Source organism: Vulpes lagopus, chromosome 7 (assembly GCF_018345385.1).
Source record: "Vulpes lagopus strain Blue_001 chromosome 7, ASM1834538v1, whole genome shotgun sequence".
NCBI lineage: Eukaryota > Metazoa > Chordata > Mammalia > Carnivora > Canidae > Vulpes > Vulpes lagopus.
The window spans coordinates 94,877,054-95,120,846 of NC_054830.1; the positions used below are offsets into that span (position 1 = coordinate 94,877,054).

A 243,793-nucleotide genomic window follows, 5' to 3' on the forward strand; every position below is an offset into this window, starting at 1 on the left:
TCTCTGAGATTTCTCTATAATCGCTACAACGGCATGCACATGAGCTGTTCCCCTGTGTCTGGTACGCTCAGGTATCTATTTCCTTCAGGCCTGGCTCAGATTCAACAGCTCCTAGTTGTCAAGGAGTTGGAAGAGAGAGAAGAGCTGTGCCTGGTTTTGTCTGAAAGCAGAATGCAGGCACACACATTTTGGAATCATTCTTCAGGCTCTGCCTTCCCCCTTGATCTGCTCATCAGTGTTAAAGTCTTTGCTACAGGCATAAAGGACTTTTATTCTAAATCCCAGACTTCTAGAACATTATCTCTTCTCCTGGTGACTATTAAACACTACTCCATTTACTTTTTCAGATTTCGCTCTGATCTGATTGTTCCTTTTTTTCAAAGGAAAAAAATCCAAGTAAGAGAGAGAAAGTTATGCTGTATTTCTCTTGTGGGGCCAGACAAGGGAATACAATGGGAATCTTATATCCTGAAGGAATGCAAGGAATCCCAAAGATGGGCACAGGCTGCCTGAGCTGAGTACTTTTTATAACAGAAGACACAAGAGCAATGAGAGAATGGACTGTGTCTACTTGGTGCAGGCAAGATATATTAACCTTGACATCCAGCGGGATCCCTAAAGTCATGAAGTTTCTATAAAATGAGTAGGTGAAAAATACTTTAATTCCTCTTACATGTCAGTTTTGTAAAATTATACAATTTTAAAACATGAAAAGTGTCAAATGTACAAAAAGTAAAAAGATTAGTCTAACAATTGCCCATAACATTTTGCCATATTTACTTTATATTTTCATATGTATTTCCACACACACACACACACACACACACATACACACACACACACATATATATATTGCTGAAGTATTTTAAAAGAATTACAAACATCAGGACACCTCACTTCTAAATACTTAAGCTTCTATATCCCCCAAATAAGGATATTTTGTGTTTTAATGGTAATAATGTTATTGCTCTTAAAATTAATAACTGCAAAATATCACATAATACCCTTTCTCTAACAAATTACCCCAATTATACCAAATACGTATTTTATACTTGATTTCTCCAAAGAATTTAATCAGACTAAGCCAATCATGTGCAAAACATTTTGCATTTATCTGTTTCTTCATGGTGTCATATAACTTTATTCTCTGTTCTCTGTTTTTTCTTTACACTGGAAGTTAGATCTAAAGCCTTGAGTAGTTTTAGGTTCAAGATTGTTCATAAGAAGTCTTCATAGGTGATGCTGTATAATTGCAACATATCAGAAAGCACATAATGTCTGATTGTGCTACCTGAAGCATTAAATTTCATTATTCAGTAAAATATCCAGTAAAGTCAGTTTTTCTATAATGCTACATATATATTCTTAAAAACTACTATGCTATGCAAAATTAAATAGTAAAATCCATGAGGCTTATGGGGGAGAATAGGGATGGGGTACAACATTTAAGAACTTTGTCAGTGAAACATAACAACAAAAAATGTCAGGAGCTTATTAAAAACAGTAGCAGTTGTATATTTGTGAAATAGTTAAGAAATACACAAATAGGGGCATCTGGGAGGATCAGTTGGGTAAGCATCCAACTACTGGTTTCAGCTCAGGTCATGATTTCAGGGTCATGAAATTGAGCCCTGCATTGGACTCTGCACTTAGCACCAGAGTCTGCTAGAGATGCTCTCTCTCTCTCTCTCTCTCTCTCTCTCTGTACCCCTCTTCCTGCTCATGAATTCATTCTCTCTCTAAACAAATAAAAAATTTAAAAAAAGAAATACATAAATATTATAACACATATGCCACTTTACATTGAGAAAAGATCTGAAGCTTGCTTGTGGAAGTGGGCATCAGAAGGGTTGGAGCTGGTGGGTTATTATGAAGTGAGAGTTATCTAAAATTGGACCAAAACCTTTAACTCCAGATGTGGATGGTATGGCTTATCACACATGTGGTGAAATGAGGTAGCTTTGGTAGCTGTTTGAAATGTACACACATGTGCATTTTATGTATTCCTAGGTACCTTGGGGTTCAGCTAGGTGCAATTTTCTGCATTCACCTACTGTTTCCTATGAGAAAAATGACACACAAATAACTGTGAAAGTGCATTATGCTCAAAGTGCTCCTTAGTGTATCAATTGCATTGAAAAAAAAATCACATTTTGAAACAAGTGTTATAGCAGAACTGACAGTACTGGTAAATTGCATCTTTTTTTCTTTTTTTCATCCATTGTCTAGCTGGAGGTTTCATCAATTTTGCTGAACTTATTGTCCAAGAAGGAGCTGTTGATTTCAATGAATTCTTCTATTGCTTTGTTCTCTAGTTCAGTTGTTATGCTTTTATCTTTATTTCCTTTTACTCTTTACTTAGATTTAATTTACCCTGTTTATTCTAGCTTTCTAAGGTGGAGATTTAGATCACCACTTGTAGATCATTTTTATTTCCTAATATAAGTTTTTAGAGTTATATATGTCTAAGTACTATTTTAGATGCACCTTACAAAGTTTGATAAGTGTGTTTTCATTACATTGCATTAAAATATTTTCTAAGATTTCCATATCTACAAAGATGGAGTAGACATACTTTTCCCTATTCTTATGTTAAGTACAGCTAAAGATCTTTAATATTACATATAAAAGAAACAAAATAAGACTTTAAAAGGTATAGAACAAAAGGCAGGCAGACTAGAGACCTCAAAACTAATGACAGGTACCAGGGTGCTATAAGTGGAGGCATATATAGTAGGGGTCCTCTGCTTCCACCTCACCCAGCAGTTAACAGGGAATCACCCCCACCAAATGTCACTGGAGGTCAACTAGGGAACTTGGACTTCAGCCTTCACCCATCTGCAACAAACCATGAGTCCCTTCTTTAAACAGGAAGAAATGATAAAGGAAGGAATCTTGGGGTATCAATAAGGAAGAAAGAACATTGGAAAGAGCAAAGATATAAGTAAAGAAAACTTTACTTTCCCTTTTGAGTTTTCTAAATTATCCCTTTTAGCTATTAGCTTTTTGGCTGTACCATTTTAATGTGCCTTTCTTTTTAGTGTTTTCTCTAGATATTACAATAAGCATTCTTCATGTATAACAGTCTACTTTGACTTAATCAGGTAGTTTACTGTTCACTCACTTTACATGGCAGTGCAGGACTATAAAAATCACCATATAAGCTGAAAGCATGCGAAGCAATCTTAGTAATCAATGAAAAAATTACAATTGTTCTGTGACCTTTAAAGAATTTAACAAAATATTACAAAATGTATTATTACTGGTTATAAGTGGATAGGGAAATGAAAAGATATAGTAAAACTAATATTTATTTAGTACATTGTAACATAAAACATCAGGAATGCTGAAAATTACAGATTTTTTTTTATTTATTCATGAGAGAGAGAGAGAGGCAGAGACACAGGCAGATGGAGAAGCAGGCTCCATGCAGGGAGCCCGACATGGGACTCGATCCTGGGTCTCCAAGATCAGGCCCTGGGCTGAAGGTGGCACTAAACCGCTGAGCCCCCCGGGCTGCCCCTTGAAAATTAAAATGTTGTATTTGTTTATAAAAAAAAAATCTGTTAAGGGCAGTTTGAACAGTATCTGCCTTCTCCTTTTCATCATGTAATTTAGGATATAGAGCAATCATCGTTCATATGTTTGATGAATTGTCATATTCCTTTCTGTACAGGACCTACTTCCAATATTATATCATTCACTCTTCCAATGCTGTGAAATATTTCTGAGAGCTCCTTTAATGTGAAATTTTTTTTTACCAGATATCCCCATTTCCTCTGGGGGTATTTTCATCCTTTACATCACAAACACTTTTCTTAATTTAGATCCATAATTTCATCTTTCTTAAGTTCTTACAGCTGCCCATTTAAAATCTCTCAGCGGTGTCAACCTTCCCACAGTCAATAATCCTTCTGTGGCTCCATTTGTGTTGGGATTCAAATTTCACTGCTAGGGTTATCATTTTTTATTTCTTTGTTGCCCTTTCATTTTTGTTGGTCAAATCCCTCTTAATTATCCATTTTTATAAAATGTCATGTGGGTTTATCACAGGGAGATGAGGAAGCAACATAACTATATGCTTTGCTGCCTGTGCAAACTGAAAACCAGGTGTGTATTGACAAATCATTGGCAGACTTTGAAATACATGACATGATTGGTTACTGATCATGATGTGCATGTTATTTACATAGTTATTTGTCACCTGGACAGAATGGTAAATTATTTTGCAATTACTTAGTACACTATGGTAATTTTTAAATATTTTTGCAGGACTGGTGTTATTTAACTAAATTTTGGTAACTGAAATTTATGCATATTGGAGCCACGCAAGGGAAGACTGCCTGTACTGCACTACTTCATGTAAGAATCTAAATATGGACCTTCTCATTCAGCCCCTTAATCTATTTAGCTACCCTAAAGCCTGGCTTACCTTTGAGATCTGCACAGAAAGAGCCTCCAATCCCTTTTAGTGTTACCCAGCCTTAGGCTTAGAAAGCTTCTTTTGTAAAAGAATCCCCACCACTGCCACTTAGACCACTAATTTCACAGTAATTTCATGTTCTCCTTAGCAAATTTCTAAGTAAGCTCAAAGCTGAAGTGTTTAACATTAATCAATTTAGGTTTAGAATTCTGTTTTTTAAAAAAGTAGTAAATGTATATTGAACATCTATTTGTATGGCCATTAATCTCTTGGAGATCTTAAAGAGTTTTACACTTGATTGTCCCCAGATCTGAGGGAACCAGATTTACAGACCTCAAAGGATGATGAATGATGGAAGACGGGAAATTGATTCCGTAAGTATTCAGATAATAGAGCACTTTGCTCAATCAGGTACTCAGAGAAGGTCTCATCAGATATAAGAGACATGAACTGGGCCTAAAGAATAGTTGGGATTTAGAAGAAAAACACAGAGAAAAGTGCTTAAATTAGGAACATAAACAAAACACCTATTTACAGAGGCAGCATGACATAGTCACAGCAAAGGCCTGCTAACTTTGAAAAATACAGATTTCTAAGGGCCCAACTGAAAGCTCCCCAGGTGTTTACAATAACTAGCCAGATTTGCACAGCCACAGTAAAAAAAAAAAAAACATGTTTAACACATGTTCACTGCTTCAATAACTGAGACAGCATTTGAATGTTTCCATATAATTATTTGATTCCTACAAAGCAGATTTAGTCCAAAGACTATAAGGTCTATCATTAATATAACACTAACTTTGGACAGAACTGATTTAATGATACAAATCATTTCTCTGTTTACAGAAGAATAAATCCAGGGACAATATGATTCTTATGAAAAGGCTTTATAGGAAGCCATAGTTTTGGGGTATTGTTTTCTGGTGGCAGCACATGCTTCCTTTTTTGTTGCTGTTAGCTCCACCACACTGGTGGCCTGGTGATCTGACTCAACAGGCTCCTTCAGGTAAACAATAACCTCCTACTTACAAAGCTGCCTGCAGCATTTGGCCCCTTCTGTTTTTGGGACACTTCCTTGGGCTTGCCTTGAACTGAAGAAAAAAATGGAACCCAGGATGTTTCCCTTCTGCTGGGAGCTGAACTTTAGGCCAGCACACTCCAGGTGAGAGAAACCATCTGAGTCTGCAAGCTGGTCAACTCAGAAAACAGGTTAGGCCCCAGCAGGCCCTCTGCCTCTATTCATCCTGTTCTCCTTCCAGTTCCAGAGGAAAGAGGCTGGGGTAAGACAGATTCTAAGCTCCCTGGGCCACCCAGATACCTATTCATCTCCTTCTATGAGATGCAAGTGTCACAATGTCTTGTAGAAGCTTAAATGTTAGAGACTTGCAAACCTTACAGAAATCGTAATGACCATAATTAAATCATTCAAATCTAATTACTTTTAAAGCAATTTAGCAGAGTAGGGAATTGTGAGGTGCTGAAAACCAGCTGTGGACGGAAACAATTCTACCCTAGCACAGGCTAAAATAACTGCAGCATGATAAAATGTTCTCATCATTTGGGAATCACAGAAACTTGTCAACTAATTTATAATTGTCCCAGAAACAAGAGAGGGTTTTTTGCTAACAGAGGTCCCATTCAGGGAGTCTCCATAGCTGATCCATAGGGCTAGCTGTGTCCGAGTTCCTCATGAAAGACTAAAATATTCATCATGAAAAGATACCTCTCCCAAGCTCTCCATTTGATGTCTATCCTCACAGAAATTGGGTTCAAGAGTGTAAACTACCTCTACTAACTGTTCTTGAATAGGCTTATAGGCTTGCCTGAATTTATGTTTTGCTTATTTGAAACCTAAATTGCCCTCACCCGTGTTTTGATGGTAGTGATGATGGTGAGGATGATAATAATGTTGATAACAAGCTTATAATAAAGCAAGGCAAACAAACAAAATAAAAATATATTGTTAACCTACTTAACCTATACTGAACTTCATATAGATATGCATGGTTCCACAAGGGAAGCTGTTGCAGGGTTGCCATACATGCATTCCTCCTCAGCAACCTTTGGCACTTCCATTCCCAGAGCCTGAAAATCACATGAACTGTTGTATAAAAATGTTGAATTAGAGGTGAGTGGTGCTTTGGTCCTTCCATCATAGGAGGCTGGGCTGCCTTCAGAAAGGATCTGAAGGCACATGTCAAAAAAGTCTTTGTCTTCTGCCCATCAAAAGGACCTGTCAATCATAAATCAGTCTTTTCCAGCTCCACCTGCACAGATAAGCAATTGTTTTTCAATCCTGCACCTTTAAGGTGTAAAAGACTCTGCTAGTGGTAAACGTTCTCAGCTTTTACAGAAATACTTTTTAGAACTGAGATACAGCAGTGACTGAACTCTGGTCCCTTCAGCCCTGACCATGAAACCCCTCATTCTTTGACAGCAGAAACCCTATGCCCCTGGAATAGCCTATCTTGCAGGAATGCAGAAGCAGAATGCTTACCAAAGGAGAAACTTGACTACAAAGATGCTAAGACCCAGACAAACCAGTCTGTGCCAAGGTGGAACCCAGCACTGACCTTTTCCTCCATTATATTACTAAAAATCACACCCAGGATGGAGATTCAACATGCTAAGGAGACATGCCATGCATGATGAAGCATACTGTCTACTGCATTTGCCTGCACAACTTTCTGTGTCTCTCCTTGCCCCTATATACCTAGAAGTTACTCCCTTCCTGCTTTAGCTTCTTTTAAAACTTTCTCTGGCATTTGCCTGGGGAGTCTGCCTGAAGGACCCTTTCTTTTGTCCTATCTCCCTGGTCCTGGAGCATAAGCCCCAGTAAAAGTCTTCCCTGAAATTCCCGTTTGACCCCAGGGAACTTCTTTGCTTGGAGAGCTCAAAGACCCACTTTGGCAACAAAAGCTGCATGTGGAGTCAGACTTCAGGGGCAGAGAGAGCCAAACCATGTCCTCATTCATGCACTCATTGATTCATTCAAGATTTTTTTGGTTTTCGTTTTAAGATTTTATTTATTAAGATTTTATTTATTTATTTGATAGAGAATATGCAAGTGGGGAGAGGAACAGAGGCAGATAATCTCAAGCAGACTCGTCACTGATCACAGACACAACCCAGAGATCCCAACTGGAGCAGAAACCAAGAGTTGGGTGCTTAACCGACTCTGCCACCCAGATGCCCCTCACTAAGATTTGTTAATCAACTACCAGTCTAAATTCTTGGTTAGGTTCTAGAGGTACAAAAATAATGTTTGCTTCTTTCTCCCAAATAGTTCATAATCTGGCAAGAGAGACAGACATGCAGACAATAAATTATAGGACACCATAGCAAGAACTGTAGTGAAAAGCTTAGCTACACTTCCCCTCAGTGCACACACACACCAGCTTAGTCGCTATGAACCCCGTCATGTCTATTGATAATGGCTGGGCTGTACACCTTAAAGATGATTTTTTCAGTGTTGTGTGTTTTTCTACATTTCTTATGCTTCCTTAATCCCTAAATGAGGAACCTAACTGCAGCTTCCCTTGGACATCCAGTAAAATGAGTGGAAATCCAAGTCTCCTGAAGTTTTTCTCTTCCCAGGTTGGTCATATGTTTCACTTCCCTTGCAGTGGCCTCTGAGGTGCTCCCACCACCACTAGGGGTACTCTTTGCTTGCCCAATAGCGGCTTCCTTTGGTAGCTGCTATAGATTCTACAGATTCTGGAATTGATGGGAAAAGCTTAATTTACATGGATATTTGTGGGTCCTTGTTAGGCTCCTGGACAGGAACATGGCCTGCTAGTATTTTTAGTCTCCTGTCTTGAGAAGTTTAGGTCCAAGATTCCTGGGTTCTGTTTGGAGGACATTTGAATGGTATGGCCCAGTTTTATACTAAACATTCCCCTCTGGCCCTGTGCTAGGCTATACTGCTATGGCTCTCCTCATTTCGAGGCACTCATCCCAGAGGCAGGTGATGTGGAGCAGAATTTGTCACCCCAAAATCTGTCATTTTGGCTTAGGCATTATTTTGAGCTAGAGGCAACCAAAACCTAGCAGATCCAAGGAAAATTCTTTACTTCCCACTCAACTCCTCAATTTACTTTGGAAAAGGGGCCTGCACCAGGAAGAGAGCTATTGCCAGAGATAATCTTGCATAACAGGGCAACGTTTGTTTTCCAAACAAGTCCTCTCAAAAGGCCTTTCCTTTTGTATTCCTGGACTACTACCACTGTCATAGTTTGATGTGGCTCCTAGGCTATGAAATGTACTTGTTTTTCTTATATCAGTTAATCTTATATCAATTTCATGATTAGACCAGCCAAAGAACCTAGAACAGAAGAAGGGTAAATGTTTCCCACCCTTTCACAGGCATTAATTTTGGTCTCCTTACATTGTTTAAGAGTCTTTTAAAAAAAGATTTTATGTATTTATTCATGAGAGACAAAGAGAGAGAGGCAGAGACAAAAGCAGAGGGAGAAGCAGGCTTCCTGCAGGGAGCCCAATGCAGGACTCAGCCTAGGACTGAGGATCACACCCTGAGCCAAAGACAGATGCTCAACTGCTGAGCCACCCAGGCGTCCCTGTTTAAGTCTTAATCCAGGTTTCTAAGGGCCTGACTACACATTTATCAATCAGCCTGTCATGTAAGTATCTCCTTTATTTTTTTTTTTTTTTACTTTTTCTCATCATAGAAAAATTATTCCTTCACATCCTAGAGTTCCCATGGTAGGAATTTAGATTAGCTACTTTCCCCTGCAGTTACAAGAAAAAGCAGGTGTTTGCAGATGTTTGATCCTTCTGGGTCCAAAGAAGCTTAAAAAGAAAGCTGAATCCACATAATTCCCTATATTTGTGACATTCTTAATTCCAACAAACTGAATAAAAACTCCTAGCATCCCTTGCAACTTTTCAGAGTGAAGAAAAACTTTTTTACTTGTACTCTATTTTTATACCTGAACTCCTTAAAACATTTTAAATTGCACAAGGGAGAAAGAGAAGGGAAAATAATTGAGCTATTTATTTAGCATACATGCAAATATGCCCTCACAACACACTGAGTAACTCGATTACATTTCATCTTCTTACCCAAAACATGTTGGATCTAAAATCAATGCCAAGAAACTGGAAATGCTCTTAATATGAGCGAGGAGTGAGTTGGTTTTCCCTCTGCAGTAAACTGTGGTGTAGCCAATGGGGAATGAGGCTCCCCCGAACCTCATCCCAGTGCAAAGGGGCATATTTTAGTCTTCTCAGAATTTTAATAGTGACTCATATAAAATCTTACCAGTATTCTTACAATTATCAGGAGGTGCTTGAGAACCAACAAGGTCAAAACCAAAATCTCTTTCGGTCTCTTATCAATGGACACCTCGTAAGTATCTACTATATATTATATATACTATATCTACTATAAGCATCTCTGATATATTACTAAAGACTGAGAGGTTACAGGATGTAAACAAAACTTGATGCTCAAGCGGTCTCATATGGGAGACATATATTCATGTTATTGTCAGGGAAAAGGGTTTCATGGAGTCCCTTGCACACAGAAATCTCCTAACAAATACTGACTTTGGTTGTTAGCTTCTGCACTGTAATAAAGTCACATGAGGTTTTAAAAATTGCTATGACAGCACTGAGAGGATCTGTCGGGAGGGAGCTAGCTGTGTAAAGTCTTCCAGAGGAGGTGCTTTGAGCCAAGCACTGGAAGATCAATATGGAGTTTTCAGGGAAAAAGGAAAGAGCATTCAAGGCAAAGGAACAGTACAGAGAAAATCAAAGTCTTGAATTTACATCCTAATCTTACTAAAGGAATCCAAGCGTGGCCAGTATCAATAGAACAGAGTCAAAACGATGGGGTAGGAGAAGATCAAAGGTACAGGTAAATTTGGTCCAGATTAGGAAGGACTTAAAAGCCCAGGGCTTATTTTATAGACAAGGGGAGCAACATTTTTAGGGAGGAAGTGACTTGATCAAACTAATAATTTGGAGAGATCACTGTGGGGTAAAAGAATAAACGGGTATGGCTGGCGAGTGGCAGGGATGCATTTGGGAGGCTCTGGTGAGAATAGGGGAGGCTTGAGCAGGAGGGATCTAAAACAGGCAGTGAGCAGCAGAGGAGAGATTGGTAAGCGTATGAAAGACAGGTATTTTCATTGTGAGTTACTATGCTATTATTTTTTCCAAGTTATTGAGTATAGTTTTTAATGAGGTTCATTTCTATAAACTGCAAGTTCTTTGGTTGGGGGGGGGAGAGAAAGAGAGAGATTGAAAGAGATTGAGAGACTGAATTTTGCCCTTTCTATTCCTGTGTTACAGGTGCCTGAGGAGGCCCACCCTGTTAGACGTTGTGGGCGCCACTTGGTGGCAGCTCCCTGAATTACAGGCACAGGACCCAAAAGTATAATCAGTCCTGACCAAGGCTTTCTGCCAACCTGTCTTGAGATCATGACAATGCCATACTGAGATTCCAGTGTACTTTCTAGGAGGGGATAGAAAATGCTCTGTCTTGGGTTATAGGGATGAACCTTTCCAAAGTGGCTTGCTTCAGCTAACAAACTGAAATGCTGCATTCCAGATAAAAGAGTAGAAAAGAGTGTGTTTTGGGGGGGCAGGGTGTGAACAGAAGCATTCAAGGTAAGACCTCTAGTGTTACATCTTACAGATTATCCAAACCTGACCAAAAGACTGCCATCAATTATAGAACAATGAAGGAAGTCCCCATGCCATGGTCTTGTTATCTGAAATCAGAGGTCCTCACTGTTAACAGTAGCATAAACAACAGTTGTCTGGTGCTAAGCTTGCTGTTAAAGAGTTAGAAGAGTTGAAGATAGATGACTGGTTTGACCTTGGTTTAAACTGCATCCTCAAAAAAGAAAGAGAAAAATGAGACCCTGGATTTGACCAAACACTCTCTCTCTTATATACACCCTTTATGGAATCAATCCATTGTCAATCCCAGAAACTCTATCTTTAAAATCTTTCAAATACTTCCTAATTTGACCACTGCATGCCACCTCTGCCACTGCCACCATGGTCCAGCCACTGACCCTCTGTCCTGGACTCTGCAATAACCTCCTGGCTGGTCTCTCTGCTCCCATGGTTTCTCATCACTCTGAGAAATTCTCAACTGTCCCAAACCTCCTTGCCCCTCCCTGCTGCTTTTCAGACCTATCTCCTACCACCTTCCCTTTGAAACCCTGTCCCAGCCCCTTTGGCCTCTTCAATCCCTTGCATACATCAGGCACTCTCCTGCACTGGGGTGGTGGCACTTGCTGAATCGTCTGTCTAGAATGTTCTTTCCTCCATGGCATATACCTAAATAGCACCTTCTCCCTCTTTCTAACCCTTTAGCATGCTTAATTGATTTTTTTCCATGAGATTTTTTTCCCTGATACTTTGTTATGCATTTGTTTATTTGTTTATCTCCCTTCTTGGAATGTAAACTCCCTGAGGTGGAGCGCTTAATCTATTTCATTTACTGCTATATCCCTGTGACTGAAATAATGTCAGGCACATGGTAGTTTCTCAAATATTTATTAAGTTTCTCAAATATTAGGAAAAACTGACTGACTGAATGAATGATACACTATTCTCACTTCCTAACCTAGGCTCATCCCACCCCTGCCCCAGTCCTGAAATAACATTTACCTTTACTCTTGCAACTTATCAAAATCACTGTAGGTTAAACCAGCCTAAGTGATTTCCCACAACGTGAGGGGCTGGAGCAGCCTTTGGATCTGGTGAATGATTAGTACATTTTCAAGACACCATATTATGCTCTTCAGACCACTTCAGCTACTGTCAAGAACTCAACAGCTGTGTCAACTCTGCCTAAGGAGGGGAATTTAGAATGTGCATCACTTTGGCAATAAACTTCAGAAGGTAAGTTGAAGGTATGTCCTAATTCTGAATGTCCTAGACATATGGGCTATATGCCCATTTTATTCTGAAAATAAAATGTAGGTTTAGATGACTAATGCATGATTTCAGTCTTTTGATCAAGAAACTCAAAATCAGTCCCTCTTTGGGGGAAAATAAAAATAAAAATAAAACAAATAAAAGCAAGCTTAATTCTAAAGGAATCCAAGCATCACAAAAGAGAACTTTAGTCAAAGGCCAGGGTGCCCTCTACTGGCTACTGGCAGCTAACAAAACCATGGGGGAGGGGGTGAAAAATCATAGAGGTAGCAGCTTTATATTTAAACTCATAAATGAGATTATTAAAAAATATTTCTGTCTCATCAAAGAAAATGGACTGTGGCTATAATAGAGGGAAAGTCCTGTTCAGTCACTGTTTTCAGGGGCTTGCAGATTACTAGGAGGAACCAAAATTTGGAATTACAACAAGGTAAGGTAAATGTAATCTAGAATACAAGATGTGCATATAATCCATCATGCAGGGGTGTGGGGTGATTCCTAAACTGAAGTTTGTAAAGGGGTGGGAATTAGCCAGATGAAGGGGGTAGTGTGAACATGCAGAGTTATATTCCAGATGATGGAGCCACATGTACAGAGGTATAAAGGTAAGAGAGAACATATTTAAGGACTCCAGGAGTTGAAAGCTGTGACAGTTACTATTGGTTGTCTACTTACCAGCCAACCTCGTCTGTTTTCCTTTGCTGGTAGAAAGTACCAGATGCTGACATTTCTAACTTCTCTATGGTCAGACATGGCCATGTGACCCAATCCTGGCCAATGAGATGAAAGGGATCATGTACTGGAATATATCATTCATTTCATGATAAAATAAGAGACACTCAGGAAGAGAGCACGGGGCTCTCAATCTGTGTGTTGAAGTTGTCTTCTAAAAGTGTGATTGTCAGAGCTGTAGCAGCCATCTAGTGGTTACGAATGGTGATATCACCAGCAGTAAGCATGACATTACAGAGCTGTTGAACCACCCCTGGGACCACACATCTCTGGACTTATAATGAAAGGAAAAAAAATAACCTTTATGACTTAAGCCATTCTTAGTTACATACCCTGTTATTTATACCCAAAGTATGCTCATTGATATAACCCTACTCTGTGACTTGAGGAATAGTGGAAGGTGTTAGGAAGGCTGTAACACAATAAAATTTGCATTTCAGAAAGATCACACTGATCACAAGCAAATAATTAATAGGAGAGGATAAGATAAGGGGCCAGAAGGCCAACTGAAATACTTGCAAAAGTTTAAGTGTGAATGGGAAAAGGAGGTAGATATTAGGGTCTAATCTCTGAGCTGCTAGGAATGGAATATAAGGGAGGTATTAAAAAATATTTAGAAAATAAAATGGACAGGATATGATCATTCATCGGGGAAGCTAGAAGATGAGCTGAAGGGAGGAGTCAAGAGTGAATTCCAACTTTGGGGCTTGGAAAATAAAATAGATGAATAGGTCACTCTTCGGTATATAGAATTTAGGAGAGGGAACACATCAAGGATGGGATGAAAGTGATTAATTCTCTAGGTCTGAGGAGCAAAGTAGAGTCCAGGAATCCACTGAATTTTATATCTGAAGCTCAGAAAAATCTGGATTTAAGATAAATATTTTTGACATATCCACGTGGACATGGTCATTGAAGCCATGGCTATAGAAGTGGTCACTCTTTTTGGAGCATATATAGAGCATGCATGGGAGGTAAGAGAATCAGGGAAGGGCCTTGTGATGACCAACATTCTAAGACAGATAGGAAGAAAAGTTACACTGATTCTAGGCAACACCAAAGGAAGAAAGCAAAGAGAATGAAGTGTCACAAATGACAAAGAAACAGGAAGGTTCCAGAAGGCAACTTCCTACTACAGAGGATGCAAGTGGAAATAGGGTCAAAAAAGGATACCGTTGGTAACCTTAGCCAGAGTGGTTCCATAGAGTGCTGAGTGAAGAAGCCAGAGTCAGCATAGTGGAAGGAATGAAATGGATCTGATCCAAGTAGACCTTTATTTCAAGAAGGTGCCTATGAAAAGAAGGACAGAGTTGGAAAGATAGTTAGGGAAGGCATGGGGACCAGGGAAGGGAATCTTCTCAAGATGAGGGAGGTCTGAATGTGCTTACATGTTGAGGGAAAGGAAGCAGCAGAGGAGGTGCAGCAGAGGTATGAGAGAGGGGAGAGAGGCAATAATTGAGGGAGTGAGGTCCTTGAGGTCTGAGAGGGGAGTTGAGGCATAAACTTGCAAACCAACTCAGTTCATAGATCCTTAGCAAATTAACTCTTTGGCAAAAAATTCAGCCCCAGTCAATACTGGGGCTCTCTCACCTCCCTCAAATCATGCAAGGGTCCTAGAACAGCATCAAAACATCTGGATGGCCTCTCTGGTTAATGACAGTGGTTAGCAGAAAGCACAGAGATGCTCACCTTTCAGGACTACGGGGCTCAATGTGCTTTGAAGTAGACTTGGAGCCTAGGGGCCAGTGGTCAACATTCTTAGATTTATCACATAGACAACCCAACATTCCCCACATACTGCCACTGAGTCCCCATTACTGGCAGGGATTTCTCTCTCTTCTCCATCTCTGCACTCCTTTGGATGTGCAGAAAATAAGTCTCCGCTTTTCCTGCCTTTACAGGATATAACCTTCTCTACCTTCCTCCTTTCAATAAGCTTGGGTATCTGCAGAGAACAGGACCTCCTGCAACCTCTTTTTTTCACCTGACCATAAAATATCTCTAAGGTAGAGTGGTGGGAGTGGGGATAGGGAAGCAACATAAAACAAACACAAATTAATATCACAGGAAGTTATTCTGTCACAGGGGATAGAATCCAACTTTCAAGTGGAGAAATGAATCCTTCACAAGAGGAGAAAATCTCTTTCACAGGAAATTTCCAAGTTGGCAGGTGGGGGGAGGACTGGAATTTAGGAATTTTTCAGCGTACAGGAGAGGGCATCTACTGAAAGTGATTGAGATGGCATAGGGGAGGGACAGGTGCACTAAGGATTGTCATACGAGTCCAAAACAGCTGGCATGAGGAAGGGGAGGAGAACACAGAAGTATTGCTGGGCAACGTTAAGTTCTTGGCTGGAGTTAGAAAACACATTGTTATGGCACACATCCACATTACTGTGTGATTTTCTCCAGCATGGTTGGCAAATTTAGGGGGGAAAGAAGAAAACACACAAGTGGATGAATCGTGGGGCAGGATAGGATGGGAAGCTGCCAGAGATACGTCAGGAAAACAAAGGGTATTGGCTAGAGGTTGGTTAGAGTGAGGGACCATGGAATGGAAGCAGAGACAGGCTACTGCAGTCTGAGTTGTGGTTGTGGAGATGAAAATACCAGAGATCAAGAGCCTAGGAAGTTGACTAGCTATTATGCAGACAGTGAAGGTAATGAGGATGACAATGACATTGTGGCAAGGAAGTCTCTAAGCTACCTCTCAACATCATCAGTGACTGAGGTGGGTGGTGAATGGCAGAAAGGAACAATAAAAATGGGGAGAACCAGCCAGCATGAGCCTCCCAGTGAAAGAAATGGTTACAAAAGGACGGAAGTTGTGGTTTGGAAGCCTCAAAGGAAAACTTGAAGGGCACTGACCTACGTCTCAGTAAGCCACCCTCAGGGCTGCCTCTCACCCATAGAGTAGCTATAGGTGATCTCAGGACCACAGCCAGAGGTTCTGACGGGAACTCTGGTCTAGCCTAACACATCATTTTGGATGAGGAAACCAAGATCAAAGAAAAAAGAAGTGACATGTGGGGTCCTTCCATCTGATGGAGACTTCCATCAGTGGTCTTTCCACAATGCCTCCCTGATGCTCAGTTTGGGCTCCCCTAATTTATAGATGCCTTAACACTAAGGAAGAAGAAGAAAGAAGAAAGAAGAAAGAAGGAAGAAGGAAGAAGGAAGGAAGGAAGAAGAAGAGGAGGAGGAGGAGGAGGAGGAGGAGGAGGAGGAGGAGGAGGAGGAGGAGGAGGAGAAAAGAAGACTTCTTTTAAAAACATACTCAGTGGGATCCCTGGGTGGCGCAGCGGTTTGGCGCCTGCCTTTGGCCCAGGGCGCGATCCTGGAGACCCGGGATCGAGTCCCACGTCGGGCTCCCGGTGCATGGAGCCTGCTTCTCCCTCTGCCTGTGTCTCTGCCTCTCTCTCTCTCTATCATAAATAAATAAAAATTAAAAAAAACATACTCAGTTACAAATTGCTACTGGAATAATAGTAGGCTGTCAGAAGCAAGAAGCAGTGCAGCCTTTCTGGGTTATGGGTTTTGAAAGGATTTGTTGCATGGAAACCACCCATGAGGCTTGAACCTAGAACTGGGGTTCTCCGCGTGGCCCTCTCAGCCTCCCTTGGAAGAGCTCCCAACCACAGAGGGAGCTGAGGACACTGCCTGGGCCAGGGGCAAAGGCAGAACAGGTGCCATTCTTCCTTTCTTTCTCCAGAAGCCATTGTTTTATATGGCTTCTTAAGATGATGTCCTCTCCTCCCAAACACAACTTACAGCTTATATAATGCTACGTGGGAGATAAGCTTCAAGAGGCTAATCAAGCCCAAGGAAAAAAGGCCCTTCAAAAAGAGTTGAACTCTCTGTAGTTCAAAGTCTAACTCTGCTATTCACTGTTGCATGGTCTGTCAAATCTCTAGGCCTCAGATTTCTCGTACAAAAAATGGGGATTACCAATAGGTCTTAAACCATCAGGTCATCATGAGGAAGTATGGAAAATAATCCAAGTAAAATGCTTAGCACAGTTTCTGGCACATAATGTTCATTCAATTAACTTAATCTGTCTGGGTCTCAGTTTCCTAAGCTGTAAAATGGACATTATTATGGATTGAATGTTTGTGTCCCCCACCAAAATCATAGGCTGAAATCCCAACTTTCAATGTAATAATATTAGGAGGTGGGGGGCCTTGGGGATGTCATTAGATCATGAGGGTGGAGCCATCATGTATGGGATTCATGCCCGTCCCTTCTGCCAACTTAATGAAACTGTGATAAGATTGGACAAATGCTTAGTGCCAGACCTAGGATTCCCCAGTTAAAGATTCCAGAGTCCTCTAGTTGACCTGCATTAGAAAGCACATAAAATGCCATATCTTTAAGAGAAAACGGGAGGAGGGGGTATGATCATTTAATAAAGACGAGTCTTGCTCTTTGTACAACTTGAACAATCTCTTGCAATGTCCAGGGAAAAGAGAACTTGGCCAGCACAAAGGTGTATTTCGACCTCCTGGTAGGAATGGCCCTAAGGTGGAAATTATTGCATCAGGTCATCACAGCATGGTGAATCTGAATTTAGAATCAATAACTGACTGAACTCAGATTAAGCACACTGAGATTAAAATTTAGCTTCCTATATAGCTCACCTACACAATAACCATACAGACCAGATGATAGGGTCTTTTCAGCTTGTGTGACAGTTTCCCACCAGCTGGCATCCCAAATTACTTGAGTGAATGTTGAACCATTGTTAAATCAATAAATCCTAAGTGCCAGTCCTCCTGAGGCCTATTACATAGGGCTGCCCATCTGAGAAATAGCTTGCTCATACCAATCAATGCCTGAAATCTGAGCATCAGGCCCAATGACTTCAATTCTAGGCTTATATTTGAAAGCATGGTTCAATTTCTCTGTTCATTTAACATGTCCCACCAATTCAGCAGCCCCATAGGTCTCTCATCATTACCTCAACTTCAGCCCTCTTGTAGGATAACGGCCTGTGTTTTGAAGAAGTCCCTGAGGACCTTCCTTAGATCATTAGGGGGCATTCCACAAAACTATGTGAACATACTCATATTGTCAAACATACTCTCTATGATGTCAATTTTATGTGTCAACTTGCCTGGGCCACCTGACCAGATTAAACATTATTTCTGGTGTGTGTGCAAGGGTGTTTCTGGATGAGAGCAACATTCGAATCTGTGGATTCTTTATAGTAGCCTACCCTCCCCACTGTGGATGGGCATCATCTAATCCACTGAGGGCCTGACTAGAACAAAAAGCAGAGGAAGTAGGATTCACCTCCTTCCTGCCTATCTGCTCAAGCTGGGACATCAGTCTTCTCCTTTCCTTGGACAGGGATCTACAATATCAGTTTTCCTGGTTTTGAGTCCTTCAGATTTAGACTAGAACTACATCACTGACTTTCCTAGGTCTCCAGCTTGCAGACAGCAGATTGTGGGACTTCTCAGCCTCCATAATCACATAAGCTAATTCCTCATAAAAAAATCTCCTTTATATATATATATATTTATATATATATATGTATATATATATATATAGTATTTATATATACATATATTTTGTATTTTATATATATATAAATATGAATGGATGGATAAACTATTGGGTTCTGTTTCTCTGGAGAACCCTAACTAATATACCCTACAAAATTTATAAAAATCTGTAGAGCCTTTTCACATAATTAGTAATTATCAGAGTCTACATATTACTTATGTAAATTGTAACTGAATAACTTGGCATTCTTGTTAATTCAGAAGATAAAATAACTCCCAGCCACCTAGGCTATAGTGTTGATATTCTATCTCCTGCTCAAAGGAACCAGGATTCCTTAAAGGCAATGGCCAATTTCAGTGCTGGGGCAAGGGACCTACCGGATGAGCCTGTACATTACTTCCCAGAAAGCAAGGATGCTAGCAGAGAATCCTAGAGTTACACCAAAAGGACTCAGAAGCCAAGCTGATGGGATTCCAACTGGCTAAAATGTGGGCAATTTGAGTATCAGTAAGGATAACTTTAATGGCTGAAACATTAAATATGTTTAGATCCATAAGTTCATTATAGTACTTAAAAAAACTATGGGGTTTTGTTTGGCCAGCATTTTCCTCAGTTGGAGAATTGTTTAATCTCTGATGCAGAGCCTTGCCTCTCCCACTCCACAAGGGATGGCAAGGACTGTGGCTAGGACACTCATGGGACTCTATCCACCTAATCATAGTCATTAGACCACAGTGACTGGTCTAACAGTGAACAAGATCCAAGTAAGGCCAGAGTTCTTCTATTGGATTTTTCTACTTAGATACTGGAAAGAAAGGACCCCTCTTCCTGGAAGGATAAATACTTGGCTCTGTCAGCAATCATCTTCCCACAATGTGCCAAGAGTTTTTCATGGCAGGATAGAATAAAGGCAACATTTAAATAGGAGTAGAAATAAGAGCTGAGAAATTTAAGATAGAGAGAAAGTGATAAACCCCAATGACATTGCTTGAGCTCCTAGATCTAGTCCTGCCTGAAGTGTGTCCTTGAACTTACCAATTATATGTACAAATTAATTTCTTTTTTTGTTTTTGTTTTAGTACATATTAGGTTACTGTCATTTGCAATCAAGCATTTTACTACTATAATTGTGTAGAACAAGCATGAGCTATAATCATTCCAAAGCCTCACAGAACATGTCTTGTCCTGCCTGCTCAGCCTTCACGTATCTGATCTCCCCAACCTTGCCACCTCCATTCTTTAAAGCCCTGTTGGCTCCAAACTTATGATCTCCTGCTCTCTCTCTGGCACGAACAATAAATAGTCTCTTAGTGAATGCATTTGAATTATTCTAAATTGGATGCAGTCTTAAAATAACCAAATGTCACTGTTTCATGTTATAAAAAGAGATGCATTGAGCATTTGGAAAATACAATTCATTTTTCCATCAACTTTACCATTTCAGAAATGTTTCATAGAGGAAGACTTTGGAGAAAAAGTCAGAAGAACTGATTCTAGTCCTAGAATCTGAGAACTTTGGTTTGATTTTATTAAACTATATGGTATGCCCACTCTCAAGCACTATTTTTAATTTTTTAAAAGATTTTATTTATTTATTTGAGGGAGAGAGTGCAACCACAAGTGGTGGGAGGAAGGGGCAGAAGGAGAGAGAGAAGCAGGTTCCCCTCTGAGCAGGGAGCCCAACATGGGGCTCCATCCCAGGACCCTGAGAGCACAAACTGAACAGAAGGCAGACAGATGCTTAACCGACTGAGCCACCAGGCGCCCCGTGCTAAACACTATTTTAAATACTTCACTATGAAAAAGAAAAAAACTTCACTATGTAAATTCATTCAGTCCTCAACCATCTATCACACCGATGAAGTAGGTAATATTATATGCTCATGTTACAAACAAAGAAACTGAGGCACAGGGTATTTAAGAAATCTATTCAACATAATGAAGCTAGTAAGTGGTGTGGGGGGGGGCAGTCATGTGCTTTGGACTTGGAAACTTGTGTCCCTCATCCACAAAATACCAGTTATTTGAAAAGCTGTGTGCATGGTGCTAGGAGAGACTGAGTTTTAGATACAGAAAAACTTGAGTTAGAATTCTGAGCCTCAGTTCTTTTATATGTAAGACTACCACTGCCTTTCTCTTGGGTTTGTTGCATGGATTGACTGCAGTCATATATGTCAGTGGCTATGGGAAACACTTGGAAAATCCTTCTTCCTGCAAAGCAGAAGAGATTAACACTATTGCAATGGATTTTTAAACAAGATACTTGAAGCACTTGAGTCTTTTCCTAGGAAACAGCCACTCATATACAGTAATGCAAGGAACAAAGTGTTAAAATGTCCCTCTTTGGTTAGAAATTGTGCTTGCTTGGTTCTATGTTTTTATAAAAGCACAGGGAGAGATCTGCCATAAATGAGATAAGAGCTGCAATAAGATACCACCATGAGCTGAGATTTTCTGCCCTGAGGGAAAATAATGTGTCAGAACAGGTCCTCCCTCACCCAGGGAATGCTTGCCTTGTGGCCACCACAGAGGCTGGGCTGTGTGTGTAGACAGAGCTCTTCTCAGTCTTCAATCCTCACTGGGTAAGCCACCTCCAGCTTTGGAGACAGGACTATGGAAACAACAGAAACATCCTGCCTTCAGCAGGGGCTAAAATTGATACCATTTGAGTCTGTATAGTGTTTGGCCCCATGTGGAAGTAACCTGGAAAGAGTGCAACCTTTAGACTCCTCTCTCACTCAAGGACCTGACATTTCTATTGCCTTGTGATTAAAAGAATCAGTGTCAGAATTCCAGTATAAGAATGACAGCATGAGACAGAAATGTTCCAGTGCTCCTCCAGGATGTCATACAAAACAAGATTAATGGAAACAATATCAGTATGGGTAATGCCATTTTGAACAAAACTAGGGTGATATATAATCCTTAGCCTCATCTAAGGACTGTCCAAGTCAGGTGAAGAAGCTACTTAGGAAGAAGCTTTGCCTCTGCAAAGGGGGTGAGGGAGGCTTAAGAACCTGGCCTGGGCTCACAAGATGTGAGCAGGAATACACTGCCTCTGGGTACGAGGCTTAACATGATGTGATAAATATCTCTTGAATATAATAACAGTTGCAAGACCTCAGAAGAGATAAGAAATGGATTGAGCAGAAGCTACATAGGGAGTGAGGGTGGGAAGTGCACACCACTTCAAAATCCTCCTGGTCCTACTTCTTAATTCTAGCCAAAACACAGCATCTACTTCCATGCAAGCTTTGGCTGCCTTTGCACAGATCAAGTGGACAGAGACTCACCTTTCAGTGAAGGCTGCCTCTCACTTCCTGTAAACTCACTTTTGCATCTGGCCCTGCAAAACCCAGAAGTGTAGGGGACAGGAGCCAATAGATAAGCATTTCCCTCTTTTATTCCCCAAATGAGTATTTCTCATTGGCTGATTCCAGCAGGCTCAAGCACTAGTTGCCAAGCAGGAGGACACCTGGGTAATATACCTTTGCACTGGTTTTTTCTGCTTTTCTTTCCTAATTTCCTGCTTATTGGGATCACAGTTCTCAAAAACAAAAAACAAAAAACAAAAACAAACAAAAAAACCTACCTACATGTAAGTCTTTGTCCCAGGTTCTTCCTGTTGTTGGTATCAGGCTAAGAAAGCTAGTACCAGAAATGGCCCTAGAACACGAAATTTCAGAATGGGATTTTGGAGTTGATTACCCACAAGTCCGAAGGCAAGGACGCCGTTTACAGTGGTCATTGGGGGACAGAGCACCACAATGAGTTCTTATCTGTTGGGGATTAGGATTAGGTGCAGGTGAAGAGTGGCACTTGAGCAGTATAGGGAAATGGTAATTATGAGGATTGTGACATTCACTGGCTTTGGCAACTGTTTTGAATATCCTGAAAAAAAAAAAAAAAAGATAGCTCCAGGTCTGCCAACCATAAACTGTGAGAACCAGAGAGACTCCAGGGCAGCATTTAGGAGATCTGTATCTCTTGCAGCTATAGGGTATACTGTGCTGGAAATCAAGCTCAAAATCCATCAAGGAGGCAAAGTCAAAAAGAAAATTAAACAGTCTTGATAATTTCATTATGTCAAAGTCAGGAAAAGTGGGGCCCAGAGAATTGGGGAGGAGCCATCTCGGTGGACAAGGCTCAGAATCCTGAACTTCCAGGTCCCCCTAAGTCATCCCATCTGAAAGCAGTCAATCCTCTCTCCACTTCCCCTGCTCGGAGACCCTGCAAAGACTGTCACCCAAGGCTACTACTGCTTCTTGAGCGCTGCCTGCTGCTTCTCACTGCCACTGGGCTGATAAGCAGTGTCATAGCTCAGCAGACTGACAGTAGAAGAATGCAGCTCCTACTCTGGGAGCAACAGTCTACACACTGAGAAAAGAGGAGGCTAGCATGCACTGGCCGGAATTAGGGGAAGACTCCTGGGAGTGATCTCAGGAGTGCTGAAACAGGTGTGCAAAAATAAGGCTGGAAAAGGGGAGCATTTGTTGGCATAGGAGGACCCTCCTGTGACTCAGCATCAACACCTAGAGCCACCCTAAGATGTCACTGGGATAGCTCCTTGCAGCTTGGATGTGATGATAGCCTAGAGTAAACGAGGTGGGGATGCCGAAGCTGCTTGGCATAATATTAAGGAAGAGGTGAGAAGATTCACAGAGGTGAGCATGTTAGATGGGATATTTTTTCCAGACAGTGGCCAATTATGCAGTACCATTTATCAATTAAACTATTAGCTTTTCCACTTAACCAAAATGTCTTAAATTTTATACTTTAGGTAGATCATGCTTCAGTAAAGCTGCTTTACTATACTTTGCAACTTTAATTATTGTCTCTAAAGATGGCATTTCTTGAAGGTGACTGTCCAAGTGAAATGCTGTGACCTACTTCTTTCCAGCCTTTAGCCTCAGAAAGGTGCCATGAGACTATAGTGTTGTTCCTATACTACAAGTATGTGGCCACTGTAAATGGCCAGTCGTGTCCTAGGTGGGTAACTATGACGTGTGATCTCCCAACCATGCTTTTTGTTGGAAGAGCTGAAACTCTATTCCCTTCCTGAAGATCATCTACACATTATTTCACTGGGTATCAATGTGATGTGTGTGACTCAGATGTGTCCCAGATGACTCACTCATTAAAAGATCAGTTGCGGGCAGCCTGGGTGGCTCAGCAGTTTAGTGCCGCCTTCAGCCCAGGGCGTGATCCTGGGGTCTCGGGATCAAGTTTCACGTCAGGCTCCCTGCATGGAGCCTGCTTCTCCCTCTGCCTGTGTCTCTGCCTCTCTCTCTCTCTGTCCCTCATGAAGAAATAAAATCTTGAAAAAAAAAAAAAAAACTTTGAAAAAAAGATCAGTTGCTTAAGCATTATGCCATTGGTAAGAGGGGAACTTAAGCTCTGTTTATGCATAATGATAAAAAAACTATCAGAAATTTGTCAGATTTTTAACTGGTTAAAATATACATCACTTTTTTTTAATTTTTAATTTTAATTATTATTATTATTATTATTGGCCAGCAGAGGGCAGTCTAGGTCCCATGAAACTACTTTGGGGGAGGAAACTAAGGAAAAAAAGAACAGAAAACATATGCTAATCAGATGGCATCAAAATCTCTGTGACTGGGTATGTTAAGTCCATCCTCCCATCTCTTTCCTACAAAATAAATTCAGATCCCTTGCTGTTCCTATAAAGAAAAACCAAGGCAAGAGAAAAGGTGCTTATTGCTCAGGAATTGATCTGTGTGTTCAGCAATATTTTCAACTCTTTTCATTGGGACACCTTAGCACTACAAGGTGAGAGTAAGCTCATTCTTCCTCTTCCCTTCTTAGCCGTCAACCCATGTCTACTAACTGAATCTCTTTCATGGCACTCACAAATCTAAGGGTTCCAAGTCTGACCTGGGATTTCTTAGAATGTGGCCGGAAGACTGCCTGCAGAACAACAGTGGTGTGGGGCAGGATGCCATTTATGCCTGTAGATACTGTGCCCCACTCTAGACAACTGAACCAGAATCTCTGGTGTCAGGACACAAGACTCTGCATTTCATTGTGCACCTCTTGGTTATTTTTTTTTAAGATTTTATTTATTTATTCATGAGAGACACATAGAGAGAGGCAGAGACATAGGCAGAGGGAGAAGCAGACTCCCTGTGGGGCAGATGCTCAACCACTGAGCCACCACCTATAGGATCCCACCACCCTATGACCTGAGCCAAAGGCAGATGCTCAACCACTGAGACACCCAGGTGGCACCTCTTGGTCATTCTGATAGGTATTGACATGTGTAACTCACCTATCTAAATAAGAAAAGCATGAGATCTGACATTAATTCCAACTGAGATAGTTGTGTCTCAAGGTAGACATACCTTTCTCCAACTCCCTCACAAGACATGAAGTGAGCAGCAAATCATGAAAGAATGACCAGGAAGAATGTGGAAATTCCAAGTCAGTGCAGACTCAGACCCAGTGTGTCTTTTCTATGATCAGCTTATGTGGATTTGCAACACCACTGTGAGTGATAGGGGAAATGCACACATCAAATTTACCTAACAACAGATAAATGTGAATGTCTCAAAAAAAAAAAACCCAGCTGGTTTCATATTTAAAACATTTTTACAGGGGCTAGCACTCCCCAAACTTGCCTGAATCTGAGAACCACTTGGGAAGCTTATGAAAAAAGCTGACACGGGCTCTCCAGGGCATGTTTATCCAGCTACTTTCACACAAATGAAATGGGACTTCTTAGGTCTGCAGCAAAATGCCTGGACTTCCCACCAGCCATCCTTCTCCACAGAAAGTTCTGTTCAGTGAATGAGCACAAAGAACAATTTCACTGGGGAAAATAACTGATGAATGCATCTATGTTTTGTCATTATTCTCAATACCAAAGGCCTAAATATCAGGAAGTGGCTGGCTCTTAAGTTTTTTCTAGTGGACCAGTACTACTCCAAATGTGATCCAGGAACCAGGAACTTAATAGAAATGAAAATTCCCAGGGTCCATCCCAGACCTCTGTGGGCAGGGAGGGCACTGGCATCTGTTTTAACGAGCTCCGGGTGATTCTGACACATGTGAGTTTTAGAAGCACCTTAGTAGACTGTTCTCTAAGCCTTTCTGGTGGGAGATACACCTTCCTAGGCCCTTCTCTGGGCAGTCTGATTCTGAATAGCTAGAATGAGAACTGGAAGTGTTATTTGTGTAAGCAGCCCTTTATCATCTACAACTCTTATCATCTACAAGTTTAGGAGACTGTAGGTACCTTTTGGATTTTTTACCTCCATTGAGTCCTATTAGAGGCTGAGGTTTGATAGGATACATGTAAGAATCACTGGATAGGCTTCTGCTAAACTTGAGGCTTTTCTGAAACTCTAGTCAATCACTGTATCCGAGACAGGTGGTATAGATAAGTAAATATCCTGTTCTCTTGTAGTCAAGTGACTTAAATGAACAAGGGGTAATGCCAGTGGAAAAGGCTCTTTGCCTAGGGATGTAGAATGCTGGTGTTGCAGTATGGGGTCCTCAGCAAAGACCTAGAATCCAGCTCAGGCACAGAGGGCTGCAGCAAGACTTTCTAGCAGAGCACAGGTGCTTACTCCAGAAAACTTGGTGGTGGTGGCACCACCTGAGGTCCAGAATCAGAGGCCCTTCCCCACAGACAGAACTGAGAGAGCAGTGCCTGCCACTTCTGATGGGAGACAGGACAGTACCCATATTTACCTTGTTTTTTTTAAAAAAGGAATGTGATGTTTCTTTTACCAGGCACACATGGAAGGATTTTAAGAAAACTGACACACTAGCAGGGAAATAAAGTGTGAAAAATGTTGCTTTTAAAATGTTGCTTCTATCTTCTGCTTTATCTCCTACATCTTAAATTCTATAAAGTAAGCCTCTTACATGACCCTATAGTTTCTTTATTTCACCATCAAGCAGCTATTTGTCTTGCTAAGATAATCCATAATGTTGGTAAATTCTTATTTTTCTTTTCTGTGCTCTAAATCCAGTAAATATCAGATACTACTTTGGGTAAACACCATCCTATTTACAGAGCTTTCTCCCAGTATATCAACCCCAAAGAGCTAAAAGTTTAAGGTTTAAAACCTTAGTCTTCAATCAAAATCAGACATATATGTTTATATATATGTATATAGCTTAACAAAGTCCTTGATAGGGAGTAATAAATAATGATCATTTCTCTTTCCTCCCCCTTCAATTACAAGTATCATCTTACAAAAATGTTGAATGTGTCTGATTTCCTGGTGTTAAAAGAATGGTAGGAAATTCAAACACAGCTATAAATATGAACATTTTTACTGCCTAAAGGCCATTAAAAGCCTATAATCAGGATAAACTCTGCCAGGTAAAGCCTCCCTAGAATATAAAGAAAGAAAAATTCCTGATTTAGTGAATGCTGCAAACATTTTTTTCAGGCAACACACAGTTGTGTATATGAAACTCTTGTTTCAGACTACATTTGCCATGAGGAAAAAATAACCCAGGTTACAAAGAAGCCTCCAAATACCATTGCATTTTCTGGATATTTAAACTTTATTCACCACTCCCTGTTGTAAACACTTTCATTTCTTGTTCAAAGGAAGTCACCATAATCAGCCTTGGGTGAATGTCAGCACGTAGTCACATAGGGTGGTACAAAAAGATTCAGGGTTCCTTTTCAAGAAAATGGTCTTGTCATTGATGTTGTTCTTCATTCTTCTGCTTCCAAGGCTGACCACCTGCTCCACTCCTGTCCAGAATCACACCTCTTCTTGTCTCAAGTGGAAGGCCACCATGGCTTAGGTATACATGATAGCTGAGTGACATTCAATGGCCTGCCCTTTAGGTTCCTAGCATTCACTTACTCATTAATTTAAGTAAAAACAAACAAACAAGCCTTGTTCTTTTCCTTGACAGCTCCTTTAATGTGGGGGCTCACAACAAGTACCCAAAAACTGGGCCAAGGAGTTGGTGTGGCCGCCTCCCCATGTTGCCCTGCAAGTCTTCACCCACCATCACCCAGAGTTCCAAGTAGAGGCCTTGGGCTGCCACTTAGTTCAGCATTAAATCCTTCTTATGTCATCATCACCATCTCCATGGGATGAAAGGCAGTCTGCATAGTTATTAATTTGCCTAATAAGAGAGTCTTAAAATAGAAGCCTTAAAAGTACCCCTATAGTTTGATCCAGACCACTAGAGAAAGGCTGTCTTGAAAACAGTCTCAGGATAATCCTGGTTGCCTAAATCTCTACTAAGCCTACACAGACTAGGACTCAGCACATTTCAGGATATTTGTTATATACTATGTGGTCTTAAGGAAATTTCAATTCTTTATCATGTCATTCTGTCTACTTATTTATAGCAAAGAGACATTCTTCTAAGATCTGTCAGACCTATAGGAAAAATAAGGACAATTGCCTCACTGAACTTGTTTTCCATTTTAGTTCATTTTAGTTTAGTTCTGCTTCTGTCTCCACTTCTGACAGTTTATTCTGTGATTAGTCTTAGGATTTGGGGTGGGTACAACTTCCCCAGTGGTGATCCACTGAACTGCCTGCTCATTTCAGTATTTAAACTTTTTGTAAAGTAAAAAGGTATTTCCTGTCCTTCAATAAAAACCAGGAATTCACATAGTTCTGAACCTGGTGGGTATATTATTAATGTTCTCCAAGACTCCCTCAAATAATTATTAAGTTCTTCCTGGAAACTGTAGTCATGATATTTTTGCTTTATTTGATGTTGACTCATAATGAGATTACTCTATTTGGTGCAGGGTCTTGGTATTGGTTTCCCTTTGAATTTATAGAACTACTATTACACAGGTACGGTGCTATCTGAATATGTAACATTTATTATAAACAATGGAGTGGTTCAAATATGGTTGAATGCACACATCTCTTTCTGGACTCACTGTTCTGGACAGATCATCTTTTTTCCTGTCATGGCAGCAGTATCACACTATTTCAATTACTCTAAGTTTGTTTTACATCTAGAAAGAGTCTTCCAACTTTGTTGTTGTTCTTCAAGAGTATCCCTTTGCATTTCCCTGTACATTTGACATTTGCTGATTTTCACACATACAAAAAAAACTTCCTGAGATTTTGAGTTGAAATTGCACTAAATCTATAGGTCCATTTAGGGAGAAACAACATCTAAATTGCTGGGTTCTCCAATCCATAAACACAGAATGTCTCTTTACTTATTAATGTCTTTATTTTTTTCTCAAACATGTTTCATAATTTTCTATGTAGAGATATTATATAATGCTTATTAGACTTATACCTATCGGTTTGAATTTTTGCAAATGACTTTTCAAATTCCTTTTTTTTCTAATTGTTACTGGTATATAAAGTAACTTTTGAATGTTGATCTTACATTCAATAACTCTACTAACTATAGATTCTAGTATTTTATCTGTAATTTTTTCTGTATTTTCTCCATTTACAATGTCGCCAGTAATTTCTTTTTAAAACTGGTGTTAAGAATTTGTCTGTAAGGGATCCCTGGGTGGCGCAGCGGTTTAGCGCCTGCCTTTGGCCCAGGGCGCGATCCTGGAGACCCGGGATCGAATCCCACGTCGGGCTCCCGGTGCATGGAGCCTGCTTGTGTGTCTGCCTCTCTCTCTCTCTCTCTCTCTCTCTCTCTCTCTCTCTCTCTGTGTGTGTGTGTGTGTGTGTGTGTGTGTGTGTGTGACTATCATAAATAAATTAAAAAAAAAATAAAAAAAAAAAGAATTTGTCTGTAATAATCTAACTCATGTACCCAGCAAAAATATCATTTTCATGTTAGAGCAGCTCACATATAGAACTTTGTATATTAGATTAAAACTGTTCATGTTAGATCAGAACATCTGGACTGTTAGTCTCAGAATGGAAGAACACATAAAAAACATGTTTATTTTCTCAGAAGCTCAGGAAATACATATTCTGTAGGCATGGATCCCCACTCCCACCTCTCCACTAGCCACACACAGAGAAAAGAATGCTAGCTTTGGCCAATCTATATTTCCCCATTTCTTTCTCTTTAATCGTGAAAAATAACAAAAGACTGTTTGAAATGGCATATTTTATTTGTGCCTCTGAACATTATATCCTTTTGATATCGCCACTGATTATATCTCATGTAACTTCTAGAAGACTTCCATTCCCACCTCTTTTATACTGTCTCCCAAATCACCCTCTTCCTAGGATTACCAAGGAGTTACTGGTGTCCAGGCTAGTTGCCCTCTTGCTAACAAAACTCCCTTGGTAACAAAGAGGGACATCTGAGGTAGGAACGAGGTCTGGTTTGGCTGCATCAGAAGGCAACAGAGACTGAAATGAGATCACCAAAAAACTTGACGCAAAATAAAGGTCCAGAGCCTTTGGTTCTGTCTTCAGCAATATTTATTGGAAACGGCGATGCTTCCTGTGGTAAGAGGTTTATACATTAAGCGGTAAGATTTGCCTTTCACTCCACATGACCCACTACCGCAGGTGGCACGTCCGAAGCAGCACATGAAACCTCGGAAGGAATCTGTACAGCTAAATAAATAGAACTCTGCATACCTAACAAGACTTCAGAACTGATACAAAAAAAAAAAAGAAGGAAGGGAGGGAGGGAGGGACGGACCCCCAAAACAGAAAACCACTCATAAGCTGACACATAGCACTGTACATACAACATGAAGATGGAATAAAAGGACAGAAAGAAAAGTAATAATGACTGAGTTGGGAAAAACTTTTGCATATGCAGCCATACATCTTAAACTGCTAAGCACAAAAATTATCTTTATTTGGTCCTCATTGAGGGCAGAATCTGCATAAATGATGTTCGAAGAACACAAGGTGGAAGTGGAAAGGGAAGACAGTTACTGTTACTTGGTCTATGAACTAGTGGAAAAATGGTTTCTTGTGTTTTTATCCTTGTGTCTCTGTGCAAATGGACTCATGAAGCATGTAATTCATAAATAAATCTGAAGTGAAGGTATTTGTTCCCACTTCCCTGTACCTTCAGAAATATCCTAACTACATATGTGAATTCTCTGCAGCAGGAAATGCAAGCTTGGAAACCAGATGTTTTCCCATTTCCTCATAATGGAGAATCTCTTCTCTTCAGCCCCTCCTACCATAAGCTGACTGCTAACTGTCTTACTTAGAAATATAGCGGGAGTCCCCCTCTGGCTTTATTAGCAGGGAGGGAAGAAAACTGGCTGTCCCTTAGGAAAAGGCATAAGTGGGAGGAAGAAAGGTGACTTTTTTCCAGAAAAGATTTTCAATTCACATTCAACATTTTCCTACCGATAGCATCAAGGGACCAACTCAGACCAGAAGACAAGTTGCTGGTGAGGGAGGCTTTCTTCCAAAATTCTGTGACTTGCATATTTGGGAGGGGACTATGGGAAAGCAGGACCTTTCTCCTATTGAAATGGAGAACCTGAGACCTTGAGATGGCCCCTGGGTGATAGATAATATCTTCAGTAGCATGGTTTTACTGTGATGTGGCTCATGGTCATATTCTAAGAAGCCACAGTCTCCTGAGAACCGTGTAAACAGTTCAGTGATTACTGGCTGGCCTCAGATGGTGTTTAAAAAGCACATGCCATGCCCGCCAGCCTAAGAAGATACCACCCATCACCATGACTCTTGTGGGATCACACAAGTCAACCAAAGATAACTCGGTGGGGCTTGATGACTTGGACCACTGCGGCCTGCATTTGGGATGTGTTGTAAGCAGCATTACCAAAGCAGTGGTTAAACTTAACTATCTGGGTCAAGAGGAGGTAAGCCTGCCAGCCTAACATCCTAATGGGGCAGGGCAACCAGAATCTCCACATAGTTGATGGGGAAGAAGCCTGACTGGCCATGTAGCATTCCCTCATACCAGTTCTCATCAATTTGGTTAGTGAGTGTGATGATATCACCCTCTTTAAAACCCAACTCCCCTTCATTTTCAGGTTCAAAGTCGTACAGAGCTCGGCAGCAGGGCTGATCCATTGGGGCACCTGGAAGTGAAAGCAGGAGAGAAGAATACAGAAAGACAAGGGGCATTTAACTCACAAGTCTACCACCTGCTTAACTTTTCCAGCCCACCATCCTCCTTGCTTCCTCCCTCAATCCTCTTCCTGATGAAGTTTCCTCTTGAGGCTAGTCCCCAGTCCACTGCATGGCATCTGCTCTTCATGAGTCTTTGGAAGTTTTCTCAGATTCCTGGAAGTGGCTGGATATGTGCTTCCATTTCCAGTATGAATAACGGCCTCATCTATGCTGGTGACACATGCAACACAGTCCACCAAGGTTTGCCTTCCTGACAATGTCCAGAGATGGGAGACCCAGTGACTTAAGGAATTTTGATGGAATTTAGGTTACTAGAACATGATCTAGAACATGATGTTAAAGAACAATGCTTTCCATGTTAGCATTTTAAAATCTCTGGACATGTGAAAGAGTCAAGTTCATTACATGGACAATGCTTATTAGCAACCTCAGAATAACTGTGTGTCCTCATTTTTCAAAAGTAAAGACTCCAGCCTCTGGAAAACTGCTGTAATGTGGTGAAAACAAAACAATATAAGACACTGGGTTCGAGTTCATACTCTGGGTGACTTTATACAAGGTACTTCCCTTTCAAGTTTCTTTGCCTAGCATTATAACTAATAGGATCTACACCGTAATACTATTGTGGCTATCAAGTGAAATTACGTAAAAATTATATAACTTACTCTTTGTAAACTGTTGCATATATAAGGATGAGTACATGGGAGTTCTGGCACACAAAAAATAACACGCTCTGCCTTCAGTAAGATAATAAGGAATGGAATTGTATCTTAAAATTGATCTATTTTAAATGACCATCTATATTTAATAAAGCATGCATCCACATGGGCATGTAAACTCAGACAAGTACATATCGCCCCCATGTCTGATGACTTTAAATTGAAATCTATTTTCTTTTTTTACTTTAAGAAAGCAGAAAATGACCAAGTCTCCAAAAGAAGAGTGAAATATGTGGTTGGTTTCTGAATAGGGAGAAGCAAACTAATCCCAATTTACATGATTAGTCCTTGTAGCCAGCTAACTTGTAAGAGCCACTGCTGATTATACCCTACCCTGGGCAGCTTCAAGCAGTTAGGTGAACACAAAGGGTGGAGAGTGCCAACTACCACCACAGAGCTCACGATTTTCTTTCCTGGTCTCCAGAGAGCATTTCGTAAAACATTTCCTACTACAAACATCAAGCAGTGGGTCACAGGGAAAATAGGAGACACTCTTATTTCTTTGAAGTCCATGCCCAGTGTATGACAGTTTCCACTTCTTCAACCAAGCAAATTGTTAAGGTTGAAAATGTCTCAAGCACAAGCTTTTCCTTAATCTGTATTATACGGGGTAGAGAGCAATGGTGTCAACTAAAAAAACATATTATTGGGTATACATAAATATTATTGATATTGATAGAAAATAAATTTTAGCTTTTACTATACCAACCTCAGTTGCCAGGGTACAGTGAACTGGTTGAAGGTGGAGGAAGGAGGGAAAGCTAGCTGATGTTGATATTCAAAATATATTGTCTATAAGTACAGTCACCCATAGGCTCCAGTGACTTAAGAAATCCAGTTTGTTATGTTCCTGGAGTTGCTGTCTATGGGTTACATGTGAGTGCATGTGGGCACACCTTGCCAGGGCATTCACCCTTAAACAGGCTGGAACACAGGGGAAACAGAAAAGAAAGATGACACTCCTGACACCTATGGTGAATTAAAACCACAAAGAGAGGTCAAAATCAATTGTGTTACTTAGAAAGTTAATGTGTGCTGATAATGGTGAGAGAAAAAGGGACATTTCTAGAGGAGAAGGGGGAAAAGGAGGCAAAGAAATGATCAATGGGAAAATAAGGATGGAGTGCTTTAAAAGAGCTTCTACATGACAAAACCATCCTGTAAGAAATGTATCACTGTATAGTTCTTGTGCAGCCAGCCCGGGCTGCACCTAGAATTTCTGGAAAAGTATCGACGGCATGTGCCCACAGCCTGTGTAATGGGGTCTGCAGGTCTCAGCAACTTACCTGCAGGTTTGGGTGTGCCCGTGTGGGAGAGGCCCCCGTTGGGCTGAGTACTGTCTCCCGTTGTAAACTCCAGGCTCATTCGCGGTTTAGGCTGATATTCCCTTCTAGGCTGAGATGAAGCTTGTCTTATTCTATGTTAAAAAGACAAGGAAGGGGGGAATATGAGCATGGAGCCAATTAAGAAGCAAACAGAAAAGCAATAACATCCTGGAAAGCTCCTAATGCAAAGCCACCTTCTCTGGTATGTCTCTACTTTCTGTGATGTCCCTCTGTGGTCAGATCCTTGCCCTCTTCATCCTGTCTCCATCCCTCACCTCTTCCTTATTTATTCAGAGCTCGCTTTGCAAATGTGCACTCTTGAACATGAAGATGCGTACAACACCATTCTTGCCCTCAAGCAGCTTATAGTTGGAAGGGAGACAGAAGGTAAACTGAGGATCGTAAACCATAAACCGTGGGGAGTGTTGTTAGGGAGACACACAGAATGCTACGGGGACATGGGGATGGAGGGGGGGAGTGGGGAGGAGTCTACCTGCCCACAGAAAGGCCTTTGGAGAGGGAGAAAAGACAGCTTAGAGTCATTTCCAGAAGAACAGTCCTTTCCAGAAGAAAGAGTTTAAGAGCTTGAGAAGGTCTGGAAGGAGCTTGAGAAGGTCCTGAGAACAGTGAGCCATTTAAGATGCAAGAAGCGGGAAAGAAATGAGGGAAGACAGGAGGAAAGTGGAAAGGTATGGCCAACTAATGTACTCCACGCACCCCAACTACCATTCACAGTCTCATGTTCATGAAGTAGTGTCCAGCAGATTTGCAAGGATGGGGAGAGGTTAAAGTATGGTGATTACAGAATGATACAGACTTTTAACATGTTTCAGAGGAAAAAGAGAAAATGGCCTTTTCTGCTCAACAGATGTCCTAAAGGCATATAATAATATCTCTTTAGTATGTTGAAGTGCATGGTTTAAATCTTTCTAGAAGCTTCAGAGTGGGACACACATTCCCACAAGGGTGCATCGACCAAAGATGCACAAAGCGACATGTACTACAGTGTAGGGCCTCTGCCTACAGGTGTCAGGCAGTGGCCTGCAACTATGGGGAGGCCTAATCACAAGGAACACATCTATACCCGGCTGCGGGGTGCTTCTGAGGAGGAGGAACAGGCATAGGAAAGCTGTCTCTCTGATGCTGGAGGACCTGCTCACCATTCAGGGAAATGGTGTGAAAAGATAACAGGCTTTCAAATAGGCTATGCTTGCCTGGCAAACCCCAGTTGTACCACTGTGTGACCTGAGGCTAGTTACTTTATCTCGCTGGGCCTTTCCACCTGTAGGTAAGGCTAATCATACTTAGTTTATAGGATTGTTAGATGACTGATGATGATAAGCCTTCAGAGAATATCTGCTCAGTAAATCACATGCATTATCCTTGGTATCATCCTAGTTTCCCAATCTGTGGCAGCCAATACACATTCCAAGTACTGACCTCTCATAAACACAAGAATAAATTCCATGGAACAAGGTAAAACAAAGCACAAGACACAATAAAATCAAAACAAACAATCCACAAGGTGCCAATGTAGGGCCAGCAGGAATTTTGGCAGAAGTTTTTCTTCAAATTTGCTGTTATTTCTGTTTCTTTACCCATAATTCCAGAGGAAGAAAATGGGAATATAAAATTCAGGAACTGAAATACCTTTCTTCCAGTCTGACGGTGACTTGCTGCAGGATCTGGACGGCCTGCTTGTGGTACTCCAGCTGGGCTTGGACAAGCGCAGACAGTTGGCTCACCTGTTCAATCTGCAGGCCAATAGGGGGAAATCACACCTTAGTTACCAGGTCACCATCCTTAGGTAACTACTACTGCCCCAGCACATATGACAGAGCTTCCCCTGATGCACAGCTCAGAGCTTGATTTTGTAGATTCCACACCAGTTAAGGATAAAAAGTATCCATATGCTTGAAAATGCCAGTACCATGAGGAGAAGCCACATTATCAGGAATCCTTCTAAAGATCACACACCTCTCACTGAACAATCTCATTCTTGGCTACAAATTTCCAGGTAGGATTTGGCTAATTTTATTGATTTCTTATAGGAAAAAAGGGACACTGACCAAAGGAGTCTTTGCTCCCTATGCTTTCCATGCTGTCAATATATTAGTGTTGTTAATAAAAAAGTGAATATTGATTTTGCACATGAGGCAGCATGGAGGCAGTTTGGTAGCATGGAAAATCTTTTGTCCCCACTCAGCCTCATCTGTAATGTAAAGGGGTTTGGTCAAGTGACATACTGGGTTCATTTCAGTTCTAGTCTTCTAGGCATCCTTAGTTACTCTTCATTTTGTGTCTTAGGTTGTTATCTCACTGAATATTGTCCTCCACGTCGGCAAAGGCAATGCTGTCCCATGAGTTTTGGGGGTGGAATGGGGCCCGATTTGTAGGCAAGGAGCACTGCGATTCAGGTCACCTCTGGTGCCTATAGCATTCCTCTTCAGTAAGTAGGTGGGATACCAGTTGTTCTACCTAAACACAAACCTACAGTCTCTAGGTGGTGGGAAAGTCCAGATACATCCAACAGATCTTCCCTGTCAGTGCAAAGCAGTTAAGTGATAAGCACATAAAGGCTCTGTAAACACCTTGGAAGAAGGTGGTCATCAACTGATAGGGCCAGAGGTGGGACTGAGCAAGAACTTCAAAACCAGTTAGCAGACTTTATTACATGAGTGGTCAGAAGTCCTCATGACTATGATGCTGAAAGAACTCAAAAGAATATAACTTCTAAAGCCACAAATGATAATTTAGCACACTAGAGGGGGTGCCTGGGTGACTCAGTCAGTTAATCATCGGACTCTTGATTTTGGCTCAGGTCATAAACTCAGGGTCATGAGATCGAGCCTCATGCTGGACTCCACACTGGGCATGGAGCCTGCTTAAGTTTCTCTTTCTCTCTCCTTCTCCCTCTGCCCCTCTGTCCTCCCTAAAATTAATAATAATAATAATGTACTGGAAATTTACAAGCAGCTTTTAAATTACATTATCTATGCCCAAATACATTGCTTATGCTATAATTATCAATCTCAGTTGAAATTAGTTTTTGAAAGAAGGTATCACCTTTACTTCAAAATATAGAACACCTTAACCTACACTGAACCCTCAATTCTAAATGTATTTTAGGTGATATTCTTTTATAATCTGAAATCAGTCTGACCTATATTTTGACAAAATACTTTAAGCAACTGAACTTTTATATGGGTCACCAGAAACATTCTTCATCTTCTGACTATTGGTAATTCTTTAAGATCATTAGTAGAGAAATATTTAATTAAATCAAACCATGGAAACACAGGGGAAAAAAACGTACCACTTCTTGATCTACTTCAGAATTTCATTTTTTTAAAGAAATAACTATCTACCAAAGTTCTCACAATAAGATATGAACATTTTAAATTACATAATCCTTTAATATAATCTTGAGCCTCAATGGCAAGATTAAATTCGAAACCACAGAAGTCACTCACATCCATCTCCAAGAGATTGAACATGCTTGACTCAGCAATTTCTTTAGATTCATCAAATTTCTCCAGAGCCTGACGGAGCTCTTCATCTGGAATCTTGCCTTGTCGTTTCTTCTTATAATCAAAGTCCAGGCGACGACCCTCCAACTTCTTTAGATGATGCTAAAAAAGTCAAGGTCAGGAATATGCTTTAAAAGGGTTCATGGAAGAGGCTTATTTATAGCTCACTTTTCCATCATGCTTATTAGCTTCCAAAATAAGACAGGCTAAGTTCTAAAATATCACATCACCAGAAAATAAATAAACCTGCATCAGTGAGGCAAATGCTTCCAAAGACTAAATGTGGAGAAGCATCTTTAAAAATAATTAAAAGCACCCCCCCCCAAAAAAAATAAAAGCAAGAAAGAAATTGTGGGAATTACCAGTGCCCTTTATTTTCTACCCTTGCTGGGCCAAACACAAACTAGAACATGTCTTTCCATCCCGTGACAGAAGCTGGGAATGTGTGCATATGGCTACCCACGTTTGGAAAACATTGCTACAGAGAACCCACAAATTCCCATCTTCAAGAGAAATGATGTCTCAGGAGAAGGTAGGGGAAAAATTCTTTCCTTAAAAAGAGGTGGGAAAGACTGGCATTCTTGCTTTTTGAGTCCTAGACACTGACACTGGAAAGTATTATTATTATTTTTTTTTGGAAAGTATTATTTTTGAGGAAACTAGTCTGTGAGAATTACCTAAGTTGCTTATCAGAAATATGGATTACTGATCACCTGTACTGAAATGTCCAGGGCCAGGGTATAGGAATCTCTATCTTAACACTTACCCTTATTGACTAATGCAGCTTTCAGGGAATCACTGATAACGTTAAGTCTCTCAGTGGGTAGATGATGGAACTTGGAAAAGTGTAACTCAGAAGGGCCACTTATACAGGATTTAATACCCCATAGTGGTCTTCAGTCCTTCCTTGTATCCTCCTCACTGCCTGGCCACACAGCCTCTCTGTCCAAAACCTCTAGCCACAAAGCAGGAAAGTTGTTTCCCAAAGCTACAAATTATCTTATTACTAAGGGCTGCAGTATTCCATTACTAACGAATGGGAGGAAACACTAGATTTCCCCAATCTTGGGTGTGTATGGAAAGAAATGAAAACAGAGTTGGGAGTGGTGAAGAAATGAAAAGGAAAAGAGGAAGAAAAATATCCTAGACCTTCCCTCTCACTGTACACTCTGCCTCCTATCCATGTCTTGACCCAAGTTAAATGTTTGTTCCTTTGGGGGATAGTCTTGTAACACATCTGAATTTGCAGTCAGCTGTAGGGTAGAGTATTCAAGCCAGGGTTAATATTGCAGATTTACAGTGAGTCTGTCACTTACTACTTCAGTCTTGAGCAAGGGATAGGGTGGAGATTCATACTAGAATAAAGAGATCTCGGGGATCTCTAGGAGGTCTTGTTGAAGGAATGAATGAGAAAACATTACACACCTAGTTGGAGATAAAGCCAGCTGAACTTTATTTGGAACAGCTCTACATGTTTTAGAAAAAGAATAGTTGGTTATTCTTATTCAGTCCTAACAATTATTATAAAAATATAAAAACATATGTTTATAGAGTGATAGTATAACTATTTACCTAAGCTAACAACTGAAACAGCTAGCATTTCAGAGGGTGAAATCAGCCCTGAAAGCCATAATTAATAAAATTGCACAGTATCAGGGAAAGATACTATTTTTATGGAGTAAAAAAAGCTTGATAACCTGAAACTGAATGTAGAGAAGTCAAATGTAATAATATTCATAAGAGGCACAGTCATAATAGTGGGGCAAAAGTATTGCATTTCTGGTTTCTCTCAATTTATCTTGTTGGTTGTTTTGCAATTCAAACCTCATTGCACAAGATAAGTTTAAGAAAATATTTTCTGAGGGAAAAATGGCACCTCCATCTGTACAAACCACTGACTTCCCAAAGGACCAGTTCAAATACCTGAATTTCTCTCAAATCTTTGTCATGAAGGTTCTGAAGGGGGTCAATGAAGTTCTGCTTCACTTCCATGTCCAGAGAGTCTTTCACCTCTGAGAGCTCTCGCATGGCCTCCCCCACCTCACCAAGTGCTGGGCCTGGAAGGGAAGAATGAGTCTCTTGCATGTTAAAGCACAAAGGTGAAATGTATTTGCAGTTCTAGGGCCACCACAAGTGAGAATCCGGGACTACTTCTGGTCTTGTGAAGAACAGCCAAGAGGACAGGTGATATAGAATGCCTTCCAGGGGAACTGGTATCCCTTCCCAGGGGAACTGGTAACTACCAGGGGAATGGTATCCCTTATTAAGCAACTGAACATAAAATTTTGCTTTTCCTTTAAAAGGCAATTGGGGAATCTCCCTGCCCTCCCTTGCCAGTACTGGCTTTCCCTCATAGGAAATGTGTTTAAGGCCAATGCATTTGTAGAAGCAAATACCAGTATTCAAACAGGAAGGATGGTCATTATCTGAGACCTCTCATCATGAAGGAGTAAAAACAAAGGTCTTTAGTATGGTGACTGAGTGTCGGAGGAGAGAGGACTGAAGGAATGCACTGGCGGCAGGAGAACTGGGGATCATACACACAAAGGCAGAGAGCTAAGAGAAAGCTCATGGGACAGGGCGTCACATCACCTTGACTGTTTGTTCCCTCTGCCCCAACACTTAATTAGGCCAGACACACTGCACAGTAAGTTTCCAGGCATCTGGAAATGTCCACCGGCTACCGTAAAGACATCAGGGGAAAAGAAAAGAAACAAAACTCCTATGACAAATCACACTAAAAATGATGAAATGACTCTGAAGATAAATTTTTGGCTCATGTATCTAAAACATTAAAATTGAGAATCAAAATATAAAACAGTTTGAGTAATCTCCTGTGGAGTGTCTCACTGGCATGAAATCTCTATGGACAAATGAAAGAACTGTGAAGTGTGAGAAAGCACTCATTACCAAAGTTGCAATCATCTCCAAGCTCTCTTCCGAACTTGAGCATGGCCTCTGCCAACAGCGCTTCTGCCTGTGGATAGCCTGGTCCTTTCTCCTGGCCGCGGATTTTCGACATGGTGTTGATCATGCTGAGTTTAGCTCTGGAAGCTGGAGGCAAAGAGAGTGAACACTTTCACAGCAGGCAATGCAAGACAGTAGAGACAGAGCTAGATGGAGAGTCGGGTTCTAACCAGTTCATAAACCAGCTCAGGAAGGGATAATTACATCTTCACCTTCCTAGCTTCAATGTCTTCAGCTATAGGATGTGGAGGTTGGTCTCTTAAAATCATTAAACGTGCCCTTTCTCTCAATATCTTATGAGGAATTAAGAGAAAAGGCAAAGCTCCCCTGGCAGGAGATCCCACCCTCCCGTGCTCTTCCCCATCTTCCTGTGTACCTTTTTGGTTCTCTCTTTACTGCGGTGGCCCTAGCATTACCTCTGTGGAAAGCATTTGGAGAACTACTGCATTACGTATTCCCCACATCTTAGGATTCCAGTTTTATATTTCAATCCTAGGAATTCTATGGACAGAAGTGGAACTTGTTAATTCTTGCAATGTGAGCCCTATGGCAAGTTTCACTTGCACTCCTATTATCAAAATCACTGCTCAACTGAGATTCTGATGGTAAACTGACCCCCGAAGAACAGAAATACTGTGTTCATTAAAAAGGCTTAGTTACTTCTCAGCACATAATGGCTTCTGAGAATTAATTTTATCACCACAGAGACAGCACTTCAATTTCTTTTTTGCATTTGTTTTCTATTTATTTTTTTAAAAAAGATTTTATTTATTTATTCATGAGAGACAGAGAGAGAGAGAGGCAGAGACACAGGCAGAGGGAGAAGCAGGCTACACGCAGGAACCATGATGTGGGACTCGATCCAAGGACTCTGGGATCACACCCTGAGCCAAAGGCAGATGCTCAATCGCTGAGCCACTCAGGCATCTCCATTTGTTTTTTAAAAAGGAGATGTCTAGAAAGCAATTTTAGTTTTAATGGAAGAAAAGTTTTTCTAACACCATGAAGGAGATCTTCTTGGTGCTCAGAAACTAGGTTTCCTCCGGTTCATTATTAGGGTTGGTATTGTACATCAGCTAGGGCTGTGCCCAGGACCCCACTGGCATGGAAACCCTGACAGAATCACAGCCAAAGGCAGTTCCAGCATCCAGTGGCTGATATTTTAATCTTGAACATTTGTTTCAAATAGGCTTCTTTTAAGTTTTAAATTCCAGTTAGTTAACTAGTGTTATATTAGTTTCAAGTATACAATATAGTGATTCAACAGTTTCCTGTAATACCTGGTGCTCATCAGAAGTGTCCTCCTTAATCCCCAACACCTACTTCACTGATCCCTCCACCCTCCTGATCCCTGCCCCTCCGGTAACCATCAGTTCTCTATAGTTAAGAATCTGTTTCTTGATTTTCCTCTTTTCCCCCCACTTTGCTCATTTGTTTTGTTTCTTAAATTCCACATAGGAGTGAAATCATGTGGTATTTGTCTTTCTCTGACTTATATTGCTTTGCATAATACTCTAGCTTCATACATGTCACTGCAAATGGTAAGATTTCATTCTTTTTTATGGCTCAATAATATTCTATTGCATATATATATATATATATATACACACACACACACACACACACACCCCTTCATTTTTTCCCTCTTATCTAGGGTTAGAGTTAGGGCCAGGGTGCCCTGGTATCCTGCAGAGGGTTAGTGTTACGAGTTAGGTTAGGGGCTAGGAGTTAGGTAACCTCAATCTTAGGATTGTGGTTAAGGTTAGGATTAGGGCTAGGGCTAGGGTATAGCCTGGTATCCTGCAGTGCAGTGACCTCTCTAGAAAATAAAACCCCAGTGACGGGCACTGAGGTGGACACTTGACGGGATGAGCACTGGGTGTTTTTCTGTATGTTGGTAAATTGAACACCAATAAAAATTAATTAAAAAAAAAAGAAAGAAAGAAAATAAAACCCCAGATATATGCTAGGGTGAAAATAAACACAGCAGCTATCGATTGAGCTGAGGCAAGGTGGGATTTGGGGGCTTAAAATACTCTTTATATTTTGTTTTGTGTGGGGTTTTTCTTGTTGTTTCTTAAAGATTTTATTTATTTATTCATGAGAGACAGAGAGAGAGAGAGGCAGATACACAGGCAGAGAGAGAAGCAGGCTCCATGCAGGGAGTCCAATGTGGGACTCAATCCTGGGACTCCATTATCATGCCCTGGGCCAAAGACACTCAACCACTGAGCCACCCAGGTATCCCTGTTTTGTGTGTTTTTATTTTAGTTCAGTTAGTTAACATACAGTGTTATATCAGTTTCAGATGTACAACACAGTAATTTAACATTTCCAAACATCACAAACAGACCTTTATTTAAATTTGGGTTTCCAAGATTGAAACTGGAGATGAGGAAAGTTATCATGAGAGGACCCCTTCCAGCCCTGCTCCAGAGATATAATGAACAAGGCAGCTATGGTGCTGCCTTCAGGATGTTCACAGTGAACTAAGGGTGGCAACTATTTTAAAAGCAGAGTGAAGTAGATAAACTCAGAGCTATGCTGGGGGATTATATATAGCAAGTTACAGAAGGTATAGCCCATCCCAGTCTGTGAGCGTGGGGCATTGCAAAGGAGAGTTCTGGAGGGAAATGTCTTCAAGCTCAGAATCACATAGTGAGTAGCAGTTCTCTGGTCTAACAGTATATGCAAAGCCTAGTGGTAACTGAAGAAATATATATAATTCACATTTTCTTTACTCTGCTTTTTAGAGAAAAGTATAAATAATACATGCTAAACCTCAAAAATTGAAAAGGCCACATGGTCACATATTTTTGAGGGAATATTATGAGAGCATATTTTCAAAGCTTTTTCTAAAATAATACCTATCAGAGATCCAAGAAATACACAGTCCCTTCCTCGGTGTGCTCACAGTATAGTGAAATATCAGATAAATAGACAGTGGCAACAAACATAAATGCAATGATAGCTAATTTGTGCAAGGTTCTGGGGGAGCACAGAAAAGAACTAAGAAAGGCACAAATAAAAGTGAATTAAGCAAACCTGAAGCAGTAAGAATTACAGAAGGAATAGAAGGAAAGAAGTTAACTAGAGACCAAAGAAATACAGAGTACTGAAAACACACATGGTGGTTAACCCCTTTCAATCTTGTTTTGGCTATTTTACACTCTAAAGACTTACTTCTTTTTACAGAAGTTGGTATTGATCTGTGCTTGTATCTTGATTCTGTTAAAAGTCATCTTGTGGTAAGTAATTACCAGAAATAATTGGAAAGGCTTACTATACTGTGGCTGACTTTCAATGCCATCATTTTCAATGCTGGTTAATTATAGAAAGCTTTATTCTTCAACTAATTATTTGAGAACATCTTGGATATATTCTACATTTTCATGAGAAGGGGCAAGAAAACCATACCTATTAGTTTATCTATTTCTTCAAATCATCTAAAATGTCTATTAATCCACATATTATTCTTTATATAATGAAGAGGCTGGCTTTTAAATTCATTCACAAACTCATTAAATATTGATTGAGAATCTTAGATTAGTAAAACTTCTGTGCTCTTGAAAACAATCATCAGACCTCTGAATTCATCATCTTAAAGTGTAATGGAATTGTTTTTAAATGCTTTTTTAAAGCTGTATTTTAAGAAACAGAATACGCCTGGAAAATAGATATTTTAGACATTAGAATTCCTATAATTTGGTCTCTTCTCCTTCAAACTATCTTCTTTTCCTTTCTACAGCTTTACTTTTCTCAGAAATTTTTATAGTCTCTCAGGCTACACCCCTCCCTTTACTGTTCCAGCTTTGCTATCCTAACTCAAGTTGTGCCCAAAGCAACCCCTCCCCTGGACCAGGAGAGCAGGGCCCTGGCATACTGATCTGTGCATATCCCAAACAGGGTTAGCATAAAGTTGTACACACAATGGATGTTTAACACATGTCCACTGAAGGAAGAATAAATGAATGAACAGATTATCTTGAAAACTAGTAGAATATCATGGCAATGGTTTCCCTAAGTAGAATCTGCTCATGTTCTCTGGCTCATGTGCCCATTAGTCTTTTGAAGCATAACAAAGAACGGGAACTAGAAAACTTCTTTGGTTGAAAAGAAAAGTTTTTTTAGGAGAGAAGAGTAGATAATCCACCTTGCTTAAGGTGGGATTCCATATTAAAAACAGGCCATTAGGGCCAGCCCACATAGTGAACTGTGAGATTCCTGCACCCACTTCCCCTACTTGTCCCCCAGAGAAGTGGCAGCTAGGTTAGCTGCCCCAGTCCCCAGAAGGTAGGGGACTAGAAGATTCTTTTTGGGGGGAATACAATCAATCCAGAAGAGACCTAAAGGCACTGATAGCTATAAGCACCCAATACAACAACTCCAGGCTGATCGCTCTAGAAAGAATGCATTACAGTTTATAAGCCTCCACTAACCCCCACACAGTTTTACTGCCCTACACTTAAGTGGTAAAAGACAGAGACTGTCACTAGATTTTGAAAAAGGCTTATAACATGACAAAGCCAAAACTAGGCATTTTAGGAAACAAACAGTTCAAGGAGGGGAAAAAAAACTATCATTAATGTTCTCATGTGTCTACGACACTTTGTACACGAAATCAAAAAAGAATAACTCTTAGAAATTAAAGTATAAGTTAATTTGATATACGAATTTAAGTAAAATGTAAAATTAGAAAGCCATTAGAAGCATAAAGTTGAGGCAGAGGACCCCAAAAGTTGGATAGAGTTTTAAAAAGAGGTAGAAAATCAGAAAGCAAGCATAAAATCAAGATTAGTACAGGAGATCTGGTGGCTGAATATAATGAAAAGTTCCAAAAAGAAAACACATAGGAGAGGAGGAAATTCTTTTTAGAAGTTGAAGAAAATTTCTCAGAACTGATGAATGTGTGTTTCCAAATTGAAAGGATCTGCTGAATGCCCAGTACAATGGATAAACAGGTCCACATGGAGGACCATTTTTATGAAATTTCACTGGGAACAAAGAGAAGTTCCTAAATCATTCAGAGAGGAAAAAACAGGTTATACACAAATATCAAGGATTAGAAGGTCACTGACATAAGAATATCATGAACAGCATGAGAAATTTCCTCAGAAAACAATTGTTCAATGACTCCAAATTTCTTAGAGAAAATAATATATAATTCTATATTCAAATTATTAAGTGAAGCATGAAGATAGAATAATGACATTTTCAAACACACAGGGAAGGTTTCTGATGATTTTTATTCCTAAAGGGGCATTCCACCAAAATGAAGGTGTAAATCAAGAAAAGGGACAAGTATAGGATCTAAAAAAAAAGTGTTCCAATGTAACAAAAGACATAAAAATGATGACAAAAAGAGATCTCAAGATCATCATTGTATTATCATACTCTGAGGGCAACTGTAGCTGATATTACACATCATAACCAGGTACATGTAGCACAAGAAGCCATTACTACAAGGGAGCTATATGCTCAGCATAATCCCCCATGAGATCAAGGTAGAGTTATCCACCAATATACCTTGCTTTATAATTCTCTCCTCATTGGTTTCCCCTCTAACCTACTTCCCTTGAGGTTTCCCGGAATCACTTCCCAAATCAACCACTCGTGCTCAAATCCTTGCCTCATGGATTCCTTCTGGGGAACTCAAACTAAGACAATAACCAATCTAGAATGCAGTATAGAGATATCTCAAAGACAATAAATATCTGACATGTTTCAATGTAATGAGAGAAAATTCATGTGCATGGCAGAAGGTTTGGGAAGAATTAATGAATGGTACACAAAAAGTGAAGAAAATGAAAAATTAAAAAATTATTAACTCCAGGAAAAACAAAAATGTACAAGAAAGGAAATATAATCATATCATTCTATATGTCTTAGCTCTGTACAAGTCTACAAGAGCATAAAACATATATGCTGAATATTAATCTAACAGAAATTATTCCATAAACATATAGAAAATGAGGGAAGGAAAGGATGTGAGAAAATGGGAAGATTAGAAAAGAGCAAACAATTCTCATCTTCCAAATTGGAAATCAAACAGAAAACACTTAAAACTAGAAAACCAAGCAGGGAGCAACATAAGCATGTTATTTCAAGATCAGAAGAAAAATCAAAGAAAGAGCCAAAGCATCTTGAAAATGTTGTTCCGGGAAATGGGGGAAAGAATGCAACTCCAAGGGCACCGTTGTGTTTTTTTGTTTGTTTGTTTGTTTTGTAAAAAGCTTTGTAAAATTCTTTGTGTATAATATATACAAGTATTACTTCCCTTATAAAAAAAAAACCTAAACTTAAAATACTTCCCACTTCCTTCTCACTTAGGACATCTAATTTAGTGGCTGAACTGGATTAGTAATACTCATGGTATCTTAACAATCTGGGCACTGTTCTAACCTCAAGGATCTTTCAACCAAAAAGTTTTGTTAATTGGTTTAAGGAGAACTGGCCAGGAAAAGAAAAGTTTATACAGGTTAGAAGTAAAATGCCATCAGAAAGCCATCAAAGAAAAGGTCTTGATGAATCCATACCCAGTTGATTTCTGGAAGCAAATATATTTAGTCAACTTTAAACAGCAAGAAGTAAAATTAGGATGACCATAAAAGGCTGACTGTTTCCCAAAAAAGGGGTCTCATTGCTTTGTGCTCCATAAAAAGGCTGGGTTTTTTTGGCCTCCTGTGATAACCACTGGGAAAACTCAGAAAATTCACTACTTCTAAGTCTTTGTTTTTAAATTTTTAAATTTTTAATCCAAATAAATAAGAAAGCCTTTAAGTCTTATCTTTCACAGAAATCAGCACAGTACATTAAAATAAACATTGGCTTTGGCTCAGACAAAATAGGTAAAAAATCCAGGCTCAAAATCTTGCTGGCTGTAAGATCCTGAAAAATAAGCATTCATAAAGCTGTTATTTATATTCAATGATAAATGGCAAATGAGTAACTAGTACAGACAGACACACAGCGGGCACTGGAGAAGGGGAAAGTACTCCTTTCTTTTATTCCTCCCTTCCATGTTTCCTTCTTCTGAGCATAAGTGCTGGAGTGCTCTACAGCCTGCTTGATTGTATGGGGAACTACATTTCCCAGAATCCCTTCCCCCCATGTTTCACACTTAGTAGAATGTGAGGCTGTGCAAGACTTGGGAGGGGAAGGGGAAGCAGTAATCATAACATTCTGGAGGCTGTCACTGTATAGAGGAGGTAACAAACTAATGCAGAGCTACAAATGGGTTCCATTTGTAGGGCCAACAACCTTCTATTGCCTTCCATAGCTTTTGCAGCTCTACTTCAGCAGCTCTACTTGCCCACCTTTCAGATTCCTTTCTAAGTTTGTTCACCTGAGTCAGGGCTGGTCAGTGACCTTTCTCTGGTCCTTTAACTCCACTCTTTTGGCCTTTATTTACCCAGATCTTCCCATAACTGTACATGCTCTAACTCCTATAATAAATCTCTTATTCCACGATATTCACAAAGACTTTACTTCCCTGATTGAACCCTGAATGATACGATCCATTATGGTCTCATATCTCAACTCAAAAAATCATGATCTCTCCTGGACAGAACCCTGGAAACAAGCCAATAAAACTGGCTGTAAATATTTCAATTCTGAAAAACTGTGTTTTTAGAATCAGACGTAAGAGAGTAACTAGGTAGGAGTTAGCTGCTAATTTTGGAAAGAACAGAAAGGAGAGCTAGTTTAACAGAGGATTAAGACAAAGACTTTGGAGACTTTCTGAGTACAAATCCTGGCTCTATTTCATGCTGGGCAATTTTGGCCCTCAGCGTCCTCATCTGTAAAATGGTACCTCCCTGCTCATTGGGTTAGGTTGATGTAAGGATTAAATAACATAATGTATGTCACAATGCTGGCACAGGATAAACTTTCAATAAATGTCAGCTATTTCTATGAGCACCAGATATGCCCAGAGGTTTGCTATGTACTTATATTATGAATTATCTAACCTCTCTGAGTCTCAGGTTCATCCACAAAAAGTTGGAAAACATGGAGACAACTAGAATCCTTAAAACTCTTCCAAGTTCCTATATTTAAGGTGATTCTTATTAGATAGAAAACTCTGATCTCAAGGAAAGCATACCCTGGCCTTCAGACATAGGAAACTTCTGACAAGTTTCTTCAAGTTACTAAAATGGAATGTCCCTCTTCTTGGAATGGCCTTCCTTCTCTCTGTCCACTTACCTAACATAACACCCCCCACTCTTTTTTTTTTTAACAGTCTCTCTCAGTCTTACCTGTACTGCCTCCTAGTATAAGTGATCCCTTCCCTCATTTTATGACTCTACTGTGCCCTGTATATACATTGTTCATATCTCATGATATTTTCTCTTTTCTGCATGACTGTTTCCTGATGCAAGTCCTACTGAATTCTAGCATACAGCACATGCTTAATTTTTAACTGTGGGGCAAATATCTCTATTTAAACATTTTATTTTTTTAATTCCATTCTTTTGCATATGTTATTTGTTCTAATCCTTAGGAAAAGACTTCCCTATTCAAAGGCACCACAACCTCCTAGTGTGCTCTGAAATGGAGCTAGAGCCTGCTGATAAGATCTAATTACATGCTAACTGTGATCTGACAGGATGATTTGGGAGAGCGAGTCATGCTGATGGCAATCTGGCTGGTGTTCCCCTTACACAGACTAGATTTTAAGATTTCTGAGGCTACCAAGGCTTTTCATTTCTCTTGATTCCATTTCTTCAAGTGCATAAGGGTGGAATGCTACTTTAGTTTTTCTCTTACTAATGCTGACTCTTGGGTAGCAATTCATCTCAAAATTATGTCATGAAAAACCGATTTATATGAAAATGACAAGAAACTGATCACACAATCCCCAGGATCAGAATATGGGCTCTCTTTTTCCTGACAAAGAGCGTTCCTAGTTCCTAAGCTAAAAAGTAAGACCTAGCTAAAGGGGATACAAAAGGTTAATTTAGTAAAAGTCAATAAATAGGTTATACCAGAAACAATTATGTATTCCCTAATAATAGAAAAATTCTGGATTTGCACTGCCTGATTGAATTAGTATTTGCCCAAAATCTGCTTTTACAGGCCTTTGTGATAAAACGAACATAACAATAACAGTGGGTATTAAGCACCCACTGGGTGAAAGAGACTATGCTAGGGAGACACTAAGAGAAGCAAGGTGCAGCCTCTGCTCTCAATGAGCTTCTTGTCTATTTAGAGAGTCAGAGAGCACTCCACTCATTGTGACATGAGGCAGATGGGGGCCATGCTGTGAGTAAGATCCTAATGTATTCACATCACAGTGAAAAGCAGTGAATTCCATCTAGAATAGTAAGGCCAGGAAGGCTCATGAAACGGGTGACACCTGAGCTAGGTTTCCCAAAAAAGTAAGCTGTACAGGCAGGGTAGGAAAGATCATTCTAGCCCTCTTGAGACCACAAGCAAATGCACATGAAAATGCCTGGTGTATCTGGAAACTTCAAAAAGTCTGTGGCTCAGGTGAAGAGACCACAAAGTTGGAGCCAGATGGTGAAGGGCACTTAGTTTTATGTTAAGGTGCCTGGATTTTATTTTGTAGACAATGTCTCCTGTTAAAGTTTTTTTAGATATTAGTTATTTCAGATACAGACCTTTAAAAGGGCTTTGTTTCAGATTAAATCAGGTTTGTCTTGGGAGAAAGATCGTAACATCTATTAGGAAAAGTAGGAAATGGAAAGGGGTCTTTCCCAAAGTGGGAAGACACTAGAGGTAGGGAGACTAATTATGAGAATAATGTAGTGAATGAGTCCTAAGAAAAAAGAAGAGAGAAAAAGAGATGAATTTTAGACTTCTTTGATGGTAGCAGGTGACTGACTAAATGTGAGGACAAAGAGAGGCAGCTGGGATGTTAGGGCAATGTTTGGCTATGTTGGAATTATTTGGGGAGCTTTAGAACCTATTTATTCTTCCAAAATTGGTACTGGGTCAACTAGATTCCATAAGGAAAAACACTGACTCTACCTCACACTATACCTAAAAATCAATTCCAGGTGGATTGCATATCTAACTATGGAAGGAAATACACTCCAACTTTTAGAAAATGAATGGTACAGGAGAATATACTCATGACCCATAGAGTATGCAAAGATTTCTTAAAGCACTTATCAATAAAGGAAAGTATTATAAATTGAACTATGTTAAAATTGTTCTTTCTTTCCAAGGAAATCATTAGAAAGTGTTAAAAGGAAACCAACAAAGTGATTTAAAGTAGGATGTATATCCAGAATATATATTTTAAAAACTTCCCATAAACCATAATGACAACGATAACCCACTTTAAAAAATGGGCAAGAGATTCAGACACTTCACAAAAGAAGATATCCAAATATCTAATAAGCATTTGAAAGGGGCTAATTTCGATCCTGGAGACCCAGGATTGAATCCCACGTCGGGCTCCCAGTGCATGGAGCCTGCTTCTCCCTCTGCCTGTGTCTCTGCCTCTCTCTCTCTCTCTGTGTGACTATCATAAATAAATACAAAAAAAAAATTTAAAAAAAAAAAAAAAAAAAGGGGATCCCTGGGTGGCGCAGCGGTTTAGCGCCTGCCTTTGGCCCAGGGCGCGATCCTGGAGACCCAGGATTGAATCCCACGTCGGGCTCCCAGTGCATGGAGCCTGCTTCTCCCTCTGCCTGTGTCTCTGCCTCTCTCTCTCTCTCTGTGTGACTATCATAAATAAATACAAAAAAAAATTAAAAAAAAAAAAAAAGAAAGGGGCTAATTTCATTTGTAATTTTGGCAGTGCAAACAAAATTGCATTGAAACCTACCCATAAGAATGGTTAAAGAAGAAAAAGAAATCCAGAAAATACAAGTGTTCAGAGAGTATAGAACTATCTGAACTCTCAAATACTGCTGGTGGTAGAGCAAATTGGTAGAACATTTCAGAAAACAACTGGGCAGTGTTTACCAAAGCTGAACATCTGTTTCCCAGCAATTCCACTCGTAGGCATATATCCACCAGGAGTATGTACATGTGTAAAAGATGTGTACAAAATGGGCTATTTCAAATAGCCAGAAAATGTTACCTAAATATGTATCCATGAGGAAACAGACAAATCCTGCCATATTCTCTCAAGGGAATGCTATGCAGCAATAAGAATGGAGGAACTGACCCCTGCATTCAACAACAAACACAAAGCAGAGGAAAAGAAGTGAGATCAAAAGAGTACATGGTCTATGATTCTATTTAAAGTTCTAAAACAAACAAAACTGCATGGTGTTAGAAGTCAAGGCAGTTTGTTTCTGGAACGGGGCTTTCTGGAATATCAGTAATGTTCAGTTTCTTGAACTAGGTACCTTTACTTAGGACTGTCAGTTTGTAGCAACTCATTACTACACACTTACATTCTGAACGCTGTACTTCTTTTCATGTTCAATTTCTATATTATAGTTCAGGAAGGAAACACTGAAACCCTTGTCATACTCCCATGTTTCTGATGTAATTGGTATGGGGTCTGGTCATTGATAGTTCTGAAAGTCACCTAGGCGATTGTAACATGCAGCCAAGATTGAGAAGCCCTGCAGTTTCTAGACTGAACACTTGGGTAAGTGAAGACACCTATCGAAGAACACAGGAGGAAGAGGAGATATTGGAGAGGAAATATTGCAGTGCTTCAATTTCCACAAATACAAAGTCTAACAGCATATTCACAAGGCTGCACTAAACAGATGGGTCTTGAACTCAAATCAGTAAAGAGAGGTAGCTTGTTTGGTAGATAACATTTGGAATCTTGAAAGCTAAGCCATTCGTTAACAGTATGAAGGGGAAGAACATTTTTCCCCAAATCAAGATGAAACAAATTCTGCCTAAGTTTTCCTTTTCTTCCAGTGGTTTTATATTTGGGAAGTGGGAATTAGCCTTTAATTAGTGTAGACTATAAGGCAGAAGCTTTTCATAAACAATTTAAACTTAATCTTCACAACAACCACCCCATGGTCTGGCTGTGGAGAAGAATGGGATAAATTCATAAATTGAGGATTGTAGAGGCTCAGGGAACTGAAAAATCTGTTCAAGTTCTAAGTTACTACAAAACAAATGCAGGATTCAGATTCAGGTCTGAGCAATTCTAAAACCCATTCTCTTTCCAACTCCACCAAATTATCTTCTAGGAGTAAAAGCTGCAGGTGGAAACCCCCATGCCTCCACAGGCTAAAAGAAAAAAAAAATCCTCTTCTAAAGGCCTTTACCAGAGGCCCCTGCATGGTGCAGTTGGTTAAGTGTCTGACTCTTGGTTTCAGCTCAGGTTGTGATCTCCAGGGTCCTGAGACTGAGCTCTGTGTGGAGCTCCATGTCAGGCTCCATGCTCAGTGTGGAGTCTGCTTGAGATTCTTTCTCTCTCCCCCTCTACCCCTCCCTGTACTTGCTCGTGTGCACATAGTCTCCCTCTCTCTCACTCTAAAATAAATAAATAAATCTCTAAAAAGAAATAAATAAAACTGCTTTTACCAGTGGCTGTCAATCTGGTATATATCAAAATTACTTTAAAAACTTTTTATTTGGTTGGTTTGGGTTTTTGTTTTGCACATTTTTTTATTCATCTTTGGTTTTACATTCCCAATCAAAACCATATTTTCCAAAGTTCCTTAAGTCAGTTCCTTTTTTTTATTGAAGTATAATTAACATGCAGTGCTATATTAATTTCAAGCATTCTGTATGATTCAACAATTCTATACATTACTCAGGGATCATCCTGGTAAATACACTCTTAATCCTCTTCACCTATTTAACCCACCCCTCCACCCACCTCCCCTCTGGAAACCACCAGGCTGTTCGCTAAGACTCTGTTTTTTGTCTTTTTCCTTTGTTTGTTCATTTGTTTTATTTCTTAAATTTCACATATGAGTGAATTACATGGTACTTGTCTTTCTCTGACTTACTTCACTTAGCATTATACCCTCGAGGTCTATCCCATGTTGTTGCCAATGACAATATCTTTTTTTTATTAATATTCCATTGTATGTATGTGTGTGTATACCACTTCTTTATCTACTCTTCTATTGACGGACACATGAATTTCTTGCATAATTTGGCTACTGTAAATAATGCTGCAATAAACATAGGGCTACATATATCTTTTTCAATTAGTATTTTTGTTTGCTCTAGGTTGAAACCCATATGATAATTCTCTTTCGGATTTTTTGAGGAATCCTCAAACTGTTTTCCACAGTGGCTGCACCAATTTGCATTCCTTACCAACTGTGAACAAGGATTTCTATTTCTCCACATCCTCACCAACAAAGTGGTTATTTCTTGTCTTTTTTATATTAGCCATTCTGACAGGTGTAGGGTGATATCTCACTGTGGTTTTGCTTTGCATTTCCCTGATGATTACTAATGTTGAACATCTTTTTGTGTGTATGTTGATCATCTGTATATCTTCTCTGGAAAAATGTGTATTCAGGTCCTCTGCCCATTTTTTATTGGGTTATTTGTTTCTTTGGTGTTGAGTAGTATATATTTTGGATATTAACTCTTTTTTAGATTATCATTTGTAAATTTCTTGTCTCATTAAGTAGGCTGCCTAGCTGTTTTGCTGATGGTTTCTATTGCACTGCAAAAGTTTTTATTTTGCTGTCATCCTGATAGTTTAACTTTGCTTTTTTTTTTTTTTTTTTTTCCCTTTGCCCAAGGAGACCTATCTAGGAAAATGTTTCCATGGCCAATGTCAAATAAATTACTGCCTACATTTTCTTCCAGTTTTATGGTTTTAGGTCTTAGGTCTTTAATCCATTTTTAGTTTATTTTTGTGCATGATGTAAGAAAGTGGTCCAGGGCAGCCTGGGGGGCTCAGCAGTTTAGCACCGCCTTCAGCCCAGGGTGTGATCCTGGAGTCCTGGGATCGAGTCCCATGTCAGGCTCCCTGCATGGAGCCTGCTTCTCCCTCTGCCTGTGTCTCTGCCTCTCTCTGTCTCTGTTTCTCTCACAAATAAATTACTAAGATCTTTAAAAAAAGAAAAAAGAAAAGAAAAGAAAGTGGTCCAGTTTCATTCTTTTGGAATTATCTGTCCCATTTTCCCAGCACCATTTGTTGAAGACACCATCTTTCTTTCATTGAATATTGTTGCCTCCTTTGTCATAGATTAACTGAATATATATGTATGGGTTTATTCCTGGGCTGTCTGTTCTATTCCGTTGATCTACGTGTCTTAAAAGAAAACATTTAAAAAACAGATTTGAGGACTCCACCTTTGTCTTACTTGATTTAGAATATCTAGGAGGTGAGACCATAAAACATGTCCCTAAGGGTACTCTGGAGATAAAAACAAGCACACTTGGGCAATGGAGTCCCACCTCTTATTGGACTGGACAATCAGCTGAGTTAGGAAGCTTATGATTCTTGAATTTCTCTCTCCAGCCCAGACCTTTCCACTGTGTTACAGGCTCACATATTCTAGTATCTACTTAACTCTATGAGGATGTTTACACATTTCAAGTTTAACATGCTCAAGCTAAACTCTACAGTATTCCCTGTATTAGTGAATCCAATTCCACCCATTCTTCTACTTGGTCAGGCCCCAAACCTTATAGTCCTCTTTGATGTCTCTCTTTGTCCCAAACCTCACATCTAATCTGCCAGTAAAGTCTGTCAGCCCTGCATTCAAAACATATCCAGAGGGATCCCTGGGTGGCGCAGTGGTTTGGCGCCTGCCTTTGGCCCAGGGCACGATCCTGGAGACCCGGGATCAAATCCCACATCGGGCTCCCGGTGCATGGAGCCTGCTTCTCCCTCTGCCTGTGTCTCTGCCTCTCTCTCTCTGTGTGTGTGACTATCATAAATAAATAAAAATTAAAAAAAAACATATCCAGAATCAGAGCACTTGTCACTCTGGTCAGAGACCCCATTGCCTCTCACTTGGGCTCTTAAAATAGGCTCATACTGGTCTCCCTGCTTTCACTATTGCCCCCTATAATCTATTCTGTATATGAATCCCTTTCAGTGTAAGTCAGATTGGGTCACTCTTCTCCTCAAAACTCTTTCATGGGTTCCTATATAACTCAAAACAGGAGACAGTCCTATGTGCTTGTTGCCACCATGTGACATTGGATATTTACTCTCTGCCAATCTCTTCTGACTAGACTAGAGGCTCGATGAGGTCAAGGTCTTGGTCTGCTTCATTTATGGATATATCCCCGGGGCTTTGAATATTGCATTAGAATAAATGTGACACATAACTGAAAAAAAATTCCTCTTCTATAAAACGGAGAAAATCAAAGCTACCTTGCTAGGTTATTATGAGGTTAGAAATTATATTTTTAAAGTATCTGGCATGTGCTTGGCATTTGAGGAAATACTGAGTATTTCCTATCACCAACATGATAAATTCTTTGTTATATGGAACGCAGGTTAACCAAGAGTTATACTGTAATTAAATGAACATAGCTTTCCCAGATTATCATGGACAAGATGAAAGTTTTTAGAGTTTATGGATTTAGACATTTTATGTCTAACCCATAGAACCCTTCATGTTCTAACCTTTTATGTCTCTCATATGACACTAAGCCCAAGGACAAGACAACCCCATCTAGGTAAAAGGAACAGAGTTGGTAAGAGAGGAAAGGGAGGCACAAGCGGAGTTCAGAAAATTCTATATTCTTACCTCCTCTCTCTCTGTCCCATGACCCCTATGTCTGTGGATTAAACCTGAAGGAGCTGTAATATTGACTTAAGGGAAATAAGTTTCTAGTCTAGGGTCAAAAGACTAGGAATAAAATGTTAACATCCTTTCTCCTTCCCTGAATAAAAATGCCTCTAAGTAACTCTCCAGTTCTGCTGCCCTGGAGACCGATGAAGGTGTATTATCACCTATTACCATATAATACTGCTTATGGTAAACTTTACTGCTGATTGATACCCTGGAAGGATTATGAATAAGGTTTATCAATGCCTGGTGGCAAGCCTTAGTTCTAGACTTCTCTAAGTGTAGTGAATCTTGTAACTGGCCATATCCCTTACTGGGACCTGAGAAGTTACAAGTGATACTAGTGATATTATTTCCTATTAGGACATGGAACCTCTAAGCCCCTTCTCCTCCTGCAACTTGTTACATTCTCATTCTCTAGTACCCAAGCTGTCCTTTGGAAAGCCAGGAAATAAACCTTAGCTGCTGTATAGAACCACTGCTGACAGAATCACTCCTGAAGAAGATGCATGGTATTGCCCTGCATACTTCCTGTCTTAATGTTCTTCTAAATGAATGTTATGTCAGGGGAGGCTAAAAGAGCAATGTGGGTTAAACTGTATAGTCGAACTTATGAAGACCCCCCCAAAGTGATGTTGCAGAGATTTAGGAGCAGTTTGAAATAAATATTTTATTACTGTCTGTATCAGTTTCCTAGGGTTATTGTAACAAGGTATCATAAACTGGATGGCTTGAAACAATAGAAATTCATTCTGGAGGCCCCTTTCCTATAACTTGCCCTATGTAGTCCTTCCACGTAGCTGTTCCTGAGTCATATCCTTTTTAATAACCCAGTAAACATTAAATAAGTATTTCTTTGAGTTCTGTGAGCCCTTCTAGCAAATTATCAAACCAATGAGGGGGGGTGAGTCAGAAGCACTAGAGGCTCAGCCTCTTTGGCACTGGTATCCAAAGTGGGGGCAGTCTTGTGGGGCTGAGCTCTTTACTTGTGGGAACTGACACTAGCTCTAGGTAGATGGTGTCAGAATAGAACTGTATGACCAAATGGAGTTGCAGAATTGGTCAGCGTGAGAAGAACCCCAATGTCTGGTGTCAAAATAATTCTGTGGGTATAGTGCAGAGAGAAACAGTAGTTTTCCATTTATATCTCTAAAACAGGATGTAGCACACTCCTATGAGTGGGTGGTGAGGTTTTGACAGACATTTGTTGGAAAAACCTTGAAGTTCTTTTTCTAGAAAGCTTCTGTGAAATGTGAGGATGTGTGGGTCCCAAGCCTCTGAGAACAAGGCAAAAATGGTATTTTCTAAGGGGGGTTGGTCCCTAAGACAGCAATAGCAGAGGATGGAGTGTTCTCTTTCCTTAGGGAAAAAATAGAGTAGGGGGAGTCCTGGTGTTATCTTTTTTAAAGTTTTATTCACTGTAATTCACAATCAGGGCTTATAGAAAATGGGATTTCTCTGGATCTGGAAACCAACAGTCTCTGTGGAACACAGGAAGCTGGAATGAAGAGGCCAGCACATATCTGAGCACCAAAAGGAGGGGATGCAGGGTAGGAGGGGATGCAGAAGTACGAGGTGATGAAAGTGGGTGTTCGCCAAAGTGGGGAGGACAGGGATGAGGAGTGAGTCTGTCCTTTCACATTTCATCTTCCTCCCCACCCTCAATGATCATGTTTAGGGAGAGACCTTCCATAAACAAAAACAAAATTACAACCTGCTTTAAACTACTGTATTATGTTCTCAAAGTGGCTTCTTTCCCTCTTCAATTGTGAAATTTCAAGTAAGAAAACACAGGGACAGGGCATCTGTCTCTCACAACAGGGAAGAAAAAAAGCCAACCCTCACTTCTGCCTTGTGTTGATGAACACATGTGACACTCGGAAGGGGTGGCCATGGTTTCCAAGTCACATCTTCATGTTCTAACCTAATGAATGTAGCATTCCGTAGAGGAGACCAAGGACATGGAATAAACTTTCTGGATGTAATGAGATGACTTGATTCCTTTCTACCTCTCTACCTATCTTACAAAAACCAATCCTAGTTGCTAAAAGGAATGGAGACCTGTTGCAGATAAATGCTTAATGATCCCTACTAGTATTCATAAGTGCCACCATGTGGCTTGAAAATTTAGAAAGAACAGAACTGCAATTCTTTCCACTAGCTATTTTCTCTGGAATTTCTGCTATGGGTAATTCACATGCATCATCTCTTCAAGTCTCCCAATAATATAAGGGACAGGTTCAGTTTCCCCATCTTGTAGATTAGGAAAGCAAAGCACAAATGATGCAATTTGCCCAAGGACATGTAGCAGCTAGTTGAGCCAAAATTGAATCTCAGCTATGTCTCAAAAGCCTGCTCTCATCCCAGAATGCCACTCTAGCTCTTGTTGCTTTATTAATGTCTTTGTTAAAATAGGTCAAATTAGGATTTGTCAGCTTTAGTTATATTTACACTTGTTAGGTGATTAAAAATGCAGAGGTGAGGAAGTGTGACAGACACTGTGACTTGGGAAGCAGGATGAGCACCACACCATGAATCAGGAAATTGGAGGGCTTTCCATTTACATGACCTTGGTGAGCTACCCAACACCCCCTGGACTTCTGCTTCCTCATCGTGAACATAAAAGGACTGGCCTACTTGATTTCTGCAATGCCTTTCAAATGTAAAAATCTTACATATACACTAGAGTGCACTAGGATAAGTGGACAAGGTCATTTACAAATGAAGAGGTCCCAGTGTACACGACCTAATATAAATTTTCAAAACCAGTGAAACTCATCCTTTGCAAAACCACTGCTGAGTTCAAAACCAGTAGGTCTCACTTTAAAAAATCCAATGTAAAGATTTTACTTTATTCTTTTTTTTAAAGCCTTTTTGTTGTTGTTTTCATTTCCACAAGAAGAACACTACAGCCAGATTATTTCCTAATGATCTGGTTTCTGTTTATGGTTCTTTACAAAAATAAGATAGATATTTCACAGAAAACAAACAGGTAATTTATTTTCACTTCTTGTAGAAATTGTCAAATTTCATTAGGAGTAATCAATTACTTAATACAGCAAATACTGTGAACATGTACATTAAAATTTAGAGGACAAAAGTGATGTATAAATGTGTAAATACAGTCTTACATACATACTCCTGTGTGATAGAATCTATTTTCATTTCCTACTAATAAATGTGAAGACACATGCTATCAAAGAGATAACACAGAACAGGGTTCAAATTGCAGCTCTGCCCCCCACCAGCTCTCCAGAGAAGAGAAGGTGCTTATCTTCTCAGCTTCACTGAGCATGGTTATACTTAGTGACAGAATTGTTGTGATAATAAAATCACAATTGTGATGTATGTAATCAAAGCACATGGTAAATAAATGTGAGTTCCTTTCCCCCTTTTGGTTGAAGAAAACTGTAGTTTGATAACCATTTCATCAAAATGGCCATCAAGAGCTAAAAGTTTGCTTACCTCTTCATTACCTATTAATGCTCAATGATGCCTTTAGTTGGTACAATGAATTCTGAATTATTTTAACTAAATCTGTAAAGTCTAGTACAGAGATTATAATTGAAATGTGAGCACAAATCCCCATTACTCTAAATTAGATTTGGAGCTTAATACTTGCAACAAAATGTATACAATAATAAACACTTTAGTATATATTTCATATTGGCAACCCGTGATGAATGTGTAATAGCCTAATTCTCCCAGGTGGAATCTCAGAACATCTACAAATCTGAAATGAGCCCTGTGATGCTTCTTACACTGTAGGCAATGTGTTCCCTGGACTTGCACACTAACAATTATTAAAGGAGGCAAAAGATGTACATGGTAACAAGGGCGTAGGTAAATTTCCTCCAACCTATTCTGTTTTTTTTGAAGTTGAATATTCTATAAATATTCTAGAGACTGAGGAAAGGGAAGAGGAAGATCTGCCCACTGACTTATACAAATATGTAACTCTAATACTGGATTATGCTCCTCTCAACCCAAAGAATGGTAATTATGTAACACTTCTCTCCAAGGCACCAGAGCTCTCTTATGCCCTGCTGAGTGGGAAGCAGTGAGGAGGTATTTTTAAGACACTGAGTGGTGGTACATAGCAGCCCTAAGAACCCATGAGATGGGACAGTGAACATCTCCCGCCTCCACGTGGGGTGTTGCTAGGTACCAATACGGGTCTCACAGTGAGCCATGGGAAAGCACGTGATGACACCACAGGAGCATAAAATGGTTCGGGCAGTTTGAAAAATATACAACCCTCATGAGCCTTTGCTTCTTCTAGTTTAGGGAGCAGAAAGAGAATGTGGACGCTTGCCTTATGTTATTGTGTGGGGAAGGTCCTGCAGTGAGACTTCTCCCTGAAGCCGTACCTGTGGAGGCCCCATCTTACTGTGTATCTATTGTGGAAGACTTGCTAGGGAAGCCCCTGAGATACCCTCAGCTATGTAGACCCTGCAGGCCACTGGCAAGAGAAGGTGAGTGACATTTCTTGAGTCCCTACGAAAAGTATCAGGCACTGTGCCCAGTGTTTTTCACTGTCTTGTGTTTCAAAGAGATCTTCAGTGTCTTAGCACAGAGTGGACCTGTCCTGTCATTCCCTAGGGAATTCAGGAGCCTATCGTAAGCTGAAAAGATGGAGACAGGTTTTCCCAATCTACTTTGGACTCCCACTGAAGGTATCCAGAGAGCCAAAGTGTACGGACAAATGGCCAGATGACCCCAGCTGACAGTGATATGCTTGAAATAGGAGTTCTAATTGAACAAACAGCCATACTGTGTTAGTTTTCCATGCTGCATAAGAAAGTTTGACAAACTTAGTAGCTTCAAGCCACATATTTATTACCTCACTGTTTCTGTAGATTAGAAGTTCAGGTACAATTTACTGAGTCCTCTGTCTCATTGGCTAGAGTCAAGGTATCAGCCACTCCATCTTGGTATCAGGAAGCTTGCCTGGGAAAGAATCTGCTTCCCAGCTCACTCAGTGTGTTGACAAAATTTCAATTTCTTGTGGTGCTATCACTACTAAAGGCCTTGGCTTCTTACTGGCTGTCAGCTATAACCACTCTTATTTCTCAGAGGCCATACCCAACTCCCTGACACTGGGCCCTTTCCTTGGCAGTCATAACATAATAGTTTGCTTCTTCCAGGCCAGTAGGAGAATCTCACTCCAGTTTGCTAAGAAAGATTTATATAAAGTAATGTCATCATGGAAGGAACATCCCATCAACTTTGCCATATACTGTAACCAAATCAAGGCAACATGAGTGGCGATCCCATTACACTGCCATATTCTATTGGTTAGAATCAAGGCACAGGGGATCCCTGGGTGGCGCAGCGGTTTAGTGCCTGCCTTTGGCCCAGGGCGCGATCCTGGAGACCCGGGATCGAATCCCACGTCGGGCTGCCGGTGCATGGAGCCCGCTTCTCCCTCTGCCTGTGTCTCTGCCTCTCTCTCTCTCTCTCTCTCTCTCTCTCTCTCTCTCTCTCTGTGACTATCATAAATAAAATAAAAATTGAAAAAAAAAATTGAAAAAAAAAAAAAGAATCAAGGCACAGATCCCATCTACACTCAAAAGGAAGGGATTGGATTATTCAGTGGTGAAGGTCATTAGAGGTCAATCTAAAGGGTATTCACCACACATCCCAAGAATGAACGTATCTCCACATTTTGTAGAATATGACAATGAAAATAAATGAACTGTGGAGACAATCTGCCTCAACATGAATTCTGATTCTTTTGTTGCATGACCTTAGAGAAATTAATTTCTTCTGAAGCTTCAGTTTACAGAAATGTGAAAATGGGAACAATTATCTGTGTCTGTAAATATGAATGTTCTGTCAATAGCTTCAGCCCAATGATCTTAAACATGAGATTATACACTTCTACACTTTTTCCAAAGCAACTGTGAAATGTATTAATTGTGCATGACACCAAGCAGATATTATATAGACAGAGTAACAGCTCTGATCCTGCCATGTTCAGGTCTGCAGATCAAGATTCTACCTAGGAGGTGAGATACTCCTATAGATGCAACTTAAATATGCTTAACAGGATTTGATTCATTCATTCAGCAAATTAAACAGCTACAAAGCACCACTCTTCTAGGTACTGGGTATATATATAAATGAACGAAACAAATAGAATCTTGTCTCTGATGAGTTTATGATATAGTCCGAGTTTATGATACACTGATTTAATACTGAGGATATGATTTATATATTAGGGATAGTAAAGAGGACAGGGTCCCTACCCTGGTGGAGATTACATTCTAGATGGGAAATGTGGGTGACAGAGCAGATGATTTTCAAAAAGACAAAACACAGAATGATTTCAAACGGTGACAGAAGAATAAAAGGGATGAATACAGATAGGCTACTTTAGATAGAGTGTCCAGGGAAGGATGGCATAGGGAGGTGAAGAGAAGAAGAAGCCACATGGAAGCTAGAAGAGTCCCAGGCTGAGAAACTTCATGTGCAAAAAGCCTGAGGTGGGAAGAAGCTAAGTATGGCTGAGGGTCAGAAGTCCATGAGAATGGACAGAGACCCCCAGAAGCTCAGGCTAGGGCAAGAGCCAAACCACATAGAGCCTCACGGCCAATAAATCTGTTCTCAGTTCAGTGGGAAGCCACCCGAAAATAATAAGCAGAGGAGTGACAACATATGATTTACATCTTTAATGTAATGACCGGGCTGCTATGTGGACAATGTAAAGCAGGAGAATAGGAATGGAGGAAGGCAGGATACCGAACGAATAAAAATAACATATAAAAATAAATACTGTGAGAAATACAAGGAAAGATAAGAACAGGGCTCTCTGACTGCAGTGTACAAACAACAATCCTACACTCCCAATCCTAGCACAGGCTACTTGCGCTATGGTGGCAGAGACAAGTCATAACTTAACCAGTGAACATGCAACTAGAGTTTAAGTAGTGAAAAATGCCATGAAGAGAAGTAATACAGAAAGGGCTTAAAGACTGTTGAGGAGTGATGTTTTAAATAAGATCAAGAAAGCCACACAAATAAGATGACATTAGAGCATGGCCTGAGTGAAGACACAGAAGATATGGAAGCAGGTGATGCAGGGCAAACTGGCACTGTCCAGGACTGAAGGTGCTGTGCATCTGAGGAACAGCGGAGAGGGTGGCAACACTGGTGCCCAGGGAGCTGATGCAGACCAGTAGGGATGTGGGAAATGAAGACAGATCATCGACCTTGTAACCCACCATATGGATTTCAGTGTTATTCTAAATGGGAACCACTGAGAGATTTGTGGAGGGGGACACACGTGCAGGCCTCATGAGAATGCAACAGTGCAGCAGAGCTGATACAGAGGAGGCTCAGAGAATGCCTCTCTGGTGGGGGAGGTGATATTTAAGACAAAGCAGGAAGGATGAGTAACAGGACAGGTGTCAGGTAAGAGGCAGGTGGGCATTCCAGGAAGTGGGAACAGCCAAGCACGAAGTCCTGCTGCTGGAAAGACTGCAAAACACCAGAGAAACTGCAAGGTCAGTAAGCCTGCAGTAGGCTGCAGAGGAGGAGAAGGGACTTGGAGAGACAGAGCAGGGACCCCCACAGGCAGGTGGGATATCAAGCCTATTAAAGTGAGACTCCATTTGCTTAATTTTCTATATGTATGCATATTTTAAATGTCTAATATCGGTTATGATTAAGTATACTTTAAATAAGGTCTGGCTTTAGCAGTCTTTAGAGACACAGAAAATGAGTATCATTAATCTACCAGTGCCAGCTGATTTACAACCGGATCATTTAAGGCGCCTCACATATATTAGGAACCTGTTCATTTTCAGTATTTTTCCCAAAGATGCAATGAAAATAGAAAAACCCTCCAGTACATACAGTATATGAATTACACCACATACCACCCGCCTTATTTTCCTCTTTGGTATGTTCATCCTTGAAAGACCCTATTCCTTTCAAGTGTAGCAACATTTTCCTCATAATTACTTTTGTAATCTGTTCTTTATGCATTTTCATTACTTTTCAGTGTCAGGATTTAAAAAAAATTAAAGTTCTGGCCCCAGACTCAGTACATGTCTCCTATTCTTTAAGAGAAAAATAGACATATGCATTTGTGTACCTAATCAGAAGATATTGAGGGCAAACAATGAACCAGGCACAATGCTAAAAGCTCTGAAAAACAAGATGAATACAACTGGGAACCTGCCCTCCAGGATGCATAGCAATTTCAGTATGTTGTAGAGTCAAGGATTTGAACACATGAATGCCAAATAATATATGTATTGATTTTCAGTCTCATAGTTACCAAATATCTTATAATCAGTGTATTTTTATCTCTGGAAGGAGCCTCTGGGAAAGAAATATAACAATTTTGATATAATACCTTTCCAGGGACTAATGAGATATTTCAAAGTTAATATGACTTTTGCTTGCACAGGCAACATTCTACAAATGAAATTTAAAATTATTATTAAAAAATTCTGAATAGGGACGCTTTGTTGGCTCAGCGGTTGAGCATCTGCCTTTGGTTCAGGGTGTGATCCTGGGGTCCAGGGATTGAGTCACACATTGGGCTCCCTGTGAGGAGCCTATTTTTCCCTCTGCCTATGTCTCTGCCTCTCTCTCTCTCTCTCTCTCTCTCTCTCTCCCTCATGAATAAATAAATAAAATATTTTTTAAAAAAATTCTGAATAGACACCAAATGACCTTGATTTAATACCCCAATCTGAGGCATGCTGGAGAAAGCTAAATCATTCAGGCATTCAAGGAAAGAGCATTTCTGTGGAGGACCAAATTTTGTGCACAAAGTTTTTCATGTTTAAACTGTTTTTTATCTAGGCATCTTGGAAATTTGCATAGGATTATGCAACTTCTCAGGGTCAGAACAACTTCTCAATGCAAACTGAAAAAGCCTCTGTCACAATCACCAAGGCTGGAAGGAAACACAGCCCAATCTGGCTATGTCCATCATTCTATTTTAGGGGAGATCTCCAGTACAGTGCCATGTAATAGATTTTCAGAAGTTTAAAACAAAAATGAAAGATATCTCGGTCTAAAATCAAGGGTTCATTTCTCTAATGAAACAACCACCAAAATACATAAGCCAAGGAGATAAACATCAAATATCAAAATATAATAAATAGCTTGAATGGCAAATTATGTAGAGCTGTCCATTACAGGAACCACTGGCCCACATAAAGCTATTAATTATTTGAAATGTGGCTAGTCCAAACTGAGTTTTACTGTAAGTATGAAATATACTTAATTTTCAAAACTTAGCACAAGAATAAAAAAGAAAATAAAATTTCTCAATATTTTAATATTGGCTAAATTTTGGGTATATTGGATTAAAAACACATTATTAAAATCAATTTTCCTTTTCCTTTTATTCTATAATGTAGCTACTAGAAAATTCAGAATTTTTATTTGACAGCACTGATTTAGTGCTTTTTCCTTGAAAGGGTATTAGACTATTCATATACAGTAACTGATTTGTATCTTCTTGAATGATCTTTGTTTTTAGATGCCAAAGGAATCTAAGGGCTCATGATCAGTACAGTACTTTTTGTGTTTGAATTATCTCTTATCTAAGTAAGATAATTTGCAAATTTGTACTGCTTTATGCTATTCCATTCAGATTACTTCGCAATCCACGGTAGAAGACTTTGTAGCTCTCTAGTCTATGTTCTTGAAAGCTCTGCTTCACAGCACACACCTGTAAGTAAACCTGTGACCCATTCACAGGTAAGCCTGAGTGGTCAAAGTATTTACCAAGCATGAGTTTGAGAATATTCTTTCTGCTCTTCTGTACCCAAAGACTGGGTGCCTCTGAATATTTGCTAGACTCCTCCATACCCTTGTCAAGGACACTTGGATAGTGAACAAGTATATTTGACCAGCCATTTTTCATAAGTGCTACAGCCAAGTGTCTGCTCTTAGAGTAAGAAATTCGTGGTGGAACTAAAGCCTATCTATCATAGACCAATTATATACAGATTGTCTAAATTCTATAGAATAAGTATAAAATTTTGTTTTGTTCTGGACTCTTCTGGGTGATATTTACTTGTATGCATATGTGGCCTGCCCATATATAACTGCTTTTCTGAGACCAAACTTGCACTGTCTGGTGATGACCTTTAAGTTGTTCATGATGGCAGTTGTCCATTCAATTTTCAAATAGCCATAAAACCAACATGTTGGCAGCTAATAAGGACATTCAACATTTAACTAAAAATGTCATTTCTAAAAATTCTTATCTCCTCTATTACCTCCTATAATCTTTTTTATTAAAATGAAAGTAAGTCTCAATCCCCAAATTTGTTTCCTTTCTGAATTTCTCTTGTACCCACTCTGACCTGGGTTCCAATCCTGACTTCTTCCCCTCCTAAGTGTGTGACTTTGGGAAAGTTTCTTCAATTCCTGGGCCCTTGTTTTTTTTCTGTAGAAAATAAGGCTAGTCAACTGTATTCGTTTTTCCAGGGTTACCATAACGAATTGCCACAAACTGTGAGTTAATGCAACAGAAATTTACTCTCTCACAGTTCAAGAGGCTAGAAACCTGAAATCAACATGTCTTGTAGGGCTGATTCTTTCCAGAGGCTGTCTGGGAAAATCCTTCCCTTGCATCTTCCAGCTTCTGGTGGCTCTTGGAATTCTTTGGTTTGTGGCCACATCACTCCAATCTCAGCCTCAACTTCACATGGCTTTCTTCCCCGTGTCTGTGTTTTTGCTTCTTACAAAGACAGCAGTCATTGTTTTAGGCTCACTCTAACTCCAGAATGAGTTCATCTCAAGATCACCAACTAAATACAATTGTAAAGACCCTATTGTCAAATAGGGTCATATTCTGAGAGTCTGGGTAGCCTGACTTTTGAGAGGCATGCCATTCAACACACTATACCTATCTACAACAGAATTCCATTATACTCAGGAACATGGATGGTTTTCACTAAGGATTTGTGTTACAATGGATTTTTAGTGTGTTTTTTGTAACTAACTATGAATTGTTCAACTGTGTGTTATTTTTACAATCAGGAAAAAGAAGGTTACTTTTAGAGTTGAAACAGTGTATATAATTAGCATGGCCCTAAAAATACATTCATGCTCAATAAATAGTATATTTTCCCTCTCTTACCGTCTAATTATCTTAGCCCTACAACAATGAGCTATCAGCACAAATCATGTGTAGATACCAGGAGAACAGAGAGCACTTCAAAGTTCTGTGCAAAGATGAAAACACAAACTTCTTGCCCTTATTCAACGATTGCTTATGGTGAGGCAGGTTGAGCAGCTCTCTTCAGAACCTGACCTATCACAGTTATGGTAGGAATACTAAGGAATAAATGACCATCTAAGAGATCCTTGCATCTCTGTGGAATGAATATAAAGGTCATAAAGAAGGCTCTGATAAAAATTAGGAATTTCATTTTTGCTATTCTTTGCCTACTGTGCTAACCATTTGGTTCATAATCAGTTACATTCCTACTTCTGTATTTTCCTTCTTTATATAATTCCATCTCTGATGTATTTTAAGAAGAAAAAAATAAGAATGTTATTCCTACAGTTTGTTATCTTAGAAACAGCAGGGGTGCTATCATAGGTAAATAAAGGTTGAATGAGAGCTCAGCCAGCAGCAGGAGGCAGTGGAGACCTAGTCAGCACTTCCTACATTACTTGGCCACCTCCGATCCCCACCTCTGATCCCACAATTTCTCTTCTTCTCATCCCTTGCCCACTAGCGCTCTGTATCCAAACACACCAGGGCTGACAGTGTCTAGACCACTTTCCCTAGGACCACCAAAGACACTAGACTCCCAACCTGAGACTCTCAAAGTAATTAGTCCCAAAATGAGCAGTTTTCTAAATATTCATACTTCTCACATAAAATACATTCAGTCTTACTTCAAGGCTTTTTTTGCAATTCTTCTATACTCTGCCTTAGGAACTGATGTCAGGAAGAGTAGTGAAGAGGTCGATGGCATAAGCTATTTTGCTTTGTTATACCTGGTGTCTACAGACATTGCCCAGTTCTGCCTGGTTCTCCTTTCAAGGGGTTGATCCATTATTATTTCTATTATAACTTCCTTCTCTTAGAGCATAGCAACTTAGCAGGAACAAATGCTAATCTGCCATGTACTTGGAGAAGAATTGGAATTAAGGATAACCCTCCGCAAACTTCAGTGATGCTATATGAACAGAAACCCTCTGTATTTCACAAAAACTTCCTACTTTTTCACACCTTCTGGGAATTGCTGTATCTACTGTAAAATCATCCCAATTCTTTCTTACCATTCCTTGAAAGTTAGGTTTGATTACTAACAGCTTGCAGCTACCCTGCCTGCATGGTGATATGATGTGCTACCTAAGCTGTCCATGCTATGCCCCATGTTAAACACAATAGAGTCAGATAAAATATCACAGACTCCTCCAGTTACTTTGATATGAGCCTTTACCCGTCCTTCTGGGATGCCTGGGTGGCTCAATAGCTGAGCATCTGCCTTCGGCTCAGGGCATGATCCTGGAGTCCAGGGATCGAGTCCCACATCAGGATCCCTGCATGGAGCCTGCTTCTCCCTCTGCCTATGTCTCTGCCTGTCTCTCTCGGTGTCTCTCATAAATCAATCAATCAATCAATCAATCAATCAACCAATCTTTAAAAAAACCAACCAACCAACCAACAAACAAAAAAAAACAATCCTTCTTCCTCAGTTAAATTACTATACCCGAAGTCACTGGATCTCCAGAAAGGTGGGCTGAGCAGAGAGGCACACCACCAAACCTAAATGTCTATCAAAGAGAAACTACAGGTTACATGGAGGGATATCCTGAATGTATAAAGCAATCCCTTACCTGGATTGGGTTGAAGGTATTCAATTGTTTTGGTCATTATTTCCATCACAGCCCTGCTGGTGACATCCACTTTCTGAAATGAGAAAAACAGATATTCTAAGTGACAAGAATTATTAGCTTTAGAACCTAAGTTTTGCTTGAGTAGATAAACAATCTCTGGTGCTATAGCAGAGCAACAAGCTCTGCAGTAGATAGTGAGGCACTAGAGATGCTCGAGAAGGAAGAATCACTTCACATTCAGTTAGGCTCGATCAAGATGTGGAAATCCTATTTACTGAAAGAGGAACCTGGAATTTCCTAAAAATTTGTTTCAAAATATACTTCAGTATCTTCTGGCAAAATAAGGTGGCGATAGCTTTTTCCTCCCCGAAGTGGCCTGAGGTGGTCACTATTAACATAGAAACTCACAAAAATCATACAAATCAAAAGGTTCAAATTTACATGTTCACTTTCAGAATATCTGTGAAACTGTTCATGCCATAGAGGGTATGCATATCCAAAAAGCCACCAAAATTGTGTCACTTTATATAATTAATATCTGCCATTCCACTGTTAAAATGCTAGAGTTGGTAGGTGTGCCCAGGCCAAACAGTGGAGCTTGACACAGGTCCCATGCCCAAGAAGATAGTCAATTTTTGTTGTACATGCTTAAAAATGCAGAGAGTAAAGCTGAATTTCAGGTTCTTGACCTAGCTTCTCTGGTCATTGAGCACATTTAGGTAAATAAAATCCCCAAGGGTGAACCTCAGATTTATGGAGCTCATAGTCTGATTAACCTCTACATGAGCTCATGCCACTGCACTGAGATGATTCTTACTGAAAAGAACAAATCGTTCCTAAACCAGAAGAGGAGGTTTCATGTACACATGCATGCATACACACATACAACTCAGGAAAAAAACCAAGGGAATAAAAATATATGCCCCATGAATAAATTTAGCATAAAATAAACATAAATAAAAGTTAAAAAGAAAACGAAAAGAACGTGGAGATCATGAATCACATTTTGCCCCAGAGGCATTTGTGGGTTGTCTACAGTGGGCCAGCCATGGTGGCAGGTTTGAGGGACAGAAAAAAAGAAAAATGCAACCTCAACTCTGTTTATTCAAGTAAGAGATGGAAAGTTTTTTTTTTTTAAATTTATTTATTCATGAGGGACAGAGAGGAGAGAGAGAGAGAGAGAGGCTGAGACACAGGCAGAGGGAGAAGCAGGCTCCATGCAGAGAGCCTGACGTGGGACTCGATCCCGGGTCTCCAGGATCACGCCCTGGGTTGAAGGCGGTGCTAAACTGCTGAGCCAGGGATCCCTGGGTGGCGCAGTGGTTTAACGCCTGCCTTTGGCCCAGGGCGTGATCCTGGAGATCCGGGATCGAGTCCCACGTCAGGCTCCCGGTGCATGGAGCCTGCTTCTCTCTCTCTCTCTATCATAAATAAATAAAAATTAAAAAAAAAAGAAACAACATCGATAAACTGCTGAGCCACCCAGGTTGCCCGAGATGGAAAGCTTTTATTTAACTTCTCAGGACACCCTAAGTGTATAAAACTTTTGAGCAAAAGCTTGAGCAAAATCAATCCCTAAACCTTTGGTTACTTCCAAATAAAAACCTCAATCTTAGAGTCTATCTATGCAAAATTTTGAATGGTCAGCATTCGCGTTCAGCAGGTCAGCATGTCTTCTCTCTGTTGGGCCTTCCTCCCTACATGGAGAGTCTGTATAGTCCACTCTACATTCCCTCATAAAATCCTTTCCTTATCAACATGTGTGGTCCACTCACTCACTCATTCCACTCCACAGGGTACATAACTAATAAAAACAAATGCATCCTCCTATCCAAAGTATGTGTATGGGGATATATAATATAGATATGAGTGAAAGAAATTTTTAATGATAGAATTTCAGATATCAGGTCTTTGGGGACTTTATTGTTTTAACTGGAATTCAAGGGCTCTTCCCTCAATTCCAAGAAATTTTTCAGTAACTTACTACACCTACATATAAAATCAGCCTTTTCGGGATGGGATAAGTATCTCTCATAATCAGAAACCAAACCAAAATCCGTCAGAATATTTTATCTTTCAGTTTTGTTTTTCAATACTTAATAATTTCCTATTCCATGGCAGTCACATTTTTGTGTAAGGAGTTTCTCATTATTGCAATTTACAGAGGAAACCACTCTTTCTTATAAGGTCATCATGGTATAAAATTACTTTAAGAAGCCCTCCTATTCAAGAGGTGCCAGTCTACATAGGAACCCTGTACCATGTCCTTTAGGTTGATCTGAGTTTATAGGATGCCTGAGATTTGAGCATGTATCAAGTAGTGTTTAGCACAGAAGTGAATAGGGGTTCCCTGGAGTTGTGCAGTACATGACTTGTGTGGTCATAAGTGGAGGTACTGGCAGTATTAGCAGAATACCAACCAACCATTGTGTACTCAATGTCATGGAAGTTAATTAAAGGTGATGGCACAACAAACACGCTGGAAGTCCAGGTTACATGCATGATAGGAGGGAAACATATATCACCTAAGGACTATATGACAGAGATAAAAGAATTAGATGCCAAATGTGTATCCAAGGGTCCTGTGTGGCTATGATGGGAAGAAACAATTCCAAAGTTCAAGGTTTCTAAGAGAGTGAGCCAGAAAAACTGAATTGTCCACTGACCATTTCATATTCTGAAATCATCTGCTACTAAGAGGCTAGCCAATTTCTAACTTTCTCCCATATCTGCCCTCCATAATAATTATGCCCACCACCATCATAAAAGTGTTTTCTGTTTTTCAAAAATTATTCTAAAGGCTTTAAATACCTTAACTCATCTAATACTTAGAAACCATGTCAAATAGATACAGAGAGGTTAAGAAACTTTCCCAATTTTGGTTCTAGAGTCTGTATTCTTAACTATTACCCTATAACCCTCCTTGAAAGCATAAGCTCTTCATAGAAAGACACGCAACAGGGACACCTCCCAAATGAAGAGAGAGCCCAAGTTAGGCTGCAAAGCTCTTTGTGACATCTCCCAGAAGGGGCTGGGAATATGGCAGTGGCCAAAACACAGGACCAAGGGGAAAACATCTGCCATCCCATCTTCTGGGGTTTTTTTTAAGTCCTAAAAATCTATAGAAACTTTATCCACAAGAACCATTCTACCCTGGGTACCCCTGGGCCTCTGCAAAACGGGGCTCTCCCACTGAGTCAAACTGAGTTGTTTGACCACAGAGGCTGGTGCCAGAAGTGCATATTTGGAGTGGTCCACAGAGAGGTCAGCCAGGAATGTGTGAAAAATGGTTCTGATTTGAGGTATGGAACCTTCTCTCTCTTCCTGGCTCTTTAAATAGATATCTCAACTAATCAGCCTCTATTAACAGAAACCACTAGCTTGGCTAAAGCCAGTGGTCTCAGGGAAAGACACAGGGGCAACACAGATGCCAATATTAGAACATGAAGTTTGGTTCCCAGTAGGATTCAGTATTCAAAGGGAAGTAAGAATAAAAACTAACCAGTGTCCCCTGTGGTTTGACCAAAATCTTCCAGGAAGGAGCCCATATCTTTATATCAGATCTTTATAGATTTTGTGCTCAACAAGGCAGACCCCTTCAACACTTTTAGTTACCTAAGCTAGATATCACTATAAAACAAGCTCTAGTCAAATCTTTTTAATCAGAGTATAAAATAAAATTTGCTTGAAGTCCACTTCTGAAATCAACTTTATCCAATTATTTATATATTATTGAAACATACCTCAACCAGGAAATAGCTTATTAGCAAACTCATTCACTGGGATTTTCCTCTTGATTTTACTATGACAGATCTCACTTGATAGACTTAAATAACATAATAGAAAGAGACCAGTAGAGCAACTAATCCCAAGCCTTAATATTTTGAATGTGCAAGTCTGAACCTAGTGAAGGAAAATGAATTGTCTGAGGTCATACATCCATCATGGCTATGATGGGAAGAAAAGTAATGGGTCAGAGGTTTTCTAAGAAAGAACACTGGAGGAACTAAATCATCTAATGGCCATCTGCAGGTAGGAAGCTGACCAGATTCTAACTTCTCTCCATCTCTGTCCTTGCTAATAATGTCTGGGAGTCTTTTTTGCTAAACTATACTGTGTCGGTCATGGACAGGCTGAGGGCCATTACCCTATGAGAACCCTGAATGTGCCTTATTAGGTACTTGCTAGGGAAGTTATTATTTTTTTTTTGGGGGGGGGAAGTTATTTATATACTTAAACTGGCAATGTCCAAGCACATATTCTCTTATTAATAGGGCTGATGTAATTAACATGAACTAAGATTTCCACTTAAATAATTTATCCTAGCTTGCAAGAGCTCATTTCCATTTGAGAACAGCAGTTTAGCTCTGAACTTACATAGGTCATGATTTCCTCAATGCCCCAATTTTCCTACTACTTGAAAATAAGTTTTGATGCATCCTAAATCACAATCTCCATTGCTGTGAGCTGTTGAGACTCCCATTTCTTTAACTAGCCTTGTCTGGATGAGGGTAGAGAGCCATTAGAGAAGGTTGTTTAGAGGTGAAACTGTAAATATGTATAAAAACAGGTATGTTTTCAGGTTATAAAAACTCAAAGTAAAAAATTTTTTTCTGAAAGTAAAAGCCCAGGCATATAGCCTTCTGGTCTTTTTTCTTCTATTTTCTCAATACCACTATTTTAGCAACTCTCATACTTGGGAGTTAGGAGGTTCTTCCTGCAGTCTCCAGCCTGGTGATTTACAAGTTTGAGTAGTGAGAAAAAGAGCTCTCTTAACTCACTCTACTCACTGTAACATTTTTCTTTATCAGGCAAAAAGCAAGGGTTGGCATACTGTGGCCACTGAGCCAAATCTGGGCCACTAGCTATTTTTATATTTTTTAATATATTGGAAAAATTCAAAAGAAAAATACTATTTCATTGCACATAATAATTACAGGAAATTCTAATTTCATGGTCTTTTGATTGGAATGTAAAAATGCTCCTTCCTTTTAGTCATCATCAATAGTTGCTGTTGCTCTTCAACAGCAGAAGTGAGAAGTTACCACAGATGCTCTCTGATCCACAAAGCCTAAGGTGCTTACAGAAAAAGTCTGCCAATCCCTGGCTAATGTTCTATTTTTACCATGTGCCACACTGAAGGTATGGATGCTGATCATTCCACCAGCTGCCTCAGCTTCTAGAGATAAGACATAAGACAACCAAAGGTACTGGACTGACTAGAATAAGGTTATTGTTCTGAGGCATCTGGATATTACCTTTTCTGTTGGAGAAAAAGCAGTCATTGCGTCCTGAGCCTAGGTGACAACACCCACAAACTACACAGCATTCCTTGTGGGGCACTTTGTGTGTAACTTTATATGGTCAGATACTGACTGCATCCTCCCAGATGCTGTCACAGGGACATAGGAGCAGAGTTTAAGAACAAACAGGTATTTTAAAATGGAGGACAATTTTTGGGTTTGGTCAATAATAAATAGATGAATGAAGCACTCACTTGGTCACACAAAAAGCAATTTTAACATGCCATATGAAACACTAAAATCTTATCAAATTCTTATTTTTTTATCACTGAAGAAAATGAACCTATTAAAAGATACACATACCCACTTAAAGTAATGAGAACCCTGAATGAGACACCTAATTAAACAGTCAGAGACATAATGAAAACAGCTCCCTGGGAAAGTTTGTCTGGCAGTGAGATACAGGTTGGCCCCATAAGGATGTTTTAATAGTTCCCTACTGACTTGGGAGAATTAATGTACCTGTTCCCAAATTGCTCTGGTTTATAGTAGTTATTTGGTATTCAGAAAGCCTGATTAATAGTGTGTTGAAAAATAAAAACAAACAAGGCATTAGGCGGAGATTTCCCCACTGTATTTTTTTTTTTTTTTTGGTAAACTTCTTACACATTACCTTTAATGATATTAGCACAGAAATGTATTGTAAACATATCACTGAGAAGAAACCTGACTTTCCTAAATTTCAGGACCAGGAGAAAGTTGTCTTTGAAGCTCATCTTGTTTGAGGCTCTTACCATCTTACAAGTTTATGCCAGCAAGGAAGGATTTTAGTACAGTCATCTACACCTTCTGTTTGACTACCACATCCATGAGGAAGACATTCATAAGCATGATAAAAACTCCTGGGTGTACTCAGGGATATGTGTTACTCAGCCTACTGGCTGGGACTTTATACCCTTTTCCTTCATTTGGAATAAACCACCAGAATTCAATGAAGTGATATTATTAAAACGTGACATTATTAGTAACAAATTACTTGCCAGAAAACTCAAAAGAGATGATGACTAGTGTGCCATACACCACTGTCACACTGTGGTTTTAGCAGTGATGAGGAATTCAGTTATAGCCAAGGCTTTTTTTTTTTTTTTTAAAGCAGCTCTGACAGCTAAAAGTTCTTTCTTACATTGAGCCTGACTCTCTCTCTCCAGAGTTTCTACTCATTAATTCTATTTTTACCGCTTGGAGTTATAGAAAAAGATGTAACCCCTTTCCACCCAATGACTAATTAAACGTATTAAGATAATGACCACAGGACATTCTATCAGCCTTTACCCCATATCCTACTAATAAACTCACTCTTTCTCAGTCTTATATGGAATGACATACTTCCCATTCTTTCCCAACATCCTGCTTGTCTTAAAAATTGAGGCTACCCTTAAGAAGAATTCCATTCTCACTGAAGTGATACATAGCCACAGTTCCAATCCTATGACTTCTTCCTGTTTCAATAGAAGGGATCTCCCAGGACACTTTTCAAGCTACAAAAAGAGGTACTATACCCCTTCATTTGGACTTCTACATTAACCATATATGTAGGAGCAAGAGAAAATTGCAGGATTTAGCTCAGGCAGCCTCTGCTCTAGGAAGCTTCCACTGACTTAACCAACCTGAGTAAGGTCTTTCATGGAAATCCTCGACAAGGCATCAAGGACCATGTCCTGTGAGCCACATGATTTATGTGCCCATTTCTTCCATCAAAACTGGAAGTCCCTTAAAGGCAGGAACTGTGTCTTAATCATCTTCATATTCCTGGTGTCCGGTCCAACACTTTACACGTGGAGGAAACATTTACAGATATTCCATATGAATTAATATAACCACATGCACATGGGGACACACATATACAAAACTGTGGCAACAGATGGAAATTTGAGAAAGTAGTAGAGATCACTCAAATTCTAGAACTTCCTCTTGATAAAAAATCTGTAGTTTCTCAATAAACAAATCTTACAGTGTCTATATCACAGTAAGAAATTTAGTCTGTACTTAACAAATCTTGTAAGCAACAGATATCATTTAAAACTAACACAGAAACAATTCTATGCAAGGCACTTAAGAGGAGGAAAGAAATGGTTATGGGCAGGGCTCCTGCAGAAACAACAGAGCTGCAGGATTCCATCCAATCAGCTTGGGGAGCTGTGAGGACTGGGAGACACATATGTAATTTTACTGCGTCTTGGCAGGGGAGGGGTTAGGGTGGCTGATTAGAGAAACAACCTCTAGGAATACCCAATTCTCTCTCCCAGTAGGGCTGCTTGATGCAAACCTCTAATTCATTTCATTTTGTTGTCTAATTGCACCTCTGAAAACATAGCTGAACAAAAAAGTCTCTCTACTCCAAATGCTTGATGATCAGAAAACCAACTGTGGATAGGTGATTCTTTTGTAGGCTTGAGAATACTGAGCTAAAATATTTTTTGAGTAATCAACAAATTAACAGTACAAACCAAAAGATTTTGGATTCCAAATCCAAGACACGTGCTTTCCAATTGCCACACAATCCTTTACCTCTAATGCAAATTTAGCATGGGTAGAGAATGTAAAATTTGCCCAGAGCCATAAATGAGCTTAAAAAAATGTCTGTAGTAAAATGAAATAAAAAAAAATTTCCACACTGTTCTGAAATGTAAATCCCTTAATTTACTAGCTATAAACCCAAATAAAAAAAACACAGGTGTGTTCCTCAATCAGCAAAAGTTTTATTTTTTTAAACTCCAGGAATATATTTTTTGAAACAAAAGCTTCAGAAGCTGGTTATTTTCTAAGAAATAGAAATAAACTTTACCCTTAGACCCAGAGGAATACCTTTAGGTCTTTACCTGAAGTAAAATACTTAGAAGATCCTCTTTCATTTGAATTATTTTGCAAGATTGCCACAGATTCAAAGGTTTGATTAGTTGCTCAGTAATAAATTCTACTCTATTCTCTCAATTTCCTATTCTTTTGAGTTTCATTTAAGAAATGGAAAGTTTGCCTTAGCTTAGTCAGTGAGCTACCTAGCTTATTACCTTTAGTCCTGGCAGATGCTGAAAGCTGAACTAAAATTCTGATTCTTTAGTTCTAAATTCCTAAATGCCTGACTAATCTGTCATTAACAACATGGCATTGGAGAGACGGGCTATACATGCCCTCCTGAGGGGAGAGGGAGGATTCAAAGGATAATGGGTGAAGGGATCAGGAAATAATGGGTGGAGACAGAGGCTGGTGCAAATTAATAGACCCACAAGCTGCTCTTTATGAGGCATGAGGAACTCCAATATTACAGGGAGTGGAAGAGTCAAGTCATTCTAGGCAAATGTGTCAGGATCTGGTCTCAGATGCTATAGAAGATGGATGGGTAGAGTACCATTTCCAGAACTATTAACAGCAGAGGCTACTAGCTTTGGTTAAAGATCAAGTGGTAACTTAGAACTGTCCAGAGATAAGAAATAAGGACAAGCGCTGACTTCATTTGTCCTACTGGGGGCAAATACCTGTCAGGCATTAGGTGTAAGAGATTGGCCTCCAAGACTTCTGGTTGGGACTCAGGACTATTATACTGAATCTCCTCTCTCTTAAGTACATGTGCTATCAGTGAGGTCCATTTCAAGAATTTAGCCAGAATGACCAGTTAGGTTAACACTACATAGTCTCATTTTACAAGATCTCTGTCTCTTGGCAACTCATTTTTTTTTTTCAGGAACTCCAATGTGTCCTGTTCTTTCTTACTTGCTGTTCCCTTTACCAGAAACATTCTCCAATAACTCTTATTTGTCCTCCACAATATCATTAAAATATTAGGAAGTCTTTCTGCAATCACCCTGTGTGTGTTTCCTCTGGTTCAAGCTTCTCCAGCACCATGTTTTGTTAAACCAGCCACATTGGTCAATATTTGTCCAGTTTGCCTTCCCCACTAGACTATGAAATTTAAGCAGTCAAGACTGTTGTTTATCAGCTCACTGCTGTATCCTACATCTTCGCTCATAAGAGGCACAAGACAAGAATTTGTTGGAATTCATCAATGAACTCAAAAGAAAAAAAAACTGAAAAAGACAAGGCAGAAAGCACCTAGGAATTGTCTTTGTTTGGCTCTTCACACAAACAGCACAACTGAGACAGCCTGTTGGAACTGATGTGAAGTAAAAATGTGTTTTCTAGGTAACTATAGGCTTTCAACATCCTCTCTCTTCAAGTACACCTTCTGTATTCCCAGGTCCCTTTACCTATCAGCAATTGCATACCTGAAATAATTCTTTGCACTACATGACACACACCCTTCACCATAAGCCTAAATATCACTTGCTATGAAGAGTCTCAAAGAGAAAATATGGCGGATGTCACAAGAATCAAATGGGCTATTTTGTTTGCTGCCTCCATCCTTACCTGCTGAGAACCTGCTATCTTTCAGGCAGAACACTAAATGACTTACATTATTTTTAATCCTTAATAAAAATCCCAAGAGGATTAGTATTCTCATCTTATTTTTACACAAAAATAAAAGACTCAGAGCAATAAATTGACTTGTGGGACAAGCAGTGCAAGTGTAGCAGGGAAGGGCCAAGTCCAGCAGGCCCCTTCATGCCTTCTGTCCACCACCCCTGCTGCCACTGGCTAGCACAGCCTTGCCAAGAGGTCCACCAAAGCCAGTCAATGATTCAGACTCTCCCCAAACACTTGGGACACCATTCCCACCTTTCTCTATTTCCTTCCCACCTTATCCTGATTCAAACACAACTTCATGTTGTCCCTATTTGGAAAAGCAATGATAAAACTCACCGGGAAAGTATATTATAACATTTCACCTTTGCTGAGGTTTTCTCAGGGTAGTGCAAAGGGAAGACAGGATGCTTTGCATCTTCTGTTTTAAAATATACACTAAAAAGAGAATGTATTTTAAAATAACAAAATGCATTTTCAGATACCAGAGGAAAGTAGTTTCCCTTTCCTCTCTCAGCATGCTAGACAACTTCATGTCAAAGGGAGCTCTAAGTGGTGAAGACTTACCCGCTCCATCTCTTTGAAGTCATCATCTAGCTTGGTTCCTTCAGCTCCTCCGACCTTCTCACTCACTTTCTAAAGAAAAGAAACAAAAAGGAGAATAATAAGGTTTCTTTTTAAAATGTGTGTTAAAAGTTTCAAGCACGTTCAGAAACATCATCTAATATAATCTCACTACCATTCTCTGACATAGGTGGACAGTCCTATTCTCATAGGAGGAAACTGTGTGGCTCAGAATATTTAAACAACCTGCCAAAGACCAGGCACGAAATAAGTACTGAAGTAAGAATTTGAACTTATTTCTTCTGCTTTCAACCCCAGTGTTCTTTATTATATACATTATTATATAACTACCTAATCACTAATATTTTCCTTTTGAAACTTCTGAAGAACAACACCATCATACAATTATAACTTCCCTCTGATAATGGCTCTAAAATGCTACCTAGGTAGAAAATTGCTACTTCTTCAACCTATTTCTCAATGGGCTATTGAACAGATAATCACAAGCATCTATCAAACTGGTAAGAAAAAAATCAGCCTAGCTGATCTTCAGATAAAAGGACTTGAATAGCAATCTCACAAAGCCTCCTGTAGCTGTCTACATCTTTATAAACATGAGACAAACCATATGGAAAGAATGTGAGGGCATTTCTTTGCTACCCAATCAATTCCCATTATGATCTGTTTTATAGTCACCAATTTACATATGCAAATGATCATTTTCCACATGTAGAATTCACGTTCATTAAAAAGTTAACTATCTTATTCTGTTTTGAGATAAAGATTTAAATTAAATATAATAAAAATGTATGAATGAATCACAAGAAAAATACTTTAGTTTCATCAAAGGCAGGAAAATTAAATGCTAATGACATGAGACTTTTCTCTTAAAATTCTCTAATTATAAATGTAGTTAGATGCTTTTCAGTAAGATGTCACTGTATTACATAAAGTATCACAGATATTGAAGTATGATTTTTCATTTCCTTCAATAACCACTGGATTAAAGGGCTCTGCAAAGAAGGCTACCACTAAGGCCAGACCAGCAGCAATCTCAGTAACAAACTGGGTCATCCCAGTAAGTTTGGTCTATCTCCTTCTAAAGGAGTCCTTGAGAACATGGCTCTGTCCCCTTGGCAATGGAAGTTCTGATATGTCCTTGTTGGGGGCTTTGCTTATTCTTTACCCACCCACCCCCATGTCCTTCACTCCTGCTTTCTGCCATCAGGAAAACCTTTAGAGGAGACCACTATTAGTAAAACTTAGCGTATGAATTCTATCACAACTCTGGACCTGCTGTATACCAGATGCTACCCATTTCATCCCAGCAGTATTAACAGAAGGAATGTGCTGTGATGAAAGGCCACAGCATAAACAGACTCCTCTACTCTTTGGTAATGTACAGATTGGTTATAAAATAAAGTAGTGTAGTAGAATAACCTATGTCTGAACCCACAAGATAGGCAGTAAATCCTAGTTCCCTTGTCTTTGCAATAAAGTATATACCTGCTTATGGTATCTTGGTTTCCCCTATCAATTTTTTTCAACTGTTGTGTCAAATATTGAGAAGAATCTAGAAATTTTCATTAATATAGTATAACCTTAGGTAAATAAAGGCCAATTATTAAAAGTGTAAGGTTAATAAAAATATTAACATCTTTCATTTGTATAGCTGACACATACTTTCACCTGCAATTTATCATCTAAGATCACAAGAACTATGCAGAGTACAATTATTCCCATGTTGCAGATGAGAAAAATCAGGGTTGTGTAAGTTAAATTGCCTGTCTAAAGTAATGATCCTTAGCTAGGAAGAGGTGTAACCAAGACATAAGAGTAATTTTCCCAAGCTAAATCCTAGGCTTCTTTCCACCCCCAGCCTAGTTTGGGGGAGCTGTCCATGGTGCTGGCCTTCTCTGCCTGAAATTCCATTAGATTTGCTACCTTAACCCTTGGTCCTTGACATTGGCCCTCTCACTTAACCTGTGCCCTGAATGATGCTAGTTATCAACTATTTCGCAATCCATACAGATCCAGGATTTGTCTGGTATCCATACCACCTAATCTAAAGGCTAATTGTTATCTGGAGCAGAAGTCTTTGCCTGCTTTCTTAAAGATTTTTACCAAACCAGAAACGGGGGTGAGAGACCCCAGAACTTGGTTTAGAACCTCCAGGTGAGATCCAAGTACCAGTGATACAACCTGCATGCTTGAGAATAAGTTATAGAAAATCAGGAATAGAAGGGGTCTTACAAGTTATTAATATCAAATTTTTGCTAACATCAATTTTTTACTGCGATTTCTACAGATTCACTCCCTTTCACTTTACTCAGTGATGACAGTTTTGGCTCATATTTCAGCCCCTCTTGTACAAGGTCTTACTATTCTTGGAGTGCATGGTTTTCAGTTAAACTTGCACTGGGAAACTCTAGTCAAACTCTTACAAAATCAAGAAATATTTACTTACACAATCCCCAATCAACTGTCTCTCAGTTTAACCTGTCTCCAATGTCAGGGAACTCATTATATCCCAACATCCCATTTTGGTCAAAAATAGACCCTCCTCTTATGACCTATGAATGAGACATTTAATTTTCATTTACAAAACTGTCACCAAAAAATATATGACAAATGTCTCCTCCATTTTTAGTAACATTAGAGAATTCTGGTAACCTTAGGTTTATCACATTCTGATCATCTCTGGGGAATAAAATATGGCCCTCATCAAAAGCACAAAGTCTATATCACACTTTCAATCCCAAATTGATCAATTGGAGAATGATTTTAACTTCTCCCTTTTCTGCATCTAAATATAAGTTAATGGGCAGCCCAGGTGGCTCAGCAGTTTAGCACCACCTTCAGCCCAGGGCATGACCCTGGAGACCCCAGATAGAGTCACACATCAGGCTCCCTGAGCCTGCTTCTCCCTCTGCCTGTGTCTCTGCCTCTCTCCCTCTCTGCCTCTTTCATGAATAATAAATAAAATCTTTAAAAAATAAAAATAAAAATAAGTTAGCATTACAATAGCTGGCTCACTATATCAAAGAGAATACCAAATGGAATCACCATGGCCATTAATAATTTGGAACTAGTCCTATAATTCACTAGGAGGCTGACACATGAGCCCACTGGCTTTACATATTGGTTTAAAATACTTAGTGTGGTTGTGGGTGTGAGTGGGGGCATGGTGAGAGGTAGAGAAAGAGAAGTAAGACTGAGAGATACTAGGCTCTTTCTCTTATCTACAAAAGCTGACCTTTGAGCTTCTCTGAGAGAAACAGTTCACCAAACACACTAAATAAAGCTAGCAGTTAGATACTAGTACTGACCTGATTGGTTGGTTGATATAAAAATCTCTTATCAAATTAGATACTTAGAAAAGGCAATATTCAAAATGACATCTGCATTGTTCTTAGGTCTATTATTTTTTTCAAGTCACAAAGGATCTAAATATACCAAGACACTGAATTAAATGGTGAGCTAAATAACATGGACTCATTCCTTAGGAGTATAGCAAATATTTTCCCTTCCTGATCTTTAAAAGTCATTACTAAAATTTCTATATTGGGCTCTTGGGTGGTTCAGTGGTTGAGCGTCTGCCTTTGGCTCAGGTCATGATCCTGAGGTCCTGGGATTGAGTCCTACACCAGGCTCCCTGTGGAGGGAGCCTGCCTCTCCCTGTACCTATATCTCTGCCTCTCCTTCTGCATCCTCATGAATAAATATTTTTTAAAAATAAAATAAAACTTCTATCCTTTTGTAAATAACAGTCAAGGTGAGGAATATAGGCTCCCTGATCCTGTCTGGCCAACAACGAGTTTTGTTCTCCTTAAAACCATTTATTTAAGAATACTTTTGCCCTACTATTTTCCAGAGAGAGAGTTCTTGAAACCAAGATTTCATAGTACTGAATATTTTCAGATACTGTTAATATACTTTGGCTAATATGCTTGCCAATTGAGAAATTAATCACCTATGTGTTCTTTTTTAACTGATCATCAATTTAAACGAACATCAGCAAAAGGTATTTGAAACAAACAAAAGGTATTTGAAACAAACAAAACAGTACAAATAAGCCAATATACTCCCCTGTATCACCTGAAATGAAACATCAAAAAAACAACTCCTCTGTTTAAAACTCCCAATTGTACCCACTAAACATTGAGAGGTTATGCTTCTAATTTATCTATTAACTCTACCTATATTTTGTGTTCCAATCAAACCAACAATGTCACCTTCCTCTTATTCTTCATTGTATTCCTCACAATAGGTACTTGGTTAAGATTTGTGGAACTGAACTATAATATCCTTTTGTAAATTTTGTTAAGTTGGCCAGAGGAGGCATAAAGTGAGGCAAATAAGACTGATCACCTCACTCTAGGATGGTCTTTCCAAAGACCAACTTTCCAAAACAGAAAAAAAAAATAAGACACTCAACTCACGTTTTAAATTAAAAGTCTTAATTCTGAGTCTGCAGTAGTGATGTTTCATGCTATTTTTTTCCACATACCAAATAGGAAATATGTCAAAGAGAACCAGTAGCAAGAGACAGCTTAAATAAATGACCACTGTTCACAGCCTAGAGGATGCTGCACTGCTTTCCAACAATGACTCATCCTCTCCCACATTAACTGGCACCTCTGGGAAAAAGACACTTCCTCCTCTAGTTCCAGGTCTGATTCTTCCCTGCAATGCATTTCATTTACTAAACATTGAAGACTCAGCTACCATATTTCTGACTGCCTTTATAGAGGTCTCCTTGAAAATCCTATCAGTGAAATTCATTCATTCAAAGTGATTTACCTCCTACTTCTGTTTTTGTTCAGCTTTATCTCTTATTATATATCATACAAAGACAAGTTTCCTTACTATCCACCAAATGTGCTGTGTTTATTCCCTCTGTCTTATACCTGGACCTATTTCCAATTTTTCCTATCTTTTAAATCCTACTGATTATCCAACATGTTCATGCAGATCTTACCTTCTCAATCATCCTGACTGCACCCAATAGCTGCAAGTTATTAGATTTCATTTGCATTCTTAGCGCATCATCTGTTGGATTACCTGGAACTAGCCACTTCATGAATAAAATTGCTGAGATCTTTGCTCATCTGAATTTTAAGATGCTAAAGACAGGGATCATATCTCATGCTTCTTTGTTTAAAAATGTCTGAAACTGCAATACCTAACATAGTGCTTGCAAAGTAGACATTTAATTATCAGGTGAAAAATAATCTCAATGAATTATTCTTAGGCCTAAAATCATACATATATTAAAGAAAGACCCTTAACTATGAGTTAGCACTCATTCTGTATCTCCTTTCTCAGAGTTTAATCTCTCCTCAAAAGTGTAATAAATATCTTTTGCTCTATCAGTAACAGACAAAAAAAATTAGAAAATTCAATGGTCTATGATTGTTGAATAAAATAAATCTATTTTATTTATAGCCGAGGTTAGAGAAAATTCTCTCTTCATTGTAACCATTCGACATTTACCCACCAAATTATTTTTAGAAAAATTATAATTAGCATTCATAAGATATATTCTTCCCATTAATCCTAATTCTAAATATATAAATATTTTAGTTTATATGCATATCCACATGTGTGTATAAACACACACATTAGGGAAACATATTTACGTGCATGCGTGTGTGTATGTGTGTGTGTGCATCCTTCCACATGAAAGTAAATACAGTACTTTTCCCAAGTGTTTTCTTTTAAATCAAAAATAATTCATGAAGTGCTGCACTGTGTGTTTATTCATATTAAAACAGAATTACCTTAACATTCTGTAAGTTAATCATAGCTAGTTTGTTCAGAGTAAAAAGTAGAATACACTATCCTGCCCATCTGCATTATGGAACAATCCACAAAATTATTTATATATAAAATGAAAACTTATTGACAAGTCAATGAGAGACACATGAATCAAGATTTTAGAACAAATTGGACTTAGAATGAAGGGAGATGAATTTGGCCTGGACAATGACACCAGAGAGCTGTGTGAAAGAGAAGATGTGTAACTTCTTACTGCCTCAATTTCTTCACCTCAGAAATGAAAAACAGCATCATCCAATACTGGATTTTTTAAAGAATCAAACTGGAATGTACTTCTAAAGAGCATATTATAACCTAGAAATCATTATTAAAGTAAGGGTTTATTATGTTTTAACAAGTGGTCTTACTCACATGAAAGGCAGAATTTTAAGTTGGTTTCTTCTATTTGGCCAAAAAAAAAAATACTACATAATTTAAATGCATTAAAGAACAATAGTACTTAATGCACAAGTTCCTTAAAAAGAAGTTATGATAACTACCTCTGTGGGACATGGTACTATTTTCCCAGGACTTGTAGAAAGGCAACACCTATGACAATAAATAAAAGAAGCCCACATTCTGATTCTCCATGAACGTTCTTTAATCACTATTCATTAATAAGGTACCAAAAATTAATAATTCTAATACTTGATGACATATCAAATACTCAGAAGGAAATAGAATCAAAATTACAGCAGTGCTTTCTTGGTATTTGGCTAAATACAAGTAGGATCTTGTTTTTCCAGATGGTGGTATTCCCATGTTTGAAAGGCAGGGTGGATTCACTTCATGAAATATAAGTTTCACACCAGTTTCTCTCAGCTGTCATTAAATTGGAATGCTTAAATGCCATGATGTTTTGAAAGTGAATTTCAAAAATATATATATATTTTTTTCCCATCTAGAAACTTCTGACTTTCTTAGAGAATGATTAAAGGCATTTTTATTTATCTAAATTGGGCCAATTCTATTTCTTACTCTTAAGGAGAATTTGTATATTAAAGAATGGAAAGTGGAAAGATTCCTCTCACATGATACAACAACTTGTGACTCCCTCCACCAAGAATTCAATAGGATGAAAACTTATTTTCTTTAAATATCTGGAACTAAAAACTTTAAAATGAGGTTGGGTGGGCTAAGCACTTCACTGTTTTTCCAGCTTCCAATCTCCCTATCTTGTTTCTGGTCAAATATTACACAGAAAATGTAGTAACTGATTTGCATTATGTTCTAATTATTTCTGGTGTGATTCACTGGGGTTAAAAGTAATAAGTTTCTAAGTACCATTTCCTCAAAGTGAGAATTTCTCATAGACTATGTAAACTTTCTCCAGAAAGTTTACACTATCACCTATAGTTTCATTTGCAAATGATCTTAGTTTTGTCTTCTAGAAAATATGAAAAAATTTACAGAATAAAAGACAACCATCATTTCTCTATTTTTCAACTTCCCAAATCAGCTAGTCCTTATCAGATAAAGGATCATTTAGAAGGGGTGCTCATCAGAGAGAGAGAATATTTCCATAAAGTTTACCATTTCTAACAGAAAAAAAAAATAAATATTTTCACAGTCCATTGCAATAAGCCATTGAAATTGAACAAAATATAAAATGACAGTGTGTGCTAAAAATAGACTCTATACTTGGGGCCAGAATTATGTCATATAGTATTTTTTAAAATTCTATTTAAAGTTCAGCCATAAATTTTCTTGAGAGAAAAACAGAACTCACAAAGAGAAATAAAAGGTACCAGTAACTCATTTGACGTTTTAGTCCTGGTTAATGAATGACATAGAACCTAATGTCTGATGACTCAGTTGATAAGGCAAGATAGAGTAGCCCTAGGCTTTCACTTGTTAAGAGAAACTACTGGAAAGCCATTTTCTGTTTTATGAAATGAAACTACAAACTACTGAGCCTCTGTTTCCTCTTTCATAAAATGGGGCAGGCATAGGGTGTGCTTAGATAACCAGGGGAGTTCTAAGGTGCCTTATAATTAAAAATTTGATATCTTTTCTGTAATGGTTAATTTGATGTGTCAATGTCACCAAGCTATAGTATCCAGTTTTTCAAACACTAATCTAGATATTGCTGTGAAGATATTATATATATGTGGTTAACATCCACAATTAGTTGACTTTAAGTAAAAGAGATTATCCTTGATAGTGTAGGTGAGTCTTACCCAATCAACTGAAAGGTCTTTGGAACAAAACTCAGGTTACCTTGAGAAAGAAGAAATTCTTCCTACATATCTCATTGGTTCTATTTCTCTGGAAAACACTAACAGATACAATTCCTACCTGCTAGAGTGCTATTTATAGTACACAAAAGGTAGATAATAAATGAGGAAAAGGAAAACAAGAGAAAATACCATGTGAAGTGTTTGAAAAGAAAACGCTATAGTATCTACTCTCTCCTAATAAGGGTTATTTCAATGCAAATTTCATTCTGAAAAATCAAAAACAAACCATTTTTACATTAAGTCATCAAGTGAAATGCATGCAAAAGAACTCAATTTGAATACCTACTATGTACTATGGATTTTGCTACAAATAAAAAAACTAGGGGTTTCCTCTGCAAATAAGACATGGCACATGCTATGCTCTCTGGGAATTTATACATGGATATATAAACAAATCATTTCAATATAATGGGGTTAAGTACATTTTTAAAAAGTAGACTACTTGGGCACCTGAGTGGCTCAGTCACCTGAGTGTCTGACCTTTGGTTTTGCTCAGGTTGTGATCTCATGGGTGGTGGAATCAAGCCCTGTGTTGGGCTCTGTGGTGAGTGGGGAGTCTGCTTGAGGTTTCCGCTCTCCTCCTGCTTGCGTGTTCACTCTCATTAATTAATTAAAACAAAATAAATGAGAGTGTGTATGTGTGTGTATTTTTTTTAAAGTAGATTACCATCAGAATCTAGGATGGACAATTTGGCCTTAGCTGGATAAACTTCCTATAGCTGATCCTTGAGCTGATTCTTAAACGAACGTAAGTGAGACAGGTAGAAGCTTTCTCCTGTAGAAGTTACTACATGACACAAAGCAAAAACAGAGTATTTGCAGGGAAGTACAAACATTTCAGTGCTGTGAGATATCAGAATATAAAGCAGGGAATGATAAAAATTGAAGTTGTAGGACAAAGAAGAGATTGAGTGGTAGCAGGCTTTCTAGGCCATGCCAAAGACTACTTTTTGTTCTGAGCATTGGTAAATTTACATAGTTGTTCAAGCATCACTACAATCCAGTTTTAAACAGTTCTGTCACCCCAAGGGCCCATTTTTAGTCAATGCTCAACGCCACCCTTAGGCAGCCACTGATCTACTCTTCATGTCCATAACTTTTACCTTTTCTACAAATGTCATATATATGGAATCATATAATAGGTAATTTTAAATATCTGGCTTCTTTCATTTAGCACAGGCATTTGAGATTCAATGTTGTTGCATGTATCAGTAGTTCAGTTCCTTTTTTTTTCTCTTTCCTTTTAAAGATTCTACCCATTTATTTATTCATGAAAGACACAGAGAGAGAGAGAGAGAGAGAGAGAGAGGCAGAGACACAGGCAGAGGGAAAAGTAGGCTCCATGCAGGGAGTCCAATGTGGGACTTGATCCCGGGTCTCCGGATCATGCCCTGGGCCAAAGGCAGGCGTCAAACTGCCGAGCCACCCAGGGATCCTTGGTTCAGTTCCTTTCATAGCTGAACAGTACTCCTCTGTGTGGTTATATTACATTTTGTTTATTCCTCTGTTTTTTTTTTAAGATTTTATTTATTTATTCATAGGAGACAGATAGAGATAGAGATAGAGAGAGAGGCTGAGACACAGGCAGAGGGAGAAGCAGGTTCCATGCAGGGAGCCTGATGTGGGACTCCATCCCAGTACTCCAGGATCATGCCCTGAGCTGAAGGAAGACGCTTAACTGCTGAGCCACCCAAGTGCCCCTATCTATTCTCCTGTTGATGGACATCTGAATTGCTTTCAGTTTGGGGTTATTATGAATAGTGGTATTAATATTTGTATACATGTCTGTGTCAGTATATTTTTTCATTTCCTTTGGGTCTAAACCTAGGAGTGGACCCACTGGGTCTAGTGGTAAATGTATATTTAACTTTTTAAGAAATTGGCAAAATATTTTCCAAAGTGACTTACCATAAGACCTTTGACTTTTATCTCAGCAATGATAGAAAGCCTTTAGCAGGTTTTAAGCTGTGGAATGCCATAGCTAAATTAATTTTTACATCATTAGATTACAAAGTGAAGCCTGACTTGAAAAAAAGAAGGCTGGAGACAAAGACACCAATCAGAAGGTTACTACTATCATTCAGGTGGAAGATGAGGGCTCAAACCAAGAACTCTAGGAGTAAGGATGGACTCAGTAAGTATTTAGGGCATAAAGTAAATAAGGCTTTGTGATTCATTAGATATAAGAGAAAAGCAGAGAACTCTAGGATGACTCCTAGTTGTCAGACTTTGATAAATGGATGGATGAATACAAATGAAAAAAACTCAGCTATAGATTCACTGGGTTGGAGTCCAAGTAAAATATGTCCAGCAGGCAACTGGATATATGAATCTGAGCCTGTAGGGAGAGGTGAGGGCAAGAGAGATTTATGCAGAGTCAGCACTTTATATTTGATTTGTAAAACCAGAAGACCAGCCGATGAGATTGCTTAGGGAGAACATGTACCAGCAATTGTTATAGATCAAGAACAGCACCCTGAACATCACCAATAATTAAGGGCTAGCAGGGCAAGAAACCAACAAAAAGGACCATGAAACAAATGTCAGAAACTAGAGGGAGAATCTGGAAAGAGAAGGACCAAAGAAACCAAAGAATTAATTTCTCAGATGAGTATAAGCAAACCCAGAGAATGGAAGTGGAGGACATGGTGTGGTGGTTAGAACAATCATGCCAGGGATCCCTGTGTGGCGCAACGGTTTGGCGCCTGCCTTTGGCCCAGGGCGTGATCCTGGAGACCCGGGATCAAATCCCACATCGGGCTCCCGGTGCATGGAGCCTGCTTCTCCCTCTGCCTGTGTCTCTGCGCCTCTCTCTCTCTGTGACTATCATAAATAAATAAAAATTAAAAAAAAAAAGAACAATCATGCCAAAAGCTATTAGAATTCAAGAGTCTGACAGCTCAGTGACCATATGAACTGCTATATTTGTGATACAGGGTTAGTGCAATATACATGTGATCTAAAGGATACCAGGAATCAGACAACAGGACCTTTATCCTCCTAATTCTGTATCTAGTATTTCTTCCCTCTCACTTTATGCCGATAGAAATATCATTTGCAACCACAGGAAATGCCCATGCAAAGCAGAGTGACTGACAGCTGAGTCCCAGCTGCCTTGCAGAGCAAGCAGTTCCAAATATGCCCTCTTTCCATCACTATGTTTGGATACATCCCAGGTATGTACTTCACATCCTCCACACATCCCAGGTAGGTACACTTCAGCTTTGCAGAGAGAAAACGTCAGAAGCAAACTGCAAGCCAAGGGGTATCTGAAGACACATTTCCTGCAAATATTTTACACATCAATTTCACCAAGTGTGGCAGCCAAGCTCTATTCTGAGGTAAATGCTCTTCTCCTCCTAAGCCAAAGGAAGGCAACACCATGCACATAGCAGCAATACTAAATCATATGCTTAACCTTAAACAACAATAGGGAAAATATAGGAAGAGACTTCAGAGATAGTCATGGAAGTGATGGACAGCCACAGCCACTTGGCATTCAATGAAGAGATACCAGACCCATGACCTTTTACAGAAAATCGCTGACCTAATGACAGAGGAATTAAACTGAAAACAGAGAATAACCTCATCAAACAAAAAGACTTCCGTCCAAGATATCAAGTTTGATAATTCACATATGTGGAAATTTCATCATCTGAACCAAAAATTTTAAAAAGCATCTTAGTGACAGGACAGATACATAGATTTAGATTTCATAAAGACTTCATCCAATTCAGGGCAGAACTTCCTAAATGCTGTCTAAGAAGACTACGCACTGACAGATATATCAATCTGCCTCTACTGCCAGCTTCAAGTCAGCTGCCTGCACTGCAGCCAACTCTCTAGAGACTCACACCTTGCAGGCTCATGCTGAAGTGAGAAGGCAAGTGCTGGAGGCTCCCCCCATCACACACATTCTTGGTCTGCTTTTTGATACACAGTTTCTAGTATTGGAACTTCATGTGTCCTCTGTTCCTGCAGGGTACATGTAACAGGAAATAGCTATAATAGCTGGAGCATATACTCAGAGTAATGTCACTGCATCCCATACCATCTAAGAGCTAACTTGATTCCTCTTTTCCAGTATGCTTTCAAGATATAGAAAAGAAGCTATTGATTGTATCATCCCATTTCCTACTGCCTCAGTCAACTATGTACCAATAGTTGTATTTCATACTTTTACAAATATATATATGTGTGTGTGTATGTTTATATTTATATATATATATGGCATTTGATAAGCAACAGGAATATAGTTGGGTTTTCTATAGGTTTGGAGTTGCTCATAGTTGTGCATTAAATTCAGGACAGGCTCTAAGCACAATTCTAGCATTCCAAACTAACACTGATGGCTTCCTTTTCTTTCAAGTTTTGGCCCATGTTTTTTTAGTCACATGGGAAACTTGCTCTTAAATGAGATGACTGTTTGCAGAGCTCTAATAAAAATATCCCAAAAAGTAAAATGGAAAGGCCACAGGCTAGAGTATTCTCTTTTTAATTCTGCTTAAGCTTATGAATGTGCTAATGTCAGCACATCCTGGTGAGTAGTAGGTGATGAATTCAGGGACTCTTAGAAGATGTTTTCTTATTTGTTCAAGTTGGACATGAGAGGAAGGACAGAGAAATATTAAGAAAGGACAGACTTTTAAGAAGAGGTTGGGCACCTGGGTGGGAAAGTGAAGTCAAATGGATACCAAGATGGGGGCCCAGTATCTCTCTGCTGCTTTGAAGTCTCTTGTCCTTAAGGTTTGGGAAGTAGGGGGAAAAAGAGAATGAATTAAAAATTTTAACAACTTTATTGAAATGTAATTTATATGTCACAAAGTTTACTCATTTGCAGTGTACAACTCAGCGATTTTTAAAGTATTTACAAGTTGTTGGATCACCATAATCTAATTTTTAAACAGTTTCATCATACTAAAAAGAAACTTTGTACTCATTAGCATCACTCCCCGGTTCCCTCCGCCAATTTTATTCAATGCCCCATCTCTTGACAAGCATTATTCAAATTTCTGTCTCAGCAGATTTATTTATTTTGGACATTTTACCTAAATGAAATCATCTAATTACATACATCTTTTATGTCTGGCTTCCTTTACTGAGCACAATGTTTTCTAGGTTCTTATACATTGCAGCATGTATCAGTAGTTCATGCCTTTTTTTACAAGTTAGTAACATTCCACTATAGGGCTGTATAAAGCTACCTCACAGAGCATTCATGAAGATCGCAGAAGGTAATTAAGTGGTCTGTCAACTGTAAAGTACTTCACCAATGCAAAAGATCTGTGTCATTAACCTATAAACATCACTGAGAGCACTTCCCTAAGAGTAACAAGGTGACATTACATGGAATTTCATAGACATGGTGACAGCAAGGCAGAGGTTTCCAGAAAGCCTCTACCTAGGACTTACCTATGATAGAAAGGAAAAATAGGAATACATTCCAAAATACAGGCCAATTAAAGGTTTGAGGGCCATTAACATATGGCATTATTCCCAGTGAGTGGCTTAAGAGCAAAATGGTATGCCTGTGGATGCTTGTTACTAAAGATGAATTTGAAATTTACATTTTAGAATGTAATGCTATACTGAGAAGGCACTTTTTAGAACTGACCTCTTCTTGTCAAATCAACTCCTTTTACCAAATGTATCAGTTCACTGAGTTATTAGCAAGAGCGTAAGTGGGAGAAAATGAAAGGAAAATGAACACATTCAGAAGCCTATACAATACAGTTTGTTTCTTGTGGGGATTTTTTTTTTTGGCAAAGTGAGGAATTCCAATTATGATTTTGGGTGAGGACTGTAGGAAAGAGGAAGTCTGGTTGCCCATTAGAAGAGATGGGTAGGAGTAAACATGGAGTCCTGAAGGGAATACGCCATCTCACAGGTACCTGTGTGTGCTGGAGAGTAGGGAGGAATGGCAAGGATGGGAACTCTGAGGAAGTGAGGGCAAGATAAACAGACGTGTTAGGGTCAGACAGTCAGTCAGTACCAAGGATAGGACTGACACCCAGGTCCTGATTCCCAGATCCAGGAAAACCTGTTTCCCAGGAAAGAGTCCACTTGGGTTGGCTGTCATAAATAGACAGCATCAGCATTTATGGACACTTTAATGTGCAAAAATACTTTAGGATGTCTAACTTGTTTTCAGTAATTTTATGGATAAAAATTGTTACTAAAATTTTATTGGTAATGATAATTTTTTAAATCAATTCAGTTTTACTGCCCTTCAGTAATAAATCCATAACTTACTTCCTTTGCCTATATGCCTCCTGAATCACTGTCACTGAATCAACTGTACTCCCACACATGAAATGTCCAATGCCCTTGGGGCTCACACAGCCCCTGAGCCTAAGTCTACCCAGCACTTGTTAGACTGCATTTTATATCATGTCATTTAGTGGAATGGCTCTCCAACTTTTGAGAGTTACCAGAAGGCAGGGATTTCAACCTTGTTCTCCGCTTTTTCTCAGTGCCTAGCACAGCCCTGGTGCTCAGCTGGTCTGCAACACATGAGGAGAGGAGAAGGCAATGGAAAAGCACACTAACCTCTGCACTCATTTGATCTGCTCATTTTTTCCTTGAATTTCCTTTTTCTATTCAATTCTATTTGCTGGTATTCCCTGAAACAATCATTGTAGTTGCCTTGTCTTCTTTCCCTTCTGCCAGTGACAAAGCTTGAAGGCCAAGGGTAGATACAGAAAAGAGGGTAATTAGCAGTAGCTCTGGACATATTCTCCAATGGTACCATCTTAAACAGGTTTTTGTTTGCTTTTATGCTGGCATGACTGTCGATAAAATCTAATGAAAAGAAGTTAGAGAAAGAGGGTAAAATCAAGAGTTGGTCTACTCAACACTCACTTCAAACAGCAGGATCAGACAAGGCAGTCAGTTCTTTACGTGCTTGTTTTCTACCATGACCACCACAACAGAATTTGGCTACTTTCTAATGGCTGTCATTAATTTATTTGAAAAATATTTATGTCTTTTATGCGTCAGGCACTAAAGATGCAGTGAAGGGGATATGCAAAGGCCCTGAGGAATATGAAGGTAAGACTAGCTCTTCCAAGAGGTTAGAGAGGTAAGGAGAAAGCATCCAAGATGAAGCTAGAGATGCCAGAGCCAGAGCCTACAAACCCTTTTGGGCTAAATGAAGGCCTTTATCCTTAGAGCAATGAGTGCAAAACATGAGAGGATTTATGATTTTATAACATCACACAGTCACTCAGTCACATGAGAGCTTGGCGTCACAAAGGATGCTGCTTTAGGAAGAGGTCTGATTCCTGCTGTAAGGCCTATAAACACTGTGCTTTCATTTGCAGAGAATCGTGACTGTCACAAGTCTGGCATGCACAGGAGAACATATGGCTTCTCTCTGGAAAAAGTCCTGCATGCATCAAATCCCAAATTTGCTAATGAAAACATCCTGTTCTCTAAGTAGGCTTAGAGAACAACACACACACATATATGTTTTCTTGCTGTTGTTCTTTTGTTTGGGTTTTGGTTCCCCTCCCTACACAGCACATGAAAACCCACAGCAGGACTTAATTTTCTGAAACCTAAAAGAAATTTTCCAATGAATTATTTTATAGTTTCCTAGAAACTGTGTTTCTCTTGAGTGAATTACCATCTACTCTTACATAATACTTCCTAACTTAGAGTATGTATCAGCATGTCATTTAAAGCTTAGGAGATTATCTTTAGCAAAGCATAAGGCCTTAGATACCACACGACTGCTAGAAGAGAACGTTATATTGTAAAGTACAAAAAAAAATGGTGAGAAAGTATGTTTCAATTTAATTGCTATGGTGCATCCTCTCTACTAGTTAAATGCAGGCATCTCTCTTTTATTCTCATAATGAATTAATTCCACTCAAACAGGTATGATGAACAAGCCTAGACAGAAATTGGATTTTAAGCACCACAAGAAACAGATTCCCAAAGAAAAATTAAAAATCAAAGAGTAAGAGTAGTTCCACAGAGAAATCCAGCACTCAAACTCCAAAAGGTAAACACCCATATAAAAGCCACTGGGCCTTTAAGAAGCTAAACTTTTTGCCCATTGTTATGGATAGTTTTAAATAAAATGTAACAAATATAATTTAAACTCCTTTTATGCTCCATGCCCTCAAGACATTGCTGTCCTTCCCAATGACAGTTTTGCTCTTTTACAGCCCAAGTGGCTGTCTTCAATTGGAGATCCCAAAACAGTAGCTGGGACATGGGTAAAGAGGCAGTGGTCCCGCCAAGCAGAGTGGGGGAGTGGGTGGGACAGAGAAATGCAAGGCCAAGAGCATGTTCTGAGCTGGAGTCAGGCAATGTGGCTTGATCCTGAAGGATCCCTGTGAGGAACCATGCAGAACGCCCCTCAGTATTGCTCCCTGGAGGAACAGGAAGCTTAGGCAATCATCTGACTCCCATTGGGTGAAGGCTGGCTGCGGGTGCTTTAACTGATATGTCAGATAAATGCAGGAAAAGATGATAATTCCATGACTTAGGAGAAACTTCTAGGGCATACAGGCTGGAGGTGGGATGCTGGACCTGTCCACCTGGGCTAGGCTGAGGGGATGTGAATCTCCACACACACACACAGAGTGTGTGTGTGTGTGTGTGTGTGTGTGTGTGTATATATATATATATATATATATATATATATATATATATATGCAGGAACCAGTAAAATTTTTAGTAAAGTGGCAAATAGAAATAGTTAGCACTTAAAGATCAGTGCTATAGACTGAATATTCATGTCCCCTGCCTCGAATTCATGTTGAAATCCTAACCTCACCATGTAGTTAGTGTAAGAAGGTGGGGCCTTAGGGAGGCGATTAGATTGTAAAGATGGAGCCCTCACGAATTGCATTAGTGCCCTATAAAAGAAACACCTGAGTGTTCCTTTGCCCCTTCCATCATGCAGGGACACAGCAAGAAGATAAGTTCTATAAACCAGAAAGAAAATCCTCACCAGACAGACATCAAATCTTGGGCTTCCAGACTCTAGAACTGTGAGAAATAAATTTTTGCTGTGTTTAAGCCACCCAATCCATGGCATTTTGTTATGGCAGCCCAATGGGCTACAGAAATCAGATGTCTTCTATGACACACATGTTTTTTTTAATCAAAGCATTCTTCTTTTATAGAGCAAATTTTCTTTCAGAATTCAAAGCTTCCCTTGGAGATCAGACCTGTTATGGAGAAAAGTCATAGCTGCTTCTCCCTCCCTCTCTTTTTTGTATTTACAACACTTTGAAAACATAAACATCCTTCTCAGCTTGTGAGCCGTTCAAACACAGGCCAACAGTCAGATTTGGTCCACAAGCCACAGTTTGCTGACACCTGTGGTAGAGTATCATCCATTAACAACATAAAGACATATTTTTCCTTTTTGACATATATAAATGGTATCTTACTATACTTATCCTATAATTTGTTATACATGAAACTTATACAATATGCTATATGTAAACTATTCATTTTAACTGCTGTACTATGTTCTACTGTAAGAATATATCAAAATTCATTTACAGATTTCCTTAGTGATATAGGTTTGGGTTGTTTTATGTTTTTCACTATTATAAACAACTCAGCAACAAGCATCCCTCTGTGAGTGCCTCCTGCTACACCAAAAAGAGTTTTCTTTCAGATAAAAGCCTCGAAGTAATATTACTGTCATAAGGTATGTGAGTACATGAATTTTCAACTTGGTTACTCTCCAAAGTAGTTATATCAATTTGCAGCCCAACCTGTAATGTAGCAAAATTCCCATTTCTCCACATCCTCAATATTGTTTCTCAGGTTTCTTAATTTTTGCAAATATGATGGTTATTAATTTATATCATTAATTTCCATATTCCTGGTTACTTTGAAGTTGCATATCCTTTCATACTAATTGATCTTCTGTGATTCTTACTCTATAAAATGTACACCATGCATCTATTTTTTGTTGCTAGTGATGACTCTATTACAGGGTTGTCTCTCCTTACTCAGGTTATGTAGTGGTTATTCATACCCCTTTTATTTTTAAAAGTTCTGGCTGGCTGTTATTGGGTTGAGTATGAGAGTCTAGACCTATTTCCACACTCAGCAAGTCTCAGAGTACTGAAGTCCCCATTACATGTATCACTCCCTTTGTGTAAAAATAAGCATATCACTTAAAAAGTATTGTATCCATCCATTCATTCATCCACTCACTCATTCAAAGATATTTATTGAGAACTTGTTATGAACTGGCATTCATAGTACTAACAACCAGGAACATAAAGATATAAGAAGGCATAAACTAATGAGCATACTCAACTACAGTGAAGGATTAGTTATCAGATGAGCTAAAGTCATTTAGCTTGGAGCATAGAAAAATAAAAAAAGAGGATGTGTTGAGAACTCTACTCTGGGTCGATATAGCCAAGAACATGAGGGTTCCATCTCTTCCCAGCAGCTAATCTAGGGATACGGCTTCATGTGAGAGGGACCAGCTGCTAGTGCCTCCCATTCCTCCACCCCTAGCCCACCCACTGCAGAAATACAGATTTAGGTGAGTGCTGCTAAGACAGTTACATCTCCACTCCTCCATTCAGTTCCCATTTGTAGGGCAGAGCTCTGCTTCAAGAGCAATAGGTTGAGAATAATGGGGGCCCAATTACCCCAGTTTTAGCTCACTCCTAAAAATCAGAGATTGCACACTGAGAGAAGCAAGCTAAAAAAGCCACCCAGTACCTGCTTGTAGAGAAGAGATGTCCTTCTGGGAGAAGCAGGATACTGCTTCTGCCCAAAGCCCTGCTGCAGTGGTACAGATGTTCTGCTCAGGAGGAAAGGCAGGCCCTAATGACAGAGAGTTCCACCACACTGTCTGAAGTCAAACATTATTTATGCTTAAGGGCATTGTCAAAAACCATGGAGATTCTGATGGCAGGGAATTAATTACATGGGGACTAGTAGCTTCATAGTATTAGTAGAACAAAGTGAACCAGCCATAAATTCAATAGTGAGCACCTGAGAGACACCCAAGAAGAGTCCTCCTGAGATCACACACATTCCTGAGGGTCCAGAAGGTTGAGAACATACCCAAGTCTGCACCATCTCAGGAGTAACCATAGTGGAACATAGAGCAGACATAAAAAAAAAAAATTCCCCAAGTTCTACACAGATCCAACAACTAATGTGTAAGCCTTACTGACTGAAGGGGCTAAAGCACAACCTTTCACCAATATGGCTGAGCAATAAGCTACTCTAACCTAGCAAGAAGTCAGACTTAATAAAAGTACATTCATCCCTTAGGGTTTTTTCCAGTGCTGCACCCATTCATGAGAGACTGGAGGAAGGGCCTCTGAACTACCAGACTTAAAGCAGGAGGAAACTTTGAATTCCCTGAACTGTGCAGTCTCCAAGCTATACACACATTCAACTGGGTAAGACAGCTTAAACACAAATTTTGATCAATAAATGATGTATGCAGGGGGTACCTGGTTGGTTCAATCAGTAGAGCATGTGCTCTTGACCTCAGGGTCATGAGTTCAAGGCCCACACTGCGCATGAACCCTATTTAAAATAACTAAATAAAATCATGTACATAAACCCAAGGAAAGCCCCTAGAAAGCTAGGCCAAAAGATGAAAACAAGAGGAACAAATCTGAGGTGAGTCATAGGGTATATAATGTGGAGAAAGTAGACATTACAGAATTAGCCCATTATTAAACAGATAAATAAGTAACTAAACAAACAACAACTTCAACAAACTCTCTCCAAAGGGGGAGGGGTCATTATTGAGAGATATTGTAATATATTACCCAAAATGTGCAGTTTTCCACAAAAAATTATGCAAAATAAAAGAATAGAAAAGTATGATCCATTCACAAAAGGGAAAAAAAAAAAAACAGGCAATAGAAACTTACAGAGGCCCAGAAGTTGGAATTAACAGAGACTTGAAAGCAGCCTTTATAAATATATTCAAATTAAAGGAAACCATACTTATAGAAGTGAAGGAAGCTACAATGTCTCATCAAAAAGAGAGTATCAATAGAAAGATACATTTTGAAAAAGAATCAAATGGACATTTGGAGTAAAAAAACAAAATGGTAGCTGAAATGAAGAATTCACAAGAGTAGCTAAGCAGTGGATTTTAACTGGCAGAAGGAAAAATCCGCAAACTTAATAAGAGATGCACAGAGGCTACACAATCCAAAGGACAGAAGGAAAAAAAGAATAATCAACACAACAACCAAAAAAACTCCACCATCTCAGAAAGGTGTGATACTATTAAGTGTGCAACAGTCATGATGAAAATACCAGGAGAAGAGAGAGACAGGAACAGAAGCTTCCTGAGTCTGATGAAAAACATTAAACAACCCTTCTAAGAAACTCAATGAACTGCAAGTAAGGTAAATGCAAAAGAACCATATTCTGGGGCATCGCCAGTGGCTCAGCAGTTTAGCACCACCTTTGTCCCAGGGCGTGATTCTGGGGACCTGGGATGGATGGATGGATGGATGGAAGGAAGGAAGGAAGGAAGGAAGGAAGGAAGGAAGAAAAAGAAAAGAAAAGAAAAGAAAAGAAAAGAAAAGAAAAGAAAAGAAAAGAAAAGAAAGAAAGGAAGAAAAGAAAGGAAGAAAGAAAGAAAGAAAAGAAAGGAAAGAAAGGAAGAAAAGAAAGAAAGAAAGAAAGAAAGAAAGAAAGAAAGAAAGAAAGAAAAGAAAGGAAAGAAAGGAAGAAAAGAAAGAAAGAAAGAAAGAAAGAAAGAAAGAAAGAAAAAGAAAGAAAGCCATATTCCAACTAATCAAAATGTTGAACACCAAGTAAATTGTTCAATAAGAGAAAAACAACTTACTTAATGGAACCACAATAAGATTAACAACTTACTTGTCATCAAAAACAATGGGAGCCAGAGTGCTGAGAGAAAAATCTGGAAAAGATATGTACATTTTGATTGTGGAAAGAGAAAGACACCCCAAAACATATTTGAAAACAGTCTTCATAGGCATTAGGAATCCTCAGGCAAATCAAGGAACAAAGTCTAAGAGTTACCACAGCAAAATAATGCTGAAAGAAAATATGAAGGAAAATACGATCTCAGTTGTTAAAAGATTTTAACTGGAAAGTTGCCTTTTTATTGAATGTAAATACAGAAAATCTCTCATGTACATGGTTTGAATGTTTATGAGAAGTCAACGGCTCTTTCTTTTCAACAGTTTGTTAAGATACGTTTCTTAATCAGATCTGTTACTGAGCCATTTGTATTTAAGTTGAGGTTTGAAAGATATATAGAATCATTTATTAATTTTCAGAAAGGATTCACTAAATTATTAACAGCATATAAACGTGAGCCATGTGGGTGATACTGAAGGTAAAAGTAATGTGAGATCAATTACATAAGACAACCTCAAAATTTATTCATTCATTCTTTTTAATAAACATTTTATTTATGTATTTATTTAGAGAGAGACCATGAGCAGGGAGAGGGGCAGAGAGAAAGGGAGAAAGACTCTTAAGCAGGCTTCACAGCCAGCACAGAGCCCGATATGAGACTTAATCCCACAACCCTGAGGTCACCCAAGCCAAAACCAAGAGCTGGATGCTTAACCCTCTGAGCCACCCAGGCACCTCTATCCACATTTTCTATTGGAAATATATGATTTAAAGGTTTGTAAAAAATAGTGGGTGCAGTCAGAAGAAATGCTATTAAAGCTCCCTAAACACTGATTATTGGTGCTACAAAAGAAGATGATAAAGATATAAGGTGAGAATTTGAAGATACATTATAAAAACCTTGGTACAGAAATAACACACATGAAATCCACAAAGACCACTTATTTATACCACTGTAATATGCTTGCTTTGGCTCTCAGTAAACATTGTATTTTACTGTCTTCTGAGGAAAAACTGCCAATTGCTCAAGAATGCAGACTAAGAAAGCTCAAAAAATAGAAGATTTTCATGATCAGGACTGGGGCAGATGAGGTCTTAGGTTAACTTAAACAGAGGAAGTATGGAAAGCCACACTTCCTAGGTTCTAATCCTCCAACTTCCTAATTATGTCAGGAAGTCTACAGATTTTACTTCCAAGGGACCATGGGTAGAGAGGGAGTGAATCCTTAGCTATTATTATAAGTGTTCTACATGCATCTTAGGCTATATTACATTTGACTGGGATTAAGAGTGTCACTAAGAACACTATGCAGACTATCACTTCCTAAGAACTATGTTTTCCTCCAAAAGGGTCAGAAAATATGGCCCATCTGAAGCAGAGCATTTAAAAATAACTACCAATGGGGGCACCTGGGTGACTCAATTGGCTAAGTGTCTGCCTTCAGTTCGGTCAAGATCCCAGGGTGCTGGGATAGAGCCCCACATCAGGCTCTCTGCTCAACAGGGAGTCTGCTTTTCCTTCTCCCTCTGCAGCTCCCCCTACTTGTGCTCTCTTGCTCATGCACTCCCTCTCTCTCTCTCTCTCTCTCTCTCTCTCTCTAATAAATAAAACCTTTATAAATTTTAAAAACTACAATGAAGTATTTTCCAGTACTTTTTCTAGTTGCTGCCTCTACTGTTATCCTCCATTAATATATTCACTGCAACAATGATAAATACATCAGAGATACATCAATGCAGAAAAGTCTGCTAACTTTTGGACTGCTGTTCACCATCCTGATTCAAGAGACCTTCAATCTTTTTATTGTAGATTTTTAACACAGGTAGAAATCTGCTTTGTCTTTTTCTCACTTAAGTCTGAATTATGGTTTAGTGATTTGAAATATCCTTTATATTGTGGTGTTTGGGGTCCATGCCCTCCAGAGTGGTTATAAAGATTAAGTTAACTAAAAGGCATTTTGAACAGTGCCTAACACTCGGTGAGTGCTTTAAGTGTTCGTTATGATTTTAATAGCTTTTACTTGATTATATATATTACTGTAATCATTGTATTGTTAATGCAAGGTGCTAAGAAATCATCTGTGACCACACAGGTAAGATGCCTGAGCATTACTTTTGACATCACTGCTCTAATTCACAGTCTTCATTTTCCTATTGGTAGTCAAACCATAAATGCATACTGAGGAACAAACATGTATGAGCATATGTGAAAATACTCTTTTTTCCTTACATCAGCTAAAATAGGACTAGGAAATTTAAGAGACACTTTCCCAAGAAACTAAGGAACAGACAACAGACTGGTTAAATAAAATGTGGTATCTTCATTTAATGGAGCACACAGCTACTTAAAATAATGGAAAAGATATTCATTACATGTTGTGAAGTGAAAATATGTCAGGCTTAAAACATATGATCCATATGTAAAAATATACATATAGAAAATCTAGAAGAGAAAACTAAGCCTTCAAAATATCAAAACTATCTCTGGTGGGAGAATTATGAATTATTTATTTTTTTCCTTCTATTTGTTTATGCTTTTCATAAGGAATGCATATTGCTTTCATAATCCTAAAAGAAACCCTGAACTAATTAAGTTCCATGAAGCCACTGAATGAGACCACTTCAATGAGAATTTCCTAAGTCAGATAAGGGATTGAGTGGGTCTGTATTTAGGGGCCAAAATCCAGGTCGTCATTCTAACCAAACTGCCAATCTCAGAGGCTGAACAAAGACGCAGAACCCAACCAAATTAGCAAGAAAGAAAGTGCTAGAAGCCTCATAAAGGAGTGGCCACTGCAGCCTGACACACACACCTTCATTTTGTTACCAGCCTAATCTTCTAATAAAACTTCCCACCTCTGATTTGCCACAGTTATTCACTGAACAACACATTGCCATTCAATCTCATCAAAATGTTTCTTCTTGAAGACAACCTAATGATTAATATAGCAAACATTAACTGTATATACTGAACACATTTTGGTGGCTTACCTATTAAGGAGTCATGGTACAAGTGGACATCATGGCTCATAAATTTAGAACTAAAGTTTGGATCACTGAACATCTTTAATTCCTCAGGCTATGTGGCTTTTTAAAACATAAAACTTAGAAAACTGAGTATTAAGTCCTTTATTTTTCACATTTTTTCATATTTTAGGTGAAAAACACCTAAGGACACCAAAAAAAAAATGCTAGAAAGTAAATTTGCCTGATTTGTATTCTCCCCATTTCAAAGAGTCAAGAGATCATGCAATTAATTCATTTTCAGGTTAATCTCTTTGTTGTGTCATGTCTTGGTACCAAGGTAATATCTTTTGTGAGAAGAGATGATACTAAAATTATAATTTTAAAACCAAGCAGAATCAATTAAAGCATCTTTCATTCTACTGATAAATTACAAATCCATGTCTACTTTGTCAGCGATGATTTTGTTTGGGCAACTATAACTTTACAAATAGGATATTTAATGTATCAATGTACAATGTATCAAAGATATATGGGAGTTTCTGTAAATAAGTAATATAAATAAAAAATTCTATATATCAAAAATACATGCAATGTATAGCTTATTAGCTTAGGTGGGACAAGAAATGAAGTGCAGAAAAGATTCTTCACATAGTATTATACTTTAAATGTTATAAGCACAAGGCGTTCAACTTTCCAATGCACCGAGGAAGGTATGTGTCTGATTCCAGAAGCTTAACTTTATATTCCAGATAAGATCTTGTTCTCTCTTCATATTTATAATTTGCCCTAAATTTGGCAGATCATGAAAACACTAATTGGATACAGGTCTGGAAACAGTTCCTACTATCTAGAAAAAGTTAACTCACATATACAATGCTATGAACTTTAGAGTTTAGAATCTTATATTTAGTTAGCTTAGCCACTTTGGAAAGTAAGTAACATTCAGCATATTTAACATTAAGTCAGGTCAGGACAAAGTAATATTTGCTATGACTATGGGAAGGTACTTGATTCTCCATTAGTTTTCTCAAAAGCCCTGAAAAATAAGTAGATTGTATTATCTAGATTATACTCAGGAGGTTTAAAAGTAACCTACCCAAAGTCCTATAGCTACTCTGACTAAACCAGAATACACAGGTATCTTCAGGCTATACCGAAGATTCTTTGAGAACAAAAACTGTCTAACTCATCTTTTTACTTCTCAGGATATATAAATTCATGATAATGAGTAGACCCCCAAAGGTGGTAGAGTCAAGGATGGAAGAACAAATATAGCGTCAGAAACAAGACAAGGATAGGGCATCTGGGTGGCTCAGTGGGTTAAATGTCTGCCTTTACCTCTGGTCATGATCCCAGGGTCCTGGGACTGAGCTCCCAATTGGGCTCCCAGTCGGGCTCCCTGATCAACAGAGAATCTGCTTCTTCTCTCTCCCTCTGCCCCTCCCCTCTGCTTATGCTCTCACTCTTCCTCTTTCTCTCATATAAATAAATAACCTTAAAAAAGAAAAAAAAAAGGGCAAGACAAGAAGATGTGCTGCCCTCATATCACGAACTCACTCCCCCACCAATGTTTCTCAAAGCAGGTCCCACCTGTACTAGATTTTCCAAAAACTAACTTCGAATACAACTGTGTCTCAGCAACACCCACCAAATGGCTAAATTAGAATATCTGGAGGTGGGGTCTTGGGAATCTGCATTTTTAACATTCTTCTCAAGTCCAAGAAATGCTGCCACACTGTGTATCCTCTCAAACCCCAACTTCAGCAGCATTAATATAGTTCTTCCTCTTACTCACACTGTTGGCAATGTGATAAGATACTTGAAAAAATGAGGAGAAGCTCTAACACCCTGTGAGGGAGGCACAGAGTAACCTACTGCTATAGAATCACGATATCTGAATTTTGCCAACACTTTCTTCTGCAAGTGGCTTTCTGTTTCTCCATATGTTAAGTGCTGAAGTATTAACATTGCCATCTAGAGTTCTGAAGTGTGAAACAATAAAGCAGTGGGGATTACAGTGCCCCTAGCTTACAAGATCTGAATTCACAAAAAAAGTTCACTGGGTACAGCTGTCTTTTATAAGAGTTGAGCCCAAATAACCTGTAGTAGCAGGAGAAAAACTGAACTTACTGGCATGGTTTACCTCCTGTGGGCACCATCATATATCAAAACTCTTTAATTATGTGGAACCCAGGGATTTCAAACAGAACTTTAAAACTGAAAGGTCAGAGACATAACAAACTTCAGAAAAAAAATGGGGACACATCAGCTATTGATACATCTTTGCCTACTGCTAATAATGATAATGCCAGACACATTTATAGTCCTTTCTAGAGTACAGCCCACACCTTGAGTATCTTAATTAACTTGATCTTCTCTAAAATCCTAGGCCAGGCCCAGCATACCCTGCACACTTACATTTATAGGCACTTTTATTTCTGTGTTGCCTAATTTGAATTCCCTTCCCCCACTGCATTTCTGGAAGGCAGACACAGTATATACCCTTCTGCATCCTTAGCATGTGGCATGGTATCTGACTCATTAAAGAAGGCCCTCACAGACACAGGAATCCTTTTTTTCTTTTTTCTTTTTTTTTAACACAAATACCACATTCTAGAAATGAGACAACTGAGGTTGACAAAAATCAAGAGATATTTATCCTGGGGAGATGACTGGGGAAAGAAGCAAGCAAGAAGTCCTCAAACAGGAGTAAGACTATTGTGTGGAAAAGGAATTAGACTAATTTCACATGACATCATCAGACAAATTTAGATGGAGGTTAGGAGACAGATTCCAGCTCATATTCAAAAGAAGTTTCTAACCATGAAAACCACCTAAAATAGAAAATGTATTCCTCAAAAAAGAGAGTGACCCAACATGTGAAAGAGAGATTGTACAAAAAGGGTTTTAAGCATCAGTTAGAGGATCAACCCCCAAAACCTATAAAGTTCCATCCAACTAGGACACTCCATGAGTGTCTTGAGACAGCTTACACAGAGTAGTTATGGACAGAAAGAGGATGAGACCCTCAGCCTTTTATTACTACACCCACTGGATTCCTCTGAAGATCATTTAGCTCATAGGTTCTGACAATTCAAAAAGCATCCCATCAGACTTTAATTCCAGAGCAAGATGTATTAAGGAGAGCTGATTTATTCTCCTGTCTGAAATTAACCAACCAACCATATATACATATGTATGCATGTATGTATGTGTGATGCATGTAAGGAACAACAGTTTTTAAGACTGGGCATCAGGAAATGAAAGACAGGGATGCCTGGGTGGCTCAGCGGTTGAGTGTCTGTCTGCCTTTGGCTCGGGGTGTGATCTTGGGGTCCCAAGGTCGAGTCCTGCATTGGGCTTCCTGCATGGAGCTTGCTTCTCCCTCTGCCTGTGTCTCTGCCTCTCTCTCTCTCTCTTTCTCTCTCTCTCTCTCTCTGTCTCTCATGAATGAATAAATGAAATCTTTAAAAAAAATGGAAATGAAAGTCATACATCCCTCACTGGTAGGAAACATGCGAGACAGGCCCAATAGCTATCTTCCCTTGTTGCCTTGAGATCACAATGCAAAGAGGGAGCACACAAGTAAAACTTCAGAGATCAGTCTCTGAGGATAGACCAAGATGGCTAGAATTTATAAGACAGAGTATCTGAGTGGAAAGAACTGCACAGATGCAAGGTGAGAGAATACCTCACAGATCTGCAGAGAGTCCTCTTAACTAGTTAGCAGAATTCTGATCAACACATGCATGTGAGTAAACTAACCAAGAGTATGAAAAGATCTATCCAAGGAGATTAGAGGGAAGAGCACCCAACATTCACACAAAGCCACAAAGCCAGGAATATGCCTGGTGAGACTAGTCTCACCAGACATATTGGAAAACCATAATTGACCCACAGTGTAGTATGCAGGCCGAGTGATTCATCTCATAGTATGAGGTAGGGTGCTTTAGTTATAGACTAAACAGTGCACTGCTCCTCCTCAGCAAATCTTAATGGCAATACCAAAAAGGATTAAACGATTTCTATGTAATTTAGCTACATCCCAGAGTTAACTTAAGGAATTCTTACAGAATATAAAAATATTCAGCACTCAATATGGTAAAATTCACAATGTCATACAACCAAAGATTATCAGGCATGCAAAGAAGCAAAAATTAAAAAAAAAAAAAAAAACATAATGAGAAAAACCAATCAATTAAATCAAACCCAAAACTCACAGATGATAAAATGAATTGACAAAGACATTGAAACAATTATAACTATATTCCATATGCTCAAAAGTTAAAGACATATATATGCAAATCAAACACCTAGTGACAAAAACTATAATGTCTGAGATGAAAAATTAACAATAGGAGATATTGCAGGGAAAAATTAATGGAATTAAAAACATAGCAATTGAAAGTATCCAAAAATGAAACACAGAAAAAAAAATGAATCTAAAAAGCCAAAGAAAAAAGAGCATTAATGAGCTGTATGACAACTTCGAGTGTTAAGTTCACAAAGTTGAAGCTGATTTTAGTTCATGAAGGAGAGGAGAGTTTGTGGATGGCAGAAAAAAGATGTGAAGAATGGCTTGAATTTTTCTAAACTTTAGGAAAACTATAAACCGATAAATCCAAGAAGTTCAATGAAACTTAAATACAAGAAAATACAGAAAACTGGGCCACAGTAAATCATAATCGAATTGCTCAAAACAACTAATCAAGAAATCTTAAAAGAGGAAAAAAAGCCATGTGACATACAGAGGATTAAAGGAATAAAACTTCTGAATGACAGCATAAACAATAGAAAACAAAAAGACTGTAGAGCAACATCTTTAAAGTACTAATAGAAAAAAACTGTCAACCAAAATTCTATATCCAATGAAAAAATTTTTCAAAAGGAAAGACAATATAAAGATATTTTCAGATATATGAAAACTGAAATAATTTATTACCACAAGAACCACACTAGAAGAAATGTTAAAGAAAGTTCAGGTAAAAACAAAATGATACAGATACTAATCTGAGTCTATACAAAAAAAATGAAGAGCACAGAAAATGCTACATGGTTAAATATATGATTTTCCTTATTAAAATGTATTTAAAAGATAATAGTTTAAACAAAAATAATAACTATGTACTATGGGGATTATAATAGAATTAATCATTACTATCATTACTATACATAAAGTAGCAAATAGCACTTAAAGGTAGACCATGGTAAGTTAAATATGGATATGGTACACCTAAAGCAACCACAAAAATAACAAAACAAACATATATGGCCAATAAAACATGGAAGATAAATTCGAACCATAAAAATAATGGAAAATAGGTAGGAAAAAAGGAAAAGAGAAGAAAGGACAGATGGAACAAACAGAAAGTAGCAAGATGATATATTTAAATCTGAAGATGTCAATAAACACATTAAATGTAAATAGTCTAAACATCTCCAATTAAAGGTATAGATTGTCAGATGGGATGAAAGAGTAAAGCACAATACTTGTTTACAAGAAAAATATTTTAAACATAAGTACACTAATAAATTAAAAGTAAAAGGACAAAAAAAGATACACATGGTAACACAAGTCAAGAAGATACACCATGGTAACACAAAATGGTATCTCAGATATTAGAGAATATAGATTTCAGAGCAAAGAGTATTGCCAGGGACAAAGAAGGTTATTTCATAGTAATAAAGGCATCAGTTAACCAAGAGGCTGCAATAAACCTAATATTTATGCCTCAATATTAGATCCTCAGATGAAGAAAGCAAAAATACATATAAAAAAAGTAGAAACTGATAAATCCAAAATTATAGTTGGAGATTTCAGTACCCCTTTCTCAGTAATTAGAATAGGTAGACAGAACATCACTAGGTGTACAGATTTTGACTACTCTATAATCAACCTGGCCTGGTTAATGTGTATAGACTCCACCCAATAACAACAAAACACATTCTTCTGAAGTACAGATGAAATATGTAGCAAGACAAACAATACTGTCATAAACAAAGTCTCAGTACATTTAAAATGACTGAAGTCATTCAAAGTATGTATTCTAACCACAACAGAATTAAATTAGAAATCAGTAACAGAACGATCTCTGGAAAATCCCCCAAATATGTATAAATAAATATTTCACTTCTAAATAATCACTTGGTTAATAAATACATCCCAGAGAAATTAGAAAGTATTTTGAACTGAATGACAATATGACATATCAAAATTTGTAGGACAGCACTAACAAGATATTTAAGGAAAAATTTATAGCACTAAACAACTGAATTAGAAAAAAAGGTCTCTCTCAATGTCTTTGGACTCCTCTTAAACTACAAGAAAAGCAAATTAAACTCAAAAAGTAAGCAGAAGAAAGAAAATAGTAAAGCCCAAAGCAAAAATCAACAAAATAAAGGACTGAAAAAAACAATAGAGAAAAGTCAATAAAATCAGTTGACCCTCTGAAAAGATCAATAAAACTGATAAACTTTTAGGCAGACTTATCAGGTAAAGAAGAAAGATGATACAGATCACTAATTTAGGAATGAGAGTTAATATAACTATAGATTCTACAACTTTTAAAGGAATAATAAGTGAAGTTTATCCCAGGAACCTAGGTTTAGATCAACATCTCAAAAATCAATCACGGTATTAAGAAACTAAAAAGGGGAAATCATGGTCATCTCAATAGATGCCAAAAAAATCATTTGACAACATCCAGGATCTACTTCTCATAGAAACTCTCAGGAAAAACTATGAATATAAAGAATGCCTTCAAAATGAAAAAGGGTATCTATCAGTAATATTGTACTCAATGGCAAAAAACTGAATGCTTCCTCCACCATGATCAGGAACAAAGACAGAATGTTCACAAGGATGTTGACACTTACCATTTCTACTCAACACTATAACAGAGGTTACCAGTCAATGAGATATTTATTATTATACAGTAAAGCCAGAAAAGGAAATAAAAAGAATCGAAACTAAGAAGAAAACAGATGACACAATTGTGTAAAAAATCCAATATAATCTACAAAAACAAAACAAAACAAAAAACACTAGCACTAATAAGTGACTTTAGCAAGCTATTGTAGGCTATAAGGTGAATATATAAAAATTAATTGTTTTTAGATACTACCAATGAACAATCAAAAGTTGAAATAAAAACACCACTTAAAATGGCATCAAAGGGGCACCTGGATGGCTCAATCGTTTAAGCATCTGCTTTTGGCTCCAGTCATGATCCCAGGTCCTGGGATACAGCCCTGCGTCATTGGGCTCCCTGCTCAGCGGGAGTTTGCTTCTCCCTCTGTCCTTTCCTGCTGCTCATGCTCTCCCTCTGTCTCAAATAAGTAAATAAAATCTTAAAAAAAAATAAATACGATGGCATCAAAAATGTAAAATATTTGGAGACAAATCTGACAAAAACTGTAAAAGACCTGCACACTGAAAACTGTAACATTGCTAAGAAAATATTTAAAAGATCGATATAGAGAGATACACTTCATTCATGGATCAGAGAACTCAATGTTGTTAAGATCTTGATTTCCCCAAGTTGATCTACAGATTCAATATAATTCCATTCAAAATCTTGGCAGTCTTTTCATGTATGTATAGAAATTGCCAAACAGATCCTAAAATCCATACAGAAACATGAAGCACATAAACAATCAAAACAACTTAGAAAAAGAACAAAGTTGGAGAGCTAACATTATCTGTAAATGGGTTTTCTTCCTTTTTTTTTCAGATCTACTTCTCAGATTAAGATTTCAGGTATGGTGAGAGCACCTGAAATCCACTCCCAGCAAATTTTCTGTATTCGATATAGTATTAACCATAGTCATCCTGTGGTAGGCTAGCTCTCTACACTTACTCATCCTGCATAACTGCAACTTTGCACCCTTTGACCAACTTCTCCCCATGACTGCCACCTCCTTGTGCCTGGGAACCACCATTCTGTTCTCTGCTACTATGGATTTGACTTTTAAAGATTCCACATAATTGAGATCCTGCAAACTTTTTTCTTTCTTTGTCTAGCTTATTCACTCAGCATAATATCATCTAGGTTCATTCACGTTGTTGGAAATGACAGGATCTCCTTTTTAAAGGCCAGAAAATACTCTACTGTATATATAAACCACAAAGACTTACTGTAAAACTATAGTAATCATGACAGTTCGGTATTTGCATCATGATAGATAAAGATCAACAGAATTAGAGTTCAGAAATCAGTCCAGATGTATAGGAAAAACTTTTTTTTTTTTTAACAGAGGTTAAGAGACAATTCACTGATGAAAAGATAGTTTAAAATCAATGATGCTAGAACAACTGTATATCCATATACAAAAAAATACCAAAAAACTTCAGTCTATGCATTCAACCATATACAAAAATTAATGCAAACCTGGTCATAGATCTAATACTTAAACTATAAAACCTCTGAAAGCCGACAGGACAAAATCTCTGTAACCTTGATGAAGATTATATGGCAAATATTTTTTAGATATGACACCAGAAGCACAAATCATAAAAGAAAAAATTTGATGAGTTAGATTTTCATTGAAATTAAAACTTCTGCTCTTCTAAAAACCCTGTTATTAATATGAAAAGTCAAATTCTGGACGGGAAAAAAGCACATATCTAATCAAGAACTTCATAAACAATTTTCAAAACTCAGTAACAAACAGCCCAATAAGAAAAATGGGCAAAATATTTGCACATATACATCATCACGGAAAATACAGAAATGGCAAATAAACACATTCAAAGATGTTCAGCATCATTTGTCATTAGAGAAATACAAATTAAAAGCACAGCAAACCTATTAGATGCAAACCAATTAAAAACCCTGCCACACCAAGTGTTGGTAAGGATGTGGACAACAGGAATTTTTACACTGCTACTGGAACATATAATGGAATAAACACCTTGTAAAACTCTTTGGTAATTTCCTCCAAACACATATCTACTATGTGATCCAGCCATCCTTCTCCTAGATTACCTAAGAGAAAAGAAAAAAAGTGGACAGAAACATATATTCAACAAAGTCATTTGTGACCTCAGAAACAAGTTACGTCTCGTAGTTTTACCCCACCAAACCCATCTTAGAACTACTGCTTTTCCCTTAAAAAAATATTTTGAGTATGGAACCCAGTTTGGTATGCTTAAGATCAAGATTTTTTTTTTATTATTTGATTATAGACACAATTTCTCTTCTTTACTATTTATTTCCCAAATTCTGAGCTGTCTCAGTTTGGTATATGTGTGTCTCAGTATTCTTTGAGTAAAACTGAAAAATGCCAGCTGTGATAACGATATGTCATAGTGTGAGGAATAGAAAATAGAAGAATGAAGAATGAAACTAAGGAACAAGAATGCGCTTCTTTTTGGTGGCTAAGTAAAACCACTGTCATTAAAGCAGCTAAAGGCAAATATGTTTTAAGTAGGATATATCACTGATTCAGCTCTAAAAAAGCATTAATATAAATAAAGTTTTTGTTCTCTTCCAGATGTATCTTGTCTAAGTGTGAACACTGTGTTTTAATGATAATATATAACCATAAGATTTTTTAAAAAATTATTCGCTACTGCTTATACCTGCAGATATGTGATGCGACTACTACTTTATTTTGACAGTATTACTTTATACAATGGAATCCAATCCTTTTGAATAAACATGATTTATATTATTCTCCTGTGTGAGATAAATAATAAATTTCAGTGAGATAAATAACAAATACATTTTTTTTATTTATTTTTTTTCAAATACATTTTTAAAACAAACAAAAAAACCCCATGATTTTTCCATAGAAAAGCTTATAGATGAATATTCATAGCAGCTTTATATGTAATAGTCCCAAACAGGAAGCAACCCAATTATCCATCAACAGGTGCATATGAATAAACAACCTGTGGTATATCCATACAATAGAATATACTTGACAGTATAAAGAAATAAACTATTCATACAAATAAAACTTGGATGTATCTCAAAGTAATCATGCTGAAATGAAAAAAAAAGTCAGACAAAAAAGGAATATATACTGTATAATTCCATTTATAGAAAACTCTAGAAAATACAAACTAATTTATGGTAAGAGAAAGAATATTAGTGGTTGCCTGCGGAGACAGTCAGGAGTGGAAGGGAGAGATTTTAAGGGTGGTTGAAATATACATAAAAACTTACAAACTGTACACTTTAAAAATAAGTACAACTACTTTATATAAACTATACTTCAATAAAGCTGTTAAAAATAAGACATTCCATTAAAGGAAGCAAGGTGAGTGTGCCATATTCACAAGTTGTTGCTTCAAATTACTACTACTAGCAGTAGTAGTAACAGCAGCAGCAGCACTAGCAGCACCAACAGCAGCTAATGTTTACTGAGGAGTTATTGTGCATCAGGTATCCTTTGAAGCACTTCACATAAATTAACTCACTTACTACTAAGGACTACCATTGTTCTACGAAGTAGGTATCATTATACTTCTCAAATGATGACTGGGTTACTCTACCTAGCATAATGTCCTCAAGGCTCATGCATGTTATAGCATGTATTAAAATTTCCTTCCTTTTTAAGACTGAAAAATATTCAATGTTTATTACATTTTATCTGTTCGTCTATGGATGGACAGTTGGGTTGTTTCCACCTTTTCTTTTTAAAGATTTTATTTATTTATTCATAAGAGACAGAAAGAGAAAAGCAGAGACACAGGCAGAGGCAGAAGCAGCTCCATGCAGGGAGCCTGATGCGGCACTCGATCCCAGGACTCCAGGATCACACCCTGGGCCAAAGGCAGGCTACCGCTGAGCCACCGAGGGATCCCTGTTTCCACCTTTTGGCTATTGTGATTATATTGCCGTGAACATGGGTGTACAAGTACTTCTTTAAGTTCTTGCTTTCAGTTCTTTTGGGTATATATCAAGAAATGGAATTGCAGGATCACATGGTAATTCATGCTTAGTATTTTGAGAAATACCCTTACCCTCTCATTCCTGTATTGTAGTCCACAAACTGAACTTCCTAGAAGGTAAATCTGACCCATATCACTCCTGGGCTTAAGATTCCTTACTATAACTGACTTTAGATTAAATTCAGATTCCTCAAAACAAAACATTTTTCCCAAAAAATTCCACTCCTATCCAGAATCCCCCTCTCCAGAGAATCTTACTCCTTCCAAAGCACCTTGTCTATACAGAGCCTCTATTAGCACTCTCCTTACTCTATCCTTAATGGTTTACGTTTCTATGTCCCTCATGAGGTTGCAAACCACCTAGTAACAAGATTTGTTTTATTCCTGTGTCCCCAATATTCCACCGTAATGCACAGAACATAGTAGATACTTATTTGTTAAATGAATAAATGCCAGCTTAGCTGTCCAAAGAATAAAAATATTGCTATATTGTTAAGCAAAGTAAAAGAGGAAACAGAATATAGGTTAAATGTGTGTGCATTACACATACAGGTTAAGTGAACATACACATACATATATATGTAATGACAAAACCTCTTTTTCACATGTAGTGTGTGGTCATTCATATGTTAGTTTCCATTTTCAGTCTTAAGCTCCTTATGATGCACTCAGGCCCCCACCCACCCACCCACCAAGCAGAATGAAGGAAAAGAGGCCAATGATACAAAGCCCACCTGCATGTCAGATACAGTAACAGAAATAGGATAATATCTGGGGCATCTCTCTCCCTGAATATCTGTTCATGTATTGGGCCTCTGCCTCTGGTTTTATGAACAAGCCACATAAGAAATATGCTCTTGCATCTGGGACTAGGAATCTAGCATGATTTCTTGGTTAAATGTTTAATAGGCTTCTATTTTATACTCATACACAGACCAAAAAATGCCTTCAATATCTAATAAGGTATTAGGTATTAGTTGGCAGCATGCAGCTAACCCTGAAGAAGGATTATGGATAATGGTTTTCCTGAAACAACAATTCAAACTAAAATTAATAAGTTTCTAACTATGCACACTAGATGACTGCTGATTTTTTTAAAACTGTCGATCTTTCTAGTAAAGAAAAATGTCAGATTTTTCAAAGTTTCGAGCTTTCCAGCCTGCACTCCTGAAGGAAAAAAAAAAAAAAGTTACAGACCCTATCACTGGACTATCTAACCATGAGTTGGTACTAAAAGAGGTGATGGCCTTGGTCCATGCCAGATAATATAAAGGAGTGCCCTCTTTTGCAAATAAGATGCAAATAAACAAAACAAGCTTCTTCCAGGCCAAATGCAAACATTTCAACCTTCATACTCTGGATTACTACTGATCAGCAGGACCTCTGGGCTAAACACTCTGTCTACATTAGAAACAAAATGTTCTGATAGGTGTAAGAATCATGGCAGCAGGAAACAAACTGATAAACAGAAATGTACCAAGGCTACACAATCAATTTCTGAACATGGAGAAAAGTTACAGCCTTAGGACTCAGAATTAAAGATAATGCAGTGGTGCTGAATCTTCTCACATAAAAATTTAGGAGCCTAAAATTCAGGGTTTTTTTTTTTGTTGTTGTTGTTGCTGTTGTTCCAGTAAAATCTAAGATCTATGGTAACAAAGAACCTCAAAGGCACTTCAAATTTCCTTAAACCTGAATCTTGTAATCAGGTTGGATTTGCATAGCCTAATTTCTTAAGTGGGCCATGCAGACAGACTTTTAAATAGTACTTTTAAACTGATCTCAGAAGTGGACCTCCTTGACATAGCGAACTTGTAGCACAACAAAGGGCATTTATTATCTGAGCTACATAAGGGTAAGTAAGGCAGTCTGTTAAAGCTACCGGAGACAGACACCTGGCTGTGTGCTCATTTAAATTTGGGAGTATAAGGTAATTTAATCATATATATTTGTTACCTACATACTTGAATAAATTTCTAAGAAAGTCAAGATCTAATGGTTCCATCCACAAATTTTACATGCTTAAAAGCCCAAGTTAGAATAATCTCAAACTGAAATTGTTATATTCTAGGGTTCTTAAATTACTCAAGGTAAAGTTTCTCTAGAAACAAACATCTGATATGAAAGAGGGCCAAGAAAAGTCAAATTCAAAACATATGAAATGTGACAACCTGTTAAACTGAAGTGAAATTCAGCATTACTGACTATAAAAGCCAAACTCAAGTACAAGTGAAATTGTGGAAAAATGAGAAAAAACAGTAAAAAGAAGAAAGGAGTAGACATGTAATAATGTTAAGAAGCAGCATAGCAAGTGAGGAGAGCAAAAATGACCACAGGGGAAGAAAAGACCAGTCCAGAATTAGGAACACAGCATTCCCTGCCCATCTCAGATGCCCTGAAGGCAGCACTGAATCACAGGGAATTAATAATGGAGATGCCGAGAGTGAAGGTTTGCTGAGTTCTCTTTGTAGACTCTAATATAATCATATGTGAAATCTACATGCTTCCAAGAGGACAGGTATGAAAATATGCCTCTCCAGGTCTCACCTTGCATTTGGGGGAAAATGTTAAGAGTAAATGCATGTGATGAGTGTGTGTGAAATAATATATCCTTCTGGGATTGCTTAATTCCTTGCTTAGGTTGAACAGAGAGCATTGTATTTTCAGCAGCAAATCGAACAGACTTACATATGGACGGTCCTTTATATCTTAGAAGTAGGGACTTACATAGGTAAACCCTAATAGTTGTAAAATAAATGTCTGGTGCCAATTCAAGTCTTTTTCTTTTGCTGAAACACACACACACACCCAAAAAGTGAAGACTTTCCCACATCAGTTGATGACTGAAGTGAAACATTTAAATTTGAGCACCAAGGTCACTAATGAGACTGCTCAGCATAAACTCAGTAAAATGCAAACGATCAAAGAGAATGCTATAAGGTGCAGTCAGCTTGCTGATGCTTCGTCTGCAATTGTCCCCCAATTACACAGCTTTCAAATACACAAAGGACAAAAAACAGCTCTAAAGAAAGAGTGAAGACCTGGAGATTGAATGCCTCTAGAGGATACCTACTGAGATTACAGTGCATTCTTCGTGGCCCCAAGAGGCAGCCTCAGAACCACAAGATGAGGTCCGGAAGATCTATTTTAACTCAGCTTCGGGGTACTAAACAATGTAACAGAATAGTTGAGAAAAGAAGTACTATTTAGTTCTCACAAAAGCCTCATGAAATTACAATTAAAATTGAGGAACAGAGAGTTAAGGGTCTTGTCCAAGGTCAGAGAACACATGTGTTGCAGTCAGGATCCAGAGATCTACCAGATTCTTTCTGTTACCCTGGGCTGCTCTGATAAATGTCTGGTCTTCAGGGTGGGTCAAACAGGAGGTGACTGACCATTGGTTGGCAGTGTGCAGACTTTGTATGTAAGCGGTGATACACAGATGTTGCCTAAAAATCCCTTTTTTACCCTGAAATACTGCAATTCTCTTAACAAACAAATCATGATGCTTGAATTTGCTTTCAATAGTTACCATTTTGTTGAGGCAAAACTCTTCAGCAGCTTTCTCTAACCTTCTCTAGCTGTTAATGAAGGCTCTCTAACATGGGAAGTAGTACTTTTTTTTTCTTGGTCATTACTCATCTTAATGGTGTGAGATTAGTATTAGATATCAGGAAGAAAGGGACTAATGATGAAGATCCAAGCAACGTGAGCTGCTCATCTATGAGATGTCTGAAGCTGGGAGGAAAATAATAAGATCCAAATCTTCCTTCATAAAGAAACTTTCCATTGCACACAAAAGAAGCCAGAATGAAGACATAAGCAGCATGTACTATGTAATTTAACATAGGAAAGATTAAATGCACTGCAATCATTTTATGACAGAGATAAATGACCATAAAAGTTTACCAGGCTACGAAAAGAAAAAAGGAAAAAAAAGTGAACTAAGCATTTCTTTAGGAATAGCAGTTCCTCGCATTGCATTTGGCAGAACCGAGAGGCTGGTGAAAACTTGGAGGACAAGAAAGTTCCTGAAAAGGTGTTAGAATCACATGCAATGTGGAGGAAGGCTTTAAATTAAAAGAGCATAAAAATACATTCAGGCCTAGCATGTCCTACTAAAAACTTCAACACACATTCTCAGGAAATGAAGATAATCAATCTAAAGATATAAAAAGAAGTATAGTCCTATAGAAAGAGCAAAGGTCTGGGGATCCAAAGACCTGGGGTGCAGGCCCTGCTAAGCAGCCTGAGCAAGTCCTTTAGCTACTCTGGAATAAAATGAGTAGTAAACTCAAATAATACAATTCCAAGTGTTACATAAAATCTGAAATCTATGATTTTGATTAGTCTCAAAAAAACCTCATTATTTTTTTTAAAGATTTTATTTATTTATTCATGAGAGACACAGAGAAAAAGGCAGAGACATAGGCAGAGGGAAAAGCAGACTCCCTGCAGGGAGCCAGATGCAGGACTTGATTCCTGGGATCACGACCTGAGCTGAAGGCAGACATTCAACCACTGAGCCACCCAGATGTCCCAAAAAACTCTATTCTTAATAAAACAAATTGCATGAAACTGGCACATGTTATTCTAAATAGACACCTTCACTTAAAAAGCCAATTTATGATTATGATATTAAAATTTAACCTTTATCAATTTTACAATTAGTTTCTCTTGAAAACATTTTAAATATCTTCATGAAGAGGTTCATGTAGTCCATTAAAAAGTATTTGTATGCTCTTTTCTCCTGAGCCACAAAATCCTTAAAATATTGCACTATTATATTTTCATTTGGTGACAGGCTGGAAATTTTGGAGGCACTCAGGCTATCTATCTATTTCATCTGTGTTGAGTCTTCTTTCAAGAGCTCGAGGCCCCTGCTAATATCTGATGTTGTACCTTATCACACCTTGCAGAATTTATCAGAGACCGCTGAGCTGTCCTCTGTCATAGTCCTCAGCAATTTCTAAGGGCAGGGTAAAGCTACCAGCTTCACTCAGGTCAGAGCAAGATCCAGGATTAACAAAAGGATAATCAAGTGATATAACCAGCTGACCGTAAGGCATTAACAGATTCAGAGCATTTGGGACACTGCAAGGGAGAAGTTCTAAATTTAGTTTAATAGGAATTTCTGCAGCATATTCCTTAACTTATTTTTTCCTAATATTTCTAAATTCATAGAATGTGCCATATAAAAACATGCACATATATATTTATGTGGGTATTATTTACCCGAAGATTCATTTTCCTATGCCTTAAAAATTATCATGGATATTAAGGAACTAATTTTTTAGTTGTGATGATGTTATTTTAAAGTGTTTTTCTGAATGGTCTTTTACACACACACACATGCAATTTTTTTGGATAAGATGATATGACAGTAAAGTTATCTTCAAAATAAATAAGATTAGCCATGAGTTGATAATTCTTGAAATGAGGTGATGGGCACATAAGGATTAACTGGTTTTTTCTTTACTTTTCTGTATCTTCTAAATTTTTCTGACTCTGTTTACAGTGGGTTTTTTTGTTGTTTGTTTGTTTGTTTTTTTACCATGTACCATGATTTCTTTTTATGTAGATATATATGTTAATTCTTCAATAGATTCTGGGTTTGGAGTCATAATTAGAAAGGCTTTCACCAAACCAAGATTATTTTTTTAAATCCTTCTATTGCTTCCTCTAGTGCTTTTATGGCTTCATTTATTAGTATTTAAATCTACTCTAATTGAAATTTATCATGATGTAAGACATGATCTATGCCTTCAAACTTTTTCTAAGAGGGCTACCCGTTTGTCCCAACATCAATTGTTGAATTATACATCCTGACTTCACTGTTTTGAAATGCCACTTGTATCTCACCTAAATTACCACAGGTATTTTGTCTATGGATTCATTATTCTTGTCTATTGATCTGTACCTTCATGGATCAGTAACACACTGTTTTAAACACTGAAGATTTTTTCATGTGTTTAGTATCTGTCACGTGTATTCTTCCCTTATGATTCTTCTTTATATATTTCCTGACTATACTTGGTTATGCCTCCATATAATTTGTGAAAGCCTTATTTTGTTAAAAATAGTATTTTTATAATTATCATACATTTATAACTTAATTTAGGTAAAAACTGACACCTTTATAATGCTGAGTCTTTTCATCCAAGAAAGAAGATGTAATAGAAAAGCTTCTTCACATGTTCTAGGAAGAATTTTATTTTTTTTTTATTTTTAAAATAAGAAATTTTATTCCTAGGCATTTTATTCTTTTTTTTTTCTTTTGCTACTGCAAATAAGGCCTATTCTAATACTCTATCTTCTAACTGGTAGTTGTTTGTAACAATGTAAGCTATATCTAGGTAAGCTATTTCTATATGTTAAAATGAATGTGCTAATTGTCATGTTTTTCAAATTGACTACATAAAGTTTTCTAGGTATACATCATGTCTGAAAACAGTAATGATTTTATGGTCTTTTCCAAAATGCTAGACTACGCTTTTTTCCTTGTTGAACTGAATTGGTGACAAAGTACCTCCAGAATAAAGTTAAGTGACTGTCTTGTTCTGGACTCTGACGGAAATATTTTAATGTCTTGGCATGATGCTATTTTGTGGGACTGAGGCAGATTAAGAACATGCTAATCAATCTCTATTAGGAATTATTGTAATCAATGAAACCTGAATTATGTCAAATACCTTTAACACTTATGGAGATAACTGTATATGTCTCCTTAGACCTAATATGGTTAAATGTACTTGCAACATTCCTGATATTAAGCCATCATTGCTGCTCTGGAATAAGCCCAAACTGATTTTCTACCTCACCACCCAACATTAAGTTCTTTAAAAAACCTGAAACATACAGATTATTCATATACTTATCATCTTGATTTTTAAATTAACAATTTTCCATATGTACTTTATATATGTATATACATCTTTCTCACACACATATTTTTACTTAACCTTGTGAAAGCAAATTTATAACTTCATGACAGTTCATCCCAAAATATTTCATCAAGCATCTCCTAAGAATAAGAATATTGTCTCAAATACTAAATATTGACACCATATTTTAAAAAAATAACAATTTCCTAATATCTAATATTTTATCCCTATGTGATTTGCTCAACTGTCCTTAAAACATCTTTTAAACTCATTGTTCCAGGATCCAATCAGGGTTTATGCATGACATTTGGTTGTTATTCTTTCTAGTCTTCTAATTCTGAAATGTTTCCCAACCCCTATTTTTTATTTCCAAGACACTGATCTTTTCTTAACAGACCAAACCAATTGTTTGACAACGTTCCACACTTCAGATTCATCTACTATTTTGTGATAACACTATTTAACCTGTGACTCTATATTGCTGAAATCTCAAAGGTAGACACAAAGGCTTACTTAGATCTAGGTTAACTGTTTTTCTGAAGACTGCTTCCTAGGCAGTTATGTGGGCCTCATGTAACATCACAGTGGGAAGCACACAAGATCAGGCTGTCCCACTATTTCTGATGCTCAGTTTGCTTAAGGTAGTGACCTCCAAATTTCTCCACTATACAGATACCACTTCTACCTTTCCAAGTAACAAGAATTGTGTGGGTTAACACCCTGGCACCGCGAAAACACACTAATGGCTTTATTAGCATCCTTTAGCAGCCATTCTCAGAACCAATTTTTTCCTCACTGGAGGTTACAGAATAGAGATTTAAAAAAAAAAATCATTCCTTACATATTTACTGGTTATCATTTTTCTGTAAAACAAAACAAAACCCCAGCCATTATTTGCTTCATTTATTGCTTTTTATCTTCAATTTAATTTTGTCTTATAGTAGGTTAAAATCCCTGTGGTTTTGTTTTGATGGGGTTTGTTTTGTTTTGTTTTGTTTTGTTTTGTTTTTTGTTCATTTTGGTCTGCCTGGACTTGGTATAGCATTGCAGATGTAATCATGTTAAGATGAAGTCATTCCAGGTTAGGATGGGCCTTTAATCTTATATGACTGGTGTTATATAAGAAGAAGAGACAGAGAGACAGACCACAGGGAAAGTTCCACATGATGATAGAGGTAGAGACTGGAGTGGTATGTCAGTAAAACGAGACAGGCCATGGATTGCCAGCAACACTAGAAGCTAGGAGAAACATAAAAGCCCCCCCTCTGCCCCAGAGTCTTCAAGAGCTTGGCCCTTCCAACACCTTAATTTTGGACTTCTGGCCTCCAGAACTATAAATTTTTTTAAGCCACCTAGTTTATGGTAATTTATTAAAGTAGCTCTAAGATACACATGGGTTTGATCTTAATTCTGCCATGTTGTAGGTAATATTTTGTTTTTAAGCTTTTACATTTTCTTTTGCTACTATTTGGCTATCTTACTTTGCATTGTCAGAACATGCATTGCACAATTTTAAAGGTTATTATTTGAGAGTTCTGTATTTAGAAAAGAGTGACTCATTTCCAACTTCTCCTCTCAAAGAGCAGATGAAAGTCAAGCCCTATTTTCATTCCCCACCTCCTATCACCCATCTACCCTCATTTCTCCCTGGACAGCTCAGGTCCTCAGTTCCCTTTTCATTTTTGGTCTCTGATATTTCCTTTACTGTCTGGTTTGCTCTGCTATTCATTAAAACATATACCTATTATACTTTACCCAGCATTTTAAAACATTTTGTAGCAAGAATTTCCTTCCATTTTTCTAGTCTGTCTTATTCCTCTGGTAAGATTCTGTATACAGATTTCCAGGTAGAGACTTTATCCATTCAGACCCCTGAGGGAGTATTCCTTGCTGGACTGGAAACTCTATTTCATTACCTCTTGCTCTGCTTCTGTGAGCCCCCTTCAAAGTGAGAGGTTATGGAATGATGGAAGGTTACACTTTGTTTTATCCACAAGGCAAGGAGGTCCAATCTGAAATGACTTGTCCAAGGGCAGGTACACTCCATATTACCATGATGAGACACAGCCTAAAGCTCCATTCACCTCTTTAAGGCAGACCTTTGAGATGAGTTCATCTGCCACTTTGCTTGATATGGTTCTAGTATTAAAAACCATGTGTGCAGCATCTTTATACCATATGTTTAAGTCCTTAGAGTTTAATTCAAAATATCAGAATAAGTGTTTTCTTTAGTCTGCAGAACATCTAGGAAACCATATGGCCTTATTGCTGACAAGATTTTAACATGGGCCTTTGTAATATTTAGGAGACCCTTCAAATTAATCACAAGCATGGAATATAGGAAGTATTCCAAAGAAGAAGGGTAAAATAAATGGAAAACATGAACATTTTAGAATGGCAAGTAAATCTGGCTAAAGAACAAAGGGTAGACAATAATTGGTTACCTTCACATCAACAAGAAAGACAGACTCAGAAATTACTACTGGCTAACCTAACCTAACCCAGCCAGCAAGACACCACAGAAAAAGGGGGCCAAAAGAGAGCGCTGTAACTTCTTTAAGGGTCTGTTGAGTTTTCAGTGTACAGCTTGGTTTTAGGATATTGCTCTAGAAAATTTTAACTTGGAGTTTCTGAATTTAAATGTATTCAGGGCAGCTCAGTGGTTTAACGCCACCTTCGGCCCAGGGTGTGATGCTGGAGACCTGGGTTTGAGTCCCATGTCAGGCTCCCTGCATGGAACTTGCTTCCCCCTCTGCCTGTGTCTCTGCCTCTCCCTGTCTCTGTGTCTGTCATGAATAAATAAATAAAATCTTTAAAACATATATATATACATATATATGTCATGAATATATATATGTCATATTCTGTCATGAATAAATAAAATCTTTAAAATATATATATATTCAACTGATAAATCATATTATACAGAAAAATAGTAAAAGGGTCAAATATGCTCAGGAGGCTGAGAGAAATCCAGCCTCTTCTTCAGATACAGTGAGAGAACATGAGATAAATAGTTCCTCTGAATCCAAATGGATTGACATGACCAATTCAAAACAAATTTCATTTTTTTAAAAAAAGAAAAACAATAAATCCCTAGCAGATGGATCCTGAACACAAAGAGGAACTCGAGTTCTTTAGAGATAATTTTGCCTCTGTGTGTGGCCATATGTTCCTCCTTAGAGACCATGGTAGCCAGAACTATTTTCTTCTTTCACAGAGATCACCAGCAAGGCTGACACTGCAGGACACTCTCATGTACTCTCATTGTGAAGATAAATTGGTGCATCTATTCTGGAATGCCAGTTTCCCAATATGCATGAAAATTGAACAGGTACATCTTTTGACCCAGCAACACGGATCCTGTGTATTAAGTCTAAAAACAAAAACAAAAACAATTGAATAGAGCATTCATCATGAAACAATTATAATACCAAGAATGACCTAAGGGTTTACCATTAAATGAATGGCTAAACAAATAATGGAACATCTCATCAATGAAATTCCACATAACACATAAAATGGATGAAGCACTGAACCAGCACAGGTGCCCTTAATTCAAAGGACCACATGTTCTTCCCTAGGAGTTTAAGTCATAAGGCTTCACAGAAACATAAGCACTGCTGGGCAGCCAAGTGGGGCTAGTGTTCAATATAGCAGGACAGGTAAGGGGCAGGGACAGCCGGAGGAGACAGATGGATATTGAGCTCTTCCCTGCTTGAGAGCTGATCCCAGTGAATTTCTTCTTTGGACTGTAAATGCAGAGGGAGGGAGACAGGAGGATATCCCTGGAGGATAATACTGAAATTTCTGTCAGTCTGGCAACTATGTATTTCAGTTGGTTTTAATTTAGTCTGGAGAAATATAGATGTGACTACTTGTTTTCTTCACCTTGAATGTTATGAAAGTTCATGCTGGTTGCACAGAAGTTTAATAATACCTTCACCAAATGACTGACACTGAATCAATCATGGTTATTTACATGGGAATATTTCAGTGAATTTTGGCTTTTTTCCATCCCCCTCTGTATTATTATAATTATTATTATTTCTTCTTCTTCTTCCTCCTCCTTCTTCCTCCTTCTTCCTCTTCTTCCTCCTTCTTCCTCTTCCTCTTCTTCCTCTTCTTCCTCTTCTCCCTCCTCCCCCTCCTCCTCCTTCTTCTTCCTTTTCTCTTTACAATTTGCATACACCATACCTTAGGAAAAGAAGATTAAAAAACTAAAAGGAAAAAATGATGAAACATCTAGCTTCCCTTCAAGGTCAGAAACATCTTTCACTATACTTGTGACCTACACAAAACAGGAACTCAAAGTACAATTCAGTCTGACTCCTCTACACATGTGGAAACAAAGCCAGAGAGTTTGTTAAATAATCTTCCAACTGTTATTTTATCCATCTAATCTTTTATATCCTTTTCTTCTCTCTCAGTTGTTTATTACTTGTCAATTTTGATCAAATTTTGCTTCTTGATACTATGTCCTATTTCCTTAGTTTAGCTGAGATTTAGAGCTATTCCAGTACTAACATATTCACAGAGATTTAAAAAAAATTAATTTCCCAAAGACTTTTTGCTGGTTCTCATTCATTCACGAAGACTTTATAGATCTCTTTCTTCTTCTTTCTCTCTCTCTCTCTCTCACACACACACTCACACACACACCTGTGAGCACGAGCTTTTTTCCCTTTTTCTCTATTTTCCTAGAACCATAAACCATAAGCGTTCTTTAATAATTACACTGCTTTCCCCACATTACCCCGTAAATATGTGTCCAGTGTTCTAACTTAAGCGTTAGAACTCTAAGACCTTTTGTTTCTCAGTTCAACATAAAAGGTAAAGAAGTATAGAGTACAAGGATGAGGTTCTCTTTCAATTAAATTCCGTTTCTGTATGAACCAAAACCAGACTGGTTTAAACAAAGTTCAAAAATGCCACCAGCTGCATTTTACTTTCTAGGAGCAACTAGATACAGAGAAGCTTTTATATTTACATATTCCAGAACTCTGCCGATCTGGAAAGCTCTCTACCTCAAAAGATGTTAAGAGTTATAAGCACCAACAATACGGTTTGATTGTTTTATTAGCCAGAAATTCAGAGTCAGAGACACCCTGTTTTATTTTTTTAAGACTGACTTATTTGAGGGGGGGGGAGGGGAAGAGGGAGAGGGAGAGAGAGAATCCCAAGCAGACTCCCTGCTGACTACAGGGCCCAATGTAGGGCTCCATCCCAAGACCTAAGATCATGACCTGAGCCAATACCAAGAGTCAGATGCTTAATAATCTGAGCCACTCAGGTGCCCCTAGAGTCAGAAAGCACCCTGTTTTAGATAAGACAACAGTGTGAAGTTTGAAGCAAATCCATCAGTGAGCAGCTCCAAGTCTTCCTATCCAAGATTCTATTAGAGTACACACAATATTCATTTTTAAATTCTTCTAGGATCCTCCACAGAGTACTTGATCAAATATATTTAAGGCTGACAAAACAATCCTATAAGAGCAGCTATGAGACAAGATTAGGGGTGAGTAATAGTAATAACATGGACAGAGAGAAAGCAGAGTGCCATATGCCTTTCAAAATCTAATGGCCCATTTCCAGGTCTGGAGATTCAATGCCAACCTGGTATTACTTCCTCTGAAGCAATACAATAACAACAGAGCAAATGAGAAAACAAGAAGAATGTAGGAAAAGCAACCCAGGCCAGGCAATCAGGAGACCTGGGTTACACTTCTGGCAGTTTCTGTATCTATAAAACTGGGACACTGAAGAACCTCCTTGGTCCATTCCAAGTTCAGTAATCTAAAAAGTTGTTTGGAAGGCAAGGATGGGGATTCCTTAACAAAGTCACTAACAGGGAGCAAACTGTCTGTATAGCTGTCTGCAATGTTCCTGCTCACCCTTGAGTATTCATATTCCAGGCGAGCTCTCTAGTACCTGTGGGGGGTGGCTGATCTGAGGAGGAACTATTAGCGTGTGTCAGCATCAAAGATCTAACACCGGATTCAGTTCACCCCCTAAGAATGCATCCCTTCTCTCTATATGTATTTTTCAACTAACTGCTAATACGTGTAAAAGACACTAAGTCTTCTGTGTTCAGTCTGTAAAAATACCCTAAAATGAGCACAAGTCTAAGAAAGTGACAGAAGTAACAGGGTCATGGTGACACTGTGCAAGGGTACAGGGAGGTCAGTTTTGTTTTAGCCTCTACACAAAAGATGAGGAGTAAGAAGCACCAAAAAAAGCAGATGAGGACCCGAATCCCTGAGAGTCAAGTGCCCATTCTTCTTCTGTAATACATGCAAGTATACTTTCTCTTTGGTTTTACCTAACTGCTTTCTTTATAGCCAGTTAAACATAAGTCTGAAATCATCATGAGAAAACACAAATGTAATAGCAATTTGTAGTTAAAATATACTTTGAGTTACAAAGCCAGCTATTTAAATGAGGTCATCTATTTTTTAAAAAAAGGTTATCTTCTTAATTTCAGTAATTGGGCCTCCCTGAGTCCTCAAGCTACCCCTACTTACAAAAACAAACCTAGGATGAAAGGGATGTGTGGGTTACAGAAGACCTTCCCTGAAGGGGAAGTAGTCATGTGATTCATATGAGATCTTAGAACAACTGAGATAGTAATACAGCCTGGATTCCAACCAGCAGGCCTGCACACTCCTGATGTAGTGATTCCCCCAAATGGTCAAGATGCCTTTTAAAAATGTAACATCAATACAAAAGGCCTCTATTACTTACCTAAGGTTGGATCTAAGAAATGACCCCAATACTCCCTACCAATTACTTCAGAAAATATACCTATTCTCCAATTTCAGAGTCCTTGAGATTTTTTTTTTCGTATTTCCCTTTCTAAAAAAAAAAAAAAAAATCTGTAGAGAGTTTTCTTTGCTTATTCCTGCCAAGAAGAAATCCACTCCTAGCTCTCTGCATAGAGGCAACCTGACTGAAAAAGAAACTCTGATTATATAACTGCCATTTGCCCCACCACCACCACCTGGAGCACACAGAAAGGGCTTTTTACAGAAAAGGTCAGAAGGCTCCCAGGGAGCACGCAGGGAGTTCAGATACCTCCTGGTTACAGAAAGTTTCCATCTGCAGTACATGGAGACCCAAGCAATCGCATTTGTTTCACTGAGGTTATGTGACACCAAAACCCTTACTGACTCAGTGAAAATCATCCAATTACTCCTTATGTGTGCAGAGGAGAGGAGCTAGGTAAAGTTTCCAACCTTCTGGAAACAAAAAGTTCCAATATTTGCTGACACCTCAGGCATCTAATCCACTGTGCATCAAGCAAAAACAAGCTCATGGGGTCCCTGAATTCCTCTCCTATCCTTCATCCTGTGCCTGTCATCCTAAGAAGGCAGAGGGAGTACATTTCATTTTGAGAAAATAAAAAGATCTTAGAAGGTTGTTGAGATAAGAGATGCTACTGAACATTCCAAAATTTTCACTCACTGATAAAGCCAGGGGAGAGAATAGGAAGACATTACTTATTAACTCTATGTTTTATGTTTATTTTCTTCCTCTGAATTCCCTCTGGTAATATTTGCAGTGCCTCTTTCTCCTATAGCAATCTCTAATTCTTCTATTTTTTTTCTAATTATCTATTCAATTTATAGTGTTTTAGAATTTTTATTGGATTTTCTTGAAATATGACACCGTGATTAATGTGACAGATGTCACCATAGCATTACTATCCTATCCATCCCTTACCAAAAAAAAAAAAAAAAAAAAAATTCTTTAAACCCCTATTTGCAAAAATTTCAGTAGGCTCTATGAATATGCAATTTGGCATTTAACCTAGCTATTTTAATACCTCAGAGCAATACCTCAGGGAAATCATCATCCCATTTTTCTGGCACACAAAAATCTGGAAAGAACACCTTCACTTTATCTAGAGGTGGACATTTTCATTTCTTTCTGTCACACCCTCAAATATTTGTTTTTTCCTCTCTTGGCTTCAGCTGTACTCTTTCAGTTCACAGAAGAAAAAAAAAAGGTGTTATTTTATAAATTGAATTCTGAAGGCTAAATGATAGTCAATTCTGTAGAGCTAGTACAGACACGCCTCGCTTAATATACAGCAAATTCAGGATTGTGGTATAAAAAGCAACAGTTGCTTTTAGAATAAAACAGTTAAGAAATTCCCCATAGAAAAGAAACTGATTATTTTCTTATTAGCATAAAAACTGGGCAATCAATACTAGATTTTTGGTACATTTCAAGATCTACTTCTGTCTCCAATGTCTTTACTAGGAGTGTTCCTTTCTGAATAATACGAAGGTTTCCAACTAGCAAAAAGAGAGTACTACCTATGAAAATCTTGAAAAATAGCAGGTATAGAAGAAAGTAGTAAAATAAAATGCAGCATATACTTCATATACATCCAGATCATTAATAAGCTTCTTAAATTTCCACTATACATTCAATAATAAACCCTCTATTACTATGATAATTCCAACCAAGAGCCCTTATACCAGTCACACTGTGCCAAATAAAATAAAAACAAAAACATTATCTATATCCCTATTTTAAACAAAAATAATGTCAACTCCTAGAAAGTAGAGCATATATTTAGTTCATCTCTTTGTGTTTTTGTGCATCTAATGCAACCAAAAGAGAATCCATTAGGTTTCCTACTGCTGTGATTTCTATTCCAGGAGAAATGATCAGGTGGTTTTCAGAGGAGATAAGATTGTCAACAATCAAAAACCTTAAAAAGAGGGATGCCTGGGTGGCTGAGTGGTTGAGCATCTCCCTTAGGCTCAGGGCATGATTCTGGGGTCCAGGGATCAAGTCTTGCATCAGCCTTCCTGTGAGGAGCCTGCTTCTCCCTCTGCCTATGTCACTGCCTCTCTCTCTGTGTGTCTCATAAATAAATAAAAATCTTAAAAAAAACACACACACACACACACAACCTCAAAAAGATGAGGCACCTGTGTGGCTCAGTCGGTTAAGCATCAGCCTTTGGCTTAGGTCATGATCCGAGGGTCCTGGGAATGAGCCCCGCATCAGGCTCTTCGTTCAGCGAGGAGTCTGCTTCTCCCTCTCCCTCTGCCTGCAGTTTCCCATGGTGTTCTCTCTCTGTCAAATAAATAAGTAAAACCTTGCAAAAAAACAAAACAAAACAAAACTCAAGAAAATAACCCTAGTTCACGTGTCCAAACATCACTTCTTTGCTCACAAACACATTGAGCAAATATCCAAAGCCAATTTTTAGTAGTAGTATACATGTAATTTCCCAAATGGTCAAGGCCTTTAAAAAAGAAAAAACTTTTCATTTTTAATGGGTAATATACTGACATGATTAAAAAAACCAAAAGAGTATTAATAAGTATACAGTGCTCATGAACATCAATGGGAAAATCTCAATATATCAACAAATCAAATCCACCAATGTATAAAGGAAATTATACACCATGACCAAGTGTGAATTAGGTATGCAAGGCTGATTCAACTTCTAAAAACAATTCATGTAATCTATCACATCAAGAAGCTAAAAAAGATAATCAACTTGATCATATAGAAAGAGAGAAAAAGGCATATAACAAAATGCTACACCCATGTAAAATGAAAACTCTCAGCAGACTAGCACTAGAGGAAAACTTCCTCAACTGCATAAAACATATATACAAAAACAACTTACAGTTAATGTCACACTTAATGGTTAGAAGCTCAAGCTTTTCCATTAAGATTAGGTACAAAAGCAAGATGTCCACACTCACTACTCCTTTTCAACACTGTAATGGAAGTCTTAGCTAATAAAATAAGAAAAGGAAATAAAAGGTAGAGAGATTGGGAAAGAAGAAATAAAACTGTCTTTGTTTGCAAATGGCATGATTTTCTATACAGAAAATACAAAAGAATTAACAAAGAAACTCCTGGAATTAATAATTATAGAAAGATTGCAGGATGCAAGATTAATAGACAAAAATCAATCACTTTTCTATATACCAGCAATGAATAAGTGGAATTTGAAATTAAAAACACAATACCAGTTATGTTAGCACCCCCTAAAATGAAATAAGTATAAATGTAACAAACTTGGTACAATATCTATATGAAAAAAAAACTACAAAATTCTGAGAAAGAAACCAAAGAACTAAATACATGGAGATATTCCATGTCCATGGACAGGAAGACTCAGCATTTTCAAAATGTCAGTTTTTCCCAATTTGATGTACAGATTCAACAAAATCCCAGTCAAAATTCCAGCAAGTTATTTTGTGGACATTCTGAAGTTTATATGAAGAAGCAAAAGACCCAGAATAGCTAACACAACACTGAAGGAAAACAAAGTCAGAGGACTAATACCTACTCAACTTCAAGACTTATTATAAATTTAGATCAATGGAACAGAATAGAGAGCCCAGAAATAGACCCACATAAATACAGTCACTAAACTTCCACAAAGGAGCAAAGCCAATAAAATGGAGAAAAGATAATCCTTCAACAGATGTTGATAGAAGAACTGGACATCCACATGGAAAGAGAAAGAAAAAAAAAGAGAAAAAAGAAAGAAAAGAAACCAGACACAGACCTTACAACCTTCACAAAGATTAATTCAAAATGAATCATAGACAAAATGTAAAATGCAAAACTATGAAATCCCTAGAAGATATCATAGGAGAAAATCTAGATGACCTTGAGTATGGCAATGACTTCTTAGATAGAACACTAAAGGCAGGATCCATGAAAGAAATAATTGATAATATAGATTTCATTAACATTTTAAAATTCTGCTATGTGAAAGACACTGTCAAGAAAATGAAAAAAGAAGCCAGAGACTGGGAGGAAATATTTGCAAAGGACACATCTGAAAAATGACTGTTATCCAAAACATATAAAGAACTCTCCAGGGATCCCTGGGTGGCGCAGCGGTTTAGCGCCTGCCTTTGGCCCAGGGCGCGATCCTGGAGACCCAGGATCGAATCCCACGTCGGGCTCCCGGTGCATGGAACCTGCTTCTCCCTCTGCCTGTGTCTCTGCCTCTCTCTCTCTCTCTCTGTGACTATCATAAATAAATAAAAATTAAAAAAAAAGAACTCTCCAAATTCAAAAATAAGAAAACTAATAACCTGATTTAAAAATGGCACAAAGATCTTAACATATAACTCACTATAGAAGATATATAGATGGCAAATAAGCATTTGAAAAGATGTTTCACATTAAATGTCATCAAAGAAATGCATATTAAAATAAGATAGTAATACACATCTATTAAGAGTGACCAAAATATGAAATGCTGACATCAAAATCTGGCAAGAATGTGGAGCAACAGGAATCCCGTTCATTGTTGGTGAGAATGTGAAATGGCACACTGTGGAAGACAGTTTGACAGTTTCTTATAATACTTAACCACACTCTTACCATACAATTCAGCAATCACACACCTTCGTATTTACCCAAATGAGTTGATAGCTTATGTCTACACAAGAACTTGCACAAGTATGTTTATGGCATCTTTATTTATAATTGGCCAGACTTGGAAGCAACCAAGATGTCCCTCAGTAGGTGAATGGATAAACAAACCATGGTACGTATGGAGTATTATTCAGTGCTAAATGGATAAGCTATCAATATCAAGCCATGAAAAGAGGAGCTGTAAATACATATTACCAAGTGAAAGAACTGACTGGAAAAGGCTAAATATTGCATGATTCCAACTATATGAAACCCTGGAAAAGGCAAAGCTACAGAGACAATAAAAAGATCAGTGGCTGTGGGGGGCCTGGGTAGGTCAGTTGGTTAAACATCAGACTCTTGATTTTGGCTCAGGTCGTAATCTCAGAGTTGTGAGTCGAACCCTGTGTGGTTCTCTGCACTGGGTGTGGAGTCTAAAATTTTCTCTCTCGCCTGCTGTCCCTGCCCTACCCCTCATCCTCATGCTTGCTTGCTCTGTCTAAAATAATAATAATAATAATAATAATAATAATAATAATAATAAATTTTAAAAAACAGTGGTTGTTAGAGGTTGGAATGGGGAAGAGTTATGAAGAGGTGGACCACAAAGATCTTTTAGGGCAATAGAAATACTCAGAATGATACCGTAATGATGAATACATGTTATTACACACTTGTCCAAACACAAAGAACATAAAACACTGAGAGTAAACCATAATGTAAGCTATAATCTGGGGTGATTATGATGTGTCAATGTAGGTTCCTTAATTTTAACAGATGCACCTACCACTCTGGTTGAGCATTACAGTGGGAAAGACTGTGAGTGTATAGGACAGGAGGTGTATGTGAACCCTCTATAATTTCTGTTGAATTATTTTGTGAACCTAGGACTACTCTAAAAAATAAAGTCTATTTAAAAGGAAAAAAATTGCCTAGAAGTATACAGTGAAGTATTTCTTATTCATCTCTGCCTCCAACTGTCCTTGTTTCCCCTACATAACATACTATCACACTTAGTTGTTTTTTGGATATCTGTACAGGGTTTTTCTTTCTTTCTTTCTTTTTTTTAAGTAGACTTTATGCCCGGCATGGAGCCCAAGGTGGGGCTTGAATTCATGACCCTGAGTCAAGACCTGAGCTGAGATCAAGAGTTGGATGCTTAATTGACTGAACCACTCCGGTATCACCTGTCCAGCACTTCTTCAGGCACAATCAGCAAATAAGAATCACAATACACTACCCCCACTGCTTACATGAAAACTGTCATAATGTGAGTGCTCTGCACCTTGCTTTCCTCCAATATCAATATATAGCAAGCCCCTTTTACTTTTTTAACACCTGCACATTATTCCGTTAAATGTTAAGTTACAAAAATATAACTTTGCACATGTTATTTCACATATAAGTATGTCTCAGAAATTGGTTATACTTATGATTGACAGATATTTCAAATTAGGGCATTTATTCTGTGGCTGAAATAAGCAACTCTTCAGTACAGACCCTCAAAGAATATCAGGCAATTCACATGGAGTAGGTCATTAATTTTATATATATAGTGCCTGTCAAAAGCATTCAAAGTCATTCATTATAAAGTTAAAATCAAATACTAACAAGATGAAGAACAATACTCCAGGAAAAAAAGAGTCTATTAAATAGCAGTCAAGAGTGAGGAAATCTACATATTATTACAGGAAAAGTACCAGTTTGTGTTTTTAATCAACTACCAACTAAGTTGGTATAAAATCTTCTGTGGTTGCAAATCTCATCAATTTTCATCTGAAAGCAAGAGCAGCAAATTAAAGAGAAAGCTATTCAGCTTTATTTGCAGATTTTTTTAAAAATCCAGTCATGTTTCATATGTTAAATAAGCTCAGTGCTTTTGTTTTTATATGCAGGAATCATAAGCAAACAAACTGAAGATCAGGCTTAACATACTATAAACTCTGATGAAAATCAATTAATAGGAACTCCTTTATATAGAAACTCATTTGTAGACTACCCACCAAAATAAAAGTTACTGAGAAGTATACTAAGTACTCACATTTTTCTAATATATTAATAACCACTTTTTTATTATATGCCAAAGAAGTAAACAAAACACATTTCTAATGTTTTTACTGATAATAGTGGTAATATTATTTTCACTAACAAGGTGAAATACAAGTGGACTTAGAGTTAGGAAGGAATTAAAAGGGCAATTTAGGTTCCAAAGGAAGAGTCAAAACTGGCAAAAAGCTAGAAAGCAACAGCTAGAACAAGGAATAAAGAACAACCAAGAAGTATCTGGATACAGTTCCACTGGCAAAGAACTTATCAGTTCATTGCTCTATTGAATGAAGTATGTACAGAATAATTAATATCAAGGTGCAAATCTACAGGGGAAGAGTAAGTTCCATGCTGTCTAAGGGCTTTGTTTTCTTCATGGCATGTGCTTAGCATCCAGAACAGTTTACCTGGTATACAGCCAGAGCTCAAGACATAACTGCTGAATAAAACACTAAATCTTAGAATATTGAGGATGTCCTTTTAGCACCCTAGCATATCTCTGTCCATAAGCATTTTTCCATAGCCCCATATTATACTTTTGTGTTCTTCCTCACCAGAACTTAATTGTATCAGGGTTAATTGCATTGCACCAGTCAATGCAAACAGTAAATCTAAACAATTCATACTAAAACACAAGTGACTACCAGCCATTTAAAGTCTTGTCCCTACATACTCAAATAAGGATATTCACCAAACCCAAATATAATATTCAAAAGCTTGTATTTCAGGTACATAGGAGGAAACTGTGTGGATAGTGGGGCAGAAAATACCTATTTTGACTTGCTTTAAATTGGTCTTAAAGAGGATGGGCTGTAAATAGACTCTTTAAGCTCTAGATCTATTTCACCATAAATCACCAGGAGACAGTTTTATCATTAATTAAATTATAAAAGAGGAAATGACAGTTGTGACAGAAGGAAATGGAGTTTTTTTTGTTTGGTTGGTTGGTTTGTTTGTTTTGGTAAAGGTATGAGCAGAGGAGAAATTACTTTCTTTAAAGGTCAAATTTGAAAAAAAAAATTAAAAATAAATAAAGGTCAAATTTGCTGTTTCCATACATATAAGGAATCTGGTCCATGAGAAATTAAGAACTGATACCATAAGAAATCATCTGGGAAAGGAATTAGCTGAACAGAATCTAGGGCCTTGCAGCAAGCATAATCCCCTGATTTAACAAATGCAGTTATGTGCAACTGCACCAGCTTTTCACAACTGCAAAATTATTCTAAACCAACCTTAACACCTAACAGTTATAAAAATAGTCTTAAAGCACAGGAATTGCTTTAACTACAGAGATTCTCTTCAAGGAGCACTTGAAAACACAGTATATAAGGCTACTGAAAGCTTGGAATGAGGCCCCTCCCAAAAAGTCTTCCCCAAGTAGACAAGGTAAATGCATAGAAATCTTAATTATTTGGTCCTTATTCTTTTGGAAATCTAAAAAAATAACTATTCACTTCTTGTCAGAGTAAGGTGAAGACAAAAATACAAACATTACAAATGTAAATGACTGAAAACCTAGCATGTGGCACCTCCACAGACAGATCATCATTAAGTGTAAATGAGTATGCTAAGACTTTGGTTAAGCACAAGACCCACTATGCAAAACATGTCCCTCTCCCCATAGGAGTTTACTTAAAAGTATAATATTTGCCACTGCTTTCAGAGCAAGTCTTGGGAGGCTATGACACAGAAGTCTCTTTACTTCTAGCTCATCATTAAGACTGCAATTCATTTATGGAAGCTCTACTATGTGGACTCTGGGTTAAGCTTCATGAACAAATGTGTCTTACCAGGGCCTTGTATAATAGTAGGACTGATGTCTCCAGTTATAAAGAGCATACATGATGCAGGGGACTAAGACCAACATCAAACTTGTCAAAATCAAGGGAGCTGCAACATGGAGAAGTTTAGGAGTATAGGAGGAAGGCAGAGGAGTCCTAGGGCAGAGCAGATTGTATCCAACTTTTTATGCAGTGCCCGAGGCATCCCATCAGACTATGTTAAAAGCAGTTACAGGACAGATGTAAAGCAGACACAAATACTCATCCCATAAATGACTATGGAGCAGTAATTTCCTGCAAGGCACGGAGCTAGATTCTTCCCAGTAAGAAGATAAATCAGAGATAACAATTGCTACATGTACCAACCCAAAAGAGAAACAAAGCTTCATTCATACAAAAGTATAATGCACAGCACAGAACAATTTTTATAAGAAGCACAGAGAATATGGTATAAGCATTAGAAAGAAGGAGAATTCTTTCATTCACCCTATATTCACTTGATGACTACCTACAATGTACCAAGGGCTGGTCTAGTTGTCATAGATGCAGGAGTAAACATGATCAACCAAGCCCCTGACCTCATGTGACCTAAGTTCTAGTGGGCTGGATAGAAAATTTAAAAATAAATAATTTCAGGAAATACTAGGTATCATGAAGAAAAAGATTTTGTGGTTATAGACTCCAGATGATAGGATTTTAAATAGGATTGTCAGGAAAGGCCTTTCTAACAAGGTAGCACTGTCAAAAGACCAGAATGAAATGACCAGTACATGTGAAGATCCAGAGGGAATTGGCCAATGAAATGACTAATGAAAGGCTCTATGGCAGGAACAGTACTAACATTTTCAAGGAATATCAACAGGCAGTATAGCTGAAGTAGTGCCAAAGTGGGGAGTGCTAAGACCTGGAACTGGAGAAGGGGCCAGTTCATATGGGGCTTTGTAGGCTATTGCAAGGATATTCTATATTCTTTTTTTTTTTATTCTATATTCTATAAGAGAAGCCATATGCTCCGGGCTTCAAACTGTTCCTGTCTCCTTGTATTACTACCTTATCCTAGGATAGTATATTTTTTTTACAATTCATGAACTGATACTGACAGTATCATCAACTTAAGTGCAAAGTTTATTAACACTTCCTTCCTGGTGAGCTTTTCCTACTCCAGGAGCCAATCCAAGTATCACGTAAATTTTGCTCATTTGTTTTGTTTCTTCAATTCCACCTATGAGTGAAATTATATGGTATTTGTCTTTATCGGACTGACTTATCATTAGACTCTCTAGCTTCGTCCATGTTGTGGCAAATGGCAAGATTTCATTCTATTTTTATGGCTAAGTAATATTTCAGTGTGTGTGTGCATATGTGTGTGTATGAGAAAGAGAGAGACATTTTCTTTATCTATTCATCTATCAATGGACATTTAGGTTGGTTCCAAGACTTAGCTATTACAAATAATTCTGCAATAAACATAGAGATGCATATAGTTTTTTGAAACAGTGTTTTCATCTTCTTTGGGTAAATACTCAACATGGAATTACTAGATCATATGATAATTATATTTTTAATTTTTTGAGAAATCTCCATACAGTTTTCCACAGAGGCTACAACAATTTGCATTCCCACCAACAGCACACAGAAGTCCTCCCCAACACTTGCTATTTCTTGTGTTTCTGCTTTTGGCCTTCTGACAGGCATAAGGTGGTGGTATCTCATTGTAGTTCTGATTTGCATTTCCCTGACGATTACATTAAGCATCTCTTCATGTGTCTGATGGTCATCTGTATGTCTGGGATTTTCTATATCTTCATGATTTGGTCGGTATTTGATTCGGAAGGTCATATGTTGTAGATTTCCAGGAAATTATTTATTTCTTCTAAGTTGTTGAATTTGTTGTCACACAATTATTCACAGTAGTCTCTTATGACCTTTTATATTTCTGTGGCATCAGTTATAACATCTCGTTTTTTTTTTTAAGATTTTATTTATTTATTCATGATAGACATAGAGAGACAGAGAGGCAGAGATACAGGCAGAGCAAGAAGCAGACTCCATGCCAGGAGGACTCCAGGATCGTGCCCTGGGCCAAAGGCAGGTGCCAAACCGCTGAGCCACCCAGGGATCCCCTGTTGTAACAGCTCTTTCATTTCTAATTTACATGCATCCTCTCTTTTTTCTTGATGTGTCTAGCTAAATCTCTGGTCTTGATCTAAGTAGTCAAATCAATGGTTGTCTTGTGACAGCATCAGCTGACAAATATGTGAAGATCTGGGACATATTAGGAGACAGGCCAAGTCTGGTTCACTCTAGGGACATGAAAATGGGAGTTCTGTTCTGTTCTTCCTGTTCCCCAATTTGCCACTTATTTACGCCTTTGGAGGTCAGAAAGAAGGCTTCGGGTCTGGGATATAAGCACAGTCTCATCAGTAAACGAAGCATTTGGAAGACGAGAGAGGCTTGTTCCTGGCAATACAAGAAGTTCATCTATTAGTGGCCCTTTTGGGAGCAGGAGCTCAGACACACCAATAGAGTCTTAACGAGGAGTATAAAATTTCCTGTTTATTACCTTAACTCAGTTTTAAAAACTGATCTAAAAACATCCATGTGTAGTTGGAGCCATGTAATGACAGAAACTAAATTCATTTCCTACTGCCAGACATTCCTCTGCAGCTATGGTGGCAACACAAACAGGGCTGGTCTTTGTGCTTGCCTTTTAAATGTTTTGTGTTTAGGGATCCTACTGCATTTCTTGAAGACGATAATAAAGAAGTTTTTTTAAAAAATAAAAAAATAAGTAAATAAAAAGTTTCGTTTTTCTTCTCAAAGATAAACTAGCTCTTAGTTTCACTGATTTTTTTCTACTATTTTTTTAGTTTCTTCATTTATTTCAGCTCTGATCTTTGTTATTTCCTTACTTCTTTTGTGCTTAATATTTTCTTTTCTCTAATTCCTTGAAATATGAAGTTAGGTTGTTTATTTGAGTTGTTTTTGTTTTGTTTGCTTCCTGAGGTAGCCATTTGCCTCTTAGAACTGCTTTTGTTGCAACCCATAAATTTTGGTAGGTTATATTTTCATTTTCATTTGTCTTAAGATTTTTTTTATTTCTTCTTTGAGATTTTTCACTGACTCACTGATTGTTCGGTAGCATGTTGTTTAATCTCCACATATTTGCAAATTTTCAAGTTTTCTTCTTTTAATTGATAACTAATTGCATCCCACTGTAGTTGGAAAAGATACTCAATATATTTTCAATCTTCTTAAATTTACTAAGACTTGTTTTGTGGCCTAACATACGATTTATCCTGGAGGATGTTCCATGTCCACTTGAGAAGAATGTGCATTCTGCTACTTTTGGACAAAATGTTCTGTATATATCTGATAAGTCCATCTGGTCTTATGTGTCATCTAAAACTGATGCTTCCATAATAACAACAAAAAAAACCCAACAAACAAAAAAGTCCAGGACCAGATGGCTCCACAGGCAAATTCCACCAAACTTTAAAGAAAAGTTGATACCTATTCTTCTCAAACTATTCCACAAAATAGAAAAGGACATAAAACTTCCGAATTCATCCTATGAGGCCAGCATCACCTTGATAACAAAACCAGATAAAGATGCCACTAAAAAAAGGTAACTACAGGCCAATATCCCTGATAAACAGATAAAAATCTTCTCAATAAAATACTACCAAATCAAATCCGACAGTACATTAAAAAAAATCATTCACCACAATCAAATGGGATTTATTCCTAGGTTTCAAGGATGGCTCAATATGCACAAGTCAAACATGATACATCACATTAATAAAATAAAGGATAAGAACCATATGATCATTTCAGTAGAATCAGGAAAAGCATCTGACAAAGTACAAAGTACAAAGTCCATCCATGATAAAAACCCTAAACAAAGCAAGTTTAGAGGGAACATATTTGAATATAATAAAGGCCATATATGAAAAACACACAACTAATACCATCCTCAATGGGGAAAAACTGAGAGCTTTTCCTCTATGGTCAGGAACAAGACAGAGATGCCCACCCTCACCACTTTTATTTAACACAGTACTGGAAGTCATAGCCACAGCAATCAGACAACAAAAGAAATAAAAAGTACCCAAATCAGCTAGGAAGAAGTCAAGTTTTCTTTACAGATAACATGATAGTATATATAGAAAACCTGAAAGATGCCACCAAAACACTGCTAGAACCATGAATTGGGTAAAGTTTCAGGATATGAAATCAATGTATAGAAATCTGTTGCATTTCTATACACCAATAATGAAGCAGCAGAAAGAGATATTAAGAATATAATCCCATTTACAATTGTGTCCCAAATAATAAGATTCTTAGGAATAAACTTAACCAAAGAGGTAGAAATCAGTACTCTGAAAACTATAAAACACTAATGATGAAAAATAACACAAGAAATGGAAGGACATTCTATGTATCATATGTATGATATGTATATATATCATGTTAAAATGTCTATACTACCCAAAGTAATCTACAGATTCAATGCAATCCCTATAAACATACCTAACAGCATTTTTCAGAGAACGAGAAAAGCAATACTAAAATTTGCATGGAACCACAAAAGTCTCTGAAGAGCCACAGAAATCTTGAAAAAGAAAAAACTGGAGGTATCACAATCCCAGACTTTAAGTTATATTACAAAGTAATCAAAGCAATATGGTATTAGCACAAAAATAAACACATAGATCTGTGGAACAGCAAAGAAAGCCTAGAAATAAATCTAAAATTATACAGTCAAGTAATCATTGATAAAGGAGGCAAGAATATGCAATGAGAAAAAGATAGTGTCTTTAATGTATGGTATTAGGAAAAACTGGACAGCCACATCCAAAAGAATGAAACTGGACCATACACAAAAAACTCAAAATGGAACAAGGGAATCCTAGAAGACAATATAGGCAGTAATTTCTCTGACACCAGCTACAGCAACATTTTTCTAGATATGTCTCCTGAAACAAGGGAAGTAAAAGCTAAATTAACTATTGGGACTACATCAAAATAAAACATTTCTTCACAGCAAAGGAAACAACTGGCAAAACTAAAAGGCAACGTACAAAATGGGAGAAGATATTTGCAACTGATATATGTGATAAAGGGTTAGTATCAAAAACACATGAAGAACGTTAAAAATTCAACACCCCAAAAACCAAATAATCTGATTAAAAATGAGAAGATACAAACAGACACTTTTTCAAAGAAGACATCCAGATGGCCAAAAAGACACATGAAAAGATGCTCAGCATCACTTATCACCAAGGAAATGCAAATCAAAACTACAATGAGATATCACCTCATACCTAGCAGAATGGCTAAAATCAACAACACAAGAAACAAAAGGTGTTGGTGAGGATGTAAAGAAAAAGGAGTCCTTACGCACTATTGGTGGGGATGCAAACTGGTACAGCCACTCTGAAAAACAGTATGGAGTTTCCTCAGACAGTTAAAAATAGAACTACCCTATGAACCAGCAATTGCACTACTAGGTATTCACCCAAAAGATACAAAAATACTAATTCAAAAGGATACATGCACCCCAATATTTATAGCAGCATTATTTTCAACAGCCAAATTATGGAAGCAACCCAAGTATCCATCAACAGCAGAATGGATAAACAAAAGATGTATACACGTATACACACACTCCTACACATACCACGGACTATTACTCAGCTATAAAAAAAGAATGAAATCTTGCCATTTGCGACAACACAGATGGGGCTAGAGAGTATTGCTAAGTGAAATAAGTCAGAGAACGACAAATACCACAGGATTTCACTCATATGTGAAACTTAAGAAACAAATGAGCAAATGGAAAAATAGGGTGAGAGGGGTAAACCAAGAAAGAGATTCTTAAATGCACAGAACAAACTAATGGCTACCAGAGAGGAGGTGGGTGGGAGTAGGGGTTAAATAAATGATGCAGATTAAGGAATACACTTGTGATGAGCACAGGGTGATGTATGAAAGTGTTGAATCACTATATTGTATACCTGAAACTAATATTACGCTGTATGTTAACTGTAATTTAAATGAAAACTTAATTTTTTTTAAATTGATGTTTCCTTATTTATTTTCTACCTGGCTATCTACCCATTGATGTAAGTGGGTACTGAATTCCTCTATTATGCTGTTTCCCATTAGGTCTGTTAATACTTGCTTCAAATATTTAGGTGCTCCTATGTTAGGTGCATAAATATTTACAATGTTTTATAATCTCTTTTGAATTGACCCTTTCATCGTTATGCCCTTGTCTCTTATTACAGTCCTGTTTTAAAATCTATTTTATCTGCTCTAAGTATAGCTACCCCAGATTTCTTTTGGCTGCCATCTGCATGGAACATCTTTTGACACATCCACTTTCAGACAATGTGTATCCTTAAATCTGGGCTGAGTCTCTTGGAGGCAACATATAGATGGGTCTTGCTTTTTCATTCATTCAGCTTCCCTGTGTCTTTTGATTGAAGAACTTAGTCCATTTACATTTAAAGTAATTACTAATAGGCATGTATTTATTGCCATTTTGTTAATCACTTCCTGGCTCTGTGTATCCTCTTTTCTTCTGGTCATGCTTTCTTCCTTTATGCTTTTTTTTTTAAGATTTTATTTATTTATTCATGAGAGAAGGAGTGGGGCAGAGGGAAAAGCAGGCTCCATGCAGGGAGCCCAACGTGGGACTCAATCCTGAGTCTCTAGGACCAGGCTCTGGGCCAAAGGCGGCGCTAAACCTCTGAGCCACCCGAGCTGCCTGCCCCCCTTTGCGGTTTGATAACTTTCTTTAGTGCTATGTTTAGATTCCTTTCTCATTACCTTTTGCGTTTGTTCTATAAGTTTTTCCTTCGTGGTTACCATACAGCTTACATTTAATGATGACAGTTATTTTAAATTCTCTGATGTTCTAACATCTGGGTCAAATCTGAGTCTGGTTCTATTGATTGCTTTGTTTCTTTGCTTTTCCTGGCTTCTTTGTGTGTCTCAGTAATTGCTGGATGAAAGCCAGACATCCTGTGGAGAATAGGAGAGACTGAGGTAAACACAGTATTTATGCCTGGAAATGATCATGTATCTGCTTTGCTAAGCTTAAGTGTGAGGAGGAGATTCAGTTGACACAGGAGATGAGAATGGGTATGGGTTTTATTGCTGCCATGGTTACCCTCTGCACATTATATGCTTCATATTGCTTTACTGCTACCTCATACTTAAGGTGGGGCTGGTTGGCCAGATAATTTTTCTCAGCATCTGCTGTACCCTCAGCTTTAGATTCCCTTTGTGCCTGCACCTCAGAGAGGGTCTATCCCCATTCTTCCCCTTTCCCAGCAGATTACTATCAGTTGTTACTCAGTGCTTGTGAACCTGGAGTGTGCATGCGTGGATGTGTGTGTTTAAGAATACATTCTTTTGTTCCGGTTCAGCCTCAGTCTCAGGCAGGATTTGTATGTCTGGTGGTAGGGTCTTGGCAGTAATCTTGTTCTTCCTCCAATGTTAGGGGTTCTAATGGTCCAAGTGGAGAATATTTTCCCGTCCCTCCTCCAGAAGTAGAGGGATTTTTCCTGTTCCAGTGCCCCAGCAGCAAGAGAACTTCACCTGTGCCCTGAAGCTATAAGTTTTGCTACCCTTCCCCCCAGGAGCTTAAGGCTTTTGTTTCATCAAAAGGATAGAGACAATGGAGAAGAGTTTCATTTCTTTCTTGCATTTGGTTGCTAATCACCTCCTCCAAGGCCTGATCCACAAAGGAGGCTTTTTTCAGTAGCCTGACCTGCATCCGGTTTTCCCTTTGAGCACCTGGTCAGGTCTGTGGAAAAGAGCCTATAAGGGAGTACAAATTCTCTTTGCGGCTGCCATTCCCAAGCTAGCATACATTCAGCTTTCAACACTTTAAAAAAAATTTTTAGCTGAATTCTTCATACCAATTTATATGGCATCCAGCATTTCCCTAGATAAGGAAGCATCTCGTTCTGGCTCTATTTAGAGAAGCATGACTTTCCTTAGATTTCAAGCTAGTTGTGACTTAAATTCTCAGATGGAGTCAAAAAGTTATGATTTTGTGGATTACCTTCCTTCTTACTGTTGTAAGCACAGGGACAATACTCTTTCCAGCTTTCTACATCCTAGCAAAAGCTCATTCTTATGAGTTTTTATTTTTATTAACATGAAAGGTTCTGGCACTTCAAACACACAAATGCACATATATTGTGTCAACCTGCTAACTAGAATTATGTGGGCAAGTGTTTGTTTGGGACTCTAGTTAACATGCTACCTCTTACAATTTATCTTAACCAGATGAGTTTTGCAAAGGAGAAACATATCTCCCATTTGATACCAAGTTTCCTCACTTCTGAGTCGAGAACTCCTAGAGACACACGGATGCATCACAGGAAAGCCTAAAGCAGGTATAGAAACGTGTTTTTGTTTTTGTTTTTTGTTTTTTGTTTTTTCAGATAAGTTGGGAGAGGAAAACACAGTGGGAATGAATAAAAACAGAGCAAAAAAAAGACAAAAACTGGTAATATTACAAGGGTGCCACTAACTGTTCCTATAGTACAGGCTTCCAATCCTGTACTAATTATACAAGGACATTTTTTCTGCCATTTATCTTCCTCTTTAGTTCTATGCTTAAGAGGAATACAACATATCCTAAAAATGATGTGTGGTACTTTCCATCATGAGTCTCTACCTATTTTTCCCTAGTATTGTCACTTTTATATTCCTTCTAAGTTTGTGGAAGAAAGAGGGGCTAAGAGAGTTGGTGTGACTGTGTGAAATAGTTTGTTCATTTGACACATTAAGAAAACCACTGCAGACTCCCAAATAAATAGTTGGTGGAAAGTTATGAACTGCTAAAAGCTTCCAACTGATAATATTTTGAAGCATTCACTAAAATAATTCAATACTGAAATATCACTTTCACCATGTCAGAACATTACATCACTGGAAAACTAATCTATGTTGTATGTATAAAGGTAAAAAATAAGCCAAAACCAAGATTATTCAGTAAATATGAACATGGGAATGATCAAAAAGGAGATAACAATGAACAGAATCCAGGGTTCGCACAAATGGGCACAGATGTATCTTTTTAGGAAAAAAAAAAGTTTTAAAAATCTTCACAGAGGAACAAATCAAAGTGTAAATGTGGGATCTTTTTAGACAGAAGCTCCTGCTCACCCCTGCAGAAATCCTTAAGCCCACAGGAATGACAGAAAACAAATGAGGAAGTAGAGGCCCTCTCTGAATACTTCCACTGGGACTGGCTAGTTATCCCTCTGGCAGCCCTGGTTGGCCTCCATCCATTTCTTTGTGAAGGACCAAGACAGAGGAGCTAAGATATTTCTGGCACATAGGGTGCCAAATAAAAGAACTCCAGGAAGAAATAGGCAGGCAGAAGTATGGAAAAAAGAAAAGAAATATGAAAAATTATAAAGGACAGAAAGGAAACCAGGGAAGATTGAAAAATCAATTATGGAAGCATCTGTTATGTCTCAGGCTTTCTTAACCATACCCTACTTATTCAATAAAGGTGGTATCACCACTATTATTTTCAGAGGACAAACCTGAGTTGTGAAAACTATATTGAGATGATGTGGGAAAGTGTCACTTTGAGAAATGCACAATTATGTATTAAGGAAGAAAATGTAATGAGGTCTGTGATATAGTTTTCAAATGTTTGGCAAAAAATTCTCCCCATTCTAAAGGCTTAAGAATTTTATAGTAAAGTCCAGTGAAAGGCAAGCAAACAAGGCGGGAGCACCAGAGACTAAGATCAGGAATTAACAAATACATCAGGGATTTATGTTTTTCAGATAGAACATAGGGCAAAGTAAACTGAAGAGTATGCACAGTCCCTAAACTGGAATGCATTTCTCCCCGTTCTTCTAACTGCTGCCTTTTCTCACTCTACAGCTCTCTTTGGTACACACACAGCTTCTAAGTACTCTGAGAAAAGCTATCCATAAAACACATCCAATATGCAAGTTAAAGCTTTAAGATTTTTAGCAGGGAATTACCAACAACAAATAACAGTACCAGAAACACCATGTCTACATCTTTAAGGAACATTTATCTACTCTTCCCTCTCTTATGACAATGAATTTTAAAGCTCCAGGGGAAAAATAACCCCTATACAACTTAACTCTGTAATTAGCTCATTCTTTCCAAATAGATACTGACAATACACAGATGCTTGTAATATTCACATGCAGGGCTATTTCTTTGGCTTTAGAGCAATCCCCAAATTGTGACTCAACTAAAATTGCAAGGCAGAGTGCTTGAAATTTAGAATTTTTCTTTTTGAAATAAGGTCATAAATAGTTGTTAAAAGCTCAAGTCAGCCAATAACAGCTTACAACTCAATGTAACTGAGGAGGCAATGTTATTTTAATTATCAGTTCATGGCACTATATCTAACTCAGGAAAGATGTTCAGATGGTAAGTAGACGTTTATTTTATTTTCTTACTTTTCTGTATACAGTTGACCCTTGAACAATAGGGTTAAACTGCACACAGGTCCACTTACAGATTTTTTTCCCAATACAGTATTGTAAATGTAGTTTCTCTTGCTTATGATTTTCTTAATCACATTTCTTTTCTCTAGCTTAGTTTATTATAAGAATACAGTATATAATATATATCACATACAAATGTGTTAATTGACTGTTTAGGTTATGGAGTGAACAGCAGGCTATTACTAGTTAAGTTTGGGGGGAATCTAAAGTTATACATGGAGTTTTGACTGCATGAGGAGTCAGTTCCCCTAAGCCCCACATTGTAAGGGCCAACTGTATTTGAAATATTTCTTCACCGAAAAAAGATAACACATTCTATAGGTACTTACTGAAATCCTATAAGTTAAAAAAAATGTACTATAGAGGGATACAAATGTTTATCATGTTCTTCCTAAATGCAAACAAAAGACCACCTTCTAAAGAAGAAAGACATGAGAAATATAAAGCATATAAGACCATAGCAGTAATACAACATACAAATAGGACTTAAAAAGTAGAGAAGTCAGTTCAATTCTAATAAGGAATACTGTTCTGATGGTTCATTTATTTATTTTAAAGATTTTATGTATTTATTTGAGAGCAAGAGAGAGAGCACTAGCAGGGTGAGGGGCAGAGGGAAAGGGAGAAGCAGATCAATTCATAATGATTTTAAGAGTCACACTAAGCAAGATGAATATAAGGAGAAAAAAAAAGAGATCCTCCAGTCAAGGAACTTAAAGATGATTTCAATAAAGTGAACAAGATTCTACCATAGAGACACAGGGTACCCTATGGAGACCACAGACAGAAAGGTCAATAGTCATAGATCTGGGATGGCAGTAGGTAGTTGAGCTAGGGAAATCAAGAAAGGCATCCTAAAAGAACCAGAGAAAAGTCCTGAAAGCACAAGAATTAAAAGAGGCAGAAAGGTCAGTATGACAGACTAACTCAATCCTAAGTGAGGATGCATGAAACATCATGGTGCCTTTAGGGAACTGAAAGCAGTTTCAAATAGCTGCATTTTAAAGCATGTCTAGAGAAAGTCAAGACATCCAACTGGAGAAGCAGACAATAGTGAGATCACAGTAGGCTATCAGGTCATACCAAGGAGTTTAGACTTTATCCTGTTGGTGATCAAGCCTCATCCAAGTGTTTAAAGGGGAGCGACATAGGCAAACTGTGTTTCTGAAAGATTATGGTTACAGTATAGAAGATTCTTGAGATGGCTACATCCAGGTACAGACTGACCATTCAGGTCAAGATGAGAGACAATAAGGAGAAGATAAGAGAGAAATTCCTTGTGGGACATTTTAAGTTTGATTCATGAATGGAGAGTTAAGATGCCCAGAATATACTAAAAGATACAAGCCTGAATTCTCAAGCATAGGAATAAAGCTAAGAGTATACATTTGAAAGTCATCCAAATAAGTATAAGAATTAAAACTATGAGCATAGGGGCACCTGGGTAGCTCAGTGGTTGAGCATCTACCTTTCGCTCAGGGTGTGATCCTGGGGTCCTGGGATCAAGTCGTGCATCAGGCTCCCCTTCTGGAGCCTGCTTCTCCCTCTGCCTATGTCTCTAGCATTCTGTGCCTCTCATGAATAAATCTTTTAAAAATTAAAAAGAAAAACTAGAAGCATAGATGAAATCAATCAGAGAAAGCTTCTAGAGTAAAAAGAGGTATATCGGAGGTAGAATTAGAAGTGAAAGTTATTATAGAGTTTGATGAATGGAAGGCATATTACTCTTTGCATTATTTTATAAGAATAATCATTCCTTGCAAGCTGGTGCAGCCACTCTAGAAAACAGTATGGAGATTCCTCAAAAGGCAGCAAATAATAGTGCAATTGCTGGGTCATAGATAACTCTAAGTATTTACCTAAAAGATACAAATGTGATGATCTAAAGGGGAAACTGCACCCCAGTGTATTTATAGTAGCAATATCTACAATAGCCAAATTATCTAGAGTCCACATATCTATCAACAAATGAATGGATAAAAAAGATGTGGTGTGTGTGTGTGTACACACTATTCATCCATCAAAACGAACTAAATCTTGCCATTTGCAACAACATGGATGGGACTAGAGGGTATTATGCTAAGCAAAATAAGTCAATCAGAGAAAGACAATTATATGATCTCACTCATATGTGGAATTTAAGAAACAAACCAGAGGATCACAGGGGAAGAGAGTAAAAAATAAAACAAGATGAAATCAGAGAGGGAGACAAACCTTAAGAGAACCTTAATCATAGGAAACAAACGGAGGTTCTACTAAAGCTGTTTGGAAAGATAGAAAGAGATGGAGTACTTCCAAATTCGTTCTATGAGGCCAGCATCACCTTAATTCCAAAACCAGACAAAGACCCCACCAAAAAGGAGAATTACAGACCAATATCTCTGATGAACATGGATGCAAAAATTCTCAACAAGATACTAGCCAATAGGATCCAACAATACATTAAGAATATTATTCACTATGACCAAGTAGGATTTATTCCCGGGACACAAGGCTGGTTCAACACTCGTAAAACAATCAATGTGATTCATCATATCAGCAAGAGAAAAACCAAGAACCATATGATCCTCTCATTAGATGCAGAGAAAGCATTTGACAAAATACAGCATCCATTCCTGATCAAAACTCTTCAGAGTGTAGGGATAGAGGGAACATTCCTCAACATCTTAAAAGCCATCTATGAAAAGCCCACAGCAAATATCATTCTCAATGGGGAAGCACTGGGAGCCTTTCCCCTAAGATCAGGAACAAGACAGGGATGTCCACTCTCACCACTGCTATTCAACATAGTACTGGAAGTCCTAGCCTCAGCAATCAGACAACAAAAAGACATTAAAGGCATTCAAATTGGCAAAGAAGTCAAACTCTCCCTCTTCGCCGATGACATGATACTCTTCATAGAAAACCCAAAAGCCTCCACCCCAAGATTGCTAGAACTCATACAGCAATTTGGTAGCGTGGCAGGATACAAAATCAATGCCCAGAAATCAGTGGCATTGCTATACAGTAACAATGAGACTGAAGAAAGAGAAATTAAGGAGTCAATCCCATTTACAATTGCACCCAAAAACATAAGATACCTAGGAATAAACCTAACCAAAGAGGTAAAGGATCTATATCCTAAAAACTATAGAACACTTCTGAAAGAAATTGAGGAAGACACAAAGAGATGGAAAAATATTCCATGCTCATGGGTTGACAGAATTCATATTGTGAAAATGTCAATGTTACCCAGGGCAATTTACACGTTTAATGCAATCCCTATCAAAATACCATGGACGTTCTTCAGAGAGTTAGAACAAATTATTTTAAGATTTGTGTAGCATCAGAAAAGACCCCGAATAGCCAGGGGAATTTTAAAAAAGAAAACCATAGCTGGGGGCATCACAATGCCAGATTTCAGGTTGTACTACAAAGCTATGGTCATCAAGACAGTGTGGTACTGGCACAAAAACAGACACATAGATCAATGGAACAGAACAGAGAACCCAGAAGTGGACCCTGAACTTTATGGTAAACTAATATTCGATAAAGGAGGAAAGACTATCCATTGGAAGAAAGACAGTCTCTTCAATAAATGGTGCTGGGAAAATTGGACATCCACATGCAGAAGAATGAAACTAGACCACTCTCTTGCACCATACACAAACATAAACTCAAAATGGATGAAAGATCTAAATGTGAGACAAGATTCCATCAAAATCCTAGAGGAGAACACAGGCAACACCCTTTTTGAACTCAGCCACAGTAACTTCTTGCAAGATACATCCACAAAGGCAAAAGAAACAAAAGCAAAAATGAACTATTGGGACTTCATCAAGATAAGAAGCTTTTGCACAGCAAAGGATACAGTCAACAAAACTAAAAGACAACCTACAGAATGGGAGAAGATATTTGCAAATGACATATCAGATAAAGGGCTAGTTTCCAAGATCTATAAAGAACTTATTAAACTCAACACCAAAGAAAAAAACAATCCAATCATGAAATGGGCAAAAGACATGAAGAGAAATCTCACAGAGGAAGACACAGACATGGCCAACACGCACATGAGAAAATGCTCCGCATCACTTGCCATCAGGGAAATACAAATCAAAACCACAATGAGATACCACCTCACACCAGTGAGAATGGGGAAAATTAACAAGGCAGGAAACCACAAATGTTGGAGAGGATGTGGAGAAAGGGGAACCCTCCTGCACTGTTGGTGGGAATGTGAACTGGTGCAGCCACTCTGGAAAACTGTGTGGAGGTTCCTCAAAGAGTTAAAAATAGACCTGCCCTACCACCCAGCAATTGCACTGTTGGGGATTTACCCCAAAGATACAGATGCAATGAAATGCCGGGACACCTGCACCCCGATGTTTATAGCAGCAATGTCCACAATAGCCTAACTGTGGAAGGAGCCTCGGTGTCCTCGAAAGATGAATGGATAAAGAAGATGTGGTTTATGTATACAATGGAATATTACTCAGCCATTAGAAACGACAAATACCCACCATTTGCTTTGACATGGATGGAACTAGAGGTTATCATGCTGAGTGAAATAAGTCAATCAGAGAAGGACAAACATTACATGGTCTCATTCATTTGGGGAATATAAATAATAGTGAAAGGGAATAGAAGGGAAGGGAGAAGAAATTTGTGGGAAATATCAGGAAGGGAGACAGAACATAAAGACTCCTAACTCTGGGAAACGAACTATGGGTGGTGGAAGGGGAGGAAGGCGGGGGGTGGGGGTGACTGGGTGACAGGCACTGAGGGGGGCACTTGACGGGATGACCACTGGGTGTTATTCTGTATGTTGGCAAATTGAACACCAATAAAAAATAAATTTATTATTTAAAAAAAAGAAACAAATTGAGGGTTGCTAGAGGGAAGGGCATGGGGGGGATGGGGTAATTGGGTGATGGGCATTAAGAAGGGCATGCAGGGATCCCTGGGTGGCGCAGCGGTTTGGTGCCTGCCTTTGGCCCTGGGCGCGATCCTGGAGACCTGGGATCGAGTCCCACGTCGGGCTCCCGGTGCATGGAGCCTGCTTCTCCCTCTGCCTGTGTCTCTGCCTCTCTCTTTCTCTCTCTGTGTGACTATCATAAATAAATAAAAATTAAAAAAAAAAGAAGAAGGGCTTGTAATGAGCACTGGGTATTATATGAGACTGATGAATCACTGACCTCTATCTCTGAAACTAACAATACATTATATGTTAATTAATTGAATTTAATTTTTTTTAAAAAAGAATCATTATTCCTTAGGCCCTCTGTATTGGGGGAGGTAAAGGGAGAGAATCCAAGGCTCTGTTACAGCTCAATCACCTCCTAATGGGTCATCACTCAAGATTCCCACATTCCCTAAAACAAAGTTTGAAAACTAAATGCTTATGTAAGTCCAACTAATTTTCAAGATCCACAGACATGCCAGAGATTGTATCTAGGCTCCTTTTCTTGAAGATTTAGCCATCTTATTCACTAACCTGGCCATAATGAGCTCAAGTCAAATAGCTTAGAATTTAGTTGACTATAATGGCTGTTTTAGTTTCCATTCAATCAATTATTTACACTTCAGTCATCTTAACATTAGGCAAGTGGTACAAAGATCTGATATTATGCATTCAGTTGCTTGGAAACCAAGATTTCTCAGATTTTCCTTTTTTGTTCCCAATTTTAACTATTGATTGCCAAGCCAGAAATTTCTATGTATCACCTTAACAACTAAAATAAGCAAATTCTGCATTTTAAGTATCTTTAAATAACTATTTCACATACCAAAGTAAATTTAGGGCAAAATAAAACATCAGGTTGCAGAGGTCAGTTTTCACATTAGGTCTCTTGTGACAGCTAAACACTCTGACATTAGTCAGTGGGTAGCCCAGTTAATTCAACACTGGCCTAAATGGGATTAAATGAACTGGCATAGTTTCTTTGCAGTCAAAGTATGGGTACTATCATCGATGAAGTAACACAGTTGTAATGAGGCAAGATAAATACCTCAAGAACAGTGTTTTAGCCAAAGGTCTTGTTATCTCAAGGCAACCAAGACATCATTAATAGTTGTAAAGGTCACTAATAAGTTTGTGAAATTAAATTTCAGCTCTAACTTTCCATTCTACTACAGTAAAAGTCGATTATGTGCAGAAAGAGGCACAGAACTGCCAGGGTTATTCAAAGCATCCTGAAGTCAAAGGCTTTTATTTTTAAAATGCAAGATCTCAGAAAATATATTTAACTTATCTTACGAAATTCCTCAGTATGTAAAATAGAAACCCTTGCACTGGCAAATGTAGTTGAAAGCCAAGACGTCTGATGAATAAATGAATGATTCAATAAATGAATGACTTAAAATTAGACTATACAATCTCTTTCTAGTACCAAGATTTAAAGATCTTTAGGATAACTTGTCTCTTTAGTAGTACAGAAATGATGATGTCTGTCCTATATTACTGGCCAAATAGTGTCAATAATAAGATCTAACGACTTCCCTGAGATACTCCATAAGCTATTCCATCAGTATAGACTAGTGGTCCTCAGTGTGGGAACCCAGACAAAAAGCATAAGCATTTTGGGATTGCAGAAACCCCAACTGTAGAAATGCAAATAATCTGGCCTCAACCCAGATCTAATGAATCAGAATCTCTGTTTTTTTTTTTCTTTTTTTCTTTAAGATTTTTTTATTAGAGAGAGAGAGAACACATGAGCATGAGCAAGGTAGGGGCAGAGGAAGAGGGAGAAACTGACTCTTTGCTGAGCAGGGAGCCCAATAAAGGACTTCATCACGGAACAGGGGATCATGACCTGAGCCAAAGGTAGGCACTTAATGGACTGAGCCACCCAGGTCCCCCCAGTCTGTTTTAACAAGTCCTCCAGGTGATGCTGATGCCCACTAAAGTTTGATAAGCACAGATATATATAAAAGTCCCATTGCTTTGAGTAGGTAAGAGAGGAATAAAATATGATTCCATAACTCATTTTTCAACTTAAATTGGAACAAAGAGTTGAAGTTGATGGAACAGAGGAAGGACCATCTGATGGCCGATTTGCATTTCAATAAATTAAACAAAAACATGCCAATGACATGACAGAATTGTTTCCCTCCATCCATCCTAGAAAAACACTAAAAAAGAGAAGTTACCATGGGGTATTAGCTAAAGTTGTGAAGAAAGGCCCTCTCACACTTTGTTGGTAGAAATGAAAACTGCTTCAGTCCTTATGGAGGGGAATTTGACAAAATCTAACAAAATTACATATATGTTCACCTTTTGTCCTTGTAATGTCACTTCTAAGAATCTACCGTAACTATACATCTCTAACATTATGAAAATATATATGCATTAGATTATCTACTGCAGCACTGTTTGATTGTGAAATATCAGAAACAACTTAAATATCAACATTAGAAAACCAGCTGAATAAACTATGTAGTATCCAGGCAAAGGATACTATATTACTATAAGAAGAATGAGGATAATCTCTATGGAACCAATATGTAATGACAATAGAATATATGGTTAAGTGAAAAAAGAAAAGTTAAAAAATATATAATGTATGTTACCTTTTGTTCATGAAAAAATGGGAGAGGAAAATATACCTGTACCTAAATAGTTTTGCAAAAGAAATAAGAGAAGGATAAACCAGAAACTAAAGCCAGTTACCTATAAGTACTAGAAACTAGGGTGGGAACAGTGTGAAAAGAATCGGAGTTGCAACATTTCTGAGTTCATCTTTCACTTTTGAATCCGTATTAATGTTTTATATATACAAATAAATAGAAGCAACAAGCATGAATAGAAGGATCCTAAAATGGGATACAACAGACACATGAACCAACTGTATGTCACATAAAGGACACAGTCACACTGAAGAAAGAAGGAACTAGTCCACATATCTTTTGAATGCACTAATTTGACTATATAGCCTCAGTCTGAAGACAAAATGAACCATAAACAAATATAGAATTCTAGTGATTAGGTTTCTTTTTCACAGTATTATAGATTAGAAATTCTAAAACTGTTTTTTTGGATTGAGCAAATAGGTATACTGAGAATAACGGAAGCCAGGATTTTCACAGATGGTAAAATGAGTTACAAATATGAAAAGGAGGAATGCTAGAATGAACTCTGTGGTACTGGACTGAAATTGAAAATATCAGTGTGAATTCATGGTTTCTAATGGATGGAAGGATAGATAGATGTATACACATCTATTTATCACAATGTATGTATGTATATGTATGTGTGTATATATATTCATATATACATGTCTATATATACATATGTATATACATATATATACACATACATATATATATACACACATACACGCGTGTGTGTGTATATATATACATTTTATCTTTTTTCCTTTCTTCCTAGCTTTGACCTCCAAGAATGCCTAAAAGTTATGACACTCAGGGTAGCAATGAGCACACCTAGCAACAATATCTAAATACCATTCTCCACTAAAAGGACCCTTTTTTGGTTCCTTGGTGACCCGGATGACTCCAGTAGAGAAAGTACAAAAATTATGGACCATTATATTGTGCCTGAAAGCAAGTAAATGCACAATTTATGATGGGGACAACTGCAAAAAGCTAAGGAGCCAGCTTGAAGGAGTATACATTGACCAAATCTAGGACAATGTGAACATCAAAACAAATACTGGTAGTAACAGTTTATAAATCACTGAATAAATCCATAACAAATGTAAAAGAATGAGGAAATAAATGAGCAAATATTAAAATACAATACAAAGAAACAGACAAATCTTAGTTAAGATAGATTCTATGAAATAATTTGCCTGTACCCTTCAAAAATATCAAGGTTATAAAATTAACAAGAATAAGGAATGGTTCTAAATTGAAAGAAATCAGAGACATGAAAGCTAAATACTATCCATACAAATGGGAGCTCAGACCCAGGATGGGGGGAAATGCTATGAAAAGTCATTACCGGGATAATTGACAAAATTTAAAATCAGACTGTGGACTGAACATAAAATGTATTGATTTTTATCACTATAGTGAGATTATGTAAGAAAGATGTCCTTGTTTTTAGGAAATATATATTGAGATATTTAAGGATTAGTCTATAACTTGAATAGTTCAGAAAACAATAGTATATAAGAGAGAAAGAACCAGTGATAAAACCAATGGAGCAAATAGTTAAATTCTGGCAAATCTGGGTAATGTATATACATGGGAGGTTTTATGCTACTCATGGTAATTTTCTGTAAGTTTGACACATTTCAAGATAAAAAAAAGTCACTGTAAATTATCAATTTGTTTAACAGATAATCAAAGCAAAGAAATATAAATTTTTTTAAGCAAAGAAAATCGTCTTTAATCTCCTTCTGTGTTTTGAATAAATCTCTCCCTGGAATGTCACATTTTCCAGGAGAGTTGAAGTAGGGAAAAGGAGGAGGATTAGGAGCAAAGATTATATGTGGAAGTAGTTGGAAAATATTTCCTAACTTTCAAAAAAAATACTTCTGAATTTTCTATACAATCATACAATCAATGTCACTTTCCCTTTGTGACATGAGTTTGTATCTCATAAAGTTGATATTAATATTATCATATACAATGCATCCAAACGCAGAACTTTGCCTTTTTCAAAACTCTTGACAATCTCACAACCATGAGTTCAAGCACATTATAATTTTCATCTATAAAGAGCAACAAACTAAAGCAAAGACATACAGAGTTGTACATGCATCTCAGAGTAACACAAAGCAAGCCAAGAACTGAAAATTCCCGAAGCCTGATCCAATTTCCACATCACAATTGCCTTGATTTGATTTTGTTTTTCATCAACACATTTCTGGATACCACATATAGTAAGAGAAATAGTAACAGGAAGCCCACTTTGCTAACATATTCATGGGAATTCAAAACCCAAAGGAGATTAGAAAAACAATTCCAATGTTTTAATCAGAGATCTAAGCCTAATAACACTCCGACAGCTGTTCGTTCCTTTAGCTGCTAGCAAATTCATTGGGTCATACTCAATGAAAGGTTTTGAGGATAAATACAGTAAAGCTAAAACCAAAGACTATTTCCAAAGGACAAATAGAGTTTTAAAAAATGACATTTCTCGGTTTCAGTAATTTTCCTTCTCAGCATTCTTTCATTTAATACTGTCACTGGTGGGGACAACTAAGACATGGTGATTGGAGGAGTATCTCTCTCCACACCTGGAAAAAAAACGTTCAGTTCACTAATGAAATGGCAAGTCTTTAATTCATGCTATCCCAATAGTTGCTCTGGTTCTATAATAAAGGTCTGTTTTTGCTTTAGATAGTTTGCTGTTGTTTTTCATTTTTCAAACCAAGTTCAGTCACTGGCAGCAACTTCACTTTAATTATGGCTCTATTAACAAGTCTGCAGTGCTGAGGTATGCATTAAATTATGCCACAGTAGATGTATGCCAGCCTTCATATCTCTAGGATGAATCATTCCCCAGAACCATTAATAAGAATTAACAAGTAACTATGAAACATTGGACAACAATCACAAAACAACAGCAAACCTGTATTTCAAACCTCTGAGTGGTTATGTTTTTTGATACCAGAATAAATTCCTACTTATTTTGATTCACAAACTTTGCTAGAAGCTAGACTCATCTTTTGTAAAATGAATCAGAGTATGTATGTTAAAATTTAAGTCTAACAGAAATAAAACATATAATCCAAACAAGTGGAAGGAAAATAATGAAAAAGAAATTTAATCCATACAATTAGAGGGAAAGCAAAAACAACAACAAACAAAAAACAAACAAAAAGCATTAATACAAAGTAAAAAAAAAAAAAGGTAGATTGATAATGGGGAAGAAAAACCTATAGGGGAAATAAATCTCAACATAAAACTCATCACAGTCAATGTAACTGTTCTATATAAAAATGACTAGTTAAATATCAATACTCAGGGGATCCCTGGGTGGCTCAGCAGTTTAGCACCTGCCTTCGGCCCAGGGCGTGATCCTGGAGTCCCGGGTGTGAGTCCCACATCAGGTTCCCTGCATGGAGCCTGCTTCTCCCTCTGCCTGTGTCTCTACGTCTGTCTCTCTCTGTCTCATGAATAAATAAATAATATCTTTAAAAAAAAAAAAAGAAAAGTGTTTTCTCCTGTAAGTGGCCACTCATCTGAAGAAACAGAAGCAGATACTCTAGACTAGGGTTTTTAATCAATGATTTATTAATAACTGTCAAAAGGGAAGCATCTTAATTAATGTTAGTTAAATCAACGTTCTGCAGCCAATACAGAATATGATCTGAATACCAGAATGTGGTATTTCCAAACAATTCAATGTGAATCAATACCGAGCACTGGCTCACTCTCAGGCCTCTATCATTAGTTAATTCAATTCTGGAAGCTTATTTATAAGAGCCATCCAAAAACACACTATTTTATTAAGCCATTAAAACTGCATGGAATCTTCATGTCAATAGCACTGTAAAATGAATATGCTAAAAATCTTCCAACAGAATCACAGAAAGGTAGGGTTAACCTCCTCTGCTACAAGAATAATAATTAAAATAGTGACCAATTTTTCTGTGTGCTAGCCACTGTTATAAGGGCTCTACACAGTTTAATTCATTTAATCCTTACAGATATCCTATGTCAGAGAAACTATTTTCATGCCTATTTACACATGATAAACCTAGCTCATTGAGGTATTAAGTAGCCAAAAGTTAGAGAGTCTGCATAACTTCCTTCCTGCAGTAAAATACCTGCAGGTATTTTACTTCTATCCCTAATTCACAGAAGGAGAAATGGAGAGGTATCTTACCTAACAGCATAAGTAATTACAGGGGCTAACATCAGAATCCAAGTCATCCACAACAGCCTGCCCCTTGGGTTTACAACCACCTCCTGTCAAGACCAAAGATCTCATCTCTACATGGTGTGACACAGGAGTGATGAGAGGGCCACCTACCTCCAAAATCTTGCTCTTTTCCTGCCCCAAATTTTATACCTGGTCATTGTACAGCTTTGCCACAGCATTTACTACAGTATATATTTTTTTCAAAGATATTATTTATTTATTCATGAGAGACACACAGAGAGAGGCAGAGACATAGGCAGAAGGAGAAGCCAGCTCCATGCAGGGAGCCTGATGTGGGACTCGATCCGGGATCCCGGGATCACACCCTTGGCTGAAGGCAGACTCAACTGCTGAGCCACTACAGTATATTAAAATGGCCTATCCATGTATGTCTATCTCCTACTAGACAAGAAGCTCCTGGAAGGCAGGATTATGTGTAATCCTTCACCTAACACACTAAATCTCAACATCAAGTCCCTAGCAACTAGCAGGTGCTTAAAAAAAATAGTTGAACTTAAATACTAATTTAGTGTGCATAAGTTTATTCATGATCATTTCCTAGGAATAGTCACATTTTGTTTATAATTTAAGAATTTTCATACATTTGTGATATCACAGAGTACATTTGTTAACCTATACTTCAAGTAGTTAGGTACCAGTGAATGATTTTTTTAATGAAATCATTAAATGAAATTCGCTTTTCAATTCTTACTATTATTTTTTAAGTTATTTTACCTTTTAATACACTTTTTATAACCTAAATTGTGTACTATTTAAATTGCCAGGTAATCACAAACATATTTTATGCAAATGAGAAAACATCCATTGAAAAGCTTTTTTGATAAGCATAAAAGATGTTCAAACATGTTCCCCAAGAGATCTGAATATAATTTAAACAGCTACCCCTAGCAATTATTTATTCTTTGCATGCCTAAAAGTATGAACAGAATTAAAAGATAACAATCATAGGCATTTATTATTGAGAACCTGTGGTATTGCAAAATACAACACAAATTTTTCACCAGGGATCTGTGGGTGGCTCAGCGGTTTGGCGCCTGCCTTTGTACCAGGGCGCGATCCTGGAGTCCCGGGATCGAGTCCCACGTCGGGCTCCTGGCATGGAGCCTGCTTCTCCCTCCTCCTATGTCTTTGCCTCTCTCTCTCTCTCTGTCTATCATGAATAAATAAATAAATAAATCTTTATAAAAATTTTTTTTCACCAATGTACCATAGGCAAGGCTATACATATTTATGATCTACAAAGCAATGGCACAAAATTGTTTTTCTAAATTATGGAATTCCCAATATCTGGATCTAGACAAATAATACAACTTTCAACAAACTGGCTCTTTTTTATAAGACCAGTCATTCTACTGACTTCATGCTACTAATCAGTTAGCTAATCTGAAAAATATTACATTAAAGAATATTAAAACTTCCCCTATTTATGGGTAACTTTCATAGTGCAAATCTGTCCATCAAAATATTTAAAATTAAAAACATCCCAATAGAAGTGATCAATGAAATAATATTGTACACAGATCTACCAACACAATTTAGGTAGAAAATAATTAAATTTAGTATTGCCTAAGTAACAAATAAGTAATTATTAGAAAACTAATCTAAAAACTAAATTCTAAACTAGTCTAGCTCTTTCACCCCCTAAAAATGAAACTCTGCCTCTCAATAAAGTAGCCACCAAATCATTTTGCTTAAATAGCCTTGCGGGAATGAAGAAAGTATGGCTTTGCATCCTTGCATACATTTCTTCTCCAGCCCCTCATCCCACTTTTTCATTTGAACTCCTCAAATTTTCTTTATCAAATATCATCAGGTTGAGCTTTTAGCATGTATTCTATACTTGAATAAAAATCCCAGCAATTTTGATATCAGTTCACACTGCAGTACCAGCAAGTACCAACATCTCTGAAAAGCAAACTAGATTAATGACCATAAAAGTCATGTGACTGAAGCTTCTGGGTGGGGCACGAGAATTCTTAATCCAAACGACAGGAGTTTTAAACTTATCTTTGAGGGATTTTCAACTTTTTTTTTTATCAGAGGCTAGAATGTGATCACAAATTTTTTCTAGCCCATCTTCACCCCTCAAATTATGATATAATTATGATATACTTCACACTAAGAACAAATCACCATCAAATTAGCATCATTAGAGCTCCTTTCCTTTGTACTGAGCAGTTCTTTGGTCCATGAAATTAAAGCTAATGTTACGCCAAAGCCATGATAAAGTTTAAAGTATTGTTATAGAGGTATTTTTACTGCTTTTGAAATTAAGCTTAGCTTATAACTAACAATATCTGCAGACACACCAAACCAATTTAAAATTTTATATATTGAATATGGACACTCTTAGCCCTAGTCAGAACATGTATATATATTTTTTATGTAGCGCTTAAGCCAAAAACTTTATCAGAATAAAAGCCTATTACTGAAGCCAGGACATAGAAATGATAAAAGAAAGAGCATATTTATACTACCCATACTTTACTCCCAAAAGGGTTTCAGGGCACTAAAACAAAGAACTGAAGAGATGAACCACTTCAAATCTAATCCCAAATGAAAATATGCCAGGTTGGACTTTTTTAACAGTACTTTCCTTCAGGTCATAAAATGCAGATCTCTGAGCAGAGCAACTCTGGAGCCTCTTTACCCTCTTCTTGGGATGGAGCAGGTGAGAACTGGCTTAAGTCAAGCACTCAGGGGTAGTGACCCTCAGATCTTCAGGTTCAGACCACCTGGTTCAGTTATGTTCCATGTGCTCAAAAGCTGTGCATGAGGCCAGAAGGCTAGGGGAGGTAGATCCGACTATGAACCAGCAACTAGGTCAGTTGAGGTGAAAAATAAAGAAAAAATGCTTCAACCAGTATTTGAAAACATCTCATTTCTCCTCACTTTGGCAGTATATATAAAAAAAATTTAATTTTTAAGTGGTATGTTTAAATAAACACTACTGGGAGTCTTTTATGGTTTTAGGTAATTAAGATACAATTTAAAGCAAATTTCTTTTTGAAAATTACCTATTCAGACTCAACCTACAGGGTATGTAAATCAATCCATCATATAATACATATATTGAAATGCCGAGTCATGCCATTGTGTGTTATATTAGACTGAGTCCGTATCACTACTTCTCAAGCTGCAAGATCAGAGAGGCATATCCAGAGAGGTCATAAAACACCCAATGTCCCTATAGGAGAGGGGGGCTAGGAGAGAGAGGGGGAAGAAAGCCTGTATGTGTGCTTCTTGCTGTCATCCTTCTATACCTATTGGAGAAAGGAAGTTCTTATGAATTCTGAAAGACAGTGAAAAACATCATCTAGATGCTTATTTTACAAGAACTTATAGTCTTCTGACCTATAAGATTGTGATTTTTCTTTTATCCTTTATAGCTTTCCATGCATGGAACCTGGCTTAAAGCCTCACAGGTTCCAAAGCACTTCCAGAGAAAAAGGATAGTGCATGCTGATCCAATTCCTCTTTTTTACCTCCCTCTTCTAAGGGGTTTTTCATAGAAAGGCAAAAAACTGTGTCATCTATGAACATGTGCAGAGCACTGACCCATAGCTTCTTCCAGGACCTAATAAATCTCACTGCAGAACTCCTACCACATCCTGCAGGAGCAGCATGTCTTTGTCATTAAAAGTAACAATTTTGATGGCGAATGTCCACGTTACCACATGCAATTATTTTTTTTTACTGCTTTATTTTTCTCTACTTATTATAGACTCAAAGTACCTTTATGAGAGAGAATTATACTTTTATCCCAAAACAATGTGTTCTCATACTCCTCGGCATCCATTTCTTGTTCATGCTAGCTACTGGTTAGTGTGGTCAGTGGTGATTAAACTCGTGTTTACCTACAGCTTTATTTTCAAAAATTTTCCCCAAAAGTTTTATTTTTTTCTTGTGAGATTACTAGACATTATGTATACTACTTTCATCATTAAATACTATTCATTCTGAATGCTAATATTTTGGATTAGATTTACAGACAGGCTACTGGCTCAGGGACAGAACTCACTTATAAATAAATTAAAAGCTTCCAAAACCTCCACTGTCTAGCCAAAAGGCAAAGTTCACATCTACTGCTACATTTTCAGTTACTGCTTATCTACTTATTTGGATAACAAAGCTTCACTGAACACAGAAAACACACTAAAAAAAACTCCTCATTTACTCTTGGAGTGAAGTTCTTTAGGAGAAGCAGCCCAGAAACCCACAAGAGAAATACATTACAATCACCATAGTAAAGAGAGATTATGAATGATATATGAACAAAGACACAGAGAAAGGACAATTAATTCTTTAGCAGGGCAGTAAGGGTTGGAGGTTGGCAGAAAGGAGCAGCCAGAGAAGTATTAGTTGTTCCAGCCTGGTTTTCTTCTGAGCAAAGGATTCTCATTTGAGTCTGGATTTCTTGCCATCCCACAGCCTGTGGGCTCTCTCCTTGGCTTGACACTTTCTAGCAACTAGTTGCTAATTAGAGTCAAGGAAAAGTCAAAGCTTAAAAGGCAGAATGAATAATGACAGAAGCCTGGCTATGTAAACAAATGGCACAACTACTTTTTTCAGAGTTATAAAAAAAATCTTCTTAGTCACTTATTTTGTTATAAAGTTGATGTGTTCCACCTACTTGGAGCTGGGTTATCATTTTACACCCCATGTCAGCCTCATGTGAAGGTGGCCCATGAATGTTTACCAAGGAATTATCTGTTCTTTGCTTTTATAGGACTAATCCAATTCACTGCTCTCAAATTGAACGACTTTCACCCTTCAGGTTTCCTTGTAAAAGTTAAGTTCCTCTGAGCAACAAATCATTTGAACATATTGGTCTTTCCTTACCCCATCCCACGCATACACAGTGTATGAATCATCTCCAGCACTACGACTTTTGCATGTTTCTCTTTTCAAGAGTATCTAAAGTTGGTGATTCTCCTTCAGATTCTGCTTCCAAGTATTCTATTTAGCACCTTCAGCCAGTTATTCTCTCTAGGTCTATTTGTAAAATGGGAGTGGTAGCTACTTACCTCAGAGGACTTCTGTTGGAATTAAACAAGAATATTGTGGGATAGTGTCTTTACCACACAGAAAGAATTCAATTAGCAAAAATTCTTTCCTTTTCCTCCTACTGGACAAACCTAACTCCATACAAGTTTTCCCATAAAGTCACACAACTCCTGCTTCAAAGAGGGTCTTAATTTTTCACTTAGACAAAGGCTAAGTAGTTTTCTAAGTTGTCAGTGAAAAACCTTAATAAGAAAACACTGTGTCCCTCTAATTTTTCCCACTCAGTTCCCCTCCTTTCCTTATAATCCCTTCTTTCACTATTTCTTCTATTCCCCATAGGAGTGAAACCATATGATGATTGTCCTTACCTTGAGAGACTCCTAACTCTGAGACACAAAAGGTTGTGGAAGGGAAGGTGGGCTGACAGGCACTGAGGAGGGCACTTGATGTGATGAACTCTGGGTGTTACACTATATGTTGGCAAGTCGAACTTCAATAAAAACAAATGTAAAAAAAGAGAAAATACTTGTGTTTTCACAGCAGCACACCCTGAGACTCTATTGGATTCTACTAGCTGATATCATCTATAGATTTTCTAAACCTTTGTTCACTGGCCTGGAATTATCTTTTCTTGTGTTTTCTTCCCTTTTTTTTTTTTTCCATCAAAGTTTTCTAGTTCCAGGGTAGACATCATTACTAAGGCAGGTAATAATTCCAGAGGAACTAAAAATGAGTTCAGAGAAAATTATAAGGCATCTGAGGAACATAAGCACTGTGACTGAAAGACAAAAGCCCAAGCAATCAATATAGTATCTGAGAAAACCAAGTCAAGGAACTCTCCAGATGACACCTAGAAGGGAGGAAGAATAGAAAGAATCAGATACAAGATAAGAGATTTAGAGGCTAGAGGTAGAAGTTTAGGAGTCCCAGAAGAATACAGAACAGTGAACAAAAAAATTACTAAAAAAATAACAGTCAAGAGTTTCCAAGAACTAGGGTTAAAAATAAGACTTGGGACCAAAAAAGTTGCATTGGAAGGTAGAAAAGAAGAAAATGGTGCCCGAAAGCAAGTAAGGAAGAAAACAGGCATGAAAAAGAGGAAACACAAAATAAAATGACAAAAACAAGACTGACAGAAATGTAACTATAATAAAAAGTAAACTGATAAAACTGAATATCAAAAGACAGACTCTCAGATTGGACTTTTTAAAAATCATTACTCAGTCAACATTAAGATATGCAAAATATATGTTAGAGAAGCATAAAATGAAAGAAAACCAGTACAGCAATTTTACTCTCAGATAAGATAGAATTTAAAGCCAATAACATTATAAGGGACAAAGAAGAGAACATATCTACTTATCAATGGACTGGTACATTGGCTTTTCATTGGCTAATTTAATATGCGCCCTTGTAGAAGCAAAATAGATCTAAATAAATGATTGAAGGATACATAAGATATTAACACACCCCTCTCAGAAATGATAGAAAAAAATGTAAATATATCAATTAATATTACTCATGTAATACTCGTAGTACTTGATCATTCTCAGACCACAATGGAATCTTCAAAAAATTACCCAAAGAAACATCAAATTACATTCTTACCTCAACAGAATAAAGGTAGAAATAAATAATAAAGGATAACTAGAAGATATCTCACATATTGAAAATGTAACACATTGGAAAAAGAATAATGAATAAGAACTTACGATTTCAGGAGGATAAATTAAAGGCAACTAAAAATCTTTAGGGCATAACAAGGGAAGAATCCATGACAAAACTTATGCACTGAAAACAATAGGAAATTCTGAGCTTTACATGCCTTTAATAATAATAATAATAATAAAAAATAATAAAGATTAAAAGAGAAGCCAGTGTCCTCATTAAGCAGAACAAAACTAAGATAATAAAGCCAGAAAGGAAAAGACAGGGAATCAAGATATGAGCAGAAATCAATGAAGTGGAAAAAACAGAGCTGACTAGTAAATTACCAAATAGTGTTAAAAGTGTAAAAATTTAGAATTGTCTCAGGCAGGACTGATAAGAGAGAGGGAGAAGGCAAAGAAATGGCAAAGATCCCTGCCTCACACCATAAGAAAAGGCAAAATTTAGGTGAAGACAGAATAAAATGAAGAAAATTACTACTGAACCGCTGAGTCAGGGAACAGAGAGAAGACTTTAAAACAACTAATATCAATATTTAAGATGAGAAAATATAGGAAATATGAAAATGACACCATTAAGGTGTTGAGAAATCATCAGGTTAAAACTTTTTTACCCAGCAAAAAATATTTTGTGAAATAAAGACCTCTTTATTTTTTTTTTTTTATTATTATTTTTTTTTATTTATGATAGTCACAGAGAGAGAGAGAGAGGCAGAGACACAGGCAGAGGGAGAAGCAGGCTCCATGAACCGGGAGCCTGACGTGGGACTCGATCCCGGGTCTCCAGGATCGCGCCCTGGGCCAAAGGCAGGCGCCAAACCACTGCGCCACCCAGGGATCCCTAAAGACCTCTTTAGAGACAAAAGCCAAAAGAATGTATCACCCATGGACCACTGAAAATAAACAAAGGGGAATAAATAACAAGGTAATGAAGAACTAATGTCAGAGCTCTGTAAAATTGTCAGGTATAAACCCAACATATATAAATCAATAGTATTCTATACTGCAATCATCAATTTGAAAACAAGAAAACTGTGTACTAATTATAAAAGCAACAAAGATAATATATCTAGCAATTAACCTAACACAGGTTGTGCAAAACTCTCAAAAAAAAAAAAAAAAACCTCTATAGGACATATAAAAGTCTGAATAAATGGGAGAGGAAAGATGCTCATGGGAAGGGGCAAGGTGACATTTTAACGACGTCAAGTTTGTCTAAAATTAATTTATGACATCAGTGCACTTATAAAATCCTAGCAGGAGTCTGAGCTTTGACAAACTAATTCTTAAAATACATATGACAGAAATAAAGAAAATTAATAGCTAAGAAATTTGAGGGGGAGAAAACAAAGCAAAAGCCATTAAAATTAGTTATGTCACAGAAAGTAAGAACAATAAAAAACTATGAAAAGAAGCAAAGTCAAGAAACAATACACATTCTGTCTTTTTCTCTCATTCTCTCACACACAGACACACAAATAGAAGAAAGAGGAGAATCCGAGAAAAGGTCTGGGGTCAGTGACAGGGTGTCATAATTCAGGTCTGGGAGATTTCTTATGGTTCTTTTTGTCTGTCTATGTATGAGAGACACAGAGAGAGAGAGGCAGACAGAGGGAAAAGCAGGCTCCTCGCTGGGAGCCCAGTGCAGGACTCAATCCGGGACCTCATGACTACACCCTGAGCTGAAGGCAGACGCTCAACCGCTGAGCCACCCAGGCATTCTGATTTCTTATGGTTCTATAATTAGGACATCAGGGTAACCTGACCAGTAAAGGGGAGGAAACTGAATTCCATAAAACAAGAATCACACCTATGCAATAGAGCAAAGGCTCTAAAGGCTTTAAAACAAAGAATTATCATGAGCAATCTCATGTGTTAATATATTCCAAATAGGACCAGATATCTGGTCAGGTCTGCTTTATCCTTTATATTAACACTTACCGAGGATTTTACAAAAATATGTCTCAGTTAGTTGACCATGAAAAGATCAAGTAGGTATCACCTCAAATACCTTTCAACCTATCTATATGAGCATGAGCAAGGTTTGAGAACAAACAGGCTAGTTTTCATGTTCTTTTGTGTACTTTAAATTGTTAATAAGAATGTCATTTACTTCTAAGTAATCACGTTTTACCTATTTTATACCAATACACATGTGCAATATTTTATTTGGATTGTTATTTATAATAGATACCGAAAATCTAATGAAAATAACATCATTCAACGTGTTTTTAAAGTTCTTTTTTTTTTCCACAGAGAGAGAGAGAGAGAGAGAGAGAGAGAGAGGCAGAGACACAGGCAGAGGGAGAAGCAGGCTCCATGCACCGGGAGCCCGATGTGGGATTCGATCCCGAGTCTCCAGGATTGCGCCCTGGGCCAAAGGCAGGCGCCAAACCACTGCACCACCCAGGGATCCCCTGTTTTTAAAGTTCTAAGAGCTGTTTTGAAGTCAATTTTACCTACTCAAAGGAAGATGCTGCTGTCAATATATTAGAGATGTATGGGAACTAAATAAAAACTAATGGATGTGACGGCTTTTCTTTTAGATTAACTTAAAGTAGGAGTCATTCTACATGTTTTTCTAGGTGGAACACTGGATATATTAAATGCAATTTTGGTTCAAACCTGTCAAAACTGTGAACTATGATCCTCCTTCCCCATTTCTCTGTTACAAGAGATGTATAACAAATTGGTTTGAAATCTTTATCTGCTCAGAATTCCAGCACAGTAGAAAAAAATACCTCAATTTTTCCTAAAAAAAAACAGCATTACACATTTTAATTGAAAATATTCATTATTTTCCTTATGCTTAACATGATGCCTTATATGTGATTTTATTAAAAGAAAACTTTGTGTTGCCTCATTTCAGCTAAGTCTTAATGAGCCAAACTCACTTATGTAAGTTCCATAGACACATAGAAAACTAATTTACTTTTCATTTGAAGTAGAAAAAAATGAGTTTTATGGCATTCCCTAGTGCCTTTTTAAATATCACACATTTGGAAACTAAAAAATAAGTATCACACATTTGGTAACTCAGAGATTTAGCTTTATCATACAACTATTACTTATTGTTTTATTTAAATCATGCTAAAAATAGAGACCTTCTGACTAAGTCAGAATGCAGTATTTGTGAGGTAAAGGGAATTGTTAAATTCAAAATATGGTTGCAACCCTGCCTTTTAAAATGTATACTACAGAACACTATAATGAATGTTTGAGTTGAGAGAAAAAAAAGCATAAAAGCCCACACTGACAGATCTATTTTTAAACATGCACATTCATACCATACAACACAGGAAACACAATTACATTCAGACTAAAATAAAATCTTTGATGATTTTTGTACCTAGATTTTTGTACCTAGATTTCATTGTAATAACTGAAAAAAGTTGATTGATGATGTGATGAACAGTTCACAATACTTTGCTTCTGCGTCCTCATTTGTAACCTACTTTGTCACCTCTTTCTAGGAGTTATCATCATCTCAACCTGAATGAAACCCAACTGTCACAGGAGAAACTTTGTTTGAACATAATGAATATACCAAAAGACAGACTTGAGACAAGATCTGAGATCCATCAACACAATAGTTTAGAACCCTAAGAAGCTACTTGAAAGAAGCCAACGGTTCATTTTCAGAGCAATTTGGATTTTATCAAGACGTTATCATAGTACATTTTGGAAAATGAATGTATAACACCAACAAGAAAATAGTCCAAGGGAATTCTCCTTCTCAAGACTCTAAATAATTAATTTACCAATGCTAAGAAATATTGTGTATTTCTGAGCAAGTTAAATAAGCATACTACCCTTCCTAAAGAAGGATAAAGGCAAACTTTAGATTACCTTTGCTATCCAGCTTCCTACTCTTACTCTGTACCTTAATGGAGCTACACTGAATACTTGGATAGTCCTCAACCCCACTTCACTACCTTTGTTTATGCATTCCCCTAATTTTGATCATGTGTTCCTTCTCCCAAGCACTTATGTCCATATGTAAAAACCTTGTTAATTTTCAAGATCCAATTTAAAGGATGCCTCTTTGCCTACATGACACAATGAGTACTAAGTGCTTATATATGTTATCTATTTTAATCTTTACAATTCCATCCCAATGATAGCTGCTAACAAGTACTTATACATGATACCAAGTGTTCTAGTATTTACTAAACTCTTGCAACAAGCTAGTTTGTTAGCTATCATTGGGATAGCCCCATCCTACAGATGAGGAAGGTGAGACTATGGATATTAATTGTGGGAGTTAAGAACACCAGTTCCATGCTCTGAATTGAATATCAGTTCCACCATTTGCAGCACTGTCCTCCAATGATAAAGTGGTGTGTGTGTGTGTATGTGTGTAACTAAAAAGAGCTCTTTCAAGAGCTGTCATAAACACTAAACGAAATCACCCACATAAAGCATTTAGCATAGCATCTGGCATACAATGAGAATTTGCTGAGTATTAGTTTTATTCATTTTAGTCTTTCCCCACAATATCTAACTTAGCGTTTTGCACGCTGGAGAAACAATAATACATTAGTGATTAGTGATTAGAAAATATTACTTCTTTTCTCAAAATAAATTTGTGTCACAAGTCAATTTAGAAAAGCAGCCTGTGCCCTGTTAACTTCAGATCATTAGAAAACAGGAATCTGAATTCAAAGTGTTTACAGATGGACCTCACAAACACATCTTTCCTCCCATCAGCCACCATAAGCAGTACGCATTCCAGGAGCAGTGGGGAGATGGCGACTGAGCTTAATCTCAGAGGGACTGGAAAAGCTCTTTACTTACAAACACCACTGGCTGTTAGGAGATGAAATTGTGATATTCAACACAAGCACAGAGACTATAATATTAGAAAACCGATATAAGAACGAGCATCTATCCCTAAAAAGGCTCCTTTAAGAAGCTTAAAACCAAACAAATTTTCATTTTATCATCAAAAGGATCATATAATTCTATATCTGAATATCTAAATTCAATTGCATTATTTCACTTAAAATTTATGCATAAATTTGGGCAATCTCCAAAGGCAAGCTTTTCTATGTTTGCATTCTTCCTTGGAATTCAAGTGAAAAAGCTGAAATCCTATGCTATTAACTATTGTGCTATATTAGGCAGCATGCTGAAAGAAAAAAAATCTTCTATGAGGCTTCTATGATATGTTAAAACTGATCTGAATATTTGCATAATTTGATTTTCATTTTAAGGACACAGTAAAGTAAAAGACTAAATAAAATAGTCACAGTAAATCAACATTTCAAATAAACCTTTCATAACATTCTCAGGCCTTGTCTCTTGAGAAAACTGTGAGAAATGTTACAGGAAAACACAGGAAAGCCACTGGCCTGGGGGAGAGCCAGGTCCCATGCACAGGACTGCTACATCTGACCAATGGTCTCAGTCCACACTCCTAGCAGCCAGGCAAGGTAGGCACCACCCCACCTGTTTCAGACATGAGAAAACCAGTTGAGAGAGGCACTTTCAAATAGATACAAATTCTACTTTTCTTTAATATTGTGAAGTACAAGCTGTAGTTCAAAACAAAATGTGTTCCATAAACCTGTCCTCCTGTTGTCCTTGTTACTTCCTTCCCCCTAAACCTGTCCTTAATAGTAAGTGGAAATAATGCTCTTGAAAAAAATATGAGCCAAAAAACTGCATCAATATGCTTTTTTAAACAATAAAGAATACGAAAAAAATAATCTTTTCCCAAGTTCTCTAATTCATATAATGACTAGTAAAAGAATAAGAATATAAAATGCTAGAAGAATAATCCTTTATTACCATGTTTAATTAAGAAATTCAGCAGAACGCTTCACTGGTAGAAGCAAATAAGGTTAAGTTGGAACTATATATATTTTAAATGTTTTCACTTTCTTGAGATACAATTTATAATTTCCGAGTTAATTACAATTAAAATAATAAATTACAATTTTAATTGTGACAGATTTTATAATTGTACACAACCTTGTGAGCTCTACCAAATCCAAGTTATAACCATCACCCTAAAATGTTTTCCTGTACTTCTTCCCTCGCAGTCGATACAACCTCCCCAACTTCCAGCACATACAACCACTGATCTACTTTCTATTACTAGTTTTGCCAATTTCAGAATTTCATACAGAAGGAATCAAACCATATTTATTCTTTTGGGTTTGGCCTCTTTTACCTGGCATAATTTTTATGATTCATTAAAATATGACATGTATCTGCCTATATTTTTTTCCTTTTTGAGTAGCATTCCATAATACAGACATGCAACATTTAGGTTGTATCCAGTTTGGTTTTATTATGAGTAATGCTACCATGAACATTTACATAAAAGTCTGTATGGACATATTTTCATTTCTCTTTGACAAATACCCAGAAGTTAAACTGCTGAGTTAAATAGCAAATATATGTTTAACTTTATAATATTGGCAGTGCCGTCTGTTTTCCAATTTGTACTCCCACCAGCAACATACATGGTTCTAGCTGCTTCACATCCTTACCAACACTTGGTATTGTTAATTTTTTTGACATTAGCCATTCTAGTGGGGATGCAAGGCTATCTCACTGTGGGTTTAATACGTATTTCTCTGACAGCTAGTGATGATATACATCTTTTCATAAGTTTACTGGTTATCTGTGTATTTTATGACATGTCTATCTAAATCTTTTGCCCATATTTTCATTGGGTTGCCTATCTTCTTATTACTGTGTTGTTGTTGATTTTTTTTTTAACAGTTTATTTATTCACAAGAGACACACACACAGAGAGAGGGGCAGAGACACAGGCAGAGGGAGAAGCAGGCTCCATTCAGGGAGCCCGATGTGGGTCGCGATCCCAGACTCCAGGATCACGCCCTGGGCCAAAGGCAGGCACTAAACCGCTGAGCCACCCAGGGATCCCCTGTTGTTGATATTATTATACAAAAAATTTTTATATATTCTGAGCACAAGTCCTTTATCAGATTTATGTTTACATATCTTCCCCAAGTCCATGACTTACTCCCCAAGGTGTTCTTTGAAAGATACAAAAGTTATGAATTTTGACAAAGTCCATTTTACCACATTTTTCTTTGGTACTTCATTGTTTTTGTGTTCTGTGCAGGAAATCTCAGATTTGAAATCTAATCTAATACCACGAGATGGGCAGCCCGGGTGGCTCAGTGGTTTAGCGCCACCTTCAGTCCAGGGCCTGATCCTGGAGTCCCGGGATCAAGTCCCACGTGGGGCTCCCTGCGTGGAGCCTGCTTTTCCCTCTGCCTGTGTCTCTGCCTCTCTCTCTCTCTCTCTCTGTGTGTGTGTCTATCATGAATAAATAAATAAAATTTAAAAAAATAATAATACCACAAGATAAAATGGCAATGGGTTCACTTTAATTCCCTCAATTCAGAATTCGTATCTTTATTCAACTCACCTTTCTAGAGCCACTGTCACATGATCACCCTTGGCTAGTAGCCACACCTGCCAAAAAGTCACTTTCTACTCAATGTTTAACATAACACAGGACTTAATAACTGGTAAATTAGCATTCACTTTTACAAAAGGAATGAGGATAAGGGAAGGAGACTTCAAATACAAACACAAGTTACCCTACTCTATAGCTTATGTGATATAACATCACAGAAAACCCAAGGAATAGACACTAGCACTACCTCTGTTTTCACTTAATGGTTCAGGGCATGGACTGTGGAGCTAGACTTAAACACCAGCCCCATTATTTCCTGGCTAAGTGACCTGGAAGCCACCTAACCTCTCTGTGCCTTTGTTTTCCTCATCTGCAATGTAGGGGAAAAAGATAATACGTACATCAAAAGATCATTATAAATATTAATACCATAACATGTGCAAATCACTTAGCACAGTGCCCAGCATTTGGCAGGCACTATGTAAGCTCTGCCTGTGTGTATTTATTTTATATAGAGATCAAATGGATGCAATATATGAACTTACTTGTCTGAGGGCAAAAAGCTATTATTAGTGGCTCTCAAACTGTGATCCTTCAACTAGCAGCATCAACTTCACCTGGGAACTTTCTGTTGAAGGTCATCGAGAGGACATGACCACTGGGAGACCCATAAGCTGGACCCCAACAATCAGAGGCTCCTCATCTCCTCCCCTATCCTTGGAATTTGCATTCTACTTGCCTTCCCTGCTCCTGGAAGCCTTGAGACAGTGATGTGGTCTTCAGACCATCTGGATGGTATACATGACTGAACCCCGTTAAGACCTCTACGTAAACTTTTAGAATGGGGGCGTGCAGGAAATACAGTGCAGACAACTGTTTCAACAACAGACACAACTGGCCTTATTTTTAGTTCTGGCTTTAGAGACTATGCCAAACATAAGGTAATTAGGGCCAGTTCAGTGGACACCAAAGAAACAATATTTGAATTAAATGTCCATTTTGAATTGTTTTCTAGTATACGGTAAATATTTGACTTGATGTAAGGGTTACACACTCTAATCTTGCACAATGGGAAAATAATCTTCCTAGACAAAAAGAAAATATCACATTTCCTTTAACACTGTGAGAACAGCTAGACTGCTGTAAGTTGTATCATGGCATGGTTCCAACAGTAAGGAAGGTCATTTTTCAGTGTTATGGTCAACATGGAAAATGGAATGATGCATCACAAGACTGTTGTTCATTGTAAGATTTTCTTACACAGTCTAACTGAAAGGAAGATGGAACACTGCTTGCAAAGATGGAAGGAGTTTTGGTGTGGGATAAAATTTTGGGAATTCCAGACAGATTGTTCAGTTGTTCATGACACAAAACAGCTGTCCATTTTTTAATGCTTCCATGATACTCGTGAAATTTTGATCAATTTTACAGCTCTTTAAAGCAAAGACAATTTTAGGCCAGCATTCGAGAAAATGACATTCACTAATTAGTGTTATGTTAACCTTTTCATTGATCCTTTTTCCTATAAATATATAGAGAAAACAATACCGTAAGGAGTAAAGAAAGTCCTTAAGCTATACAAAAATCTTTTCTAAAACGATCTAAAAAGAAAATGCCTTTGCCAAAAAGTAACATTTTAACACTTCCCGAAAGGAATTATCAGATACATTTCAAAACTAAAACAACATGCTGACATTCTTAGGTCGATTTAAAATCATAAACATGAACATGTCAATAAAGAGCAGCTCTAAAACCATCAATAAGCCAACCTCTCTGCCTTTCTAAGTTTCCTCCAGGTATATATTGGGAAATTAATAAGCTCATTTTCAGGAAAAAGTATAGAAAACTGTAAAGTTCTTGCAGAGGTCAGTGAAAAGTGGGGAAGAACAAAGGATGTCTTGAGGTCCCACAGAACCCGAAGAATAAAGAATGTTTTAAGGTCCCACAGAATCCAAGGTCCTATGCTTAAGGTGGAATTCAAAACACCTAAGCCTAGTGCCTCCAAAGCACTGACTCACCAACAGTGTAACCCAGCCCAGCTGATGTGAACATCCAGGATGGCAGGGCTTTATTTTCTTTAGGATATCAAATTAAGCCCTTATATCTTCACCTACAGAGCTGTGAGAAGTCTTGTTTGGTGGGTTTACAATACAACAATCCCCAGAAAAGAGAGACAGACAGAAGTAAGAACAACTGGAATGGGCAAGATTCACCAAACACATTGCAAGAGAATGAGAACACGAAGATCTGAACAAGAGAGGATGTTAGAACACAAAAGCTGTTGTTTTTATTTTAACTATATGCTGTGGAGGCAAAGATGCCATCCTCAAAACTACTCCTATCTCAACACACCCCATGATATATTTTAATCAATAAAGGTTTGTTGAATTGGATACATTCAAACAATTACTCTGTATCATAATCTTTCACAAGGATCCTGTTACTTAACAATCAGTCACTGGAGTGTCCTAATGAAGTCTTTGGGGAAAAGAGTAATATAATCAATTCCACTGGTTTTCTAACTTCAAATATAAACCCTAAGTAGTAAAAAAAATTCCAGCATGCAAGCCTCTGATATTTTCATTAATAAGCCATATGCATTCTACTACATGAGTTCAAATATAAAGTTCGTAAGTTTTTTAAGTTTAAGAAATATACAGAAATACTAATTTCTAATATTTTTTCATACATCTCCATACACCATCTTACACACCTAGTGTGGAACCACCTATTCTATTCCATAACCAATATTTAATGAATTAGAATGGGTTTGTGTTATATTAAAAAATATAGCTAGTATAATTTCTTTGACAAATCGGAAGACCCTTAGTCACCTTTAGAAGCACTAAAAATCAGTATCAGGTCATCTATTTTAATGCGTATCTACTATAACCCTCTCATTTTACTGATAAGCAAACAAGGGCCAAGGCATATATTCAATGGCCTCCCAGGCTTTCCCAGTGTCCCACAAAGCATACATGGCAAAACCAGGAATATGCTATGGCCAAGGTTCCCAGGGGCCTTGTATGCACAGACTCTTGGTTCTCTTCACTTCTCCATATAAGCACAGCCTCTTACTAGTCATCATCACTGCCCTGAAATCGAAGAGGGTACTCATCAACAGAATTCAGGAATGGCATTCTACAGAAATCCACTATCAGCAGTTTTCATGAAATTGATGAAACTCAATCCAACCCTGGAATACAAACCATTTACCCCAAATTTTTTTTAATTCAATTAGCTAACATATAGTACATTATTAGTTTCAGATGTAGAGTTCAGTAATTCATTAGTTTCATATAACACCCAGTGCTCATATCACGAACCCTCCTTTATGCCCATCACCCAGTTACCCCATCCCCCGACCCACCTCCCCTCCAGCAACCCTCAGCTTGTTTCCTATAGTTAATAGTCTCTCATGCTTGTCTCCGGCTCTAATGACTTCCCATTCTGTTTTCCCTCCCTTTCCCTATGATCCTCTGTACTGTTTCTTATATTCCACATATGAGTGAAACCATATAATTGTCTTTCTCTGACTTATTTCGCTCAGCAAAATACCCTCCAGTTCCATGTATGTCAATGTAAATGATAAGTATTCATCCTTTCTGATGGCTGAGTAATCCAGAGTGGCTGCACCAGCTTGCATTCCCACCAACAGTGTATGAGAGTTCCCCTTTCTCTGCATCCTTGCCAACACTGGTTGTTTCCTGACTTGTTAATTTTAGCCATTCTGACTGGTGTGAGGTGGTATCTCCCTGTGGTTTGGTTTGTACTTCCCTGATGCCAAGTGAGATGGAGCATTTTTTGTGTGTGTCTGCTGGCCTTTTGTATGTCTTCTTTGGAGAAATATCTGTTCGTGTCTTCTGCCTATTTCTTAACTGGATTATATGTGTTTTTGGGGGGTGTGGTATTTAAAAAGTTCTTCCTAGATTTTTGATACTAGCCCTTTATCTGATAAGACATTTGCAAATATCTGCTCCCATTCCTTGAGTTTCCTTCTAGTTTTGTTGACTGTTTCTTTGCTGTGCAGAAGCTTTTGATTTTGATGAAGTCCCAACAGTTCATTTTGGCCTTTGGAGATGTGTCTAGAAGGAGTTGCTGTGGCTGAGGTCAAAGAGGTTGCTGCCTGTGTTCTCCTCAAGGATTTTGATGGATGTCTGTCTCACATTTACCTCTTTCATCAATTTTGAGTTTATCTTTGGGTGTGTTATGAGGAAATGGTCCAGTTTCATTCTTCTGCATTGTGGCTGTCCAATTTTCCCAACACCATTTTTTGAAGAGATTGTCTTTTTTCCATCGGATATTATTTCCTGCTTTGTTGAAGATTAGTTGACCACGGAGTTGAGGGTCCATTTCTGGGTTCTCTATTTTGTTCCACTGACCTATGGATCTATTTTTGTGACAGTCCCATACTATTTTGATGAGTACCACTTCGTAATATAGCTTAAAATCAGGTACTGTGATACCATCAGCTTTGGTTTTCTTTTTCAACATTCCTTTAGTTATTTGGGGTCATTTCTGGTTCTGTACAAATTTTAGGATTATTTGTTCCAGCTCTGTGGAAAAAGAAGATGGTATTTCAATAGGGATTGCACTAAATGTTTACATTATTCTAGGTAGCATAGACATTTTAACAATATTTGTTCTTCCAATCCATGAATGTGGAACATTTTTCCATTTCTTTGTGTCTTTCTCAACGTCTTTCATGAGTGTTCTATGGTTTTCTGAGTACAGATCCTTTGCCACATTGGTTAGGTTTATTCCTGAGTATCTTATGGTTTTGGGTACAATTGTAAAAGGTATCAACTCCTTAATTTCTTTCTTCTTTCTAATTTTTAGTGTATAGAAACACAACTGATTTCTGTGCATTGATTTTATATCCTGCCATTTTGTCAAATTCCTGTATGAGTCCTAGCAATTTTGGAGTGGAGTCTTTTGGGTTTTCTGCATAGAGTATCAGGTCATCTGCAAAGAGTGAGAATTTGACTACTTCTTTGCTAATCTGGATGCTTTTTGTTTCTTTTTGTTGTCTGACTGCTGAGGCTACGATTTCTAGTACTCCACGGACAATAGTGGAAGACTGGACATCCCTGTTGTGTTCCTGACCTTAGAGGAAAGGCTCTCAATTTTTCCCCAATGAGAATGATATGTACTTTTTGGCTTTTTATAGATGACTTTTATGATATTGAGGTATATTCTCTCTATCCCTAAACTGTCAGCCCTGTGCCAAAGAAAGGATGCCTTACTTTGTCAAATGCTTTTTCTGCATCTATTGAGAGGATCATATGGTTCTTGTCCTTTCTTTCAATAATGTACTATACTACAATGATTGATTTTTCAGATGTTGAATCACCCTTGTAGCTCAGGAATAAATCCCACTTGGTCATGGTGAATAATTCTCTTAATGTAGCCAATGGATCCTACTGACTACTAATCTTGATGAGAATTTTGGCAACCATGTTCATCAGCGAGACGGGTCTCTAATTCTCCTTTTGATGGGGTCTTTGTCTGGTTTGGGGAATCAAAGTAATGCTGACCTCACAGAACAAGTTTGGAAGTTTTCCTTCCGTTTCTATTTTTTGAAACAGCTTCAGAAGAATAGGTATTAGCTTTTCTTTAAATGTTTGGTAGAATTCCCCTGGAAAGACATACAGTACTAGACTCTTGTTTCTTGGGAGATTTTTGATTACTACTTAAATTTCATGTTGGTTATGCATCTGTCCAGGTTTTCTATTTCTTCCTCTTACAATTTTAGTAGTTTGTAAGTTTCTAGGAATGCATTCATTTCTTCCAGATTGCCTAATTTGTTGGCATATAGTTGCTCATAATATGTTCTTAAAATGGTTTGTATTTCCTTGGTGTCGGTCATGATCTTGTGATCTCTCCTCTTTGATTCATGATTTTATTAATTCAAGTCCTTTCTCTTTTCTTTTTAATAAGTCTGGATTGGAGCTTACTGATCTTTTTAATTCTTTCAAAGAACCAACTTCTAGTTTTGTTGATTTGTTCTACTGTTTTGTTTCTATTTCATCAATTTCTCTCTTTATTAATTTTCTTGTCATACTTGATTTAGGCTTTATTTGCTATTCTTTCTCCAGCTCCTTTAGGTGTTAAGGTTAGTTTGTGTATTTGAGACTTTTCTAGTTCTTGAGAAAGACTTGTATTGTTATATACTTCCCACTTAGGATCAACTTTGCTAGTTTACCTAAAATCTAAGCTCAACCTAACATTCAGAGCCTTCCTACAGCAATTCAATCAAACTACAGAATAGGTTTTGAACAAATCTAGGAGAGAAAGTGGGGAGATGGAAGCAGTAAAACTATTTTTAAAGAAAAGGTATTGAGAGGGCGTTCCTGGGTGGTTCAGTTGATAACTGTCTGTCTTCAACTCAGGTCATGATCCAGGGTCTTTGGATGGAGTCCCACCTTGTGCTCACTGCTCAGCAGGGAGTCTGCTTCTCCTTCTGCCCCTCCCCCTGCTCATGCTCTCTCACTAATACTTAAATGTTTTTTTAAAAAGATACTAAAAATAGATTACAGAAGCACAGAGATCTAAAATATTGAAAGTAAAGCATTATCTTAATTAAACTGATTATCTATTTTGAAAAAGTCTCCTACCCAGAATCTAACTATGAGAGCTAAAAGAGGTCTCAAATTATAGGTCTAAAGTATTAATTTTCAGTACAAAATTCTCATTTTAAACATTATAAAACTGAGACCCAGAGGACTAGAAAAATAATTCATGTTCGGAATATCATAAACATGACTGTATGAGGGAGTTATTGCGAATTCTGGGGGGATAAAGGTGGACAGTCCACCGTGCTCTCTGAAAAATGAATTACTAATTTTTTTTAATTTGATAAAAACAAAATGTACTGCCAAAATAGAATTACTTAGAAGAAATGTGTGAAAAGTCTGCTATGTGTACATCATTAGCTATTTAGTTTGTACATTTCATCTTTTCAGGATTTTTTTTATTTACAGAAGAGTTTCCAAAAATAAGGTTAAAGAGCAGTTCAATTCTTCCTCTCATCCATCCACTACTCTACAGAATCACCATCTCTATGTCATAATTCAAATCAAAACTAGACCACCAAGCAATCAGGACATGTATAGATTCTGGATACTTTTAAATGCTACCAAGGATCACAAATTAAATCAACTGCTACATACCTCTATCTTCCATCATTCTGATGGGATTTACATGATGAATACCCAAGTTCTTAAACAATTAGAGGGTCCTAATTCTCTACAGTCATTATGGGGAAAAGGGACCATGACTAAGGAACTCATCACTGGTCCAGCCCTGTCCTGACCATAAAGAACAGGCAGAAACTGGGCCACAGAATCAAGCTCCATATCCAATCTCCCAAACAGGTTAGGATGCTCCTCAGGCTATATCATCATTATACAGTTAATAAAGGAAATTTCTGGCTTCCAGATTAAGTGCTAATTAGCAGAAATTTCTTATATTGGTGCATCTTTGGCCTGTTTACTTTTTAGTTCTAGTAATGTTATGTAACCACCACCAAGCTTTTAAAACAACAAAAATCAAGGAGCCAGAGCATGTTCTTTTTGCTTTTTTTTTTCCACCCACTCATCACATTCTAACCCCCCCCCCCAGTCAGTCCATCTGAAGGCCCTCCTAACACTGCAACCCTGCACATGAACTCTCCTACAAGCTTCTTACCAAGAGAGTGGTCAAAAACACCTGTACATACACAACCACAGCAGCATCCAATAATATCCAATATGTATTGGATCCAATATGTACCAAATAATATTCTAATACAGATATATTGTTTTTGGAAGATTGTTAAGGAATGAGAGGTAGTATGTTAGAAATTTATTAATCAAAAAATTACTTCCATCACCTAGTGATAACACCATGCTTTCATTTAATAAATATTTCAGAGCCTTCCAAAAAGCTATTTGATAGCTTTCTAATTAACTACTACATACTCACCCATTCATGTAAGGATTCATTTGCTAAAAAATATTCATTGAACTCCAGTTATATGCTAGATCCTGAGAAGATGACTATAGGATAGTCCCAATTCCCAGAGACTGTGATTCTGAGGCTGATATAGATTTGACAGTCACCTGGGAAGCTTGCTAAAAATGAACATTTTTATGTCTTACCCCAAGAGACTTGACTCCAGTAAGAATGGGATGTGAACCAGAAATCCACACTTTCATTAAGCCTCCATGTGGTTCTACTGCAAAGAGGCTAGGAACTAGACTTAGACACTGGTTGAAGAGAAGTCAGAATACACAGAAAGAAATATTCGAGGAAGCATCTGAAAGTCCCAATCAGTGTCAATGAACAGGACTACAGGGCTTTGTTGAAATGAGAAACTTGGTCAAAAATAAATGTAGAAGATGGGCCTTCACAGTGGATAGTCACAAAAGTGAAACCTGAATAAATGAGAAAGAAATAGGTTTAAGGTATTAAAAAAAGAAGAAGGAGGAGGAGGAGAAAAGAAAGAAAGGAAGAGAAGGGAAGGGAAAGGATGGAAAAGAAAAGAAGAATGGGTTTAAGTCAACCTAAAAATGCTCTTTGAATATTTAACAAAGAAATCCACTTAATATGATGAGGATGTTGTGCCAGAGTGTCAAAAATCAATATCTGGGTTCTTAAATCTCATTTCCCCAAAACTATTCTTCAGAACTACCTAGGCTATATGATTCTAAAGGATACAATATCACAATTTAAAGAGGCTTTAAAAACATTGCATTTCACATCTATCATGAAGCTAAAATAATAATTTATGGAAATTAAAATATTTAGTATTTTAGAGACCATACAACCCCCTTATTTAATAACTACACAGAATGGCCTTGTGACTAGGTTCACATCACACATCTCATGAAAGGCAGGACTGTCTAGAACCCAGGTCTCCCCGCTCTAAGCTATCCCAACACCATGTGATCCTCATATTCTCAAGTCAGCATCCTAATTTGTCAGCAAATCTTCTGCAAAGGCCTTATCCTGAACTTTGATTCCATTTCATGCAGTTTACACAAAAGGCAACAAGGTAAAGGGGGGGGGCAATTTAATTTTCTAGAAATTAATTAAAACATGGATTTTTATAAACAGCTGGTGTTACTTATCACTGTATGCTGTACTAGAGTGAACGTTACTTCTAAAAATAATAAAGCTTCTCTGATGGAATTGGATCTGAGATCGATTCCTAGCTGGCAACCTATACGAAGCCTTGTTTCACACAGAAGATCTATAAAAGGGTAGGATTTCATCCATTAATAGTTAGTGCCCAATATGCAATTCTCTCTTTAGCTAGATAAAACCTACCTAGAACTTTTTGCTGAAAATTAAAGCTACCCATTCAAAAACATACAAACAAACAAACACCTGAAAACAAGCTGCTGACACTTCTGGCTTCAAATACTATTTTGTTATTCTACTTTTTTCTCCTTGAGAGCTTCCAATGAGAGTAAAAAGGTCTGAATTCAAGAAGGCATCCTTCATATCACTAGGCGGGACCCAGACTTACACATACTTACACATATAGATTAACACACATACACACACCCTAAAATAAAATTATCTGGCCAGCTCCAGCACTAGAGATGTATTTTTAAACTTGGCACTGTGTTTGAGAAATAGATTAATGTTCCTACTTTACTTCCAGCCAATCAGAAGGTTCTATTTAGGTTGGGAGCTTGTAGGGAGGTGAGAGAGCAGGGGGAAGAGTCACGTACCTCTTGAATGCCCATGTGCCAGGAACAACACTAAGTGCTTGATCTATTCTGGCACATTTGAACTTCAACAACCCATGATCCTGAATAATGTCATCATGTTCAAAAGAGGAAACTGAGACTCAGGGGAGCTTAAGTAACCTTCTCAGGGTCTCACAGTCACATCTCTGATACTCAGTGACTTGTGCTGTGCACTGCAAAGATACCTCCTCAGAGGGGCACCAGTCCTGCCACCCAAGAGGGCTCAGAGCTCTCATATGTCTTGGGCACTCATCTTCACAACCAGCCAGTGGGATGGCTGGAAAAAAGAAATGTGAGTGTGAAGAGGTTAAAATATAGCAGAGGAGAGGTTAAAGCCAACCCTTTCCAGACGATCGTTTAAACAACACCCACGGTTCACACTCTAAATGCTGGTGTCTTTTCAGCCAAGGTCACTGGGAACCTCTATGTCAGATTTACCTGGGTTTTATCCTCTGTTTACACAGTTGTCACAGAAGGATGAAGGGGCACAGTAGGATAATAAATACCTTTACCTTCTCAGAATGCCATCGACACACAGCCACAGCAATTTATTATTTTAATTGATAATATTCATAGTATTACATACAAATTACACTCCCAGAATTAAAACCCCTGAGCCTCCAGGTTTATATTTTTCATATCAATGTGAATACATTAAAATCACCTTATAATTATGATTACTTTAATTATTATTTCTAATTTTAAAAGCCAGATAACAGATGGAGTCTGCTTGCTAACATTTCATTTCTGTTACTTTTCTTTCTCCAGCTGAGCTATGATAGGTGAGAAGGCCATAGTTTCCAGCCTTCACTTTAAGAAGAGCTCTTAGCCAGGCTAGGAATGATGAATCCAGCAAAGTGGCTAGGGATGAAGCACCTTCTGAAAGCTCTGTCCCTATACACCAAAGAGCAAGCCAGGATCTCTGCCTGTTGAAGATGAGCTGAAGGCAACCCCTGGTATATCCATGCCTTGGGATATCCTATGACACCACAGCATGAACAAGACGGAGCAGAACTGGAGGATGTCCTGGTAGGCGCTAAGAAAAATGACAGCTAATGTTCTGTTCCTTGATAGTACTGAGAAAACAGCAGCCTTGGAATCTGGCAGAGCTTACCAGTAGTCACACTTCCTCTATTTAATAGCTTGAACACTGTATTTCATGTTTAGCACTTACCTTACAGAATAGTTGTGAGAATCAAATGAGGAGGGGCAGTCACACAGCATGTGCCTGACACAGAGTCAAAGAGAATGAAAATCATCATAGCTCAGAGCCCTACTCAGGGAACCAGGCAAAAAGCAGGGGAGGGCAGAGGGCAGGACCCAAAAGGCTGCAGTAAAGAGAGGCCATTTTTAAGGCCTCCTCTTACCTGGATTCTCTCACAATTTTAAGGATTTATAAACCTATGAGGGACACAGCCAGCCAAGCGAGTCTTCTGAGGGAAAGTGGGAAAGACATATTAGAGGATGTGCTTTGGAGAAGGGCTGTCAAATACCAATGAGAATCTGTAGAAAGCTATGGAAGCTTCTCAGAAAACATTCATGTACACACACAGTATTTTGCATTTCATTTCAGGGGGATCCACAGACTCCCTAAGAACTCTTGACTTAACAGTCTTCAATTTATTGATGAAGGTTTGCTGGCATATGACTTGAAGTAACTACACTTGGTTACCACCATTTTATTGCTACAAACAACAATGACAACAACAAAAATATTACCCCTGCCATTTGAAAAATCCAAGCACATGAAGCCTCTAATAAAATAACAAAAACAAAACTGGAGCAGGCAATATAAGAGATGTAGCCCAACCATGGCTTTTGTGAAGATGCCTCAGGTCCAGTGGTTTCTAGAAGAAGCAGCTGTATATTATTCTTTAACCTCAAACCAGGTCAACTGTCCCTCACAAAGGTCCCCCTCAACATCACTGCTGGTGCTTTCAAATCTGGCCTCACTTGAGAGGAAATGTGGAAATACTTATAGGAGGTGAGATTCTCCTGACATATGGAGGCAATAAAAGGAACAGGTGCCAGGTAGAGGTCAGAACCCATCCCAGACCTGCACAGGCATACAAATATGGACTCCCACAGGCTCCATCTGCTGTGTGCTATAGTCAGAGCCTCATTCTGCGAACCAAAACCGGAAAAACAAGAGGATACCTCTACTACTCCAGCAAGAGAGCCATCAGAGCAGATAATGGAGGTCAGGTGATAAAGTCCAAAATAAAGACAAGGAGAAAAGAACAGCTTTTCTTCTCTGCTTCATCAACCAGAAAGCAGTGATACTGATTCATACAGTTTTCCCTAATTGCCTTTGGGTAACCCTGGGGTTTGGACATACTCCTGGGTTTGGCTTTCCAGGAGGTTATACAGTGACCTCAGCTACTTTTCACACTGAAAATTATATCCTTGACCCATGAACCTCCATACAGGAAACTGATTAAGAAGCAAGAAATCTACCCTACCTCTTATCACCACCAAGTTCCCATACCTAGGCCACTTCTAGAGGACTTGCTTACCTTCCTCAGTCTTTGATTTTCCAAGACCGAGATGAAGAGTGGAAATCGAGAGACAAACACTGGGTTGAAGTCCTGGTTCTGTCACTTGATTACCTATCTTGCCTTTGGAAAGCTGCTGTCTTTGCCTAGATTTTTCACCTGTGAAATAGGATCAATCTCTCCCCAGTAACCACACAAGCCTACTGTGCAGAATATCTTGTGACAGGGCAAGTAGGAAAACTTTTTAAATAGTTCCAAACAGTAAGAAAATGTCAGAAACCATCAGGTGAATGGGATGGAGGACAGCAAAGAAAGCTCGTGGGAAAAAAAGGGGGAATTCACAGCCCCGCAACTGTGATTCTGTTCATCCCACATAGCAATATTCAAGGTGGGGCTCCCAGATCAGGATGTGGCCAACAACAGACATGGACTGGAGCACCTGGGTGGCTCAGTTGGCTGAGCTTCTGCCTTTGGCTCAGGTCATAATCCCAGGGTCCTGGGATTGAGCCCTGATTCTGGCTCCCTGCTCAGCAGGGCATATGCTTCTCCCTCTGCCCCTCCTTCCACTTATATTCTCTCATGCAAACATGCTCACTTGCTCTCTCTCAAATAAATAAAATCTTAAAAAAAAAAACAAAAACTGACCTGGACTGAATGGCATCTGCAGGCTGCTTCCGTGGGGAAGCTACAAAATCTTCCTCCCTCCTCATCTCTTCCACCTCCCACTGACCCTCAATAATCTAATATTAAGGGAAAACCTACCAAGCTTGGTGAGACAAAAAAAAAATCTAAATATGCAGAGATGAGAGAGGACCAGAATATGCATGTTCATTAAACACAGGCCAGAGGGCACCTGGGTGGCTCAGTCAGTTAAGCATCTGCCTTAGGCTCAGGTCATGATCTCAGGGTCCTGAGATCAAGTCCCACATCATGCTCCCTGCTGAGCAGAGGGTCTGCTGCTTCCTCTGCTGCTCCCTCCACACACACACACACACACACACACACACACACACACACACACCTGCACGCGCCCACATACTCTTTTTCTCTCTCACAAAAATAAACAAACAAAATCCTTAAAAACAAAATAAATGCAGGCCAAATTCCTCCCCAAAAATATGGCCAGAGGAAAAAACATCACCATCTGTCAGGCTAACTCTAGCCAAAGATTACAAATAAATACAAGAACAATCTTCATCTCAAACACACTCTGAATACATATTCTTCATTTAACAACTGCAGACCAAAACTGCCCTTCCTCATTACCTAGCATTTCTACTTGATCTGAAATTCATCAAACAAGAAATTGGCAGTTTTCAAAGTCTGGGCCCAGTACTTCATACAGCAGAAAGGATCACTGAAAATATGCACCTGGAAGTGCTATAACCTTTCTTCACCAAAAGGAACTGAACTCCTTGAAGAACTGACTGATTCCATGCTGGAGAAGAGTAGATATGAGATGAGCCTAGAATAGCTCATTATGACAGAAAAGTAATAAAATCATGGGGAAATACAACATGGACATGAGCCAGCTTGAAGGGGCTCCCACTAGCCAACTCTGTGACAACTGGAGTGACAAAATAATTGAGTTCAGCAGTGATTTATAATCCATTGGAAAACAGGAATTCAGGGATGCCTGGGTGGCTCAGTGGTTGAGCGTCTGCCTTCAACCCGGGGCGTGATCCTAGAGTCCCGGGATCAAGTCCCACATTGGGCTCCCTGCATGGAGCCTGCTTCTCTCTCTGCCTATGTCTCTGTATCTCTCTCTCTCTCTCTGTGTCTCTCATGAAATATAAATAAATAATAAATAAATAAATAAATAAATAAATAAATAAATAAATAAATAAATAAATAAATCTTTTAAAAAAGGAAAACAGGAATTCATAGCAATTCCATAACAAAAACATACAGGAATGAAGGGAGGGTTCTTGCTTACAGTAGAATGCCAAAGGCTGACTGGTAAACAGAGAAAGAATAATGAGTCCAAACTTGACTAGACACCCATCAGTAAACACTGGATCTGAAAGTTATCAGTGGATGTTAAATATTGCATCACTTTTGATGAGAAGCAGAATATTTGCACGATCTTACAGTGTGTTTTCACAGACTGCTTACTAGGTGTAAGAGATTAAGAAGAAAATGGTAATTATACAGTCAAGAAACAAGACAATATCCTGACAGCAAAGTTATCACCATCAATGGAAGTTATTTGCCTCCAACTGTGATATCCTTGGAAGGATGTTGTGTCTAACTGAGATCATATGTCCAGAACTGGATCATGAGGAAACATCAACCATAAACTTAGGATCGTTACATTTTTTTAAGGGGAGGGATATTCTTAAAAACTGTCAATGTCAGGCAACTGGGTGGCTCAGTGGTTAAGCATCTCCCTTTGGCTCAGGTCATGATCCCAGGATTCTGGGATCAACTCCCACATCGGGGTCCCCGCAGCGAGCCTGCTCCCTCTATCTATGTCTCTGCCTCTGTCTCTCATGAATAAATAAAATCTTAAAAAAAAACTGTCAATGTTATAAAAAGATAAAACAGGGCAATGGAAGTGTTTCAGATTAAATAAAGCCAATGGGTGAAATAAAAGAAAATATCGGAACCTGACTATATGCCTACATTGGAGGGAAAAATATTATAAAAGACATCATTGAGTTAACTGGCCAAATTAGAATATAAATATTAGAGACGATTTTTAAAAATTGTATCAATGTTAAATTTACTTAGTTGATAATTGCACTGTGGTTATCTAAGAAACCACCCCAATTCTTAGGAAATGAATCCTCAAAATGGTTCAGAAAAACTGTGTGTGTGTGTGTGTGTACAGGAAATGATAAAGCAAATAGGATTAAATTTTAACAGCAGGTGAATCTGGGTAAAAGGTACACAGGTATTCTTTGTACTTTTTTTTTCCTGTAAATTTGAAAGTATCTCCCCAAAAAAGTAAAAGCAAAATATATTGTTTTTCCACTACCTGATTCCATTCCTGAAACATTGCCATGTCTTAGTTTCTAGAACATCATTACCTTCTTGACTTCCTACTTCCTCTCTCATTTTTATGAATAGGCAACTTTTAAATTAATCCCCTAAAATTAGTAGGTCTCTTGTTCTTAGTCTATACATTAGCCTATATAAAACCTCATTCACATCAAGGTTTGAACTACATGTAGACACACCACCACCTAAGTCCCTATTTCCAACCCCTCTAACTACTGGACTGCTACATAGGAATAGGAATAGGAATTCAAACACTAGCAAATACAAACACTACTCAACACTGACATGACGTAGTTTCTAGATCTGGGCAAAATTCTGACATAGCTTGGGGCCTGATAAAAGCAACACCACAGGCACCAACCTCTTATTCCTCACTCTTACTTACCAGTAAGGGGTCCACTTAGATAGAACGGAAAAAAAAAAGAATAGAAGAATAGAATGAATGATTTCATGCTTCCAAACAACAGCAACCTAAAGAAAAATGGTTATCCAAAACCTCAAGAGAAAGGAAAGAACTGGGAAAAATGACAAGTACAGTCTTCACTCAAAAACTATAGCAAAAGAGCCAAATGATACCTCACATATTGCTAACAGAACAAATACTTTTGATTACGATCTGTAAGGAATGCTTCTGAGAAATACATACTTCATTAATATAAATATGCTACAAAGGAAAATGAAGAAACAAAACAAAACAAAACCCTCCAGCAACAGATGTCACAACTTTCAGTCTGTTCTCAATGTTCTAAGCACATACCCTGACAAATGGGGGACCCACACATCAGGCTTGGGATCCATTATTCTTTCCCTACCATGGCTCTTACCTTTCTCATTTTGAAAATCAGGAAACTGCGGGTACCTACTTTCTCAGGGAACAATACAGGCCCACGAGTAGTATTCAACCCAAATTAACATTCTTTCCTATTTCTTAGTTGGTATCACTTTTTTTCTTCTTTATAGTAGAGGGATTTTTTTTTTAAGTTGATGAGAGCTTTGATGGAACCCAAACATCCCACAGTTAGAATCTAAATCTGGAAACAGGAGACTTTTTTAACTCATTAAGTGGCCTGGGCACCCAATTCCAAAAGTCCCTATTTTTACAGAAACATTTTTAATCAAAGTATTTTTTGAGAGATCCTCTCCATCCTAAACTACTGAAATTACTACCCAGCCCCTGGCAAATCTCTGACAAAGAAATGAAAGCTATCCTCCCATTTTGACATTGCAGATGGCTTATTTGCATATTATAATTCTCTTGGTTGATAATGGTTTGGTAGGATATGGGAAGAACCAGATGGGTGGACAAACTTTTTTTTAATGTGTCACTCTGGCAAGTAACCAGGCTAATAAGTAATCCCTAAGTAATAACCTTTCATAACAATTCATAATGTAAATTCATTAAAAGGTCACAAGGAAAAGGTCAGTTTATGAATCCAGAAAGTTCAAAAATGACAAATAGCTTGATCCTAGTTTTCCCAAAACTTCATTTGGGAAAATCAGAAAACACCAGATACCATGATTTTGGAGGCAGGAATTAGTAACTTTGAGAAAATTACACAAAATTGGGACACTGGCTGTAGAAAAACAAGGAGGAAAAATTATAGAAATTAAAGGTTGGAGAGTAAAATTTTTACTGGGGAAAAAGTGGAAAACAAAGTCGAAAGCTGACACAATTACTGGCATAATTCTAGTCAAAAAGTCATTCTAATTTTGCCAAAAATAATCAGATAACTGTTTGTCCAGAGTTGTATACATAATGGCTTTAATTCTCTACCACTTATCACACAGAGAAGGCAAAATGCATATTGAAGAACAGTCTTCTTTTACACAATTCCAGGTATCTCTGCTGTCATCAGCCAAAGTCTCACAGACTGAATCTTGAATGACTTTATCCTGGCATTAATACTTCAGACAGAGTGAAAGAACAATGATCATGATCTCCATGTTCTTCTCTGATTCATTTTGTAAAAATTCATGGCAATATTATGTGCAAATTAGGTACTGATCAAAGTGAAATGAAGATACAGTATAAAAAGCTATCATATGATTGTAATTACATAATACATTATAAAAAGTAGGGAGTGAATGATAGTCACAAAGATCATCAAAAATAACATTCAACCCACTGGCTGAGTAAGAGGTAAGTCTTGCACATAGTTGGTGAACATAAATTAGCACAAGAAATTTTGCAGTAGGTACAAACCTCCAATAATTCTAGTTCTTATCTACCTCCACAGAAATAATTCCAGATGCTGGAAGTGTTTTACACACAAAAGCATTCATTGTAAAATTATCTATAATGAAGAAAAATGTCAAAAATCTACCCATTCACATATTGTTGTTTATGGAAATAGTACAATCACACTATAAAGTTACCTATAGGCATTTAAACAAGTTTTTAAAAGGGCAGTAAGATGACACAAATTTTTACATGTTAGATACACGAAACCACAGCCAAATGAAACTTTGTCACTATCTTTAAAAGCTTTAAAGCCTTCTCATAAGCTATACACTGTAAATATTTAAAGAAAATAATTTTCTGATAAACTACCAGGGCAAATCTGGTAAGCTTCCAAGCTAGTAACTCCTAACTATTTCAGATATAATGGCCTTCTTGGCATCTCCAATTTCAGACCTCTCCTATCTAACCAATCCAAAACTAAAATCAATTCTACCTCCTTCAAAAACATGCTCCTCTCTCTTCCCTGGTCTTCCCCATCCAACTGATGGTACCATGGTCTAGCAAGTCACTCAGGCCAGAAAACCTATACTTGTCCCTCTTCTTTCACATCCAATATGGTAAATTAACCAAGTTTGATTAATTCCATCTTGAAAAAACTTTCTGATCTTCCCATTTGTCTGCAACTCCATTCCTGGGTCACCAGCTAAAGCCACTATTTTCTCATACCCAGATTATTGCACCACTCTACTCTACTCTCTACTCTACATTCTACTACTCTACTACTCAACCAGAAGAGTCAGGTTTTGCCTGGGTTCAGATCCTGACTCTGCCACTCAGTAGCTGTATGTCTATGACCACATGATTTATGCTCTCTGCTTCAGTATCATCAATTAACTGGACATAATAATAGTACTGACCTCATAGGATTCCTGTGAGTGGATTAATATACTAAGCAGCTAGAACAGTGCCTGTCTGTCTGATACCTGAGAAGCCACAAACTTTTACTATTATTGTTACTATAAACTTATTCTTCACTGCATCCCCCAACACAAAGTGCAGTGTGTGGCATGTGGTATTTGCAGCACATAAATACCATAAGTATTTATTCAATGGCCATTTCAGTCATACAATAATCACATACCAAAAAGATTCTTTTTATTTATTTATTTATTTTTTTTAATTAACTTTTATTGGTGTTTAATTTACCACCATACAGAAAAACACCCAGTGCTCATCCCGTCAAGTGTCCACCTCAGTGCCCGTCACCCATTCCCCTCCAACACCCGCCCTCCTCCCCTTCCACCACCCCTAGTTCGTTTCCCCGAGTTAGGAGTCTTTATGTTATGTCTCCCTTCCTGATATTTCCCAACATTTCTTTTCCCTTCCTTTATATTCCCTTTCACTATTATTCATATTCCCCAAATGAATGAGAACATACACTGTTTGTCCTTCTCCGATTGACTTATTTCACTCAGCATAATACCCTCCAGTTCCATCCACGTTGAAGCAAATGGTGGGTATTTGTCGTTTCTAATTGCTGAGTAATATTCCATTGTATACATAAACCACATCTTCTTTATCCATTCATCTTTCGATGGACACCGAGGCTCCTTCCACAGTTTGGCTATTGTGGCCATTGCTGATAGAAACATCGGGGTGCAGGTGTCCCGACGTTTCATTGCATCTGAATCTTTGGGGTAAATCCCCAACAGTGCAATTGCTGGGTCGTAGGGCAGGTCTATTTTTAACTCTTTGAGGAACCTCCACACAGTTTTCCAGAGTGGCTGCACCAGTTCACATTCCCACCAACAGTGTAAGAGGGTTCCCTTTTCTCCGCATCCTCTCCAACATTTGTTGTTTCCTGCCTTGTTAATTTTCCCCATTCTCACTGGTGTGAGGTGGTATCTCATTGTGGTTTTGATTTGTATTTCCCTGATGGCAAGTGATGCAGAGCATTTTCTCATGTGCATGTTGGCCATGTCCATGTCTTCCTCTGTGAGATTTCTCTTCATGTCTTTTGCCCATTTCATGATTGGATTGTTTGTTTCTTTGGTGTTGAGTTTAATAAGTTCTTTATAGATTTTGGAAACTAGCCCTTTATCTGATATGTCATTTGCAAATATCTTCTCCCATTCTGTAGGTTGTCTTTTAGTTTTGTTGACTGTATCCTTTGCTGTGCAAAAGCTTCTTATCTTGATGAAGTCCCAATAGTTCATTTTTGCTTTTGTTTCTTTTGCCTTCGTGGATGTATCTTGCAAGAAGTTACTGTGGCCAAGTTCAAAAAGGGTGTTGCCTGTGTTCTCCTCTAGGATTTTGATGGAATCTTGTCTCACATTTAGATCTCTCATCCATTTTGAGTTTATCTTTGTGTATGGTGAAAGAGAGTGGTCCAGTTTCATTCTTCTGCATGTGGATGTCCAATTTTCCCAGCACCATTTATTGAAGAGACTGTCTTTCTTCCAATGGATAGTCTTTCCTCCTTTATCGAATATTAGATGGCCGTACATTTCAGGGTCCACTTCTGGGTTCTCTATTCTGTTCCATTGATCTATGTGTCTGTTTTTGTGCCAGTACCACACTGTCTTGATGACCACAGCTTTGTAATACAACCTGAAATCTGGCATTGTGATGCCCCCAGCTAAGGTTTTCTTTTTTAAAATTCCCCTGGCTATTCGGGGTCTTTTCTGATTCCACACAAATCTTAAAATAATTTGTTCTAACTCTCTGAAGAAAGTCCATGGTATTTTAATAGGGATTGCATTAAACGTATAAATTGCCCTGGGTAACATTGACATTTTTACAATATTAATTCTGCCAATCCATGAGCATGGAATATTTTTCCATCTCTTTGTGTCTTCCTCAATTTCTTTCAGAAGTGTTCTATAGTTTTTAGGGTATAGATCTTTTACCTCTTTGGTTAGGTTTATTCCTAGGTATCTTATGCTTTTGGGTGCAATTGTAAATGGGATTGACTCCTTAATTTCTCTTTCTTCAGTCTCATTGTTAGTGTATAGAAATGCCATTGATTTCTGGGCATTGATTTTGTATCCTGCCACGCTACCAAATTGCTGTATGAGTTCTAGCAATCTGGGGGTGGAGGCTTTTGGGTTTTCTATGTAGAGTATCATGTCATCGGCGAAGAGGGAGAGTTTGACTTCTTCTTTGCCAATTTGAATGCCTTTAATGTCTTTTTGTTGTCTGATTGCTGAGGCGAGGACTTCCAGAACTATGTTGAACAGCAGTGGTGAGAGTGGACATCCCTGTCTTGTTCCTGATCTTAGGGGAAAGGCTCCCAGTGCTTCCCCATTGAGAATGATATTTGCTGTGGGCTTTTCGTAGATGGCTTTTAAGATGTCGAGGAAAGTTCCCTCTATCCCAACACTCTGAAGGGTTTTGATCAGGAATGGATGCTGTATTTTGTCAAATGCTTTCTCTGCATCTAATGAGGGTATCATATGGTTCTTGGTTTTTCTCTTGCTGATATGATGAATCACATTGATGGTTTTACGAGTGTTGAACCAGCCTTGTGTCCCAGGGATAAATCCTACTTGGTCATGGTGAATAATTTTCTTAATGTGTTGTTGGATCCTATTGGCTAGTATCTTGTTGAGAATTTTTGCATCCATGTTCATCAGGGATATTGGTCTGTAATTCTCCTTTTTGGTGGGGTCTTTGTCTGGTTTCGGAATTAAGGTGATGCTGGCCTCATAGAACGAATTTGGAAGTACTCCATCTCTTTCTATCTTTCCAAACAGCTTTAGTAGAATAGGTATGATTTCTTCTTTAAACGTTTGATAGAATTCCCCTGGGAAGCCATCTGGCCCTGGACTCTTGTGTCTTGGGAGGTTTTTGATGACTGCTTCAATTTCCTCCCTGGTTATTGGCCTGTTCAGGTTTTCTATTTCTTCCTGCTCCAGTTTTGGTAGTTTGTGGCTTTCCAGGAATGCGTCCATTTCTTCTAGATTTCCTAATTTATTGGCGTACAGCTGTTCATAATATGTTTTTAAAATCGTTTGTATTTCCTTGGTGTTGGTAGTGATGTCCCCTTTCTCATTCATGATTTTATTAATTTGAGTCTTCTCTCTCTTCTTTTTAATAAGGTTGGCTAATGGTTTATCTATCTTATTAATTCTTTCAAAGAACCAACTCCTGGTTCTGTTGATCTGTTCCACAGTTCTTTTGGTCTCGATATCATTGAGTTCTGCTCGAATTTTAATTAACTCTCTTCTTCTGCTGGGGGTGGGGTCTATTTGTTGCTTTTTCTCTAGTTCCTTTATGTGTAAGGTGAGCTTTTGAATTTGAGATCTTTCCAGTTTTTGAATGTATGCTTGTATTGCGATGTATTTCCCCCTCAGGACTGCTTTTGCTGCATCCCAAAGATTTTGAACGGTTGTATCTTCATTTTCATTAGTTTCCATGAATCTTTTTAATTCTTCCTTAATTTCCTGGTTGACCTTTTCATCTTTTAGCAGGATGGTCCTTAACCTCCACGTGTTTGTGGTCCTTCCATATTTCTTGTTGTGATTAAGTTCTAATTTCAAGGCATTATGGTCTGAGAATATACAGGGGACTATCCCGATCTTTTGGTATCGGTTCAGACCCGATTTGTGACCCAGTATGTGGTCTATTCTGGAGAAAGTTCCATGTGCACTTGAGAAGAATGTGTATTCAGTTGAGTTTGGATGTAAAGTTCTGTAGATATCTGTGAAATCCATCTGGTCCAGTGTATCATTTAAAGCTCTCGTTTCTTTGGAGATATTATGCTTAGAAGACCTATCCAGGGTAGAAAGAGCTAGATTGAAGTCACCAAGTATAAGTGTATTATTATCAAGGTATTTCTTGAGTTTGGTTATTAATTGGTTTAAATATTTGGCAGCTCCCACATTCGGGGCATATATATTGAGGAGTGTTAAGTCCTCTTGTTGGATAGATCCTTTGAGTATGAGATAGTGTCCCTCTTCATCTCTCACTATAGTCTTCGGGGTAAATTTTAATTTATCTGATATAAGGATGGCAACCCCTGCTTTCTTTTGAGGACCATTTGAATGGTAAATGGTTCTCCAACCTTTTATTTTCAGGTTGTAAGTGTCCTTCTGTCTAAAATGAGTCTCTTGTAGACAGCAAATAGATGGGTCCTGCTTTTTTATCCAGTCTGAAACCCTGCGCCTTTTGATGGGGTCATTAAGCCCGTTCACATTCAGAGTTACTATTGATAGATATGAGTTTAGTGTCATCATATCTATTCAGTCCTTGTTTTTGTGGATTGTTCCACTGAACTTCTTCTTAAAGGGGAATTTTAAGAGTCCCCCTTAAAATTTCTTGCAGAGCTGGTTTGGAGGTTACATATTCTTTCAGTTCCTGCCTGTCTTGGAAGCTCTTTATCTCTCCTTCCATTTTGAATGAAAGCCTTGCGGGGTAAAGTATTCTTGGTTGCATGTTCTTTTCATTTAGGACCCTGAATATATCCTGCCAGCCCTTTCTGGCCTGCCAGGTCTCTGTGGAGAGGTCTGCTGTTACCCTAATATTCCTCCCCATAAAAGTCAGGGACTTTTTTTCTCTTGCTGCTTTAAGGATCTTCTCCTTATCTTTGGAATTTGCAAGCTTCACTATTAAATGTCGAGGTGTTGAACGGTTTTTGTTGATTTTAGGGGGGGATCTCTCTATTTCCTGGATCTGAATGCCTGTTTCCCTTCCCAGATTCGGAAAGTTTTCAGCTAGGATTTGTTCAAATACATATTCTGGCCCTCTGTCCCTTTCCGCGCCCTCGGGAACCCCAATTAAACGTAGGTTTTTCTTCCTCAGGCTATCATTTATTTCCCTTAATCTATCCTCATGGTCTTTTAATTGCCTGTCTCTTTTTTCCTCAGTTTCCCTCTTTGCCATCAACTTGTCTTCTATGTCACTCACTCGTTCTTCCACCTCGTCAAGCCTCGTCGTTAGGACTTCTAGCTTGGATTGCATCTCATTTAATTGATTTTTAATTTCTGCCTGATTAGATCTAAATTCTGCAGTCATGAAGTCTCTTGAGTCCTTTATGGTTTTTTCTAGAGCCACCAGTAGCTGTAAAATAGTGCTTCTGAATTGGCTTTCTGACATTGAATTGTAATCCATATTTTGTAACTCTGTGGGAGAGTGGGCTGTTTCTGATTCTTTTTTTTGAGGGGTTTTCCTTCTAGTCATTTTGCTCAGTGCAGAGTGGCCAAAAACAAGTTGTATTGGGAAAAGGAGAAAAAGAGAGAGAAGGAAAGAAAAGAGAAAAAGAAAAAAGAGAAAGAAGAAAAAAATAGGGGAAAAGGAGAAGAAAAAGAAAGAAAAAGAAAGAAAGGAGAAAAAAGAAAAAAGGGGGGGTGGGGGAAGCAATCAGAAATCAAGAAGAAAGAGAGAAAAAAAAAGCACAAAACAAAACAAAAAACAAAAAAAAAACAAAAACAAAAACAAAAAAACAAAAAACAAAAAAAACCACGGGGGAGTATCTTCCGATTCTGTGTAGTTTAAGTCCCTTGATTTCCCTTGGAACTGGTCCGTCTCGCTGGTCTTCTGGGGGAGGGGCCTGCTGTGCTGATTCTCAGGTGTTAGCACTTTGGGGAGCTGCTCTGCCCCTGCCTGGTGCAGGGCTCGGTGGGGGTTGTTCACCCCGTGAGGCCCCGGGAGGAAGCCACAGTGGTGGGAGCAGCTCTGGGACCCTGGAGTCAGTCCCCGCAGTAGCTCCGGGGCTCTCCTTCTGCAGGGCCTGGGGGCTCCGGGGCGGGGCCGCTGATCTGCTCAGTTCCAGGCAGGAGCGTCCTTGCTGTCCTGGGCCCTCCCGGCCTCTGCCTGTCCCGGGGGAGGCCGGATCCTGGGCTGTGTCCCGGCGCCCTGTGCTGTTGGATTCGCGCTCCCGGCGGTGCAGCCCCCTCCGCGGAGCCGCCGCCCGAGCCTCTCCGAGCTGTTCCCGGAGCCGCGCAGCCCCCTCCGCGCGGAGCTTCTTCCTCTGCGCGAGCCGCCACCGCTGAGCTGTTCCCGGAGCCGCGCAGCCCCCTCCGCGGAGCCGCCGCCCGAGCCCCTCCGAGCTGTTCCCGGAGCCGCGCAGCCCCCTCCGCGCGGAGCTTCTTCCTCCGCCCGAGCCGCCGCCGCTGAGCTGTTCCCGGAGCCCCGCAGCCCCCTCCGCGGAGCCGCCGCCCGAGCCCCTCCGAGCTGTTCCCGGAGCCCCGCAGCCCCCTCCGCGGAGCCGCCGCCCGAGCCCCTCCGAGCTGCTCCCGGAGCCCCGCAGCCCCCTCCGCGGAGCCGCCGCCCGAGCCCCTCCGAGCTGCTCCGGGTCCCGCCGAGCGCTGCAGCCCTTAGGGAGCTCCGCACACTCTCCGGGGCGCAGTTCCTCTGTTACTGTCCCAGGGAGCCCGAGGGCATCCCCGCCTTTCTGGGGATCCTGCTCCAATTCCCGGGGAGCCCCTTTCCGCGGGGAAGGTCGGTGCAGCTCCTGCTCCTCCGGGACGGGGCTCTCCTGTCCTGGGGACACTCGCCCCGGCCTCAGCCCGGCTCCTCGTGGGGCCCCTCCCCCTTGGAGGCCTTTTGTTTCTTTATTTCTTTTCCCGTCTTCCTACCTTGATAGAAGCGCGAACTCTTCTCACTGTAGCGTTCCAGCTGGTCTCTCTTTAAACCTCAGGCCGAATTCGTAGGTTTTCAGGATGATTGGATGGTTTTCTAGGTAATTTGCTGAGGACAGGTGACCTGGAGACCCTACTCTGCCGCCATCTTGCCCCTCCCCCCCACTATTCTCTCACCAAAAAGATTCTGACCTGAATGTCCTCAATGCTGGATACTCTTATTTTTGCCAACTCTTCATGATAACTTAAAATGGAGCCTCAACTCCATGAATCAATCTGGAAAAAAAATGGCTATAAAATTAAATTTTTTGAAATTTCAAGTTTTAAAAATCAGTTGTTTCAACTACTTAATATGGGTGCTTTTTTCCTGGGATTTTTTTTTAACCCTAGTATCCTGATGAATACAAAACTGTCCAAACTATCTATCTCCTCAGAAAACACGAAGATGCTAGTATCCTGATGAATACAAAACTGTCCAAACTATCTATCTCCTCAGAAAACACGAAGATGCTACATCTCAAAATCAGAAGCAGGGGGAAAAATGTTAACTTTTTTTTTTTTTTAGATTTTATTTATTCATGAGAGACGCAGAAAGAGAGAGAGAGAGAGAGGCAGAGACATAGGCAGAGAGAGAAGCAGGCTCTCTGCAAGGAGCCCAACGTGGGACTCAATCCTGGGCCCTGGGATTACATGAGCCAAAAGCAGACACTCAACCACTGGGCCACCCAAGTGCCCCCCCAAAAGTTAACATTTTTGATGTGGGTACTGATGAGGGTGAAGTGTTGGTGAGAGTACAAAATTGGCATGGTTTGCAACATACATGAAGAGTTTGTAAGAAGTTACACACTCTAAGCAATTCCCTTTCAAAATATTCTCTGAAGAAACAATCAGAGATGTGAAAAAAAATTTATATGTAAACATGTTCATGCCAATGATCTATTGTGAAAAACTGAAAACAGGCTAATACTCAACAACAGAAAACTATTTAAATAAATTACAGTTCACTCAACTACTCTTTTAACTGCTTAAGCAATTAACCTCTTTAGCTGTTGAGATGATAAATGATTTTCCTCTTTGTATGAGAATTTAAAGCCTAGTTCTGCTATTTACTAGATATGGGATCTTGGGCAAGTCACTATGCCAGTTTCTTCATTTATAAGCAACAACAGAATTTTGAAGATGGACTCAGTTAGTACATGTAAAGCACCAGACACACAGGAAGAATTGCACAGATGGTTGTTAATATTACCTTTTTTAAAAAAAATATTATCTTTTTTTGTACTCATCAAATTCTTCACAATGATCCTTATTGATTTATTTTATTCCAAAAATGATATCACTAAAAGTACCTAATTTCATACAAGAAACCAAATTCGGCAAAAATTTAGTTCAATATATAAATTTACCTTCCCTTATCAGGAATCTTGGGGCTCAAAGTGTTTTCAAATACAGAATTACTCACATTTTTGAATTAGATAATATACTGCACCACAATTCTACATAAAACCTCAAGCCAGGTTTTGGCCAACACCCTACAACCAAACACATCACACAAAATGAAGTAAATAAGGACTCCTTGGAACCCTCATCAGAAAAGTCAATGCAGGTAAGGTTTTACTGATAAATTATTAATTAACTTTACATTTTCAGAGTTTTTTAAATTGCAGAACTGTGAATAGGGAGTCCTGAATCTATATTACCAAGTACCGGCAGCACAGCAATAGCAGCAGTCCAAAATGGCACATGGTCAATTTATGCCACTTCAGATGCTTGGACAAAGAAATACTGACAATTTACTAATTCTCCAACTCTGGTAGGATCCCACCAGAGGAGGTTTATCAGTGGGGTGCTACTGACATTCAGGACTGCATAATTCTCTGTTGAGGTGTTTTGTCCTGTATAATTTTAGAACATTCAGCAGTATCCCTTATCTCTACTAGATGCAAATAGCACCTTCCCAGTCATGATAACCAAAAACATCTCCAGACACTGCCAAATGTCCCCAGGTGGGGGGAGGGGAGTATTGAGAACCAGCAAAAGAATATCTATGGCTTTTCCCTCCAAATTCCACACCAGAACTCCCAACTGCAACCTCTGCAGGAATGATGCTTATTTTACAAAGTCTCACCACTCCCCTTCCTACTAAACCCCAAGCCCCAGACAAAATGAACTTCTTGCTTTTGTCCCCAAGTATGTGATTTCACTACTCCAGGCTTTGGTTCACACTGGGTCCACCCAGAAATCTGATGCCATCTGCCTTCATGACCACCAACACAAGATGGCCCTGACATACAACTTTCCAAACAAGGTGTTTCTCATATTAAGCATTAGGATCAAAATAAAATAAAATAATTTTTTTAAAAAGGCATTACATCAGAGAGGTAAGAAAGCTACAGGTGTCAGGAAACAGGACTCAAAAGGCAAGCAATTTGTCAGCTAAAAAAAAATTTTTTTTAACTAGTTTTTGCTATCTGTGGAATTTGGGAAACAGGAAAGAATCACACAGGTCAACATTCCCTAAATTGTCTTTTTTCCCAAACTCTCTTGACAGATGTTGATAAGCACTTTTAAATATGTGTGCTCAAATAAGTCTGAAAAAATTATCTTTGATAGTTTTGTTGCTATTGTTAAAACCACATGAGTACTTTAAATCTTTAATATACTAATTCTTTTATGAAGCTCCAAGAGAAAATAGGAAATACCACATTTCCCAAGCTTATTTGGCTATTAAATCCTGTTTTTTTCCCTGCTCCAATAACATCAGCCTTCCTGATGAGGATTCCAAGGAGCATCGTTTTATAAAACAATGACAGCAATCTAACATCAAGGGACAATCTTAAAACCACTTTTCAGCTATAGGCTTCTACTTATTTCTGAACAAATCTACCTATGTGCATAATATTATAAGCTGCAGCATTGTTCAAAAGAACAAACTGAAAACATCTTAAACATCTGCCAACAGCACAGTGGTTAAGTAAATTATGGCATAATAATACAATAGATTACTACCCAAGCATAAAACAATGACGGAGCTCTTAAGGTACTGATACAAAATAATCTACAAGGTACATAAAGTGAAAATAAACAGGCACAGAGTATTGTAGTTTGCATGCCAGCACTTGTGTAAGAAAGGAAGGAAGGGAGGGGGAAGAGAACATATACACATTTGCCAACATATGCATGGACTATCTTTGGATGGAAATACGTGATGACATAACATTGGTTGCCTCTGCTGAAGGAAACTAGCCAGGCAGAGTAGAACAGATACAACAATATCTAACCTTTTACACTATGGTGACTATATTATATACTCAGAAATAAAATTAAAGTAAAAAAAAGTACATAAACTACTTTTATCAGTCTCTTTAGAACAAAAATTAAAGATGCGATGATGTACTAAAAAAACAGGCTCTATTAATAAAGAGGAGGTCCAAGTCCCTGCTCGGCTGTGTCGGGTATACTTGGACCCAAGCTCGAGCTTGTAAATAAACCCTCGTGTGTTTGCGAAAAAAATAAAAATAAAAATAAAATAAAATAAAGAGGCAATACAAGGAACTTACGTATCAGTGATATGATGCTGAAAGTGATAGCTTCTTGTTTTTTAAATGAGAAAAAATTTTAATAGTAACAATATTTTATTCCCCTTCACCATTTCATATATACTCATAATCTACCCATTCACTTTGCTCTACCTCTGTAGCATCTTCCAATTCCAATACCCTTGGCCTCTTCCCTCCCTCCTCCACCACTTCACAAAAATAAAAATAAAAACACTGTCTCCACAAAAAAAAAAAAAAAGACCAGCTTATTTTTTTAGTTTAGTGGATACAGAATTCATCCTGATTCTCACTGGGGTCCTGCCACTGAGAATAAGCTTTAACTTTCTTATTCACAGGACTATAGCCTATCGAGCAGTTAAGAAAGCAAAATTGTGGAAAATTATTTTTCAAACTACTAGGGTTAACTGTCAACTGACTAAAATTATTACACTGCTATTTGACTCAGGTCCACAAGATTAGCATTAATATTTTTCAATAGAAAAGAAATATAGAATTATTTTAGAAAGTATCTCTTTGGAATGGGATAGTGGCTTTTTTTCATTTAATTTTTGTTATAAGCTTTTCACAATAAGCATGTACTCATAGGGGGAATAACCATAAAGAGTTATAAAGGGAAATGCTACAGATGGAAAGATTATATAGGTTTTTTTCAAGGCTTTATTTGTTCAGAGAAAATATAGCTGATAAGGTATATGGTTTGAGAACTGCTAAAAGGTATCAGAAAAAAGGTATCTGTTTCTGCAAAACAGACTTTGGGCAGGTCCCAGCCTCAGCCTACTGGAGGGTGCTCATCAGGCTGTTAACCTCTGATTCTCCAAACTGTGCAAAAAACACTCAGCAATGTGTTACTAGAAGTCACTTTGCACCTGTGAGCATGCAGCATACAGCCAGAGTAGTTAGAAAGCACTAGAGTAACTGGGGTCCTCACAGCAGGGAGGGTAAGGCATTCCCAGGTGAATCTGATAGGATACTGTCCCTAATCAAGGAGGTCACTGGCAGCTTGGCACCTCTGTAGGAGGTCAGGGAAGATTGCCCCTGTACCTGGAAATGCTACTGTATATTGATCAGGGCACAGAAAAAAATCAGTCTGTTAAGGGATTTTGTATTTTTGTTCTATATCTGATTGTTTTTCCATCAGCCTATCACCATCATAACAACTGTACCCTTTAAAAAAAAAAAAAACAACTGCACCCTTTAAAGAGCGTGAGCAGAGACAGAGCAAAGACAAACTTCACCTGGTAGAAAAAGACACCAGTGGGGGCAGAAGCCCCCAGCAAACTTAGAAGAAAGAAGCAAACTTAATCTTTCTGGGCCTCAGTTTCCCCATTCATAAAGCAATGGTGGTGATAATAATAATAGAAAAATAGTAATACATAGCTCACAGGGTTGTTCTCTTACACAAGAATGTGCATAGTGCTTATCAACACTCCTTGATACAGAGATTCTCACTGAATGTTGGTTTCCTGCCCTTTTCCCCCAGAGTTTGACCTATTACAAAAAATAGTTATCCTGTCCCAATTCCAGAGCCACTAAAGATACTGACACAGATCTTTAGTGCGCCAGCCTATCCTGCTACCTGAAATCCAGCCAAGTCAATTTTCTTGACATAGGATTCAATCCAGTCTTTCCTATTTCCTCCAACAGAGGGATGTGATTTATGCAGTCACATTAATTTCCAAGTCTAAGGGGGCGAGGGTTGGGACAAGGATTTTTATCTTTTTTTTCTTCTTGGAAACCATGCACTGGGATCCCTGGGTGGAGCAGCAGTTTGGCGCCTGCCTTTGGCCCAGGGCGCAATCCTGGAGACCCAGGATCGAATCCCACATCGGGCTCCCAGTGCGTGGGGCCTGCTTCTCCCTCTGCCTATGTCTCTGCGCCTCTCTCTCTTTCTCTCTCTCTCTCTCTCTGTGACTATCATAAATAAAAAAAATAAATAAATAAAATAATTATTTTAAAAAAAAGAAACCATGCACTCTCACCACTATATATACAAATGCACATACACACCAGAGTAACTTTGTCAGGACACTGGAGAACAGAATGTTTGTGATTCACTGAGAAGGATAAGCATTTTACAACACCTAGAAAGAGTAGTCAGGTTAAAGAAAGAACCTAATATACCAAAGAAATCTGTTAAAAAAGCATGTCCCCAAAAGTTGAAAAGATAGATGAGTGGCATTTTGCCCAGAGCCTTCTCAAAGAGCCAAATAACTGAGTCTACCCACCAAAGGAGGAGAGTGAGACAAGAGTATAAAAGCCGCACAAAACCCTTTAGAAAGTGACCACACAAGGTTTCCAGTATTGTCAATCATTTGGTTTACCAGGCAGCCAGCTGAATAAGGCACTGGTTATTTAGTGGCATTAAGATGAACTTAGTCAAGGAGGCGAGAAGAAGCAAAAGGAAAGCTTTTCACATTGCTAAAACCAAAATAAGTATTTCCAAGTGCTTGATCAACAACCAACAGAGCAAGGAAATGCTAAAATGACTTCTATATAGGTATAAAAATATTTTCCTATCATTCTTTTCCTGGTCACGACACATTACTGAAAATAATCACTGGAGCCAAGCAAAGATTTTCCCCAATTGGTGAGGTATTCCATAATGACAGGTTCCTTAAAAGATCTTTAAAATATCTAAAGGAAAACAAATTTGTCTTTCATTTGACAAATAAAATTTTCAGAGCTTAGCACAGACAACAAAGGAAAAAATGCTGTCTTCCTCTGGGACGCTGAAAATTACCAAACATTCAGAACGTAAGGGAACAGACTGCTGGGGTGGAGGGACAATTGTGTGATTTCTTGCCAAAAATATAGCCATTGTTGCTATTTATCTGAACACAATATTTTGTCATTTTAATTTTCACCAACATCAGCTGGATATTTTGTAAAGACAAGCATAGTTTTCAGCAGAGCATGGATGACATACCACTGCTTTTATGGAAATAGTAGTTGAAAATTAAGGAATTAGAACTTGGAAGGAAAATGGAAAACGCTAATATTTTATTTCTTCAATTGAAAGCATGAAATGATGCTCCTAGTATTTCATTGTCACACAGTTCTCAGATCCTAGAGCTTGTGGGATTAGAAAAGCAATGGTTACACTAAGAAATCACTCCTGTCAACTCTTACTATACAATGACAAGACTGGCCCTTTATGCCAGCTCTGCTGCTGCAGAAGCTCCCACCAGGCACTTCCTCCTCTGAGATGATTTCCTTGCAGGTACAACTGGAGTCAATTCCAGTAGTAGTTGACTTCACAGAGTTGTATCCAGGGTAAAATAAGATAATGCATGCAAAAGGAGTTTAAAAAGCCATAAAGCATTGTATTACTTTATGGTGGGGGGAAAGTGTTGAAATAGGCAAATTATCACTCCAATTCCCCTGATGGACACAAAAGACAAGAGAAGTCTGGCAGGGTCTGGGGGCTGGCAATTCCTGCTGCCTCGCTTTCTGGGCACTTAAGATAGAGGTGAAGGCAAGACCCCTTCTCATCCACTTCTAAGAGTTTAGTGCAGGTATGGCCAGTTCCCAGAGAAGGAACATATCCAAAATTAACTGGATATGTTCTGAGACTCAGTAAAAGCTTGAGTCCATGTCTTAGGGATCCACCAGCTTCCTATGAGAACATCAGAGCTTAATAATGGGGAGTTTATTAACCTTGTAGCTTAATAATGGGGAGCTCTGGTTACTAGTCATGGAGTCCCAGATAGAATGTCCCACTCACTTCACACACATCTCAAGTATACCACTGCGATGACATGAACATTCAAGGTCTCTGATTATGCTATAGCCAGAAGGAACTGGAGTCAATAAAGTTCTAAATGAGCTTTCCTCTATTAAATTGTAGTGACCTGAGGATAAGAGAAAGCTCATTTTGCTCTAGAAGAGATTTTAGTTTTCATGAACAATTTCATGAAAAATGAAAGCAAAATGAACTAAAAGTAAAAATGAACTAAAATACACTATATGTCTATCATGAACCCATACTTATCCCATAAAAATTAACCTCAGAGATTACCTTCATAATGATGAAAATTTTCAAGAAATATAGAAATTTATTATCTATTTCTCTAAAAACAGCTTCAGAAACAAGTTTAGAAGATGTTTAAAAAGCTATTCATCCACTTACTACAAGACAGTCAGAATCAGATGGAGTTAACCTACCTATGTATTTCCTTATAGCAAAATAACTGTTAAATTGAATGAGATAGGACGGAAAACATCTTCTATTTGCAAGGTTATATTTATTACATAAGGTCTACAGTATGAACACCCAAAACTAACTTAATAAGTTATTTTTATTTTTCATGAAATGAAATTTGTCATAACGAGTAAGCACAGTCTTGGAGAAACGGGGAAAACAGTTAATTGCCAATTTAAGAAAATAGCCTCTACTGAAAAGAAATGAGAGCCTTATTTAATACCCTGGAACTTAACATCTTCTCTCAATCAAACAGTAATTTTTTAACTGTATTAACTTTAATGTAAGGTGCCTACAACCCAAAGAAAGAGGTAACTATAATGTATTCATTTCAAAAAATGTTCCTATAACATAAAAGGCCTCATTTTTTTAAAAGATTTTATTTATTTATTCATGAGAGAGAGAGAGAGAGGTAGAGACACAGGCAGAGGGAGAAGCAGGCTCCATGCAGGGAGCCTGACGCAGAACTTGATCCCGGGTCTCCAGATCACGCCTTGGGCTGAAGGTGGCTAAACCGCTGAGCCACCGGGGCTGCCCAAAAGAAGGCCTCATTTTGAGAAAGCATGACACTATTTTTTATTACAATTCTGCCTGTCAGTCAGCAAGCTAGTTTATAGAAGACAGCTTAAAACTTTAGAAAATTTACTCCAGAATGGCTGTGCCAAAACACTTTGTGTGAAATACATGCTCCTCTCCCTGACCTACACCCCCCTCCACCCACCTGTCCACCAAAATCCAGACATTATTCAACCATCACAATGCTTACACCTTGGTTTCCTAAAGTATATGCTTGAACAGTTCAAAGGTTTCCTCCAAAGTTCTCAGTTCCCATTTCAGGGCACTTTCACCCCTGTTAAAGTCACCATAGTCATTCCAAATACATTAACCACTTAAACTAATCCCACAGTCAAACAAATGTTTTTATGCATCTCTCAGAGTAAATCCAACTTCTTGAGAAGAGTAAGAGGACTTTAACTCCCATCTTTTATTCCTCTAATGCCCTAGCAGGTGCCTGCTGGTCAGAACATACTATAAATAGAAGCAAAGATCTGAGCTCACACAGTACTGATCTTCAGAAAGCTCATTTGTTATCACTTCCATAAATCAAGAAATCAATTAAAAAGCTGAAAAGAAAGAAACTGTCATTAGCTATCTGCCAATCCCTTATGGTATTTAGATACTGAATCCTTTCAATACCCTGAGGAAGCTGAATTTCAAGTAGGTAGAACTTTCCCACAGTTGGACAGCAAGAACAAGGTGGAGCCTCACATCAAATCCACACCTGTAGAGTTAAAATTGCATAGAGGTGGGGCACCTGGGTGGCTCCATCAGTTAAGCGTCCGACTCTCAGGCCATGATATCAGGGTTGTAAGACTGAGCCTGTGGTGGAACCTGCTTGACCCAGCATGGAGCCTGCTTAAGATTCTCTCCCTCTCCTCTGCGCCTCCCCCAACTAAAAAAAAAAAAAAGAAAAAGAAAAAAAAATTGCATACAGGTGATAACAGAATGACCCAGTTAAGAAAAATCCAATTTAGTAGTTCTAAGACTTCCACCCTAACTTACAAATAAATACTTGTGCAGTACATCTGCATCAGAAAATACCTTTGTTAGTAGCCTGGCACATTCAGAAACAGCAAAATGACTCAGGGAAAAGCCCTGGTGCAGTACATCATGCTAGGGTTCTTGCTGTGGTTTCCAAGAGTCTCCCTGCACCAAGGACAGCCTAAGCAGGGATGTGCTAGGAAGCACATGCCCTGCTCGAGGGGCAGCCTTGCAGAGCTCAGCCAGAGCTCCATAATATTATCTGTAACTTTCTTTTAGAGAATAAACTATTTCCCTCATGCTCAATAATTCTCTCTAAAGTGCTTTCAAGTACATGTCCAGGGTTACACACTGGAGACTCAAGAACTTGATATGGCCCAAAAATCTATTTTTATGACCCAAAGGTGGTTTTTAAGCTTTTAATTAATTGCCCTACTAAAGATCAACCATGTTGGGCTCACCTTCCTAGGGCTACCGGTGCAGAGGCTGTGCCGTTGGGAGGCGTTCCAGCTCACCATTGTCCCACTGCAGGTGTCACTCCTCTGCCTGCCTGGCTTCTCCAGGCATTTGATTTGCCACCTTCATACTTGTCAGACTTTTATAGGTAAAGACCATGACCCAAAAAAGAGTGCTCAATGGATTTACTTAAACACAAGGCTGAACATCTTTGCTCCTTCTCTTCCATCTTGACCCTCCCTCACAAAATCCAGAAAAATTTCTTCTAAATTATTTGATGCTGGGCTGCATAATTGGATTCGAACCCTAATTCTCCCTCTTACAAACTCTGGTCTTGAGGAAACTATTACATCTCTGCACTTCCAGTGACATTTCTGTAAATAGGGATGACATTACTAACATTACCAGGCTATGGAAATGACAGTTCATTAAGTGCCCAGTAACGTTGAGCACTTAATGGACGGAACCCCATTCAGGGCAAGGACTGTGCCCCTAGTCAGCTCTGCATCCCCTACAGCCCCAACAGTGTGACGCAGAAACAGAAGAAGTTGGGATCTGTTTACCATGTAGGTAAGGATAGTAGAGGAATAGAGCATCTTTATGTGTCACTGAGTCTCTTACATCTCCATCCACCAAAAAAGAGCTGCTTTACTAAAAATACATTATTTTTTTCTATTATTATGAATTAAGAGCAAGGTAGTCACCTCCATAGGAATTTTAGCTGTCTTGTATTTACTAGACTAAAAAGGTTTAATTAAATTGTATTTCCATTTATATGTTACTGAAAACAATTCATGTTTTCCTCAACCTAATTTCAACCTTAAATCCAGGTGACAACTCCTTTACTTGGATCCTTGAATAATTTTATTTGCTTTCTTAAACTGTACATAAGGAGAGATAGTGAAGAATCATGAAAGCATGTAAACTCTCAAATTTCAGGGCTCTGTTCCTGACAATGCTTTCCTAGGGAATGTCAAAGCAGCTTAAAATATCACTGTGCTTCATCTGTCAACAGATTGTCACTTCACTTGAGAGAGTATGACTCAAAATGAAAATACTTGTTGCTTCCAACCTATCTGGGTTAGAGGGAGTCAAATCTGTTTATCAAAGTGTCCTTTAACAGGTTTCTTCAATAAGGCTTAACTATAAAGAGGGCTGCTTATAAATTCCAAATTAAAAAAAAATCATTTCTAAATACCTAATTTCCTCAGTTGTTTACGTACAAGTGCAAGTCAGCCTGGCAAACACAAGGATTTCATTCTAATTCAACAGGTAAGCTAAAGGGAAAGGAAAATCCTTAATTTCTTCAGGGTAAAAAACCATTTCATATCATCAATATATCCAGCACTGAGCACAAGCATTTGGGGCAGAAAAGTATTCAATATAGCATTAAACAAACTTAAACTGTATTTAACCCATGACTCTGCGTGATCAGTCTGCAATGGAACCAAGCTGCACAAACTTATTTTCATGTATTTTCAACAGACACAATTCTGCTATGGACACAAACACAATCACAACAGACAAACTCTCAGAGCCTGCTGGAAGTTTTAGCCATTCCAATTTTGAAGAAATGAGACAAATAGCCAATTTCACACCCTATAACATGATGTAAATATACAGACTATGAATAGAGAGCCTATACTAAAAATACTTTGGAAAAAGCCTTAACAGGATTTATCTGACTTAACAGTTTAGCTAAATGTGTCCTTGTTTCAAAGAAGCACAATAAAATAGCCCTTTTCCTGGATATACACCTTCTCTTCCTCTGTGGTAGCCCCTATAAGAGGACAAGGAAAAAAGGGCATCTTCTTGCTGAGCATGCTCCTCTAGGAGCACTGTGCTTGTGGGGGTGCTTCCACTTTTCACATGAATTCATGGGAAATCATAGATGCTGATGCTCCATCTCTAAACTGCCACTTCACTGCCAGAAAAGAGCTGCCCAGATGTGAAGCTGTTCGAGACACACCTTGAATTTCACAATTTTATTTATGTGCGGTGGTAAAGAATACCTAACACTATATCCCTCCTTTACCTACCTAATAGAGAAAAAGAAAAATATCAAAGAGAAAATGTCAGGTCTTGCAGACTCTGGGAGAATATCAAGCTTTTGCTTCATCAAAGACATCAATTAAATCTGATAATAAACTTTCTAAACTGACTTTAGCTTTTTGTCTCCTAGCTCAAATCTCTCAGGATGGCTAACAAGAAGAAACCCAACTGCAACAGTGATGGGCCATTAAAACAAGAAGATAAAAAAAAAAAAAAAAGATAATAAATAAATAAATAAATAAATAAATAAATAAAACAAGAAGATAGCATAGTTCACATTAATCAAAAGGGAGAGCGAATGTCATTTAAGCAAAGGATGGGCTAATGGTGCTCAGCTCAAGCTGCATGTTGGTATCACTTGGGAAGCTTCTCCTTCAACTGGTCTGGAGAGGCGTGGGATCTGAATTTTCTATTTTTTAAAACTCATCCAAGAGATGCTAACTCAGCAGTGATGGTTGAGAACCACTGGATCAGACTACTTGAATAAAGAATAAGCCATTAGTGAAAGTGATCATGGAGTCAAATGTAGAAATTTTAGGGCAGATAAAATCATTTGTTGACTTTGATGAAACTCTGAGTCCACTTAGTACCTGGGCCTGATATGGGTGAATATGTGTAGACCCTGAGAGAAGCCATGTCCTCTGCCCACTCTGGCACCAGTTTTCAAGTCATTCTGGTTACACACAGTTTGGATGTCCACAGTACTGAGAGTTTCTTTAACTGGGGATGTCACAGACTATGACAAATCATGCCATGATTTTTTTATATACAGCCTACCATATATATTTCACTTACATGTGAGCATGTATATATACACTGAACACACATTTAAATAATACATGGTATGACCACAATACTGGCTCTAGTCTTCCTCGCCAAAGAGCTGTCTGGCCTAAGAAAATCACCTCTGCTTGGTTCTTTTCTAGTTCTCAGAAGCGAGGACTGTATAAACTCCCCCAGGGCAAGGGCATTTAATTCCCTTTCCATCTCCAGCCACTTATCTCCTGCTAGGCACACAGGTGCTCAATACTCGTTTGTTCAAAGAATTTTCCTTGAGCACAAATGACCTCCCTGGTAATCTCAAATTTGGATGAAGTCTTCCCCCATAAGTTGGTAAAGCTGAGCAAGTAAAAAAACAGCTAGCAAACAAGACATGAGTCAGTAGTGAGGGGACTTTTTTTATCCAGGGTCAGAAACACAATTACTCGAGCAATAACACTAATACCTCTGCCCGTGCCTCAAACTCAGCCAAACTCCACCTGCAGGCTGACAACTTCTGCGGACAACTGACCCAAAGGAGTCAAGTCAGGTGACCCTTCTTCAAGAGGCTCTGGAAAGCAGACCCAAGAGGACACACTGCACCCCCAGACAGAGATCAGAGTTTGGCATGTCCATTCCCAGCACACCATTGAAGACGGTGACTTGGTAGAGGCCAGGCCTCCCACCTGCAGTGACCTGCCTTAACTATGAAGACCGATGAGATCAGTAGCACTGACCAAGCATGTGGAGAGGTATCTCAGTTCCTCCCTTCACAATTACCACAGCAAGATGACCACTTCACATTCACCCTATTTCACATTGGTTAACATGGACAAACTAAGCAGTTTGGCTAAGGGGGCCAACAGGTGATTACCACTGAGCTGCACTCTCAAGCCCTCTGTCCCCAATCCTCCTTGCAGCAGAAGCCAGTAACAACAACAAAACAGTAATACAATAACAATAATGATAATAAATGGCTAACACTCTGTTACTTATTTTTGTGCAAGAATACTAAGTGCCTAATATGGGTCAGCTCAATTTGCATAAAAACCTCATGGAGTACTGGTACAATTCCCATCTTACAGATTCAGAAACAGGATTGGAGAATTTAACCATCTGTGAATTTGGGTACTAAAGCAGAACCCAGGCAGTATGACTCTACATCCCACCTCTTACTATTCTCTATTCTTCCTCTACAGAAGACTGGATGAACCAGAAGTTTGGTGGACTACACCCACCAACAAAGTGGGCAAATAACCTCACCTGAGAGCCAGCTTCTTACCTGTCAAATGCAAGTGCCAGAGCAGATGATATATGTGCATAGTCCCTTCCCACCAATAGTTCTGCTTACTGTATCATGCACCAAAAGAAACACACCCCACTATGACCAGAAGCCCCCCGCCCACCCAAAATCAGAGTGGTTCATTCTGGGTTGTTGTTATTTTTTTAATTGCGAAAATATATACATAAGGTTAAATTTACCATACTAACCATATTAAGAGCACAGTTCAGTGGCATTAAGTACATTCACAATGTTGTACAATCATCACCACCATCCATTTCCAGAACTCTTTCATCTTCTCCAACTGAAACTCTGTACCCACTGAACACTAACTTCCCACTCTCTTCCATCCAGCCTGGCAACCACCATTCTACTTTTGGCCTCAACGAATCTGACTACTCTAGGTACCTCATATGAGTGGGATCATACTGTAACTGTCTTTCTAACTGGCTGTATCACTTAGCATAATGTTGTTAAAATTTGTCATTGTAGCATGTGACAGGAACCTCCCTATTAAGACCAAATAATATTGCACTGTATGTATATACCACATTTTGTTCATCCATTCATCTATTGATGGACATATGAGTTGCTTCCACCTTTTGCCCTATTGTGACTACACTGCTATTAACATGGGTATACACGTAACTGGGCTTTTAAGGAGGCAAAATGAATTCAACTTATGTTCCAAAAATTTAACATACCAGGAGATTTCTCATAAATCAGAATGCTCCACCTTCTGGGAATTGAGCCCAGCTCTCTAAGCACAGGCCCAGACACTGAGGACCATGTCATGGGAATCAGACACACGTAACACTGCTCCATCATGAGGCCCAGGCTCCCATCGCAAATATGGCTCTCTATGACTGAAGAATAAAATAAACACGTGACAGCCAAGGAAAACAATCTTCCAAAAAGGCACCATGATGAGGAAGATGTGAATGCACTCTGCAGGGGATTTAAGGTGGATGTTCTTGATAGCACATTCATTTTTAGAATAACTATAGGATTTCTTTTAATCATCCTGCAGTTCAAACAAACAAATAAAAAAAATGATTCAGCAACAGAAGTCATTCGTTATTCTTACAAGAAATTGTTTCATTCTGGTTCACATGTTTCCTATCTGTCCCATTCCATTTTCAAAAAAAAGGGAGGAATAAAGACAAAAATATGACAATCAATCATGTTGTTACCATCACGTCTAATCCTTCTTTCACAAATCAATAACATTTGTTTTTTATACTGCTCAATAGATGCAACCAGGTCACCCCCTATATACAAGGGGTCAAGTCTCACCTGGAAGGCAAGATCCCCCTTTCCGAGTCACCAGACCTGCCAATCTCCTGAGACCATGGTGAAAGAGAGAAGGCAGCTTGGTGCCTCGAGAGTATACTACAAAATATTTGGAAAGAGAGAAACCAAAGCCACACCAAAATGTTTTGGCTACGTAATATCAAATCAGAGATAGTTTCCTCATAATCTAGCTGTAAAATTAACTGATTTCAACTGTGACCTATCACTGACTCCTTAAGTAAAACAGAAGAGTCCAGATAATAGCAATCAAACTGACAAGCCACTGGCTAGGTTTTGAGGTAAACAAGCTAAAGAAATGTCCCTACATGTGATGCAGCATATTAGAGAAGACAGGACCACAGAGACACAGGAACATTTCTAAAGAACCTGGTGGGCTGGTCGTATATAAGAAGCCAAGCCTCAAGGTAGAAGAGCAGCAGAGCAGACCCAGTTTGTTTAGACAGTGCCCTGAGAACAAATTCAAAGGTTACTACAGGAAACTTTACAAAAAATTGGGAGCCCAAAGCCCCATTCCAAGTCATAATCCCATTTATTAAGATCATTTCTGTCTCTCACAAGCCTGATCCCAAGGAAGGGTTCTGGGAACAAGCCAAGAGCATCCTGCCAGGAGAACGTGAAGGATGTCTGATTGTCATTCTCTAGTCTCTTCCTCTTTTAAGTCATACCATCCAATAACAGAGTTCTTCATTTTTTTTTAACACTTTATATAAAGAATGCCAATTTGGTTTTCAAAATCTGGGAGAGAAAAAAAAAATCTGGGAGAGAGTCTAGGAAGGAATAACTGGGATTCATCAAGTTGAACCAGAAGGCTTTCTGCAGGGCACTTAAAATGGTGAGGTCTCAGTTTCCCTTGCATGAAATGATCTGCAAGATCTCCAGCCCCAAAATAGCAACTTATAACTTCCAAGCTTGACCGTTTTTCTTTTGTAACTACTAGAACTAGAATTATTTGTAATTATGTGACATAATCAAATCCACTACAGATAATTCTCTGCAGTGAGACTCTCTCCCCCAATGGCCATATCCCAAGTTCTGAGAGGAAGACTCAACAAGTCATCAGATAAACTATATTACTCAAACTGATCTAAAAAAAAAAAAACTACTTCTGGTTCTGCTTCAGCACTCAAGAGGACCTAAAATATAACAATGCCAATTAACCACTCACTGGCTTCCTTTTTTATCTCTAGCAATTAAAAAATTTTTAATTACTATCATGGTTTATTTTTTATTTTTTTTTAAATTTTTATTTATTTATGATAGTCACAGAGAGAGAGGGAGAGAGGCAGAGACACAGGCGGAGGGAGAAGCAGGCTCCATGCACCGGGAGCCTGACGTGGGATTCGATCCCGGGTCTCCAGGATCGCGCCCTGGGCCAAAGGCAGGCGCCAAACCACTGCGCCACCCAGGGATCCCACTATCATGGTTTAATACATAACTTCACCTTTTCTGAAGCTTATGTGGAATGAAGACTTGATTTCTGTAACAACTAAAGTTATTTTAGAAGAGATAAAAGGAAATGCTACCTATATAGCCATTAGACAAAATAACCACATTTCCATGAACCAAAGAACCAAATACATGCATGTGTGCACACACACACACCCACATAGTTAAAACCAGAATTTCATCCTTTAAAAGAAAAACATGAGCAAAGAGAGAAATATGAACCATTAATTATACTTGACCACTTCATTAAAAGCAGTAAGCTGCTTCTAAGTCTAAAAATATCCTTTGAACATTAAGCCCTGTGTTTAATTCTTCCACCTTTCACCCATTTTGTTAAATGTCCTTTGGTAACAGATTAGTTCAGATTAAAGAATATGATATCACATGAGCTTCAACAACTAAAAGGAGACAAACCTGTGCATGATAGGCATACCCATCCCCATGTGAGGAAGATCTTACCAGAATTCTTTGAATTCTAACAACCGTTCTAACACCGAGGCAGCTGTGAGCGCGGACAGAGGGGGAGACGGCTGGCACAGGTACAGGCGCCGCCTGCTGCAGCGCCCACCAGAGGTCTGGTGATGACATCATCTGCGGGGCTCCAGCCCGTGGTTTACGGGGGGCAGGGCACAGGTGCTGCTGGACCCCCCTTCTAAAGTGCAATGCAAAAGGGACATCATATATATGCAGCGTTTGTTGGGATTTTTTTTTTTTTTTGCTTTTGTTTTTCTTTTGCATTTCCAGAATTTGTATGCATGGAATGTTAACCCTCTGCCGTATGTATCCCCATCGATGGGCATCATTACCGGGTCCCGTGAGGGGCCTGTGTACTACACAACACTCAGAATGCTGTGTCCGGCCATGTTTCTCCGGAGTTGTTTTCTCAGTCATTTCTTCAAGGGAAACTAAATGATTCAGTTGGAACAGAAAAAAAAAAAATTTTGGTTTTCAAAATCTGGGCCTGTGCTATCTGCTAAAGATGTCAGGTGGTACAATACAGCTGGAGAAACAACGTGTATGCAAACAAAGTAAACAAAATTTATAGAAATATGCTAGAAACATGCTCTCTATTGCCACTCCAACAATGTATTAAAACCTCTGCATCCTAAACCCTGACCCCTAAATTCACATTGCATTTTTTACCTACATAGACAATTTATTCCTTTCTTCTCTCTGCCTTATAACAATCTCTCAGCTAGGACAACAGGTAGAGATTTTTTAAAATCCCAAATGCGTCCCCATGTTGAGGAATATCATGAAACCTATCTTTAAAGTCCATTTTCCACAAAATCCAAAATAGTGGTACATACTCCGTGAACCAGAGAGAGTGTTGAATAACAAACGTTGCTTGTAGTTGCAAAACCAGCCTACAGCTAGCAACTAAAAATGGATGCCTTACAATAGGATAGAAATAGCATTCTATAGATATGTCATTAGCAAAATTATGCAGCTAGATTATCCCTGTCTAGAGTGTGGGCAGGGCTGCTACATAGTTAATGCTTTATTAAACTGTTCTCTGAAGATGTGACTCAGAAAGGATAAGAATCTGAGCCAGCTGTACTATTTAATATTATCTCCCAGGGAAGGAAGGGAAAGGGAAAAAGAGAGAGAGAGAGAGAGAGAGAGAGAGTGAGTCAGTCTGTGGAGGGAGGTTATTTGAAATTCTCCCTTCAACATTATACTCCTATCTGTGACGTGAATGTTTTATTTTGTTTTTCCCTCCTTTGTCTTAGTTACTCCGTCTTGTAAGGCTAAAGAACATAGAACATTTAATTAAAAACAGAAGACCTTAAGAACAGTGATGCTTTAAAGGCTGTGTTTCTATTAAACATTGATCCAGTTTATCCAAGAAGGCTTTGTGCCATAGAATAAACTCCAGTATTCATGCAATTTTAATGAAAATGCTTCTGAACCCCATTTCCTTCTTTGTGTTTGACCTTCTGTTCAGTACCCTGAATATTTCAAACATCTTTAACACAGTGGCTAGGAAAGCCAAATATGGGAATTGTATTTACAGGAACCAAAAATAAGTGTTACAAGAATTTAAAAACTTACAAAGGGATAAGAAAATGTCTTATTGTTTTTATTTTATAGCTGGAAAACTCTTCAGATCAGAAAAAAATTAAATGATACGCAATCTTAGATACTTATTCTTATTTCCTGAAAGGTTTTCTTATTACCAAAAGATATATATGCTCATTGTTTATATTTTTTTTAAGAAACATCCAAAAAATTTAAGAAAAAGAAAACTTTCAAAAGCCCACATCCAGAGGTAATAACATTGTGAACATCTAGCCACATGTTCAGATACAGGTCATGCCCACAGTTTTATATACAGGTTCATGCTACACATTCCCCCAAGTATATCAAGGAAAGGTGCCCATGTGAACAGAAGCAGATTATACCATTTTTAATGGCCATATAGAACTCCACTGTGTGACTGTACCAATATTTCACTACCATTAACAGTTATGAATTTTGAACATCTGTCTTTGTACATGTCTCCAATTTTCCTACTTGTAATAAATTCCAAGAAGTGCCTTAATGAAAGGGAATCTATATCTTGACACATACAGCCTAAATGGCTTCCAGAAACGAAGAACCTGCAAGACATGAGAGTAATCCTTGGTACCACTCCCTTTCCAAAGATAGGTTTGAATTAAAGGCTAACGGAGGAGTAGGTGTGAACTAGCCTCAAGGTACTGGGAGGGTGGGCATGCGGTCCTGCCACAGGAGCCTGACCACAAAAGCCCGATGTCTGCCTTTTCTGAGCATGCTCCTGCATGCTATGCCTTTAGCTGACAACTTCACAAAGCAATGGTTTCTTCTCACCTTCAACCTCTCAGTTTAAATGTACATCCTCAGAGAGACACTCCACGCCCACCTACTTCTAAAAGGCCAGAGATATGGTCTTCAATAAAAAAAGGTAATGATATAAATCATGTCACACAATCTTATTCATTCAACAGAAACTACTCCAGCTGGAAGTGTTCCAAGACCTTAGCTTCAGTGAAACCCAAGAAGGAGCTCTTTATTCTCAAGACTATCTTCTCTGAATTAAAATATGTAAGTTTCTGTAAAGCCATCAAATGCTTTTTATGTGCAAATAATAGTAACTTTCTCACATTTGGAATGATCTCTGCTGGTAAGAGCTTCCTAGGTTGTGCCTAATAAACAATCTTAACCTTTCTACATATTGAAGAATATGTGGTCTCTTTCCACAGTGCAATGTCAGACATGACCGTATTATTTCTATGCTGCACTTGTGACAATGTCTAACCATGTATCTGCATGATTATTGGTGTCTTCTGAACTATACTGCCAGTTCCACGTGGACAGGGAATTAGTGTTTTATTCACCTCTCTACACTCAGAACTTAGTACAGAGCCTGGCAGGTAATCAATGTAATGCCTACTGTTTGTAAGACAGATGGATGACCAGAGCACAGTGTGAGGGGAAAACTGGCACTGAATCAGGATGGGGAGACGTGGGTCAGATCAAGCAGGCCCTTGCAGCTCACTATCTAGGTTGCTGGTCTTTGCTACCAGAAGCCATTGAAAATTTTCAATACACAGAAGCAGCAAGGACATATTTAGGTTTTGAAAAAATCATTCTGGCTAAACTGTCACATGCCTGAGAGGAGGCAGGCGGGAATGCTGGGAGACACAGATGGTCAGAGGTGAGACCAGGATGGGTGGTGGTAGTGGTGGTGAGCCAGGGACTATCTGAGGAACTCCCACGGCATTTCAAAAACTGACATGACAAGTGCCAATATTTCACAGGGACGTTATTTGGCTTAAGAAAATTCTATATGACTAATAACCTCAATACAAACTATGAAACTGTAGAAATAAGTCATTGTAATCAGGAAACCTCTAAAGTCAAAATGAGAGTGAAACTGGAATTAAGTCTATTCTCCACAGAGGAGCCCCAGTTCTGGGCAATTTCACTGATCCATGGGACATTAATTAACAACAGTGAAAACAAAGATTTTCATGTATTAGATACATGAACTATACAAACAATATTACATTAAAGCCACAAGGCACAGTGGCCTTTGTACTGACCTACTTGTAACTCAGTAGCATCACTGTTAATTACTCTTTAATAAATAGTAATAATGTAGCATAAGGCTCTTTTCCCTATGTTACAAAAAAATAATCTTTGAATACTTACTACTCAATCCTCATAATATTCCTGAACAACCTACTATTGCATATTTTAAAGTTCTTTCTAGTGTGAGAAGGGAGTAAGTTTCTGTATTTGTAAATAGCTTTTTCAGCAAGGGCAGGCCATCCATAGTCGTTGCTACTTGCAGCATTTGGAAAATGTCATCCAACCTCCCTACTATGTTCTTGCACTGCTTCTCTCATATCTTACCCCCTCACAGCTGCCATCAGCACATCTGGCACTTCTAGCAGTGACTTAGGTACAAAGAGTTCATGATTATTACCGTCATTTCTGCAGAAACGTCATGCAAGTTACTAAGCCTCCATTTTCCCATATTAAGGGGGTTCAGTATCAATAGGTCTTCTGCCTAGAGAGATGTTAATGTAGTATAATAAGCACATATACACTATAAGGTGTCATGCCATATTTATCAACAAAGAGAGAAAAGTTAGCATGAGTTTCTAGTTTGAGATGAATGTTAGCGAAGCAATTATCAAAGCAGCTAACTGCTTAAAGAGTCAAGTCATTATTTTTCCAAAGTAGATACACAGATGGCCACCAGATACATAAAAAGAGGGCTCAACATCATTATGAGGGAAATGCAAACCAAAACTGGATATCATCTCACAACTGGTAAAATGGCTATTATTAAATAAAACAAGAAATTAATCCTGGCAAAGCTGTAGAGAAAAGGGAACCCTCCTGCACTGTTAGTTGGAAGACAAACTGGTGCAGCCAGTGAGGAAAACAGTACGGAAGTTCCTCAAGATATTAAAAATAGAACTACCAGGTAACTCTACAATTCCACTTCTGGGCATTTATATGAAGAAAATGAAAATACTAATTCGAAAAGGTATATGCACTCTCATGTTCATTGCAGCATTATATATAATCAAGATATAAAAACAACTTAAGTGTCTAACAAAGATAAAAAATTAAAGATTTTAAAAACAGATAAAGAAAATGTGGCATACATACACTCACAAGAATATTACTCAGCCATAAAAAGACTGAAATTTTGCCATTAGCAACAACATAGACAGACTCTGAGGGCATTAAGCTAAATGAAGTAAGTCAGAGAAAGACAAATACCGTACGATTCACTTACATGTGAATGCAGAACAAAACCAAAAAAACCAAGCTCAATGATACATAGAAAAGACAGGCAGTTGTCAGAAGTGGGAGGTGAGCCAAACAAATAAAGGGAGTCAAAGGTACAAACTTCCAGTTATAAAATAAATAGATCATGGAGATGTAATATACAGTATCAATATTTATATGGTATTATATTAATACAATATTAATATACTATAATTAAATTTTTTAGAGTCAAATCATAATTATCTAATTTAAAATAATGAATAAAGAACTTTTATTTGACAGGAGAAATTATTCAAAACACCTAACACTGGGGATCCCTGGGTTCAAAATAGAAATAATGCTGTAGAGAAACATATATCAAAACCAAACTTGAAGAACTTTTAAAGGAAAACTATTATTTATTTTATGTACAGGTAATTTAGAACAAATCTTTTTTAAATTTTTTGTTGAGGGTGGATGAAGGGGGGGAAAAGAAAGATAGAAAGAAGCAGGGGGATAGGCAGGAGAATGTACTAATCAATTAAGTTTGAGAAACTATATAACCACGCCCTGCTTCATGAATTCTGATCACTTCATGATGGTCAGGCTCTAGAAAGTCCTGAAGACCTCAAACATGCTTACCTTTGTCTGATCCAATATTTCTCAAACTTACATGGGCTTGGTACAGATCTCTCCTCTATGTTCTACCTAATAATAGAATATTTAATAGAAGACTTTTTGGACAGCAGTCTCTAAAGCTGAAGAGTTGTTTGGGCTTATTTTTAAGTAATGCATGTGGCCCTCCTCAAATCTACTTCAGAGTCTTCAGTAGTGGGAACCCAGTGAGATGCACAGCCAGGTTTGAGAACCTCACATGCAGAGATGCTAGGCTGGTGGTCAGAATCACTACCAAATGAACAAGGAAGTAAACGCTGAGCATTTTCAAAATGATGACATAAGCAAAAGTGAAGTCATTTAATCTACAGAAATAGGTGAGCACCTTTTTCCAGCCCACGGGTTCTCTATAAATTCGGACTTCATGGTTCCCAGAGTCCACTCAGGAATCAAAGGAAACTAATGCACTGATACAAAATAAGAATCTACCCTGGGAGGAACCAAGTGGCTCAATTGGTTAAGTGTCTGATTCTTGATCTCAGCTCTGTCTTGATCTCTCTTGCACTGAGAGGTTTTTACAACAAAATAATTTATTGAGTAGCTTATTAAACCTACTTTAATAGATAGCCTACATCTAAAACCTTATAAATCAGACACATACCTCCCTTTCACTACCAGCAATACCCAATTATGAGACAAGTTTCCTGCAAAAGTCTCCCATTCTTAAGAGAAGCACCTAAGGAGGACACAGGACAGAACGTATAGGTAATACAGTTCCATTATGTTACATCCACCTTAACTCAAAAATCACTCTCATATAGTGATATTTTTAAATGCTTAAAACTATAAAAACTTAAGAGAATTAAAACCTGAAGTTTTACAGAAGATAAAAACATCAGTTTAGTAAAGGCTTCCATCAGATTAACTAGGCAAGAAAACAAATTCCTTGAGACAGTCTTCAACTGTTTCTCAACTTACACATTAGTGTTGGCTCCAGAAATTTGAAGAGATTCTGCAGAGACTGGAAAAACAAGCTTTACTCCAGAAATGACTTCACAGCCTATTTGTCTCAGTGCTCGAAGCACTTTTCATTGAAGCCATTAAAGAGTGCCAGGCCCCAGAGAAAGCCAAATCATCCATAAAGGCGCACTTGTGCCCAACCAGCAGCTACCCTCGGTGCTCCCGTTGATCTTGCCAGATGTGTCCTCTCTGGGAGGAAGCTGAAAGTGACCTGCCCATCTCATTACTGAGACTGTGTTTCATGGTCATGGTCCTTCCATTTTTTCTATTATGTTTGGGGTGGAAAGAAGAAGGTATTATTTTCCCATTTGTGGCTTCCTAAACTTTGCATTTTCTGTCCTCAAAAAAAGCCCACCAGAGACTATTAAAAGAGTTCTGCATTCAAGTTCAAAGGATAACACCCAGAATATCTATCCTCTTATCATGTCTCCATCTCATCTCATTCTTCTTTGCTGGCATAGCATTACCTATAGGCCTTGTACCAAGAAGCTAAGAACGGACAGGAGACTGCTGGTATAAGGGCAAGAGAACGAGACTGAACATCTTGCACCAAATTACTATCTTGCAGAAATATTCTTCCTACACTATACATGTCCTAGCTGCCCTTCTTCCTTTATGCAAAATACAGTCAAGGCCATGACGTATTCTTTCCTAAGGAGAGGAGTAGGGATAGATCATGAGAGATCTTTATTTAAAAGAAATGCCCCCAAAAGTCATTAGCAACATTCTTATTTATGAGGTTCAAAAGCAGCCATGCATGCAGAAGAAACCCAGGCAGCACAATTTAGTTCAGGGCTCTATGGAGAGTGAGGCAGGCATTCTAATACTCTTAAGCTAAATGTGTCACAGAGCAAACACACATTGGCTTATGGTTTCAAAACTTGGCTGGAAACTGGGCTTATTCCCAATCTCACGAATATCTTAAAGATTCTTCTATTCCATGATTTCCTTTTAACCTGAGGAAGTGGAGAGATGAGAATAAGCAGCAACAATGATGGAGTAGAAAGAAAATTTAGTGATAAACGTAATAAAAAGATGAGGAAGAAAATGTAGAAATACAAATATAGCAATACATCATAGCGCCTGGTATAGAAGTTCTCAGCTTATTTTTAGCTACTGTTTTAGCTCTTCTTTTCCAATATTAGGCCTACAAATGCATTTTATGGCCTGTTTCTTCCACTTAGCTATAATCATGAATATTCCTACACCAATAAATACTGTCCCATGGATAAAATGGCTACAGATACTCCATAATACAGACATACCATGATTTACTTCCCTTTCTCCTATTATCTGACATCTACATTGCTTCCAAATTTTCACTACAATAACTAACAATGCGAACAACTGTGTATCCAGTTTTGCATGCTTACACACTTATTTTCTCTAAATAGATTCCTAAAAGCCAATTTACAAAGAAGAGACCTGTTGATCCCCTGAAGTGTTACAACAGTTTACATTCCCACTAGCAAATGAGAATGTGTGTTCTTACACCCTGGCCAACTCAGAATGTTATCATTCCTTCTAATATATGCTAATCTAAACCATGAAAAATGTCACAAGATTTCCAAGATCTTTCTGTTTGTATCCTGGCCACTTGTAGTTCTTTCAGGTATTGCCTTTCCATACTCTTTTCAAATTTTTCTACCAAGGTGTTGATCTTTATCTTCCTGATTACTTAGTGCCTTTAGATATTTCTTTGTTTGACATTTAAGATTAGAATAGAACTCAGAGTTGAGAATAACTGGCAATTACTGGCTCTGAAACTAGCTAGTCTGGACTAAATCCTGGCTCTGCCCATGAAACTTTATAACAGTGGGCAACTTCACCTCCGAGCCTCAGTTTCCTTGTTTATTGAATGGGGATAATGATGTGGCAACCTCATAGGGTTGTTATATATAAGTAATTAATGAGTTAAAATAATACCTAGCCATGCTAGTCACATTGACAGGAGAGTTTATTTTAAGCCTACAATTTTATGAGGGCATGTCTTAACTTTTACATTAACTCTGAAAAATATATGATGTATTTTTAAACAGAAATAAGCATATTAAAAATATATGTATAGGATAATTCCTTTTAAATACATATAAATATGGATAAATGGAAAACAAACATCAGCTGAATTCTCACTATGGTACCCCAGGCATTGGGGATGCTATGAAGAACAGTGAAGACAGAGTCCTCTTCTTTATAGCCACCCTGGGTGATGTAAACAAGAATATAATAGGTGGGCCAAGTACTACACTTACAAGAAATGTAATGGGCAATTTTCATTGCACATGGAAGGGCATTTGACCCATACCAAATGAGGCAAAGACAGCCTAAGAAAACAGCAAGCTGAGACTGTCAAGAGGTACAGTGATTAGTCAAGCATAAAGTGGAAAAGAGGAAAGGGGGATTTCTACGAAGAGTCAGCATGGTGCAAAAGCTCACAGGCAAGTAAGTTTGTGTGGAATAAAGCTATACAAGCTAAGCACGCACAGAAAGAGCTGTCAGCAAAGAGACTAGATTGGTAAACAGAGGTCAGATCACACTCCACACTCCTTAATGCAACTTACACGGGCTTTGTGCAGGGCCATAAGGAGCCACTGAAGAATTTTAAGCAGAAGAGCAAGAGTAGATTTGGTCTTCAGAAAGATCACTGCAGTGACTCAGACAATGAATTAGAGGAGAACAAGACCAAAGTATAAAATGTTAGAACCTAAACTCATGCCCAGAACCATACTAAAACTCATGCCCAGAACCATACTACCTCAGCTGTGGGACTTAGCAATGGCTACAAACTGCAATCAAGTGACTAGTGACTTGTATGAGGGTTCACAGGTCCTTAGAATGGGATAATTTTAAGCTCTGAAGTCTCAGAGCTTCTAAGCCTGGGCTCCTGCTGACCATTTCCACAGTTTCACAATACATAGCCTTTTACCACTTTCTAAAAGATTTCAAGAGCCTCTCTTGAAGTTCACTTCTGCCTTCCATCCAAATGCTAGGCACAGAACAGGTGACTTGGTGCTGCTCTAAGTAAGCAATCTTTTAGGATCCATAATTACATCACCTGTCATGCACAGAAAATTCCTTGATAGGACAAAAAGAACTAAACACTTAAATAGTCAAACTGTGGAAGGGAGCATGTTTGAACAATACAGTTAGTGCAGACTTGTGTCCTTAATAACACCAACTCCCTCGATGAGGATAACATTCACTTTATTCTTCTTTTAGTTACTCTTAGTGAGGGACAAAGTCTCAGTGTATTATTAGGGTATGTGCTCCTTGTCTTATATGTGTTAATTTCCTTTTTAAACAAAAGCAGAATAAATTTCAAGCTCACAGATTTACTCCACCAAGAGTATCTAGGATTTAATGTCTTTTGTATGACAATTCCCATACTTCTACTTATGAAAAGTTATAGTGGCTTTTCCATGTATGGAAATGATATAATGATTCATTTTTAAAGTAAAGTCAATAATGTAAAAATGACTATAGATGCCCAAAACTCATAAAAACTGAATAATAAATGTGGGGGACAAATAACCCCACATAATCATATGTAAAGAGTCTATAAAAGTTGACTGCCAGGATCCCTGGGTGGCACAGTGGTTTAGCGCCTGCCTTTGGCCCAGGGCGCGATCCTGGAGACCCAGGATCAAATCCCACGTCGGGCACTTGAATCATTCATGGCAGCAACTGGCAGACACAGTGACATCAGACACAAAGAATTTATTTTTTTTAAGATTTTATTTATTCATGAGAGACTCGGTGGGGGGGGCAGAGACACAAGCAGAGGGAGAAGCAGGCTCCATGCCGGGAGCCTGACATGGGACTCGATCCTGGGTCTCCAGGATCAGGCTTTGGGCTGAAGGCAGCACTAAACTGCTGAGCCACCCGGGCTGCCCAGACACAAAGAATTCAGATTATAAAAGGCAAACCAACACATATCACATGATATTAGCATATTCATCACCTCATAAAAGTAGAGTAATAATCATCAAATTTAGACAAATGTACTAAGAGATTTTATAAGTTAAGACAGACTTCATTTAAGGTGGTTTATGATAAAAATGGATCAAAATTCTTTAACTGTGTACATCGGAGACACAGAAAGGTGAAAGAGCTTGTAAAAATGAATAAAATGCATCTAAAGTGTTCAAGTATTTTGTGATCATTTAAATTTTGTAAATAATGACTAGCTTTCCCAGCTTCTGTTGGAGGAAAAAGGAGGTCCACGTCTACCTAAAGAAATTTAAAGAAGAAATGAATGATGAGCACTGTAAGTATCTCTCTGAAAAAATGTGGACAGAGTTTAAGGTGAAAGTAATAACCAAAAACAGTGGAAAAAAATCAAGAGTTTGGATTTGTGGGTTTCAAAGGGACTCAAGATACAGAGAGAGAGTAGAGGATGAGATTAACAGGAAAAACCTTAATAGCAAACAATTGTGTTTGTTAAACTTCATTTCAAGGGGAACAAGAGACACAATTCAGGTGCAAGATTGACCATAAGAAGCAGAATAGAATCTGTAGATAATAGGATACCAACTTTCATGAGTAAAATCTTAATGATGGTACTAATGAGGAACATCTCCAGAAAGTACTTCCACTAATCAGCTTACAAATATGATGGAGGAAAGCCACAGCCAGCAAAGGGTTTGGGTTTGTAGGTCTTGCCTAGAAGTAGCCACTTAAGCAGTTTAACAAATAATATAATTATGTCCAGCCAGCCACCATGTACAGCATTCACTCCACATAAAGAAGCACACCAGGAACACCTCAGTAAGCAACAAATGCAGAGAATAAGGGTGAAAGCTTTACCCAGTCTGTGATCAATTCCAACAGGATGCTTCACCTCCAGATTACTTCATCACTCAGACCACATTCCCGACTATCCTCTTTCCAGCCAAGCTGCTCAACTGACACTGCATCCTTCAGGACATCTGGGGGTGCCAGACCTCATCCTTTCCAAAAGGACTGTCTGCCAGCTGCACTTAGAAAATCATTGAGGGCTATGGATCTGCAAATCTTGTCAAAGAGCATGGAATGAACATATCACAGACAACACAAAGTGTGCCATGTGCACCTGCAATCCTCAATTACTTAATGAATAACTTCAAATTACCATGGAGCTATTTAATGTGCCCATACTAAATAAGGGCATTTCATTGTGTTTGTGTTGGCACAGGCTTCCCACAAGAACAGAAACAGCTGTAGGGTGAACATCCAACCACTCTACCCTCACTAGTAAAAATCCCTGATGGCTTGGTTGTAGACTAATAATTCAAAAATATCCTCAGTGTTCTATGATCTCTCCTCTCCAAGGTCAATGAAGCTTTCATCACTCCTCTCCAAGGTCAATGAAGCTTTCATCATACACCAAGCTAAGAGGTTGCTCAGAAAGTAGTTAACAGCCTCACTGTTTACAATTGATCAGGAACCACAAAAAGCAGCAGGTGTTTCATCAGAAAACCTAAACCTTGTAGCAAGAAAAATCTATAATATATAAAATGTATTTTAAAAGGCATATGAAACACTAAGCCTTGTGTAATAAAAAAAGTTGATTCAACAAATTACACTTGTGTGTATTCTGTATATGTGTATGATACACATACACACATTCATGAGCAAACATGCAAATGAGTGTATGATAGGCACAAAAGAGGGCAAGGACTTCTAGCTTTTTTACCCACATTCACTTCTACATTCTGGTATGCTGCTTGACTGCAGTTCCCAGCCTCTTCCCTTCCTCCCCTGCACTTGGGGTTTCCACAGTCTGGCTATAAGTTCTAGGCAACTGAACATAAACAGACGTGACTGTTTTTTTCTATTAACTTTCTATTGTTGTATACCAATTATCACATACTTAGCAGCTTAAAAATGATAGCCATTTATTTATTAGCCCACAGTCCTATAGGCAGGACTTTTGACCTGGGTGCAAAAGTCCAGCTTCTCTGGGTTCTCCACTCAGTGTCTCACAAGGCCAAAGTCAAGGTGACAGTTAGATTGGACTCCTAGCTGCAGATTCTGGAGAAGAATTCTCTTCCATCCAGGTTGTTGGCAGAATCCAGATCCTTGAGACTGGGGTCTAAGGACCCTGGTTTCCTTGCCCGCTGCCATCTAAAATCTGCTCTCTACTCCTGGAGGCTGAGTACATTCCTTCTCACATGGGGCTCCATCTTTAACAGCAACACCATGCCTAGTCCTTGTACTTCCAATCTTTCAGACTTACCCTTCCAATACCAGCCAGAGAAAATGCTCTGCTTTTAAGGGGCTCATATGATTAGATTAATACCAAATGTATAATCTCCCTTTTCCCATATAAAGCAACAATTTCAAGAAAGACATCTTTCATAGTGACAGGATGGCTTGCACTCAAAGAGGAGGTGACAATACAAGAGGGAGAGTCACTGTGGGCGGGCCTTAGCATCCTGCCTACCACGTCTCCTTCCAGTTCTGACCTACAGAAATTTCCCATGCTTGTTCCAACATACTCTTTCCCTTTGGCAGTCTTGAAAATCATGCGTCAAAGATGGAAGAACCTCCCAGTCATCCTGGATCCCTTAAGTAAATAATGGGACAAAAGAATGAATGAATGAATGAATGAATGAATGAATGAATGAAAGAAAGAAAGAAAGAAAGAAAGAAAGAAAGAAAGAAAGAAAGAAAGAACTGCTCTATGAGCAATAAACATCCTTTAAGACTTCTTGGTTAAACCAAAGCACTTGCAAAATTCAGATTAACACAACCAAACCTACTGGTTGAAATTACATATAAAAAAGATCCATTGGACCAGTGAAATCCAAAAAGATTGCACTATGGTAACTAGCAAATGGAACTAACAAGAAAAGATTAGAAGTCTCCTAAGTTTTTGAAGGAATTTTTATAGTTCAAATCAGCCATGAGTAGTGAAAAGTCTGTAATTGTAAAACAACCCACAAATATTAAACAGGAAGTCAACTAAAGAAACTCTTCAGTTCCCAGAGGCCACACTCCCTGTCACACTCTTTAGATTCTGGACAGATAGAATAAAGAACAAAAGAATTCTTCCCTGACTGCAGTACCAGAGCAAAACCAAAGAACTTCCTCTACTCTAGGGGTTGGGACTTCACAGGGCTTACCCAGAATGTGACATCACCGTAAGGACAATAACTGCCATGACTCCCATTCTTTCCTTCTCCAAACAGGGAGTGTTCACTGTGGACAGTATTTCCGGAATATTAAAAAGCATAGGCAGACTAGCCACGTGTGCCTAACAAGTATTGTACTTTGATACAGAGGTATTTCTTAGCCTTATGGAACTGCTCCAATTAAGATCTATGGGGAAAATTCAGTTTGAATTATAAGAAAGACATCTCTATTTCTTTCAGGTATCATTATTCAGAATAGGGCACAAAATACTGCCTACTGGTCCTTCAGAGACCAGAGCATCTAAGCAAACCTCCTAGGAGCTAGTTGGTTCTCACAAATTATAGAAAGCTCCTCCATAGTCATCCATACCATATACAATCTGACCTGGGGCTGGGAAGAGGCAGGTGAGGGCAAAGCAACTAGAATATCACACTCCAAATTTAGAAGTTGTATTAAATGTAAAATCTTCATACACAGTAAATTTATTTCCTGAACCATCAGACTCAGGTGACGATTTAGTGACATTTGAAAACATTTTATCAATAGTCTTCAAGAACACTTGACAGGGTCTTACAATCATGACATTTTCATAGGTACGGCTATCGCTCTCTTCTTAGTCTTTATTATCCATTATAGACCACATAATCATTTTTAAACATTTGGACTCCAAGGGATTAGAGCAATAAAGAAAATCTAAACCACCACCACCACCCCCAAAAAAAACTGAAAAATGTTGTACTGTAAGATTATAATACCTCATATTTTGTTTCTTGCTGCCTTAACATCCCCACATACACAAGCTGTCCACAACCCGCCCAGGTGACCACGTATACCACTGTGAGAAGGCAGGCCTCACCCCAAGTTCCTTTCTCTGCCCGCTTCTGACTATGACCTAGTAACATTCAAATGCACCAAGAAAATCCCCTCTGCCTTTTCTTGTGTACTCCACCCTGACTCCAATAAAAGCACTTACCCTCTAATCTTCGCACCCTTTCTTGACACCCCGCCTGCTTGGCTGAGCCTACTCCCTCAGCCCTCCTCCTGTGCAGCCCCCTCCACATGCAGTGACAGATCCTCTATCTCCCTAAAACCTGTGAGTTTAATAAACTTCGTTTCCCCAAGCCTCTCCTATGTCCCCTCTTGGTACCACACACAAAACAAAACAAGGGTACAAAGGATCAAAAGAAAAGAAAAGAAAGAAAAGTCAAGGAAATCTGATTTCTTGTCCTCCAGAATCTTGCCATCTGGTCTTAACATCTGAGGGAAAGCCCCACTAACTTTAAACTCTGGAGCTGTTCTTCAACTCTACTGCCCCCAATTTTCCTTATTCACTTCTCAATGAGTCTTGCCCTCCTCTCTTTCTCAAGCTACCAGCCCTAGGGTTGAAAGCCCTAGGGTTGTATGAAGCCCTGGGAATACCAATGCAGCACAAGGGGCTTGGAAGAATGAACTCTGCTTTGCAAGCATTAAGTCTCTCCCTCCTGCAATGCTATTTCTCCTCAAAACATTAACCATTTTCCCCCAACCAAGTCTTGATGTCGTTTTCAAGGGTATTTCTAATTAATCTGGGAGGTATATCAAAATTTTCCAAGTAGAATGAAACCAAAACTCAATTTAAAACTCAATTCAATTTAAAACACTAAGAATGGGACGCCTGGGTGGCTCAGTCGGTTAAGTGACCAGCTCTTGATTTCAGCTCAGGACATGAGCTGGGGTTCTGGGATCAAGCCCCAGGACAGGCTATGCACTCAGTGAGGAGTCTGCTTGAGGATTCTCCCTCTCCCTCTGTCCCACTCCCTGGCAAACTTGTGCTCACACATGCTCTCGCTCTCTCACTCTCTCTCGAATATATAAATACTTAAAAAAAAAATACTAAAGAATCACTGTGAGGGAAAGCCTTGCAAAAAAATGTAACTGTGTCAACAACAAAAACTTGATCAAGAATCTCAGTCTCAACAGAAATTATTTTCAATAGCCACTTGTATTTCAAACCCCATCTTCCAAATATATCAGTAAGTTAGAGCTCACTATTTTTTTTTTTTTTACATGGTTCAAGTTATCCTTATTATGCAAGCATGGCACTCTCACAGACATTATCTCATTTAATCCTGACACCTCTGAAAAGGGTTTTTATATTTGATTGCCCCTAAAATTAGTTCAGAGAAGACTGCATTTTGAACAGACATCCTAAAGCCTGGTAATAGAATGGATATCGTGACTGTTATCGTACGAACCACCGCATTCTCTCCTGATGACATCAATTTGTTACAAAACATTTTTACTTTGATGGGGGAAAGGGCAGGATAAGAATTAGGAATTCCTTTATGAAGCTGATGATAGGCTAAAATCCCTCTCCCTCAGAAAAGTGCATATAAAATGCAGCATATAATTTTAGAAAATACATAGGCCCTCCAGGGCTAAGAATCTGACAAAGAGTGCGGGTATAGAAACCCTGTGTCAGGGATGCCTGGGTGGCTCAGCAGTTGAGCATCTGCCTTTGGCTCAGGGCATGATCCTGGAGTCCCGGGACCGAGTCCCACATCGGGCTCCCTGCATGGAGCCTGCTTCTCCCTCTGCCTGTGTCTCTGCCTCTCTTTCTCTGTGTCTCTCATGAATAAATAAATAAAATCTTAAAAAAAAAAAAAAAAAAGAAACCCTGTGTCAACTCATGCTGAGGCTTGAGATTTTGAAGGCAGCAGAGATTTTACTACTTAAAGCAGGCAGTTAAGGAACTGAGAACCTCATTAAAAATTATAACTAATTATATATCTAATTAAGTATATATTTTAAAATAAGAGTAAATATATAAATACATTAAATATTATTTAAATTATTAAATATTAAATATATATTAAATATTTAACTAAATGCCTTAGCAAGTAAATGCTTAAACAGATTTATGTAACACACTCCAAGCAAAGCATTTATATAAAATAAAGCATTTCTTTTATTTTAAGATTTTATTCATTTATTTGAGAGACAGAACGAGAGAGAGCACACATGAGCAGGAGCAGAGGGAGAGGGAGAAGCAGACTCCCCTGCTGAGCGGAAGCCTGGTGTGGGGCTCAATCCCAGGATCCTGGGATCATGATTGAGCTGAAGGCAGATGCTTAACTGACTGAGCAACTCAGGTGCCCCCAAAATACAGCATTTTAAATGTGATAAAAGTGTGAAGAAATTAGAAAGGCATAAAATACCAGTGTAATTAAAATTTTCCGGTTAATGAATCTGAGTGGGACAAGAATCACGTACCAGACTAATTCATAACTTAACCTAACCAAATATGAATTTTTTTCATAAAAAAAATAAAACAGAAGGAGGCACCTGGATGGTTCAGTTGGTTGTATGCCCTACTCTTGGTTTCAGCTCAGGTCATGATCTCATGGGTCATGGGATCAAAGCCTCATGTCAGGCTCCGAGGTCAGTGGGGAGTCGGCTTAAAGATTTACTCCCTCTGCCCCACTCGCAAGCACATGCGCTCTCTCTAAAATAAGTAAATCTTAAAAACAAAAAAAAAGAAGATATATAGTCTATAACAGGTCTATATCCTAACCAAACTCATTCAAAGGAAAAAAGCATATTTCATTCAATGCAATAGAAAGATACTATTTACAGAATGAATTGTCCTTTTAATGTTAAATCCACTACAGTATTTAGAAAAACAAAGGCGAATCCTTTCATGCAAACAATGGTTGTCAGGGGCTGAATTATGTACCCCCCAACAAAAACTTCCTAAGTTGATATCAAAATCCCCAACACCTCAGAATGTGACCTTATTTGAAAACTGCAGAATTACTCAAGCTAAATTGAGATCATACTGGTGTAAGGTGGGCGTCCAATCCAATATGACTGATGTCCTTTAAGAGAGGAAATTTGGACAAGGGAGGAAAAAAATGCTGCGATGTATAAACCAACCAAGAAAAGCCAAAGACTGCCAACAAACTAATAGAAGCTAAGTAAGAGGCCTGACACCGACTCTTGCCTAGGGCCTTCCAAGGAAGCATGGCCTTACTGTCACCTTCATCAATGTTCCAAAAAGGTGAGACAATAAATTTCTGTTGTTTAAAGCACTCAGTTTGATACTTTGTTATGGCAGCTCTAGAGAACACCACAATGACCTAATAAATTTTACTCTGTAACAAATGTTTCTCTACGCTAAAGGCTTTCTTACTCTAATAAACTGTCCTTAGCAAAAGCATTTTTTTCACCTCCAAATATCAGAGATGTTAAAAACAATTGTCAGCAACAAGGTAGAAATAATCAGTTCTAAATCAAGAGAATAGTCTTGACACTTCTAATCAGAGATTTCAAATTAGTGGGCAAACACCAAAGTCATACTGTTTTATTAATACAAATCTCCTCCTGCACTAACATGAGCAAAAAACTCAATTTCATAGAAACAAACGTTTGCCTGAAGAGGGGCCTTCCACTTAAGAACACTGGCCATATAACCCAGCGTATATCTGTTCTCACAAGGAAACAATTCTAGGTGTAAAGCTTACTTTGTAGATAAGATCAGGTTCATGGAGCTGGGTATGGAAAAATGGCTTAAAAAGTAGGACATGGCTATTTCCCCTATCTTTGTCACACGCAAACATTAGCACTGGCTTTACACACCCTTCAAATACACAGGAAGAATAACCTTTGCCTGAGGCTTTCCAAGATTATGCTCCATTAAGTTATAGATAAGATACTGCGTGTTGTTTCACCTCTAAAATGAAAGGCTTTTTTAGTAAAAAGAAAATGACTCAGTGATTCTGCATCTCAAACAGATGTGATTAACACGAATCTTGTCACAAGACCTCCTCCAACAATCTAAGAAGTCCTTCCATACCACAATTCCGGTTTGTACACTCAAACCTGAACGTCAGTGTCACATAGAACTTCAGGATTTGGCTGAAATGAAGCCATCTGATTGTGTTTTGTTAAGGTAGCAAAACTAAAAAGTCTACTTCCATGATTTCCTCGTGTGTCATCACTGCTAATATAACGGACAGTATTTTATACAAGTAGAATTATCTTTAATGTTAAAATCACTCACTGAACAGTTTTTATGTTCTCATTTATACTCACATCAATTCTAGGAAATGGATATTAACCCTATCTAAAAGTTAAATAACTTGCTCAAGATCACTGACAGCAGAGATGGTAAAGACTAAGGTTTGATACCATCTCTGCTGTCAGTGATCTTGAGCAAGTTATTTAACTTTTAGATAGGGTTAATCAAGCCTTAGTCTTCGCCAAGGTTCCTAAACTGCCTTTTAGGGCACCAAGATTTGCAAAAGAAATCTTCAGAATCAAAGTGAAGAAGGAATGTGGTGTTGGTAAATTCAGCGCTCAGGTCTGCTTTAGAGATGTGACAAAGTACCTCAAATTAAAAAAGTTAGAGACTTCAAAAAAAAAAAAAAAGTTAGTGACTTCAAAGAATTTAGGGCAGCACGTGTGTTTCACTGTAAACCTAAAGGAGTTCGAAGTAAAGGTTACTAGAGGCCTTCCATGTATGTCACCAACCGCATCTTTACAAATACATTTACAAACGTTCTCTCAGAGAGGACTCAGAAAGATCCGATTTGAAAAGCAAAAATAATTACAGTAATGGGTGTTTTTACTGAAATCATCTTAGTTTTCTACATTTCCCCAACAGACAGAACTGATTCTACAAAGGCGAATCTATGGTGACAGAGATAGCATGTGGATGAACACGAGATGGATTTCATGCTGCATCTCTCCAATTTATCCAAGATTCTGAAAACACGACTGTCACCTTTTCTGGATGTGGTTTGGTTGTTTTTTGTTTTTTGTTTTTTGTTTTTTTGTTTTTTTTTTTTTTTTGGATGTGGTTTGAAACAGGATTAGTTATTGCGGTATTCTCATGATTTCTGAGACATTATGACAAAACTCACTATTAATCACGACTAATGTATGAAAAAACAGCGAAGGCTAAATTGTGAGAGACATTTAAAGAAATCAACAAACTCCTTAGCTAAAGATCTCTTACACTAGAGCTGCTTCAGAAGAGAGAAAGGGGAAAAAAAAAAAAATAACCATCCTCATTACATAAGAAATAGGTCACATTGTAAGTATTCACTTATCCTTCCCTGAGTAAAATTCTTCAACCGAGCCCCAGGAGATTTAAAGTATTAGAATCTGAATTAAATAAATTGTAATCACAGCTTATTAACCCCACAGAGAAATAGGGCACGTTCAAGATGTTAAGAAAAAAAAAGAAGCACACTAAAAATAATACTTAGAAACAAGCGATGGTTTGAGAGTGAAGCTACAGAACCCACGCGGGGCTGGCCACGCCTCGGCGTCACGGCAGCTTCCCCACCAGGCTCTCGCAGGAAAAGTTGATGCGGCGCTTCCCAGAAGGGGGCCCGGGGGGCGGGGGGCGGGGCGCACGGAAGGGCCGACGCAGCGGCCGCAGCGGGAGAGCGCAGCCCGCACCCCGCGCCCGCGCCCGCGCCCCGCGCCGCAGTCCCGCCCCTCAGTGCGGGCCCCCGCTCGCGCCAGCACCGCGCGGGGCAGCCGGGGGCAGCGACGCCGCAAGGTCACCGGGTGCGAGACGACTTGACAGGATCTCGGGCCGCGCCGCGCCGCTCCCCTCCCGCACCTGCGTGCCGCGGCCCCGCGCCGCCCCCGCCGCCGCCGCCCCCTCCCGCCCCCTCCCGGCCGCTCCCGCGGGGCCACCGGGCCGGGCGGCCAGGGACTCGCGGCGGGGACGCGGGCGGGCGAAGCGGGGCGCGGCCCAACCCCGCGCGCCCCGCCGACCGCCGGCGCCGAGCGCGCCCCTCGCGGCTCCGTCCGGGCCCGCCCCCGGCGCACCTGTCACGCGCCTCACCTGAGTGGCTTTGTGGAATTGCTTCTTGAGCCCGGCCACCGACATGGTGCGGGAGGACTCGCGGGCGCGGGAGGCTGCGGGGGCGGCTGCCGGGGCCGGGGAGAGGCGGCGGCGGAGCGGCAGCGGCAGCGGCAGCGGAGGGCCGAGCGGGGCGGCGCGCTCGCCGGGCGGCCGCTCGTCGTGCCGCCGCCAGGGCTGTGGGCGCGGGGGCGCGGAGCGGCGGAGCGGCGCGGGACGCGGGCTCGTGCGGAGAAACACCCTGACGTCAGGGGCGGGTGATGCGGCCTCTTAAAGGGGACGCGGGAAGCCCCGCCCGCCCGGGGCGCGGGCCGGCGGGGCAGGTGCCGCCGCAGCCCTCGCCACCTGCGCGGCTCCCGCGGAGCCCTGGCGCCACCTCGCCCGCGGGCGGGCGGGCGGGCGGCCGGGGTGGAGCGCCGGGGCCGTTCCCGCGCCCGGGGCTGAGCGCTGCGCCCCCGCCGACCGCCGACCCCGCTCGCCGCAGCGCGGCCGCCCGGGCGCAGGCAGGGCCCAGGTGACCCGCCGGGGTTGCAGGTGGCCGCCGGCCCGGTTGAGCCCGCGCTCTCTGCGTTCCCTGTCGGGTAGTGAACAAGTCCGCGCCCCTTCTGTGCCTGGCGCCCACGGGGTTGGTCACAGAAAACACTTTCTGCCCCGGTTCCTGGTTTCAATATCCCTTAAGCCTCCAAAACGTTAGGGAAAGTCAAGAACGTGCCATCTTTTTTTTTTTTTTCTATATATTTATGATTTATGTTATTTTATTTGGTCTAATAACAGTTTAAAAAGAAGAAAAAAGGGCAGCCCGCGAGGCTAAGCGGTTTAGTGCCCGCCTTCGGCCCAGGGCCTGATCCTGGAGACCCGGGATCGAGTCCCACGTCGGGATCCCTGCATGGAGCCTGCTTCTCCCTCTGCCTGTGTCTCTGCCCCTCTCTCTCTCTCTCTCTCTCTCTCTCTCTCTCTCTGTGTGTGTGTGTGTGTGTCATGAGTAAATAAATAAGAAATCTTTAAAAAAAAAAAAAGAAAAAAACATTAAACCTTAAAGCTGGTCAGGTAAATAGAATTGAAATGGGATTTTGCTACAGTAATAGCTTTTTAATCCTCTGATTACACATACGGAAAAGCCCAAAAATGAACTCAGCATTCACTTATGAGAGTGGTTTTGGGATTTTCAATCTAACCGTTATACATGAAAAAGCATAATATTAAATTGTGCAATCTCCACATTCGTAACAAAGTATATATGGCTGGGCTACAGCCAAAAGTGATGGAATTATTTTGTAGGAGAGCAGCATCCGTGGCTTCTGTGTTCTTAGTGACTAGCCACTTCTCTTAGTTTTTTCTCGGACTGAGAAGCACATGAAAAAGAACTTGAATGCTGTCCCCACATGGGGACCAAAGTTGTAAGGAGAAGGCAGAGTGACAGAAGCCAGGGTAAGTGGATGAATAAGATAACATAGGGCAGAACAGGAGTGCTGGGAATATCTTTCATCCCTCCTCAGCCCCTACTACCTGCGACCATAGACTCCATGGCTGCCGTGTATTTTGCTTTTGGTCATTAAAATGTCCATAAACTTGTCTGTTTTATTTTACACAAAGCGTAACTGGAGTTTGGGTAAATGTATTCTCTTTTGGGGGAGTCTCACTGAAGCAGTGAGAAGACTCACCCCCAGGCCTGACGATCAAACGGACTAGTGACTCCACACACTGACCATATACCCTGGCCTCTTAACCTGCGTATTTCTTACCAGCTAGAGAGGGCGAAAAGTAAGCTCTGGTGATCTCTAGGAAATTCTAACAGAATGTCAGGACTAGGGACAATCTGTGTCTCAGGCAAACAGCAGACAGGGAAAGACCAAAGTCCTGCCAAGAAATAGGTGGGACTACTGATCCATCAGAGGTCAGGACAACCGTTAAAGTGACTTTATTGAGATTCCATGAGGTAGCACATTTACTCACATCTATAAGGCCCACCATGGGGATTCCCAGATTCTTGACTTTAGGAAATTCTACAATAGTTTGTACTTTCTGCATATGGAGGTGGGGCTCTAGATAAGAGATAATTGGGGGTTAGTGTTACAACGACTGCTTTTGTACTCTAACAGTTTATAGTACCCACATGCACGCGCGCGTGCACGCGCGCACACACACACATGCACACACACACACATGCACACACACATACATATGCACTCATTAGCATTAGTAAAATGCTAATGATGGTTGTGCTGGTCAGGCTAGTGGAGCAGTTCTCAAACTTTAGCTCAAATAGGAATCTCCTGGAGGACTTGTTAAAGCACAGAGTCCCACATGCCTAGTTTCCCATTCACTAGTTCTGGGTGGGACCCAAGAATGTGCATTTCTAACAAGTTCCCCTCTGTTCTGGTGACCACACTGAAAACCAGGGGGCTAAAATAGAGATACTAGGGAATGAACTTTTTTCTCTATTCTCCCAAGTTTTAAAATGATTTCTCATTACTTGTATAATAGAAAAGGTATTTTACGGTTCATTTTTCCTACCTGCTCCCTGATCTAAATAACGGAACATTTTCATAGAAGGATGGACCTTGGTGAATCTGCTAAAAGAGAGAACAACTAATCTCCAAGGCAAAAGGGCCTGAGATTCATGAGCTCTGGTCTTTAACTGTGATAGATGTGAAATGAGGACCTGAAGAATCCCCTCAGGATTTTGAATACTTACCTAAAACACAAATTAAATGAAAACAAGTCTCTTTCCTGGTTCTTCATCCACCAACCTAGAATGCCTATCCTGCTGTATATCAAAGAAACTCCCTTGGCAGAAAGAACTTTAAATCCTTTTAAAACTATGGTTAATTCTGCTGGGTATCCCCTGGATCTCTTGTAAATCCACTATTTCTATTGAAGCCACAGTGTATACCTTTAAAGACCTTTAAGATGTTACCTTTGAAAGATTTGTTGAGCTCCTCCTACCAGCAGGAAGCATGGTAGGAGGCATCGGGCAATGGTAAAGTGAGATGACAAGATACATATGGACTTCATCTTGAACCCCAAGGACCTTCCAGGCCAGCAATTTGGAAAACCCTTTCAGACATTTGCTGTGACTTGAATACAGAGAGATGAATGCACCAGACTTCAGAAAATGTCAAACATGAGTGCCCTCTTTGGTTGTAAAGAAGCTGTGACACGGGCTTTACAGAGAAATACAGAAGCACAATGCAAGGAAAGGGGAATCAAAGGTCCATGAGGAAGAACTTTGTTTTATAAAAGGTTGCTGTAATTCAACATGCTGCCCTCTCCTCCCCTGTGATCAAATCAATGTAAAATGGTAAATAAACCTAGATGGCTTGGGAAAGGTCCAATTAAATGAAACCCCACAGCACCTTACTAATTGGACAGGAAATTCATGGTCAGCAATAATTCCATCACATCATTTATGCACTACTTCTCCTTGCATTATGCCAAAGCTTCTGGCAAATACCAGACCTCTAGTTTGCACAGAGCTGCTGCGTCCCTAGCGCCTTTCAGAGGATCCCTCATCCCAAGGTGGCAGGGGATAAGCCGAAGCTCCCATCTTTTTCCCTTTAGCCCCAGACACCTTTTGTCCAGACCCTGCGAGGGCAAACTGTTCTGATTTTATGTGTAAGCTCACTGAGTGCAAGAAATGTAGCAAAACAAGGCATTAAACCCTGACACTTTATTTTACAGATGAGAAAAACAGAAGCCATGAAAAGAAATAACTTCCTTACCCATCATTAACTTTTTCTACTCCAGCCTCTAGCCTCAATTCAGGGCAGAGCCTCCAGTCAGTATTAATAAATACAGACAGGAATGAAAAATGGAACAATTTATTACTGTCACTGATGCTGTATCCTTGTCACATTGGGTCTGATGTTCAAGAGCCTTCACCTGAAAGCCCTGCATTAAATTTTGGATTGTGCAGGACCCAAACAGTTGTCCTGATGTGAATAACACTTAACATAAGATTTTGGGCCTTTGCATGCTGCCAGTAGCTTGGGCCCCCACTTAGCATGGACAGGGCGAACGAGCCCTTTCCTAATTAATAATGAGATGAGATGAGAAACCAAGGGAAGACACCTTCATTTCCTTGCTCCCAGGTTTGTCACCTACACCAACTCTACAACAAATATACAGAGAGAAGCACACTTTAGTCTCTCGGAGGTGGAATGCACAGGTCTTTCTCCCCCCTTACCCCTGCTCCATAGTTCTCTTCAAAGTACAGGGGCCTCTCCCTGCAAAAACTTCTTCTTTTGGCTGAACCCTGTTAACCCAATCTCAGGAGAAGGAGGAGGGGACTTAACCAGATGGGTGGCTCACATTAGGCTCTTACAGCTGGGCCCCTTTTGTTCGTTTCATCCCAGCTGAAAATGCTTCAAACTTCCCTAGAAAAATCCTGCCAGCTCCAATGCCCAGCTCCAGTGCCACTCCTTTGAAGTGTATCCCCAAGCATCCCGAATGATTGTGTGACCACATGAACTTGGTCTAACATGTATTGATATATGATTCTTAAGTCTTTGAATGTAGGTTTTTAGCTTTGTTTTTATAACTCGTAGCAGATAATATAGCCACTCACTTAGATATGGGCCAACTGAAATTTTAAAAGCCTGTTGAATTTTATTTTTTTGAAGATTTTATTTATTTATTTGAGAGCACGCACAAGGAGGGAGGGAGAGGCAGAGGGGGAGGGAGAAGCAGGCCCAGGCACCCCAAGACTAATGAAATTTTAAAAACTAGATCCAGCAGAGGGCCAGAAAGCCTGGAACTGGCTGAACTTCTCTCCATCTGTGCACACTGTCCTATGGTTATCATTGCTACTTCCCTGCTGTATGTAGTCAAGCCTGGATCTCCAGGTTCTTGTCAATTCTGAGAGTCCCTGATGGCCTTCCCATAAATGACCCTTTGTTTATTCAGCCGCTACAGCTTTCTGTGACATGCAATCAACAAACTCCAAGTGATTTATCCCCTTTCCCCCTCCTAAACCCTATAATAATTTTCTAATCCCAGTTCCATTTCTTGTTTGGATCTGGCAACTCAAATACATCAATTAAGCAACTGCAGTTCCTGCTAAGCTCTGCATTAGGGTTCCTTCTTAGATGAGGGAGTGGGCAGATTGAGTGACAAGGAATTTAGTCCCTTAGCAAGTGTCAGTTCTCCCTGTAAGACAGGGACATTCTGATTTACAAATCAGACCTTTGGTTTATTTGATAGTATGTGTCAGGCTGCCAGGGCCCGAACCTCCCAAGCCCCTGGGAATTGGCAGCTAAATGCTGGTAAATAAATGCCAAGCAACTAGACTCTGAGACAGCAGTGCCCACTCCTAAAATGAGCACAACCTTAATTAAATATAAATTGTTAGGGCATCTTTACCATTGGCTTACTTTTTCTATTCCTGGATGGATGTTATCATCACAGATTCCAAAGGCCTGCTGTTAACCCTGAACTACCCTGATCTGGGTAGTCAGCCTGTTAAAGTCTTGTGATAAAGAGGCTAGGTTCTATTTCAGTAGCTAGTGAGCCACGCAGAGAAAAGCTACTCCTTAGTCACAGTGTACCTCCTACTCTGTCATCTCAACGATGCATTCTCTTGATGACGGAGAAGTCCAGGTGAGAACGGAAAGATAATTTCGTTCAGCAAACACCTGTCAACAATTTGAAGCACTCAGAGTACAGTCTTCCAAAATTCTGTCAGCATCAGCTTTACATATGAAAAACAATAATGTATTCTACTTTATATTTTCAATATATTTTATATTAATTATATATTATGTTATAATATATATTTTTAATAAGACAAAAATACATATTAAAAGGGATAAAGAGTAGATAATTTGCATATCTAAATAAATCATTTACCTTTGGAGCCTTTTTGTTTTGCCTTTTAAAAACTTATTGGTGGTTTTATTAAATGTGTACAACTGGGGGGCCCAGGTGCCTCAGTCAGTTAAGCGTCTGCCCTCAGCTCAGATCATGATCCCGGGGTCCTGGGATCAAGCCTCCCATTGGGCTCTCTGCATGTCAGGGAGCCTGCTTCTCCCTCTGCCTCTACCTGCCACTCTGCCTACTTGTGCTGTTCTCTCTCTGTCAAATAAATAACTAAAATCTTTTTTTAAAATGTGCACAACTGGGATGTCTGGGTGGCTCAGCGGTTGAGCGTCTGCCTTCGGCCCCGGGTGTGATCCTGCAGCCCTGGGATCGAGTCCCAGGGTGTGATCCTGGAGCCCCAGGATCTGAGTCCTCACATCAGGCTCCCCACAGGGAGCCGGCTTCTCCCTCTGCCTGTGTCTCTGCCTCTCTTGTGTCTCTCATGAATAAATAAATAAAATATTTTTTAAAAATGTACACAACTTATATTATCTCTGGCCCACACATACAAACTTGACTTCAGTGACAAGTCATATTAATGCTATTTTAAAATTGCATTTCAAACAAGTAAGTTAACAGTCAAATACCACTGTCTTGAGATACTGATGTTCTTTTAAGATCCAGTCACAGGAAGTTTGCCAAATAAGGAATTCCTTAGAACAAAGATCTTGAAAATGTTTTTCATTTCCTATAAATAGAGTTGAGTTGAATGGGGCCGGGGGTTGGACTTTGGACTGCAATTTTTAAGATACCCCTAACTCTGAAGGTGAATGACGGAAAGGAAATCCCACCACAGCCAGCAAGCATAAGACCGCTGAACACGTGTAATAGTAAGGAACCCTGTTGCTCTGTGGAGGCAGAACTGGCTACAGAGAGGAAGTGGGAAGAACAAAGACAGATGTCCCCATTGCACTCGCCACCCCTTCCCCCCCTACACACCCACCCACCAGGAGAAGTCCTGAGATGAAGAGAGAATCTGTCATTAGGTCGGGGGACAGCAAGGGATCCGCTCAGCTCTTTTTAAGCCAGGGAGTTGTAGACAACGTTCAAGAGAAAAGGGAAGGAGCCACTTAAATGGCTTAAATAGTGAGTCATCATGGAAATTTAAAGACTCACTGAGACCAGTCACTGAAGGAGGCATGAAGGAAGGGACAGAAAAGCCAAATGGAAAGGTCACCTGGTAAAAGAGGAGGAATGCCTCCTTCCCTGAACAGGGTAGTGGTGGGAAGGTGCGGAGGGATGAAGCCCTGATCAATGAGGAGAGGAAGTTCTGGCCACAGGCGGGACAGCAGTGGATGGAAGTAAGGGAGATGCCTGATGGCCCATATCCTCAGACTGTGACCACACAGCATTGAGGGCCATACCCCATCTGGCTACTTCACCACTTCTCCAGCCTGTGGCACCAGCACCCCCAGCAGTATTCTGATAGCCTTATCTGTGCTCAAAGTAGTGCCTTGTAGTTTCCAGCCTCTGACCAGGTCTCTGCATGCACTTGTCCTCGTCCCTGGAAGAATTTTGTCTTCTGCTTTACATCTGCATATCATTTAGATATCAATTCAAAAGGCTTCCCTGGCCTCCCAACAGACCCAAATCTCACCATTATAGTCTTTTAAAAACTAAGTACCACTCTCCTCTGATGCACTTCATATGGCTGTGATTTTGCACGTATTTGTGTGATTTTTATGTCTGTCTCCTCCCTTCTCACACCACTCTGCAAACCCCATCAGGGCACATATCGTCAGGGTTTGTGTCTCACTGCATGTCCAGCATATTATTGAGGGCCTAGCATACAGAAGCTGCTCCACATGGCATTTCATGAGTGAATGAATGAATGAATGAATGATGAGTGGGTAGAGAAGCTTTTGGAAATTTAGTAAGACTTAAAAAAAAATTAAGGTGTTTCCGAGGAACAGTGATGGCCTAGTTTCATGTGCTCTCCTAACCATGATGTAGGGTCCCACAAATCAATAGGAAGGCTGCTGAGTGGCCAGCGCATGAAAATTGGTGAATGGATGACAAAGTATATACTAATAAGGAAAATGTGTGTGAAAGAATTTCAATCTAAAAATGGATCCAGAGGCTATAAAATGGAAAAATCTCACCCATGTGCCCTTACGGAAAGAAAATTTAAGGACTGAGAGACTGATTTCCCATAAATGTCTGATTTACAGAAAACTGATAATGTTGGAATGTTCTTAAATGGTAGGGAGTTGGTTGGGGGTTTCATTGTATCAGCCTTGGGAAGTTTTGTTTATGGTTTCCAGAGGTAAGAACACGAACTCACCCAGGGAGGCCTGGTCTCATGAAATTGGCTGAATTGAACTTTATTTGTATGACTAGACTGGTTTTTGTCTGGTTGGAGAATTTTTCAAAGCTGGTTTCCATTTGTTTTTTATTTTGACTAACTGAACTCACTCCTCTTTACATACTCTGCCCATAATACAGCCTATCCCTAACCCTCAACAGACCTGCCTGTAGCTGACCACAGAGAATGTTTTGGGAATTGTAACTCCTCTGCTATTCCTGAATAATTCATCTTTTTGACAAGTTTGAGCTTGCCTTGGTTTACCACTTCTTTTAGGCTGACATGTGTTAGGAACCCAAGGAAGGGAGGAGTCCTGGTGAAAAGGCTTCATGGGGGTAAGGGTGGGGTGAGACAAGGATCCTAAATTAACTTTCAACCTGTCTCAAATTTCATCATTCATGGAGTCTCAGGATAGAACAATAGATAGACATTAAAGCCTGAGCCCAGACATACAAGAAAAGAACTCTCAAATTCAGAATGAAGATGAGAAAAGAACCTGTAACCAATAAGACATTATAAGACGTACAGGTGTCACAGCATGAGGGAAGGGCAGGGTAGCTGACACCCACATATAATAGTACAACCTTCCATCTATCTGCACATGACACAAAGCCCCACCCTTTCAAGACTCCTTCTGAGGCTACCCTTACTACTTTTCCCCCCGGAGATCTTCCCCAAGTATCCAGTCCTGTAGTGCTCAAAATGTGGCCCCCAGACAAGCAGCAGCAGCAGCACCTAAAAATTTGTTAGATTAGTGAATTATTGACACCCACCCAACCCTGGTTGGACAACTCTGGGATGGGGTCCTGTGATCTGATGTAACCAGTCCTCCAGGTCCTCGCAGAGCTCCAGGTTGAGTGCTGGTCTCCCACCAGTT

At 38.6% G+C, this 243,793-nt stretch overlaps 1 protein-coding gene across 2 annotated transcripts; it reads right to left on the reverse strand.

Annotated features, from left to right (window-relative positions):
* Window positions 1-29,937: 29,937 nt before the first annotated feature.
* On the reverse strand, window positions 29,938-234,936 carry SH3GL2 (SH3 domain containing GRB2 like 2, endophilin A1). 2 transcript variants are annotated; one of them, XM_041764419.1, is made up of 9 exons: window positions 234,738-234,936; window positions 78,935-79,003; window positions 68,649-68,721; window positions 40,090-40,233; window positions 39,103-39,236; window positions 37,123-37,281; window positions 35,300-35,403; window positions 33,611-33,741; window positions 29,938-31,553 (listed from the first exon to the last, which is right to left on the reverse strand). In XM_041764419.1, the coding sequence occupies exons 1-9, from the start codon at window positions 234,780-234,782 to the stop codon at window positions 31,354-31,356; spliced, it is 1,059 nt and encodes a 352-aa protein (XP_041620353.1). In that variant the 5' UTR covers window positions 234,783-234,936; the 3' UTR covers window positions 29,938-31,353. The 2 variants fall into 2 exon arrangements, with proteins under 2 accessions (XP_041620353.1, XP_041620354.1); XM_041764420.1 differs by lacking the exon at window positions 234,738-234,936 and adding an exon at window positions 227,887-227,920.
* Window positions 234,937-243,793: the final 8,857 nt, after the last annotated feature.

Excerpts from the sequence above, each read along its gene's own strand:
- SH3GL2 (XM_041764419.1), bottom strand. The coding sequence starts at position 234,782 with ATGTCGGTGGCCGGGCTCAAGAAGCAATTCCACAAAGCCACTCAG. Across the intron at positions 40,234-68,648 it reads ATACCTTCAACCCAATCCAG|CTTCCAGAGCTAAACTCAGC; the intron begins GTAAGGGATTGC and ends CTTTGCCTCCAG. Across the intron at positions 37,282-39,102 it reads AAGATTTGAGAGAAATTCAG|CATCATCTAAAGAAGTTGGA; the intron begins GTATTTGAACTG and ends TGACTTTTTTAG.